Here is a 288,358-nt window from a genome sequence, read left to right on the forward strand (position 1 = left end):
AAATTTTGACAAAAATTTTCTATAGAAATAAAATATTGACAAAATTTTCTATAGAAATAAAATCTTGACAAAATTTTCTATAGAAGTAACATTTTGCAAAAATTTTCTATAGAAATAAAATTTTGACAAAATTTTCTATAGAAATAAAATTTTGACAAAATTATCTATAGAAATAAAATATTGATAAAATTTTCTATAGAAATAAAATATTGACAAAATTTTCTATAGAAGTAAAATTTTGTAAAATTTTATTTAGAAATAAAATTTTGAGAAAATTTTCTATAGAAATAAAATTTTGAAAAAATTTTCTATAGAAATAAAATTTTTACAAAAATTTTCTCTAGAGATAACATTTTGACAACAATTTTCTATAGAAATAAAATTTTGAGAAAATTTTCTATAGAAATAAAATTTTGCAAAAATTTTCTATAGAAATAAAATTTTACAAAAATTTTCTATAGAAATAAAATTTTGACAAAAATTTTCTATAAAAATAAAATTTTGACAAAATTATCTAAAGTTATAAAAAGTTGACAAAATTTTCTATAGAAATAAAATTTTTACAATTATCTATAGTTATAAAATTTTGACAAAATTACCTATAGAAATAAAATATTGACAAAATTTTCAATAGAAATAAAATTTAGACAAAATTTTCTATAGAAATAAAATTTTGACAAAATTTCCTATAGAAATAAAATTTTGACAAAATTTCCTATAGAAATAAAATTTTGCAAAAAATTTTCTATAAAAATAAAATTTTGCAAAAAATTTTCTATAAAAATAAAATTTTGACAAAATTTTGTATAGAAATAAAATTTTGACAAAATTTTCAATAGAAATGAAGTTTTGAGAAAATTTTGTATAGAAATAAAATTTTGACAAAATTTCCTAATTTTGTCAAAATTTTCTATAGAAATGAAATCTTGACAAAATTTTCTATAGAAATGAAATCTTGACAAAATTTTCTATAGAAATAAAATTTTCACAAAATTTTCTAAGAAATAAAATTTTGACAAAAATCTTCTATAGAAATAAAATTTTGGAAAATATTTTCTATAAAAATAAAATTTTGACAAAAATTTTCTATAGAAATAAAACTTTGACAAATTTTCACAAAATTTTCAAAAGAAATAAAATTTTGACAAAATTTTCTATAGAAATAAAATATTGCCAAAATTTTCTATAGAAATAAAATTTTGACAAAATTTCCTATAGAAAAAATTTTCACAAAATTGTCTATAGAAATAAAATTTTGACAAAATTTCCTATAGAAATAAAATTTTGACAAAATTTCCTATAGAAATAAAATTTTGACAAAATTTCCTATAGAAATAAAATGTGAAAAAAATTTCCTATAGAAATAAAATATTGACAAAATTTCCTATAGAAATAAATTTTCACAAAATTTTCTATAAAAATAAAATTTTGACAAAAATCTTCTATAGAAATAAAATTTTGCAAAATACTTTCTATAAAATAAAAATTTTGACAAAATTTCCTATAGAAATAAAATTTTGACAAAAATTTTCTATAGAAATGAAATCTTGACAAAATTTTCTATAGAAGTAAAATTTTGCAAAAATTTTCTAAGAAATAAAATTTTCAATAGAAATAAAATTTTGATAAAATTTTCTATAGAAATAATATATTGCCAACATTTTCTATAAAAATAAAATTTTGAGAAAAATTTTCTATAGAAATAAAATTTTGACAAAATTTTCTATAGAAATAAAATTTTGACAAAATTTTCTATACAAATAAAATTTTGACAAAATTTCCTATAGAAATAAAATTTTGACAAAATTTCCTATAGAAACAAATTTTCACAAAATTTTCTATAGAAATAAAATTTTGACAAAATTTTCTATAGAAATAAAATTTTGACAAAATTTTCTATAGAAATAAAATTTTGACAAAAATTTTCTATAGAAATAAAATTTTGACAAAATTTCCTATAGAAATAAAATTTTGACAAAATTTCCTATAGAAATAAATTTTTCAATAGAAATAAAATTGTGATAAAATTTTCTATAGAAATAATATATTGCCAAAATTTTCTATAGAAATAAAATTGTGATAAAATTTTCTATAGAAATAATATATTGCCAAAATTTTCTATAGAAATAAAATTTTGACAAAATTTTCTATAGAAATAAAATTTTGACAAAATTTTCTATAGAAATAAAATTTTGACAAAAATTTTCTATAGAAATAAAATTTGAACAAAATTTCCTATAGAAATAAAATTTTGACAAAATTTCCTATAGAAATAAATTTTCACAAAATTTTCTATAAAAATAAAATTTTGACAAAAATCTTCTATAGAAATAAAATTTTGGAAAATATTTTCTATAAAAATAAAATTTGGACAAAAATTTTCTATAGAAATAAAACTTTGACAAATTTTCACAAAATTTTCAAAAGAAATAAAATTTTGACAAAATTTTCTATAGAAATAAAATATTGCCAAAATTTTCTATAGAAATAAAATTTTGACAAAATTTCCTATAGAAAAAATTTTCACAAAATTTTCTATAGAAATAAAATTTTGACAAAAATTTTCATTAGAAATAAAATTTTGACAAAATTTTCTATAGAAATAAAATTTTACAAAAATTTTCTATAGAAATAAAATTTTTACAAAATTATCTATAGTTATACAATTTTGACAAAATTATCTTTAGGAATAAAATCTTGCAACATTTTCTATAGAAGTACAATTTTGCAAAAATTTTCTATAGAAATAAAATTTTGCAAAAATTTTCTATAGAAACAAAATTTTGACAAAATTTCCTATAGAAATAAAATTTTGACAAAATTTCCTATAGAAATAAAATTTTGACAACATTTCCTATAGAAATAAAATTTTGACAAAAATTTTCTATAGAAATAAAATTTTACAAAAATTTTCTATAGAAATAAAATTTTTACAAAATTATCTATAGTTATACAATTTTGACAAAATTATCTTTAGGAATAAAATCTTGCAACATTTTCTATAGAAGTACAATTTTGCAAAAATTTTCTATAGAAATAAAATTTTGCAAAAATTTTCTATAGAAACAAAATTTTGACAAAATTTCCTATAGAAATAAAATTTTGACAAAATTTCCTATAGAAATAAAATTTTGACAACATTTCCTATAGAAATAAAATTTTGACAAAAATTTTCTATAGAAATAAAATTTTACAAAAATTTTCTATAGAAATAAAATTTTTACAAAATTATCTATAGTTATACAATTTTGACAAAATTATCTTTAGGAATAAAATTTTGACAAAAGTTCGAAATCGTTGGTCCAAAATCAGTTTTTCTTGCAAGTACTTTTTTAAGCCTTTTTTCTCCCTCATATTGCCATTTTTTACCAAGAAATAAAACAAATTATATTTTTTATGTTTTTGTTTTGCGCGGTTCTTGTGTTTTTTTTTATATTTTATCTTTATTGGTGATATATTTTTTTGCTTTCACATTATTTTTTTTTTAATTACATGAGTTGCTTTTGTTTTATCAACTAAAATACAAAAATAGTAAGGTTTATTGGTTGTTTGTTTAGTTCTTGTTATTGGTTTTTTTTATTACAATTTCTTGTAATATTGTTTGTGTCAAATAGTACGACTAACAAATAATGTTGAAAATTAGTTACAATAAAATATTAATTATATGTAGATATAAGCCAATATTTCTATTTATATATGTAGTATTTTGCTTTAATTCAAATGGTCTCATTAGTTTTCAGTTATTTAGTTTATATTTAGTTTGGAAGAAAGAAAGACAATCTCCATTAAGGAATCTCCACAATAGATTATAGAATAAATTTTTTAGATGAAAAGCCGAAGGTTGGGCCGGCCGAATATCGAATGAAAATATTTCGGCTTTTTAGCACAGAAAAAAACTTTTAAATTTTGTAGTCTTTATTTCACAAAAAAATGGTGATAAAAAATATTCAATTAAAAACTTAATTGGTTTAATTAATTTTTAAAATAAAAAATATAATAAATTATTAATTGTAACAATGAATTTTTTAAGTGATATTGGTAATTTATATTAACATATCCGTGATTTTATTTTGCAATAAAAGTGATGATAAAAAATATTCTTTAAAAAACTTAATTGATTTAATTAATTTTGAAAATAAAAAAATATAATAAATTATTAATTGTATCAATTAATTTTTATTATTGACATTGGTAATTTGGCAATAAAACAACATTTTCTATAGAAATAATTTTTTGACAAAAATTTCTATAGAAATAAAATTTTTACAAAATTTTCTATAGAAATAAAATTTTTTACAAAATGTTCTATAGAAATAAAACTTTTACAAAATTTTCTATTCCATTGGCAATAGATGGCGTTGAAGTGGCCTGTCTCCAGTGCTACCAATCAGACAAAAATATTTCGGCTTTTTTAGCAAGAAAAAAATAAATTTAATATTTTTTTAGTCTAATTCGTTTATTTTACAATAAAAATTGTGATAAAAAGTATTCAATTGAAAACTTAATTGATTTAATTATTTTTTTAATTAAAACGAAAATATAATAATTTATTAATTGTATCAATTAATTTTTTTTATTGACATTGGTAATTTATATTAACATTTCTGTGATTAAAGCAATTAAAAAAAATATTTGCATCACTTGAAGGCAAAGAATATAGTGGATAGTCCAAAAAAGTATTTTAGTATTTTGGCAATAGATGGCGTTGAAATGGCCTGTCTACTGTGCTACCAATCACATTGAATTGTTCCGTATAATATTTGAATTGCCATCCTTCAAAAAGCTTCCAAATGAATTGATTTTGATTAATTCTTTAATTAAAACCAATCACATAATTGTTTGTAATAAATTTTTAATTGAATCAATTAAATTTAATTAAAGTTAATCGACTACCCAAAATTTTATAATTGAATCTATTGATGTTTATCCCTATGGAGATATATCGGACTTTTAGGGAATTTTGGGGTTTCGTACTTAGTAAACTACACATCAATAATAATCTTGGAGTTTTTTTGTTTATTTGTTGGTTTTAGTTTTTTTTTTTTTTTAATTTTTGCAATAATTTTTTTTTTTTTCATATATATATATATATTTTTTTTTTTTGTATTGATTTCTTGAGTTTTGTTTTCTTGGTAGATTTTTTCCCATACTGGTGTCTTGTGTTAATTATTTGTTTACACTTTTTTGGCTTATTTTTTAATAGGTTTTGTATTTTATTATTTTTAATAATAAACTTTAAGATCACATATTTTATATTTTTTAAATGTTTAAACTTTTGTTTTTAAGGTTTCGTTTTTTCTAATATTTTTTTCATTTGTCTTCTTTATATCACTGTGGTTTTGTTTCTTGTTTTAAATGTGTGTGTGTTTGTGTGTTTTGTTTTGTATATATAGCTTTTAATAGGAATATTTAACTAAAATATATGATTTTTTTTCAAATTAGAAAAAATATATGCTATAAAGAAAATGTTAAAAAACTTAAACCCTTAATGTAGATATATATATAATTGTTTTTGTTTTGATTTTTTATAAAATTTTTTATAAAACATGACATTACGTTTTTTTGTTAGGTTTATTGATTTAATTTAATTCGTAACATTAAAGCAAAACAATTATTGAACGATAGACAATCAATACAACGATGGGCTATTTAATGTGATATATATTAATATATATAGTAGAGACAATCGGAGACATAGAGCCCCGAAAACGTCACAATTGAGTACAATTTTTGGACTTAAAAAATTAAGAATAAGAAGAAATTCAATTCAGAAAATGGCGTAGAAAAATCGGAATATATTCAATATTAAATTTGGTAAAATGTAGGTAGCGAATGCCTTAAAATGAAATATTCATTGTATGATCATCGTTCAATTTCATATTTTCCTCTTCAATTGTTTTTGATTCTGAATAGATTAAATTGTAAAAATAGTTTATTTTGAACATATTGAAAATTGTTTTTTTTTTTTTTTTTTTTTTTTTTTTTTTTTATGCATAAATAATATCTATACGAAGGAATACAAATCTTAAATAAAAGGAAAAACAAAAAATTTACTATTTTTTGAGGCTATGGTATTTCTCAAGCTTCCCCTGGACAGTGTTGCCAGAAGTAGGGGAAATTCCCTACATGTAGGTTTCTTTCTTGAGGGACGTAGGGGCACAATGTAGGGACTTTTTCAACCCAAACATTTTTTTAATAATTTTTACATTTTGGTGGTTCTATAGCAGGAAATTAGAAGCCGGCAAAGTTGATCTTTAACAATATGCGATCTACCAAACTTTCAAGTAAATTTTAACTCAAATCAAATATTTGTATAGAAAATGTTGTCAAAATTTTATTTCTATAGAAAATTTTCTCAAAAATTTCCTATCGAAAGTATAGAAAGTTTGTTAAGATTTTATTTCTATAGAAAATTTTGTCAAAATGTTATTTCGATAAAAAAATTTTGTCAAAATTTTATTTCTATAGAAAAATTTGTCAAAATTTTATTTCTATAGAAAATTTTCACAAAATTTTTTTTCTATAGAAAATTTTGTCAAAATTTTTTTTCTATAGAAAATTTTGTCAAAATTTTATTTCTATAAAAAATTTTCTCAAAATTTTATTTCTATAGAAAATTTTCTCAAAAATTTTTTTCTATAGAAAATATTTTCAAAAATTTTTTTCTATAGAACATTTTGTAAAAATTTTATTTCTATAGGAAATTGTCTCAAAATTCTTTTCTATAGAACATTTTGTCAAAATTTTATTTCTATAGAAAATTTTGTCAAAATTTTATTTCTATAGAAAATTTTCTCAAATTTTATTTTTCTATAGAAAATATTTTCAAAAATTTTTTTCTATAGAACATTTTGTAAAAATTTTATTTCTATACAAAATTGTCTCAATATTCTCTTCTATAGAAAATTTTGTCAAAATTTTATTTCTATAGAAAATTTTGTCAAAATTTTATTTCTATAAAAATTTTTCTCAAAATTTTATTTCTATAGAAAATTTTGTCAAAATTTTATTTCTATAGAAAATTTTGTCAAAATTTTATTTCTTTAGAAAATTTTGTCAAAATTTTATTTCTATAGGAAATTGTCTCAAAATTCTTTTCTATAGCAAATTTTGTCAAAATTTTATTTCTATAGAAAATTTTGTCAAAATTTTATTTCTATAGAAAATTTTCTCAATATTTTATGTCTATAGAAAATTTTGTCAAAATTTTATTTCTATAGAAAATTTTGTCAAAATTTTATTCCTATAAACAATTTTGTCAAAATATTATTTCTATAGAAATTTTTCTCAATTTTTTTTTTCTATAGAAATTTTTTTCAAAATTTTATTTCTATAGAACAAAAAATATTATAGGGAAAATTGTAGGGTAATTTTGTGGGAATGTAGGGGAAAATAGAGAACTTTTTTGTCCTTGTTGGGTAAACTGAAAAATTTCTCTGGCAACACGCCCCTGGGCCTATTTTGCATATATACATATATATTTTTTTTTTAATTTTTCGTCATATTCGGAGTTTCTATAAACCATAGTTTAGTTGAATATAACATTACTTATAGTTTTGGAACCCAAACACCTTAAGATGTACCTTAGACCATTTCTACTCTACATGCTATAATTAATCTATATATAAAATTCAATCTATGTTTGTTTATTTGTTTGTTTGTTTGTTTGTTTGTTCCGAGTTGGTTCCGAAACGGCTGAACCGATTTACTTGAAACTTTCAGAGATCGTAGGGAGCGTTCATGTGGTGAAAATAGGGTACCTCATTTTTTTACACCTGGTCGCGGAGGGGGACCTCCCCTTTGTCGGACTTTTTGAAAATTGGACCAAAGTTGACCGATTTGCTTGAAATTTTCATTGAAGGTTGGGTTTGGCATCTAGACAAAGATCCGCAACTTTATATTTCGATATTTGTGGCGGAGGGGGACCTCCCCTTTGTTCGACTTTTTTTAAAGTACAGTGAAAAAACTAAAATTCTCTAAATTATCTGAGATTTACAGAGAACATGCGGTGAGGTTATGGAATTAATATGGGGTACCTGATGGTTTCATATGTGGACGGGGAGGGGGACCTCCCCCTTGACCTACTTTTTTAAACTTGGAACAAAATTATGCGATTTGCTTGAAATTTTCATTGAATGTTGGGGTTGGCATCTAGACAAAAATCAGCTACATTATTTTTCGATATTTGGTCGGGGAGGGGGACCACCCCTTTGCCCGACTTTTTTTTTAAAGTACAGTGAAAACAAAACTAAACTCCCCCGACTGAAATTTTACGGAAAAATTAGTGAGGTTATGATATTTCTATCAGGTTCCTAATTTTTTAATAAAAATAAAAGGACATAGGGAAACATCCGCTTCTCTTAAGTAACTACATACAGAGAAACAATTAAACTTTACCGAGTTACTTGAAATTTACAGAGGACTGGGGAGAGGTTACGATATTAATAGTTGATACCTGATTTTGTGATATTTGGACGGTAGAGAGGCCGCCCCTTTAGGCTTATAATTTGCTTGACATTTTCTGGGACGTTTACAAAAGATACGCTACATCACTTTTCGATATTTAGTCGGGGAGGAGGTCCTCCTCTAAAACTGCAAAAAAACAACAACAATTCATAAGTTTTCTTGAAATTTACATAGGCAGTGGGGGAAGGTTATGAACGAAGAGGCAACCTTCCTTGCCCCACACTTGAAGGAAAGTTTCAAGAATTTTCATTTTCAGTGCTATTCACTACGGTGTTTGTCGATATTGTATCGGGGAAAGTGTCGTCCCTTTAAAACAATAGAGCAAAATTTAAACATCGCCGATCTACTTGAAATTTACAGGGAACGTGGGAGGAGGTGATTAAATTTATACATGATTTTTAAATTAATATATGATTTTTCGATATCTGGTTGGGGAAGGGGAAAATTGAAATAAACTTTGTCGATTTACTTCGATAGAATTTATAGGGACCATTGAGTAGTTGCGAAATTAATATAAGGTAGGTGATAGTCCGATATCAGGTCGGAGTGGAGCGAAGGTGGGGAGAGGGTTCCCTTTTGTCCGTTTTTTTTTTTTTTCTTAAATTGAAAGTAGAGGGTTGTCCGTAAATGGGAACTCGGTACATAATTTTATGATTTTTGCACAGGCTGAAATTTACATGAAATTGGCAGCCAACGTAGAGGGCGCATAATTTTCCAATATTTTAGCAAATGTTAATGTGGTAAAAATTTTTACTACTTTTGCTTTTTCCGATTTATTGGATGGGAAACAGTAATTCTTTGTATGTTATTATAATATAGTGCTTAATTTTCAGATATGTTGAGGAGAAGGATACCTTTCCTTGACAAACCACACTTAAAATTCACAAGAAATATAGAAGATTGTCTACTTGAATACAGAACATTATTTATATTTTTGGAGGAAAGGGTACACGCTCTCCCCGACATTTTTGAAGACGAACCGTTTTACATATGCGTGTCCGCCGTATTTGTACCTATAAACGAAAAAGCAAGTAGTTCAATTTGTTTGAAAGAATTCAAATCTTTTCGAAGTTGTTCTCAGCATGAAGGATATGGTTGACGAAGTTGACGCAAAATTTTCCTACAAATACGCTTCGGAAGGCGCAGCGAAGCGGGCCGGGTTACGCTAGTAAATAATAATATTCTGAATGCTATAATTTAGAACGGCAAATTTTAATACCGTTTGTGAGAGAGTACGCAAAAAATTTCGAAAATCGAGTATATAATAGAGGTGTGCACGCTCACGCACACTCACGACGGAAAAATCTTACTCACGCACGATATCGTTTGGTAGGAATCACGTTCACGCACATTCACGAAAAAACATTTGTACTCACGCACACTCACGGACGAAAATGTCGTGACTCACGAAAAATACCGTGACTTACGAAAAATATCGTGACTGACGAATAATTTTATGAGTAATTTACCTTAGCGACGAATCTGAAAACATGAGCGTTATTAAAATCGAGAGCTTTATTAAACTCTTAACATCCCAGGTGTTCCTAAAATTGTAAATGAATTTAAATCTTAAGCGTTTTATGTTGGTGAGCTGGACTATTTTCGTGAGCGTAATTCGTTACTCACGCACACTTACGAAGATATTTTTTTCGTGAGTCAGGACAATTTCGTGTCACGTGCACACTTCTAGTATATAACATACCCGATTTTCGAAATTCCATGCATCTCTATGCACTCTCCCAAGGGGTACTAAAATTTGCCGTTCTAAATTACCACATTTTGTCCAGTTCTTAAAAAATTTATTTTTTCCGATAAAGCACCAAAATAGCATTCTTTAGCCATTCATTTGAACAGTAAAAATTAATAAATATTAAACAAACAAAAATAAAACCAAAATATAAAATTCAAATCAAATTCAAAATTTACAAAAATAGTAAATTTTGACCTTAATGTTTTTAATAAAAATTTTAATAGATTTTTTTTATCCACACAATTTTCAATAAAAAATTGTCCAAAGAATTTTCTATAGAACAATTTTCCATAGAATTCGAAAAAAAATTGTTTAGAAATTTTCTATAGAAAAAAATGTCATAGAATTTTCTACACAAAATTTTTTATTATAGAATTTTCTATAGAACAATTTTCCATAATAAAATCAATAGAAACACTTTCATAGAATTTTCTGTAGAAAATTATCCATAGAATTTTCTATTTTGTTTTATAGAAAACCCCAAAAATATTTTCTATTTTGTTTTATAGAAAACCATAAATATAAAGTTCAAAATCATTTTACATACATTATATAAAAATTTTACAAAGAAATAACTTTCCCATACTATTCTATGGAAAGTTTTCATAGACTTTTCTGTAGAAAATTTTCTTCGAATTAAACTTAAAATTTCAGCATTTCATAAATATGCTTTTCTAGATGCTTTAGAATCATAGTTAGTTCATTCATCACATAAATCTGCATATAAGTATAAAATATAAATAAAAGAATATTCGAATAAATAAATAAAAGAATAAATAAATAAAAGAATAAATAAAAGAATATTCCAAGCTGAAATTTTAATTTTTTATTGGATGGGGGCGTATCACGGTAGCCAATTTAAATCCTCAAAACTTTATTTCTATAGAAAATTTTGTCAAAATTTTATTTCTATAGAAAATTTTATTTCTATAGAAAATTTTGTCAACATTTTATTTCTATTGAAAATTCTCCAAAAATGTTTAATGTAAATATAAATTGTTTGTGTTACTCGTACATTGTGTACTAATATTTGTTATTTATGTAGATCCCCGTCGAAGACTAACGATGTTAGTCGAAATATTGGAGAATAAAGTTAACAAGTAATCAAAAATCGTAAAAAGGATTTTTTATTAAAAGGACCTCAAGCCGAAATAATAATAAAATAAATTAGAACAACAGGTCAACAAAACGAATGCCATTCTCCAAAAATTTTATTTCTATAGAGAATTTTATCAAAATTTTATTTCTATAGAAAATTTTGTCAAAATTTTATTTCTATAGAAAATTTTGTCAAAATGTTATTTCTATAGAAAATTTTGTCAAAATGTTATTTCTATAGAAAATTTTGTCAAAATTTTGTCAAAATTTTGTCAAAATTTTATTTCTATAGAAAATTTTGTCAAAATTTTATTTCTATAGAAAATTTTGTCAAAATTTTATTTCTCAATCCTCAGGGGAGGAAGATGAATTTCAACTTCCTTCTCCAGATTTGTTTTTGTTTGGAATCAAATTCGTGAAACCGTCATTTTTACTTTTGGCCTTAAGAATCGTAAAAATATCGATAAATCGTGCCCATCTCAAATATTACTCTTGGAAAATGAGAATTAGAATGATACGTAGAATTTTAAACGTTATTGCTTTCCAGCTCCTTTCGCCTCATAGCCACATGACCCTTATTGATTGTATTGTTAATTACTGTTTTTTGTTAATTAATTATTAAATATATTTGATTGTGATTGTGAGTGTTTTTATTTTTTGTTGTTGTTTTTATAAGTCTTATTAGGTGTTATTGTTTTTTTTTTTTTTTTTTTTAATAAAATTAAAATGATCATTTTGTAATAGTTAGTTTTGTTAGTCATATTTATATTGATTCAATACCATATTTTAATTTCCCTACTGAATTGTTTACTTTTATGGGTGGTAATTTTTTCATTTCATTAATAATACTTGTATATACTAGATTTGTTTTGTATTTATTTATTTATATATTTTTTTCAATATTTTTTAATTTTAAAACTATTTTTAGTTGCTTTTTTGCTTGCTAAATTTCAATTAGTTTGATGAAACATTCAAGGTTATTTTGATTATGTATTTTATTGTTTCCTTAGAAATAAAAAAACGACAGAGAGAAAGAGAGAGGGAGAGAGAGTAGACATTTAACTTATAGGAAGTTATTAGGAAGTAGACCAAGAAATGTATAAATCAGAAAATTTTCTCAAAGTTGTATTTCTATAGAAAATTTGTCAAAATTTTATTTCTATAGAAAATTTGTGAAAATTTTATTTCTATAGAAAAGTTTGTCAAAATTTTATTTCTATAGAAAATTTTGTCAAAATTTTATTTCTATAGAAAATTTTGTCAAAATTTTATTTCTATAGAAAATTTTGTCAAAATTTTATTTCTATAGAAAATTTTGTCAAAATTTTATTTCTATAGAAAATGTTGTCAAAATTTTATTTCTATAGAAAATTTTGTCAAAAGTTTATTTCAATAGAAAATTTTGTCAAAAGTTTATTTCTATAGAAAATTTTGTTAAAATTTTATTTCTATAGAAAATTTTGTCAAATTTTTATTTCAATAGAAAAATTTTGTCAAATTTTTATTTCAAAAGAAAAATTTCTCAAAATTTTATTTCTATAGAAAATTTTGTCAAAATTTTATATCTATAGAAAATTTTGTAAAAATTTTATTTCTATAGAAAATTTTGTCAAAATCTTATTTCTATAGAAAATTTTGTCAAAATTTTATTTCTATAGAAAATTTTGTCAAAATTTTATTTCTATAGAAAATTTTGTCAAAATTTTATTTCTATAGAAAATTTTGTCAAAATTTTATTTCTATAGAAAATTTTGTCAACATTTTATTTCTATAGAAAATTTTGTCACAATTTTATTTCTACAGAAAATTTTGTCAAAATTTTATTTCTATAGAAAATTTTGTCAAAATTTTATTTCTATAGAAAATTTTGTCAAAATTTTATTTCTCTAGAAAATTTTGTCAAATTTTTATTTCAAAAGAAAAATTTCTCAAAATTTTATTTCTATAGAAAATTTTGTCAAAATTTTATTTCTATAGAAAATTTTGTCAAAATTTTATTTCTATAGAAAATTTTGTCAAAATTTTATTTCTATAGAAAATTTTGTCAAAATTTTATTTCTATAGAAAATTTTGTCAAAATTTTATTTCTATAGAAAATTTTGTCAAAATTTTATTTCTATAGAAAATTTTGTCAAATTTTTATTTCAATAGAAAAATTTCTCAACATTTAATTTCTATAGAAAATTTAGTCAAAATTTTATTTCTATAGAAAATTTTGTCAAAATTTTATTTCTATAGAAAATTTTGTCAAAATTTTATTTCTATAGAAAATTTTATCAAATTTTTATTTCTATAGAAAATTTTGTCAAAATTTTATTTCTATAGAAAATTTTGTCAAAATTTTATTTCTATAGAAAATTTTGTCAACATTTTATTTCTATAGAAAATTTTGTCAAAATTTTATTTCTATAGAAAATTTTGTCAAATTTTTATTTCAATAGAAAAATTTCTCAACATTTAATTTCTATAGAAAATTTAGTCAAAATTTTATTTCTATAGAAAATTTTGTCAAAATTTTATTTCTATAGAAAATTTTGTCAAAATTTTATTTCTATAGAAAATTTTGTCAAAATTTTATTTCTATAGAAAATTTTGTCAAAATTTTATTTCTATCGAAAATTTTGTCAAAATTTTATTTCTATAGAAAATTTTGTCAAAATTTTATTTCTATAGAAAATTTTGTCAAAATTTTATTTCTATCGAAAATTTTGTCAAAATTTTATTTCTATAGAAAATTTTGTCAAAATTTTATTTCTATAGAAAATTTTGTCAAAATTTTATTTCTATAGAAAATTTTGTCAAAATTTTACTTCTATAGAAAATTTTGTCAAAATTTTATTTCTATAGAAAATTTTGTCAAAATTTTATTTCTATAGAAACTTTTGCCAAAATTTTATTTCTATAGAAAATTATGTCAAAATTTTATTTCTATAGAAAATTTTGTCAAAATTTTATTTCTATAGAAAATTTTGTCAAAATTTTATTTCTATAGAAAATTTTGTCAAAATTTCAATAGAAAAATTTTGTCAAATTTTTATTTCAAAAGAAAAATTTCTCAACATTTAATTTCTATAGAAAATTTTGTCAAAATTTTATTTCTATAGAAAATTTTGTCAAAATTTTATTTCTATAGAAAATTTTGTCAAAATTTTATTTCTATAGAAAATTTTGTCAAATTTTTATTTCAATAGAAAATTTTGTCAAAATTTTATTTCTATAGAAAATTTTGTCAAATTTTTATTTCAATAGAAAAATTTCTAAAAATTTAATTTCTACGTTTTTTGAAAATTTTATTTCTATAGAAAATGTTGTCAAAATTTTATTTCTATAGAAAATTTTGTCAAAATTTTATTTCTTAGAAAATTTTGTCAAATTTTTATTTCAATAGAAAAATTTCTCAAAATTTAATTTCTACATTTTCAATTTTTTTTGTCAAAATTTTATTTCTATAGAAGAAAATTTTGTCAAAATTTTAGTTCTTTAAAAATGTTGTCAAATTTGTATTTCAATAGAAAAATTTCTCAAAATTTAATTTCTACATTTTCTGAAAGTTTTATTCCTATAGAAAATTTTAAAATTTTTTTTTCTATAGAAAATTTTCTCAAAATAGGAAAATTTGTTATAGAAATTTTTTTTTAAACTTGTTTCCTATAGAACATTTTGTCAAAATTTTATTTCTATAACATAGAAAATTTTGACCAAATTTTATTTATAAAGAAAATTTTCTCAAAATAGAAAATGTTTTCAAAAGTTTTTTCTATGGAAAATTTTCTGAAAATTTTATTTCTAAAGAAATGTTTGTCAAAAGTTTATTTCTATAGAAATAAAATTTTGTCAAAATTGTATTTCTACAAAATTAACAAAAAAATTATTGTTTTTGCTTGTGTTGATATAAACCGAGCCAAATACATATCTGCTGGTATTAAGTAGCTTTAAATACATTTTATAGGGATTGGTAATAATGTTGTAGTAGTTGCTTACGTATTATCTTTTTCATATATATGCATAATAAAAAAAACATTTTAGTACTTAAAAATAATCATAAAGAGAATAAAACTAAAATATATAATTATTAATATTAATTTATTTGTATGTGAATTTGTTTGTTATTTTGTTTTTTTTCGTTTTTGTTTTTGTTTCTTTTTTTTTTTTAATTTATATAAAGTAATTTTAACAATTGTTTGTTGTAGTATAGTCATTTAGGTATTTCTTTTTTAACTTATTTGTGTTTTGTTTCTTTTAGAGGTATTTGTAAAATTTTAGCATTTTAGTTGTTTCTTGGTTGTTCTTATTAATGTTGAGGAATTGGAATAGTTTTGCTTCCTTAAATGTTTTAATGGCTAATTTGTATTATATATAGTTTTTTTTTTACAAAGTTATATTTTTTTATTTTCTATGTTATATATATATTTTTTTTGTTTTTCTAAAATGTTAGTTTTATTAGTATACAGCAATAACATAATTGTAAAAAGTTGGTAAATTTTGAAAATTCAACATTTTTTATAAAAATATTTCAAAATTAAAAAACTTTAGTACAAATGAGAACGCATAAAATCACATAGAAGTATAGGGGTTGCGTATATAGACACTACAATTATTCAATGTTCATGCAAAGCAATTGTATGGTAGTCGAGAATATATAGGATAATTTTAATTGTGAAAGCAAAAAGGCAAGACCTTCACCTATTGCCTTTGCTAGATTCTCTCTTTATGGGGTCTTCTCGAATCTACGTTCTATAGAAAATTTTGTCAAAATTTTATTTCTATAGAAAATTTTGTCAAAATTTTATTTCTATAGAAAATTTTGTCAAAATTTTATTTCTATAGAAAATCTTGTCATTTTTTTTTCTATAGAAAATTTTGTCAAAATTTTATTTCTATAGAAAATTTTGTCAAAATTTTATTTCTATAGAAAATTTTGTCAAAATTTTATTTCTATAGAAAATTTTGTCAAAATTTTATTTCCATAGAAAAATTATTTTCAAAATTTTTTTTCTTTTATTTTTTTTTCTATAGAAAATTGTGTCAAAATTTTATTTCTATAGAAAATTTCGGTCAATATTTTATTTCTATAGAAATTGTCGGTCAAAATTTTATTTCTATAGAAAATGTTGTCAAAATTTTATTTCTATAGAAAATTTTGTCAAAATTTTATTTCTATAGAAAATTTTGTCAAAATTTTATTTCTATAGAAAATTTTTTCAAAATTTTATTTCTATAGAAAATTTTGTCAAAATTTTATTTCTATAGAGAATTCAAAATTTTATTTCTATAGAAAATTTTGTCAAAATTTTATTTCTATAGAAAATTTTGTCAAAAGTTTATTTCTATAGAAAATTTTGTCAAAAGTTTATTTCTATAGAAAATTTTGTCAAAATGTTATTTCTATAGAAAATGTTGTCAAAATTTTATTTCTATAGAAAATTTTGTCAAAATTTTATTTTATAGAAAATTTTGTAAAAATTTTATTTCTATAGAAAATTTTGTAAAAATTTTATTTCTATAGAAAATTTTGTCAAAATTTTATTTCTATAGAAAATTTTTGTCAAAATTTTATTTCTATAGGAGATTTTGTCAAAATTTTATTTCTATAGAAAATTTTGTCAAAATTTTATTTTATAGAAAATTTTGTAAAAATTTTATTTCTATAGAAAATTTTGTCAAAATTTTATTTCTATAGAAAATTTTTGTCAAAATTTTATTTCTATAGGAGATTTTGTCAAAATTTTATTTCTATAGAAAATTTTGTCAAAATTTTATTTCTATAGAAAATTTTGTCAAAATTTTATTTCTATAGAAAATTTTGTCAAAATTTTATTTCTATCGAAAATTCAAAACTTTATTTCTATAGAAAATTTTGTCAAAATTTTATTTCTATAGAAAATTTTGTCAAAATTTTATTTCTACAGAAAATTTTGTCAAAATTTTATTTCTATAAAAAATTTTGTCAAAATTTTATTTCTATAGAAAATTTTGTGAAAAATTTATTTCTATAGAAAATTTTGTGAAAAATTTATTTCTATAGAAAATTTTGTCAAAATTTTATTTCTATAGAAAATTTTGTCAAAATTTTATTTCTATAGAAAAGTTTGTCAAAATTTTATTTCTATAGAAAATTTTGTCAAAACTTTATTTCTATAGAAAATGTTGTCAAAATTTTATTTCTATAGAAAATTTTGTCAAAATTTTATTTCTACAGAAAATTTTGTCAAAATTTTATTTCTGTAAAAAATTTTGTCAAAATTTTATTTCTATAGAAAATTTTGTCAAAACTTTATTTCTATAGAAAATGTTGTCAAAATTTTATTTCTATAGAAAATTTTGTCAAAATTTTATTTCTACAGAAAATTTTGTCAAAATTTTATTTCTATAAAAAATTTTGTCAAAATTTTATTTCTATAGAAAATTCTGTGAAAAATTTATTTCTATAGAAAATTTTGTGAAAATTTTATTTCTATAGAAAATTTTGTCAAAATTTTATTTCTATAGAAAATTTTGTCAAAATTTTATTTCTATAGAAAATTTTGTCAAAATTTTATTTCTATAGAAAATGTTGTCAAAATTTTATTTCTATAGAAAATTTTGTCAAAATTTTATTTCCATAGAAAAATTATTTTCAAAATTTTATTTCTTTTATTTTTTTTTTTTTCTATAGAAAATTTTGTAAAAATTTTATTTCTATAGAAAATTTTGTCAAAATTTTATTTCTGTAGAAAGGTTTGTTAAAATTTTATTTCTATAGAAAATTTTGTCAAAATTTTATTTCCATAGAAAAATTATTTTCAAAATTTTATTTCTTTTATTTTTATTTTCTATAGAAAATTTTGTCAAAATTTTATTTCTATAGAAAATTGTGTCAAAATTTTATTTATATAGAAAATTTTGTCAAAATTTTATTTCTATAGAAAGGTTTGTTAAAATTTTATGTCTATAGAAAATTTTGTCAAAATTTTATTTCTATAGAAAGGTTTGTCAAAATTTTATTTCTATAGAAAATTTTGTCAATATTTTATTTCCATAGAAAAATTATTTTCAAAATTTTATTTCTTTTATGTTTTTTTTTTCTATAGAAAATTTTGTCAACATTTTATTAAATTTTATTTATTTTATTTTCTATAGAAATAAAATTTTGGAAATAATTTCTATAGAAATAAAATTTATTTTTTAATTAATTTATGGGTTAAAACCTGAAGATAAAAAATCAGTGAATAAAAGTGTGGTGTAGCTAATGACTTTTTGGTATACTTCATTTACATATATATATTTTTTTTTGAGTAGGGTGGAGGGGACAGGTATTAAACAAAACTAAAATTGGAGTTTTTATGTATATAGTAATTTAAACTATTTGGGTGTTTGTTTGTTAGGCAAATATGTGATTTCACAGTTGGAAGGCTGTTGTTTTTGTTTTTCCACTGAAAACATATCGGGATAAAGTTGGGATGTTTTAGGTAATTGAAATGGATTTATGTATAGTATATCTTAAAACATTAAAATTTTAACAATAAAATAAATTATCTTTCAGACAAAATTAGTAGAACAATTTTAATTTGAAATTTATTTCGTATTTTTGTTTTTTTTTTAGAATTTAATTTCATAAAACAGTCTATGCTAGTATATAAGTATATAGTATGTATTTATATGTCTATATTATGATATGGAAGGAAACAAATTTATGAGAACAAAAATAATAACTCATTATTACAGTGGAATATATTTTTAAGTTCTAAACAAGATAACATAAAACAGTTATAAAAAAACCAAAGAAAACCAGTTAATTTGATTAAGCAAAAAATATATATACTATATAATAGAAAATTTACATATTTGCTTTTTGTTTGTTTTGTAATAATATAATATATAAGAATATGGAAATCTATCTTTGAATAATAAGAAGCCTTGAGTTCGTTATATTGTGTTGTTGTTGATGTTGTTTTTTTTTTAATTGAGGACAAAACAAAACAACAAAATTCAAATTTAATATTATATACGAATTTTCAAACTATATATTTCATAAAAATTTAAATTTATTTTATTTTATTAAATTTATTATTAAATTTATTTTATTTTATTAAGGATGGGGGAGGAAGAATGGTAGACAAGTAACACACAAAAATGATTTTTTATACTTAGCATTTTTTTATACTTAAATATTTTCCATTTCTAATTCTAAAAAAAAACTTTATAATATAAAGACCACAAACCTATAGAAAACAAGACAAATATTAAAAAAAACATTGCTTTAAAAACCACAAAACTATATGAAAAATACAAAAGAAATATTGAAAAAATAAAGCTACAAATTAAAAAAAAAATCTAACATAATTAAAAATGAAATTTTCTAAACAATTTTCTTAGCAAAAAAACAATAATAATATAATGATTCGTTTTTTTTTTTTTTTTAATTTTATATATTTTAAATATTAATTGATTTTTTAAACACAGAAGAAAAACGTGGGAAAATTTTTTTTTATAGAATTTATATTATTTAGCGTTTGGCTCTGCTATCGCGACATTTTCATCGGCAAAGATCAAAATAGGCTTTTTTATTTAAAATATTGGAAAATTCTTAGCCTTTTGAAGTTTTGGGTTTTTTGTTTTGTTTTTATTGGGAAAAAGTCGAATTTAATGTAAACGTCGATGTTTCGATATTTTGAGGCAATTTTCTTCCTCTATCAAAATTGGCTTTTTTATTTAAAATATTGGAAAATTCTTAGCCTTTTGAAGTTTTGGGTTTTTTGTTTTGTTTTTATTGGGAAAAAGTCGAATTTAATGTAAACGTCGATGTTTCGATATTTTGAGGCAATTTTCCTCTATGGTAATGAAAATAAATAAAAAAAAAATAGATTTTTTTTTATTATGTTAGAAAATTCAGTGCCTTTTTAAGTTTTCTGTTTTTTTTTTTGTTATTGGGAAAAAGTCTAATTTGGCAATTATTAACCGATTGTGTTTAATGTAAACGCCGATGTTTCTATATATTAAGGCAATTTTCCTCTATGTTATTGAAAATGAAAAATTAGAAATTTGTTTTTTTTTTAATATCAGAAATTTCAGTGCCTTTTCATGTTATCTGTTTTTTTTTTCTATTGGGAAAAAGCCGAATTTGGAAATTATTAAACGATTGTGTTTAATGTAAACGCCAATGTTTCTATATATTAAGGCAATTTTCCTCTATGTTATTGAAAATGAAAAATTAGAAATTTTTAGAAATTTTTAGAAAAAAATAATTTCCGAAATCGAAACAAGTGGGAATTCATTTTTTTTTCTTTAGGATTGAAAGCCTACATTTGAACCATAACAAATAAACTTTTTCAAAAAAATTAAGATTTCGGTTAAGACTCTAAGTGGAAATCCAATATTCGAGCATTTTTTTCTTTCGAAAACATGAAACTTGACTTTAATAAAAATTAACTTGGGAATTTTTAGAAAAATAGAAAAAAAAATATGTTCCGAAATCGAAGTGGAATCCATTTTGTTCTTTGGGAATGGAAGCCTACATTGAACAATAACAAATATAATTCGAAAATTTAGAAATTCTCAATTTTTGGAATTTTATGAAATCAACTTTTTCGATTTCGTTTAAGACTCTAAGTGGAAATCCAATATTCGAGCATTTTTTTTCTTTCGAAAACTTGAAACTTTGCTTTAGTATAAACTAACTTAAGAATTTTTAGAAAAATAGAAAAATTTTAAATTCCGAAATCGAAGCAATTTAAAATATATTTTTTTCTTTTGGATTGAAAGCCAACATTTGAACAATAGCAAATAAAATTCGAAAATTTGAAAATTCTATATTTTTGGGCTTTTTCGAAAACCTGAAACCGGACTTTAGTAAAAATTAATTTAAGAATTTTTAGACAAATTTTAAATTCCCATAACGAAGCAAGTGGAAATAATTTTTTTTTCTTTAAGATTGAAAGCCAACATTTGAATAATAGCAAATAAAATTCGAAAATTTGGAAATTCTCTATTTTTAAGCTTTTATGAAAATCAACTTTCTCGAAAAAATTAAATTTCGTTTAAGACTCTAAGTGGAAATCCAATATTCGAGCATTTTCTGTAATTCGAAAAAATTAAACTTGACTTTAGTAAAAATTAACTTGGTAATTTTTATAAAAATAGAAAAATTTTAAATTCCGAAATCGAAGTAAGAGGAAATCAATTTTTTTCTTTCGTAATGAAAGCAAACATTTGAATAATAGCAAATAAAGTTTGGAAATTTGGAAATTCTTTATTTTTAGGCTCTTGTGAAATTTTATGTAATTAACTTAGGAATTAAATAAAAATAAACTTTTTTAGAAAAATAGTAAAAATTAACTTGGTAATTTTTATAAAAATAGAAAAATTTTAAATTCCGAAATCGAAGCAAGTGGAAATCAATTTTTTAGGATTGAAAGTCAACACTTGAACAATAGCAAATAAAATTCGAAAATTTGGATATTCTCTATTTTTGGAGTTTCTTTCGAAAACATGAAACTTTACATAGTAAAAAATTAACTTAGGGATTTTTCGAAATTCTCTATTTTTGGGCTTTTGTGAAAATCATTTTTTTTTTTTGAAAAATTAAGATTTCAGTTAAGACTCCAAGTGGAAATCCAATATCCGAGCATTTTTTTCTTTTGAAAACTTGAAACTAGGCGTTAGTAAAAATTGACTTTTTTTAATTGTCATAATTTACAATTTTTAAAATTTGAAAAAAAAACCAAAAAAAAATGTTTTCTAATTAAATAGAAATCGATTTTTCAAATATTTTTATTTTACAACTTTTAGAAAATTGTTTGAGTGAAACAAAATTTGAAAAATTTTAAACAAAAAATTGTATTTAATTGTTTATTATTTTATTTTTCAATCCATTGTAATCACGGAATTCTTCAACTCAACTTTTTAAGATTATAAACTTTCCCAGAGAGAATATTTATTAAAAAATTTGCCAAAATGAATTTTTTCTATAATTTTTGATGTAAATGAAAATCGATTTCCCGACTATTTTTTTATAACTTTTAGAAAACTGGGTGAATTTAGAAAATTTGATTTTTTTTTTTTTTTGAAGTAAATAGAAATCGATTTTTCGAATATTTTTATTTTATAACTTTTAGAAAATTGTTTGCGTGAATTTTGACATTTTTTGAGAATGGCAATTTGTTTCTCTATGTAAAAAAAATCCTAATTTCGACTCTTTTCTTTGTTCTTTACATTAATTAACAAATTGGCCACGATCTAAATATAGATATTTAAAATTCTTAAATAGATGATAGTGAAATGTTAATTTTTTTCTAAAAAAAAAAAACGAACAAAAATTTTTCACATTCTACATTAAAAATTTTCTAAATTTTCCCAGAGAAAAAAAAACTTTTTCACATTCTACATTAAACATTTTCTAAATTTTCCCAGAGAGAATATTTATTAAAAATTTACCAAAATGATATTTTTGCCATAATTTTGATTTGATTTTTGATGTAAATGAAAATCGATTTTCCCGACTATTTTTATATTATATCTTTTGGAAAATTGTTTTTTGTGAATTTTTTTAAATTTGAAAAAAAACTAAAAATTGTTTTTGTGAAGTAAATAGAAAGCGATTTTCCGACTAGGTTTATTTTAAAAATTGTTTGCGTGAATTTTGAAAATTACAATTTGATTCTCTATGTAAAGAAAACTCCTAATTTGGACTTTTTTCTTTGCTCTTTACATTAATTACCAAATTGGCCATGATTTAAATATAGATATTTCAAATTCTTAAATAGATGATTGTGAAATTTTAACTTTCTTCTAAAAAACAAAAAAATCACATTCTACATTTTCAAAGAGAATATTTTTATTTGCCAAAATGAAATTTTGCCATAATTTTTGATTTGATTTTTGATTTAAGTTTTTTAAAATTTGAAAAAAAAAATTTAAGTAAATAGAAATCAATATTTTTATTTGAAAAAAAATAATTTTGTTTATTATTTTTTTTTTAATCCATTGTAATCATGGAATTCTTCAAATTAACTTTTTCAAATTTTAAAATTTCAAAGAGAGAATATTTATTAAAAAAAAATTTTTAAGTAAATAGAAATCAATATTTTTATTTGAAAAAAAAAAATAATTTTGTTTATTATTTTTTTTTAATCCATTGTAGTCATGGAATTCTTCAAATTAACTTTTTCAAATTTTAAATTTTCAAAGAGAGAATATTTATTAAAAATTTGCCAAAATGAAATTTTTCTATAATTTTTTATTTGATTTTTAATGTAAATGAAAATCGATTTTTGCGACTATTTTTATATTATAGTTTTTGGAAAATTGTTTGAGTGAATTTTTAAAATTTGAAAAGAAAAATTTTTTTTTTAAGTAAATATAAATCGATTTTCCTACTATTTTTTTTATAACTTTTATAAAATCGTTTGAGTGAATTTTGAAAATTTGAAAGCAAAAATTATATTTAATTGTTTATTATTCTTTCTTTATCCATTGTAGTCATGGAATTCTTCAAAGAGAATATTTATAAAAAATTTTCTAAAATTAAATTTTGCCATAATTTTTGATTTTTGATGTAAATGAAAATCGATTTTTCGAATATTTTTATTTTATAACTTTTAGAAAATTGTGAGTGAAGTTTTAAATTAATTCAAATATAAATTAAAGAAAAATCTTACTTTGGACTTTTTTCTATGTTCTTTACATTAATTAACAAAAAATAATTTTTTTTAAATAGACGATAGTGAAATGTTAACTTTTTTTTCACAAAAAGTCTACAATCGCCTTTTTTCCTTTTTCTCCACTTTTAGTTTCCATTTCTTTTTTTTTTTTTTTTTTGAGGTAATAAAAAAAATAAAAAAAAAAATAAATTTAACCAAAACCTAATAACATATTATATTTTGTTTTAAATAAAAACTAGGCCATTTTAATATCACTAAAAGGTATATGGATAATTCTGTATATTTAAGGGTATATAACTTATTTTTATAGAATAAATAACAAAAAAAAATGTGTATATTAAACAAACAAACATACTCAAAAAATGGGATAAACTGCTACATATAGGGTGTTAACAACAAGTTTTAAATATTTCTTAGAACAAAACTAAAAATCAAGGCCTCCAAGGATTTTACGATAAACATTAACTCACTTAGTTTGAAGACAAAATACATATTAAAAAAAAAAACTTACAAAAACAATGGCTTTATTTTTGGAGAAATTAAATAAAGATGTGGATTTTTTTACTATAACAATTAAAAAATATTTTTCATATAAAACAAAAGGAAACAAATCGAACGGCTTTAATAAATACACTAATTCAAAATATTTGAAAATGGTATACAAAAAAAACTAATTTGTCCAATGAATGTTTTAATTGAAATTTGAAATTAAAACAAAAAAACCTAATTTACTGATTTTTTTAAATCAAATTAGCCAAGTTCTATATATACGTATCAATTATTGTTTTAATTGGCATTTTAAGAAAATTTTATTATCATTTATTGGATTTGAAAATATTTTGTAATTTCTAAACCTTTTTTTGGGTGTGGGTGTGTAGAAAAAGTAAATAACAGTCAATTAATATTTCTCACTTTTCTAAGTAATGATTTCTTTTTATCAATATATTATTTACATTTATATATATATTTCTTTTTTATAACTTCGTTGCATGAGTGGTTTCTAGGTTCATAGCGCATTTTGTGTGTTACTTTTTTTTTTGCTTTGAAAAAAGGAGGTTTTATGATAGGGGTCCAAACGAAAGGAGTTGCTTGTGTTTTTTTGTTGTTTGTTTTCCTCATATTTACTTTTTTTCACATATACATACATATATACTTGATTTGTATTTCCATTATCAATATCCTAGCCAAGGGCATAAAATCTTTAGGAAAATCTTTTCCTTTATTTGAGTTTTAGATTATTTTCTCTTCATCACCTACTACACGGGGTTTTTGGTTTTTGTCGTTTAACATTCAAGTTTAAAAAAAAAAATTTTTTTGGATGTAATTTTTCTCGTGTGTCTATGTGGTGTGTGTTTTTTTCGATATTGCATTAAATATTATTACTTGGTACTGTTTGTTAGTTTTGTTAAAATATATATATATATATATAGAGATTTTTTTGCAACTTTTTTTTTTGGTACATATATGTTTTTTTTATAAGTTTTTCTTTTTTGTTTTCAATTATTTAAGTAAGGACAAAGAAAACTCCTTTTGATCACCATTAAATGTTTCTACACTTAGAATTTTTATTAATTATACTTGAATGTGTTGTGTGGCCTTTTTTGTTGTTGTGTAGTAGTAGTAGTGTTTTGTTTTGTTGTTATGCATTTTATAAGAAAACTTTTTATTTTCTTTTTGTTTTAATTATAATCATCATCAGAAGAAGAATCATCGCTTTCATCACCATTTCTTGTAAAAAAATCTAAGAAATTCAAATTACGTTGATCAAGAAATTCATACAGATAGATCTACAATGAGAAAAAGAAAAAATACAGATGAACAACCAGCGGAATTTGTAAATAATATTAAAATAAAAATAATGTATATAGGAAAAAAATTGTATTTGTTGTTGCTTCAAGCAATCACGAAATTATATTGAAGCCAAAAAATATTTTTTCGGTTAAAAAGTTAATTAATTCAATTAAAACAATTCATTCGATTCAATTAATTTTTGTACAAAAGAGAAATATTTTTGATTTCAATCATCAAACTCAAGTAAAAATGAATCGATTATTAACAATTTAATTGGTTCAATTAATTTATTGTTCTAAAAAATTTTGTCAAAATTTTATTTCTATAGAAAATTTTGTCAAAATTTTATCTCAATAGAAAATTTTGTCAACATTTTATTTCTATAGAAAATTTTTTCAAAATTTTATTTCTATAGAAAATTTTGTAAAAATTTTATTTCTATAGAAAATTTTGTCAAAATTTTATTTCTATAGAAAATTTTGTAAAAATTTTATTTCTATAGAAAATTTTCTGAAAATTTTATTTCTATAGAAAATTTTCTGAAAATTTTATTTCTATAGAAAATTTTCTGAAAAAGTCAAAATTTTATTTCTATAGCAAATTTTGTCAAAATTGTATTTCTATAGAAAATTTTGTCAAAATTTTATTTCTATAGAAAATTTTCTGAAAATTTTATTTCTATAGAAAATTTAGTCAAAATTTTATTTCTATGGAACATTTTCTGAAAATTTTATTTCTATGGAACATTTTCTGAAAATTTTATTTCTATAGAAAATTTTCTGAAAATTTTATTTCTATAGAAAATTTTCTGAAAATTTTATTTCTATAGAAAATTTTTTGAAAATTTTATTTCTTAGAAAATTTTCTGGAAATTTTATTTCTATAGAAAATTTTCTGAAAATTTTATTTCTATAGAAAATTTTCTGAAAATGTTATTTCTATAGAAAATTTTCTGAAAATTTTATTTCTATAGAAAATTTTCTGAAAATTTTATTTCTTTAGAACATTTTGTCCAAATTTTATTTCTATAGAAAATTTTGTCAAAATTTTATTTCTATAGAAAATTTTGTCAAAATTTTATTTCTATAGAAAATTTTCTGAAAATGTTATTTCTATAGAAAATTTTGTCCAAATTTTATTTTTATAGAAAATTTTGTCAAAATTTTATTTCTATAGAAAATTTTGTCAAAATTTTATTTCTATAGAAAATTTTGTCAAAATTTTATTTCTATAGAAAATTTTGTCAACATTTTATTTCTATAGAAAATTTTGTCAAAATTTTATTTCTATAGAAAATTTTGTCAAAAATTTATTTCTATAGAAAATTTTGTACAAATTTTATTTCTATAGAAAATGTTGTCAAAATTTTTTTTCTACAGAAAATTTTCTGAAAATTCTATTTCTATAGAAAATTTTGTCCAAATTTTATTTTTATAGAAAATTTTGTCAAAATTTTATTTCTATAGAAAATTTTCTGAAAATTTTATTTCTATAGAAAATTTAGTCAAAATTTTATTTCTATGGAACATTTTCTGAAAATTTTATTTCTATAGAAAATTTTCTGAAAATTTTATTTCTATAGAAAATTTTCTGAAAATTTTATTTCTATAGAAAATTTTCTGAAAATTTTATTTCTATAGAAAATTTTCTGAAAATTTTATTTCTATAGAAAATTTTCTGAAAATTTTATTTCTATAGAAAATTTTCTGAAAATTTTATTTCTATAGAAAATTTTCTGAAAATTTTATTTCTATAGAAAATTTTATTTCTATAGAAAATTTTCTGAAAAAGTTTTTTCTATAGCAAATTTTCTGAAAATTTTATTTCTATAGAAAATTTTGTCCAAATTTTATTTCTATAGAAAATTTTGTCAAAATTTTTTTTCTACAGAAAATTTTCTGAAAATTCTATTTCTATAGAAAATTTTGTCAAAATTTTATTTCTATAGCAAATTTTGTCAAAATTGTAATTCTATAGAAAATTTTGTCAAAATTTTATTTCTATAGAAAATTTTCTGAAAATTTTATTTCTATAGAAAATTTAGTCAAAATTTTATTTCTATGGAACATTTTCTGAAAATTTTATTTCTATGGAACATTTTCTGAAAATTTTATTTCTATAGAAAATTTTCTGAAAATTTTATTTCTATAGCAAATTTTCTGAAAATTTTATTTCTATAGAAAATTTTCTGAAAATTTTATTTCTATAGAAAATTTTCTGAAAATTTTATTTCTATAGAAAATTTTCTGAAAATTTTATTTCTATAGAAAATTTTTTGAAAATTTTATTTCTATAGAAAATTTTCTGAAAATTTTATTTCTATAGAAAATTTTCTGAAAATTTTATTTCTATAGAAAATTTTCTGAAAATTTAATTTCTATAGAAAATTTTGTCAAAATTTTATTTCTATAGAAAATGTTGTCAAAATTTTATTTCTATAGAAAATTTTCTGAAAATTTTATTTCTATAGAAAATTTTCTGAAAATTTTATTTCTATAGAAAATTTTCTGAAAATTTTATTTCTATAGAAAATTTTCTGAAAATTTTATTTCTTTAGAACATTTTGTCCAAATTTTATTTCTATAGAAAATTTTGTCAAAATTTTATTTCTATAGAAAATTTTGTCAAAATTTTATTTCTATAGAAAATTTTCTGAAAATGTTATTTCTATAGAAAATTTTGTCCAAATTTTATTTTTATAGAAAATTTTGTCAAAATTTTATTTCTATAGAAAATTTTGTCAAAATTTTATTTCTATAGAAAATTTTGTCAAAATTTTATTTCTATAGAAAATTTTGTCAACATTTTATTTCTATAGAAAATTTTGTCAAAATTTTATTTCTATAGAAAATTTTGTCAAAAATTTATTTCTATAGAAAATTTTGTACAAATTTTATTTCTATAGAAAATGTTGTCAAAATTTTTTTTCTACAGAAAATTTTCTGAAAATTCTATTTCTATAGAAAATTTTGTCCAAATTTTATTTTTATAGAAAATTTTGTCAAAATTTTATTTCTATAGAAAATTTTCTGAAAATTTTATTTCTATAGAAAATTTAGTCAAAATTTTATTTCTATGGAACATTTTCTGAAAATTTTATTTCTATAGAAAATTTTCTGAAAATTTTATTTCTATAGAAAATTTTCTGAAAATTTTATTTCTATAGAAAATTTTCTGAAAATTTTATTTCTATAGAAAATTTTCTGAAAATTTTATTTCTATAGAAAATTTTCTGAAAATTTTATTTCTATAGAAAATTTTCTGAAAATTTTATTTCTATAGAAAATTTTATTTCTATAGAAAATTTTCTGAAAATTTTATTTCTATAGAAAATTTTCTGAAAATTTTATTTCTATAGAAAATTTTCTGAAAATTTTATTTCTATAGAAAATTTTCTGAAAATTTTATTTCTATAGAAAATTTTCTGAAAATTTTATTTCTTTAGAAAATTTTGTCCAAATTTTATTTCTATAGAAAATTTTGTCAACATTTTATTTCCATAGAAAATTTTCTGAAAATTTTATTTCTATAGAAAATTTTGTCAAAATTTTATTTCTATAGAAAATTTTGTCAAAATTTTATTTCTATAGAAAATTTTCTGAAAATGTTATTTCTATAGAAAATTTTCTGAAAATGTTATTTCTATAGAAAATTTTCTGAAAATGTTATGTCTATAGAAAATTTTGTCAAAATTTTATTTCTATAGAAAATTTTGTCAAAATTTTATTTCTATAGAAAATTTTGTCAAAATTTTATTTCTATAGAAAATTTTGTCAAAATTTTATTTCTATAGAAAATTTTGTCAAAATTTTATTTCTATAGAAAATTTTGTCAAAATTTTATTTCTATAGAAAATTTTGTCAAAATTTTATTTCTATAGAAAATTTTGTCAAAATTTTATTTCTATAGAAAATTTTGTCAAAATTTTATTTCTATAGAAAATTTTGTCAAAATTTTATTTCTATAGAAAATTTTGTCAAAATTTTATTTCTATAGAAACTCTTGTCATAATTTAATTTCTATAGAAAATTTTCCGAAAATTTTATTTCAATAAAAAATTTTGTCAACATTTAATTTCTATAGAACATTTTGTCAAAATTTTATTTCTATAGAAAATGTTGTCAAAATTTTATTTCTATAGAAAATTTTGTCAAAGTTTTATTTCTATAGAAAATTTTGTCAAAATTTCATTTCTATAGAAAATTTTGTCAAAATTTTATATCTATAGAAAAGTTTGTCCAAATTTTATTTCTATAGAAAAGTTTGTCCAAATTTTATTTCTATAGAAAATTTTGTCAAATTTTTTTTATATAGAAAATTTTGTCAAATTTTTTGTTTTTATAGAAAATTGTTGCAAAATTTTATTTCTATAGAAAAATTTTGGAGTGGAATATGTTGCAAAATCTACCAAAACATCAGGTATGGCAACCTTGATAGCAAATCGCAAAAGTATATTTTTCATTTAACAAGAAAATCGATATACTCTCGTTCTTCGATTAAATTTCAATTTAAACTTCTCTTTAAAGCAGAGCTTCCCAAATGGGGGGCGCAGCGTCATTTTTGGTTGAGCAGGTTTTGTATCATTAAATTTGTTAAAACAACACTAATTGTTAAGTTCAACAAAACATCAATAATATACTGCAAAAGAACATACCATTCGAACATTTCGATATGTTCATTTATAACCACAGTGAGAAAACAATAGAAGTTACATGCAATTCTATAATTTGTTGTAGGTTTCCCATTATTAGTCGTTCACTTTATTTGCAACGGCTAAATTTCTTGCTAATATATCAGAACATTTTAAAAATTTTGAAATCATTTTCGTCACTTTTAGACATAAAGTCAAAATATCTGTCTTGCCTTCATGTTGAAACTGATTTAAGGCGTACTTTATCAGTAATAGTACCAAATATTAAAAATCTAGCTAATGAAAGGAACAATTGCCAAATTTCCCACTAATTGATAAACTCTTTTATATTAATATCCATTAACATTTTTATTTTTAATTATTTAATTAATTATTGTTAATCATATTTTCAGCTTTTGTTAATATTTATTTCTGTTTTTTTTTGGGTTGGAGGCGCAACGAAATTGATACATTTTTTGGGGGGCGCGAAGCAAATTGGGTTGTGAAGCTCTGCTTTAAAGAGATCAATTTTGTCAAATTTTAAATTTGTATGTTTCAGGATTAACCAAATGTCGCCAAACGAAATTTTCCGATTCCGACTATAGGTACATGAGGGACTAACTTTTTTTCGAGGTGTAGAACCTTGAATTTAATGAAAATGTAAATAAAAAATAATTCATCCAAATTTTTATAACCACCGCAATAGAATGGTAATGGAGGTATAATAAGTTTGTCATTCCGTTTGTAACACACACATCGAAATATCGGTTTCCGCCTATAGAAAGTATAGATACATATATGCTTGATCAGGGAGAAATTCTAAGACTATAAAACGATGTCTATCTGTTGTAATCACGCTACAGTCAATAATGAACCTATAACCCATTTCACGCAGAATCAATTTTTGTCTGCAGGCAAATCAAGTTCGAAGATGGGATATATCAGTCCAGGTTTTTATATAGCCTCCATATAAACCGATCTCTCTCGATTATGGGTTTTGAACATCTAGACACCGAAGTTAGTCTTAAATGAACCCTAACTTGTTAAAAGAAGAATCATAACTTTTAAACAACCATAATGCGATTCCGTGCATGGTAGCAGAATCACATACATAATTGAGTATGAAGATCAGTGAAATCGCTAATATGTTTTCAATAAAAATCTTAATTTACATGAAGAAAATATTAAACTAACCAACTAAAATGAATGAAATAAATTTCAGTTAAATTAAAATAAATTAGTTTAAAAACTAGTACATGTAATTATCTTTGAAAATATATCAACAAAATTTTTCAAATTAAAATTTTATTTGAATTTTCTTTTTTTTATTAAAATGTTAATTGATTTAAATAAATTTTTAATTATAATAAAAATGAGTCATTAAAATTAATTGTATGGATTATTATTTTTTTTTTTTTTAATTGGATCAATTATTGTAGACTTTGGTGATTGATACTATCATTTTAATTTAAAAATTAATTATATCAATTAATATCGAGATGGAAAAAAAATTTGCTAAAAAGTGCTAAAAACATAAAAAAACGAACGGCAACCAATCTAGCAAAATCCAGAAATAACTTTTCTCTTTTCATCAAGCATTTTCGGCTGGGTTTTTTTGTTTGGAATTTTTGTGTTGCACTGTGTTATGGACCGAACGATGTGGACCAATTTTTGCATGATCAGTAAAAAGCATGTAATGACATCACGTGCCAAATTTCATGTGGATCGGATGAAATGTGTACCCGGAAATCAAATCTGGCCTATATATAATTATGGACCGATATGGATCAATTTGTTAATGTTTGTTAGAGCTGATAGTATGAAATTTACACCACCGGAAACGGTTTATATGGTGGGCTATACGTAAAAGTGGTCCGATAAGCGATGGCCGAATGACAAAGTTAATGTACCCCTCGTCCTATGGGGGAGGCTATAAATATGACTTGTATCAATTAATTGTTTGACAAGTGGATTAAGTAATTTATTATTTGACATTGGTAATTGACACTATTTTCAACTATTTACAATTAAATTAAAAATTAATTGAAACAATAATTTCGTGATTGAAGACAAAGAATACTTTTTCTAAAAAAAATGTTGATACTATCACGAAAATATAGAAATAAAATTTTGACAAAATTTTCTATACACACAAAAAAATTTCACGAAAAATTTTCCAATTAAAATTTTAATTGAGTTTTAAAAAATATTCAATTAAAAATTTAATTGATTCAACAAATTTTTTAATTGAAACAAAAATCAATCACAAAAATAATAGTATCAATTAATTTTTTAATTGGATCAATTAATTTTTTAATTGACCTTCAATTAATTTTTTAATTGATACTATCATTTCTGTGATTGAAGACATTTCAATTAAAAATTAATTGGATCAATTAATTTCGTGATTAAATCAGAAAAAAATTTTTTGTGTGTAGGAATAAAATTGTACAAAATTTTGTATAGAAATAAAATTTTGACACAATTTTCTAAAGAAATAAAATTTTGACAAAATTTTCTATAGCAATAAAATCTTGACAAAATTTTCTATAGAAATAAAATCTTGATAAAATTTTCTGTAGTAATAAAATTTTGAAAAAATTTTCTATAGAAATAAAATTTTGGTAGATTAGTTTTGGGGATCGGCTATATATAACTATAGACCGATAGGGACCGATATGAACCAATTTTGGCATGGTTGTTAGCGGCCATATACTAGCACAATGTACCAAATTTTAACCGGATCCGATCAATTTTGGTCCTCCAAGAGCTCCGGAGGTCAAATCTGGGGATCGGTTTAAATGGGGGTTACATATAATTAAGACCAGTATGGAGCAAATTTTGCATGGTCGTTAGAGACCATATACCAACACCATGTACCAAATTTCAGCCGCATCAGATGAAATTTGCTTCTCTTTTAGGCTCCGCAAGCCAAATCTGGGGATCGGTTTATATGGGGGCTATATATAATTATGAACCGATGTGGACCAATTTTTGCACGGTTGTTAGAGACCATATACTAACATCATGTACAAAATTTCAGCCGCATCGAATGAAATTTGCTACTCTTAGAGGCTCCGCAGGCCAAATCTGGGGATCGGTTTATATGGGGGCTATATACAATTGTGGACCGACATGGACCAATTTTTGCATGATTGTTAGAGACCATATAGGTTCGGTTAGGTTAAAGTGGCAGCCCGATTCAGGCTCACTTAGACTATTCAGTCCATTGTGATACCACGTTAACTAAAAGTACCTATTACATATGGGCACTTCTAGTTTTAACCGCTGAACCTTCTTGATTATTTTTCTTTGTTGAACCAACCAGATTGTTCCAAAAACATTAACAAACTGCTTAAGTTAACGTTTTCCAGGTCAGCCAGTAATCTAAAGCTATATGCTCCTAAAAGTTGCTTGCGCTTTACACAAAATGCAGGACACTCACACAAGAGGTGTTTAATTGATTCTTTTTCCTCCGCATCATGACAGCTTATACAATAGTCATTATACTTCGCGCCAATAGTTTTTGCAAAATCGCCTATCAGGCAGTTACCCGTTATAGCAGATATTAGGAGTTCTATCTGACGCCTTGAGAACACTAGCATATCTAGTGTGCGGTTTAAGTTTAAATGGGGCCATATTTGCTTGGTGTCGTTACAACCCTTGAAATTTTCCCATCGAATATTGGCCATCATAACAGCCTTCTCACGCAGCATGAGCTTGCAGGTAACCAGGGGCATACCAACAGATTCTAGTTCCCCTGGAATATGTAAGGTAGTCCCTAGCCTTGCCAACTCATCCGCTTCGCAGTTCCCCGGTATGTTCCTATGGCCAGGCAGCCATATTAGGTGAATATTGTACTGCTCAGCCATCTCATTGAGAGATTTGCGGCAGTCGATGGCCGTTTTCGAGTTGAGGAGCACAGAGTCCAAGGATTTTATTGCAGGTTGACTGTCTGAGTATATATTAATGCCCACATTTTTTGGAACATTACTTCTCAGCCAATTCGCCACCTCTCTTGTTGCTAATATTTCAGCCTGAAAAACACTACAGTGATTAGGTAATCTTTTCGCTATTCGAAGTTCCAGATCATTAGAATATACTCCGAAACCCAATTGTCCATCCAATTTGGAGCCATCAGTGTAGAAATCTATATATTCTTATTCCCCGGGGTATGTGTGCACCACGCCTCACTGTTGGGGATTAGAGTCTCAAACTTTTTGTCGAAAAGTGGACTCGCCAAAGTGTAATCCACTACGTTACGCACATCTGGCATTATTTTGAGGACCGAACTGTGACCGTAACTTTTTTCCGACCACAGCGATAGCTCGCGCAACCGCACAGCCGTTATTGCAGCTGACTGTTTGGCCAAAATGTCTAAAGGCAATAGATGCAGCATGACATTAAGGGAATTTGTTCCTGTAGAGACCATATATTAACACCATGTACCAAATTTCAACTGGATCGGAGGAATTTTGCTCCTCCAAGAGCCAAATCTGAGCGTCAGTTTATATGGGGGCTATACGTAAAAGTGGTCCGATATGGCCCATTATCAATACCATCCGATCAACATCAATAACAACTACATGTGCCAAGTTTCAAGTCGATAGCTTGTGTCGTTCGGAAGTTAGCGTGATTTCAACAGACGGACGGACGGACGGAAATGCTTAGATCGACTCAGAATTTTACCACGACCCAGAATATATATACTTTATGGGGTCTTAGAGCAATATTTCGATGTGTTACAAACAGAATGACAAAGTTAATATACCCCCCATCCTATGGTGGAGGGTATAAAAATTTCCATCACTGTTTAATTAATTTAGTCTTCTGAGTTTGATTAAAAAGTTAATTGTAGCAATTAATGTTTTAATTAAAAATTTCATTGAATTAATTAACTTAATGTTTCTCTCTTGATTAAAAGGTTAATTGTATCAATTAATTAATTAATTGAACATTTTTTCAACTTCAGTCAACTTTTTAATTGGAAATATTTTGTTGATATTTTTCTCTGTGTAACTAAAATCAATTTAAATTAAACTAACAGTAATGAATAACATGAAATTATCTTACATTAAAATAAATAAAATTAATTTCAAAAAAAAATTAAACTAAATACATTAACGGCCATTTTCATGTAGCTCTGTTAGGTTTTAACTCCCAGTTAACAGAAAGTAAAATCGAAATATCTTCTCTCCGGTTAACTTTAACTGAGAATTTTTCAGCAGTTAAGATCCTAACTGACATATGGAATATATAACCAAGATGTCAGATATGTCCGTAGTACGGTTTAAAAGTTCGTTAGCTAACGGAGCACTAACGGGGATTCATGAAAATGGCCGTAAATACAATTACATTACACTACTTTAAATTAAAAGAAAAGAAATAAATTTAACTAAAATAATAGAATTATAGAATTCGTGTTTTTTAGTTCAATCACGAAATTAATTGAACCAAATAGTTGTTAATTGAAACAACGTCATTAAACTCAATTAAAATATTAATTGATCCAATTAAACAAAAATAATTAGTTTCAGTACTTGAGTTTTAATTTGATTATAAAATATTTTTTTTATTGAATAAAATATTCAACTTAAATTAATATTTTGATTTTGTTTTTTTTTTTCTTTGAACACAGAAAAAATGTTTAATAATATTTTTCCGTAAAAATTGCGAAAACTTATATTTTATTTCAAACTATATGTTTTCGTAAAAATTACCAGAAATATTTGAATTTTTAAATTTTAATGTGGATCAATTTTTTTTTAATTTGTGTCGTTGATTGATATTATAAATTCCAAGATCAAGGCAATTTTGGATCAATTAAATTCAAGATTAAAACCAACAAATAATGTTGTTGTAGTAAAAAAAATCGAATTACATTTTTTTTTCGTAGAAACCTCTTCCTTCAAAGATATATTGTGTTTAGTTGGGTTTCCCCGAATGTTTGGTTTTGTTTTTTTTTCTTCGTTTTAATTTTTTTTTTTTTAGTTTTCCAACACATTTTAAATTTTAATTTAAAATTTATTTGATTATAATTTTTCCATATTTTTGTTTATTTGTATTGTATGTTTCTTCTTTAAAGCCATTTTATAATCAAAGCTATGTCTTTTTCAAAGCTTAAAAATATTAATACTAAACGACATACATATGATGGCTATTTATTTAATTAGAATAATTTAGAATAATTTCATTGCTTCAAGCAATACGTATTTCCTTTTAAATGTTCACTTAAAACCTAGTCTATTAATTAAGGACGACTGTTGTATTTTTTTTTTTTGTTTTGTTTTTGTTTCATCTAATCTATAATAAATTCTCATATGTATATTATTGTTAAAATTGTGTTGAGGTGGTCTTGAGTTGGTGATGGCAACGGTGATTTGTTAAAAAATTATGCAATTCGTTCGTTTGAAAACCATTAAGAGCTGCTGGGAATGACTTGGATAGCACTAATATAGATGCATCAGGATATCACACCTGTGTATTGCAAATATTTAGAATAGAATTTGGCACATAGTTTAATTTTTTTTTTCGATTTTTATTTAAAGAAGAAGAGAGAATGTATTCAGAAAAAGAAAAGGGAAAACAAAAACAAAGAGCACAAATTTAAAAATGTATCATACACTATTAAAAAAAAATAAATTTTATATGTAAAAAGATTATGGTAATACCGAGAGCTCTTACATACTCCAGTACACAGAAAAAAAATGTTGTTCAATTATTTAAAACTTTTCTACCGGATCGCATAAAATTTGCTCTTCTAGGAGGCTACGGAAGTCAAATCCGGAAATCGGTTTTTATGGGGGATATATACAATTATGGGCCAATTTTTGCAAGGTTGTTAGAGGGCATACATTAAGATCACATATAACAGAATTAGAGGTCGGTTTAGATCGGAGACCATAGGCTAAGGTGGAGGGTATAAAATGTCTGTGGTCGATAGCTTGCTTCGTTCGTGATTTCAACACACGTAGTTATGGACGGACATCGCTAGATCGACTCAGAATTTCACTACGACCATGAATATATAATTTTGGGATCGAAAAACATTGTCTGTGCCACGGTACATTTTCTGTGCCACCAGTTATAGTTCAAGGTACAGAAGTTCTTTGTTCTGAGCGTGTATCCTGTTTGGGATTTGAGATTGACTCTGATTTAAGCTTTACTAGCCATATAGCTCATGTGTGTACTAAAGTGAACTTTACTCTCAGGCGTCTTTACAGTCTCAACGTTGTTATGCCTGAAACAGTCAGATTTAGACTGGCTCATGCGCTGCTTATGCCAATCTTACTTTATGGTCTTGAAGTATACACAGGCACTAACTGTATTAATTTACGTAAACTTGATATTTGCTTTCATAGAATCTTGAGATTTGTATATGGCAGGAATGCTCGTGATAATTATGAAATGTATGCTTCTCGTCTTTTAGGTTGTTCGTTTAACAACTTCTTGCGATTTAGGTGTATTTATTTTTTCTTCTGTGTGGTCAAGTATGGTCTTCCTTTGTATCTTTTTAATTCTATTACTTTCTTGAATTCTAGTAGAAACAGTCAGGTTCTTATTGAACATTTCTCCCATGTAGTGCTTGAACGTTCTTTCTCAGTGCGTGCGGCAAGGTTATGGAATTCTCTGCCTCACAATCTAAAAAAATTCTCAGCTAGCCCTTCTTCATTTAAGCGTAAACTCTTATTACATTTCTCGAACGTTTGATTTAGTACTTTGTTGGGCTCCGATACTGACAATTTATCTCCTACTGTTTTTTACTAATTTTAATTCAAATTTACATATTATTAAAAGATTGTACGCTAGGTTAGGTTAAGAGTTAGTGTTAAGCAAGTTGCTTTGAATTATATTAAATCTATCAACATTTAGTCCATAGAGGCGTTAGTTGATTAAATGAATAAATAAATAAATAAATAAATAAAAAAACATAGGATACATTAGATTTTTAAGCAAATACTGACTCATACTGACAATTTATCTTCTTCAGTTTTACTAACAAATTGTTGGTTAAATTTCACTTTTTATTAAACGTTTAAACGTTACGATAAGCTAAGAAATAGTTTTAAGTGACTTTTCTTTAATTGTAATAAATCTATCAAAATATTGTCCATTAAGGCGTTGGCTGATTAAATGCCAAAATGCAATTAAAAATATTGTCCATTAAGGCGTTGGCTGATTAAATGCCAAAATGCAATTAATTCTTACGAAATCTTTTAAATTTCAAATGAAACTTATACAAATTTAGGATTAAGAAAATATCGCCTAATGAAAATTTTGTATATAATTATAGTACGAGTATGTGCATAAGGATAAATAATTTAATAATCATACAAATAAAAACGTGAAATAAAATTAAAATTGAAACATAAACAAGTACGTAGAGTAGAAAGTCGGGCGCGGCCGACTATTATCATAACCTAAACCAAACCTACTGAATTAGTAAACATAAGCATTTGTAGGGTAACAATGGTATAGATTTGAGAGACCGCATTTCCATATTTAAGAACATTAAGGGGTACATTTTTATGGGAGTTTTATAACAATCTAAGCAGAAATGTCTGATATTATATATAGTTGTAGCTATAGCTGATTTTGCGGAAAGTGGTGTGATCGAGCCATCATCAAGTCCTTGGTGCTCACCAGTTGTACTAGTCAAAAAGAAAGATGGAAGCACCCGATTTTGCGTGGACTACAGAAAGTTAAATGATGTCACCAAGAAAGACAGTTATCCACTTCCACGCATTGATGACACGTTGGACACACTAGCCGGAACAACATGGTTTTCCACGCTTGATTTGCAGAGTGGATTTTGGCAAGTAGAGATTGCCGAGAAAGACAAAGAAAAGACAGCTTTTGGCGTTAATGGCGGTCTTTGGCAATTCAATGTAATGCCATTCGGGCTCTGCAATGCTCCGGCTACGTTCGAGCGATTGATGGAGCGGGTGCTAAAGGGGTTACATTGGAAGTCCTGCTTGATATACCTCGACGATATCATAGTGATGGGCAAAACATTTGACGAGCACCTTAAGAACTTGAAAGACGCTTTTTTTGATTTGATTTGAGCATCGCCGCAAGCCTCCATAAATTAACGCAAAAAGGTACGAAGTTCCAGTGGAGTGAAGAACAGGAACAGTCATTTCATCATCTAAAAGAACTTTTATGTTCAACTCCTGTTCTGGCGTATCCAATTCCTGGCGAAAAATTAGTTTTGGATACAGATGCTAGTGCGTACGGAATTGGTGGTGTACTAAAGGGTGATTTGTTAAGAGCTTGATAACTTTTTAAAAAAAAAAAACGCATAAAATTTGCAAAATCTCATCGGTTCTTTATTTGAAACGTTAGATTGGTCCATGACATTTACTTTTTGAAGATAATTTCATTTAAATGTTGACCGCGGCTGCGTCTTAGGTGGTCCATTCGGAAAGTCCAATTTTGGGCAACTTTTTCGAGCATTTCGGCCGGAATAGCCCGAATTTCTTCGGAAATGTTGTCTTCCAAAGCTGGAATAGTTGCTGGCTTATTTCTGTAGACTTTAGACTTGACGTAGCCCCACAAAAAATAGTCTAAAGGCGTCAAATCGCATGATCTTGGTGGCCAACTTACCGGTCCATTTCTTGAGATGAATTGTTCTCCGAAGTTTTCCCTCAAAATGGCCATAGAATCGCGAGCTGTGTGGCATGTAGCGCCATCTTGTTGAAACCACATGTCAACCAAGTTCAGTTCTTCCATTTTTGGCAACAAAAAGTTTGTTAGCATCGAACGATAGCGATCGCCATTCACCGTAACGTTGCGTCCAACAGCATCTTTGAAAAAATACGGTCCAATGATTCCACCAGCGTACAAACCACACCAAACAGTGCATTTTTCGGGATGCATGGGCAGTTCTTGAACGGCTTCTGGTTGCTCTTCACTCCAAATGCGGCAATTTTGCTTATTTACGTAGCCATTCAACCAGAAATGAGCCTCATCGCTGAACAAAATTTGTCGATAAAAAAGCGGATTTTCTGCCACTGATTTTGGTAATAAAATTCAATGATTTGCAAGCGTTGCTCGTTAGTAAGTCTATTCATGATGAAATGTCAAAGCATACTGAGCATCTTTCTCTTTGACACCATGTCTGAAATCCCACGTGATCTGTCAAATACTAATGCATGAAAATCCTAACCTCAAAAGAATCACCCTTTATCTCAACAGATTGAAGGTAAAGAAAAGGTCATCGGATATTTTAGCCGAACGTTATCCAAGCCCGAGAAGAACTATTGCGTGACAAGAAGAGAGCAGCTTGCTGTCATAGAAAGCGTGAAGCATTACCACAAATACTTGTATGGACAGAATTTCTTGCTAAGAACTGACCATTCAGCTCTACGATGGTTGCTTCAATTCAAGAATCCGGAAGCTCAGCTGGCACGTTGGATAGAAAGACTCCAAAGCTATGATTTCAGTATCGAGCATAGAAAAGGTGGCAAACACGGCAACGCGGACGCCTTGTCACGTCGACCTTGTAATGTCGAGTGCAAACACTGCTCGAAAGCTGAACATAAGGAAGAAATCGTGGATATCAGGCTATTGCACGTCGAATCTGGAGTGGACTGGCCAGCAGAACAGCGTAAAGATCTCATTTTGAGCAAAATTATTTCGGCGAAAGAAGAAGATAAGAAACCCAGTAAGAAAGACATCGCAGCCGAAAGCCCACTTATGAAATCATACTGGGCTCAATGGGACAGTCTATGTCTGGTCAACGGAACCCTACAACGTAAGTGGGAAAGTGAAGATGGCAAGAATAGCCGCAACTTGATAATCGTGCCAGATTCCAAGGTAAAGGATATTTTGACGGAATTCCACAATGGACCTAGTGGAGGTCACTTAGGAATAACCAAAACAGCCGAGAAAGTGAAGCAACGATTCTACTGGGTTGGATGCCAGAAATCAATTGCTGAATGGGTGGCAAATTGTGAGAAGTGCATAAAGGCGAAAGGGCCAAGACGAAAAAGTAAAGGTCTTATGCAAGAATATAGGCCTTATGCAAGAATATAGGCCGTATCAAGAAAACAAGGACTACGCCATTGCATCCGCAGTCTGATGGCATGGTAGAAAGGTTTAATCGCACTCTGGAAGAACATCTTCGAAAGGTGGTGGATAACGGCCAACGAGACTGGAACGATCATATACCAAAGTTTTTGCTGTCGTATAGATTAGCCATTCATGATTCTACATCACGAACACCGGCCAAGGTCCTATTCGGAACGGAATTGAAGTTGCCCGGAGATTTGATATTCGGTGCTACACCCAATGAGCTCGCCATGGAAGAAACCAGTAACGACATACCAAACACATTTGGTAAAGTTCACGAATCAGTGCGAAACAAAATAAAAATGGTCAGCAACAGGATGAAGGCGAGATATGATCGTGCAGCGAACACTGAGGGCTTTAAAGAAGGACAACTGGTTCTGTTATTCAACCCGCAACGAAAGAAAGGATTATGTCCTAAACTACAAACGCAGTGGGAAGGCCCATATAAAGTCATCAAGAAGATCAATGATATTGTATACCGCATTCAAAAGGACGACAGCCCAAGGTCAAAGATGAAAGTTGTTCACCTGGAACGTTTGGCTCCTTACGGAACGGGTTCTGTGCCTATTCGGGACGAACAGGCTTAAGCGGGAGGCAGTGTTACGAATTTGATATTTCTAGATTTAAGTTATTTAAATTAGTTTCCGTTAATTTAAATTTCAAATTGTAACGATAAAATTACGTCATAACTTGTTAGTCATTTCTTTATTTTCTAGTACTTTCATCTTTTGTGTTCTTAGTTTTCCAATCGTTCATTGTAAAAGTAACACCTTTTGTTTTACTGTTATAATTATCGGGTAATTAAATACGCCTCAATATAAAAACGTAACAGTATTATTAAGTATAAATTTGGAAAATCAAGCGATGTATATATATGGGAGCTATATCTAAATCTGAACCGATTTGGTTGATATATTCCGGGATAGGTTGAAACCACAGAAGGTTACCTTGTGCTAAATTTGAAGAAGATCGGTTAATAAATTGCTATATTTGACCAACAATAAGGTTATCAGGGACAAATTTTTAAAAATCGGGTGCTACATAGATTTGAGAGCTATATCAAAATCTGAACGGATTTGGATGATATTACAGGAGATAACCTTGTGCTAAATCTGGGTATAATCGGTTAATAAATGAGATCAATACGGTCAAAAATTAGGTTATTAGGGACAAATTTTTCAAAATAGGGCGCTGCATATATATGAGAGCTATATCTAAATCTGAACCGATTTGGATGATATATTGCAGGTTTGGTTGATACCACAAAAGGTTATTTTTTGCAAAAATTTGGGTAAGATCGGTTAATAAATAAGGCTATTATGACCACGACCATTTTCGAAAATCGGGCGATACATATATATGCTAGCTATATTTAAATCTGAACCGATTTCCATGATTTTTTGCATCTAGTACTAGAGAAGATTAGAGTACGCCAATTTTGAGTATGATCGGTTGATAAATAAGGGGTTTAAGGCCACAATTGGAAATATCGGGCGATACATATATATGGGAGCTATATCTAAATCTGTACCGATTTCGATGAAACTTTGCACGCTTAAAGGGTGGTAAATTAGATTACTTTGTGGCAAATTTGGTGCTAATCGGTTAGTAAATGAGCACAATCTGACCCCATTTATCGAAATCGGGCGATATATGTATATGGGAGCTATATCTAAATTTGATCCGATTTTTTCCAAATCCAATAGCGTTCGTCGTTGTACCAAAAAAACGCTATAAACCAAATTTCATCAAAATCGGTTAATAATTGCGAACGGAATCCTGCGAACAACAAATACATGGATAGACGGACAGACGGACGGACACCAAACGCTATATCGACACAGGTGGTGATTCTGAACCCATTTATCGAAATCGGGCGATATATGTATATGGGAGCTATATCTAAAATTGATCTGATTTTTTCCAAATCCAATAGCGTTAGTCCTCGCACCAAAAAAAACGCTATATACCAAATTTCATCAAAATCGGTTAATAATTGCGAACGGAATCCTGCGAACAACAAATACATGGACAGACGGACCGAGGGACAGAGGGACGGACACCAAGCGGTAGATTGACTCAGGAGGTGATTCTGAGTCTATCGGTATATATGGGGTCTAAAATCAATATTTCTGGTAGGAACATTTTTTGGCAGATCAAAGTTATACCCTGACCTCTATGTGGTTTAGGATATAGCAAGTATATATGGCCGTAAGTTCGGCCAGGCCGATCGATTGGCTAAACTGCAGTTTATGGGCCCCTCACCGATTTGCTTGAAATTAATATATGTTATGTAACTTAGTGTGCTGATTCTAACAAGGTACAATTTTTGTCCCGGAAATACCCGGGTCTTGAGATATAGCCCTCCAAAGGGTCAATAAAAACTGGATATATCTCCAAAAACCTGGGAGTAATCGAAGACTTTTTGAGATATAACGAAAATAACAAAAAATTAGGGTAAAAATTTTTTATTTTTATTTATATCTCCCAAACTAAATTAAATATTTAAAAAATATATTTTGCGTATAAAAGTGCATAAAATAAGCTTTCATATGACACCAAGTTTGTTTAGATTGGACCAAAAACCCTTTGGAAGGCTATATCTCAAGACACGGGTATTTCCGGGACAAAAATTTTACCTTGTTAGAATCAGCATACTAAGGTACATAACATATATTAATTTCAAGCAAATCGGTGAGGGGCCCATAAACTGCAGTTGCTCCGATCGATTTATCTGAGGGCTATATATAACTATAGACCGATATGGACCTAGTTAGGCATGGTTGTTAACGGCCATATACTAACACAATGTACCAAATTTCAACTGACTCGGATGAAATTTGCTCCTCCAAGAGGCTCCAAAACCAAATCTCGGGATCGGTTTATATGGGGGCTATATATGGTTATGGGCTGATATGGACCACTTTTGGCATGGTTGTTAAATATCATATATTACAACCACGTACCAAATTTCAACCAGATCGGATGAATTTTGCTTCTCCAAAAGGCACCGGAGGTCAAATCTGGGGTTCGGTTTATATGGGGGTTATATATAATTATATACCATATACTAACATCACGTACCGAATTTCAACCGAATCGGATAAATTTTGCTCTTCCAAGGGGCTCCGGATGTCAAATCTGGGGATCGGTTCATATGGGGGTTATATATAATTACGGAACGATTTCGACCAATTTTTGCATGCGTGTTTGAGGCCATATATTAACACCACGTACCAAATATCAACTGAATCAGATGAATTTTGGTCTTCCAAGAGGCTCCGGAGGTCAAATCTGGTGATCGGTTTATATGGGGGCTATATATGATTATTGACCGATGTGGACCAATTTTTGCATAGTTGTTAGAGACCATATACTAACACCATGTATCAAATTTCAGCCGGATCGGATAAAATTAGCTTCTCTTAGAGGTTCCGAAAGCCAACTCGGGGGATCGGTTTATATGGGGGCTATATATAATTATGGACCGAAGTGGACCAATTTTTGCATGGTTGTTAGAGACCATTTACTAACACCATGTACCAAATTTCAGCCGGATCGGATAAAATTAGCTTCTCTTAGAGGGTCTGCAAGCCAAATTTGGGGGTCCGTTTATATGGGAGCTATACGTAAAATTGGACCATCAATAACAACTGCTTGTGCCAAGTTTCAAGTCGATAGCTTGTTTCGTTCGGAAGTTAGCGTGATTTCAACAGACGGACGGACGGACGGACGTGCTCAGATCGACTCAGAATTTCACCACGACCCAGAATATATATACTTTATGGGGTCTTAGAGCAATATTTCGATGTGTTACAAACGGAATGATAAAGTTAATATACCCCCATCCTATGGTGGAAGGTATAAAAATCATAAAACTAGTATAGTTAAATACCCACCACCATGAATCAAAAATAATAGTTTCCTTTCCACAAATAAACACCACATACCGCAAACAAAATTTTGTCATAAATTTATTTCTATAGAAAATTTTTCTCAAAATTTTCTTTCTATAGAAAATTTTCTCAAAATTTTGAAAATTTTTGTACAAAATTTTATTTCTATAGAAAATTTTGCCACAATTTTATTTCTATAGAAAATTTTGCCAAAATTTTATTTCTATAGAAAATTTTGCCAAAACTTTATTTCTATAGAAAATTTTGCCAAAATTTTATTTCTATAGAAAATTTTGCCAAAATTTTATTTCTATAGAAAATTTTGCCAAAATTTTATTTATATAGAAAATTTTGCCAAAATTTTATTTCCATAGAAAATTTTGCCAAAATTTTATTTCCATTGAAAATTTTGCCAAAATTTTATTTCTATAGAAAATTTTGCCAACATATTTTTATACTAAATTTTCTCAAAATATTTATATATACAAATTTTTCTCAAAATTTTATTTCTAAAAAAATTTTTGCAAAAATTTATTTCTATAGAAAATTTTTGCAAACATTTATTTCTATAAAATGGGGGCTCTACCAAAACATGGACCTTTACACACATTATTCCGCACGACTTTCATGCAAATCGGATAAAAATTGCGATTTCCAGAAGTCATAGAAGACAAATCGGGAGATCGGTCTATATGGAGGCCCTACCAAAACATGGACCGATTCACACCATATCCGGCACACTTGTTTAGGTATGTTCGGCACACATAGTTGTGGACTAAAAATATCTCTCCTCTTTAAATTTCATGCATACAAACAAAGGAAGCCTTTAGTTGCTTCCTTTGTATTGATGGCGTAATAAAAGGAAAAAAATGAAAATTGCGTTATCTAGGTGCTTAAGACCCCAAGTCGGAAGATCGGTTTGTATAGGGGCTATATGGAAACATAGAATTTGATCCGCCTGCAGACACATTTTTGCAAATTTTCATCACATAGCTTCATTATTAAAGGCTATGGCGTGATTACAACAAGCAGCCAAACGGACATCGTTAGATCGTCTTAGAATTTCACTCTGACCAAGGATATATGATTGCAAATTGTTATTGCGATGTGTTACAAAATTTTCTATAGAAATAAAATTTTGCAAAAATTTTCTATAGAAATAAAATTTTGCAAAAAATTTCTATAGAAATGAAATTTAGCAAAAATTTTCTATAGAAATAATATTTTGCAAAAAATTTTTATAGAAATAAAATTTTGCATAAATTTTCTACAGAAATAAAATTTTGCAAAGATTATCTATAGAAATAAAATTTTGCAAAAATTTTCTATAGAAATAAAATTTTGCAAAAATTTTCTATAGAAATAAAATTTTGCAAAAATTTTCTATAGAAACAAAATTTTGCAAAAATTTTCTATAGAAATAAAATTTTGCAAAAATTTTCCATAGAAATAAAATTTTGCAAAAATTTTCTTTAGAAATAAAATTTTGCAAAAATTTTCTATAGAAATAAAATTTTGCAAAAAATTTCTATGGAATTAAAAATGAGATTTTTTGTTAAAACTTTCTCCAAATTTTGGTGGATTATTTTAAGCTCCGATAGCAACCGTGTCTCTATTTCCTATTTCTAATGTAACTTTGTAACTAAAATGTTTGGGGTTATAATTATATATATATATATATATATTTTTTTTTTTTTGTAATTTTATGAAGAAAAAAAAACAAAAATACTTACGTCAAGCAAATTTATGATTTCATTATTACTGCGATGAATTTTACGTGCTTTTTTGGGACAGCCAACATCCACAAGTTCACCGTTGGGCAGAGCATGCTTGTAAAAACATTTGTTACCAAAGGGACATTTGCCATCGCCCTGAAGAAAACGAACAAAAAAATTCAATTAACAAAACGATGCGATTGCACTCCAAATCTTTAATGGTTTCTTACATTTTTAAAGTACTTGCAGTCTTTAATACCAAGAGCTTTTCGATAATCTCCCAAGAGTTTATCTTTTTCCTCTTTAGTCTCAACCCAAAAGGCACTAGGACAAACAAAATCGGATGATACACGACATTCGGGGCAGGATCTACAATAAACATGTAGCAAGCGATTCAATAAAGGGCTTTTGGTTTTGTTTTGAAATCAATGTGTGGATTAGTTACCTGGTTATTTTATGTTCAAATTGTTTAGCTTGGCGCCATTTTCGTATACATTCCAAACAAAAGATGTGATTACAATTTGGCAAAATGCCAAAACGTTTTTCCCTTCCCGCCTTTTCCATAATGGTATCGAAACATATACCACATGTTTTATCCATCGAACGGGCTACCGCGAAGGAAAGCTCCATAGCTTGCTCATGCTGCTGTAGGCATTCTTTTTTATGCTTCTTCCGTTGGTCCTCATCATTGGGATGGAGACAGAATTGATCACACATTTCGCAAAGTTCCATGTGTATGCCATAGGCACAATATATGCCATAGGGACAGGGACTTTCAAAAGGGCATTCTTCATCAATGCTACCAACCTCCTGTAATCCAGTAGGATATTGTGGTGTCCCGCAAGCTCCTGGACCAAAGACCACATCAGCCCATGTAGAGGCTTCATTTGTTGCTGCTATTGCATGATCAACAGATGCTGGTACAAATGCAGGCGCATTTGCCCAGTTGTGTCGGCTAGTGCTGGGACGTTCACTATTTATTGGAGAGGATACAGGATTTGTGGAACTTGAACTTATGACTTCTCCCCCAGTTAGATCATGGGAAAAGCGACACATGGATCCAAAGCGACAAATTCCACGTTGAAAATATCTACATATGGAGGGAGATGTGGGCAGATGCTGCATTGAGGTCGTCGATCCCACTTCATCGCCGCCAAGTTCTGCAGCACGATCTTTTATCAAAGTTGTGGTTGATGATGATGTTGATGGCTGTTGTTGTTGTGTTAAAGCTGTTGATGATGTTGTTGCCGTACTCATGTTGTTCGAATCTGGTGGTGGTTGAAATGTTTGTTTGTTTGTTGTCTCTCAATGTGCAAAACAAAGATGTCCTTGATTGTTGTATTCTTTGTTTTCACCACCAACAAACGATAGCTTGAATAAATTTTCTTGAAACAATTTTCAATGCAGACACAAAGGAAACGGATATGACGTCTTCTTCTGCAATGTGATGATGTCCTTGTTGCTGAAGAAATAAATCAAACTCTGTGAAACCTCACACACACAATGCTAGTCTCGTTGCTGTTTCTTTTCATCGAAATTGTTATGAATACCACAAAAATTATATAAATAATTTATCGACATTAAGTTTTGAATGATACAACAACTCTCAAAAAGAATAGTCTACTCCTATAGTCTACTAAGTCTGCTACTTACTCGATGCTATGACACTTTGGAAAAATCCTTCTTGCTATTGCGTTATAAACCCCTACATGTATAGTTTATTTTTCTTTTCTTCTTCTTTCTTACTCGTCGGCCTATCCGAATTCAAAAGCGTTCCAAAGCGTTGGATATTATCAAATCGTAATAGTGTAACGTAAGCTACAAGACGTAAACTCTAAGGAGAAAAAATTCCAACAACTTTTTAACTTCTGGCTCCACGAAATTCCAACTTAAAAAAAAATTAAAAAAATCAAAACGCAATTGACGTTTGTACTGTTCAAAGTCAATTATGTGGCACATTTTGTCGTTTCAAAATTGAAGCATAATAAACCTAATTAATGCGTCTTACAGACTATAAGTTTTTTCGGACGGAATGTCTGTCTTACAGTGTGTCCAATCGGTAATTCGTTGATGACTAAATAATCGGTAAATGTGTTATCGATCCCATAAACATGCTGCAGTATAGATTATGCTCTCGACTTAGCTTATAATGTAGCCAATATATGGGATATGTTCGACACGACCACTGTCGTCCGGATAAACTTATAGTCTGCAAGGGCATAATGTAATAACTTGTATTGGAACCTGACGATGATATCTCACCATCGAATTCTGCCTTTCCACCGTTGCTCGCAACTTTTATTCGTACAAAATGTCTATGTCTGAAGTGAATCTTATAATGTGTTCAAAAGGATAAGATAATCATCGATAAATGCCTCATCGAACACATAAATTAATTGCACAATCCATCAATCAAGTTTGATATTGAAAGAATAATGGGGTGCATTGTATATAATCGCCAAAAAGTTGTACAGTATCTTGTTATAAGAAAGGCATGTGACGTGACGTTACTTTGCAACTAATTATAGCAAGCACAAATCTTTGTAACATAGTGTACAATGTTAACGGCGTTATTTAACATTGATTTGACTTCGTAGCTTGCGAAAAACCACACATCGATTTAGAAGGCTCTCCAAGAAAGTATTTGATTGTTCCAAAATGTTCCAAAAATCCGCTGCTGTTTTATTGGCTCCTGCCATCCGTAATGCCGTTCAACGTCGTTGCCAATCGGTTGTTTCATCCCCACCAACCCAAAAAGTTTCATCTGCTGTAAGTAGTTTTCATCATCTCGAATTTGTTCTTACAAAAGAGGTTACGTAAATCATTCTGGTATGAAAATTTATTTACTATGTCCTTTATTCCTTGCATTATAGGAGAAACTTTTCCTTGGCGGTGGTATGTTTGTGAGCACTTTGGTCATTCCAGCTTGGGTCTTGTATCACATCCGTGAATACCGTGGATTGAAGTAAATTTCAAACTCTTGCTTTGGAAAGCTTTATAATTTAGTCAAATTATGTGTTAATATGATTGTAAAATAGGAACTTTTTGGTTGGTAACCGAAATAAAGTGCTATCCAATTAAATGTCCTGCGAAATTATGTTCATAATTAATAGGGTTGATCTAGTATGGCTGTTTTTTAAATACAAAAGGTGGATGGGGAACCGAAAAGCTTCACAAATTCTATAAAAATCGTTCGAATACGATGCTCTCGAATACAGTGGAAGGAATATTGTTGAACAGTTATTTGATAAAGTATTAATAGAAAAATTAAATATTTCCATACTAAAAAAATATTGTTTAAAGTTTTGGGTATCACAAAAATGAATAGAGTATCGAATTGTTGAATACACAGTGGAACTTCCCTATAATGAATTTGATGGCACCAGAAAACTTCATTATATAGAAATTTCATTATACAGAAATTATATCAGAATACAAGAAAATGGGAAGCGGACAGTGGTGTCCAATATACAGAAGTTTGACTGAATTATTGGAAGAGGTCTTTTTGGGAAGTCAACCATGTGCATCACTCAGCGAAGAAGGCCTATGGAACATGGGTCAAGAAGTTACAGGGAATGAAGTCCGCTACATATAAAAAATTTTGTCAAAATTTTATTTCTATAGAAAATTTTGTCAAAATTTTATTTCTATAGAAATTATTATTTTCTTTGATTTTCTTCAACCTTTTTATGTATTGCAATACATACAGCCGACGAGTGTAGTGAATCTACAGTAGCTTAAGTATTTTGTTTTGTCTATATTATGCATACCCCCTGAAGAAGCGATTCAATATGACGATCGCGAAATATTGGAAAAAATAAATAAAATATTCAAAAAATACCCCGAGCTTGAAAAATCATTAATTTATTGTTTCTATAGAAAATGTTTGCAAAATTTTATTTCTATAGAAAATTTTTACAAAATTTATTTGTATAGAAAATTTGTGCAAAATTTTATTTCTTTAGAAAATTTTTGCAAAATGTTATTTCTATAGAAAATTTTGTCAAAATTTTATTTCTATAGAAAATTTTGTCAAAATTTTATTTCTATAGAAAATTTTGTCAAAATTTTATTGCTATAGAAAATTCTATCAAAATTTTATTTCTATAGAAAAATTTATCAAAATTTTAATTCTATAGAAAAGTTTGTCAAATTTTTATCAAAATTTTATTTCTATAGAAAATTTTGTCAAAATTTCAATTCTATAGAAAATTTTGTCAAAATTTTATTTCTATAGAAAATTTTGTCAAAATTTTATTTCTATAGAAAATTTTGTCAAAATTTTACTTCTATAGACAATTTTTCATTATTTTATTTCTATACAAAATTTTGTCAAAATTTCATTTCTATAGAAAATTTTGTCAAAATTTTATTTCTATACAAAATTTTTGCAAAATTTTATTTCTATAGAAAATTTTATCAAAATTTTATTGCTATAGAAAATTTTATCAAAATTTTATTTCTATAGAAAATTTTTGCAAAATTTTATTTCTATAGAAAATTTTTGCAAATTTGTTTAAGCAGTAGCCGACTATCAAACCCTTTTTCGGGAGGTTCAAGTGTAGTTCACGTTGGGTTGAGTGAATTACCCGAATTTATTCTGATAATTGGTTGATAGTTTTGCTGCAAGTAGAGGATGCTGATGAGGAATGTGGTAATTCCGAAACAGCTGTACATCCAACCATCTTGCAGTCTATAGGGCTTTGCCCAAATAAATTTGACAAGCATACTTTTCCTCTGTTGGTTAAGCTACACTTGTAGTTTAGTCAATGCATGGCTTTAAGCTGAGATCAAAAAAAAAAAAAAAAAAAAACAACAATAACGATTGAAGAGAAGCCAACAATAACAAATAAAACAAATTTTATTTCTATAGAAAATTTTTGCAAAATTATATTTATTTATTTTTATTTTCATCATGTAATTTGAAACGAGTAAATTTACAACTGAGTGTGTTGTAAATTTACTCGTTTGCGAATAAGTTCATTGTTCTTTACTTCTAAAAAAAATACCCTGAGGACGAACATCGGAGATGTTTCGAAATATTGGATAATTTTAAATAAAAATACAACTCAACGAAAACAACAACATCTGTTTTTATTCATATGACCTCAAGCCGAACTAAACAAATATAATTATATAATTTTATTTCTATAGAAAAGTTTGCCAATTTTTTTTCTATAGAAAAGTTTGCCAATTTTTTTTTCTATAGAAAATTTTGCCAAAATTTTATTTCTATAGAAAATTTTGTCAAAATTTTATTTATATAGAAAATGAATTTTGTCAAAATTTTATTTCTATAGAAAATTTTGTCAAAATTTTATTTCTATATAAAATTTTATCAAAATTTTATTTCTATATAAAATTTTATCAAAATTTTATTTCTATAGAAAATTTTGCCAAAATTTTATTTATATAGAAAATTTTGCCAAAATTATTATAGATTTCCAAATAGTACACTGTTTCAAATAATTTGACTCAAATAGAGCATACATTTTAGTATTATGCCGGTTTATTCAATAAAAAAATTACATAAATTTTGGAGCCACATTATTAGGGATGCCTTTCAGGGTCACGCAAGATATCTCACCTAAAAAAATGTTCTGCATCGAAGTGATTTTCTTACAGGAATGTGTCCTCTACTCTAAAGGAGGGAAATTTGAAGACACTATGAACAAACTTATGTCATTTATTGTAACATGTACTCCAAGCATAGAATTATTGTGGATGAGGTGAATGTGAGAAGTTCTTGCGTGAGATACAAAAACGCCCCGAATGATAGTTTCATTATAATAATAAATGATTCTCAAAACGTTTCAAGCTTTACTTCCACACTACACATTTTATTGCTTGTCCTGACTGCCATCAGTTTTCTTATCCTTATCTTTATCCTTGCTTAATGAGCCAACGGCATCTCGTACAGCTTCAGATTGTGGATCTACACCTGGTAGATTTTCTAAAACGCTTTGTAGAAAAGCTGGGTCACCAATGACTTCAGAATAGTCTTCATCGACTTCCATGGGGGCATTTTCTTCGGTTTTGGGACGTTTGGCCTGTTGTGTTACTGTCTCATCTGCTAGGAAGACACAGAAGGATTTATGGTTTTAGTTTATCTGAAGAAAATCCGTACATGCTGATATATTGTGAATACAATGAATTATCATCAAATCTGGCAAAAAAATTATGGTATTTTTTTTTTCAAATGTTCCAGTCAACATCTCCCTTTTTCAATTATTCATACTAACTAAACTTTACAGCGGGTTACTTATTTCGTATGCTTTAAGCATACGAACTGAGCGAACTGAACTAGTTCACATCTATCGTTCCGTTCACCATGTCAGTTTAACTAGCTAAGCACATTGCATGAGTTTGTTCGCTCAGTTATTTTCGCTTTCTTAATAATTGGACATTTTTCTGCCTTTGCGCTCATATCGATCTTGTTTGCACATAAGCTGTTCGGGTTTCCTATCGCATGTGTTTTTTGGGATGAATAAATCAACGCAAAGCTAATAAATTTCATTTATGATGAACTGGAAGAAAGCAATAACAGAAGTCGAAATGAACCGGTCTCTGGCCGAAAATGTACTAACTGACCGAACTAGTTCGTTGATCGGAAAAGAGCTGAAGTGAGCGACCACTACACTGAACTATAATGCCCTACACTAGTATGCTTATGAACTTACCAGCGTCTTGCATTGACATTTGCATGGCAAATGCAATCTGCTCCTCTTCAGTCATATTAGCGAAATCTGGTAAATTATCATCGCTCTATGAAATAATGAATATAATTGTATTACATCAAGTAGAAAATATCACAATTCCCTGGTTACCTGTTCTGTGGACATAGCCAATGCTCGTTGCAACATGGCTTCTTCCGAATTGGGTTCATCAGCAGCTGCTGTTGCTGCAGCACTACCTGTAGATGTACTCTTCTCGGCTCCTCCAGTTTCCTCAGTGCTTGCACCAGCTGCACGACGTTGTTCCTCTTCTTGACGCTGTCTTTGCTCCTCCATAGAGACACGCAAGGCTAAAGCCAATTCTGGATCTTCATTGGGATCAACGCCAAATTCAAATCCTGCTCCTCCTAAACCAGCACCACCCATACCATCTTCACCTTGGATAATGGGTGAGGAAAGCAAAGCATCAGATAATCCAGAGCCTCGGGGAACACATACCAAATGGGAGCTAGTGCCGTCTTTGCCATTCAGAGTATTTATAAAGGCTTGTAAAATTTCATTGTTACATTCATGATCACCAAAGCTGACGATATCGACATTTACTTTTTCTTTTTTTAAACGTTTTGCTAATTTTACTAAATCAGCCTCCTCACTCTTAATAGGTGAACCAACAAAAACAACAATGCGCATCTTATGATTTTTTCCTTGACGATGTTTTAAAACCAACTAGAAAAGGAAATCAAAACAAGGAAATAGTTATATGACAAATGTTTTTATATTTTACTTTTGCTAGGTTTAGTATGGCTTAATACTAGTACCATTTGTTGGATATATAATAAACTTACATGGGCAATTCGAACGCCGGTCAATAGATTTATTTCTCCCTTGGGTTGCACCAAATGCATTTTTGAGAAAATCCGTCCAACATCGCTAGTCAATGTTGCCAAAACTTCCACAGTACTAATATATGGCATTTGTTAATATTGGCTCACGAATTATAGAAATATATACCTACTTGGAAATGGTCATTAGTCCCACATTGTTCTCGGGATTTGAACGGACTTTAGTAAGGCAAACGAGATTAATGCCATCTTTTTGAACATTCAAACGTGTAGGAAAATAGTCCCCATTGCGCTGGTAGTCACTGTTATCAAAACTGTAAACATTATAAGAAAATATTAGTGATGTTTAATGTATTCCAAAGAAAAATGCTATCAAGATGTATGCGTCAAAAAAGTAGACTTTTAAAACTCGTAAATATATATACAATTGAGGTAAATACACGAAAACTATTATTAAATACACTTTCGGGTTACAACATACCAGATCATAGTACTTTCCAGGACCATTTTGAATAATTATTTATTATTTTCTAACTTCTTTTTCAATATTTTTGCCCGTCACTTGCACTGAATAGCAATTTGCATTATCATTTCAGATGACAGTTTTAGCAGTGTAAATAAAGACAGAGTCGTATTTTTTTAATCAACAATGACTATGCCTAAATAAGGCGTTATGCGCTATAGTACGTCGTTCAGATTGCCGTTTGTTTCAAACTTACAACTACAAGTGTAGCTTAAGGCCGGTGTGCACCTCTAGCGAAATTTTCGATAGCAAAAATTTATTTAAATCTACAACAAAAAAACAGGGCTGTGTACACAAATTTTAAACCAGCTAATCGCTTTTAAAAATTGTTAATATATGTTCCAAATATTCCTCAAATAAATTGTTTATTATTTACAGATCTTTTAAAACTTTTACGCACACAATGATTGTAATAAATTAAATGTTTGCTGCCAAAATATGCTTTTGACAACCCTGTTATTTTCATTAGAGGTGCGTACCAGCTTACGAAATTAAACGCTACCGAAAATTTCGTTAGCATAAATACCCTGCCAGCATTTCAATGTTCCATTTCATCCTCATCGCTACCACAGACTCGTAAGTGACACTGCAACAATCGCCAACTGTGATAGTATTTTGCCATCACTATTCGCATGAAAGTATTTTGCCATCACTATTGTTACAAGAGCCATTTTATATTTTGTGAAACACCAAGCACAACCCTGCCAGCATTTCAAAGTTCCATTTCATCCTCATCGCTACAACAGACTCGTAAATGTCACCACAACCATCGCGAACTGTGATGGGGGAAGTATATCAAAAAGTACAAAATGTACATGAAAGTATTTTGCCATCACTGCTGTTAGAAGAGCCATTTTATTTTTTGTGAAACGCCAACCGCAACCAGCTTGTTATATTTTATTTAAATAAAAACGAGAATATAATTCTGAAAACATAGATATTACGTTTAAAATTGTGAAAGGTATATGGTGAACAATTTTCGACTTTCCAAATAGAATAAAGTGATCGTTTTTTAAATATTTTTCCAGGCACGCTGCCTCCAACGAAAATAAACTGGCTGATAGACGCTGCAATATGTAACTTGCTATTTAAAACTCAACATCATTATTTTATTAATGCAAAAAATTATGTTAAATGTGATGAGATAAACCGAAAAATTTTATATTTATAAGAAATTATAAATGTTTAATCAAATCAATAAACATCTACACAATCGTGTTTTACTTGACCACAATGATTCTTCTACAATTACCTTAAAATGCACTTTTTCTGATAGTTTGCCGGGGCTCTTATTGGCGTCCTTCTAAATTGATCTAAATAGGCACCTAATAATTGCACTGATGAGAAACTTTTTCGTAGTAACTTGGCGTGGTACAACTTATCAATAGTGACGGCGCTTTTCCGACGAGTTTTTGATGTCGTATATGATTGTTTTCGACATAGTGGATATTCTCAGAAGCGCCCCCAAATTCAAAAAATGTTGGCAGGGGACTGTCATCCACAATCGAATTACTTGGGTTGCGGTAACACTTGCCAATGGCAAGTGTTGATTAAACATTTATAATTTCTTATAAATATAACATTTTTCGGTTTATCTCATCACATTTAACATAATTTTTTGCATTAATAAAATAATGATGTTGAGTTTTAAATAGCAAGTTACATATTGCAGCGTCTATCAGCCAGTTTGTTTATTTTCGATGGATACAGCGTGCCTGGAAAAATATTTGAAAAACGATCACTTTATTCTATTTGGAAAGTCGAAAATTGTTCACCATATACCTTTCACAATTTTAAGCGTAATATCTATGTTTTCAGAACTTTATTTTCGTTTAAATAAAATATATTTAAATAAAATATAACAAGCTGGTTGCGCTTGGCGTTTCACAAAAAATAAAATGGCTCTTCTAACAGTAGTGATGGCAAAATACTTTCATGTACATTTTGTACTTTTTGATATGCTTCCCCCATCACAGTTCGCGATGGTTGTGGTGACATTTACGAGTCTGTGGTAGCGATGAGGATGAAATGGAACTTTGAAATGCTGGCAGGGTCTTCAGTAGAAGTTTCTACGCAATCCAAGCTTCGGCCTGGTCGAACTTACGGCCGTATATACTTGTTTACTGATTTAGTTTTCACTTTAGCGATTTTAGCGGCTAAACTCGAACTTAATACCCACCTTTATTCTATTCCAAGTTTTACTGGATAATTCCAACTGTTATGAAACAGGCCTAATATTCATAACAGGGGTAGTACTTTGTTCAACTAATTTAATGTGTCATTTCAACGACCGATTACTCGTGTGTTTTGCATCGCTAATCATGTGACAACCCGTGACAGAAAAAATTTTGTGTTTTTATTTTGGCTGGGAGTTGGGTTCATTAAATTCTCTTAATTTTTCTAAAATTTTTTTTGGTTCCTTTTGTTGTTTGTGTGTAATAAGGTATAATCGAACAATATGGTTGAGGCCTATGTTGCTCCCCTCTGTATCACCTGCATTTGGGCATTTATTGGCATTATTTGTCCATTTTTCGCCAGAGGACCTAACAAAGGGTGAGTCAATTAATTGCTGTAATATAGCCTTATAACAGCCTAAAAAAATAATTTTAATATAATTTCTCTACCAAAATAGTATCACACAGTGTTGTTTGATGTTGACTGCTGCCACTTGTTGGCTTTTGTAAGTACCTACCTCACCCCCATGCAATGCAATATGTACTCTTTTGACAAATTTCATATCTTTCTATACCCTATTTTAGCTGGTTGTGTTGCTATATGACTCAAATGAATCCCTTGATTGGACCTAAACTATCTATGAATGAAATCATGATCGTTGCCAAAGAATGGGGCAATCCCATTGAAGACACCATCGACATTACTTACTACTAAAAGTATCGTGTTTGTTTCGAATCATAGTTAGCAAACCATTATGTCTTTATTACTATTTGTATATGTCGATAAATGCCTAAAAAGTTTCAAATTTACTTAAGTAATATCTGTACATATATATTTTTTTCTTCTAAATCCATGTATTTTTTCTTTTGTATGTATATGCATATTCTATTTGTTGAGTTCAACTATTTACACAAAGTGCCTTACAAATTTATACACTTGTGACCTTGAAAAGAAACAGCACAAATAATGTTACATAAATATAATTATAATCTTGTTAAAATTGTTTGTTTGATAAAATAAATTTATAATTTTATGTAATAATAATAATAAAAGTTTGGCATTCCATTTCTAACGTAGAAAAATATTGGTTTCTATTCTTGAGAGTCGATTTAACAATTTATGTATTTTGAAACATGACAAATATCAGGCCTAGAATATTAAAATCACTTGGTTTGGCAATCCATCGACCAAACATAATGACTCCTTGAAAGTAAGTAGTAATTATAATTAGGGTATGGTCACAATGGCAAATATTTGACCTAATATGAGTGTCAAACTTTTTCCAGGAGAATTTTCGAAATATCTATGCATGTATTTTATTTCTATAAAAAATTTTCTGAACATTTTCTGTAGAAAATTAAGTCAAAATTTCATTTCTATAGAAAATTTTCTGAAAATTGTATTTCTATAGAAAATTTAGTCAAAATTGTATTTCTATAGAAAATTTTGTCAAAATTTTATTTATATAGAAAATTTTCTCAAAATGTTATTTCTTTAGAAAATTTTCTCGAAATTTTATTTCTATAAAAATTTTTCTCAAAATTTTATTTCTATAAAAAATTTTGTCAAAATTTTATTTCTATAGAACATTTTGTCAAAATTTTATTTCTATAGAAAATTTTGTCAATTTTTTTTCATAGAATATTTTGTCAAAATTTTATTTCTATAGAATATTTTGTCTAAATCCGCAGTTGATAATTCCCCATATGGTAACCCAATTTTACGAACGTTCTTTTCTGGTGAGAGTGATTCGCGCTTGGAATCGTCTTCCACTTGAATTAAGAAATTTTTCATATTCTGTTCCTATGTTTAGACACAAACTCGCTTCATATTTTTTAACTCTATGATGGAAGTTCGTTTTATGATGATCTACCAACTTAACATTAGTGCAGCTAGGGCTATTAATATTAATATTTGTAAACATTTTTTGTGTTTTTAATATATGGCTGGGGAGCCGCGTTATTTGTACATTGCTTAAGAAGGTAATTGAATTGCAAACTACTTATATTTGTAATAATGTTATTGGCCTTGAAGGCTTTATATTACAATAAAGGAATAAATAAATAAATAAATAAATAAATTTTATTTATATAGAAAATTTTGTCAAAATTTTATTTCTGTAGAAAATTTTTGCAAAATTTTATTTCTATAGAAAATTTTGTCAAAATTTTATTTTTATAGAAAACAAGCGTAACCCGCTTCACTGCGCCTTCTGAAGCGTATTTGTAGGAACATTTTACGTTATCCTTCGAGTTGAAAACAAATTCGAAATGATTTGAATTCTTTCAAACAAATTGGGCAATTTGTTTTTTGTTTATATACAGAAATACGGCGGATATGCAGATGTAAAACGGTCCGTCTTAACAAACATCGGGGAGAGGGTGTTCCCTTGCCACCAATTTGTTTAAATTATGTTCTGTATTCAAATCATTGGACAATCTTCTACATTTCCTGTGAATTTTAAGTGCGGTTTGTCAAAAAAAGATATCCTTCTCCTCATCATACCGGAAAATTAGGTATTATATTTCAACAACATACAAAGAATCAATGCTTCCTATCCTATAAATCGGAAAGAGCAAAAGTACTTAAAAATTTACCACATTCACATTTGTTAAACTGTTTGACACGGAGAACATGCCTTCCCGAACATACACTGAAAAATGATGCACCCTCTACGTTATCTGCCAATTTCATGTAAATTAAAGTTTTTTATTTAAAAGAGTCTGGCAGAAGCCTATGCAAGCCTATTTCACTATTCCCCTTCCCCAACAAGATATCGAAAAATCATGTACTAATTTAAAAATGTATTAATTTAATCACCTCTTCCCACGTTCCCTGTATAATTCAAGTAGGTCGGAGAAGGTTAAATTGCACCCTTAACCTTCCCTGAAAATTCCAAGAAAATCTAGAAACTTTCCTTCAAGTATGGGACAAATACTCAAACAACAGGTACTTCACATTGATTTCATAACCTTCCACGGCCTTTATAAATTTCAAGAAAACTTGAGAATTTAATTTTTTCAGTTTTAGAGGAGGGAGGTTCCCCCTCCCCGACCAAATATAGAATAGTGATGTATCGTATCTAGTGTGTTTGTCCCAGAAAATGTCAAGCAAATTATAAGCCCAATTTACAAAACAAAGGGCAAGGAACGGCCCCTCTTCGCGGTCAATAACTACAAAATCAGGTATCCAATATTATTTTCATAAACTCTCCCCACGTCCTCTGTAAATTTCAAGTAAATTGGAAAAATAAAGTGGCGAAAAAAAGTGGCCGTTCTTTGTCTAGACGCCCTCTTCAACCTTCCCTAAAAATTCCATGCAAATTGTATAATTTTGTTCCAAGTTACAAAAAGTCGGACAAGGGGGAGGTCCTCCTCCCGAACACATATGAACACATGGGGTACCCCATATTAATTTCATAATCTCACCGCATTTTCTCTGTAAATCTCAGGTATTTAGAGAATTTTCACTGTACTTAAAAAAAAAGTTGGAGAAAGGAGCGTCCAAATATCGAAAAATAAAGTAGCGGATCTTTTTCTAGATGCCAACGCCAACTTTCAATTTCAGGCAAATCTGTCAACTTTGGTCCAATTTTCAAAAAGCCGGACAAAGGGGAGGTCCGTCTCCGCGACCAGGGGGGTTACTCTGTATTGCGATACGAAAGCAAATGCGATGCGATAGTTAAATGCGTTAAGAGTACAATTCGGTACTCTGTATCACTTGCGCAAACGCTTTCGCAAAGTAAACTGAAAATATGGTAACGCTTTAGCAAAATAAAGCGAAAATATGACAACGCTGGCTGCACAATGTAAACAATAACGAAAATGATAAAAAGAAATGTCAAAAAATTGTAAATAAAAACATTTTAAACAATCTTCCGTTCGGTGCGTGTTCTTTTAAAACTTGCTAATCGTTTATAACAAAAAAGTAATAATTATGGATTCGATAGCGTTATGGTTTGAAGAAAATTAACATGAACGAATTACAAGAAGAATTTTGCGAGATCGGTCAAATATACTCTCCCTAAGTGACCACGGGTAAGAAAATGGAAACTCAAATTATGTGACAAACGTTTTCGAATATTTCATTTTTATAGATTTCGTCTTAATAAAGATGCGTTTATGTATGTATTAAACGCTATTAAAGACGACCTTGTCGATCCAAATAAATCCACAGCCATTCCAACTCCAATAAAAGTGGCCGCTGCTTTGAAATTGCTTGGACAAGGTGGCTATCTACAAATCGGCCAAGACCATCTTTTAGGACTATCAGAGCAATCTATGTCGCGCTGCTTAAAAGAAGTTTGCGAGGTGATTGAACGAATACTTTGTCCCAAGCACATACAATTTGAGGTAACTGCGGAAGAGACCATAAAGTCTACCAAAGTTTGGAACTGACGTTGCTGTGTCTGTAACTTTTTTGGTTTTTCCCTAAAACAATAAACAATTTAGATACAAATATAAAAATTTAATTGTGCTTACTTACATATTTGTTACTTTGCGATTGCTATTTTGTTTGCGCACGATTTTTGCGATCAACGAACGAGTTTGACATACGCTTTCGCATTATAGAGTGCGGTGATGCCAGATTTGCGAAAACTAGATGCGCAAGGTAGATACGAAAACGAATTACTGAGTACCAATTACTAGATTCGCGACAATTTTTCTTACGCATCGCAATACAGAGTAACCCCCCAGGTGTCAAAAAATAAGATACCCTATTTTCACCACATGAGCACCCCCTACGATCTCTGAAAGTTTCAAATAAATCGGTTCAGCCGTTTCCGAGCTTACCCGAAACATACAAAGGTATCGGTTCAGATTTAGATACAAGTCCCATATATATCTTTCGTCCGATTTACATTCACCCATTTGTGGTCAACGTTTTGCTCCGATTTACGAAATTGAAATTTTGGACAGGAAGTAGAATTAACATTATTACAAGGCATGCCAAATTAGGTTGAAATCGTTTCAGATTTAGGGCAAAATACCCATATTTTCCTTACAAAACCGCCGAAGAAAAAAAATGGGGGTTAATATTCTCAGCGCCAAAGTTCAAAGACGGATACGATTTGGGCCAAATTTACTCATTTGATTTGTTTTTAATTTCCCCTGACTTCTTGTTGGACCCTTTAAATACTAAAAAAATACTTCAGATTGTTTTGCCTTTTCAAGATTACTTTATTTTCTTAAGATTTCTAAGCGAAAACACAAAGTATCAACAACTTGCCATTGGGTTTGTCATACCGCGACAATAATTCATTGAACTTGTGCGAGCAAAAAAATCACAGTAAAAAGATGGTTTTCAAGATCGTCGGAAAACATCCATTGGTTAATATATGATGCCACAAACGCAATCGATGGAAGTGTGGTGCATGGCATAATGCGTAATCTCTACAGCTAGGATACCAAAATAATATTGGTAACTTGGTTTTATTTGACTTGGTGCATTTACGACTTTAGTCGAAAAGACCGAAGCCCATATCATCGTCATCCTCTTCTTCGGATTCTTCCTTCTTGGCTTCTTCCTTCTTTTCGGAGGCAGCAGCAGCAGCTGGGGCAGCAGCGGCGGCGGCAACAGCGAATTTGCTGGGATCCTTGATGTACTCCTTGATGGTGGTGGCTTCCTTGAACTCGACTTCGGTTGTAGCAGCAATAGCCAACAAATTCTTGAAACCATTGGCAATGCTGTGAGGAGCAGACGCGATGGTGGGATATCCAATTTCCAATGAAACGGCGGCCAAGTTGGCAACACCAGCTTGGAATTTGGCGCGCAAATCTTCGGGTTTTATGTCCAAAATTTCAGGAGAGAAAATGGAACCAGAATCGTAAACTTGGTTGATGATCAAACCATACGAGAAGGGAGAAATGTTCAACATATTAAGCAAGGTAGCTTCGGAAGCACCGACCTTGTCACCAGGCTTCAAAATTGGAACATCATTGATGATTTCAATTGTACCCTTGGAAATCTTGGTGGGGATAGACAAGGCTTGGAAGAAAGAAGTCTTTTCGGGACCAAGACCAGTGTTTTGAGCTGGAATAATGACGGGCAATGGAGCAATAGCACCGGCACGAGCTGGAGCACGTACTTTGGATTCCAACAATTTGTCACGAATTTCGGCCAAATCGCCCTTGGTGAAGACAAAACCGACGTTTCCCTTGATATGGGGCAACAACTTTTCCAATTGGCCGTTTTGTTCCAAATGACCGCGAATGGCCTTACGCATCATGGTGTTTTTGCCCATAAGAACAACACCCATACCGCGAAGGCTGGTACGGATGTGTTGCATTTGACGGGAACCAACATTGTCAGCACCTACAATGAAGCACTTGGGATATTCGTTGAAGAGTTCCTAGAGAGAGATTAGAAAAATAAAAGGCATTAAACTGATGTGGAGACCAAAAAGGCAAGGCAGCAGTATACACTGCATACTAATATCAGACACGCTTAAGAGCATTTTCTCAACTTCTAGTCTACCAGAATACCTGGGTTCAGCTTTTTCAAGCGGGGCATTCAGACGGTAAACATTCAGACGTAAATTCTTTTCATCATATTAAAAACATATACATGAACATGATATGAGGAAAATTATACTTACGACGACTTTAATGAAATATTGAGCCTTCCAGGCAGCTTTGTTCTCCCTAACCATCTTGAATCAAGTATGTGAAATTAGGGACTCGGAAAATGAATTTAAGAACTGCAAAAACACAAAAATATTGCAATAAATTAAAATCATTGAATAGATACATCACGAATAATCACAGTAATTTAAAATAATTAAAAAGATGTTTGGAATATTTTGATTTATAATAAATGAAAAGAAATTAGCAAACACCTACCAAAGCCAAGCGATGTGTACACGTTGACGTCTCTGACGAAAAGAATGAGTGAACGTCAGATATCAAATTTGCTGAGAAAACAAAGAACTGCAACCAACTTCTGTTAGCATACTTCACATCAAAGACACATTATAATTCAAAGTGGGTTCAACTTGAATACTATGCTTTAGACTTGTAACGATTGTAATGCTATGTTCCCACTGACTCGTTTTCCTCATTCATTTTTCCAAAACATTTCACTGTTCACACCGAGTTAAGGTGGGTATTAAGTTCGAGTTTAGCCGCTAAAATCGTAATTTTCACGATTACTTTTCTTTAATAATCCATTTTATGGAATACAAACATTGTGAAAATTTGCTTTGGGCTATTACCCATCAAGTTATAATGAAATCTGCAACAAATATGAATAATTGTATGTCTTTTTTACTGATTTGGTTTTCACTTTAGTGAAAAAATGAAGATTTTAGCGGTTAAACTCGAACTTAATACCCACCTTTAAGATGTTTTAGTTTGACGGTTGCCATGGAGAGTCCCCAATAAACACAGGACCCAATAAACACAAACGTTTGAAAAATACTAAAATGCAATAATTTTTCAAACATTTTTTCAAAGGATTAGGGTAATATTCAAGTTGAGAAATTGTTGAGAAAATCGCGTTCTCAACAAAAAACAGACATTACCCTCAACAGTAAAATTCAACACAATAGCAATAATCTCTCAATTGTAATCCTCAAATTGAAATGCATTGCTACTCAATAATTTCTCAAGCAGTTTTCAATGTGAGACAAATTAAAAATTAATATTGCTGCGAATATTTTCTAACCACAATTTGCATGAAAGTCAATCCCAGTTCTTACTGAAAGTCAACACTAAATTTCTAGTGATTTTGTACATTTTATTAATTTTTTTTCGTTAAAAATATAATAATATTAAAAATAACATTAACAATATATAAAAATAATAATATGTTATAATACCAATCAAAACATAATTATCTTATTAATGGTATTAATAACTAAAACTGTCAATACAACTTTAAATAACTTAAACATTTTTCATGTATAATTTCCCCCATAATGTTGGTGTCACATAACTATTAATTAATTAATTATTAATTAATATGCTGAAAATTTCAAATAATTACTATCGAGGAACTTGCTGGCCTGCGTATTAGAATAGATTCCATCAAGAGGAATTCACAAAATATCAAACTGATGACGGAATGTAAATTGATGTAATGCACATTTTCATCCAGAAGTTCTTGATTTAGGAACTGTTGCACTTTGTTTTAATTGGTTGCCCTTTGCAAGTTTTCTGGAATCTTTTCTTTGTTGTTTCCTTCATCATTTTTTCACCGGTCAACATCTTCCAAGAATATAACATCCAATGATTTTAGTTTTCTGCAAAACAATCGAGTTTTGTGATTTCCATTACGTTTTCATTTCACTTTTTATTTTGACTTACCAATTATAATTACCGTTTTGGATTAATTTCAGTTTTATGTCAATAAAAATAACTGACCACGTACTTCGTGGTCAGTACCACAAAATTCCTCAAGAACGTTGGTGTCACAAAATTGTTGTAAAACTCATTAAAATTCGGGAAATTAGCAAGGAACTTGATGACTAGAGAGTTAGAATAAATTTCCAGCAATTTCAATTCACAAAATATCAAATTAAACCGATGATGCGATGTAAATTAAACTATAGGCGTGATGCGAATTATCACCCAGTAGTTGATATTGAAAAGCATAAATACCAAGTTTAATTCATTGTACTTTGATTTATGGAAACTTTCTCTTTTCGATAAGCCACCATCATTTTTCATTGGTCAACCTCTTAATGTTTCCAAGAATGCAGCATCCAAATATTTTAGTTTTCTGCAATGAGATTTAAATTTAGTGACTTCTCTAAAGTGTTGATTTAATTTTTCATATTGACTTACCAATTAAAGGGTGATTTGTTAAGAGCTTGATAACTTTTTAAAAAAAAAAAAACGCATAAAATTTGCAAAATCTCATCGGTTCTTTATTTGAAACGTTAGATTGGTCCATGACATTTACTTTTTGAAGATAATTTCATTTAAATGTTGACCGCGGCTGCGTCTTAGGTGGTCCATTCGGAAAGTCCAATTTTGGGCAACTTTTTCGAGCATTTCGGCCGGAATAGCCCGAATTTCTTCGGAAATGTTGTCTTCCAAAGCTGGAATAGTTGCTGGCTTATTTCTGTAGACTTTAGACTTGACGTAGCCCCACAAAAAATAGTCTAAAGGCGTCAAATCGCATGATCTTGGTGGCCAACTTACCGGTCCATTTCTTGAGATGAATTGTTCTCCGAAGTTTTCCCTCAAAATGGCCATAGAATCGCGAGCTGTGTGGCATGTAGCGCCATCTTGTTGAAACCACATGTCAACCAAGTTCAGTTCTTCCATTTTTGGCAACAAAAAGTTTGTTAGCATCGAACGATAGCGATCGCCATTCACCGTAACGTTGCGTCCAACAGCATCTTTGAAAAAATACGGTCCAATGATTCCACCAGCGTACAAACCACACCAAACAGTGCATTTTTCGGGATGCATGGGCAGTTCTTGAACGGCTTCTGGTTGCTCTTCACTCCAAATGCGGCAATTTTGCTTATTTACGTAGCCATTCAACCAGAAATGAGCCTCATCGCTGAACAAAATTTGTCGATAAAAAAGCGGATTTTCTGCCAACTTTTCTAGGGCCCATTCACTGAAAATTCGACGTTGTGGCTCGTTAGTAAGTCTATTCATGATGAAATGTCAAAGCATACTGAGCATCTTTCTCTTTGACACCATGTCTGAAATCCCACGTGATCTGTCAAATACTAATGCATGAAAATCCTAACCTCAAAAGAATCACCCTTTATTATAAACTATTTGAAGCAGTTCCAGTTACTTGTCCAACATTTTTTCATCGATCAGCTTTTTAATGTTTTAAAGAACGTAGAATCCATAATTTTAGTTTTCGGCAAAGAGATATAATTTAGTGTCTTCCTTAAAGTTTCATATCATTTTTTTATTTTCACTTACGTATTATTAGAAACTATTTGGAGTAAATTCAGTTTTTTGTCTAAAATGTTTTTTATTTCTTTCAATTGACTACGAACTTCGTTGCACAAACAAGTATTGAAAACCACATGGTTTTTTCGTTGCATTTTAGGGTAGTGTTTTGTCAAAGTTTTCTCATATTATCTTCAACCCCTTTTCAAAGATTTCGTCAACATTTTGGTAAATTGGAAGTAAATCGCAAACAATTTGAAGATGTATTGAATATGAGCTGTTTCAAGTCAAGTTGAATTTATGTTGATAATTATAGTTACCCTCAAACTGAAAAGTTGTTGCATTTGAAAAACGCTCATCCTGTGTTTATTGGGGATGAGCGTTTTTTCAAATGCAACAACTTTTCAGTTTGAGGGTAAATATAATTTTCAACATAAATTCAACATGACTTGAAATAGCTCATCTTCAATACCTCTTCAAATTGTTTGCCAATTACTTCCAATTTGCCAAAATGTTGACGAAATCTTTGAAAAGATGTTGAAGATAATATGAAAAACTTTGACAAAACAGTACCCTAAAATGCAACGAAAAAAACATACTTATTTGTGCAACGAATAAAAAATTAAAAAAATGGAAAATTTTAGACAAATAACCAAATAGTGTATAAAAATAGGTAAGTGAAAATAAGAAATGAAATAAAACTTTAAGGAAGTCACTAAATGCATATCTCTTTGCAGAAAACTAAAATTATGGATTCTACGTTCTTGAAAACACTAAAAAGCTGACCGATGAAAAAATGGTGGACAATTAACTGGAACTGCTTCAAATAGTTTATAATAATTGGTACGTGAATATGAAAAATTAAATCAACACTTTAGAGAAGTCACTAAATTTAAATCTCTTTGCAGAAAACTAAAATCTTTGGATGCTACATTCTTGCAAACATTAAGAAGCAGACCAATGAAAAATGAGTGGCTTATCGAAAAGAAAAAGTTTCCAGAAACATTACAAGTGCAACCAATTAAAATTGTTAAAAACAACAAATTGTTGAAATCAACAACTTCTGGATGAAAATGTGCATCACATCGTCAGTTTAATTCATATGCTATTATCAGTTTAAAATGGATATTTTGTGAATTCCTTCTGCTGGAAATCAATTCTAACAAGCGGTTCAATACGTTCCTAATTTCAAATTGCCCGCATGTTAATAAAAGGAAGGAAATCAAATTATCAATGCAAAAGTGTTTACTAATAATGTTTAAGATATTTAAAGTTTTGTTGTTTGTTTTTTTTTTTTTGTTCTTAGTTGTTGATATGTTTAATAAGATTATTATATATCAATTGGTATTGTAGTGTATTATGTAGTGTAGTGTATTATTATATATTTTATTTTGATGAAAATGAATAAATTATACAAAATGCATAGAATTTTGGCTTTGACTTTCAATTTGAAGTGGGGATATCATTCACACAAATTCAGGTTGAAAAGTATTTGCAACGATGTTAATTTTGAATATGACTCGCATCGAAAATTGTTTGACAAATTATTGAGTAGCGATGCATTTCAATTTGAGGATAACACTTGAGATATTATTGCTAATGTGTTGAATTTCACTGTTGAGGGTAATGTCTGTTTTTTGTTGAGAACGCGATTTTCTCAACAATTTCTCAACTTGAATATTACCCTAATCCTTTGAAAAAATGTTAGAAAAATTGTTGAAATTTAGCATTTTTCAAACATTTGTGTTTATTGGGATGGTACAATAATTTCAACGTTTTCACACTTTAGTTAAAAATTATGGTAACACTAGTGATTTGCACAAACGTCAACACTGTATATCGACTTTCCTACCTTCCACCGGCGTTTAGTCCTCAATTTTGCAAAAGAAACAATTGAAAATTAGTAAAAAATGACGGCGTTCGAAGGTAATTTTATATATATCCTAGAAGTGTGTAGTTTTATTAATATGAAAAAATCCTTTGCAATATCTTAATATTTCAGAGTTTGGAGTTTTGCCAGAAATTGCCAAGGCAATTGATGAAATGGAATGGACGTTAGTATTCATGCTGACAAAAAATCTATTGAATTATATTGTACTTCTATAGCACAATTTCTTACTATTTTTACAATTCAGATTGCCCACTGATGTCCAGGCTGAGGCCATTCCATTAATTTTAGGTGGTGGCGATGTACTAATGGCTGCGGAAACGGGCTCTGGAAAAACTGGAGCATTTTGCTTACCCATATTGCAGATTGTCTGGGAAACACTAAGAGATTTGGAAGAGGGAAAGTCTAAGGGAGGGAGTGGTGGTGCTAGTGTGGCTCCTTGGACAATGTCATTCTTTGATAGAGGTAATGCTTTGGCAGTCACACCTGATGGTTTGCGATGTCAGAGTCGTGAATTCAAGGAGTGGCATGGATGTCGTTGCACAACAGGTGTTAAAGGCAAAGGAAAGTTTTACTTTGAAGCCACGGTAACTGATGAAGGCTTGTGTCGAGTTGGGTGGTCCACACAGCAGGCCAACCTGGATTTGGGAACGTGTCGTTTTGGTAATTAAGCAAGGAAATTTGTACATTCTCATAAGTATGACATAATATCTTTCGCTATTACAGGTTTTGGTTTTGGTGGAACAGGTAAAAAGTCTAATAATCGTCAGTTTGATGATTACGGAGAGGCTTTTGGAAAAAATGATGTTATAGGCTGTTTTTTGGATCTTGAAAAAATGGAAGTGTCTTTCAGCAAGAATGGAACAAGTTTGGGCTTAGCATTTCGTATTCCGGATAATTTACGCAATGAAGTATTTTACCCGGCTGTGGTTTTAAAGAATGCAGAAATGGCTTTTAATTTTGGAAAAACTGATTTCAAACATGCACCTAAAAGTGGATTCATAGCAGCTAGTCAGGCAGGGCCATCCCACTGTAAGTCGAATCCATTGGCAAGCCCATCTGCAAACGCAGGCTCAAATAAACCATCGCCAAATGCTCCCCAGGCCATTATCATAGAGCCCAGTCGAGAATTGGCAGAACAGACTTATAATCAAATAGAGAAATTCAAGATACATTTATCCAATCCAGATGTTAGAAGTCTGCTTTTGATTGGAGGTGTTAAATTGGAACAACAGAAAAGTGTTTTGCAACAGGGTGTTCATATTGTGGTTGGAACTCCTGGACGTTTGGAGGAAATGATATCAGGGGGTTTTGTTCAGTTAACCCATTGCAAGTAAGATATTTACATTGTATTTATAACTATGTAATAAATCTTGTCTCCTCCAAGATTCTTTGTTTTAGATGAAGCAGATGCTTTGCTCAAACAAGGCTACACGGATCTAATCGATCGTTTACACAAACAAATACCAAAAATGACTTCCGATGGTCGCCGACTCCAAATGGTAGTATGTTCTGCGACACTTCATGCATTTGAGGTAAAGAAAATGGCAGATCGTCTAATGCATTTCCCCACATGGGTAGATCTTAAAGGAGAAGACGCAGTCCCAGAGACAGTACATCATGTCGTTTGTATGGTTGATCCACAACGCGATACTTCTTGGCATAATCTACGCCAACGCATACGTACCGATGGTGTCCATTCACGAGATAATCCTCATCCCCAGAATCAGTGCCCTGAAACCTTTTCGGAGGCAATAAAACTTTTGAAAGGGGAATATTGTGTTCGAGCCATAGAAGAGCATAAAATGGATCGAGCCATCATATTTTGTCGTACAAAATTGGACTGTGACAATTTGGAACAATATTTGAAAATACGAGGTGGTCAAAAGTATTCATGTGTCTGTCTTCATGGTGATCGTAAACCTAATGAGAGAAAACAAAACTTGGAATTATTCAAGAGAGGTGATGTTAAGTTTTTAATTTGTACTGATGTAGCAGCTAGAGGCTTGGATATCACCGGACTTCCCTACATGATTAATATTACATTGCCCGACGAAAAATCGAATTACGTTCATCGTATTGGTCGCGTAGGCCGTGCCGAACGTATGGGTCTTGCCATTAGCTTGGTGTCAACAGTTCCAGAAAAAGTATTATTTATTTTACCTGCTTATGACTCCAAGATAAATTTATATTTTTTTTAGGTTTGGTACCATGGAGATTGGTGCAAAACTCGTGGTAGAAATTGTTTTAATACCAATTTAACGGACAATCGCGGCTGCTGCATTTGGTATAATGAGAAGAATGTAAGTAATTGAAGTTTCAAGGCCGGTTATGTGTTCAATTTTCGACTTGAGCAGATAAATTATATCAAGTGCTTTTTAACTCCAACCGAACACGTTACCGGCCTTTACACTGATATGCATTTATTTCAATTTTTCCTACATCGTAGCTTTTGGCCGAAATAGAGGACCATTTGAATATAACCATACAACAAGTTGATAAGAACTTGGCGGTTCCTCTTAACGATTTCGACGGTAAGGTTGTATATGGCCAAAAAAATTTAAACACCGGTTCTGGTTACAAGGATCACGTTCAACAATTGGTACCCGTTGTGAGAAAACTCACCGATTTGGAATTGCAATCACAATCTTTATTTTTGAAACGCTTAAAAGTTTAAAATACCTTAAGAGACAATTACATACATTATGGAGCGATCGTCATACTATACAACTCCGTTTTGTTTAGTAGTGGCTAAATAATTACAATCACATTTATTAAAATTAATATAGCTATGTCGGGATTAGCAAGCGATACATTCATACATTTATAGTAAATGCAAGCTGCCTATTAAAAACAGAGACTACAAACAAAAAACAAAGTCGCCTCTCTTTCTTTTTTGTTTAGTAGAAAGGGGGAAACTATCTGTGAACATTGTTATTTTGAGACATGGGGGTGGGGTCGGTTAATCTTAACTTAAAATGTAATAAAAAGGTTAGTCTGTATTCTCAAGTTCGATGTTTTTGTTTTAGTAAGTTTCAATCTTCCTCCTCTTCTTCTTCAAGGCCCTCTTCATCTTCTTCCTTGAATTCCGTCCGCATTTGTTGTAGCTGCAAAAGTTGTTTACAAAGTTGATTTCCAAATGATTCCACATAACCCGGACTAATTTTATCTAGTAATGCGTAGGGGGTTTCGAAAATGTCCTCATCATCGGTTGCTTCCTCTTTGCCTTCATCTATTGTATTAAAAATTTCCGAAACTATACGGAATCCAATGTTGCTTACGTCAATACAATAAGTAGCTCCCTCGAAGGTGCGAATGTTCATGTAAATGTGACTTTCGTTGCTGGGCAGTTTCCGGGCTATATCTATCTCGGCTACATGTGTTTTAACATCATTTATAATAGCCATTGCCTCTTCCTCCCAATTGATTATACCCTCCTCTTCACTGTGACAGGCAACCAAACTGGGATCAATACTGCTGGTTGTGGCGGCGTTACCTGTCAAACTATCTACAACTTTTAAATCAGTGTCCATGTTTACACGCTATTCGGCACTTGCTAGCACTACAAATTATTGTTTGCAGTTTTTATTACTAAGAAATATTCGATTTTTCAATACGAGAGAAATATGTGGAAATCAATGCCACTGCCAGTGGCAAAATTTGGTTGTATAGCAGCATATGTTTCTTGAGAGATGCCACATGTGTATAATCTGCACAGTGACCACATATGATGTAGGTACTATATAGTAATAACAAGGTGGCATCTCGGAAATAGGTGACGAATATTATGAAATCCCAATAAACACAAACGTTTTAAAAATGCTAAATTTCAACAATTTTTCAAAGGATAAGTGTAATAGAAATTGTTGAGAAAATTGGGTTCTCAACAAAAAACAGTCATTACCCTCAACAGTAAAATTCAACACATTAGCAATAATTTCTCAAGTGTTACCCTCAAATTGAAATGCATCGCTACTCAATAACTTCACAAACAATTTTGGATGCGATTCAAATTAAAAATTAACATCGTTGCAAATACTTTTCAACCAAAATTTGTATGAATGATATACCCACTTCAAATTGAAAGTCAAAGCCAAAATTCTATGAATTTTGTATAATTTATTGATGTTCGTCAAAATAAAATATATAAAAACACACTACATAATACACAACAATACCAATTGAAAAATAATAATCTTATAAAACATATCAACAAATAAGAACAAAACATTAAATATCTTAAACATTATTTGTAAACACTTTTGCATTGATAATTCGATTTCCTTCCTGTTGGTGCCATAAAACAGCATTAAAATTTATTAATATCCGGGCAATTCGAAATTAGGAACGTGTTGGACAGCGTGTTAGAATAGATTTCCAGCAGAAGGAATTCACAAAATATCCATTTTGAACTGATAATAGGATGTAAATTAAAATGATAATGTGATGCACATTTTCATCCAGAAGTTGTTGTTTTTAACAATTTTAATTGGTTGCACTTTAAAACGTATCTGGAAACTTTTTCTTGTCGATAAGCCACTCATTTTTCATTGGTCAGCTTCTTATTGTTTGCAAGAATGTAGCATCCAAAGATTTTAGTTTTCTGCAAAGAGATTTAAATTTAGTGACTTCTCTAAAGTGTTGATTTAATTTTTCATATTGACTTACTAATTATTGTAAACTATTTGAAGCAGTTCCATTTAATTCCCAACATTTTTTCATCGGTCAGCTTTTTAATGTTTTCAAGAACGTAGAATCCATAATTTAAGTTTTCTGCAAAGAGATATACATTTAGTGACTTCCTTAAAGTTTTATTTCATTTTTTTATTTTCACTTACCTAGTATTATAAACTATTTGGAGTAAATTCAGTTATTTGTCTAAAATTTTCTACGTTTTTTATTTCTTCCAATTGACCACGAACTTCGTTGCACAAATAAGTATTGAAAACCACATGGTTTTTTCGTTGCATTTAGGGTAGTGTTTTGTCAAAGTTTTCTCATATTATCTTCAACACCTTTTCAAAGATTTCGTCAACATTTTGGCAAATTGAAAGTACCCAATAAACACAAACGTTTGAAAAATGCTAAATTTCAACAATTTTTCTAACATTTTTTCAAAGGATTAGGGTAATATTCAAGTTGAGAAATAGTTGAGAAAATCGCGTTCTCAACAAAAAACAGACATTACCCTCAACAGTGAAATTCAACACATTAGCAATAATATCTTAAGTGTTATCCTCAAATTGAAATGCATCGCTACTCAATAATTTGTCAAGCAATTTTTATGCGAGTCAAATTAAAAATTAACATCGTTGCAAATACTTTTCAACCTAAATTTGTATGAATGATATCCCCACTTCAAATTGAAAGTCAAAGCCAAAATTCTATGAATTTTGTATAATTTATTTATTTTCATCGAAATAAAATATATAATAATACACTACACTTCATAATACACTACAATACCAATTGATAAATAATAATCTTATTAAACATATCAACAAATAAGAACAAAAAACATTGATAATTCGATTTCCTTCCTGTTGGTGTCATAAAACAGCATTAAAATTTATTAACATGCGGGCAATTTGAAATTAGGAACGTACTGGACCGCGTGTTAGAATTGATTTCCAGCAGAAGGAATTCACAAAATATCCATTTTAAACTGATAATAGCATCCCAATAAACACAAACGTTTGAAAAATACTAAAATTCAATAATTTTTCAAACATTTTTTCAAAGGATTAGGGTAATATTCAAGTTGAGAAATTGTTGAGAAAATCGCGTTCTCAACAAAAAACAGACATTACCCTCAACAGTAAAATTCAACACAATAGCAATAATTTCTCAATTGTAATCCTCAAATTGAAATGCATCGCTACTCAATAATTTCTCAAACAGTTTTCAATGTGAGAAAAATAAAAAATTACCATTGTTGCGAATACTTTCCAACCACAATTTGTATGAAAGTCAATCCTAGTTCTAACTGAAAGTCAATACTAAATTTCTAGGGATTTTGTAAATTTTATTATTTTTTTCGTTAACAAATATAATAATCTTAAAAATAACATTAATAATATATAAAAATAATAATATAATACCAATCAAAATGTAATTATCTTATTAAAAGTATTAATAAATAAAACTATGAATACAACTTTAAATATCTTAAACATTTTTACATGTATAATTCCATTTCCTCCATAATGTTGGTGTCATTAATATGCTGGCAATTTGAAATAATTACTATCGAGGAACTTGCTGGCTTGTGTGTTAGAATAGATTCCAGCAAGAGGAAATCACAAAATATCAAACTGATGACGGGATGTAAATTGATGTAATGCACATTTTCATCCAGAAGTTCTTGATATAGGAATTGTTGCACTTTGGTTTAATTGATTGCACTTTGTAAGTTTTCTGAAAACTTTTCTTTGTTGTTCCCTTCATCGGTTTTTCATCGGCCAACATCTTCCAAGAATATACCATCCAATGATTTTAGTTTTCTGCAAAACAATCGAGTTTTGTGATTTCCATTATGTTTTCATTTCACTTTTTATTTTGACTTACCAATTTTTATTTCTTCCAACTGACCACGTACTTCGTGATTTCCTCAAGAACGTTGGTGTTACAAAATTGTTATTAAAATACTGGCAATTTTCAGGAACTTGATGACCAGATAATTTGAATAAATTTCCAGCAATTTCAATTCACAAAATAACAAATTAAACCGATGATGCACATTTTCATCCAGAAGTTCTTGATATAGGAATTGTTGCACTTTGGTTTAATTGATTGCACTTTGTAAGTTTTCTGAAAACTTTTCTTTATTGTTCCCTTCATCGGTTTTTCATCGGCCAACATCTTCCAAGAATATACCATCCAATGATTTTAGTTTTCTGCAAAACAATCGAGTTTTGTGATTTCCATTATGTTTTCATTTCACTTTTTATTTTGACTTACCAATTTTTATTTCTTCCAACTGACCACGTACTTCGTGATTTCCTCAAGAACGTTGGTGTTACAAAATTGTTGTTATTAAAATACTGGCAATTTTCAGGAACTTGATGTCCAGATAATTGGAATAAATTTCCAGCAATTTCAATTCACAAAATAACAAATTAAACCGATGATGCGATATAAATTAAACTATATCACATCGATAGTTTAATTTATATCGCATCATCGGTTTAATTTGTTATTTTGTGAATTGCGAATTATCATCCAGTAGTTGTTGATATGGAAAAGCATAAATACCAAGTTTTTTTTGGTTGCACTTTGATTTATGGAAACTTTCTCTTCTCGATAAGCCACTACCATTTTTCATCGGCCAGCCTCTTAATGTGTCCAAGAATCAGCATCCAAATATTTTAGTTGTCTGCAAAGAGATTTGAGTTTAGTGACTTCCTTAAAGTTTTCATTTCGTGTTTTAGTTTTACTTACCAATTATTATAAGCAATTTCAATTGATTATTAAAAATTTCCACATTTTTGTATTTCTTCCACGAACTTTGTTGTCCAAAGTAGTATTGAAAACCATGTGGTTTTTTCGTTGCATTTCAGGGTAGTGTTTTGTCAAAGTTTTCTCCAATTATCTTCAACACATTTTCAAAGTTTTCGTCAACATTTTGCCAAATTGGTTGTAATTCGCAAACAGTTTGAAGATTTATTGAAGATGAGCTATTTCAAGTCAAGTTGAATTTATGTTGAAAATTATATTTACCCTCAAACTGAAAAGTTTTTGCATTTGAAAAACGCTCATCCTGTGTTTATTGGGATATGAATTAAACTGACGATGTGATGTACCTTTTCATCCAGAAGTTGTTGATTTCAACAATTTGTTGTTTTTAACAATTTTAATTGGTTGCACTTGTAATGTTTCTGGAAACTTTTTCTTGTCGATAAGCCACTCACTTTTCATTGGTCAGCTTCTTAATGTTTGCAAGAATGTAGCATCCAAAGATTTTAGTTTTCTGCAAAGAGATTTAAATTTAGTGACTTCTCTAAAGTGTTGATTTAATTTTTCATATTGACGTACCAATTATTATAAACTATTTGAAGCAGTTCCAGTTAATTTTCCACCATTTTATAATGTTTTCAAGAACGTAGAATCCATAATTTTAGTTTTCTGCAAAGAGATACACATTTAGTGACTTCCTTAAAGTTCTATTTCATTTTTATTTTCACTTACCTATTTTTATAAACTATTTGGTTATTTGTCTAAAATTTTCCATTTTTTTAATTTCTTGCAATTGACCACGAACTTCGTTGCACAAATACGTATTGAAAACCACATGGTTTTTCGTTGCATTTTAGGGTCGTGTTTTGTCAAAGTTTTCTCATATTATCTTCAAAACCTTTTCAAAGATTTTGTCAACATTTTGGCAAATTGGAAGTAATTCGCAAACAATTTGAAGATGTATTGAAGATGAGCTATTTCAAGTCAAATTGAATTTATGTTGAAAATTATATTTACCCTCAAACTGAAAAGTTGTTGCATTTGAAAAACGCTCATCCTGTGTTTATTGGGTACTTCGCAAACGTTTTGATGATGTAATGAAGACCCTGCCAGTATTTCAAAGTTCCATTTCATCCTCATCGCTACCTCAGACTCGTAAATGTCACCACAACCATCGCGAACTGTGATGGGGGAAGCATATCAAAAAGTACAAAATGTACATGAAAGTATTTTGCCATCACTACTGTTAGAAGAGCCATTTTATTTTTTGTAAAACGCCAAGCGCAACCAGCTTGTTATATTTTATTTAAATAAAAACGAAAATAAAGTTCTGAAAACATAGATATTACGCTTAAAATTGTGAAAGGTATATGGTGAACAATTTTCGACTTTCCAAATAGAATAAAGTCATCGTTTTTCAAATATTTTTCCAGGCACGCTGTCTCCATCGAAAATAAACAAACTGGCTGATAGACGCTGCAATATGTAACTTGCTACTTAAAACTCAACATCATTCTTTTATTAATGCAAAAAATTATGTTAAATGTGATGAGATAAACCGAAAAATGTTATTATAAGAAATTATAAATGTTTAATCAAATCAATAAACATCTACACAATCGTGTTTTACTTGACCACAATGATTCTTGTACAATTACCTTAAAATTCACTTTTTGTGATAGTTTGCAGGGGTTCTTATTGGCGTCCTTCGAAATTAATCTAATGGTGTTTTCTTTTCTGAAAAAAAGGGCTTTGCCTTCATTTTGTCTGTACAGAATGCGCATTTTTAAAATGTTACCAGCAACCTAAAAAAATGCTGTCATTTCAGCGGGCAGAAAATAATTCAAAGAAGGAAACAGGGCAATCGCAGCACTCTCGTTTGTAGGCAGTGCTGAAAATGCCCGTAATTTGCCTCTATGCGTGGCGCTATTTTCACAACAGAATGCGAAGCCTTTTCGTACTTTTGCCTGCTTTTTTTAGAAAAGAACCTAAAAAGTAAATTTTTCGGGCAAAATGCAAAAAAAGTGCGCATTTTTTACAAGAAAAGAAAACGCCATAAATAGGCACCTAATAATTGCACTTATGATAAACTTTTTCGTAGTAACTTGGCGTGGTACAACTTCTCAATAGTGACGGCGCTTTTCCGACGAGTTTTTGATGTCTTATATGATTGTTGTCGACGTAGTGGGAATTCTCAGAAGCGCCCCAAATTCAAAAAATGTTGGCAGGGGATGAGCTGTTTCAAGTCAAGTTGAATTTATGTTGAAAATTACATTTACCCTCAAACTGAAAAGTTGTTGCATTTGAAAAACGCTCATCATGTGTTTTTGGGGTTATTCTCTAATGCGTCGTCCAGATTATAAGTTTTTCCGTAAGGAATGTCTGTGTTTGTAAGGAATCTTACAGTGTGGCGATGACTAAATAATCGGTAAATGTGTTATCGATCCCATAAACATGCAGCAGTATCGATTATATCTTCGGACTTATAGTGTGGCCAACATTTGGGATATGTTCGACGCGAGCACTGTCGTCCGAATAAACTTATAATCTGGACGGCGCATAAACCTCACCCTGCTAGCATTTCAAAGTTCCATTTCATCCTCATCGCTACCACCGACTCGTAAGTGACACTGCAACAATCACCAACTGTGATAGTATTTTGCCATCACTATTGTTACAAGAGCCATTTTATATTTTGTGAAACACCAAGCACAACTAGCTTCTTATAATTTATTTAAATAAAAACCATAATGAAGTGCTGAAAACATAGTTATTTCGCTTAAAATTGTGAAAGGTATATTGGTGAACCATTTTTAACTTTCCAAATGGCTTGTAACTCAACACCAATCTTTTATTAATGCACAAAAATATGTTAACTGTGATGTGATAGTAATATAAATGTTATATTTATGAGAATTTATACATTTTTAATAAAATTAATAAACACCTAAACAATCGTGTTTTACTTGACCACAATGATTGTTTTACAACTATCTTAAAATGCAATTTTTCTGATTGTTTGAAGGGGCTCTTATTGGCGTCCTTCTAAATGTATCCAGAAGGGCACCTAATAATTGCACTCATGCCATACTTTTTTGTAGTAACTTGTCATTCAACCGTCAAACGGAACGGACGTGTTTTTTAATAGCGGATAAACTCATCGTAATATGTACCTACTGCGAATTTCAAGTATGGTGGGATATTAAACCACCATGCAGCGAAATTCAAAGACATCTATTGGGTTGCTAACTTCAGGGCCCAGTGGACGGGTATCGATTGGAGTTATAAATTTGGGCAATGACCAAGAGTTAGGTCCAATTAGTCGACCTGTAGACGGGTCGACAGGTGGCATCAAAAGGAGGTTCCCGGGCCAGATCCTCGACACCAAGAGCCTGGTTGGTATCAAGGACGATTTAAGCTAGTCGCATTTGAGGACCAGAGGTCTATAGAATGTTCTGAAGCTGTTCTAATAATAATTGGTGAAGTTTGGGAAGGAGCTGCTCTAGAGTTAGTCGAGAAGAAAGACATGCCGGCTAGACCTAGAGCACATGCGTGGATACCTGCAAATAGATTCACTATTTTAAATAGTCTTTGCCACATCTAGCAAAGTCTCAGGACCGTGTATGTTATGGCTTTCATTATATACAAATGAAGGTATATAAAAACGATCAGCTAAAGGAAGGAATCAGAAATAAGCGGATCTCTTGCGAAGTCGAGGGAGATACCAAAGATGCAGACATGGATGGACACCGTATGCGAGAGGAGGTTTCTACTGCCTCAAAACTCACCAAAGTTGAACCTATGGTTATTGCGAGAGTCACCGAGATCTCTGAAGAGGACATTCTTGATGATTCGATTGAAACGGCTGATGTGACGGTTGTTGAAAATCTCGCTGGTCCTACGGATCCTCCAGATAAATCTTCACCATCGTAAGGCTGCATGTGCTGCCTTAAAAGTTCTCCTGATGAAAGGGGACATAGATATAGTTCTTATTATAGAAACTAAATATGTGAATTAAGTACTCCGGGGTTCAAACTATTGCAGTATACTGGTAATGATGTATTTATTTACTTACAAAATTAGACTTATAGTATAATATAAGAATAATTTTACAATAGTAGCATTGGCTACAGAGGCCATCAGCTAACTAACATAAAATTAATTGTAATTGTTTTATATGATCACTTTGGATTGCGAAATGAAATTGAATATTTTGTTAATGTTTTCCTCATTAGTAGTTTTTAGCAATGACATGCCTGCATTAATTAGTGTATTAATTTGTAAGTTTACTAGTTTCCGACAGGATTCTAATATATGTTCAATACTCGCTGTATCTCCGAAGTTAGGGCAGTTATTGTCTTTATCTTTATTAATTAGGTGTTGATGCGTAGTAATACAGTGTCCCATACGAAGTCTGGAAAAAATACGGATTTTTTTATTGTCTATGTTAGTGGGGTAGCATGGTATGATGTACTCTGGATTAGTGGCGCTGTAATGTCTATGATGGAAGTTATGTTGGTTCCTCAGTTTAAGTTCATTCAGCTCTATAATAATGTGATTTTTTAGATCGTACAAGCAAATTTTGCAGCTTTATCAGCATGTTCATTGCCAGAAATGCCAACATGGCCCGGTATCCAGCAAAGTTTTATTTTGTTTTTATTTGTTATTAGCAGATCTCTTATTTTACTTATTGAAGTCCAGCTGGTATTCGATAGATTGTTTATGGATTTATTGCAGAGAGACTGTCTGAAAAAATTACCGTATGCCGGCGGCTTCCGCTGTGAATATTGATGAGGCACATCTTAAGTATTTTAGGCACAGAATATTTTTGGAATTATCAACTACTGCGTATGCTGTAGTCTAGTTATTTTTTGATGCACCTGTGTATAACAAAAGTCAATCATTATGTTGAGATAAAAAAGAAAGATGCTGCTTCTTGTACATATCATTTGGTGTGTTGGTTTTTGTGAGTTTGCTCATAGACAGCTCTGTGCCAGAGAATGAAGCCGACCCATTTTTGTCGGCGGCGGATAACACTAAATTTTTGACTCCGGCGGCGGCGGCTTGACGGCTAAGCCGCCGAGTCGCGCCGCCGATTTTAGCCGTCGCCGAACCGTTTTTAGCAGTCGACGCCGCCGCCGAATATGTCGACTCATCTCGACTCAAATTTAGCCGCCAATTAATCTAAAATATTGATTTATATCAGAAAAAATTAATAATATTTGTTATAGTTTTTGCCAAAATTTTGAACTTTCCACTTTCAATCAATTAGTATCAAGTTGCTATAATAGTTTTACAAAAATTTAGCTCAAAAACATTGAATGAAATGTAAATTTGATTGTAAGATTGGTTGTACAACTAATCTCATTACAATTCGGAAAACTTCAAATTGATTTTGTAATAGATAATTTTGCGCCGCCGAACAGACAATTTTTTATCGGCTTAGCCGTCAAGCCGCCGCCGCCGAAGGCAAAAATTTAGTGTTAGCCGCCGCCGACAAAAATGGGTCGGCTTCATTCTCTGTTTCCGAATTGTAATGAGATTAGTTGTACAACCAGTCTTACAATCAAATGTACATTTAATTCAAATTTTTTGAGATAAATTTTTGTAAAACTATTATAGCAACTTGATACTAATTGATTGAAAGTGGAAAGTTCACAATTTTGCCAAAAACTATAACAAATACTATTCAATTTTTCTGATATAAATCAATATTTTAGATTAATTGGCGGCTAAATTTGAGCCGAGATGAGTCGACATATTCGGCGGCGGCGTCGACTGCTAAAAACGGGTCGGCGACGGCTAAAATCGGCGGCGCGACTCGGCGGCTTCATTCTCTGCTCTGTGCATTTATCTGGTAGTAGCCAAATAAGATTTTTTGGTCTATATGTAGATAGTTTGTCTTGAAAATTGACAATATTGTTGTGAACACAATCGTAAACAACTGATTGTACCTTTGGTACATTAGATGAATGGAGATAAGGCTTGCTCTGTGTCTGTGTTAATAATAAATAGTTAATTAATTTGTTGCTAATATGTTGAGAATTTGCTAACGTGTTGAACTCTACTGATTGGAGATAAGGCTTGCTCTGTGTCTGTGTTAATAATAAATAGTTAATTAATTTGTTGCTAATATGTTGAGAATTCGCTAACGTGTTGAACTCTACTGTTGAGGGTAATGTCTGTTTTTTGTTGAGAACGCGATTTTCTCAACCATTTCTCAAATTGAATTCTAATCTAATTCTTTGAAAAAAATGTTTAAAAGCGTATTGAATATAAGCATTTCTCCAATACTTGTGTTTATGGGGTATTATTGCTGCATTGACAAGAAAAACACTCGCTAATAGTGACATCTGGCAACTCAGTTTACAATGACAAATTGCACATTGCTGCTTATTGGCTTTGTATGTTATGTTGACCAAAAATATGTTCAGCAAAGACCATAGAATAAATTAATAATCTTTGGTGTTCAGTTTTTTTAATAATGAATAATAGTAAAATAAATTCCGCCTTTGATATTCTTTTAAATGAAGCCAATGATCTTTGTATTGGAACTGAAGTATGTGAACTTACCGAACTGCCAAATGCAGTTGAATTCGCCCGAGAGTACTACGCTAAACAAAGGCCAGTTGTTTTTAGAAATGTCCTATCTTCCTGGAAAGCTATTGGGAAATGGAATACCGAGTATTTTCGAACACATTTAGGAGATAAATTAGTGGATGTAGCAATAACGCCAAATGGTTATGCTGATGGTTTGGCATTACGCCATGAAGACCAGAAAGAATATTTTGTTTTACCACTGGAGGAGCAAATAACCATGAAGACCTTTTTAGATATGCTAGATGATCCTCGGGGTGTTGTGTATTATATACAAAAACAAAATTCAAACTTCTCTTTGGATTTCCCAGAGCTAAAAGATGACATTGATGCTTCGTTATTGGAATTTGCCGAAAAATGTTTTAATAAACCACCGGATGCGGTAAATTTCTGGATGGGTGATGAAAGGGCAATAACATCAATGCATAAAGATCCATATGATAATTTGTATTGTGTCATATCTGGTTACAAGGATTTCATATTATTGCCACCACATTGCTTACCTTTTATACCAAAGCAAGAATACCCAACAGGTGTATACAAACTAAACGAGGAAACTAATCAATATCACATTGAACCATTGCTGACACAGCATGAGGATACAAATGAAGTGAATGAACAGAAACCTTTATTAACAGAATGGATTAGTATAGATCCCCTATCGCCAGATTTAGAGAAATATCCAATGTTCTCTAAAGTACAACCATTGCATGTAAGGGTAAATGCTGGAGATTTATTATTTTTACCAAATTATTGGTATCACCACGTGCGTCAAAGTCATAAGTGTATAGCTGTGAATTTTTGGTATGATATGGAATATGATAGCCGTTATTGTTTTTTCAGAATGTTGGAAGAATTATCAAAAGTTAAATAAAATTGTAATGTAATTGTAGAACTTGAACATCATATGTGTTCACACCAATGTTTACGATGCATTTAGACATCGTAAACATTGGTGTGAACACAAGGTTACAAATTTATATAATTCTATTAATGGTTAGCTTTTATGCTTTGCAGTAGGTAACGGACAATGCATATAAGAAAGAAAACGCATAAGAAAATTTTTATCGGAACAAAATGTCTTTTTGGTACAACAAATGTTTCGTATAAGAAAATCGTTTATAAAAAAACCTGACTGACTGATAATCAATTATCGACCTAATGGCATGAAAAACAAATAAAGTTATTAAATTAATTTTTTAATTTTCTTCAAAAATGGCCCGGATCATGGTGTGTACGCTGTCCCTACGTTAAAAAAATTTTTATGAAAGATAAGAAAAAAAAAATTGTCTTTTCCTGACTTTCTTATATCCACTATCTACTGTAGTACTAAAAATTTTTATTGTTATTTTTTCTCCCAGATATTAGACATTGATTTTAACAAACCCAAATTATTCTTGAGGTAATATGGTAAAGGGTGATACGGTCAAAATTTGGTCAATATAAACTTGACGTATTTCTTTCAATTTTGCATTTAATAAACCTGAACACCCCTCATTTTGAAGGTGTGTGTGTGTAGAATGTTGCTCCTATTTTGATTTTGGAATTCACTCTTCAGTTGTCAAAATGCCGTCCAAGCAAGAAGAGCAGCGTATCAAAATTTTGCTTGCGCATCGCGAAAATCCGAGCTACTCGCACGCAAAGCTGGCAAAATCGCTAAAAGTTGCCAAATCAACCATTACAAATGTAATTAAAGTGTTTGGGGAACGTTTGTAGACAGCCAGGAAGTCTGGATCGGGGAGAAATCGAAAACCGGAAGCCGCTGAGACGACAAAGAGAGTTGCCGGTAGTTTCAAGCGAAACCCTATCCTCTCTCTTCGAGATGCCGCAAATAAGCTGGGTGTATCGTCTACAACCGTGCATCGAGCCAAAAAACGAGCCGGACTATCGACTTACAAGAAGGTAGTGACTCCAAATCGCGATGATAAACAAAATACGACGGCCAAAGCGCGATCCCGGAGGTTGTACACGACGATGCTGACGAAGTTTGACTGCGTGGTAATGGACGACGAAACCTACGTCAAAGCTGTCTACAAGCAGCTTCCGGGACAGGAGTTTTATACGGCAAAAGGAAGGGGAAAGGTAGCAGATATTTCCAAGTACATAAAACTGTCAAAGTTCGCAAAGAAATATCTGGTTTGGCAAGCCATCTGTACCTGTGGCTTGAAAAGCAGCATTTTCATAGCTTCCGGGACTGTCAACCAAGAAATTTACGTGAAAGAGTGTTTGAATAAACATCTGCTGCCTTTCGTGAAGAAACACGGTTGTTCCGTACTGTTTTGGCCGGATTTGGCATCTTGCCATTACGGTAAAAAGGCCATGGAGTGGTACGCCGCCAACAACGTGCTGGTGGTTCCCAAGGACAAGAACCCTCCCAACACGCCAGAGCTCCGCCCAATTGAGAAATACTGGGCTATTGTCAAGCGGAACCTAAAGAAGGCCAAAAAGCTGCTAAGGACGAGCAGCAGTTCAAGGCAAACTGGCTTTCTGCGGCGAAGAAGGTGGACAAGGTGGCTGTACAAAATCTGATGGCAGGTGTCAAGCGTGAGGCCCGGCAAGTCGGATTTGGAAAAGCGAAAGCCTAACTGAATATTTTTTCTGAATTTTATACTAATTGAACTTGAAAAAGAAATTTAATTTGATTTTTTAAATAAACGATTTCTCCGATTTACACGCGTTTTCCCTTGACCAAATTTTGACCGTATCACCCTTTATTGCCTCAAGATTTAATCAATAAATCACTATATATCAGATAGCGTTATCTATTAGAAAATTAATAATTTTTTACCACAATTAATATATGTGCAACTCAATTTAATTAAATTAGTTAATGTTTAGTTCATTATTATTTAATTAGTTTTACTTACATTTACGTTTTTTGTTTTTTATTGAACTTCATTAGAATGATTTATTTGAATTTAAGTTAAGTCAATTTGTCTTCATAGAAACATGATTTCATTAATTTATTTAAAATAAAAAATGATGTAAATCCTATCGTGTTATTTATATCCGTTGGCCAAAATAAATAGCCACGTAATACATAGGGTTTCCCATATATGTTGCACATACGCTAAGAATAAGCTATGATTTCTTCAGCCCTGTTGCAACTCCAGCCAAAAATAATCCTCCAAAATTTGCAGACAATTTTACGAAAAAAACTACCAAACAAAAATCTTATTTTGCAAAATTATATTTCTATAGAAATTTTTTGCAAAATTTTATTTCTATAGAAAATTTTTGCAAAATTTTATTTCTATAGAAAATTTATGCAAAATTTTATTGCTATAGAAAAGTTTTGCAAAATTTTATTGCTATAGAAAATTTTTGAAAAATTTTATTTCTATAGATAATTTTTTGCAAAATTTTATTTCTATAGAACATTTTTGCAAAATGTTATTTCTATAGAAGATTTTTGCAGAATTTCAAGCTAAGAACAAGCTACGATTTCTTCAGCCCTGTTGCCACTCCAGCCAAAAATAATCCACCAAAATATTCAGACAATTTTACCAAAAAAAAATCTTATTTTGCAAAATTTTACTCCTATAGAAAAATTTGGCAAAATTTTATTTCTGCAGAAAATGTTGTCAACATTTTATTTCTATGGAATATTTTGTCAAATTTTTTTTTCTATAGAAAATTTTGTCAAGATGTTATATCTATAGAAAATTTTTGCAAAATTTTATTTCTATAGAAAATTTTTGTAAAAAATATATTTCTTTAGAAAATTTTTGCAAAATTTTATTTCTATAGAAAATCTTTGCAAAATTTTATATCTACAGCAAAATTTGCAAAATTCTATTTCCATAGAAAATTTTTGCAAAATTTTATTTCTATAGAAAATTTTTGCAAAATTTTATTGCTATAGAAAATTTTTGAAAAATTTTATTTCTATAGAAAATTTTTGCAAAATTCTATTTCTATAGGCATTTTGTCAACATTTTATTTCTACAGGAAAATTTGTCAAAATTTTATTGCTGTAGAAAATTTTTGCAAAATTTTATTTCTATAGAAAATTTTTGCAAAATTTTATTGCTATAGAAAATTTTTATTTCTATAGAAAATTTTTGCAAAATTTTATTTTTTTATAAAATTTTATAAAAAAAAATTCTATAGAAATAAAATGTTGCTAAAATTTTCTTAGAAATAAAATTTTGCAAAAATTTTTCTATAGAAATAAAATTTTGCTCAAATTTTCTATAGAAATAAAATTTTGCTAAAATTTTCTATGGAAATAAAAATTTGCAAAAATTTTCAATAGAAATATAATTTTTCCAAAATTTTCTATAGAAATAGAATTTTGCAAAATTTTCTGTAGAAATAAAATTTTGCAAAGATTTTCTATAGAAATAAAATTTTGGCAAAATTTTCTATAAAAATAAAATTTTGCTAAAATTTTCTAAAGAAATAAAATTTTGCAAAAATTTTCAATAGAAATAGAATTTTGGCAAAATTTTCTATAAAAATAAAATTTTGCAAAGATTTTCTATAGAAATAAAATTTTGGCAATATTTTCTATAAAAATAAAATTTTGCTAAAATTTTCTATAGAAATAAAATTTTGCAAAAATTTTCTATAGAAATAAAATTTTGCTAAAATTTTCTATGGAAATAAAATTTTGCAAAAATTTTCAATAGAAATAAAATTTTAAAATATTCTTCTGAGGTTTTATCATTTGCTTTTTCCAATCAAAAAAGGAGCACTATTAATATAAGCATACAAATTGTTATAAATAATTTATTATAGCTCATGTTTTTTTTGTAAAATGGGAATGTTATATGTCGAGAGCGTAAAAGGAACAAAAAACTACATAGTCATAATAAATAAAAACTCACATTACTGTTGTTATAAGGAATCTAGCGATGCGTATACTAAAAGCTGTAGGGTTAGGAATACATGTAGGTATGTTGCTGATTCATTCATTATTTATCAATGAATTATTCTTTTTCATCATTGTGTTCGACGTTTTCATTTTTAATTTCATTTTTCCCGTCTACTAATGTGTGGGACAATTCGCCCATTTGTAGGTTTGATGTTGTGATGATCTCTGATACAATATTTTCTTGATTTTCACCTACTCGATCATGGGGATTTTCTAAATTTTCAACATCAGAGTTTGTAGAAATTATCAAAGTATTTGAATTATTTGCTTGTTCTTCGGTTTCTTCTACATGATGGTAGTTAGCACTTGTATTGGACGAACAATTTTGATCAGCTTCAGCCAAATCACCATCATCAGTTGGTGGTGGTGGGGCAGCCACAGGGGATACATGGGAATTTTGTTGCCCTATGGATTGTTGTGGTGTCTGATTATTTGTTGCTTTGCCATTAGATGATGATTTTGTTTTTGCCCCAACACAGGGATGACCAAATAAATTATTTTCCAAATAATTTTGATACCATGACAAAAATTCATCCCTTTCTTTGGGTATGGTTAGTTTTTTAATTTTCGTATAGATTTTCTTAGGTGAAATGTTATTGTTGTTAATATTGTAATTGCATGCAGCAGTACTTTGTATTATGTGTTGAGCGTTTTGAGCAACATTGGCCGTTAGCTTGGCTACTTCAACCAATAAAGCATCATTGATTATGGTATTAACATGGGTTTGATTTCGTATACGTGCTATAATGTATTTAATGAGGTCGGTCTTGTGAGATTGCGATGTTGTTGCAGGAGATTCTATGGCATCCTTGTTTTCATTTGGCTAGAAAAAAGAAATTGAGAAATTTAGCTACCAAACTAAAAATCTTATTTTGCAAAATTTTATTTCTATAGAAAATTTTTGCAAAATTTTATTTCTATAGAAAATCTCTGCAAAACATTTATTTCTATAGAAAATTTTTGCAAAATTTTAGTTTTATAGAAAATTTTGCCAACATTTTATTTCTATAGAAAATTTTTGCCAAATTTTATTTCTATAGAAATTTTTTGTAAAATTTTATTTCTATAGAAATTTTTTGCAAAATTCCATTTCTATAGAAAATTTGTCTAGAAAAAAAGAAATTGAGAAATTGAGCTACCAAACAAAAAAATCTTATTTTGCAATTTTTATTTCTATAGAAAATTTTTGCAAAATTTTATTTCTATAGAAAATTTTTGCAAAATTTTGATTTAAAAAAAAGTGCCAACATTTTATTTCCATTCAAAATTTTTGCAAAATTTTATTTCTATAGAAAAAAAAAGAAATTGAACTACCAAACAAAAAATCTTATTTTGCACAATTTTATTTCTATGGAACATTTTTGCAAAATTTTATTTCTATAGAAAATTTTTGCGGAGCAACTCAAAATTTTTTGTTTGTTTTTTGGGTCGATAGAGAATTAAATTTTATGTCGAAATAGCAAGTAACCGGTTTGCGGTCGTAACCGGTTATTCGAGCCTAAAAACTGGTTCTACTGATCCGATTACTTTCATATGTACATCACTAAAAGGGTAAAGGTATCACCTTTCAAATGAGGTATGACCCAAATTTTTCCGGCTATCGGTCTAGGTTCTACGTTAATAAATGTGAATCTTCGAACCTGCTTTTTTACAAAACTGGCTATAAATCACAAAGTGTTCGATGTAAAGGTACTAAGTAGCCGGTTGGAAATTTAGCCAACACTTCCACCTATCCGCTAATGTTACATTTAGGCAGATATCTCTGCCAGAACCGGAGTTATGCGCCAATGAATTTAATTGTATCCGTGAAATGTGGACATAGTAAAAGAATAAAACAGAAGGGGTTTCAAACCGGTCATGGCAGCATGGTTGTAGGGAATCGTTTGTTTGGAAAGTCACATTTTGCAAAAACAAAAACACGCGAATTTTGAAAAAAAAAAAATCTTTTTAAACCGGATGTGGATATAAATCCGTTAATATATCCGGTTCTAAAAAAAATTTCGATATAAAAAGCGCCGCGGGCGAACTTGTTTTTTTTTTTTACGGATATGGATAACGGATTATGGATATAAATGTGGACTTTTGCATAGTAAACTATTATACTAATTTTTATTTAAAAGTTGTTTTTCGGGTAGAATAAAACAGAAGGGGTTTCAAACCGGTTATGGCAACATGGTTGTAGTGAATCGTTTGTTTGGAAAGTCACAATTTGCAAAAACAAAAACACGCGAATTTTGAAAAAAAAAAAATCTTTTTAAACCGGATGTGGATATAAATCCGTTAATATATCCGGTTCTAAAAAAATTTCGATATAAAAAGCGCCGCGGGCGAAATTGTTTTTTTTTTTTTTTTTTTTTTAACGGATATGGATAACGGATTATGGATATAAATGTGGACTTTTGCATAGTAAACTATTATACTAATTTTTATTTAAATGTTGTTTTCGGTTGGAATAAAACAGAAGGGGTTTCAAACCGGTTATGGCAACATGGTTGTAGTGAATCGTTTGTTTGGAAAGTCACATTTTGCAAAAACAAAAACACGCGAATTTTGAAAAAAAATCTATTGAAACCGGATATGGATATAAATCCGTTAAAATATCCGGTTCTAAAAAAAAATCGATATAAAAAGCGCCGCGGGCGAACTTGTTTTTTTTAACGGATATGGATATAAATCGGTTTATATATTCGGTTGTAAGAAGAATGTATATGTAAAAAGCGCCTCAGACGGAAAGTATTTTTTAACCTGGCTGTTGATGCAAATGAATAAATATTTCCAGTTTTAACTGCAATTTGGATGTATAAAGCGCCGCAGGCGAAATTTTGTTGAAAAAATTTTTCAATTTTCTTTGTAAACCGGATATGAATATAAACCGGTTAATATCCACGGTTTTAGTGGCGATATCCGCCTAAATTTAACTATGACGGATAGGTAAAAATGTTAGCTACAAAATGGAATCAGTTAATTAGCACCTTTATTTCGAGTAGTTTTTGAGTTTTGAGATGTTTTGTAAAAAACCGGTTCAAAAAAAAAAAAAAAAAAAAAAACGTTTTCATCTGTATATCCGGAACGGATAATTTGCATAATTTGAAAGGGGTTATCATTAGCTTGCTAGAGATGTATATAGTAATCGGTTTATCGGAAATGGTTTTATTAATGATTATTTACTTAGACTTTAGAACCGAATAACCGGTTACCCGATTACAGCCGCCAGGAAAAATGTTGTTGTAATCTACTCTTAGAGTTCTACCATCTAAGAAGTTTTGGAAGAAATCTGAGAGATATAGCTAAACTAGAGTTTAGCCTTTTTTGCAAAATTTTATTTCTATAGAATTTTTTTTATATCTATAGAAAATTTGGCTAGAAAAAAGAAATTGAGCTACCAAACAAAAAATCTTATTTTGCAAATTTTATTTCTATAGAAATTTTTTGCAAAATTTTATTTTTATAAGAAATTTTGCCAAAATTTTATTTCTATAGAAAATTTTTGCAAAATTTTATTTCTATAGACATTTTTGGCAAAATTTTATTTCTATAGAAAAATTTGTCAAATTTTTTTTTTGTAATTCACTAAAAAATTTTACCTTCTCTTTAGTATTCTGCATTTGCTTTTGATGATGTTGTTGGGCGGCCAAACTACATGCCCCTCTTACATTTTCATTGGGATCTTCTTGTTTTGCTGCGGCAACAGCTTGAGCATTGTTGTTGCCATTAATACTTATCTGGTGTTTACGGACATTCTTACGTTTTTTAGTACAGCTCTTAGCGGCTCCTGTAGTTGTCCCAGATGTTGATGTTGTAGTCGATGAAGAACATATCTGTGGACTTAAGGCTGTTGCTCCATTATTCATATTATTTTGTCGCCAGTTGGTATCCTCTTCGGCTTTCTCATTTTCATTATATTCATTTTGCTCATCATGGGTATGGGCACCATTTTCTTCGTAAAACTCATTACGTGCATTATTCGAATCATCCGATATATTCTGTTGGCAATTTAGGGAGTTGAGAGCAGCACCTAAGGGCTGTTGCTGTTGTTGCTGGTAGTGAAGTTGTTGCATTTGATCTCTTTGCTCATTCAAATTTAATTTACGCAAAGAATTATGATGATTACTAATGTTATTGATTAATTGTTGTGACGGTGGCATTTCTTCTGACTGTGTGGTGGTGGGTTGTTGAACATTCTCTTTATCCAACAACATACTCTCCAAACGCCTAAAGACATCCTCTTTGATGGATTCGTAAAATTTGGTTGTAAATTTATCATTCTTTAGAGCATTTACTAGAAGATTACGTTTTATCTCTTCCGATGTGGTATCATCCTCTTCGTATTCATCATTACATTCTGTGGGAATATTACGATGATTTGTGGAAAAGTCCAAGGGCATATGCTGGGCATGAGAGTTCAAAAAATTATAATCCCCGCCAACATCTTCATTTAGTTGTAGTAAAAAGTCATGGCTGGGGGGTGGAGTTTGGCTCTGTGGCAAATTCAGAAAATGTTGTGTATTTGTAGCAGCCGCCGCCGCCGCCGCCAAAGAAGCTTGTTGTTGTCTCGTTAATCCCGAAGTATTTTGATAACGAGGCAGAGCTGGGGGCTGTTGTTGCGGCTGTGTAGGCGGCTGCACGTGAGCTCTATGATTATATTCCTCATTTAGATTCCTGAATCGCCAATTCGGTTTGGGACCTACTTTATTATTTTGTTGAATATTATAATTGTGATAGAGATCGGCTGTGTTATTGCTGCTGGTAGTTGTATTGCTGTTATTATTTTCCAGCCAATTTAATTGTTGTAGAAATTCCCTTTGTTGCTGATAGGTATTTGCATTTTGTCGATATTGTTGTTGCTGTTGCTGCTGATTGATGCGTGATCTCTGCAATATACGTAAATATTTTGACGAAGCCTCATTGTTTGGATTAACCGAATAATTTAGATTATTGGCACAATCTTCCAGATTAAGATTTTCCTGTTGATATTGTGGCCGTGGATGTTGTTCCATCGATTGGGGCCTCTCAAAACCATTTACATCAGGTTGACATTGTTGATTATGCTGTTGTTGCTCCTCATTGCTTTTTGTGGAATTAGTTGAAAGCAAATTTTGTCTCGAATAGCTTTGCATGGATATGTGCAAGTTTTTTTTTGAGAGGGGAAAACATTAACAACGTAACGCACACAACAAACGAATGTAAATAGAGAGAGAAAAAAGCACAAAAAACAAATTGGGTTAGTTTTTAAAGCGTGTCTCATGCATTATTAAAATAAAAAAAAGTAACATATAAAAAAAAGAAATTCAAACTCATTGTTTTACTTACAAAGGATAATAGATGAAATAAAAATAAAAAAACTTCAGGTATTGTTGGTTTTTTTTTTTTTCAAATGCCATTATTATTCATTTATGGTAAATATGTTTTTTATAACAATAAATGGCTTTATTTCAATAAAATTTTTCGTTGGACAATGTTTCTACAAATTAAAAATGTTGGGATATTTTCCTTGTCATATTTTCAATATTCTTGGAATCGAAAATTTGTAAACTTTAATTTTTTACAAATCGACTTTTGGCGAAAGTAGAATTTTTATGAAAATTTCCAAAAGTCGCTTTTGAAATGAAAAAAATGTGGTGTATAACACTTTATGATGACTGAGAAAAACAAAGTCGATTTAAAAAATTAGAACTTTGCTCCAATTTGTAAACTACGTATTTTTTTATTTTTTTTATTTCTTTTTTTTTTTAAATTCGACTAAAATCAAGTTTAATGAAAATTCCAAAAAAGTCAAAAAGCAGTAAAAATGCATGGTCTTTAAACAGCCGTTTCACTTCTTAAAGTGCGATGTTAGCAAATAATTTTTAATCAATTTTTTCCCACTTTTATTCTACAGAATATTAATATTTGTACCATTTTTTTTTTAATTTTTATTGTGTTTTTAACAAAATTAAAAAATAATAATCTCAATTTTATGAAAAAACCGAGTGCTTTTGGAAGTGCTTTTAAAGTTGTGTCCTTAGATCAAATTCCAATTTTTTGTTGCTGGGATAGTGATACATAATTCAAAGTCGTTTTATTGTAATTTTAAAATTTAACTAATCGACTTTAAATATTTTTGAAAATCTATCCAAATCAACTTATTGACTTTTGATGTTGGCCAAAACCAACTAATCGATTTTTATGAAAAAAAAGCGAAAAATCGACGATATGATTAATTTTAAAAATTATTTCAAAGGTATGTACACATGCAAAAAAAAAAAAATTTGTGAGCGTATGAACATGTATACGCACACAATTTTTTTCTTATGCAATCATGAAATTAATTGATCCCATCAATTAAAAAATTGAAATATCTTCAATCACGAAAATAATAGTCAGAATCACAGTTTTAATTGGAGATTAAAAAAATACTTGATTTAAAACTATAATTGATTTCATTTCCAAATGTCAATGATGATAAAAAAATTGATGTTGATTGCAAAACTCAATTAATTTTTTCATTAAAAACATAACTTGGTTCAACTACTTTCTTAACTGACTGTTTTGTGTTTTTAGTTTGATTAAAAAAATTGATTGTTTGAAATAAATTTTTAGTTAAAAATTAAAAAAAAAAAAATCCATCACCTAATGTTTCTATCTTAATTAAAAAGTTAATTGTATTAATTAATTTATTAATTGAATAAATTTTCAATTTCAATATACTTTTTATTTATTTTATTGGGAGCATACACAGACAGGGTCGGTCGGGTTCAAACCCAGTTACGACCAAACACCAAAAAGTTTTTCAGCTGTGGATTATCCCACCTCAGTAATGCTGGTGACATTTCTGAGGGTTTCAAAGCTTCTCTAAGTGATTTCACTGCAATGTGGAACGCAATTCGGGCTCGGCTATAAAAAGGAGGTCCCTTGCCATTGAGATTAACATACAATCGGGCAGCACTCAGTGATAAGAGAGAAGTTCACCACTGTGGCCTATTAATCGAAAAAGAAGCTTTTTTTTAAAGAGCGTTAAAAATTATCCAGTATGACCGCATTTCAAATCTTTTTTTAATGCGACAAGCTAAAAATTTGATATATCCAAATTTATGAAAAAATCGACACGCGAAAAATTAAAATGTTCCAATTTGTAAGTTGAAGATTTGAAGAAGGCGAAAATAAAAGTCGACTTTCGGCATTTTGTATCTGGAAAAGTCGACTTTTATTTCTTTCTTTTCCAAAAAGGCGAAAACACAATAAGTTCAATAGAAAATTATGTCAAACTTTTATTTCCATAGAAAATTTTGTCAAACTTCTATGCCTATCGAAAATTTTGTCAAAATTTTATTTTAATAAAAATTTTTGTCCAAATTTTATTTCTATAGAAAATTTTCTCAAAATTTTATTTCTATAGAAATTTTTATAAAATTTTATTTCTATAGAGAATTTTGTCAAAATTTTATTTTTTTAATTTTAATTTTATTGCTATAGAGAAAATTTTCCAAAAATTTTATTGCTATAGAGAAAATTTTCTCAAAATGTTATTGTTATAGAGAATATTTTCTCAAAATTTTATTGCGATTTGAAATTTTTGCCAAAATTTTATTTCTATAAAAATTTTTGCAAAATTTTATTTCTATGGAATATTTTTGCAAAATTTTATTTCTATAGAAAATTTTGTCACAGTTCTACTTCTTTGAAAATTTTTATCAAAATTTTATTTCTATAGCAAATTTTTGCAAGACTTTATTTCTGTAGAAAATTTTTGCAAAATTTTATTTCTATAGAAAATTTTTGCAAAATTTTATTTCTATAGAAAATTTTGTCAAAATGTTATTCCTATAGAAAATTTTGTCAAAATTTTATTTCTATAGAAAATTTTTGCAAAATGTTATTTCTATAGAAAATTTTGTCAAAATTTTATTTCTATAGAAAATTTTATCAAAATTATATATCTATAGAAAATTTTGCAAAATTTTATTTCCATAGAAAATTTTGTCAAAGTTTTATTTCTATAGAAAATTTTGTCAAAATTTTGTTTCTATAGAAAATTTTATCAAAAATTTTGTCAAAATTTTATTCCTATAGAAAATTGTCTCAAAATGTTATCTCTAAAATTTTGTCAAAATTTTATTTCTATAGAAGATTGTTGCAAAATTTTATTTCTATAGAAAATTTTATTTCCATAGAAAATTTTGTCAAAATGTTATTTCTATAGAAAATTTTGTCAGAATGTTATTTCTATAGAAAATTTTGTCAAAATTTTATTTCTATAGAAAATTTAGTCAAAATTTCATTTCTATAGAAAATTTTTGCAATTTTTTTCTATAGAAAATTTTGACGTAATATAATTCGATTTTAAAAAATACCTAAAGTCGATTTGTTGAATTTGACGATTACTTAAAGTTGAATTTTCAAAAAAAAAAAAAAGATTATTCGAAAAGACGATTTTGAAGTTTTGTATCCCTAAGGTATGTACATATCCCATGCATGGTATTGCTGCATTCACTTGACAATATACAATTTGGAGTTTTAAAACCTATTTCATCACCTAAAACTCTTCTTGTTTTTATGTGTAGGCATTTTTTCTGTTTTAGTTGTGTTTATGTTTGAAAAGTGCAGAACTCACTTCTTTGAAATAAATTTTTAGTTAAAAATTAAAAAAAAAAAAATCCATCACCTAATGTTTCTATCTTAATTAAAAAGTTAATTGTATTAATTAATTTATTAATTGAATAAATTTTCAATTTCAATATACTTTTTATTTATTTTATTGGGAGCATACACAGACAGGGTCGGTCGGGTTCAAACCCAGTTACGACCAAACACCAAAAAGTTTTTCAGCTGTGGATTATCCCACCTCAGTAATGCTGGTGACATTTCTGAGGGTTTCAAAGCTTCTCTAAGTGATTTCACTGCAATGTGGAACGCAATTCGGGCTCGGCTATAAAAAGGAGGTCCCTTGCCATTGAGATTAACATACAATCGGGCAGCACTCAGTGATAAGAGAGAAGTTCACCACTGTGGCCTATTAATCGAAAAAGAAGCTTTTTTTTAAAGAGCGTTAAAAATTATCCAGTATGACCGCATTTCAAATCTTTTTTTAATGCGACAAGCTAAAAATTTGATATATCCAAATTTATGAAAAAATCGACACGCGAAAAATTAAAATGTTCCAATTTGTAAGTTGAAGATTTGAAGAAGGCGAAAATAAAAGTCGACTTTCGGCATTTTGTATCTGGAAAAGTCGACTTTTATTTCTTTCTTTTCCAAAAAGGCGAAAACACAATAAGTTCAATAGAAAATTATGTCAAACTTTTATTTCCATAGAAAATTTTGTCAAACTTCTATGCCTATCGAAAATTTTGTCAAAATTTTATTTTAATAAAAATTTTTGTCCAAATTTTATTTCTATAGAAAATTTTCTCAAAATTTTATTTCTATAGAAATTTTTATAAAATTTTATTTCTATAGAGAATTTTGTCAAAATTTTATTTTTTTAATTTTAATTTTATTGCTATAGAGAAAATTTTCCAAAAATTTTATTGCTATAGAGAAAATTTTCTCAAAATGTTATTGTTATAGAGAATATTTTCTCAAAATTTTATTGCGATTTGAAATTTTTGCCAAAATTTTATTTCTATAAAAATTTTTGCAAAATTTTATTTCTATGGAATATTTTTGCAAAATTTTATTTCTATAGAAAATTTTGTCACAGTTCTACTTCTTTGAAAATTTTTATCAAAATTTTATTTCTATAGCAAATTTTTGCAAGACTTTATTTCTGTAGAAAATTTTTGCAAAATTTTATTTCTATAGAAAATTTTTGCAAAATTTTATTTCTATAGAAAATTTTGTCAAAATGTTATTCCTATAGAAAATTTTGTCAAAATTTTATTTCTATAGAAAATTTTTGCAAAATGTTATTTCTATAGAAAATTTTGTCAAAATTTTATTTCTATAGAAAATTTTATCAAAATTATATATCTATAGAAAATTTTGCAAAATTTTATTTCCATAGAAAATTTTGTCAAAGTTTTATTTCTATAGAAAATTTTGTCAAAATTTTGTTTCTATAGAAAATTTTATCAAAAATTTTGTCAAAATTTTATTCCTATAGAAAATTGTCTCAAAATGTTATCTCTAAAATTTTGTCAAAATTTTATTTCTATAGAAGATTGTTGCAAAATTTTATTTCTATAGAAAATTTTATTTCCATAGAAAATTTTGTCAAAATGTTATTTCTATAGAAAATTTTGTCAGAATGTTATTTCTATAGAAAATTTTGTCAAAATTTTATTTCTATAGAAAATTTAGTCAAAATTTCATTTCTATAGAAAATTTTTGCAATTTTTTTCTATAGAAAATTTTGACGTAATATAATTCGATTTTAAAAAATACCTAAAGTCGATTTGTTGAATTTGACGATTACTTAAAGTTGAATTTTCAAAAAAAAAAAAAAGATTATTCGAAAAGACGATTTTGAAGTTTTGTATCCCTAAGGTATGTACATATCCCATGCATGGTATTGCTGCATTCACTTGACAATATACAATTTGGAGTTTTAAAACCTATTTCATCACCTAAAACTCTTCTTGTTTTTATGTGTAGGCATTTTTTCTGTTTTAGTTGTGTTTATGTTTGAAAAGTGCAGAACTCACTTCTTCTGAACTTATAGGTAAACATTGTTGGTACAATAACAACTCTAAGGCCAATTTAGAAATCTATTGTAGTTAATTACAAAATAATGTTAATTTTAAAAAAGAACCTGATTTATTTTTTTTTGTTTAATCTCGATTGTTTCGTTTTAAATTTATATTTTTTCGAGAAAGAAAAACAATTACCTTCTAAAATTATCCCAATAGTTATTTGCACGATTTCCAGGAGGTACCTGATTATTTAGTGTATTCCCCGATATATTGCTATGGTGATGTTGCTGTTGTTGATTTTGTGTTCGCAAATTTGCATTGTTTTGATGAATTGAATTATTATGATGATGCATGAAAATTGGAGCTGGACCATTACCACCTACTACGGGAGATGGTGGTGTAGGTATTTCATTATTGAATAGGGTTGTTGCGGCCGTTTGGGGTACGGCTGCATTGTTTAATGTTGAATAGATATTAGCTGTAGCAGTTGCCGACGATGAGTTGTGTTGTTGTGTCTCTGCACTGAAATTATAGCCGCTGGGAGCATGAGCCTGCTGCTGGGAAATTCTACTTCGGTATACATTCTGGTGTTGTTGATAGTTTCCAAAACTACTTCTTTGATGGCCGGGCATATATAGAGTCGGTTGCTCTGATTGAGCACGATTCGCACTCATATATAGATTATTGGGTAAAGCATGGGCTTGGGGTATACCACCAAGGCTGGGTGGGGGTACCGATTCTGATCTAAGTGTATAGCCCACATCTGAATTGTTGATATTCGGTATACCGCCCAGTGAGATAATTCTTTCTTGTAATAGATGGATTGTTTGGTTAAGATTATCAATTTCCCTTTGTTGATGCCATAACATTTGATTGCATTGACAAACCGAGTTGATGAGCATTTGTTGTGTCTGAATGAATTGTTGAAGCATAGGATCAGCAGTTGTTGTTATGCCATTGTTGGTCACTGCACTTGTAGCCGTAGACGATGATGTGGCTCCCAAATTATTGTTTGTTGCACAAATACATTCACTATTACTTAAGGTGGCAGTATTCCCAGTTACCTGTGCTGATGTCATGCCATACGATGATTGAGGCGGAGGTGGAGGAGGTGGCACACCTGCAGCATAATAATAGGGATTCCATGCCGTTGGCAAAGGGGGTGGTATGGGGCCAGCTTAAATGAAAAATATTGTTTTTTTTGTACTAATCAATGGATTACAAATCGCGGTTGCCAAAAATAATCTACCAAAATTTGGACAAAATTTTACCAAAAACTACCAAACAAGAAAATATTACTTTGCAAAACTTTATTTCTGCAGAAAGGATTGCCAATATTTTATTTCTGTAGAAAAAAATTCTATAGAAAATTTTGTCATTTTTTTTATAGATTTTTGTTTCAAAATATTGTTATTTTTGTCAAAATTTTATTTCTATAGAAAATTTCGTCAAAATTTTATTTCTACAGAAAATTTTGTCAAAATTTTATTTCTACAGAAAATTTTGTCAAAATTTTATTTCTACAGAAAATTTTGTCAAAATTTTATTTCTATAGAAAATTTTGTCAAAATTTTATTTCTACAGAAAATTTTGTCAAAATTTTATTTCTATAGAAAATTTTGTCAAAATTTTATTTCTATAGAAAATTTTCTCAAAATGTTATCTCTATAGAAAATTTTCTCAAAATGTTATTTCTAGAGAAAATTTGACAAAATTTTATTTCCATAGAAAGTTTTGTCAAAATTTTATTTCTATAGAAAATTTTGTCAAAGTTTTATTTCTATAGAAAATTTTGTCAAAATTTTATTTCTATAGAAAATTTTGTCAAAATTTTATTTCTATAGAACATTTTGTCAAAATTATATTTCTATAGAAAATTTTGTCAAAATTTTATTTCTATAGAAAATTTTGTCAAAATTATATTTCTATAGAAAATTTTGTCAAAATTTTATTTCTATAGAAAATTTTCTCATAATGTTATCTCTAAAAGTCAAAATTTTATCTCTATAGGAAATGTCAAAATTTTATCTCTATAGAAAATGTCAAAATTTTATCTCTATAAAAATTTTATTTCTACAGAAAATTTTGTCAAAATTTGATTTCTATAGAAAATTTTGTCAAAATTTTATTTCTACAGAAAATTTTGTCAAAATTTTATTTCTACAGAAAATTTTGTCAAAATTTTAGTTCTATAGAAAATTTTGTCAAAATTTTATTTCTATAGAAAATTTACTCAAAATGTTATCTCTATAGAACATTTTCTCAAAATGTTATTTCTAGAGAAAATTTTGACAAAATGTTATTTCTAGAGAAAATTTTGTCAAAATTTTATTTCTATAGAAAATTTTGTCAAAATTTTATTTCTATAGAAAATTTTGTCAAAATTTTATTTCTATAGAAAATTTTGTCTAAATTTTATTTCTATATAAAATTTTGTCAAAATTTCATTTCTATAGAAAATTTTGTCAAAATTATATTTCTATAGAAAATTTTGTCAAAATTTTATTTCTATAGAAAATTTTGTCAAAATTATATTTCTATAGAAAATTTTGTCAAAATTTTATTTCTATAGAAAATGTTCTCAATATTTTATTTCTATAGAAAATTTTGTCAAAATTTCATTTCTATAGAAAATTTTGTCAAAATTTTATTTCTATAGAAAATATTGTCAAAATTTCATTTCTATAGAAAATTTTGTCAAAATTATATTTCTATAGAAAATTTTGTCAAAATTTTATTTCTATAGAAAATTTTGTCAACATTTTATTTCTATAGAAAATTTTGTCAAAATTTTATTTCCATAGAAAGTTTTGTAAAAGTTTTATTTCTATAGAAATTTTTCTCAAAATGTTATCTCTAAATGTCAAAATTTTACCTCTATAGAAAATGTAAAAATTTTATCTCTATAGAAAATGTCAAAATTTTATCTCTATAAAAATTTTGTCAAAATTTTATTTCCATTGAAAGTTTTGTCAAAATTTTATTTCTATAGAAAATTTTGTCAACATTTTATATTTCTATAGAACATTTTGTCAAAACGTTATTTCATAGAAAATTTTCTCAAAATGTTATCTCTATAGAAAATGTCAAAATTTTATCTTTATAGAAAATTTTGTCAAAATTTTATTTCTATAGAAAATTTTGTCAAAATTTTTTCTCTATAAAAAATTTTGTCAAAATTTTATTTCTATAGAAAATTTTGTCAAAATTTTATTTCTAGAGAAAATTTTGTCCACATTTTATTTTGGTAGAATTGTAACCACTGTGTCAACCGTGTTACCAATATCAAAGAATATACTTACGAAAATTAATGCCCATCGACGACATCGGTGGTGGTATAGAGAATGACCTGGAGCTGCCAGATTGCAAGCTTGCTGCCTCCAATGAGGCATCATGAGCAGACGAAGCTGCTTGTGCTATATGTGTTCCCGTATTCGAGGACATTCCCGTTGAATTTAATGAATCTTTGCCAGATTGTGTGGTGATATTGTTGTTGTTGTGATTTTCATTATTTCTTAATATTGCCGGGGTTGATGTGGGCACAAATTTTGTGCTCTCTGCATAGTCAGATTCCACATTGTCTTCTTCCGCTTCATCATCTGCTTCGGATACAATATCCTGGCGATTTCTTGTTTGTTGGGCATTTGAAGGATTTTCTTCTTGCTCCAAGCGTTTGCATATAACTTCGAACTCCTTTTTTTTGCGTTCATATTCTTCTTTAAGTTGATCGCGTTCATTTTGCGTTCTCATATGTTCCTCCCAACGTTCTTCGTGTGTTCTTGGTGGTACTGGTGTTGGTGTTAAACTATTACGTTTCAAAGCATCATCACCTAACTGCACGGCAGCAGCAGCCTGATTTTTACGTTTCTCTATTTCGTCGCGCAATTGTTGTATCCGATCTTTTTCAGCCTGAAGAGATTTTGTTTGGGCCTTCAAATCTGAGGCAACCTCATTGAGCATGCGAACTTTTCGTGTCAAAAACTCTTCATTGCCATTATCATCGTTATAAGTGGCAGCTATGGGGGTGCGTTCACGATCAAATGTAATGGGAACGTCTCTCGTTCTTGTAATATCCCGATTGGGCTCTTTTGCATTGTGGGCTTCAATTAAATGGACTGTTTCCATCATATCTTTTAGACGTTTTAATTGAGCCTTCATTGCTGCAACGTCGGCCATTTTTTGCTGTATCAAATCCGAGGTTTCTTTACGTTCATCTTCGTCCATATCGGTTTCTGTCTCCGAGTGATCATTGTGGCCGTTCACATGGTCTTGTCGTTGAGGGCGTTGGGTTAATTCAATGGGCACATTACGAGTCAACTCCACTGGAACTTCACGTTCTACATTGGTGGTTTTCTTCGGTTTTGTATTGGAGCCAGCCACTTCGTGATCATTTTCCTCTATATCCTTCTCTTGTTCGAATTGACGCTTTCTAGCCTCTTTAGCACTTTCTTCGGCCGATTCATTAACTTGTTGTAATTCTGACACTAGATTACGCATTTCATCTCTTTGAGCCCTCAAAGATTCTAGCTTTCGGTGCAAAACTTCTTGTTCAGCAAGAATTTCTGGGCCATCGTCTCCTAATAAATTTGAAAGTTCGTTCTGGTTCTGTATGAAAGTAGTAAGATTTTTCATGCGCCCCACCAATGTAGCCATATCATTATGGACCTGCCCTATGCTTTGGTATTCAGGTGCTCCACTACTTGCATCACCACCACCATTTTGAGAACCTGAAGGGAAACTTAAAACACCGGCCTGCTGTTTCAATCTTTCCATATCAGATAAATGCTGTTTAGCGGCATTTTGAAGTTTTAGTAATTGTTGTTGTTGTTCTTGTAAATTCTGTATATTGCGATTTGATGCCTCCAGACGTTGCTGTAGTTCCTCATAGGAAGGTGTATTTTCGGGCGTGGGAGTCTCAATGTTGCTATGCAACGATTGTATGGATTGGGCCCGATCACTCATACGATCGCTATGGGGAACATCTTCCAAACTTGTGGAATTCACCACAATTTCATTGTGATTTGAGCTACTGGGATTTATTTCATGGACCATTTTGGGCGCTTTCAATGGCTTAAAATATCAAAATATCAAAAAAAGTATCAAAATAGAAAGTTCAATTTTTCTCACCTTTTGCTGTTGTTGAGATGTTAAAGAATTTTCTGGATTGTGATTTGTTTGATTGGTATTTAGATTTTGGAAACGATGAGCCAATTGTGTAATTTCGTTTGTATTATGATTTAAAATTGTATTGGCCAATGAACTTGATGAAGAAGCCTGTATGCCAGGCAATAAACTGGTTGTTAAATTCAAAAATGGAGCAGTTTGGGAATTTTCAAAGAGCTGCTTTAGCCGTTGCAAAACAATCAATTGAATTTGTTGTTCGAATTGTGGACCCAATGCTGTTGGATTATCACTCAATTGTACCGACGAAGTTGGTGTAGTTGTTCCAGTAGTACTTGGATTTTGATTAATTGTTGGCTGTACGGATGCAGCGTTACTTGTATTTGTGCTTGGTAGACCAGGTGTAGTAGGTATAACAACACCAATCGTTGTATTTAGATTCGAATTAAGTGCTGAGGCATTAAGAAAATCGTTTTGTGCCGTTTGATTTTGATGGTGCTGTGGCTGATTTCGTCTTGGTATCGGACGTACTGGATAACAAAATCTTTGTTGATTTTCTTGTGAATTTTCTAAAAGAAAAATAAATAATAGCAAACATAGAATAAAGAAATATTAATATATTGAAAAAATTTTCTATAGAAGTAAAATGTTGACAAAATTTTCTATAGAAATAAAATTTTGACAAAATTTTGAATAGAAATAAAATTGTGACAACATTTTCTATAGAAATAAAATTTTTATTGTTGTTTTTGATTTCAGCTTAAAACCATGTATTGACTAAACTACGAGTGTAGCTTAACCAACAGAGGAAAATTATGCTTGTCAAATTTATTTGGGCAAAGCCCTATAGACTGCAAGATGGTTGGGTGTACAGCTGCTTCGGAATTACACATTCCTACTTCCTAAACAAATTTTATTCTGATAATTGGTTGATAGTTTTGCTGCAAGTAGAGGATGCTGATGAGGAATGTGGTAATTCCGAAACAGCTGTACATCCAACCATCTAGCAGTCAATAGGGCTTTGCCCAAATAAATTTGACAAGCATACTTTTCCTCTGTTGGTTAAGTTACACTTGTAGTTTAGTCAATGCATGGTTTTAAGCTGAAATCAAAAATAACAATAATGATTGAGGAAAACCCAACAATAACAAACAAAACGGAATAAAATTTTGCAAAAATTTTCTATAGAAACAAAATTTTGACAAAATTTTCTATAGAAATAAAATTTTCAGAACATTTTCTATAGAAATAAAATTTTGAGAAAATTTTCTATAGAAATAAAATTTTGAGAAAATTTTCTATAGAAATAAAATTTTGAAAAAACTTTCTATAGAACTAAAATGTTGACAACATTTTCTACAAAAATAAAATTTTGACGAAATTTTCTATAGAAACAAAATTTTGATAAAATTTTCTATAGAAATAAAATTTTGACAAAATTTTCTATAGAAATAGAACTTTGACAAAATTTGCTATAGGTTTTACTCCTATTGACAAAATTTTCTTGAGAAATAAAATTTTGACAAAATTTTCTGGAGAAACAAAATTTTTGACAAAATTTTCTATAGGTTTGTTTGGGCAATTTGCAGAGTTATAACCATAGCCAAAAAAGAATTTTATTTCTTTAAAATTATACCATATACCAAAAAAGTATAGACGTCCTAAATCAATTCACAATGATTTTGTCTATTTGCAGGGTAATGTATTTTTTCAATTTATCTTTGCAGAACTATAATTATCAATTTGCACTTAAAGGGGTTTCAATTTGCAGAGCTTTATATTATATATTTTTCAAAATAAGAAAATACAAAAAATAATTAAAAGAAAAAGTAAATAACAGCTCTAAGAGTTGACTTGAGACATTTATAGTTTTCTTGCTTTATGGTTATAATCAAACAACATCAAATTAAAATGAATTCAATTTAAAAAAAATTATTTTTTTTTTAATTTTTCATATAATTTTTTTTTCATGCATATTTTTCATATAAAAAAAATAATATTGAAAGCTACTTCGATATGAATTTGTACTAATTAAACAAGTGTTTCTCAAAACAAATTAAAGTGTATTCAAAAAGTGTCATGTACCGAATTAATTTAATATCTACTGTCTGTCTCTCTCGTGTTTTGTTGCATTTCCATAAGGTATATAGGACACAGACGCCTAGGTACGTTGCGGAATTGTTTACCTTCTGCAGGTCGGTTCGTAACCCACAAATATTTATACCTAGGTTAACGACTTCATTAGAAAAGTCTTATTTTGTCCGCGTTGCTCGCATTTTCAATGCATTATCTATTTCTCTCAAGATATTTAATTGTTCCTCAACTACATTTCGTAAAAGACTACATGTTCATTTTTCTAATTCATGAGTCAAATGTGTGATAAGTACTAAGTCTTATATAATTTATGTCAGATAATAATTTTATTTTTATTATTTTTTTCTTTTTTTTTTTTTTGTTAATTTAATTTTTTTTTGTTAATTTAATTTTTTTTTTGTTAATTAATTAATTTTTTTTTTTGTTAATGTTAATTTAATTTTTATCCTGCATGTATTGTCTCATCCCTAACGTTGTGTTAGCAGATGTTGACTAGTTACTGAGTAGCTGTAAATTCTTTAATTAATTTTTTTACTTTTTTTTACTAGCTTTTTATGTTAGTATTGCTGTCTTACTCACATATTCATGTTTTTTTATTTTTTTTTTATTGTTCTTATTGTTTAATTTTTTAAATTGATAATTTAATTTTTTTTTCTTAATTTTGTTAATTGTTTTAATTATTGTGTATTTGTTTCAAATTCAGTTTAGTCACTTATTGATACTATTTTTGTTATTAATTTCTAGTTTTTAAGCGCATAATTTTTATAATTTGTTATTATTGCTATGTTTGTGTAGTTTTGGAATCCGTATATGGCTTTGCGGCTTGGATTCGCCAAGAGAAAATAAATAAATAAATAAATAAATAAAAATATTGATTCGACCAACAGAACTTACTGTTGCTCTATTGGAAAAGTATTTTTCTGATAGCTTTGAAAAAACTGCGATCGAGCTATAAGAAAACTATATTGAACAATATACCACAATTTTCCAAAATATATATTTTTTTTCCTTGTGAAGTTTTTCATATTTTAATATAGTTTTCGGTAAGAAATAAATTGCGATACTTAGAGAACTCCTGGGTGAGGTTAAATAGAAATTAATATTTATTGAGATCTAAAACTTTGTATTACATTTTCATTGGATGGAAAAAAATTAATAAAAATAATAAAGATGTTTGTATACTTTGGATGTACACTGTATTCTCTATGACTAAGAATTTTCCCTAAATACATTCAATATGTAGTAAGTAAGACACATACAACGTGAAAACGGAAAAATCAACAACACACAATTTCTAATTATAGATCATTCAAATACTTTGAAGAAGAAAGCTATAAACGAAAAAAAAGTAATATTTTCCCCCAAAAAGTATTTTTAATTGAAAATGTTCAATGTTTTTTGTTTTTCAAAGGTGTGATGTACCATTATATAAAACTTTTAAAATTTTACAAATCGATTTTATAGCGTACTTACCTATATCACTATTTGCTGCACCGGTATTATGTTGCTGCAGTGAAATTGAATTGTTATTGCTGGTACTTGCTGCTGTTGTGACCACAGTTGTTAAGAGATAATCCTTGAAAAAGTACACGAGTGTCAATAAAAAAATAATGGCAATTATTAAAGAATCAATTTTGAAATTATTTTTGTTTTTTTTCTTAGACAAATAAGATGAAATGAATTGAAGATTTATTCAAGCAGAAAGTGTTCGACAGCGTTCGATGTTCGTCTTTATCGGAAGTTTCTATGGTACTAGTGAACTCATGCTGCCAGAGAAGAAAATTTTACTCATGGCTAGCGATCTAGTACATACATACTTAAAAGACATAAACAAGAGTAGAGGAGAGCAAAAAATTCTTAAGAGAATTAGGACTTTTTGTAACGATAATTTTGTTTTTTGAATTTATTAACTATGTTTACTAAAATCTTTATAGTAAAGAACTCTATTACTTTCTAATTGCTGTTTATAACAACTAATGATGGGATTGGTCTGAATTTCTTGTTTTTATACCCTGCGTCACACTTTGGAACACCCAGAAGGAGACGAGGTAGACATATGGTGTCTTTGGCAATATCGCTCAGGGCCGGCCCCTGAGTCGATCTAGCCATGTCCGTCTGTCTGTCTGTCCGTCTGTCTGTGAACACATTTTTATAATCAAAGTCTATGTCGCAAATTTAGTCCAATCGGCTTTTAGTCAAATTTACCACAAGTATGTATTTTGGGTCAGAATAGAACCCTATTGATTTTGGAAGAAATCGGCTCAGTTTTAGATATAGCTCCCATATATATCGTTCGCCCGATATCTACTAATATGGCCATAGAAGCCAGAATTTCAGCCTGATTTACTTCAAATTTTGCACAAGGAGTGCAATTGATAGTGTCGTAAAGTGTGCCGAATTTGGTTGATAACGGTATCTTTCGCCCGATATGGACTTATATGGCCCCAGATGTCAGAGTTTTGCCCTAATTTACTTTAAATTTTACAAAGGGAGTAGAATTAATATTGTAGCTATGCATGCCAAATTTGGTTGAAATCGGTTCAGATTTAGATATAGCTCCCATATACATATATGTTTTTCTTATTTCGGCAAAAATGGTGAATATACCAATATTTTCCTTCTACAATCGCCACTGCTAAGTCGAAAACTTGTAAGAATGACTTAAATTTTCCTATACTTCTAATATATAGCTATCGGCCGATAAATCATAAATACACTTTTGCCTAAAAATTGCTTCAGATTTAAATTATTTCCCATATTTATACCCTGCGCCACACTGTGGAACAGTGTTTCACCCCAGCGGATTATCCGACTGAGATTTTAGGTCTACAGTTTTTTTAGATGTCTAACAAATGTTGTCCAGATCAAGTCAGATTTAAATGTATGTATAGGGGAACAAAAAAACATTATATATAGCACCCAACACATTTGACGGATTTGATATGGTATCGAAAATGTGGATCTACAAAGTGGATCAGTGTATAATATTGTTGTAATAATATTGACTTTAGACTTTCCTTACTTGTTGATTATAGTGGAGTCATTGTCGTATACATTTACAATATAATCAATTCCCCTTAACATATCAGCCTTTCAAAACGTATTAATCCAAGGAGATTTAAGAGTAAATACCTACTCTCTAAATATTCTATCATATAACTTACATTCAAATCCTTCAATTCTCGCCTGATTGGTGCTACAACTTCCGTATTTTTATGCTGCGACCGTACATGGTGAAGGAGTTGCTGCGATGCTACAATATTTAATGGGCTACATCGATTTGATAATTGTTGTTGTTGTACCACGTTTAGTGGTTGTTGTGGAATAGTTGTTTGGCAATGTTGACCGCTAATCTCATTGCCTACATTTGGGGCAGTGGATATTTTTGTGGATTTCGGTATCGTTCCCGTACGCCCTCCAGACGATGACGAGTTGGTATTATTTGCGGCTGAAGACGCAGGAATAAGGTATGAGCTTGAACTGTGATTAGGAAGAGCATTACTGGGCCCCTTGCTTGAAACATTATTTGGAGTTTTTGTTGGTGCCGGTGTCATTTTGAGGCGAAAATTTTCCAAATGTCAGCAATGGATACACAAGTTTTGGATGATGTCTTTTAATTTTCTTCGTTGTAATTAGACATACAGTTGTTGCTACTTGTCACCACGGATGGATATTTGCATTTATGATGTGCTATAATAAATTAAACTTTCATTCTATGATGTATTTTTCATGCAAAAAGTTTTTCTCTAATTATCGTATTTTTTCGTGCTTCTTCTTTCACCATTCACACTACCCAATAAACACAAGAATGAGATTGATGTGTCAAATGCAACACTGTTTCTTATTGAAGGTAAACGCCAGGGTACACTTACTATAAGGTAGACTAAGAAAATCAGGTGATTTAACATTTTGTCATAGACCAAGGAAGGTATAGACATCTCAAGAGAATTCACAGCGCTGTAGTTTGTCTGCACACCTTAGATGGCTCTTTTTCGTCTGCAATTGAGTGATTTTTTAATTTGGCTTTAATTTGTTTTCTTTCCTTTGTTCTCTCGTTGAAACACCAAATATTGTGAAAGTTTATAAAATACTATTCATCCACACCTTTTTTGTAATGCAAATTGACTAATTTATACGGTTATTCTCGTTTTCCAAAAAGATATTGAGTCACTTGACTGCGCAATTGAGTGGATTGACTGCGCACTGCAAATAAACAAAACCATGGTGAATTATCAAGGTATGTCTCTATATTTTCTTAGTCTATGATTTTGTCATAGACCAATTAAAATAGAGACATACCTTGATAATTCACCATGGTTTTGTTTATTTGCAGTGCGCAGTCATTCCACTCAACTGCGCAGTCAAGTGACTCAATTCCTTTTTTTGAAAACGAGACTTACCGTACAAATCAGTCAATTTGCATTACAAAAAATGTGTAGATTTATTGAATTTTATATATTTTTTTTTCAATATTTGGTGCTTCATCAAAAGAACAAAGGAAAGAAAACAAATTAAAGCCAAATTAAAAAAGCACTCAATTGCAGACTAAAAAGAGCCCCCTACGGTGTGCAGACAAACTACAGCGCTGTGAATTCACTTGAGATGTCTATACCTTCCTTTGTCAATGATTTTGTCAAATTTCACGAAATGAATGGAATTGCGTTTTTGGTAAAAATAGTACATTTTAAAGAGGAAATATTAAGTAAAAATTTTGTCGGAAGAAATAAAATTTTGACAAAATTTTCCATAGAAATAACATTTTGACATATTTTCTATAGAAATAACATTTTGACAAAATTTTCTATAGAAATAAAATTTTGCAAAAATTTTCTATAGAAATAAAAAATTGACAAATTTTTTATAAAAATAAAATTTTGCCAAAATTTTATATAGAAATAAAATTTTGACAAAATGTTCTATAGAAATAAACTTTTGACAAAATGTTCTATAGAAATAAAATTTTCTATAGATATAAAATTTTGACAAAATTTTTTATAGAAATACAATTTTGACAAAATTTTCAATAGAAATAAAATGTTGACCAAATTTTCTATAGAAATAAATGGAAAATTAAGTCCCTGCGTTGTATGTAGAAGGTTTGTTTATGTAGTATCAACACTACCTTGCAACAGATGTACCTTGCCAGTTATGAGCTCTTTACAAATAAAAATCGAATTGAGAGAAGTTCTCCTTCTGTCTCTTTTAGGATGTTAAGGTGGGTATTAAGTTCGAGTTTAGCCGCTAAAATCGTCATTTTTTCACGATTACTTTTCTTAATTAATCCACTTTAAGGAATACAAACTTTGTGAAAATTTGCTTTGAGCTATTCTCCGTCAAGTTACAATAAAATTTGCAACAAATATGTATAATTTTATGCCTTTTTTTTACTGATTTAGTTTTCACTTTAGTGAAAAAATGAAGATTTTAGCGGCTAAACTCGAACTTAATACCCACCTTTATGGGGAGATATGTAAGTGTACAATAAAATAATCAAATTGCAGAATTTAGTTGGCGATTATTTTTTTAAATTTCAAAAATTTATTTAAAAAAATCTAAACAAACAACTCTATCTTAAATTACTTAGGTGGTTCTTTAGAACGTATTATGGTCTCTTTCAATGCTTTAATGCGCTCTCTTTCCGATCTAATGCTTTCAGCTTGAGATTTTAAGTCATTGTTGAAATCCTGGAACATGTCTATCATAGCAACTAACAGCTGTTGCTTTTCATCTACATCTGTTGCGGTCGATTCAGTACTATTCGATGAAACACTTTGTTCTAAGGCCGATTCCATAACGGCACTACTGGATGATGACTGTGATGAAGTCGTTTGTTGTTGTACAACTTCACGACTAGCTTGCTTCATGGTGCTGGAGGAGACATTTTGTAGCGATTCCGAAGATTGCTGTTGCACAACCTCATGACTAGCTTGCTTTACAGATTTCGAGGAAATACATTGTACAGATTGTGATGATTGTTGTTCCATAACTTCGTGGCTGGCTTGTTTCGTTATGCTAGAGGCGGAAACACTTTGTTGTGATTCAGAAGATTGTTGTTGGACAATTTCTCGGCTGGACTGTTTTGTAATCGTAGACGAGGAACTGCGAGAAGATTGGGAGCTTTCTTGTTGGACAACATCATGGCTAGATTGCTTAGCCAGACTGGATGCAGTTCGACGAATTGACTCGGCGGCTTCTTTAACGTCAGCTAATGAGGCGGCAGATTGCTTGGACAGATGTTTTTCTATCAAATCGGTGGTGGACATTAAATTTTGAACTCTACTATATTGGGCTTTCAACTTGGCGAGCTCAGCTAATTTGGCTTTAATATATTCCGCTTCCTCGGGATTTTCGTCGGCATCAACCTCCTCAACAGTAACTTCTTCAGTTGTGGTACAACGTATTTTCATAACTTCCTGGGCCACACCAGATTGAGAGCACTTACTACTACTGCTCATTGTTGAGCTTTGTTCAACGGATTGTTCATATTGCTGTAGCCCTTCCTTTTGAGCCGTCTTCACGCCTTGCAATTGTTCGGCACGGGCACGAAGTTGTTCCATTTCTTGCATTAACTGTTTGTGTTCTGTTTGCATATCAACTAAAGCCTGGTTGGAGGTGGCCAAACGTTGAGCCAATTGGGCTTTTCCTGTCGCATCTTCGATAGCAGCACCCTCATCGGCGTCTACTTCTTCGATGATTACTTCCTCTGTGGTAGTACAACGTATTTGCATTACTTCCTCGGCCACAACTGCTTTACTACAACTACTCATTGTAGTTTCTTGAACGGTCTGTTCGTATTCCTCATGTACTTGTTCCATTTCTTGATGCTCTTGTTGGGCAGCTGTTTGTATACTTTGTGTTTGTCCGGATCTTACACGTACTTGTTCCATTTCTTCCATGCGCTGTTGATGTTCAGCTTGCACGCCGATCACAGTCTGATTGGAAGAAGCCTGTCCATCAGAGGGTTTATTTATTTCGTTGACCATGATTGACGGGCAATTCTGTCGGATGAATAAGAGAGAATATAAATATATTGATGACTGACACAGAATTCGAGACAAAACAAAACAACAGCTACGCATTCTTTTATGCCCAGGTACATGAAATTCCGCAATCTAAGACCCTACAACACAAATATCACATTGTACCGTTAATCTCTGAGGTTTGTAACGAACAAATGCAAAAACACACACACACATTGAAAGTGTTGCCAAGTTTGGCAAAAAACAGTTGTTCTTATTTTCACCTCCTCTCCCTCTTGGTAGACTGATTCTTAAATTTTAACGGTATCCCACACACTAATACATGTTCATGTACGTACAGGTTGAAGAACACCTATTCAATTTCATTAGAATGACATACGAAGCGTATACACTTTGTTTACGTGAAATTAGTGGACTATTTATTTTTAAAAACTTCCACACGACAAACTCTATATAGTATATCAGGGATGGAAATACAAGAAAGTACAAAAATGACAAAATTTTCTTAAAAAATAAGATTTTGACAAAATTTTCTGTAAAAAATAAAATTTTGACAAAATTTTCTAAATATTTTGTTTAAATATTCAACAAAAATTTTCTATAGAAATAAAATTTTGACAAAATGTTCTATAGAAATAATATTTTGACAATTTATTTATAGAAATATAATTTTGTTTAAATTTTCTATAGAAATAACATTTGGACAAAATTTCTTATAGAAATAAAATTTTTAAACAAATTTCTGTATAAATAAAATTTTTAATAACATTTTCTATTATATAGTAATAAAATTTTGAAACAATTTTCTATAGAAATAAAAATTTGTTTAAATTTTCTATAAAAAAAATTGACAAAATTTTCTATAGAAATAAAATTTTGTTTAAATTTCCTATAGAAATAAAATTTTGTTTAAATTTTCGATAGAAATAAAATTTTAACAAAATTTTTATAGAAATAAAATTTTGACAAAATTTGCTATAAAAATAAAATTTTGTTTAAATTTTCGATAGAAATAAAATTTTGACAAAATTTTCTATAGAAATAAAATTTTGACAAAATTTTCTATAGAATTAAAATTTTGTTTAAATTTTCTATAGAAATAAAATTTTGTTTAAATTTTCTATAGAAACAAAATTTTGACAAAATTTTCTATAAAAATACAATTTTGACAAAATTTTCTATAGAAATACAATTTTGACAAAATTGTCTATAGAAATAAAGTTCTGACAAAATTTTCTAACGATATAAAATCTTAACAAAATTGTCTATAGAAATAAAATTTTGACAAAATTTTCTATAGAATTAAAATTTTTATTTAAATTTTCTATTGAAATAAAATTTTGTTTAAATTTTCTATTCAAATGAAATTTTGCTAAAATTTTCAGTAGAAATAAAACTTTGCAAAAATTTTTATAGAAATAAAATTTTAAAACTATTTGCTATAGCAATAAAATTTTGACAAAATTTTCTATAGAAATAAAATTTTGAAAACGTATTGAAAAAAGTACAATAGTACTGCATTTTCCATCCCTGTAGTATATACATACTTAGTACCGCCTATATATAAGTATGTACACTTGGTTTGTGTATATTCCTGACATCCATGCAATGGTTTGTCTGTTCGATAGAGGCCATTTAATTCGTAGTCAACCGCACAATATGGACAGATTTGTACTTGTTTTTTTTTCGGTTTTACAATGCATTAAATTAAATTTTATTGTTATAAAACATTGGCTAAAAATAGAATTCATTCCTTTCGTTTCGTTTTTTTTTTAGTTTATGCTCATTGGGCATTATAATAAACATTATTATTGTATGTATTGGTTTTTCATGTCAAAACAAATCCTATCTATTATCTGAAACTTATTCTATTTAAAAACTTACAATATTTCCTTAATTAATGTGTGTGCGCTTTTGCCTATGTCCGAGATGATTGTAGAATCCGTGTTAATCTTGTTGACTAGTTCTTGATGCTACGGCTATCAGTATAGTACTAAAGATACAAAAGATCTGTATCCCATCTGTATCACGCACACGGTATTTTCCCCAGATGTATGTAATCAAATATGTATGTATATAATTCTCTTAAAATGAAACATTTTGAATTTTTGAGAGAAGGCATAAGGAAGAGTTTTAGGGAATAGCCTATAAGTTTAGAGATCGAAAGAGATAATAGATGGATGTGTACGGTGAGTCATTATAAAATAAGGGAGGCTAGTGCGACGCCCGCCCATACATAGAGTCCAATATTTGTTCTCTAAAATGCCGGTATTAAGTTAAATTTTCCCCTGTGGAGGAAGTTCATATAATAAAACAGGTAAAAAATAATTAAGTGTGGGCGCCACAGATTATTATATGGTATCCTATGCTAATTCTTCTAAATTGGTGGTCGATTCGTCATATTTAAAAGAAAATAGATTTTGTTGTAATTTTATACTTAATAGTGAAAGATTCTGGTGCAATTTTTTATATAATTGTAACGAACCATGGGAGTTGCATTTACCTCAACCGTTATGGGTGACTATGAACTATGAAAATTTTGTCAAAATTTTATTTTTATAAAAAAAAATTCTATAGAAACTTTTGTCAAAATTTTATTCCTATAAAAATTTTTTGCAAATGTTTATTTCTATAGAAAATTTTGTCAAATTTTTATTTATACAGAAAATTTTATTTTTATAGGAAATTTTGTCAAAATGTTATTTTTATAGAAAATTTTGTCTAAATATTATTTTTATAAAAAAAATTGTCAACATTTTATTTTTATAAAAACTTTTGTCAAAATATTATTTTTATAAAAATTTTGTCAAAATTTTATTTGTTTAGAAACTTTTGTCAACATTTTATTTCTATAGAAAATTTTTGCAAAATTTTATTTCTATAGAAAATTTTTGCAAAATTTTATTTCTATAGAAAAAATTTACAAAAGTTTATTTCTATATTAAATTATATTTAAGTAGAAAATTTTGTTAAAATTTTATTTCTATAGAAAATTTTGTCAAAATTTTATTTCAATAGAACTTTTAAAAGTAAAATAAATATACGAGAGCTCTATAGATATTTGATCTATATTTGTCCAAATTACTGAACTATCAATTTTGTCAAAAAAAATTATGTGTATCAACTTTCATGAATATTCGACTGCTTTGAGTCAATGATAAAATGTATATTTCAGCGAAAATTAGTTTCGTTAAAAAAAAAATAAACAAAGAATTTCCTCAGAATATTGGGATGTTGTTTATTCTACACAGAAAAAAACCATCGATGTATTTCCAACTAAAAATTTTATAAAATTTAATAAAAAAAAACATTTTTGTCAAAATTTTATTTTTATAGAAAATTTTGTCAAAATTTCATTTCTATAGAAAATTTTTGCAAAATTTTATTTCTATGGAAATTTTTTGCAAAATTTTATTTCTATAGAAATAAAATTTGAACAAAATTTTCTATAGAAATAAAATTTTGCAAAAATTTTCTATAGAAATAAAATTTGAACAAAATTTTCTATAGAAATAAAATTTTGCAAAAATTTTCTATAGATATAAAATTTTGCAAAAATTTTCTATATATAGAAAAAAAATTTTGCAAAAATTTTCTATAGAAATAAAATTTGAACAACATTTTCTATAGAAATAAAATTTTGCAAAAATTTTCTATAGATATAAAATTTTGCAAAGATTTGAACAAAATTTTCTTAGAAATAAAATTTTGACAAAATTTTCTATAGAAATAAAATTTTGACAAAATTTTCTATAGAAATAAAATTTTGCAAAAATTTTCTATAGAAATAAAATTTTGCAAAAATTTTCTATAGAAATAAAATTTTGCAAAACTTTTCTATAGAAATAAAATTTGAACAAAATTTTCTATAGAAATAAAATTTTGCAAAAATTTTCTATAGATTTAAAATTTTTGCAAAATTTTATTTCTATAGAAAATTTTGTTCAAATTTTATTTCCTATAGATTTAAAATTTTTGCAAAATTTTATTTCTATAGAAAATTTTGTTCAAATTTTATTTCTATAGAAAATTTTTGCAAAATTGTATTTCTATAGAAAATTTTTGCAAAATTTTATTTCTATAGAAAATTTTTGCAAAATTTTATTTCTATAGAAAATTTTTGCAAAATTTTATTTCTATAGAAAATTTTTGCTAAATTTTATTTCTATAGAAAATTTTTGCTAAATTTTATTTCTATAGAAAATTTTTGCAAAATTTTATTTCTATAGAAAATTTTTGCAAAATTTTATTTCTATGGAAAATTTTTGCACAATTTTATTTCTATAGAAAATTTTTGCAAAATTTTATTTCTATAGAAATTTTTTGCAAAATTTTATTTCTATAGAAAATTTTTGCAAAATTTTATTTCTATAGAAAATTTTTGCAAAATTTTATTTCTATAGAAATTTTTTGCAAAATTTTATTTCTATAGAAAATTTTTGCAAAATTGTATTTCTATAGAAAATTTTGTCAAAATTTTATTTCTATAGAAAATTTTGTTCAAATTTTATTTCTATAGAAAATTTTTGCAAAATTTTATTTCTATAGAAAATTTTTGCAAAATTTTATTTCTATAGAAATTTTTTGCAAAATTTTATTTCTATGGAAAATTTTTGCAAAATTTTATTTCTATGGAAAATTTTTGCAAAATTTTATTTCTATAGAAAATTTTTGCAAAATTTTATTTCTATAGAAATTTTTTGCAAAATTTTATTTCTATAGAAAATTTTTGCAAAATTTTATTTCTATGGAATATTTTTGCAAAATTTTATTTCTATAGAAAAGCCATCAATTATCATATATTTTCCTGTGTAATCAACAAGAATATCACAAAGAAGGGAATGTCCGTTTCTATGGGAATCATAAAATGCGCAATTGTTTATGAAGTTACAAATTAAATTTAATTTCAATATCAATATCAATTTTTTTATCATACATACATACCTTAAATGTGCTAAACACATGTTTTCATTTTTGTTTAAAAGCTCTTTTGTTTTCTCTTAAATATATTTGTATACATATGACAAAAATGTATCCTAACCAAGTGAAGCGATGATAAGATCTCCAAACGATTGATCGATCTATCTATCTAGTCAAGTGTACGGTGATGTTATCAAATATTTTTGATAATTTTGAAAAGACCCCTTTCGTAAATGGTCATAAGTTTTTGCTATAAATGTCAGTGCAAATCTGAATTTTATGTAGTTACCATTGGTTTTCGTTCATTTCTATCATTACATCCAGCAAGCTATAAAAGTAAGGATATTAAAAAATATAAAATATATAAATATAAGTGTGTGAAGACAATTATTTTATAATTTGAACCACTATTGGACCCAATCCGAGAGAATAAACTAAATTAACATTAAAAAAATTAAAATAAACTAAACTAAATTAAACATAAATTATATTAATTCTAACTAGTTCCAATTAAATTGAATTTTTATACCCTCCACCATAGGATGGGGGAGTATATTAACTTTGTCATTTCGTTTGTAAGGCATCGAAATATTGCTCTAAGACCCCATAACGTATATTCTGGGTCGTGGTGAAATTCTGAGTCGATCTGAGCATGTCCGTCCGTCCGTCCGTCTGTTGAAATCACGCTAACTTCCCAACGAAACAAGCTAAGGACTTGAAACTTGGCACAAGTAGTTGTTATTGACGTAGGTCGGATGGTATTGCAAATGGGCCATATCGGTCCACTTTTACGTATAGCCCCCATATAAACGGACCCCAAAATTTGGCTTGCGAGGCCTCTAAGAGAAGCAAATTTCATCCGATCCGGCTGAGATTTGGTACATGGTGTTAGTACATGGTCTCTAACAACCATGCAAAAATTGGTGCACATCGGTCTATAATTATATATAGCCCCCATATAAACCGATCACCAGATTTGACCTCCGGAGCCTCTTGGAAGACCAAAATTCATCTGATTCAGTTGAAATTTGGTACGTGGTGTTAATATATGGCCTCAAACTCCCATGCAAAAATTGGTCGAAATCGGTCCATAATTATATATAGGCCCCATATAAACCGATCACCAGATTTGACCTCCAGAGCCCCTTGGAAGAGCAAAATTCTTTCCATTTGGTTGAAATTTGGTACGTGATGTTAGTATATGGTATCCAACAACCATGCAGGAATTGGTTCCTATCAGCCCATAATTATTTATAGCTCCCATATAAACCGATCCCCAGATTTGACCTCCGGTGCCTTTTGAAAAAGCAAAATTCATCCGATCTGCTTGAAATTTGGTACGTGGTTATCGTATATGATATCTAACAACCATGCCAAAAGTGGTCCATATCAGTCCATAATCATATATAGCCCCATATAAACCGATCCCGAGATTTGGTTTTGGAGCCTCTTGGAGGAGCAAATTTCATCCGAGTGAGTTGAAATTTGGTACATTGTGCTAGTATATGGTCGTTAACAACCATGCCTAACTAGGTCCATATCGGTCTATAGTTATATATCCCTCAGATAAATCGATTTCCAATCACACAAAAATGGGTCCATATCAAGTTCATAATTGTATATAGCCCTCATATAAGCGACCCCCATATTTCAATTCTGGCTCTCTACGTACCGTGCAAAAAGTTCATATCGATTCGTAATTATTTGTAGACTTAACTATACAGAAGTTTCTACGCAATCCATGGTGGAGGGTATATAAGATTCGGCCAGGCCGAACTTACAGCCGTATATACTTGTTTTATTTATTTTTATTTTTTTTTATTATTTTTTACGTATAGCTGAAATTTTTACAAAGAAAATAAGCCCTTACTTAACAAAATCTAACAACAAATAGCGGACTTATAAAGACTTAAAAGACCCAATCAAAAATGCTCAGGGTGGGCTCCTGAGTCGATATAACCATGTCCGTCTGTCCGTGAACACATTTTTGTAATCAAAGTCTAGGTCGCAGTTTTAGTCCAATCGACTTCAAATTTGGCACAAGTATGTGTTTTGGCTCAGAATAGAACCCTATTGATTTTGGAAGAAATCGGTTCAGATTTAGATATAGCTCCCATATATATCTTTCGCCCGATATGGACTAATACGGTCTCAGAAGCCAGAGTTTTACCCCAATTTGATTGAAATTTTGCACTAGGAGTGCAATTAGTAGTGTAGTCAAGTGTGCCAAATTTGCTTGAAATCGGTTCACATTTAGATATAGCTCCCATATATAGCTTTCGCCCGATTTACACTCATATGACCACAGTGGCCAATCTTTTACTCCGATTTAATTGAAATTTTGCACAGGGAGTAGAATTAGCATTGTAGCTATGCGTGCCAAATTTGGTTGAAATCGGTTCAGATTTAGATATAGCTCACATATATATCTTTCGCCCGATTTACACTCATATGACCTCAGAGGCCAATTTTTTGCTCCGATTTAGTTGAAATTTTGCACAGGGAGTAGAATTAGCATTGTAGCTATGCGTGCCAAATTTGGTTGAAATCGGTTCAGATTTAGATATAGCTCACATATATAGCTTTCGCCCGATTTAAACCCATATGACCACAGTGGCCAATTTTTAACTCCGATTTAGTTGAAATTTTGCACAGGGAGTAGAATTGTAAAATCGCCACTGCTTAGTCGAAAAGTTGTAAAAATGACTCTAATTTTCCATAACTTCTAATACATATATATCGAGCGATAAATCATAAATAAACTTTTGCGAAGTTTCCTTAAAATTGCTTCAGATTTAAATGTTTCCCATTTTTTCCTATCATTGTGTTCCACCCTAGCGCATTAGCTGACTTAAATTTTGAGTCTATAGATTTTGTAGAAGTCTATCAAATTCTGTCCAGATCGATGACAAACCTTTATATATAGCCCCCAAAACACATTTGACGGATATGATATCGTATTGAAAATTTAGATCTACAAAGTGGTGCAGGGTATAATATAGTCGGCCCCGCCCGACTTTAGACTTTCCTTACTTGTTTTTACTAACATTGTGTTCCACCCTAGTGCATTAGCTGACTTAAATTTTGAGTCTATAGATTTTGTAGAAGTCTATCAAATTCTGTCCAGATCGAGTGATATTTAAATGTATGTATTTGGGACAAACCTTTATATATAGCCCCCAACACATTTGACGGATGTGATATGGTATCGAAAATTTAGATCTACAAAGTGGTGCAGGGTATAATATAGTCGGCCCCGCCCGACTTTGGACTTTCCTTACTTGTTTTTTTTTTTAATTTTTAAATTATGAAAAATCTAATTATTGAATTTTAATTTGTTTGTTATTTTTTTATTTTTAAATGATGTAAAATTCAATTTTTACTTTTTATTTAATTTTTTAAAATTTGAATTTGTTAATTTATTTTTTTTTTTAATTTTTTAATTTATTTTTGTTAATTTTTAAATTATGTAAAATCAAATTTTTTAATTTTAATTCTTAAATTATGTAAAATTATTTTTTCTTTTAATTTTTAAATTATGAAAAATCTAATTTTGTAATTTGTTAATTTTAATTTTTTTATTTTTAAATTATGTAAAATTCAATTTTTATTTTTATTTCATTTTTTAATTTATTTTTTTTTTAATTTTTAAATTGTGTAAAATGAAATTTTTTAATTTAATTTTTTTTTAGTTTTTAAATTATGTAAAATTTAATTTTTTAATTTTTAATTTTATTTTTTTTTTAATTTTTAAATGATGTAAAATTTAATTTTTTAATTGTATTTTTTAATTTTTTAATTGTTAAATTATGTAAAATTTAATTGTTTTTTAATTTTTTAATTTTTTTCATACAAAGTATAGTGTTAATTAACTCGCATATTAAATTTATTTCCTGTCCCTTTTTCTTATAGTGTTTCGTTATTTTTTGATTTCCTCGGTACTTTTGGTTGCTGGTGCTGTTGCTGGCGGTATTAACATTTGTGAGAATGTGGCCGATAAAATCTTCTTGGAAGATGTGACAAACTGTACCAAATATTACCTATGTCTGAATGGCCAACCACAGTCTCGTTATTGTGCAAATGGTTTATATTTCAATGCCGAGGCCCAGGCTTGTACCGACAATCATACTAGCTGCATTACATGTACCAAGGATGCAATTGAAATGCTGCCATTGGCTAGAACTTGTAACAAATATGTTCTATGTTACGATGGAACACCAATTGTGCAACAATGTTATGACGATTTACAATTTAACGCCCAGATTGGCAAATGCGATTTAGCTAAAAATGTTGGTTGTGTCGACAACTATTGTTCCGTTTACGATAACGATCCCAATAATCTTAAATATGTGGCCAGTACTAACAATTGCAACAACTATTATATCTGTATGAGTGGTGAACCACAACCTATGTCATGCGCCACTGGATTATATTTCAATCCTGATTGCAATTGCTGTGACCTGGCAGCCAATGTCAATTGTACAATGCCAAAGAAATTGTCTGAAGCATATGCCACGGAGGAGGATGCACAACGTATATATGGAGGAGAAAGTCCCGTTCGTCATAACGCATTTGAGGGAAAACATACACAAAAGAAAGCCTTTAGAGAAACCCATGAAGATTTTTCATCTCACGGAAAATTCAAGAATATTAAACATTAATAGGAAGTTCTATATGTATATGAATGATTTTGTGGAAAATTTGAAATAAAATTAAAAAAATAAATAAGTACAAATAATTGTTAAGCTATCAATGTTTCAAAAAAAAACTATATGAAAATTGACATAAAAGAAATGATTTAGAGATACCCATTGAGATTTTCCATCGCCAGGAAAATTCAATAATTTGAAAAATTATCAGGAAATTTTATGTTTATGATTTTGTGGAAAATTTTAAATAAAAGTCGAAAACAAAATTGAATGCAAAATATTATTAAGATATAAAAAACGATGCCTTTTCTATAGAAATAAAATTTTAACAAAATTTTCTATAGAAATAAAATTTTAACAAACTTTTCTATAGAAATAAAATTTTAACAAAATTTTCAATAAAAATAAAATTTTGACAAAATAGAAATACAATTTGACAACATTTTCTATAGAAATACAATTTTGTCAAAATTTTCTATAGAAATAAAATTTTAACAAATTTTTCTATAGAACTAAAATTTTGACAAAATTTTCTATAGAAATAAAATTTTGACAAAATTTTCTATAGAAATAAAATATTGGCGAAATTTTCTATGGAAATAAAATTTTAACAAATTTTTCTATAGAAATAATTTTTTTACAAAATTTTCTATAGAAATAAAATTTTGTCAAAAGTTTCTATAGAAATAAAATTTTGGCAAAAGTTTCTATAGAAATAAAATCTTGATAACATTTTCTATAGAAATAAAATTTTGACAAAATTTTCTATAGAAATAAATAAAAATTTTATATAAAAATAAAATTGTGGCAAAATTTCCTAGATATATAAAATTTTGACAACATTTATATAAAAATAATATTTTGACAAAATTTTCAATAAAGATAAAATTTTGACAAAATTATCCATAAATATAAATTTTTTGCAAATTTTCTATTCTAAAAAAATAAAATTTTGATAATTTTTTTATTTTGCTAGATTTTTTGTAAAATTTTCTTCAAAATTTTGTACATTATTTTGGACACGAGTGGCAGCCGTGACTGTCACTGGAATAAAACTGTGAGCTGGCAGATGAGCGGTTTAGAAATGAGGGAAACTTATAGTTTTTTTTGACAACATTTTCTAAAAAAATAACATTTTCACAAAATTTTGTAGAGAAATAAAATTTTGCCAATTTTTTTTTTTAATTTTCTTCAAATTTTGGTAGATTATTTTGGACACGAGTGGCAACCGTTATTGTCACTGGAATAAAACTGTGAGCTGACAGATGAGCGGTTTAGAAATGAGACCAATCTGAAGTTGATTGTAGTCCATATCAGCCACCCTGCATACCTAACTAACCTAATATTGGGGACATTTCTGTTCCATCATAATGGCTGTTGAATTCAGATTTTTAGAAACATCCTTCCGTCCACTCGGTCCTTGGAAATTATAATAAGTTCAAACTCTCTAACTCTATTCTAATAGAAATAAATAGAAATAAAATTTTTACAAAATTTTCTACAAAAATAAAATTTTGGCAACATTTTCTATAGAAATAGATTTTTGACAAAATTTTCCATAGAAATAAAATTTTGGCAAAAATTTCTACATTAAAAAATTTTTGGCAAAATATTCTATAGGAATAAAATTTTGGCAAAATTTTCTAGAAAAATAAAATTTTGACAAGATATTTTATAAAAATAAAACTTTTGCCAAATTTTCTATAAAAATAAATTTTTTGCAAAATTTTCTATAAAAATAATTTTTTCCCAAAATATTCTATAAAAATAAAATAGAAATAAATAGAAATAAAATTTTTACAAAATTTTCTACAAAAATAATATTATATTTTCAAAAATTTTCTATAAAAATAAAATTTTTGCAAAATATTCTATAAAAATAAAATTTTGGCAAAATTTTCCATAGAAATAAAATTTTGGCAAAATTTTCAAGAGAAATAAAATTTTTACAAAAATTTCTAGGGAAATAAAATTTGTAGAAAATTTTCTATAGAAATAAAATTTTGGTAAGCTTTTCTATAGAAATAAATCTGTGGCAATTTCTTTTATAGAAATAAAATTTTGGCAAAATTTTCTAAATAAAAAAAAATTGGCAACATTTTCTATAGGAATACAATTTTGACAAAATTTTCGATAGAAATAAAATATTGACAAAATTTTATATAGAAATAAAATTTTGACTACATTTTCTATAGAAATGAAATTTGGAAATTTTGTTTTCTATTTCTACAATTTTTGCAAAATTTTCTATAAAAATAAAATTTTTGCAAATTTTTCTATAGAAATAAAATTTTGGCTAAATTTTCTATAAAAATATTTTTTTTTACAAAATTTTCTATAAAAATAATTTTTTTTGCAAAATATTCTACAAAAATAAAATTTTGACTAAATTTTCTACAAAAATAAAATTTTTGAAAAATATTCTACAAAAATAAAATTTTTGAAAAATATTCTATAAAAATAAAATTTTGGCAAAATTTTCGATAGGAATAAAATTTTGGCAAAATTGTCTACAGAAATAAAATTTTGGCAAAATATTTTATAGAAATAAAGTTTTGGCAAAATTTTCTAGAGAAATAAAATTTGGACAAAATTTTCTAGAGAAATAACATGTTTAAAAAATTGTCCACAATTTTATACCCTCCATAGAATTTATCAATCGAAATTTCTATGATAAAATTGATTTAAATTTCACGTGTAATTAAAAAAGCGGTTCTAGCAAAAGAGTAAAATCCATGATAAGATGTTTATCAATTTTTTAACAGCCGGCATTTGTTTGTGTTGCCAAAAACCAAAAGGGGGGTTCTGTTGTGATGCTAGCATGATGCCATTAAGAAAATTAAAAATTCACTTCCCACCTAAGGCTAATGTGTATAAAAGACATCGATGTATTTCAAAAATTTTAGAAGGTCATTATTTCAAGAAACGAAACGGGAAAAGTAGGGGAACTTAATTCCACCCTCCTAATGGGAGAAAAATAACCAAAGTCTCTGTTATTTACTTTCAGATGAGATATCTACTGCTTGTCTTGACCATTGCGGGTTCACTGTCTTTCCTGAAGGCCGATGTGAATGTTTGTTCGGGTGTGGCGGATAACATTTTCCTGCCGGTTTTGGGTAATTGTTCACAATATTACATCTGCATGGATGAGACTCCCATCCAGAGAAACTGCCAAGGGGGTTATTTGTTTGATGCCAGGCTGCAGTCGTGTACCTATCCCGAACAAGCTCAATGTATTCAAAATTGTACCTCCGCCTTATCGTCGTTCTGCTACGATCGCACTTGCACAAAATATGTTCTCTGTTATGCCAGCACCCCTGTCATCCGAGAATGCTGTGATGGCTTACAATATAATGCGGAAACGGATCGTTGTGATTTTCCCCAATATGTGGATTGTGTCGATAATATGTGCACTATTTTCAATGATCCTACCAATATAACATTTTTGGCCAGTAAAGCATATTGTGACAAGTACTACGTATGCATGGATGGAGTGGCGAATGCTCAGAACTGTTCCAATGGTTTGCAATTCAATCCGAATTGCAGTTGTTGTGATTTCCCTTCGAAAGTCAATTGCACGGTAAGTGATGGGAATATTCAATTGGGTAGAAGACCGTTATTGAGGTGGCTACATCCAGAGAAGGAAATTTTCTACAAAAATAAAATTTTGATAAAATATTTCTATAGAAATAAAATTTTGACAAAATTTTTTATAGAAATAAAATTTTGCAAAATTTTCTATAGAATTAATATTTTGACAAAATATTCTATAGAATTAATATTTTGACAAAATTTTCTATAGAAATAAAATTTTGCAAAAATTCTATAGAAAAAAAATTTTGCAAAAATTTTCTATAGAAATAAAATTTTGACAAAATTTTCTATAGAAATAAAATATAGAAAAAAATTTCTATAGAACTAAAATTTTGCAAAAATGTTCTTAGAAATAAAATTTTGACAAACTTTTCTATAGAAATAAAATTTTGGCAATATTTTCTATAGAAATAAAATGTTGACAAAATTTTCTATAAAAATAACATTTTGCAAAAATTTTCTATAGAAATAAAATTTTGACAAAATTTCGAAGGAGCAAATTTGGTGCGTGTTGTCAGTATATGCTTTCTAACAAACATTCAAAAATTGGTCCATAATTTTTTATGGACTTCTCTAAATAAACCGATCCCCAGATTTGTCTTCCGGATCAGCTTAGAGAAGTTAATTTCATACGATCCGCTTGAAATTTGGTACGTGATGTTAACAAGTATGCAAAAGATTATTCTCCGATGAGGATTCTATACATATAGTATTTAAGGCTTATCCATAAGAGTTCATTAGATTCACCTCGGTCGAATATTATCCACTCGTTCCTTTTTTTATTTAGTTTACAAATCTTCCCTTTTAGGTCTCAACATTGCAGCGTAATATAAAGCCCTTCTCAAAGAGTCCACCCAAATCTGCCGATATAAAATGTCCCAGTGAAGGTTCTCACTTTTACCCCCACGCTAAGGAGGAAAAATACTATTTCTGCATGGATGGTCGTGGCGTTATTTTAGAGTGTACTCCTGGTTTGGTCTATGATAAAGAATTGGAAACATGCCGTGAAAAAGTAAACATTGGAAGAGCTAATTTGTTTAGGAAAGCTTATAACTAAGCAGCTACCTTAATAATTTAAATAAAAATATAAAACTTTTTGAAACTAATTGTAATTTAATATTTTTTTTTAAGAATTAACTTAGAATTCGATTTCAGATATTGTTGTGAAAATTTTCTATAGAAATAAAATTTTGACAAAATTTTCTATAGAAATAAAATGTTGACAAAATTTTCTATAGAAATAAAATTTTGCAAAAATTTTCTATAGGAATAAAATTTTGCAATAATTTTCCTTAGAAATAAAATTTTGCAATAATTTTCTTTAGAAATAAAATTTTGCAAAAATTTTCTATAGAAATAAAATTTTGCAAAAATTTTCTATAGAAATAAAAATTTGCTATAGAAATAAAATTTTGCAAAAATTTGCTATAGAAATAAAATTTTGACAAAATTTTCTATGGATATAAAATTTTTGCAAAAATGTTCTTTAGGAATAAGATTTTGCAACAATTTTCAATAGAAATAAAATTTTGACAAAATTTTCAATAGAAATAAAATTTTGACAAAATTTTCTATAGAAATAAAATTTTGACAAAATTTTCTATAGAAATAAAATTTTGACAAAACTTTTTATAGATATAAAATTTTGGCAAAATTTTCTATAGATATAAAATTTTGCAAAAATTTTCTACAGAAATAAAATTTTGCAAACATGTTCTACAGGAATAAGATTTTGCAATAATTTTCTTTAGAAATAAAATTTTGCAATAATTTTCTTTAGAAATAAAATTTTGCAAAAATTTTCTATAGAAATAAAATTTTGCAAAAATTTGCTATAGAAATAAAATTTTGACAAAATTTTCTATAGAAATAAAATTTTACAAAAATTTTCTATAGAAAACAAATTTTGACAAAATTTTCTACAGATATAAAATTTTGCAAAAATTTTCTATAGATATAAAATTTTGACAAAATTTTCTACAGAAATAAAATTTTGACAAAATTTTCTATAGAAATAAAATTTTGACAAAATTTTCTATATAAATAACATTTTGACAAAATTTTCTATAGAAATAAAATTTTGCAAAAATTTTCTATAGGAATAAAATTTTGCAATAATTTTCCTTAAAAATAAAATTTTGCAATAATTTTCTAGAAATAAAATTTTGCAAAAATTTTCTATAGAAGCAACATTTTGACAAAATTTTTTATAGAACTACAATTTTGACAAAATTTTCTATAGAAATAAAATTTTGACAAAATTTTCTATAGAAATAAAATTTTGACAAAATTTTCTATAGAAATAAAATTTTGACAACATTTTCTATAAAAATAAAATTTTGCAATAAATTTCTTTAGAAATAAAATTTTACAAAAATTTTCTATAGAAATAAAATTTTGCAAAAATTTTCTATAGAAATAAAATTTTGCAAAAATTTTTTATAGAAATAAAATTTTGCCAAAAATTTTTTATAGAAATAAAATTTTGCAAAAATTTTCTATGGAAATAAAATTTTGACAATAGTTTCTATAGAAATAAAATGGTGACAATAGTTTCTATTGAAATAAAATTTTGACAAAATTTTCTATGTATCAATATCGATATTCCATATTCTAGTTATATAAAAGTATATAAGTCGTATTATTTGTCGATTTTACAGAAAATAGAATTGCCACATAACATAGAGATAATCTTGAAACATTTAGAAATTAATAACAACACTATGCCAGAATTGATTTTCATTTGGCGACACATCACTAGCTGTCACATATTTTAAGCTTTCCATAAAAAATACCCTTAAACTAAATTTAGCTTTCAGTCAACCGCTATGGTTGTGTTTATTTCATTTATTTTTAAAATTCTGGTTATGCTATATACTACAGTACTTTTTAGTAGATTGGCAACACAAAATTATAACGGTCATAACAATTCTTGTATGTAATGCGCTTGTCATATAAAACTTCTCTCTCTCTCTCACTCAATCTATCTAACCATTATCATCCTCATCACCGTTGTTCTTTTCTGTTAACATCAACACATACCGAAAACAAAAACAATACAGTCGCAGACTAGCAGAGTATTTCTATTACAATCATTAGTTAGTTAGTTGGTGTATACAAAACAATCAAAACAATAGTGCAAATGTGATTTAAACCCAATAAAAATAAAATAATGATTATATTTGCAGAATAGTGTAAGGGCCTGTGCTTTATAGTTCGTCGGTTAGCTGTGGTGTGTGTGGGTATGACTATAGTCAGAAATATTGCACTACTTTCACCTATAATATTTTTTTTGTTGTTGTTACATCTGTGTTGATTATAATAGAGTGCGGATGAAGTTTTCTGGTCAGCATATACTGCAAGTGTCCTTGATTCCCTAGTAAATGTCAGGACAACATGCGAAATTCTATTTCTGTACATATGTATGGTATATATCATATGTATTTTTTTGAACCACAAGCAAATGCAATTCAATGAAAAGTGAAATTGAAATTTTCGTCAATATTTCGAGTGAAAGTTTAAACTGGAGCAGGGGAAAATGTGAAATTGAATACATGAAAAACTGCATAAAGAACATTATTGCATTTCTAGAAATCAAATGATGTGCGGGTCAAAGTGAACAAAACGAAAAAAATACTAGAAAAGATAAAAAAAACGAAACAATGTCATTGCACTAGAAAATTTAACCAAGGACATTTAAGTTACTATTTTCGCTATGTGCACGAAGCAAATCACAAGTCCTAAATCGCACATTCTATAAAATACACACACATAGTAACATACAAACAGACAAGAGTTTAAGCTACAGTATCGGAAAAAACCAATATGGTACAATTAAAAAGAAAAACTATTTAATTTGCCAATATATGCATGAAAATCTAAGAGAAACGTAATAAGCAATTATAAGTAGCAGCATAAGGAAAAAAGCCAAAGACACAAAAACAAGGTAAGATTTTCATACTAAACGTATTTATATTGCACCACATCCACAGATGCAGTAGCAAATGGGAATAAGACAACATCATATACTAGTATTTACTTCAAGAAGTAACGCATTACCATATGAACACAAAGGTTTGCATGGTTTGCATTCGTAGGATACATGCACACATTGTACGGCCACATGTATTAAAGAAAGTCCTCTCATATTTTCATTCATCTACATTCACACCATAATCTCATACTGTTGTTGAGATTTTTGAGATATGAACAAAGCACATACACACACTCCCATTCACACTCACACAATATATTACATTGTATGGTAGGGCAGCTACAGTGTTACCCTTATGACACTTTAATTCTAGAATCAGAATTTTTTCTATAGAAAATTTTGTCAAAATTTTATTTTTAGAGATTTTTTTTTATTGAATTGCATTTCTATAAAAAATTTTTGCACAATTTTATTTCTATAGAAAATTTTTGCACAATTTTATTTCTATAGAAAATTTTTGTAAAATTTTATTTCTATAGAAAATTTTGTAAAATTTTATTTCTATAGAAAATTTTTGTAAAATTTTATTTCTATAGAAAATTTATGCAAAATTATTTCTATAGAAAATTTTTGAAAAATTTTATTTCTATAGAAATTTATGTAAAAATTTTATTTCTATAGAAATTTATGTCAAAATTTTATTTCTATAGAAAAATTTGTCAAAATTTTGTTTCCATAGAAAATTTTGTCAAAATTTTATTTCTATAGAAATATTTGTCAAAATTTGATTTCTATAAAAAAATTTTGTCCAATCTTTATTTCTTTAGAAAATTTTGTCAAAATTTATTTCTACACAAAATTTTTGCAAAATTTTATTTCTATAGAAATTTTTGTCAATTTTTCTTTTCCTCTGATAGTTAAGCTACTCTTGTAGTTTAGTAAAGGCAATGGTTTTTAAGCTGAGATCAAAATAACAAATAAAATTTTATTTCTATAGAAAATTTTTGCAAAATTTTATTTCTATAGAAAATTTTTGCAAAAGTTTATTTCTATAGAAAATTTTTGGAAAATTTTATTTCTATAGAAAATTTTGTCAAAATTTTATTTCTATAGAAAATTTTTGCAAAATTTTATTTCTATAGAAAATTTTTGCAAAATTTTGTTTCCTTAGAAAATGTTGTCCAATCTTTATTTCTATAGAAAATTTTATCAAAATTTTATTTCTATAGAAAATTTTGTCAAAATTTTATTTCTATAAAAAATTTTGTCAAAATTTTATTTCTAAAGAAAATTTTGTCAAAATTTTATTTCTATAGACAATTTTGCCAAAATTTTATTTCTATAGAAAATTTTGCCAAAAATTTATTTCTATAGAAAATTTTGCAAAATTTTATTTCTATAGAAAATTTTTGCAAAATTTTATTTTTATAGACTAAATTTGTTAAAATTTTGTTTCTATAGAACATTTTGACAAAATTTTATTTTTATAGAAAATTTTGACAAAATTTTATTTTTATAGAAAATTTTTGCAAAATTTTATTTTATATAGAAAATTTTGTCAAAATTTTATTGGTATAAAAAGTCTTGTCAAAATTTTATTTCTATAGAATATTTCGTCAAAATTCTATTTCTATAGAAAATTTTGTCAAAATTTTATTTCTATAGAAAAATTTTTGAAAATTTGATTTCTATAGAAAATTTGTTCACATTAGGCTCAAAATCTACTGAGAACTCCAAAAACTTGGTTTTTATTTCTCATTCCTCCCATTGAAAATTAATTTAATTAATTTTAATTCGTGTTTGTAAGCCTTTCTTGAGGATAAATAAACTGCAGCAAAGGGGCCATTGTGGCGTATACGTATGATAAGCTTGTTCACGGGTTTGTTGTTGACAATTACGTATACGTCACATATGGAATTGGCATAATTCAAACATCTAAAATGCGAAACTCAATAAAGATTATAAAGACGAATTCATTACCACTTCAAAAGAAAACAATTATAAGGCAAAATTTTGGATGACAAGATCATACACTGAAAAAAAAAAAACAATAAACTCACCAGGAAGAAAAATTTTGGTTATTTTTAGAAAATTTAAATTATTTTTAGAAAATTTTAACTAAATAGTTCAACAAAAAATTTCTTCTAAATGCACAACTTTAAAAGCACTTTCAAATATGTCCTCCCAGAGATGTTTTTTTTTAGTGTAACTTCACATGAATTATTTTTAATTCAAATACTTATAACTCGCTTTTTTCATATTTTTAATGGGTCATTTTAACTTTAATTATAAAATGGTGCAAATTATTTAAATTTCGTCGAAAAAATGCTGAGTCCGTCCATTCTATAAAATTTGCGATTTTTTTTATATTTGAAGTCAAACGTTTCAGGGAGGCTTTATAATGCTTAAAAAAATAAAAATTATTTATTTGGCAAAATATCACAATTTTTTTAATTCACATACAAAATACTGAATACGGAGCACAACTTAAAAAGTCATGCAAATTCAGTGCAACGACTGTTAAAATGGTGAACATCCGTCCTATGACAAGCTCATACTAAATTCATCGCTTCTGCTGCAATTTTGCATCACTTCCGGTTCCAAAACGAACATTTTCACTACTACTATTTTGGGGAAGCTTTTGACAAAATTTTCTTTAGAAATAAAATTTTGACAAAATTTTCTATAGAAATAAATTTTTAAAATAATAATAATAAAATAAAATAGAAAAAAAGTTTAACAAAATTTTCTTTAGGAATAAAATTTTGACAAATTTTTCTATTAAAATAAAATGTTTATAAAATATTCTATAAAAATAAAATCTTGACAAAATTTTCGATAGAAATAAAATTTTGACAAAATTTTCTATAGAAGTAAAATGTTGACAAAATTTTCGATAGAAATAAAATTTTCACAAAAATTTCTATAGAAATAAAATTTTCACAAATTTTTCTATAGAAATAAAATTTTGACAAATTTTTCTATAGAAATAAAATTTTGAGAAAATATTCTATAAAAATAAAATTTTGACAAAATTTTCTATAGGAATAAAATTTTGAGAAAATAAAATTTTGACAAAATTTTCTATAGGAATAAAATTTTGAGAAAATTTTCTATAGAAACAAAATTTCGACAAAATTTTCTTTAGAAATAAAATTTTGAGAAAATTTCCTATAGAAATAAAAGTTTGACAAAATATTCTATACAAATAAAATTTTGACAAATTTTCTATAGAAATATAATTTTGACAAAATTTCCTATAGAAATAAATATTCACACAATTTTCTATAGAAATAAAATTTTGACAAAATTTTCTATAGAAATAATTATTTAACAAATTTTTTATAAAAATAAAACTTTGACAACATTTTTTATAGAAATAAAATTTAATAAAAGAAAAATTGAAGTAATCTTTATTTTAATAAAAATTTCATTATTTCAAAGAAAGTTTTCCTTCATATTTTGTGAATTGCACGTCCTAAAAGTTATGCTGTGTAATCTTTAAATATTTTTTTTCAGTGTGTTGCTCTCGTTTCTAATTTGACTGATATATCATATTAAACTTGGTAACACTTTTTGTCAGTTATTCTTTTTAAACGTTGAATATTCCTGTAATTGAGTAGGTTATTGTGTATTGCTAAGTAAATTCCGTCACATACCAAGGTCAATGATGTTCATTTCTTGTTTTCTCGTCCTCTAACAAAGAGTCGTGAAATGAAGCGTAATGATTCAAAGCTTGTATGCAAATAACGCCTTTACTGCTGTGTAAACAACGAATGAAATTAACTCATCATTTATCACTTGCTCTAGCTTTTCGCGCTCTCTCTCCCATTGTTGCTGGCACCATGCCATCAGTGTTGCCAATATCTTTCTGGTTGTTGTGTGCCTAAATTGAGAAGCTTTTATAACCAAATAACCAAAAAATAGGAGTCATGGTAGTGCAATGATTTGCATGCCCGCCTTGCATGGTTCATGGGTTCAATCCCAGTTTCGACCAAACCAACAAAAGGTTTTGTTCATCTTTATGGGCAACACTGTCATCATAGAGATTACATACACACATATACACATGAATATTGCTCTTTTTGTTTTTGCTCATCTTTGACATATCTCAATTATTAACAAAAGAATGAAATTACTTACTTCCTCTCAGAAGTTTTCCTTTGGAAAAAAAAACTAAAATTCCCATGAGTTGGTATTTCCCGAGAATTAATGTTTATTGAACCAATCATAATATTTAAGAGGGATTATGGCTTAAGTACACTATAAAAAATGATTTCTGTAGCATATATTCTCAAACATATTTTTTCAAACTTATATATTTTTAGAATTTGTACAACAATCTTTGTATCGTCCAAACATGATATATTTCTCTCGAATTAATTAGTTTTGGGGATCAAAGCAAGTTTGGTACAATTCTACCAAAAATTGTAGAATTTTTACTGTTTGCTGGATTTTTCAAAATACTTCTCTCCAACTATGAGGTACTTCAATCTAAATTATGTGTAGAAATAAAATTTTCTATAGAAATAACATTCTAACAAAATTTTCTATAGAAATAAAATTTTAACAAAATTTTCTATAGAAAAAAATTAGGACAAAATTTTCTATAAGAACAAAATTGGACAAAATTTTCTATAGAAATAAAATTTCGACAAAATTTTCTATAGAAATAAAATGTTGACAAAATTTTCTATGGAAATAAAATTTTGAAAAAATTTTCTATGGAAATAAAATTTTGACAAAATTTTCTATGGAAATAAAATTTTGACAAAATTCTCTATAGAAATATTTTATTTTAATAGAAAATTTTTGTCAACATTTTATTTCTTTAGAAAATTTGGACAAAATTGTATATAGAAATAAAATTTTAACAAAATTTTCTATAGAAATAAAATTTTCTATGGAAATAAAATTTTGTCAAAATTTTCTATGGAAATAAAATGTTGACAAAATTTTCTATGGAAATAAAATTTTGACAAAATTTTCTATAGAAATAACATTTTGACAAGATTTTCTATAAAAATAGAATTTTGCAAAATAAGATTGTTTTGTTTGGTAGTTTTTTGGTAAAAATTTTTCCAAATTTCTAGAGAACATTTTATCAAAATTTTATTTCTATAGAAATTTTTTAACAAAATTTTATTTCTGTAGAAAATTTTGTTAAAATTTTATTTCTATAGAAAATTTTTGTCAAAGTTTTATTTCTGTAGAAAATTTTGTTAAAATTTTATTTTATTAAGCAGGGTATTTTGTTAAAATTTTATTTTATTAAGCAGGGTTTCATCTCAATTACTTACCTATATTTCTTTGGGATAATAAACAGATACCTCACATTTAGTCAACTTTTCGTTTTGAACATACTGGTGTCTACTTTTCAACTGAGGTTGTTTCACAAAAATAATCAGACTGTTGTTAAATATATACATGTGACTTTTGAAGAGTACGACCAACTAAAAATCATATGGATTTAATTCTAGTAGCTCTTTGTATGTTTAAGTTCGGTGACATCTCATCTTAAGTTCGGGGACATCTCATCTTAAGTTCGGACACATCTCATCTTGAGATCTGGGACATCTCATCTTAAGTTCGGACACATCTCATCTTGAGATCTGGGACATCTCATCTTAAGATCGGACACATCTCATCTTGAGATCGGGGACATCTCATCTTAAGTTCTGGGACATCTCATCGTAAGTTCGAGGACATCTCATCCTAAATTCGGGGATATCTCATCTTATATATAACAGGTTGGCTGATAAGTCCCCGGTCTAACAAAGAAAAACACATTTTATTGTCAAAATTCGTTTTTATTCCCTCCACCATAGGAAGGGGGGTATATTAACTTTGTCATTCCGTTTGTAACACATCGAAATATTGCTCTAAGACCCCATAAAGTATATATATTCTGAGTCGATCTGAGCATGTCCGTCCGTCCGTCTGTTGAAATCACGCTAACTTCCGAACGAAACAAGCTATCGACTTGAAACTTGGCACAAGTAGTTGTTATTGACGTAGGTCGGATGGTATTGCAAATGGGCCATATCGGTCCACTTTTACGTATAGCCCCCATGTAAACGGACCCCCAAATTTGGCTTGCGAGGCCTCTAAGAGAAGCAAATTTCATCCGATCCGGCTGAAATTTGGTACATGGTGTTAGTATATGGTCTCTAACAACCATGCAAAAATTGGTTCACATCGGTCCATAATTATATATAGCTCCCATATAAACCGATCCCCCGAATTGGCTTGCGAGGCCTCTAAGAGAAGCAAATTTCATCCGATCCGGCTGAAATTTGGTACATGGTGTTAGTATATGGTCTCTAACAACCATGTAAAAATTGGTCCACATCGGTCCATAATTATATATAGCCCCCATATAAACCGATCACCAGATTTGACCTCCGGAGCCTCTTGGAAGACCAAAATTCATCTGATTCAGTTGAAATTTGGTACGTGGTGTTAATATATGGCCTCAAACTCCCTTGCAAAAATTGGTCGAAATCGGTCCATAATTATATATAGGCCCCATATAAAGCGATCCCCAGATTTGACTTCAGAGCCCCTTGGAAGAGCAAAATTCTTTCCATTTGGTTGAAATTTGGTACGTGATGTTAGTATATGGTATCCAACAACCATGCAGGAATTGGTTCCTATCAGCCCATAATTATTTATAGCTCCCATATAAACCGATCCCCAGATTTGACCTCCGGTGCCTTTTGAAAAAGCAAAATTCATCCGATCTGCTTGAAATTTGGTACGTGGTTATCGTATATGATATTTAACAACCATGCCAAAAGTGGTCCATATCAGTCCATAATCATATATAGCCCCATATAAACCGATCCCGAGATTTGGTTTTGGAGCCTCTTGGAGGAGCAAATTTCATCCGAGTGAGTTGAAATTTGGTACATTGTGCTAGTATATGGTCGTTAACAACCATGCCTAACTAGGTCCATATCGGTCTATAGTTATATATCCCTCAGATAAATCGATTTCCAATCACACAAAAATTGGTCCATATCAAGTTCATAATTGTATATAGCCCTCATATAAGCGACCCCCATATTTCAATTCTGGCTCTCTACGTACCGTGCAAAAAGTTCATATCGATTCGTAATTATTTGTAGACTTAACTATGCATAACTTTTTTGTCTAATATATACCACGTATGGACTAACTCACAATTTAGAAAACGATGTTAAGAAGTTTTAAGATACCACAACCCAAGTATTTCGATTGTGGATGACAGTCTTTCGTAGAAGTTTCTACGCAATCCATGGTGGAGTGTATATAAGATTCGGCCTGGCCGAACTTACGGCCGTATATACTTGTTATTATTCAACATAGTTCCCTTCAAGAGTGATACAACGATTATAACGACCTTCCAATTTTTCGATACCATTTTGGTAGTACTCCTTCGGTTTTGCCTCAAAATAGGCCTCAGTTTCGGCGATCACCTCTTCATTGCAGCCAAATTTTTTCCCTGCGAGCATCCTTTTGAGGTCTGAGAAGAGGAAAAAGTCGCTGGGGGCCAGATCTGGAGAATACGGTGGGTGGGGAAGCACTTCGAAGTCCAATTCATGAATTTTTGCCATCGTTCTCAATGACTTGTGGCACGGTGCGTTGTATTGGTGGAACAGCACTTGTTTCTTCTTCATATGGGGCCGTTTTGCCGCGATTTCGACCTTCAAACGCTCCAATAACGCCATATAATAGTCACTGTTGATGGTTATTCCCTTCTCAAGATAATCGATAAAAATTATTCCATGCGCATCCCAAAAAACATAGGCCTTTACTTTGCCAGCGGACTTTTGAGTCTTTCCACGCTTCGGAGACGGTTCACCGGTCGCTGTCCACTCTGCCGACTGTCGATTGGACTCAGGAGTGTAGTGATGGAGCCATGTTTCATCCATTGTCACATATCGACGTAAAAACTCGTGTGTATCACGAGTTAACAGCTGCAAACACCGCTCAGAATCATCAACACGTTGTTGTTTTTGGTCAAATGTGAGATCGCGCGGAACCCATTTTGCACAGAGCTTCCTCATATCCAAATATTGATGAATGATATGACCAACACGTTCCTTTGATATCTTTAAGGCCTCTGCTATCTCGATTAACTTCATTTTATGGTCATTCAAAATCATTTTGTGGATTTATTTTATGTTTTCCTCGGTAACCACCTCTTTCGGGCGTCCACTGCGTTCACCGTCCTCCGTGCTCATTTCACCACGCTTGAATTTTGCATACCAATCAATTATTGTTGATTTCCCTGGGACAGAGTCCGGAAACTCATTATCAAGCCAAGTTTTTGCTTCCACCGTATTTTTCCCCTTCAGAAAACAGTATTTTATGAAAACACGAAATTCCTTTTTTTCCATTTTTTTCACAATAACAAAAGTTGCTTCACAAAAGATGCTCTATCTCACAAACTAATTGACTTACAGACGTCAAATTTTGACACGAATCATTTGAAGGTTGGTACTATATCAAAATAATATGCATTTAATACCAAGGCCGTATTCAAGGGGGGGGGGATGAGGGGGATCAAACCCCCCCGCGAGATGAATGAATATTTTTATATAAATAAATATATATTTTTAGCTGCATAGAAAAATCTTATCGAAGATGTTGAACAAAAGCTGGAGGTTTTATTTTGAAAAACGCTTACCTATAAAACTTGCACAAATCATAGAATACTAGTTGAAAAGCCCGTCAAAACGACGGTCGAAAAAACAAACTGTTTTTGTTCTCGCACCACAAATTTCATTTTTGGAAAATGTCTTTCTGCTTTTTATTTGTGTTTGTTGTTCTTTTTGTGAACATAACTCGCTTTGTTTGGCCATAGCAACAACAACGAAACAGCCAAACACACATGTGTAAATGAAATGGCGCAAAACCTGCGAAAAGAACCTGCCTAATTCAGCGATGGAAGCACTTGGAGAGTGCAATAAAGATATATTTCCAAACGTGCATATTCTTTTAAAAATTTTTGTCACTTTGCCAGTTACTCAGGGATGGAAAATACAATTTTTAAGAAAGTACAAAAAAGGTATTTTTTGAGCGGAAAGGTACTTTTTACTAAATTTCAACAAAAATTTCACTGGAAAATTATTGTCAAGAGACTAAATTTTAAAGAAAATAAAATAAAATTTTGCAAAAATTTCCTATAGAAATAAAATTTGTACAAAATTTTCAATTGAAATAAATTTTTGACAAAATTTTCTATAAAAATAAAATTTTGCAAAAATTCTATATAGAAATAAAATTTTGACAACATTTTCTACCGAAATAAAAAATCGATAATATAGAATCACATTCTTTTTTCGACTAAAACATTCTTGAAGTTCAATAAAATCCGGTTTTTGACTATGTCTTTTACAAAATCGAGATTTTCTTCCCACATGAACATGTTTGTTTTGCCATATTTTAAAAGACTATTAGCAAATAAGGTTGATAAAGACTTTCTCAAAATATTAAAATATTTTGTCAAAGCTATTGTACCATAAATCTGATATCGACTCAAAAATGTCTACACAAAAGGTACTAAATCATTCGCGGGGGTACTACGGTACTGACCGGGGTGAAAAAGTATTGAAAAAAGTACTATAGTACTGCATTTTCCATCCCTGCAGTTACTACGTACTCATCCGAACTTTCATTTTCAACAATGAAGAGATTAAAGACGTATCTTAGAAATTCGACTAGCGAGAGTAGACTCAATGGATTGCCATTAATGTCGGTTCATCGCCGAATAAATGTGCCGACTGAAGAAGTAATTGATTTATTTGCTGCCCAAAAAGCCCGTCGGCTCAATTTAATATTATAAAACAAGTAAGGAAAGTCTAAAGTCGGGCGGGGCCGACTATATTATACCCTGCACCACTTTGTAGATCTAAATTTTCGATACCATATCACATCCGTCAAATATGTTGGGGGCTATATATAAAGGTTTGTCCCAAATACATACATTTAAATATCACTCGATCTGGACAGAATTTGATAGACTTCTACAAAATCTATAGACTCAAAATTTAAGTCGGCTAATGCACTAGGGTGGAACACAATTTTAGTAAAAAAATTTGGGAAACGTTTAAATCTGAAGCAATTTTAAGGAAACTTCGAAAAAGTTTATTTATGATTTATCGCTCGATATACATGTATTAGCAGTTTAGGAAAATTAGAGTAATTTTTACAATTTTTTGACTAAGCAGTGGCGATTTTACAAGGAAAATGTTGGTATTTTGACCATTTTTGTCGAAATCAGAAAAACATTTATATGGGAGCTATATCTAAATCTGAACCGACTTCAACCAAATTTGGCACGCATAGCAACAATGTTTATTCTACTCCCTGTACAAAATTTCAACTAAATCGGAGTTAAAAATTGGCCTCTATGGTCAAATTAGTGTAAATCGGCCGAAAGCTATATATGGGAGCTATATCTAAATCTGAACCGATTTCAACCAAATTTGGCACGGATAGCTACAATGCTAATTCTACTCCCTGTGCAAAATTTAAACCAAATTGGGGTAAAGCTCTGGCTTCTGGGACCGTATTAGTCCATATCGGGCGAAAGATATATATGGGAGCTATATCTAAATCTGAACCGATTTCAATAACATTTGGTACACTTGACTATAGTATTAATTGTTCTTCTTGTGCAAAATTTTAATCAAATTAGGTTAAAACTCTGGCTTCTGGGGCCATATAAGTCCATATCGGGCGAAATATATATATGGGAGCTATATCTAGATCTGAGCCGATTTCTTTAAAACTCAATGGGGATCTATTCTGAGCCAAAACACATACTTGTGCCAAATTTGAAGTCGATTGGACTAAAACTGCGACTTAGACTTTGATTACAAAAATGTGTTCACGGACAGACGGACAGACGGACATCGCTATATCGACTCAAGAGCCCACCCTGAGCATTTTTGCCAAAGACACCATGTGTCTATCTCGTCTCCTTCTGGGTGTTGCAAACATATGCACTAACTTATAATACCCTGTTCCACAGTGTGGAGCAGGGTATAAATATTGTATACATACCTATGCATAAATAAAATTTTCTACACATGAGATTATATGAAATTTTTTTTTTAAGTTGAACCAACCCCCCCCCCCCTCCCGAATTAAAATCCTGGCTACGGCCTTGTTTAATACTAGCGACGCCATCTATGTGTCAGACCGGGGACTTATCAGCCAACCTGTTATATATATATACGGAGCCCTACTAGAATTATATCCATAAGATTTTTAGTTGGCCCTAATCTTTAAAAAGCGCAATCTTATGGATATAATTCTAGTAGAGCTCCGTATGTTCGGGGACATCTGAAATAGTGAAATGGCATCATCTTACATATCTCAAGTGTCTATTGTCTCTGTCATGACTGATGGATTTTTTTTGTTTTTAATGCCCCCTCTACATTATGAATAAGGAAGTATGGGAGTTTAAGTGGCTAACATGTTACTGCTGTCATCTTGTTTGAGTGTCAACAACTTCCTGTAGAACAACAAACAAAGAACAAAATTCCAAAAGTCTTTGTTTCTTTCCTAGTATAGAAATAGCGAATGTGTATGCGTAAAGCAAAAGTTTTCTTGTAGTTTCCTTTTATTCCAAGTATCTTCAACGTCTTCTTCTTTTGCGATTGTTCATCCTAAATACAATATTGTAGTTGTCTGTTTTTTTTTGTTTTCTTTAAAGGTCTCCCTAAAAGGCAATAGACAACCAAAGTGCCGAATTAAAGTAAAACGAAATGCATTTCTGGATAGACAAACGTTCGCCACAATGTGGTTTTGGAAGATCCAGAGTGGCTGCCTCCCTATCCGGGGCAGGTGGAGGAGCTGGGGTGAGTTTTGGCCATCCGCCACGTAGAACTGGTGGTCACAAATCCAGCAGTGCTGGTATTCATCGTCAGCAACACCAACAACAAGCACAACAATCTACATCCCAATACCACCACCATGTGGCGGCGAGTGGAGGAAATAATATCGTGGCCGGTGGAAGTAATGCATGTACAGCTGGTGCAACCACCATATCGGCAACAAATAGCAATTATCGCTCACCGAATTACCCAAGCACTAGTGGTTCATATTCCACCAACAACAATAACAATAGTCATGGTGCTGTAACTGGTGGTGTTGGCGTGGGACAATCAACCCATACGCCTTCCACTCGTAATCACAATCATCTACGTACCCAAAATGCCCATCACTATTACAACAACAATCGTCAATATCATTCTACAAATATTCCAAATTCCAGTAATAATAATCATTCGTCCACTAGCAGCACCCACTTAACAGCTGGACCAACGTCGCCTACTGGTAACAATCTTAATTCTTCTTCCTATGCCACAAACCCAGCACAAATGTCGTCTACTTTGTCGGCCGTCCAAACATCTAGTCACCACCTACAACAGCAAAATCCTTATCAGCAGCAACGTTATCGTCATCCCCAATTTGGGAATATGTCTGTGAGAACATATCCCACATCGGCAGTGGCTCATCAGCAATCGACGTGTCATACGACGAATTCCAATGTACAACAAATCACTCAATCCACGGACTCCACTCTTAATTCATTGGCGGAAAGCACTTCTCTTCAGAATCAAAGGTAAGTGGGTTGGAATTATTTGTTTCGAGTTTTTAGTACAAATTGTCCTCAATGGAAGTTCACAAAAAGTTTGTCAAAATTGTACTTCTATAGAAAATGTTCTCAAAATTTTACTTCTATAGCAAATTTTGTTAAAATTTTATTTCGTTACCAAACGTTGGTTTCTCTTCAATCATTATTGTTGTTTTTGATTTCAGCTTAAGCTGAAATAAAACGAAAACGAATGAAGATAGAGGAGCCACACTCAAAAACAAACCCAGCCAACTACATTCAAATCGATTTGAGTTTGGCAAAGGAAAAGAGATGTGCTTGCAAATTTGTTTAGGCAGTAGTCGACCATCAAACCTTTTTTCGGAAGGTTCAAGTGTAGTTCACGTTGGGTTGAGTGAATTAAAATTGGTTGATAGTTTTGCTGCAAGTAGAGGATGCATTTTATTTCTATAGAAAATTTTGTCAAAATTTTACTTTATAGAAATTTTTTTCAAAATTTTATTTCTATAGAAAATATTTGTCAAAATTTTATTTCTATCGAAAATTTTGTCAAAATTTTATTTCTATAGAAAATTTTGCCAAAATTTTACATTACAGAATTTTTTTTCAAAATTTTATTTCTATAGAAAATTTTGTGAAAATTTTATTTCTATGGAAAATTTTGTCAAAATTTTATTTCTATAGAAAATTTTTTTAAATCTTATTTCTATAGAAAATTTTGTCAAAATTTTATTTCTATAGAAAATTTTGTCAAAATTTTATTTCTATAGAAAATTTTGTCAAAATTTTATTTCTATAGAAAATTTTGTCAAAATCTTATTTTTATAGAAAATGTTGTCAACATTTTATTTGTATAGAAAATATTTGTCAAAATTTTATTTCTATCGAAAATTTTGTCAAAACTTTGTTTCTATAGAAAATATTTGTCAAAATTTTATTTCTATAGAAATATTTGTCAAAATTTTATTTCTATAGAAAATTTTGTCAAAATTTTATTTCTATAGAAAATTTTATCAAAATTTTATTTCTATAGAAAATTTTGTCAAAATCTTATTTCTATAGAAAATTTTGTAAAAATTTTATTTCTATAGAAATTTTTTTCAAAATTTTATTTCTATAGAAAATATTTGTCAAAATTTTATTTCTATAGAAAATTTTGTCAAAATTTTATTTCTATAGAAAATTTTGTCAAAATTTTACTTTATAGAATTTTTTTTCAAAATTTTATTTCTATAGAAAATATTTGTCAAAATTTTATTTCTATAGAAAATTTTTTCAAAATTTTATTTCTATAGAAAATTTTGTCAAAATTGTATTTCTACAGAAAATTTTGTCAAAACTTTGTTTCTATAGAAAATATTTGACAAAATTTTATTTCTATAGAAAATATTTGTCAAAATTTTATTTCTATAGAAAATTTTGTCAAAATTTTATTTCTATTTAAAATTTTGTCAAAATTTTATTTCTATAGAAAATTTTGTCAAAATTTTATTTCTATAGAAAATTTTGTCAAAATCTTATTTCTATAGAAAATTTTGTCAAAATTTTATTTCTATAGAATTTTTTGTCAAAATTTTATTTCTATAGAAAATATTTGTCAAAATTTTATTTCTATAGAAAATTTTGTCAAAATTTTATTTCTATAGAAAATTTTGTCAAAATTTTACTTTCTAGAATTTTTTTTTCAAAATGTTATTTCGATAGAAAATATTTGTCAAAATTTTATTTCTATAGAAAATTTTGTCAAAATTTTATTTCTATAGAAAATTTTGTCAAAATTTTACTTTATAGAAATGTTTGTCAAAATTTTATTTCTATAGAAAATATTGTCAAAATTTTATTTCTATAGAAAATTTTGTCAAAATCTTATTTCTATAGAAAATTTTGTCAAAATTTTATTTCTATAGAAAATTTTGTCAAAATTTTATTTCTATAGCAAATTTTGTCAAAATTTTACTTTATAGAATTTTTTTTTCAAAATTTTATTTCTATAGAAAATATTTGTCAAAATTTTATTTCTATAGAAAATTTTGTCAAAATTTTATTTCTATAGAAAATTTTGTCAAAATTTTACTTTATAGAAATTTTTGTCAAAATTTTATTTCTATAGAAAATATTGTCAAAATTTTATTTCTATAGAAAATTTTGTCAAAATTTTATTTCTATAGAAAATGTTGGGCATCATTTCCTCGACAACAGCATAGAATGCAACTCTAAAATGCCTTGTCACTCAACCGTGTTATTTGGAATAAAATGAACTAGCGACATCTATTGGGAAAGTACTTTCCCATTGCTTTGTATCCTTTCTGGCTTTGAAATATATTCGATCCTAAAAGTATGCTTTAGTTTTAAATATTGATTAAGCATTAAATGGAAGAGTAAATCGTTTTAATCCTAAAAGTATACTTTTTAGCTTTTTTTAATATTGTTTAATCTTTTCCGTTAAAAAGAAAACTTATTAAACGAATCAACGACTACCGATGTCCTCCACAGAAAATAGCTCGATACAAAGAAAAAAGTCTCTAGTTAAACTAACCCTAATTTTAGCTTAGTTTTATAGCAAACAAATTATTTGTTTGTTTATTGTATTATTTTTTGCCACATTTTCCAGAGTCCAAAGAAATTTTCTTCGTTTTAAGTGTGTCTCAAACTTTTTATGAACTAAACGTGGATATAAAGTTCAATGACCGTACATATATCAAAATTTTGTTTCTATAGTCAGTTTTATCAAAATTTTAGGTCTATAGGAAATTTTATCAAAATTTTATTTCTACAGAAACTTTTGTCAAAATTTTATTGCTATGGAAAATTTTGTCAGAAATTTATTTCTATGGAAAATTTTGTCAGAAATTTATTTCTATAGCAAATTTTGTCCAAATTTATTTCAGAAATTTATTTCTATAGCAAATTTTGTCCAAATTTATTTCTATACAAAAAATTTTGTCAAAATTTTGTTGCTATAGAAAATTTTGTCAAAATTTTACTTCTATAGAAAATTTGATCAAAATTTTATTTACATAGAAAATTTCATCAAAATGTTGTCCAGATTTTATTTATATAGAAAATTTTATCAAAATTTTATTTCTATAGAAAATTTTATCAAAATTTTATTTCTATAGAAAATGTCAAAAATATTTCGATAGAAAATAGTTTTTTTTTTACTTTTTAATATATTATACTCTCTCCCTGTCTCCGTATAATTTCAGCCCCAATCAAACTGCCAACATATCTGCTGAGCTCTATCAATCATCGCCCAGAGTTGTTACAGTCTTCCCAAGACCTTTATCTTCCGCAGCCACATGTGATCACAGCAACAGCACCAATTCATCTACGACTGCACCGAATACAATGCGCGCTATATATGGCAGTAGCAGCAGCAGCAGTGCTCTTCATCATGGTAATACCCGGCGACGTAATGTTACCCATTCCATTGAGAGTGCTGATCTGCAATTCATTCCGTATTACATGAAATTCGGAATTTTTGCATCGTTTGTTTTGGCTATAGCATTTATAGCCGGAATTAAAGTCTATTTCGATAATCACGGTACCAAATTTGAAGTGGGCCTATTTTGGCTTCTTACAGCCACATTTGTATTTGCCTTTTGTTTTGTATCCATATGCAAAGTACCACGTATCCTATTTGCCACATCTACGACATCATCACGTTCTGGATCCAGGGATCAAACGATACGGGAACGTTGTAGTCTGGAGGATAATCGAGAGCCTATAGCAGATGCCAGCGCAGATGATGCCGGAGGCTTGGGATTACATGATTTGCAACAGGAGATGCTAGAGCAACAGATAAATCAAGGGCCACAACAGATCCAATTGGCAGGTCCACCACCATATCATATAGCTATATTGCTGCCCGAATCAAAAGCTAATAAAGAAGAAATAGAGCAAGTAGAAGAATCTCCACCACCGTCCTATGATAAGATATTAATATAAGACCCCCCCAAAAAAAAAAAAATAGTGCATGTGTGGTGTCTCAAAATTTTATTAATTAATTTAGAATATTAATTGCTATACACACACCCATACAAATACATAGATATATTATTTACATATACTTATATATACAAAAAAAGTACATACATAGATGTACATAGCATTAAGATTTTTTTAAACAAACGAGCAACTCGGTAATATTTGCGATATTTTTATTCTTAAGTTTAGATTTGTATTACTCTCTACTCAAAAACCAAATGAAAAAAATATATAATAGATTATTTTAAGACTTCGTTTTGTGAAATTATTTTTTATAAAAATAAATTGTGAGGTAGAAATTGTGATGGAACTGTAGAAAATTTTGCCAAATTTTATATCTATAGAAAATTTTGTCAAAATTTTATTTCCATAGAAACTATTGTCAAAATTGTATTTCTATAGAAAATTTTGTTAAAATTGTATTTCCATAGAAAATTTTGTCAAAATTTATTTATATTGAAAATTTTGCCAAATTTTGTTTCTATTGAAAATTTTGTCAAAATTTTATTTCCATAGAAAATTTTTTATCAAAATTGTATTTCTATAGAAAATTTTGTCAAAATTTTATTTCTATAGAAAATTTTGTCAAAATTTTATTTCTGTAAAAAATTTTGTCAACATTTTATTTCCATAGAAACTATTGTCAAAATTGTATTTCTATAGAAAATTTTGTTAAAATTGTATTTCCATAGAAAATTTTGTCAAAATTTATTTATATTGAAAATTTTGCCAAATTTTGTTGCTATTGAAAATTTTTGCAAAATTTTATTTCTATTGAAAATTATTGCAAAATTTTAGTTCTTTAAATTTTGTAAAAATTTTATTTCTATAGAAAATTTTGTCAAAATTGTATTTCTATTGAAAATTTTTGCAAGATTTTATTTGTATAAAAAATTTTGTTGAAATTTTATTTCTATAGAAAATTTTATCAAAAATTTATTTCTATAGAAAATTTTGTTGAAATTTTATTTCTATAGAAAATTTTGTTGACATTTTATTTCTATAGAAACTATTGTCAAAATTGTATTTCTATAGAAAATTTTGTTAAAATTGTATTTCCATAGAAAATTTTGTCAAAATTTATTTATATTGAAAATTTTGCCAAATTTTGTTTCTATTGAAAATTTTTGCAAAATTTTATTTATATTGAAAATTTTTGCAAAATTTTATTTCTATAGAAATTTTTTGTCAAAATTGTATTTCTGTAGAAAATTTTGTCAAAATTTTATTTCTATAGAAAATGTTGTCAAAATTTTATTTCTATAGAAAATTTTGAATTTTATTTTTATAGAAAATTTTGTCAAAATTTTATTTCTGTAGAAAATTTTGTCAAATATTTATTTCTATTGAAAATTTTGTCAAAATTTTATTTCTGTAAAAAATTTTGTCAAAATTTTATTTCCATAGAAACTATTGTCAATATTGTATTTCTATAGAAAATTTTGTTAAAATTGTATTTCCATAGAAAATTTTGTCAAAATTTATTTATATTGAAAATTTTGCCAAATTTTGTTGCTATTGAAAATTTTTGCAAAATTTTATTTCTATTGAAAATTTTTGAAAAATTTTATTTCTTTAAATTTTGTAAAAACTTTATTTCTATAGAAAATGTTGTCAAAATTTTATTTCTATAGAAAATTTTTGTCAACATTGTATTTCTATTGAAAATTTTCGCAAAATTTTATTTGTATAAAAAATTTTGTTCAAATTTTATTTCTATAGAAAATTTTATCAAAATTTTATTTCTATAGAAAATTTTGTTGAAATTTTATTTCTATAGAAAATTTTGTTGACATTTTATTTTTATAGAAAATATATCAAAATTGTATTTCTATAGAAAATTTTGTCAAAATTTTATTTCTATAGAAAATTTTGAATTTTATTTTTATAGAAAATTTTGTCAAAATTTTATTTCTGTAGAAAATTTTGTCAAATATTTATTTCTATTGAAAATTTTGTCAAAATTTTATTTCTGTAAAAAATTTTGTCAACATTTTATTTCTATAGAAACTATTGTCAAAATTGTATTTCTATAGAAAATTTTGTTAAAATTGTATTTCCATAGAAAATTTTGTTGACATTTTATTTCTATATAAAATTTTGTCAAAATTTTATTTCTATAGAAAATTTTGTCAAAATTTTATTTCTATAGAAAATTATGTCAAAATTGTATTTCTATAAAAAAAATTTGTCAAAATTGTATTTCTATAGAAAATTTTGTCAATATTTATTTATATCGAAAATTTTGTCAAATTTTGTTTCTATTGAAAATTTTTGCAAAATTTTATTTCTATAAAAAATTTTGTTGAAATTTTATTTCTATAGAAAATTTTATCAAAATTGTATTTCTATAGAAAATTTTATCAAAATTTTATTTCTATAGAAAATTTTGTTGACATTTTATTTTTATAGAAAATATATCAAAATTGTATTTCTATAGAAAATTTTGACAAAATTTTATTCTATTTTGTCAAAATTTTATTTCTATAGAAGATTTTGTCAAAATTTTATTTCTATAGAAAATTTTGTCATAATTTTATTTATAAAGAAAATTTTGTTAAAATTTTATTTCTATAGAAAATATTGTCAATATTTTATTTCTATAGAAAATTGTGTCAACATTTTAATTCTATAGAAAATTTTGTCAAAATGTTATTTCTATAGAAAATTTTGTCAAAATTTTATTTTTATAGAAAATTTGGTTTAAATTTTATTTCTGCAAAAAATTTTGTAAAATTTTATTTATTTTAGTTAAAAATTTATTTCTGTAGAAAATTTTGTCAAAATTTTATTTCTATAGAAAATTTTTGTAAAATTTTATTTCTATAGAAAATTTTTGTCAAAATTTTATTTCTCTCTATAGAAAATTTTGTCACAATTTTATTTCCATAGAAAATTTTGTCAAAATTTAATTCCTACAGAAAATGTTGTCAAATTTTTATTTTTATAGAAAATGTTTTTAAAATTTTATTTCTATAGAAAATTTTGTCAAATTTTAATTTCTATAGAAAAAATTTTTTTCAAAAATTTATATCTATAGAAATTTTTTTCAAAAGTTTATTTCTATAGATTTTTTTGTCAAAATTTTATTTCAATAGAAAATTTTGCCAAAATTGTATTTCTATAGAAAATTTAGTTAAAATTTTATTTTGATAGATTTTTTTTTTATTTATATCTATGGAAAATTTTTTCGGAAGAAAATTTTGTCAAATTTTTATTTTTATAGAAAATTTTATCACAATTTTACTTATATCGAAAATTTTGTCAAAATTTTATCAAAATTTTATTTTAATAGAAAATATTGCAAAATTTTATCTCTATAGAAAATTTTGTCAAAATTGTATTTCTATTTTGTCAAAATGTTATTTCTATAGAAAGTTTTGTCAAAATTTTATATCTATAGAATTTTTTTTATATAGAAATAAAATTTTGACAAAATTTTCTATAGATATAAAATTTTGACAAAGTTTTTAATAGAAATAAAATTTTCAAAAAATTGTCTATAGAAATAAAATTTTGAAAAAAAAATTCTATAGAAATATTTCTATTGAAATAAAATTTTGACAAAATTTTCTATAGAAATAATATTTTGAGAAAATTTTCTATGGAAATAAAATTTTAGCAAAATTTTCTATACAAATAAAATTTTGAAATAGAAAATTTCTATAGAAAATTTTTGCAAAATTTTATTTCTATAGAAAAAATTGTCAAAAATTTATTTCAAAATGCAACGGCTGCATCTGCAAACACCGGCTTCGTTCTCTAAACTACATGGCCCATTAAGCATAGTCTTCTATTCTAAGGTTGTTAATTTTACTTATTTTCCATAGAATTAATATGAATTATTTTAATATCATTTTATTTTTATATTCTCCAAAGCCATCAGTTTTGTAAGTTCTGTGATAAATCATGTGAACAAATATCGTCTTTTTTCTAATCTATTTCTATATATGTATGTAGATACAAAAAAACTTCGTAAAAAATAACTAATATGAAAATATTAATAATAATTAAATACGTATATATAAGCATATACATATTTATGTATATATGATCGTATATAAGTATATATATGATATATAGAAGAGAAATCTATAAGATTAAATTATTGTGGAAAGAATGGATATATGGATATATACAAAAAATATACATTAAGAATAATGAAAATAAAGAAATATATGCAATAAAATTTATTTCTTGATTTCTTATTGGTACTAGCTGCGCTTTCCTATTTTTTTTTTTTTTTAATGGGAGACTATTTGTTCAAAAATGAACATTTTGGGTTAACTAAGTCAAATATAGCCTTCTCAGGATAAGATGGATGATGCCCACGGTTGCCCCTCGAACCCAAAAAACTACCAAACAAAGAAATCTTAATTTGCAAAATTTTATTTTTTTAGAAAATTTTGTCAAAATTTTATTTCTATAGAAGATTTTGTTAAACTTTTATTTCTATAGACAATTTTGTTAAAATTTTATTTCTATAGCAAATTTTGTCAAAAATTTATTTCTAAAGCAAATTTTGTCATTATTTTATTTATAAAGAAAATTTTGTTAAAATTTTATTTCTATAGAAAATGTTGTCATAATTTTATTTCGTTTTGTTTGTTATTGTTGGCTTCTCTTCAATCGTTATTGTTGTTTTTGATCTCAGCTTAAATCCATGCATTGACTAAACTACAAGTGTAGCTTAACCAACAGAGGAAAAGCATGCTTGTCAAATTTATTTGTGCAAAGCCCTATAGACTGCAAGATGGTTGGATGTACAGCTGTTTCGGAATTACCACATTCCTCATCAGCATCCTCTACTTGCAGCAAAACTATCAACCAATTATCAGAATAAATTCGGGTAATTCACTTTTTCGGGAGGTTCAAGTGTAGTTCACTTTGGGTTGAGTGAATTACCCGAATTTATTCTGATAATTGGTTGATAGTTTTGCTGCAAGTAGAGGATGCTGATGAGGAATGTGGTAATTCCGAAACAGCTGTACATCCAACCATCTTGCAGTCTATAGGGCTTTGCACAAATAAATTTGACAAGCATGCTTTTCCTCTGTTGGTTAAGCTACACTTGTAGTTTAGTCAATGCATGGCTTTAAGCTGAGATCAAAAACAACAATAATAATTTTATTTCTATAGAAAATATTGTCAAAATTTTATTTCTATAGCAAATTTTGCCAAAATTTTATTTCTATTTTGTCAAAATTTTATTTCTATAGAAAATTTTGTCAAAATTTTATTTCTATAGAAGATTTTGTTAAATTTTTTTTTCTATAGAAAATTTTGTCAAAATTTTATTTCTATAGAAAATTTTGTCATAATTTTATTTATAAAGAAAATTTTGTTAAAATTTTATTTCTATAGAAAATTTTGTCAACATTTTATTTCTATATAAAATTTTGTCAAAATTTTATTTCTAAAGAAAATTTTGTTAAATTTTATTTTTATAGAAAATTTGGTTTAAATTTTATTTCTGCCAAAAATTTTGTAAAATTTTATTTATTTTTGTCAAAATTTTATTTCTATAGAAAATTTTGTCAAAATTTTATTTCTATAGAAAATTTTTGTCAACATTTTATTTCTTTAGAAAACTTTGTCACAATTTTATTTCTATAGAAAATTTTGTCAAAATTTTATTCCTACAGAAAATGTTGTCAAATTTTTATTTTTATAGAAAATGTTGTTAAAATTTTATTTCTATAGAAAATTTTGTCAAAATTTTATTTTTATAGAAAATTTTGTTAACATTTTATTTCTATAGAAGATTTTGTTAAAATTTTATTTCTATAGTAAATTTTGTCATAATTTTATTTCTTATATTTCATGTTAGCCTGATAATGAAACAGGCAATTGACGTTCAAATGCATTATATCTAATTATACAATTATTCTTCGAGCTTTATGGACAGATATAGATTTTATTTCTATAGAACATATTGTCAAAATTTTATTTCTATAGACGATTTTGTTAAAATTTTATTTCTATAGCAAATTTTGCCAAAATTTTATTTCTATTTTGTCAAAATTTTATTTCTATAGAAAATTTTGTCAAAATTTTATTTCTATAGCAAATTTTGTCAAAATTTTATTTCTCTAGAAGATTTTGTTAAAATTTTTTTTCTATAGAAAATTTTGTCAAAATTTTATTTCTACAGAAAATTTTGTCATAATTTTAATTATAAAGAAAATGTTGTTAAAATTTTATTTCTATAGAAAATATTGTCAATATTTTATTTCTATAGAAAATTTTGTCAACATTTTATTTCTATATAAAATTTTGTCAACATTTTACTTCTAAAGAAAATTTTGTTAAATTTTATTTTTATAGAAAATTTGGTTTAAATTTTATTTCTGCCAAAAATTTTGTAAAATTTTATTTATTTTTGCCAAAATTTTATTTCTATAGAAAATTTTTGTAAAATTTTATTTTTATAGAAATTTTTTGTCAAAACATTATTTCTTTAGAAAACTTTGTCACAATTTTATTTCTATAGAAAATTTTGCCAAAATTTTATTCCTACAGAAAATGTTGTCAAATTTTTATTTTTATAGAAAATGTTGTTAAAATTTTATTTCTATAGAAAATTTTGTAAAAATTTTATTTTTATAGAAAAAAATTTTATTTCTATAGAAGATTTTGTTAAAATTTTATTTCTATAGAAAATATTGTCAATATTTTATTTCTATAGAAAATTTTGTCAAAATTTTATTTTTATAGAAAATTTTGTTAACATTTTATTTCTATAGAAGATTTTGTTAAAATTTTATTTCTATAGCAAATTTTGTCATTATTTTATTTATAAATAAAATTTTGTTAAAATTTTATTCCTATAGAAAATATTGTCATAATTTTATTTCTATAGAAAATTGTGTCAACACTATAATTCTATAGAAAATTTTGACAAAATTTTATTTCTATTTCGTCAAAAATTTATTTCTGTTTTGTCAAAATTTTATTTCTATTTTCTATTTTATTTCTATTTTAGTTAAAAATTTATTTCTGTAGAAAATTTTATTTCTACAGAAACTTTTTGTCAAAATTTTATTTCTATAGAAAATTTTGTCACAATTTTATTTCTATAGAAAATTTTGTCAAAATTTTATTCCTACAGAAAATGGTGTCAAATTTTATTTTTATAGAAAATTTTAACATTTTATTTCTATAGAAAATTTTGTCAAAATTATATTTTTATAGAAAATTTGGTTTAAATTTTATTTCTGCAAAAAATTTTGTAAAATTTTATTTATTTTAGTTAAAAATTTATTTCTGTAGAAAATTTTGACAACATTTTATTTCTATTTTGTCAAAATTTCATTTCTATAGAAAATTTTGTCATAATTTTATTTATAAAGAAAATTTTGTTAAAATTTTATTTCTATAGAAAATATTGTCAATATTTTATTTCTATAGGAAATTTTGTCAACATTTTATGTCTACAGAAAATTTTGTCAAAATTTTATTTCTATAGAAAATTTTTTCAAAAATTTATTTTTATAGAAAATTTGGTTTAAATTTTATTTCTGCAAAAAATTTTGTAAAATTTTATTTATTTTAGTTAAAAATGTATTTCTGTAGAAAATTTTGTAAAAATTTTATTTCTATAGAAAATTTTTGTAAAATTTTATTTCTATAGAAAATTTTGTCAAAATTTTATTCCTACAGAAAATGTTGTCAAATTTTATTTTTATAAAAAATGTTAACATTTTATTTCTATAGAAAATTTTGTCAAAATTTTATTTTTATAGAAAATGTTGTCAAAATTTTATTTCTATAGAAGATTTTGTTAAAATTTTGTTTCTATAGAAAATTTTGTTAACATTTTTTTTCTATAGCAAATTTTGCCATCACTTTATTTATAAAGAAAATTTTGTTAAAATGTTATTTATAAAGAAAGTTTTGTTAAAATTTTATTTCTATAGAAAATATTGTCAAAATATTATTTCTATAGAAAATTTTGTCAACATTTTATTTCTATTGAAAAATTTGTCAAAATTTTATTTCTATAGAAAATTTTGTCAAAATTTTATTTTTATAGAAAATTTGGTTTAAATTTTATTTCTGCAAAAAATTTTGTAAAATTTTATTTATTTTAGTTAAAAATTTATTTCTGTAGAAAATTTTGTCAAAATTTTATTTCTATAGAAAATTTTTGTAAAATTTTATTTCTATAGAAAATTTTTGTCAAAATTTTATTTCTATAGAAAATTTTGTCACAGTTTTATTTCTATAGAAAATTTTGTCAAAATTTAATGCCTACAGAAAATGTTGTCAAATTTTTATTTTTATAGAAAATGTTGTTAAAATTTTATTTCTACAGATAATTTTGTCAAAATTTTATTTTTACAGAAAATTTTGTCATTTGATTTTGATATTAAATTTAAAAGAAAATTTATAAAAATATTTTATTAATTCAAATATCTTTGTTATTAACTAAATACTTAATCATGTTATCGATAAATACTAACTTAAATTACTTTATCGATAAATGTATCGATAGCTTATGTTATCGGCTGTACATAAAACTCTAATACTATTTAATAGAAATTTACATTTAATAGAAATTTCTTAATCTAGCATTACCAAAACATTTGGCCATTGTTTTGGGTAGACAAATTTCCTTTTGAAAATCCCAGGCATAAAAGAAATTACATCGATGAATTGTAAGAAACCCTGCCAAGCACTTGTAATAGTATTCACAGCTTTCCGGATGTGGGAAATTAACATCATTTCGACGATCACATAGGGGCCTCGAATTGAAAAATTGTTGAGCGGATGTAGTACTGCCCATAGGACTTTCTGTTGAACTTTGTTCTTTGGATACAGAGTTACTAGTAGATGATTCCTCTTGTTCATACTCCTCACTATCCGCATCGATATTATCCACACATTCATCAAATTCATCGATTACACATTCCGAAATGAGTCCATCGAAATATGTACCCTCAGGACAATGTTCCTTAAAGGACTCGCCTTCAATATCGCTACAGTAAATGTAGGCACGACATTCATTGGGTACGGCTATATAAGAATTGGTTGGCGCTAATAGGCATTTTTCAAAATTTTCAGCCATGACTGAAGAACAGATTACAAAAAAGACTAAACAATTTGGAAAGTTTAGCATTTTGTTTTTTGAACAAGATACTTGGTTTGTTTTTCTGATGTTTCAAAACTGGGAAAGTTTCTAGGATGACTGATACTGATACTGTTCGCTTATCATCCTCTATTTATATTGAATAGTTTCAATAGATGTGGTGGCTTCAACCTTGAACATGTTTGCAAACACGTGAAATTATGAAGTAGGCAGTGTTATCTCCGCACAAAAAATATTGCCTCTAAAATGTCATTTACCCCAATTAAATTGGGGTCATGAAGAGTTTGTTTTTTTTTTTTATCAAAACTAAAGACGTTTTTTAATTTGCCTGATGTGCATTGTAACCATCTTCCGGTCTCAGGATCACGATTGCCACTCGAGCCGAGCATAATCTACCAAAATTTGTATAAATTTTTACTGGTTCTATGGAAAATTTTAGTTCTATAGATTTTTTTTTTAATTTTATTTCTATAGAAAATTTTACCAAAATTTTATTTCTATTGAATATTTTGTAAAAACTTTATTTCTATAGAAAATTTTGTCAATATTTTATTTCTATAGAAAATTTTTTCAAAATTTTATTTGTACAAAAATTTTGTCAAAATTTTAATTGTACAACAATTTTGTCACGGTTGCCACTCACGCCGAACATAATTTACCAAAATTTGTAGAAAATTTTACAGGCTCTATGAAAAATTTTAGTTCTATAGATTTTTTTTCAAAGTTTTATTTCTATAGAAAATGTTGTCACAATTTTATTTCTATTGAAAATTTTGTCAAAACTTTATATCTATAGAAAATTTTGTCAAATTTTTATTTCTATAGAAAATTTTGCCAAAATTTTATTTGTACAAAAATTTTGCCAAAATTTTATTTGTACAAAAATTTTGTCACGGTTGCCACTCAAGCCGAAAATAATTTACCAAAATTTGTAGAAAATTTTACAGGCTCTATGAAAAATTTTAGTTCTATAGATTTTTTTTTTCAAAGTTTTATTTCTATAGAAAATTTTGTCACAATTTTATTTCTATGGAAAATTTTGTAAAAACTTTATTTCTATAGAAAATTTTGTCAAAACTTTATTTCTATAGAAAATTTTTACAATTAATTATTATTCGAGCTTTATGGACAAATTAGATTAAGGAACTTGATCAATCGAACCATTAAAAAGAAAACGGCAGATACAAATAAAATAAAATTTTGACAAAATTTTCTATAGAAATAAAAAAAATCTATGGTAAAAATTTTCTATAGAAATAAAATTTTGAAAAAATTTCTATAGAAATAAAATTTTGACAAAATTTTATATAGAAATAAAATTTTGACAAAATTTTATATAGAAATAAAATTTTGACAAAATTTTATATAGAAATAAAATTTTGACAAAATTTTCTATAGACATAAAATTTTGACAAAATTTTTTATAGGAATAAAATTTTGACAAAATTTTCTTTTAAATAAAATTTTGAAAAGAATCTATAGAAATAATATTTTACCTAAATTTTCTATAGAAATAAAATTTTGCCCAATTTTCTATAGAAATAAAACTTTGAAAAAAAAAACCAATTCCAAGATTTATTTCCTGCTCTTCCTGGAAGAGCAACATTTGGACAAAATTTTCTATAGATAAAAGATTTTGACAAACTTTTCATAGAAATCAAAAATTTTGACAAAATTTTCTATAGAAATAAAATTATGGCAAAATTTTCTATAGAAATAAAATTTTGACAAAATTTGCTATAAAAAAATAAAATTAAATAATCTTTTTTTAATAAAATTTTGAAAAAAAAAAATTCTATACGAATAAAATTTTTTTGAAAATTTTCTATACAAATAAAATTTTGGCAAAATTTTCAATAGAAATAAAATTTTGACAAAATTTTCTATAGAAATAAAATTTTGACAAAATTTTCTATAGAAATAAAATTTTAGCAAAATTTTGCTATAGAAATCAAATTTTGGCAAAATTTTCAATAGAAATAAAATGTTGACAAAATTTTCTATAGAAATAAAATTTTGAAAAAATTTTGTATATAAATAATTTTTTTTTGTTTTTATTGTTGGTTTGTACTTTAATCATATTTGTACAAACATATCTCTTTTCCTTTGTAGTTTAGTCAACGCAATGGTTTTAAAGCTGAGATCAAAACAACAAATATGATTAAAGTACAAACTAACAATAAAAATAAAAACGAATGAAGTAAGGGAAGCACGCTCAAAATAAACCCAGCCAACTGCACTCAAATCGATGATTTGACAGTGGCAAAGGAAAAGAGATATGTTTGTACAAATTTATTTCGGCAATGGCCGGCTATCATAAACCTTGTTTCGGAAGGTTCAAGTGCGGTTCACTTTGGGTTTAGTGAACTGTCTGAATTTATTCTGATAATTGGTTGATAGTTTTGCTGCAAGTAGAGGATGCTTATGAGGATATGTGGTAATTCCGAAACGTGCGTCCATCCAACCATCTTGCAGTCTATAGGGCTTTGCCCAAATAAATTTGACAAACATTATTTTCCTCTGTTGGTTAAGCTACTCTTGTAGTTTAGTTAACGCAATGGTTTTAAAGCTGAGATCAAAACAACAAATATAAATAAAATTTTGACAAAATTTTTTATATAAAAAAATTTTTGACAAATTTTTCTATAGAAATAAAATTTTGACAAATTTTTCTATAGAAATAAAATTTTGACAAAATTTTGTATAGAAATAACATTTTGACAAAATTTTTTATAGAAATAAAATTTTGACAAAATTTTCTATGGAAATAAAATTTTGACAAAAATTTCTATAGAAAATTTTGTCAAAATTTTTTATAGAAATAAAATTTTTAAAAAATTTTCTATAGAAATAAAATTTTTAAAAAATTTTCTATAGAAATAACATTTTGACAAAAATTTTCTATAGAAATAAAATTTTGACAAAATTTTCTATAGAAATAAAATTTTAACAAAATTTTTTATAGAAATAAAATTTTGACAAAAATTTTTATATAAATAACATTTTGACAAAATTTTCTATAGAAATAAAATTTTGACAAAAATTTTTATATAAATAACATTTTGACAAAATTTTCTATAGAAATACAATTATGACTAAATTTGATTTCGAGTTTTAGATTTTTTTAAAATAGAAATGCTAACTTTTCTATGTTTCAAATTCTCAATATTCGATTTTTTAAAATTTTTTCAAATTCTTTCCATGCTTCTTAAGATTTCGGCCACGTTAGAATAAGGTCCATTCCATATATGTATAAATATATAAATATTTTTTCATTAAAATATTTATTTTAATTAAAAATTCTATTTTAATTAAAATGCCAAAATTATTAATCGACAATATCTATGGATCTTCATTACCTTGCCATAGGGTTTTCAGCAATCTGTTTGGATGTGTGTGCATAGTCATTCTAGTTGTTATATTTAATTATAAATTAGTAGACATTAATATCATAAATATTTTAATTTAAACAAACAGTTTTTATTCTTCACGGTAATGGATTGGTTCTATGTGCCATATGGAGGGAGGAGGATGAATCGATTAGAGATAAGCAAGTGAGTAAAGTTTGTATCACACACACATTGGTCAAATTCCATGTTCTCAATGCAAATCACTCTCTATAAAAACAATCTTAAAGAGTCTAAGAGTTTGGCCCTGTTCGGAAATCCATCGCTGCGCAGCATCATATCGGCATCGTGTTCATAAAAGAGAACAAATAATGGATTAGAGATAACCAAGTGAATAAAGTTTGAATCACACACCCAATGGTCATTGGTCAAATTCCATACGCTCAATGCAATTAACTCTCTATAAAAACAATCTAAAAGAGTATTTGGGGACAAGAGCCAGAAAAATACTGACAACACTATATACGACATTTTTCCTAGAAAAATTTGACGACTACATATGAAATATCAAACTTTTCTTCATAGATAGCGGGAGCACAAAATATGTGTGAGTAGAATTTCCTAGTCACTCTTCCATCTCATGACTATCTGGTTATCATCTGACTAACTTGATTGGTGGGCGAGAGGGTTGGTCGTCGAGTACCATATTATTAAAATATTCGGGGTCTTTTGTCAAGGGTTCTTTTTTTGGGTTTTCTTATATTAAATGCGTTTGAGAATTGGAAGAGATGGTATGACACTATATGCTATGATATCTGTAGGTATGTGTATGTGTATGTGCTTGGTGGCCCAGTCCTGGTATTTAAGTAGATTTCGAAATCATCTTGTATGTGCATTTAATTAAAATCCCTATATTGTTGTTATTGTTGTTCTTGCTCTGTCTTGTTGGAGGTGATGATGTTGTTGCGACTGTCGTCTACTGGTAATATGCATAATGATACTGTTGCTGCATGCATTGCATGAGTCTCCACCATTGCAATTTGTTGATGTTGCTGTTGTTTTATTTATTGTAATTCTGCTGGGTCTGTGGAAAGTCTAGAATTTATAGTTGTCATTTGTTTTTAGCCTTTAGCCATGCAATTATTAGGATTATGTTTTGTTCTCATTTCTTCTCAGCCACCTTCTCATTTTGGATGTGATGACGATCTATCATACGTGGATGGTCAATAAGATGGGCATTTGATTTGACTGTTTATCGATGTCATCGTCATAGAGATATATACGAATTCGATACCCCAGAAAAAGAGATCATATCAATATATCGAAACATAATCCACGTTGAATAGGATGAAAAGCTATAGGTCTGATTTACTAGAAAAACCAGTAAGGAAAGTCTAAAGTCGGGCGGGGCCGACTATATTATACCCTGCACCACTTTGTAGATCTACATTTTCGATACCATATCACATCCGTCAAATGTGTTGGGGCTATATATAAAGGTTTGTCCCAAATACATACATTTAAATATCACTCGATCTGGACAGAATTTGATAGACTTCTACAACATCTATAGACTCAAAATTTAAGTCGGCTAATGCACTAGGGTGGAACACAATGTTAGTAAAAAAATATGGGAAACATTTAAATCTGGAGCAATTTTAAGAAAACTTCGCAAAAGTTTATTTATGATTTATCGCTCGATATATATGCATTAGAAGTTAAGGAAAAATATAGTAATTTTTACAACTTTTCGACTAAACAGTGGCGATTTTACATGGAAAATGTTGGTATTTTGACCATTTTTGTCGAAATCAGAAAAACATATATATGGGAGCTATATCTAAATCTGAACCGATTTCAACCAAATTTGGCACGCATAGCAACAATGCTAATTCAACCCCTTGTGCAAAATTTCAACTAAATCGGAGTTAAAAATTGACCTCTATGGTCATATGAGTGTAAATCGGGCGAAAGCTATATAATGGAGCTATATCTAAATCTGAACCGATTTCAACCAAATATAGCACGCATAGCTACAATGCTAATTCTACTCCCTGTGCAAAATTTCAACTAAATCGGAGCAAAAAATTGGCCTCTGTGGTCATATGAGTGTAAATCGGGAGAAAGCTATATATGGGAGCTATATCTAAATCTGAACCGATTTCAACCAAATTTGGCACGCATAGCTACAATGCTAATTCTACTCCCTGTGCAAAATTTCAACTAAATCGGAGCAAAAAATTGGCCTCTGTGGTCATATGAGTGTAAATCGGGCGAAAGCTATATATGGGAGCTATATCTAAATCTGAACCGATTTCAACCAAATTTGACACGCATAGCTACAATGCTAATTCTACTCCCTGTGCAAAATTTCAACTAAATCGGAGCAAAAAATTGGCCTCTGTGGGCAAATGAGTGTAAATCGGGTGAAAGCTATATATGGGAGCTATATCTAAATCTGAACCGATTTGGCTGATATTTTGCAAGTTTTTCGAGACTCATAAAATATTCGGATGTACAGCATTTGAGGAAGATCGGTTGATATGCACGCCAATTATGACCAGATCGGTGAAAAATATATATGGCAGCTATATCTAAATCTGAACCGATTTTTTCCAAAATCAATAGGGATCGTCTTTGAGCCGAAACAGGACCCTATACCAAATTTTAGGACAATCGGACTAAAACTGCGAGCTGTACTTTGCACACAAAAATACATCAACAGACAGACAGACAGACGGACAGACAGACAGACAGACAGACAGACAGACAGACAGACAGACAGACAGACGGACATCGCTAAATCGACTCAGAATTTAATTCTAAGACGATCGGTATACTAAACGATGGGTCTCAGACTTTTCCTTCTTGGCGTTACATACAAATGCACAAACTTATTATACCCTGTACCACAGTAGTGGTGAAGGGTATAATGAAAGGAAAATATTGTGATTCTATAGAAAATTTTGTCAACATTTTATTTCTATACAATATTTTGTCAAAATTGTATTTCTATAGAAAATTTTATTTCTATATAAAAAATTTTGTTAACATATTATTATACCCTTCACCACTACTGTGGTACAGGGTATAATAAGTTTGTGCATTTGTATGTAACGCCAAGAAGGAAAAGTCTGAGACCCATCGTTTAGTATACCGATCGTCTTAGAATTAAATTCTGAGTCGATTTAGCGATGTCCGTCTGTCTGTCTGTCTGTCTGTCTGTCTGTCTGTCTGTCCGTCTGTCTGTCTGTTGATGTATTTTTGTGTGCAAAGTACAGCTCGCAGTTTTAGTCCGATTGTCCTAAAATTTGGTATGGGGTCCTATTTCGGCTCAAAGACGATCCCTATTGATTTGCGAAAAAATCGGTTCAGATTTAGATATAGCTGCCATATATATTTTTCACCGATCTGGTCATAATTGGCGTGCATATCAACCGATCTTCCTCAAATTCCGTACATCCCAATATTTTATGAGTCTCGAAAAACTTGCAAAATATCATCCAAATCGGTTCAGATTTAGATATAGCTCCCATATATAGCTTTCGCCCGATTTACACTTCTTTGTCCACAGAGGCCAATTTTTTGCTTCGATTTAGTTGAAATTTTGCACAGGGAGTAGAATTAGCATTATAGCCATGCGTGCCAAATTTGGTGGAAATCGGTTCAGATTTAGATATAGCTCCCATATATAGCTTTCGCCGGATTTACACTCATATGACCACAGAGGCTAATTTTTTGCTCCGATTTATTTGAAATTTTGCACAGGGAGTAGAATTAGCATTGTTGCTATGCGTGCCAAATTTGGTTGAAATCGGTTCAGATTTAGATATAGCTCCCATATATAGCTTTCGCCCGATTCACACTCAAATGACCACAGAGGCCAATTTTTTGCTCCGATTTAGTTGAAATTTTGCACAGGGAGTAGAACTAGCATTGTAGCTATGCGCGCCAAATTTGGTTGAAATCGGTTCAGATTTAGATATAGCTCCCATATATAGCTTTCGCCCGATTTACACTCATATGACCACAGAGGCCAATTTTTTGCTCCGATTTAGTTGAAATTTTGCACAGGGAGTAGAACTAGGATTGTAGCTATGCGTGCCAAATTTGGTTGAAATCGGTTCAGATTTAGATATAGCTCCCATATATAGCTTTCGCCCGATTTACACTCATATGACCACAAAGGCTAATTTTTTGCTCCGATTTAGTTGAAATTTTGCACAGGGAGTAGAATTAGCATTATAGATATGCGTGTCAAATTTGGTGGAAATCGGTTCAGATTTAGATATAGCTCCCATATATAGGTTTCGCCCGATTTACACTCATATGACCACAGAGGCCTATCTTTTACTCCGATTTCATTGAAATTTTGCACAGGGAGTAGAATTAGCATTGTTGCTATGCGTGCCAAATTTGGTTGAAATCGGTTCAGATTTAGATATAGCTCCCATATATATGTTTTTCTGATTTCGACAAAAATGGTCAAAATAGCAACATTTTCCTTGTAAAATCGCCACTGCTTAGTCGAATAGTTGAAAAAATGACTCTAATTTTCTTAAACTTCTAATACATATATATCGAGCGATAAATCATAAATAAACTTTTGCGAAGTTTCCTTAAGATTGCTTCATATTTAAATGTTTCCCATATTTTTTTTACTAACATTGTGTTCCACCCTAGTCCATTAGCCGACTTAAATTTTGAGTCTATAGATTTTGTAAAAGTCTATCAAATTCTGTCCAAATCGAGTGATATTTAAATGTATGTATTTGGGACAAACCTTTATATATAGCACCCAACACATTTGACAGATGTGATATGGTATCGAAAATGTAGATCTATAAAGTGGTGCAGGGTATAATATAGTCGGCCCCGCCCGACTTTAGACTTTCCTTACTTGTTTTTATAGAAAATTTTGTCCAAATTTCATTCCCGTAGAACATTTTTTCAAAATTTATATTTCTTTAGAATATTTTGTCAAAATTTTATTCTATTTCTAAAGAAGTTTTTTTTAAATTTTATTTCTATAGAACATTTTGTCAAAATTTTATTTCTATAGAAAATTTTTGCAAAATTTAATTCTACAGAAAATTTTGTCAAAATTTTATTTCTACAGAAAATTTTGTCAAAATTTTATTTCTATAAAAAATTTTGTCAAAATTTTATTTCTATAGAAAATTTCGTCAAAATTTTATTTCTATAGAAAATTTTGTTAAAAAATTTATTTCTATAGAAAATTTTGTCAAAATTTTATTTCTATAGAAAATTTTTGCAAAATTTTATATCTGTAGAAAATTTTGTCAAAATTTTATTTCTATAGAAAAATTTGTTAAAAATTTTATTTCTATAGAAAATTTTGTCAAAATTTTATTTCTATAGAAAATTTTGTCAACATTTTTTGTCTATAGAAAATTTTGTCAAAATTTTACTTTTATAGAAAATTTTGTCAAAATTTTACTTTTATAGAAAATTTTGTCAAAATTTTACTTTTATAGAAAATTTTGTCAAAATTTTATTTCTATAGAAAATTTTGTCAAAATTCTATTTCTATAGAAAATTTTGTCAAAATTTTATGTTTATAGAAAAATTTTTCAAGATTTTATGTTTATAGAAAATTTTTTCAAAATTTTATTTATATAGAAAATGTTGCCAAAATTTTATTTCTATTAAAAATGTTGTAAAAAAAAATTTCTATAGAAAATTTTGTTAAAATTTTATTTTTATCGAAAATTTTGTCAACATTTTATTTTTATAGTCAAATTTGTCAACATTTTTTTTTTCGATGGAAAATTTTTTCAAAATTTTATTTCTGTAGAATACATTGTCAAAATTCTATTTCTATAGAAAATTTTATCAACATTTTGTTTCTATAGAAAAATTTGTTAAAATTTTATTTCTATAGAAAATTTTGTCAAAATTTTATTTCTATAGAAAATTTTGTCAAAATTTTATTTCAATAGAAAATTTTGCCAAAATTTTATTTCTATAGAAAATTTTGTTAAAACATTTATTTCTATAGAAAATTTTGTCAAAAATTTTATTTCTATAGAAACTTTTGTCAACATTTTATTTCTATAGAAAATTTTGTCAAAATTTTTTGTCTATAGAAAATTTTGTCAAAATTTTATTTCTATAGAAAATTTTGTCAAAATTTTATTTCTATAGGAAATTTTGTCAAAATTTTATTTCTATACACAATGTTGTCAACTTTTTATTTCTATAGTCAAATGTGTCAACATTTTTTTTTTTCTATGGAAAATTTTTGCTAAAATTTATTTCCGTAGAAAATTGTTTTTCAAAATTTTATTTCTGTAGAATAAATTGTCAAATTCTATTTCTATAGAAAATTATAAAAATTTTGTTTTTATAGAAAATTTTGTCAAAATTTTATTTCTATAGAAAATTTTGTCAAAATTTTATTTCTATAGAAAATTTTATCAAAATTTTATTTCTATGGAAAATTTTTGCTAAAATTTATTTCCGTAGAATTTTTTTTTCAAAATTTTATTTCTGTAGAATAAATTGTCAAAATTCTATTTCTATAGAAAATTATAAAAATTTTGTTTTTATAGAAAATTTTGTCGAAATTTTATTTCTATAGAAAATTTTGTTAAAATTTTACTTTTATAGAAAATTTTATCAAAATTTTATTTCTATAGAAAATTTTGTCAAAATTTTATAGAAAATTTTTTCAAGATTTTATGTTTATAGAAAATTTTTTCAAAATTTTATTTATATAGAAAATGTTGCCAAAATTTTATTTATATAGAAAATGTTGGCAAAATTTTATTTCTATAGAAAATTTTGTAAAAAAAAATTTTTCTATAGTAAATTTTGTTAAAATTTTATTTTTGTAGACAATTTTGTCAACATTTTATTTCTATAGTCAAATTTGTCAACATTTTTTTTTCGATGGAAAATTTTTTCAAAATTTTATTTCTATAGAATAAATTGTCAAAATTCTATTTCTATAGAAAATTTTATCAACATTTTGTTTCTATCGAAAAATTTGTTAAAATTTTATTTCTATAGAAAATTTTTGCAAAATTTTATTTCTAAAAAAAAATTGTCAAAATTTTATTTCTATAGAAAATTTTTGCAAAATTTTATTTCTATAGAAAATTTTCTCAAAATTTTATTTCTATAGAAACTTTTGTTAAAATTTTATTTCTATAGAAACTTTTGTCAACATTTTATTTCTATAGAAAATTTTTTATAAAATGGAAATAATTGTTTGGTTAACTTCGCTCTAAAAACTATTGACCTAATCTTAAAAATTATGCATCCTTAATTTTAGGATACGCAATTTACACAATATTAAGGATACATTTCTTTAAAATAAAGACATTTTAATAAAAAGAAAATAAACAATCTTTGCTTTAACCTATTTTTAACTAAATTTCTAAGCTTAAGACCCTAGCAGTCAAAGCTTACAATTATATTTATACTTTTATGGTAAATGTAAGTAATAAATAAATAAAAAAACTAAACTAAATTTCTGACACGAATCATTGATATTTGAGTCCCTGTATTAAATTCTGCTTAAATTAAAGAAATACATATTTGTTTGATAGAAAAAAATTTAAATTAACAGAAATATTGAATCTTTGGATAAAATATAAAAATTCATCAAATTTCGACTAAGATATATTTTGAGGATTTTGGTTCATTGGTTTAAAGATTTTTTTGAAATTAAAAACAAAATTGTTTGCTTTGAAATATCTGTTATAAACTGAAATTTTGAGTGTATAAAGTATGTGATTATTAAACCCCCCCACCCATTATATGTAGCGCCTAAAAGTATGCTAATATCTTAGCGGTAATTGCATACCTTTGGTAACTCCACTAAAGTGTTAACTGCAAGGAGGAATTTTTAGTAAAATAGACTAATTTCTTATGTTGTCTAAGTTTCAAGTTGCTTTTTTTTTGGTAAGAAATCGTTTTTCACTTCTCAACGTTACTACCGGGTGTAGGGTATCATATAGTACTAGGTTAGGTTAGGTGGCAGCCCGATGTATCAGGCTTATATAATAAGCAATATTTTGTGGACATTTTTGAACGTTGTTTTTAATCGAACGTACTGGTTTTTTCCTACACCAAAATTGATTGGACACATGTACATAGATGTAAGTCTATTTTTTGTTTTTGTCTCCGAAGGTATTTCTGACCATTAGTCATGCATACACATGGGAGTCTGATATACTAGACTCTGGGCCCAAACTCAATGATTTGTGTAGATATCTATGTTTGAATGTTCATCCAAGCATTTGTCTCGTCCAAATGCACTATCATTTGGAAAACGACAAATATTTATAATTGTGTCTACATAAAAAAAAAAAAAACAAAAACAAATATGTACTTGGTTGCAAATAGCAACTGAAATGCCTAAAAAATTAAAAAAAATAGTAATAATCAGATGGCTAGAAAATTGGGATTTATTTTGTCTTATTTGAATTTGAATATCCCTGCAAAATAGATTGTTTTCCAAACATTTATTTTTAGGAATCGATTTAAATGGGGACAAAATCTTCTATAGAATTAAAATTTTCTCAACATTTTCTATAGAAATAAAATTTTGTTAAAATTTTCTTTACAAATAAAATTTTGACAAAATTTTCTATAGAATAAATTGTCAAAATTCTATTTCTACAGAAAATTTTATCAAAATTTTGTTTCTATAGAAAAATTTTTTAAAATTTTATTTCTAAAAAAAATTTTGGTAAAATTTTATTTCTAAAAAAATTTTTGTCAAAATTTTATTCCCTTAGAAACCTTTGTCAAGATTTTATTCCCTTAGAAACTTTTGTCAAAATTTTATTCCTATAGAAACTTATGTCAAAATTTTATTTCTATAGAAAATTTTGCCAACATTTTATTTCTATACACAATTTTGTCAAATTTAATTTTTTTGGGAAATTTTGTCAAAATATTGTCTGCAAAAAAAATTTCTATAGAAACAAAATTTTAAAAAAAATTTCTATAGAAACAAAATTTTGAGAAAATATTCTCTAGATATAAAGTTTTGAAAGAATTTTCAATAGAAATAAAATTTTGTTAAAAATATTCTATAGAAATAAAATGTTGACAAAAATATTCTATAGAAATAAAATTTTGAGAAAATTTTCTATAGAAATAAAATTTTGTCAAAAATATTCTATAGAAATAAAATTTTGACAAAATTTTCTATAGAAATAAAATTTTGACAACATTTTCTATAGAAATAAAATTTTGACAAAATATTCTATACAAACAAAAATTTTTCTAAAGAACTAAAATTTTGATAAAATGTTCTATAGAACTAAAATTTTGAGAATAATTTCTATAGAAATAAAATTTTGAGAACATTTTCTATAGAAATAAAATTTTGACAAAATTTTCTATAGATATAAAATTTTTACAAAATTTTCTATAGAAATAACATTTTGACAAAAGTTTTTGTAAAAATAAAATTTTGAGAAAATTTTCTATAGAAATAAAATTTTGTCAAAAATATTCTATAGAAATAAAATTTTGTCAAAAATATTTTATAGAAATAAAATTTTGTCAAAAATATTCTATAGAAATAAAATTTTGAGAAAATTTTCTATAGAAATAAAATTTTGACAAAATTTTCTATAGAAATAAAATTTTGACTAAATTTTCTATAGAAATAAAATTTTGACTAAATTTTCTATAGAAATAAAATTTTGGCAAAATTTTCTATAGAAATAAAATTTTGATAAAATTTTCGGTAGAAATAGCATTTTGACAAAATTTTCTGTAGAAATAGCATTTTGCAAATATTTCTACAGAAATAAAATAGTGACAAAATTTTCTTTAGAAATAAAATTTTGACAACATTTTCTTTAGAAATAAAATGTTGACACAATTTTCTATAGAGATAAAATGTTGACAAAATTTTCTATGGAAATAAAATTTTGTCAACATTTTATTTCTAAAGAAAATTTTGTCAACATTTTATTTCTATAGAAAATTTTGTCAAATTTTAATTTTTTGGAAAATTTTGTCAAAATTTTGTCTGTAAAAAAAATTTTCTATAGAAATAAAATTTAAAAAAAATTTTTAATCGAAATAAAATTTTGACAGAATTTTCAATAGAAATAACATTTTGTTAAAATTTTAGTTAGAAATAAAATTTTGTTAAAATTTTCTATAGAAGTAAAATTTTCTACAGAAATAAATAGTGACAAAATTTTCTTTAGAAATAAAATGTTGACAACATTTTCTTTAGAAATAAACTTTTGTCAACATTTTATTTCTATAGAAAATTTTGTCAAATTTTAATTTTTTGGAAAATTTTGTCAAAATTTTGTCTGTAAAAAAAAATTTCTATAGAAATAAAATTTTAAAAAATTTTTCAATAGAAATAAAATTTTGACAGAATTTTCAATAGAAATAAAATTTTGTTAAAATTTTATTTAGAAATAAAATTTTGACAGAATTTTCAATAGAAATAAAATTTTGTTTAAATTTTATTTAGAAATAAAATTTTGTTAAAATTTTCTATAGAAGTAAAATTTTGTTAAAATTTTCTGTAGAAATAAAATTTTGACAAAATTTTCTATAGAAACAAAAATTTTGACAACATTTTTCTATAGAAAAAAAATTGTGACAAAATTTTCTTTAGAAATAGAATTTTGACAATATTTTCTATAGAAATTAAATGTTGACAAAATTATCTATAACAATAAAATTTTGACAAAATTTTCTATAGAAACAAAAATGTTGACAAAATGTTTCTATAGAACTAAAATTTTGATAAAATGTTCTATACAACTAAAATTTTGAGAATAATTTCTATAGAAATAAAATTTTGAGAAAATTTTCTATAGAAATAAAATTTTGACAAAATTTTCAATAGAAATAATATGTTGAGAAAATTTTTTATAGAAATAAAATTTTGTTAAAATTTTATTTTGTTAAAATTTTACTTAGGAATAAAATTTTTTTAAAATTTTCGATAGAAGTAAAATTTTGTTAAAATTTTCGGTAGAAGTAAAATTTTTACAACATTTTTTATAAAAATAAAACATTGTCAAAATTTTCTGTAGAAATAAAATTTCGACAAAATTTTCTATAGAAACAAAAATTTTGACAAAATTTTTCTATAGAAAAAAAATTGTGACAAAATTTTCTTTAGAAATAGAATTTTGACAACATTTTCTATAGAAATTAAATGTTGACAAAATTATCTATAACAATACAATTTTGACAATTTTTCTATAGAAACAAAAATTTTGGCAAAATGTTTCTATAGAACTAAAATTTTGACAAACTGTTCTATAGAGCTAAAATTTTGAGAATAATTTGTATAGAAATAAAATTTTGAGAATAATTTCTATAGAAATAAAATTTTGAGAAAATTTTCTATAGAAATAAAATTTTGACAAAATTTTCAATAGAAATAATATGTTGAGAAAATTTTTTATAGAAATAAAATTTTGTTAAAATTTTATTTTGGAATAAAATTTTGTTAAAATTTTCTATAGAAGTAAAATTATTACAACATTTTTTATAAAAATAAAACTTTAACAAAATTTTCTGTAGAACTAAAATTTTGACAAAATTTTCTATAGAAATAAAATTTTGAGACAATTTTCTAGAGAAATAAAATTTTGACAACATTTTCTAGAGAAATAAAATTTTGACAAAATTTCCTATAGAAATAAAATTTTGACAAAATTTTCTCTAGAAATAAAATTTTGACAAAATTATCTATAGAAATAAATTTTTGACAAAATTTCCTATAGAAATAAAATTTTGACAAAATTTCTGTTGAAATAAAATCTATGGCTATATGTTTTCATATATCTTCATTTATTTGTTTATTTGTCTCTTACACTGACCTATAGCCTTTGGTAAACAGCGATGAACTCTCAAATCCCAAATGTATCCTTGATTGCAACGGTGTATTGTGAGAAATCCTTTTGTACACTCATAATAGAACTCACAATGATAGGGATGGGGAAATTGTATGTCATGCCATAGGGAACACAAAGGACGACCATCTATGTACAATGGCAAAAATGTAGTTGTAGAAATTGGCCTAGCCGTTGTGAATTCCAATTTGGTTGTCGTTGTTGTAGACGACTGAGATTTTTCGGGAATTTCCAACTCTTTGACACCATTGCATTGGGTTGCCTTCCATTTGTCACACGATAACATTTCGGCATTGTAGTACAAACCATTGGGACATTCACCCAGTGTAGATCGTAAACCATTGCAAATGATGTACTGTGAACAATTTGTGGGATGTGGTATGATTTTCCCTTTGGTAACATTATTACAATTCTTATGGGATACATAGCGATTGATGGCTCCATTAGCAGCTATCACAATTGCCAGTAACAGTGATATGGACACAAATAATGAAGGTGGACGATTTTTTGACATCTTCCCAGTTAATTTGAAATTTTATGCCAACCATTTCCAATGTCATGCCTCTTATATTTATATAACCCAGGCCAGCTCCAATCATTTTGACATGATATCACATTTCATTTTTCCCAATATCTTCTATCTATAATGGCAAAATTTAACTGTGTTAACAAATGAAAGCAAAATTCAGAATTATCGCTATTGTTTGCCTGAGATTTAATTTGGTGTTTTGCTTATCGGGGCACATATTTTCGGTTTCTGTGTCGGAGAAATTGTCTTTTGTTTAGCAAAGATATCGCAATTCAAATTTGTGGTGCTACATTTTATTGACAGTTACACTCTCTAATTATACCCTACATAAGGGTATAAGCTAATGTTAGTAAAGGAAATTTTCTATAAAAATAAAATTTTGACAAATTTTTCTAGAGAAATAACATTTTAACAAAATTTTCTATACAAATGAAATGTTCTCCAAAATTTTCTATAGAAATAAAATTTTGACAAATTTTTCTAGACAAAACGAATGAGAAAAAGAGGAAGCACGCTCAAAATAAACCCAGCCAACTGCACTCAAATCGATGATTTGACGGTGGCAAAGGAAAAGAGATATGTTTGTACGAATTTATTTCGGCATAAGCCGGCTATCAATGTAAAGCCTTTTTTCGGAAGGTTCATGTGTGGTTTATTGTTGTGTTCTTTTCCTCTCTCGATTAAGCTACACTTGTAGTTTAGTCAATGTATGGTTTTAAGCTGAAATCAAAAAAAAACAACAACAATGATTAAAGAACAAAAACCAACAATAACAAAACAAAACGAATGAAAGAAAGAAGAGGAAGCACGCTCAAAATAAAACCCAGCCAACTTCACTCAAATCGATGATTTGATGGTGGCAAAGGAAAAGAGAGATGGTTGTACGAATTTATTTCGGCATAAGCCGGCTATCAATGTAAAGCCTTTTTTCGGAAGGTTCAAGTGTGGTTTATTGTTGGGTTTAATGGACTGCCTGAATTTATTCTGATAATTGGTTGATAGTTTTGTTGCAAGTAGAGGATGCTGATGAGGAATGTGGTAATTCCGAAACGTGCGTCCATCCAACCATCTTGCAGTCTATAGGAATTTGCCCAAATAAATTTGACAAACATTCTTTTCCTCTGTTGGTTAAGCTACACTTGTAGTTTAGTCAATGTGTGGTTTTAAGCTGAAATAAAAAAAACAACAACAATGCTTAAAGAACAAAAACCAACAATAACAAAACAAAATAAAATTTTGAAGAAATAAAATAATCACAAAATTATCTACAAATTTTTTTTTTGACAAAATTTTCTATAGAAATAAAATTTTTAAAAAATTTTCTATAGAAATAAAATTTTTAAAAAATTTTCTATAAAACATAAAATCTTTACCAACATTTCTATAAAAATGAAATGTTTTCCAAAAATTTCTATAGAAATAAAATTTTGACAAATTTTTCTAGAGAAATAAAATTTGAACAAATTTTTCTAGAGAAATAAAATTTTGACAAATTTTCTATAAAAAATGTTTACCAAAATTTCTATAAAAATTAAATGTTAACCAAAAATTCTATAGAAATAAAATTTTGATAAAATTTGCTATAGAAATAAAATGTTGACAAAATTTATTAAAGAAATAAAATGTTCACAAAATTATCTATAATTTTTTTTGACAAAATTTTCCAATAGAAATAAAATCTTTAAAAAATTGTCTATAGAAATAAAATTAAAAAAAAAAATTCTATAGAAATAAAATTTTGATAAAATTTTCTATAGAAATAAAATTTTGATAAAATTTTGACAAAATTTGCTAAAGAAATAATATTTTCACAAAATTATCTAAAAAAAATTTTGTTGATAAAATTTTGTATAGAAATAAAATTTTTAAAAAAATTTCTATAGGAATAAAATTTTGAGAAAATTTTCTACAGAAATAATGTTTTGACAAATTTTTATATATAAATATAATTTTGACAAAATTTTCTATAGAAATAAAATTTTGACAATATTTTCTATTTTGACAAAATTTTCTATAAAAATAAAATTTTAACAAAATTTTCTATTGAAGTAAAATTTTCGGGAAATTTTCTACAGAAATAAAATTTTAACAAAATGTTCAATAAAAACTAAAACGTTTACCCGAATTTCTATAGAAATAAAATTTTGACAACAATTTTTATGGATATAAAATTGTGACAAAATGAAATTTTGACAACATTTTCTATAGAAATAAAATTTTGACAAAATTATCTATAATTTTTTTTGGCAAAATTTTCTATAGAAATAAAATTTTGAAACATTTTCTATTGAAATAAAATTTTGAAACATTTTGCATAGAAATATAATTTTGACATTTTCTATAGAAATAAAATTTTGACAAAATTTTCTATAGAAAGACAATTTTGACAATTTTTTTACAACAATTTTTATGGATATAAAATTTTGACAAAATGAAATTTTGACAACATTTTCTATAGAAATAAAATTTTGACAAAATTTTCTATAGAAATACAATTTTGACAAAATTTTCTATAGAAGTAAGACTTGATAAAATTTTCTATAGAAATAAAATTTTGATAACATTTTTTACAAAAATGAAATTTTGACAAAATTTCCTATAAAAATAAAATTTTACCAAATTCTCTATAGAAATAAATAAAATTTTCGGGAAATTTTCTAGAGAAAAAAAATTGACAAAATTTTCTGTAGAAATAAAATTTTGACAAAATTTTCTATAGAAATAAAATTTTGACAAAATGTTCAATAAAAACTAAAACGTTTACCCAAATTTCTATAGAAATAAAATTTTGACAACAATTTTTATGGATATAAAATTTTGACAAAATGAAATTTTGACAACATTTTCTATAGAAATAAAGTTTTGACAAATTATCTATAATTTTTTTTGGCAAAATTTTCTATAGAAATAAAAGTTTGACAACATTTTCTATTGAAATAAAATTTTGAAACATTTTCTATTGAAATAAAATTTTGTCAACATTTTGCATAGAAATATAATTTTGACAAAATTTTCTATAGAAATACAATTTTGATAAAATTTTCTATAGAAGTAAGACTTGACAAAATTTTCTATGGAAATAAAATTTTGATAACTTTTTTACAAAAATGAAATTTTGACAAAATTTTCTATAAAAATAAAATTTTACCAAATTTTCTGTAAAAAATAAAGTGTTTACCAAATTTTCGATAAGAATAAAATGTTTAACAAAATTTTCTATAGAAATAAAATTTTCTGTAAAAATATAATTTTCTATAGAAATAAAATTTTGACAAAATTTTTTATAGAAATAAAATTTTGACAAAATTTTCTGTAAAAAAGAAAATGTTTACCAAAATTTCGATAAGAATAAAATGTTTAACAAAATTTCTATAGAAATAAAATTTTGACAAAATTTTCTGTAGAAATAAAATGTTCTATAGAAATAAAATTTTGACAAAATTTTCTATAGAAATAAAAATTTGACAAAATTTTCTATAGAAAAAAAAAAACTAACGTTACTCGATATGGTTGTGTTTATACATTTAAAAGCGGCGCTTAAAAGATTCCAAAACAATGCTTTATTATAAGATTATTTTTGAGTGTAAATACAAAAATAAAAACTTTCCTATAGGAAATCGAATATCCTTCCTCCATTACCCTACTCTTTTTGATGAGAGGTCACTTTAATTATACTATTAAGAAAATCTATGATTTTCGATCTAAGAAGCAAAATAGTTTAGAGATATCTGTCACTTGTTGGAGAGGGGGAGTAGACACTCTCTCTCTCTCTCGACATTTCCAATCTTCCTTAAATGTGCTGTTTTATTGTTGCTTTATTTTATTTTGATTTGCCGAAAAACAAAAATTTTCCCCCATTTCCATTATTTATCAGTGTTAGAGCATTGTTGTTGTAGTTGTTGCCGCCACTCACCTCATTAAAGCAGATTAGCGAGAGATAATGCAAACGCAAAATTAAAAGAAAGCAAAAACAACAAACACCCATGTGAATACGTACGTGAGTGTGTGGTGACCAAAACCAAAATGTCTCTTGTGAAAGTACAACAACAAATTACAAATTTGCTCAAAAACTAAGGCAACAACAACAATAGCATAGGAGAATGATTAGATTTTTTTCAGCTTCTTCAATAGTTTTTCACCAAAGTAGCAAAACATACATAACAAAAAAAAAAACAACAAGTAAATATAGGCGGTTCAAAACGAATCTTAAGTGCCCTTCAATTTGCACAATGTTAAGAATGAATTTCTTTAAAGAAATTTTAATTAAACGATAGTTCATAACTCTTCTTGTTACCTATTTTGCTTGGAAAATCCTTAAAGGAAATGCAGAATCGTTATATCAAATATTTGTTTAGTGTATAGACTATCAAAATAATTGATTTCTTTAATTAACTTAGTTGTCATCCTATTCACTTGAAATTAGGAATTTGAAAAATTAATACATATTTAACCACAAAAGAAGTTATAGCTCCTCCCCTGATCCCATAAAAAACTGGCAATATTTCTTTTTTTGTCATTAAAGTGACATTAGCTTTCCCATTAAAACGGTTGATCATTCTACACTGATCAAGAATGTTGATGTGTTGCAAACTATATGGCAAACTTAAAATACGGCCAATGCTATGATCGAGGGTATAAAAATAAAATAGAAAAAAGGGGCACAAATGTATTGGACATTTAGGAAAATCTCCAACGTCCTCCTGAGACAAAATAAGATTGAAGATTTCTTTTTTGGCAAATTAGAAGTGAGCAAACACGATACAAAGGTGGACACGTAGTGATATAAAAAATTTTTGAAAACGTAACGGATTTACAATAGTGAAAAAAAATGAATAAAAAGATTATGAACATTCATTAAGGAAAATATAAAACGCTTATAATTTTTTTTATTAAAATACTACGGGGAAATTTTTGCCATAACAAATAATTAAGAAAAATCAAAATCAAAGAAAAGGTGAAGATTCATAAATAAAAAAGTGATAATTTTTTTATAAAAAGAAAAAAAAACACAACATTTATTTATTGATTATTAATTTCCACAATCCCTTAAGTGTCAGTAATAAATATGTTTGTGAGTGTTGGTGTTTGCTTGTGGTTTTTGTTTTAACATTTTCATATTGCAAAAAATTTTAATTTAATGATTTTTTTTCGTATAATAATAAACATAAAATATAAATTAAAAACCCAACAATGAATTAAAAAAAGAAAAAAAAACATCATTCATGAATAATTAATTACAGTACTTAAAATACACTCGAGTTAATTGTTTTTGTTTTTTTTTTTGTGTAAAATATAAAATCCACAAACCAGCAAAAAAAAATCTTTAAAAATTCCCAAAATAAAAAAAAATATGCAATACCAAACCAAAAGAAAGTTCTATTTTTAAGAAGAAATTTCGTTCGGGCACAGAAACCAGAAATATATAACTACAGCAATGAGTATGTCGTCTAATATCTGGAGAATATGATTCAGCCACAAGAGTTTCAACCAAATGTCAAACAATCACAATAATAAAATAAAGACAAAAACAACAACAACAACACTAATATATTGATGGTCACATGAGAAAAATCCCAGAAAGAAACAATAAAATCGCTAGCTAGTATTTTAGTCAAGGCGAATTTCGGATGCCCTACACCATGGATCGATTATAAGAAACAAAATTTGTATGGTGAGAGTCATGGATAACTAGCATTCCAGCTCAAGTTGATCAATGCCAACATTGATTTGAAGATGTGATAAATAAGGGTCATTGCCCAATTTCAAATAAAGCCAGTTTAGGTGATAAATACAAAATTTTCTATAGAAATAAAGTATTGATAAAATTTTCTATAGAAATAAAATGTTGACAAAATATTCTATAGAAATAAAGTTTTAACAAAATTTTCTATAGAAATAGAATTTTCAGAAAATTTTCTGTAGAAATAAAATTTTTACAAAATTTTCTATAGAAATAATATTTTGAGAAAATTTTCTTCAGCAATAAAACTTGTAAAAATTTTATTTCTATAGAACATTTTGTCAAAAATTTTTTTTCTATAGAAAATTTTGCCAATTTTTTTTCTATAGAAAATTTGGTCAACATTTTATTTCTATAGAAAATTTTGTCAAAATTTTATTTCTATAGAAAATTTTGTCAAAATTTTATTTCTATAGAAAATTTTGTCAAAATTTTATTTCTATAGAAAATTTTGTCAAAAATTTATTCCTATAGAAAATTTTGTACAATTTTTTTTTCTATAGAAAATTTTGTCAAAATTTTATTTCTATAGAAAATTTTGTCAAAATTTTATTTCTATAGAAAATTTTGCCAAAATTGTATTTATATAGAAAATTTTGTCCCATAGAAAATTTTGCCAAAATTGTATTTATATAGAAAATTTTGTGAGAATTTTTTTCTGTAGAAATTTTTTTCACAATTTTTTTGCTATAGAAAATTTTGTCAAAATTTTATTTCTATAGAAAATTTTGTCAAAATTTTATTGCTATTGAAAATTTTGTCAAAATTTTATTTCTATAGAAAATTTTGCCAAAATTTTATTTATATAGAAAATTTTGTGAGAAATTTTTTTCTATAGAAAATTTTGCCAAAATTGTAGTTATATAGAAAATTTTGCCAAAATTTTATTTCTATTGAAAATTTTGCAAAATTTTGTTTCTATAGAAAATGTTGTCAAAATTTTATTTCTATAGAAAATTTTGACAAAATTTTATTTCTATAGAAAATTTTGTCAAAATTTTATTTCTATAGAAAATTTTGTAAAAATTTTATTTCTATAGGAAATTTTGTCAAAATTTTATTTCGATAGAAAATTTTGTCAAAATTTTATTTCGATAGAAAATTTTGTCAAAATTTTATTTATATAGAAAATTTTGCCAAAATTGTATTTATATAGAAAATTTTGTGAGAATTTTTTCTATAGAAAATATTGGCAAAATTTTGTTTCTATAGAAAATTTTGTCAACATTTTATTTCTATAGGAAATTTTGTCAAAATTTTATTTCGGTAGAAAATTTTGTCAAAATTTTATTTCAATAGAAAAGATTTGTCAAAATTTTATTTCTATAGAAAATTTTGTCCAAATTTTATTGCTACAGAAAATTTTGTCAAAATTTTATTTCTATAGAAAATTTTGTGAGAAATTTTTTTCTATAGAAAATTTTGCTAAAATTGTAGTTATATAGAAAATTTTGCCAAAATTTTATTTCTATAGAAAATTTTGCAAAATTTTGTTTCTTTAGAAAATGTTGTCAAAATTTTGTTTCTATAGAAAATTTTGCCAAAATTTTATTTCTATAGAAAATGTTGGCAAAATTTTATTTCTGTATAAAATTTTGTCAAATTTTTATTGCTATAGAAAATTTTGTCAAAATTTTATTTCTATAGAAAATTTTGCCAAAATTGTATTTATATAGAAAATTTTGACAAAATTGTATTTATATACAAATTTTTGTCAAAATTTTATTTCTATAGAAAATTTTGTCAAAATTTTATTTCTATAGGAAATTTTGTAAAAATTTTATTTCGATAGAAAATTTTGTCAAAATTTTATTTCGATAGAAAAGTTTTGTCAAAATTTTATTTCTATAGAAAATTTTGCCAAAATTGTATTTCTATAGAAAATTTTGCCAAAATTTTATTTCTATAGAAAATTTTGTACAAATTTTTTTTCTATAGAAAATTTTGTCAAAATTTTATTTCTATAGAAAATTTTGTCAAAATTTTATTTCTATAGAAAATTTTGTCAACATTTTATTTCTATAGAAAATGTTGTCAAAAATTTATTTCTATAGAAAAATTTGTACAAAATTTTTTTCTATAGAAAATTTTGTCAAAATTTTATTTCAATAGAAATTTTTGTCAAAATGTTATTTCTATAGAAAATTTTGTCAAAATTTTATTTCTATAAAAATTTTGCCAAAATTGTATTTATATAGAAAATTTTGCCAAAATTGTATTTATATAGAAAATTTTGTCAAAATTTTATTTCTATAGAAAATTTGGTCAAAATTTTATTTCAATAGAAATTTTTGTCAAAATTTTATTTCTATAGAAAATTTTGTCAAAATTTTATATCGGTAGAAATTTTTGTCAAAATTTTATTTCTATAGAAAATTTTGTCAAAATTTTATTTCTATAGGAAATTTTGTCAAAATTTTATTTCGATAGAAAATTTTGTCAACATTTTATTTCTATAGGAAATTTTGTCAAAATTGTATTTCGGTAGAAAATTTTGTCAAAATTTTATTTCGATAGAAAAGTTTTGTCAAAATTTTATTTCTATAGAAAATTTTGCCAAAATTGTATTTCTATAGAAAATGTTGCCAAAATTTTATTTCTATAGAAAATTTAGTCAAAAATTTATTTCTATAGAAAATTTTGTACAATTTTTTTTTTCTATAGAAAATTTTGTACAATTTTTTTTCTATAGAAAATTTTGTCAAAATTTTATTTCTATAGAAAATTTTGTCAACATTTTATTTCTATAGAAAATTTTGTCAAAAATTTACTTCTATAGAAAAATTTGTACAAAGTTTTTTTCTATAGAAAATTTTGTCAAAATTTTATTTCTATAGAAAATTTTGTCAAAATTTTATTTCTATAGAAAATTTTGGCAAAACTTTATTTCTATAGAAAATTTTGTCAAAATTTTAGTGCTATAGAAAATTTTGTCAAAATTTTATTTCTATAGAAAATTTTGCCAAAATTGTATTTATATAGAAAATTTTGTCACAATTTTATTTCTATAGAAATTTTTGTCAACATTTTATTTCTATAGAAAATTTTGTCAAAATTTTATTTCTATAGAAAATTTTGTCACAATTTTATTTCTATAGAAAATTTTGTCAACATTTTATTTCTATAGAAAATTTTGTCAAAATTTTATTTCTATAGAAAATTTTGTCAAAATTTTATTTCTATAGAAAATTTCGAATTAATTAAATTTAAGTCCATACATCATACGCATAGATGGCCTCTCTGATTTAGAGTAGGAAAATTTTTATTTCCATAACTCATACGCCTAGATGTTACATACGCTACATAAACCACCAATGTAGTATATTCAAATTGAAGTCGGAACTCATACCTTGAGGTGTAGTTATAGTGAATTTAGTTCTGTAAAAACAAGGTATTGATGGGTGGATGGGCAACAATAAGTGTATCCAAATCCATATAATTTTGTTGGATCACTTATCGTTGTCCGCCACCACTTCGGTTGTATTGTTAAAAAAAAAAAACAAAGATATAAAAAGATATGAGCTCTTGGAAGGACCTACATGGAAATACATTTTTCTTGCAGAAACGAAATCCCTTTTAGCGTTTACTTTACACTTAGATAACGTATATTATTTTTCCTAGCACTTCCATATATACGATACTTGTTTTAATTTGCGAAATAGAACAAATTTTTATAAATAAATAAAAATGTACAACTACAAAACAATGAAAAATACAACAACAACAACAACCATCGAACCAGTCAGCGTAAAATCAACAACAACAAATATCAGCATCCATCTAATGTCACCCATTCAACCAGTCAGCATTATAGCCAGCTAAACCAGCTAGCCAGCCAACCGGCCATTTAAACCAACACCAATTACAATGGCCACAGTAGCAAACATTTCACCATTGCTAAGTCATTAATTGATAGCTGTGATGGTGGTGGTAGTACTTGTACCCAGTACCCATATGAACCGTACCTTTTTTGCTCGAATGTAATCAGCATCATGGTTTTTGTGCTAGTGGTAGATGTAGATGTAAGAAAAAAATATACCGAAAAAAAAAAAACAAAAAACATATATTGGAATGAAGAAAATTCCTTTATTCTGAATTAGATTTCATTTCATTGCATCCATACAAACACACATACATAAACATACATTTGTTTGTAGCTAGGTTTGTACATAAGTAGCAAACGTATGAACCTATACAAATAGTATGCAGAGATGTAATGCCTATAATCTTGTACGTACTTATATGATTATCAGAGTCAGCGACATTCAAGGGAATAGATGGGAGAGCTTTGATGTGTGAAAACCTTTTTTCGATTGCATACAATTATTAGTCAATAACTTAAATACTAGAGAAAGAAAAAGAGGTACAAGTAGTAGTGAGAGTGGAGCTAAAGTTAAATGTGATATATGGCTTAGTGAGTTTGGATCCACATAACTAAAATATCCTACGTTGAAGAGAGAATGTGTGTCGATGAGGGAGAGCGTGTGTGAGCATAAAATATAAGAAACTTAAATACAAATATACAATGAGTCTTAGAGAGTTATTATCAGGTAGAATATTTTTTGGAGATTTTTCCCCACTAAAACTTAGTATAAGTTGCCCAACTTTATTTTGGAAAATGAAAGACAATTTCATAGTTTAGAGCAGGGCTGTGGAGTCGAGTCAATTTTGCTCGACTCCGGCTCCGACTCCGACTCCAGCATTTCTTATTAGCCTCGACTCCGACTCCGGAGTCGACTCCAGGTGGTGAACCTAAATCTCATTTTATTCCAATGGTAATTTTTAGGTGTTAAAGAACTCTACATTTTAATTTCAGGCCAATAAATTAAAATAAGACACAAGACTATATAGAGACCACATAAAAATATGGGTAGATAACAACAATCTCCAGCATATGAATTTATAGAAACAAAAAATTTCAATTTCAACGAATATTGTTTCTATAGAAGTAAAATGGTGAAACATCGATTTATAAATGGTCTATCAGTTATGGACATTAGAGGCCATTAATTTAATGTAAACAATTTCTTGGCAGAGGGTTAATTTAAAATTATAGCTTCCAAGGACATCGGGTGTATATGGAGATTTCTCAAGTAATTATCTCCACACACAAAATCTGGGCCGACGGGAAATTTCCGCATTTATTTATGGATCTCAAATAACTCAAAATTTCTGACAAATCTTATGAAAATTTTAGACTGGGAACAATTTCTTAAAACAAATCGGAGATGGGTTTATATGTAGGTGCTATATCACAAAATTGTCCGGTATGACCCATCTTCGAACTCGACATGCCTGCTAAAAATTCAGAATGTTAGGTTCTACTGCTATATTGCCTTAAAATGTTACCTTTATCAAGAGCATATATAGGGTTAAATATCGATATTAAATATCAAGAGCATATATAGGGTTAATATGTTAAAAATGGACTATAGGTTAGGTTATGTGGCAGCCCGATGTGTCAGGCTCACTTAGACTATTCAGTCCATTGTGATACCAAAGTGGTTAACTTCTTTCTTATGGACTATACAAATGATCAATTCAGCCTATATTCTAGTATAACCTACTCTTTATATCACCGTGAAATTTCACCAATATATGTTAAATACACTTTGAATGGCCTGAAATCCAATACTTCGTTTATCGTTGTTCGATTAAAAACCCTAGTTGAATCTAATTTGTCGAAATATTTCTTTAGTTACAAAGATAAGAAGTGTTTTTCAAATTTTGTTTCGCCGGAGTCGGAGTCGAGCAAAATTTATACGACTCCGGCTCCGACTCCAGCAAAATCTTCAGACTCCGACTCCAAGACTCCGACTCCGGCTCCGACTCCACAGCCCTGGTTTAGAGAGTCAATTTTATGGATAATTAATTTCAAAAGTTTTTGAAAAGAAAATGTCTGAAATAAAAAGTGGAACTCCACTTTGGCTATCCCGGTTATTTATAATTCGTACAAAAAATCATGGTTTTTTCAAATGTGGATGGAATTTTTAGTCAGATAAACCTTAACAAAAGTAAAATTAGAAGCTCGTTTGAGAATGATTCCACTTAAGGGAGACTTTTTTTAAAACTTACGTAAAATTAAATAACTCAAGTTGTTTTTGTATCTGAATTGCCAATTTTGCCATAAAAAATTATTCATTTTGGAAAACAAGGGTAATTTTCTTCAGTGTATTACGCAAAATTTAAAGATCTAACTAAGGATAGTTTTTTTTTATTTTTAAATAAAAATATTACTCAATTAATAACTATAAAAAAGTTTCTTTTAAAGGAAACGAAAATTTGTATGTCATTTATTGGAATGCATAGCTTTTTTTATTTATTTTTTTTTAACCAAATATTTTTGTTTTTGTACCAAAAGAAAGTTTTTTATTTTAATTGGTTGTTTTTTTTTTATTAAAGTGCATAGTTATGAATATGTTTTTTTAATTAAATAGATTTGTTTTTAACCATAAAATATTTTATTTTAATGCTATTTAAATTACGACTTTTTTGCCGTTTTTTTAAATGCAATTGTCGATAATGACAATTTTTGATGAAATTTTATTGGCAGCCCTGGATATTAACCAAAGATCATTAATTGATTGAAGACATGAATTTAGCTTATTTTTCCTCTTTTTCATTGGTACCATACAACGTTCCATGCAACATTTGATCAGTTTCTCTTTTCATTTTGCATTCATAACTTAATTTACTAATTTTTGACAATTTTTTAACTTAAAAAAATAAAATAAAATCACTTCGGATAACATTTTTTTATAATTTGGTGCAATCGACACAGAAATTTGCGAGAACTTTAAAGGAAATAGTTAAATAAAAATTGTAGCCAATAAACCAATAAGTTTAGTGTGGTATTCCTACAAGTATGGAACTCTCTCTCTCTCTCTGGTTTCTGATACTAACACAAGGCACACCACACATCTTCCGTTTCTATGGTCGTTGATATTAACATAATATACTCTCTCTCTCTCTCTCTCTCTCTCTCTCTGGTTTCTGATACTAATACAAGCCACCCCACACATCTTCCTTTTCTATGGTTGTTGATAATAACATAGTAACAATAACATAGTAACAATGACATTAACAATGTCTTATTATATCCCAGCAAAAAAGTAGTGAAAATGATAATTTTGGATCCGGTGTGATCCGATTTCAGTTTTTTGGATGTGAGTTAAAAAATTATGTGATATTGTATCAAATTAAAATTTTTTTATGATTTTGTCGAAATTTTTTCGACAAAATTTAGATAATTTTACCTTTTTATTAATTTTTATTTTTTTATTTTAAACAAAAAACCTAAAATTACCCATTAAAAATATGAAAAAAGCGATATAAAAAAATGGAATGCAAAAAAAACTTCCTGTGTAGTTAAAATTATGATAATTCAAAAAAAAAAAAAAAAAAAAAATATATATATATATATATATATATATATATATATATATATATATATATATATATATATATATATATATATATATATATATATATATATATATATATATATATATATATATATATATATATATATATATATATATATATATATATATATATATATATATATATATATATATATATATATATATATATATATATATATATATATATATATATATATATATATATATATATATATATATATATATATATATATATATATATTTTGAATTATCATAATTTTAACTACACAGGAAGTTTTTTTTGCATTCCATTTTTTTATATCGCTTTTTTTCATATTTTTAATGGGTAATTTTAGGTTTTTTGTTTAAAATAAAAAAATAAAAATTAATAATATACGACATTGAGACCACCTATGCGTATGATGTACGGAGTTTGCATTTATTGAAATGATATAAAGTAAAAAAATAATTTTTTTTGGAAATTTAATTGCATTTTATTTTAAATTTCTCCACAATAGCACGACGCCCCTGCTCTATGATCTGTGACTAAAAAAATATTGAGGTGTCTCCAAGTATTTTACGACGTATTGTGTACCCATTCGAAATCCGAAAAAATCAGAATTTGAAGGAAAAACAAATTGCATACGTTTGATTCAATTTGGCTAAAATACATACTTATAGCTGTCGTTTTTTCTGTTTTTTTTTTTGTTTTTGTTACATGAACCGGTAAAAATAGCAGCCCTCGGACAAAAAACCAACAAAAACATAAGTATCGGAAAACGAACAAGAAGAAAAAGCTGAGACTGCTGAGAAAGCAATATCTCTAAACACTCATGCATTACAAAAATTTATTTGAATATACGACCAGTGACACAAAAACAACAACAACAATAACTAGATATAATCCAATGTAATGAGAAGATGAAAATTCAGACAACAAAAGCAACAACACCATAATTTTGTTTTTGGCGGACAAAGAACTAAGTTACACTGTAGTAGCCAGCATAGCCAGCCAGCCAGCCAGCCAGCCAGCCAGCCAGCCAACCATCCAAACAGATAGACAATTAAAGGTACATTGACAAATATACAGCAACAAATGAAATAACAACAACAATATACAAACGCAGACAAAATAGTGAATAACAAATTAAAAAAAAAAACATAAACTGAAAGAAAGCAATAACTAACAAAATGGAATTGCAACGAATGCAAGGCAATGAAATTTGAGAAAGTGAATATCGCAAAAATGTCTTTAGAAATACAAAATTATTTTATATAATTTTTTTGTAATTTTTTAGAATATTAATCACTCATTTTCATAAAAGAAAAAATTAACTAAAAGTAGAAAATATGATTGACAGTAAATCATTACAATAATGACCACTCCGTAGTTCCTTCCTACTATACTGGAGAATTGCACAACTGGAGCAGACTATACAGATTAATACTTCACTCAATGGTGTTAGTAAACAAATTTCATAGTTTGTGATCATAAGTTATTGGGAATGGGAATAAACATGGAAATAAATATGTCCTTTTTTGGCCGACCATAGACATTGCTTACTTCATTGTAGGGTTGCGTTTGTATATATTTCTCTCTCTCTCTCTCTCTCTCTCTCTCAATTCCTTTACATTACTCGCAGTAAAAGTAGTAAATGAGAGAAATGTCTAGAATTCTCTCAGAGTACAATAGGTCATTAAAACAACGGTAAATGTGGGTACTAAGCAGTGTTGCCAGGTTGGGGGTTTCCCCCCAAATTTAGGGAGTTTTTAACCGTTTGGGGGATTTTTAGGGGTAACTTTTATTTGGGGGGTTTTTTAGGGGCAAAAAATATTTAACATCCAATAAAGTGAAACAATTCTCAACCAAATTCGGAAAACATACGAGGGAGATCAGCACAAATCCCTCGATATAAGCAAGTATGCATTAGGATAGCTTTCGCTACTCTTTTCAAGTGCTTCCTTTGAAAGGGCATTTCTAATATTCGACACGGTTAAAAACAAATTAAGAACCCGTATCTTAACTTTAACAACTGAAAGCATTTTAAGAGTTAAATATTCATTACATTATTCCATAAATTCCTTACACTTACAAGTGAAACGATTAAATTATTTACTTCCAACAAATCATACAATGCAAAGGGAGCACATTTAAACATTTTTAATGCATATACTGAATTTAACTTTTGTTGATTTGATTTGATTTTGAATTAATTTCCCAGAAAAAAAAAGCGTCGCCAAAAAATGTTCTTTTTGGATCCGGAAGTGGAGCAAAATTGGCGCAGAAGCGATGAATTTAACATGGGCTTATCATAGGACAGATGTCCACCATTTCATCAGCCCTTGCACTGAATTTGAATCATTTTTAGGGTGTGATCTGAATTCAGTGTTTTGGATGTGCATTAAAAAATTTTGTGGTATTTTGCCAAATAAATAATTTTTATTATTTTTTATGATTTCTAATACATTCTAAAGCTTGTCTGAAACGTTTGGATTCATCATTTTTACCGACAAAATTTGAATAATTTGTTCCATTTTATTAATTTTTACCCTGTTTTTAATCTATTTGAAACAAAACAAGTTAAAATAACCCATTAAAAATATGAAAAAACCGCACCAAACAGTCATTTTTGGAAGTGCTTTTAATGTTATGCCTTTAGAAGAACTTCCAAATTTGTTTGCTGGGTGTGAATTGAAACATTTATTCATTGAATTATTTTCTCCTATCTGATTTTTTAATTGATATACATATTATATTTTTAGATATTTTTTTCTTTTTTTGTAAAATTGAATTTTTGATGTGCATTACTATAGTATTAATTTTTACAAATTTGGGAAGCCCATTTTTACCTATTTGCATTACTAAAAAATTTTTAAGGGTTTTTGAAAAAAAATTTGTACAATTTGGGGGTTTTTTACTTAAGATTTGGGGGGAAGATTCCAAAATCACCTGGCAACACTGGTACTAAGTTCGAGTTTAGCAAAAAACAAAAATAAATCTGAAAAAGAAAATGAAATTGTATCTTTTTTGTCAAAGTTTTATTTCTATTAAAAATTTTATTTCTTTAGATAATTTTGTCACAATTTTATTTTTCTAGAAAATTTTACTTCTATTAAAAATTTTGTCAAAAAATTATTTCTATAGAAAATTTTATCAAAATTTTATTTCTTTAGAAAATGTTGTCAACATTTTATTTTCATAAAAAATTTCTCCAAAATTTTATTTCTATAGCAAATTTTGCCAATTTTTTTTTTTTAGAAAATTCTATTTCTACAAAGAATTTTGTCAAATAACTTTTTATTTCTATAGAAAATTTTGTCAAAATTCTATTTCTATAGAATATTTTGCCAAAGTTTTGTTTCTATGGAAAATTTATCAACATTTTATTTCTATTGAAAATTTTGCCAAAATTTTATTTCTGTAAAAAATTTTGTTAAAATTTAATTTCTATAGAAAATTTTGCCAAAATTTTATTTTTATAGAAAATTTTGTTAAAATTTTATTTCTATACTAAATTTTGTCAAAATTTTATTTCTATAGAAAATTTTGTCAAAATTTTATTTTTATAGAAAATTATGCCAAAATTTAATTTCTATAGAAAATTTTATCAAAAAATTAATTTTTATAGAAATTTTTTTCAAAATTTTTTTCCTATAGAAAATTTTGTCAAAATTTGATTCCTATAGAAAATTCGGTCAAAATTTTGTCAAGATTGTATTTCCATAAAAATTTTGTCAATTTTTTTTTTAGAAAAATTTGTCAACATTTTATTTTGTCAAAATATTATTTCTATAGAAAATTTTGTGAAAATTTTATTTCTATGGAAAATTTTGTCAAAATTTTATTTCTATAGAAAATTTTGTGAAAATTTTATTTCTATGGAAAATTTTGTCAAAATTTTATTTCTATAGAAAATTTTGTGAAAATTTTATTTTTATAGAAAATTTGTCAAAATTTTATTTCTATAGACGAATAACACAAAACGAAATTTTCAAAAACTCATCTGGGTGTCTGGGTGTCAGAAACATTTTCGACGCTGAGAGGGACGGGTCATCTGTTTGTTGAGTATCTATGATTTATATCATTGCATGCTCAAGTTTTTTATATTCCCGCTTTCTCAATTTTATTTTCGGTGTTTTGTTATACTTGTGGAACAAATTATACCTATTAACTAGTAGGAACATAACTATTATTTACGCTCAAAATTGTTTCTCTAGAAATACCCGACGACGAGTTCTGCGACTATGACTACGGTTGGCCATCTTTTCCTCTTGACGGCCCGATCGGCTTATACGACGTCTCCTCAACAAAAACAAGTCGATTGATTAAGTGTCATTTTGATGTGAATTCTATTTGATTCTGCATATATTTCATCATCATGTTCAAAGCTATTTGACATCTCATGTTTGGGGTGCTCTCTCACTCTCTTTCTCTCTTGCTTTGAGCTCTTTGCCATACCAAAGGAATTGTGTGGCATTAACACATCGTAAATATAACTAATGACCATCTAAAACATTTAATTATATCGTTGTGATGATTAATTGTCATAATTTGTATAATTTAAAATAAAAATTTTATATGATAAAATAAAAAAAAAATAAAAAATATGATGTATTGATTGAAAAGTATTTATAGGATTTTCTTTATTTCTTTTTTCAGACTTCTCACTTTTAATTTAGAAATTTGCTTTATGTTTAATTAATCGCAAGCCGACGATAACCAATACAGACAACTCGTATGTAAAAAACCAAGAAGACAAAAAATTATGGAACATAACAATGCCGGTTCTGGAACAAATATGCGATCACCACGTGGTGCTGAACAAATAGCGCAAAAATTTCAGGAGCAATCACAACAAAAGCCATCAACACCAATACAAGCACAATCGACGACACATCATCAGTTCTCTCAATCCCCTCACCAACAACAGTCCCAGCAGCAATCTCAACAACAACAACAATCACATCACCATCGCACACAATCACCGCAGACATCACAACAACAACAACAAACAAATAATGAACATCAACAGCAGTTTTGTTTGAGATGGCACAATCATCAGGTAAAATCAAAATTTTATTTATTTAAAAATTTATTAGACAATATGTTTGTGTGGATTTTTTATTTTTATTTGCTTTGAGTGCGGGGGCAAATGTTTATTCGTTGATTTGGTCATTATTGGAGATTTATGTTGATACAATTTTATTGGATTTATACCACAACCATAGGGGAACACTAGAGAAAGATTTTTGCTAAATTGCACTGAAAGTAATTAAGTACTCTACTGTACTAAAATTGTACTCTAATGCCTTAAAATTGTAGACATGTACAACAAGGATTACACCTTAGTGCATTAAGGACATCTGGAACTATTTTTCATAACATTTTTCTATTATTTTATGGTAGGGATTTGGTAAATATACGAATGGTAGCGTTCTGGCAGGTCTGTAGGTTAGATAGATTTTGCAAAACATTCCTCTAAGAGGTATTTCACAAATTTGCTATAGAAACAAAATTTTGACAAAATTTTCTATAGAAATAAAATTTTGAAAAAATTTTCTATAGAAATAAAATTTTGACAAAATTTTCTATAGAAATAAAATTTTGACAAAATTTTCTATAGAAATAACATTTGACAAAATTTTGTTTAGAAATAAAATTTTGACAAAAATATCTATGGAAATAAAATTGTGACAAAATTTTATATAGAAATAAAATTTATTTCGGCATAAGCCGGCTATCAATGTAAAACCTTTTTTCGGATGGTTCAAGTGTGGTTTATAGTTGGGTTTAATGAACTGCCTGAATTTATTCTGATAATTGGTTGATAGTTTTGCTGCAAGTAGGGGATGCTGATGAGGAATGTGGTAATTCCGAAACATTCGTCCACCCAACCATCTTGCAGTCTATAGGTCTTTGCCCAAATAAATTTGACAAACATTCTTTTCATCTGTTGGTTATGCTACACTTGTAGTTTAGTCAATATATGGTTTTAAGCTGCAATAAAAAACAACAACAATGCGAAATAAAATTTTGGAAAAATTTTCTATAGAAATATAATTTTGACAAAATTTTCTATACACGCAAAGAAATAAAAAAGAAATAAAACGTTTGGAAAACGTGTACCGAAAACGTTTTTCTTTTGTTAGAGTTTTTTGAATTGCTTCGAAAATTTTAAACTTTTATCACCAAAAAAATTCGTTTGTTACAAAATTTTTATTTTTTCAATAAAAAAAGTTATTTTTGAAACAACAACACAGTCCATTTCGTTTATATAAAACACTGTTCTTTTCTGACTTTAGGTCTTTAATAAGACACATTTTACAGTTCAAAATTTAATATACCACCGTGGTGCAATGGTTAGCATGCCCGCCTTGCATACACAAGGTCGTGAGTTCGATTCCTGCTTCGACCGAACACCAAAACGTTTTTTAGCGTTGGATTATCCCACCTCAGTAATGCTGGTGACATTTCTGAGGGTTTCAAAGCTTCTCTAAGTGGTTTCACTGCAATGTGGAACGCCGTTCGGACTCGGCTATAAAAAGGAGGTCCCTTGTTATTGAGCTTAACATGGAATCGGGCAGCACTCAGTGATAAGAGAGAAGTTCACCAATGTGGTATCACAATGGACTGAATAGTCTAAGTGAGCCTGATACATCGGTCTGCCACCTAACCTAACCTAACCTTCTACAATGTTATGTTGAACTTTTTTTCGGAATCTTCCGAACATCTGGAATACATGTAAAAAAAAAAAAACAAAACAAAAAAAACTTTGGTCGAAGCAGGGATCGAACCCACGACCCTTGGCATGCAAGTCGGACGTAGCAACCGCTGCTCCACGGTGCCAAACTAAATGTTTGTTTCTGTTAAATAAACTTTGTTTATTCGGTTCGTGGGCGCCGCAAGCTATGCTATATAAATATAACTTATATGGATATATATCTATTGATGACCATAACAGGTACATAGCTAAGTGGTTAGTGTGTTGGTTTACAAAGTGCATGGTCCGCGGTTCGATTCTCCGTCCAGGCGAAAGGTAAAAGAAATTTATAAATCTTATAATTTCTTCTACATTGTTGGTATTGCAGGAAAAGGTGTTAAGAACTAAAAAACCTCGTGGATGTGAGAAAGACGTGAGGGAAAATGCAATTAGCAAGAAAACAATGTTTTTTTTTTTTTGGTTTGTCTTCATGAAATTGTTTTTACATCCTGGAAAAGAATAAACGTTTATCACAAAAAGTATATACTTTTCTTCCAAATACACTTCCTTACAGCGAAAAATAAATGAGAAACGAACTTTGTTTGACTAAAATTTCGTTTGGGAGGAAAGAATTACACTTAGACCTCGCTTTGCGTCGTAAATACGTTCCAAAAAAATACGACGCAAACTGAAACGACGCAAAGTGAGTGAAAATTGTAGACAGATAACAACGCAACTTCGAAAATCTAACGACAAGTGAAAAGTGAAATGTAGTAATAATTCAGAAGCGACGCAACTTCTAAACAACGCAAAACGAAACTACGCAAAGCGAGGTCTAGGTGTATTTTTTTGCGTGTAGAAATAACATTTTGACAAAATTTTCTATAGGAATAAAATTTTAACAAAATTTCCTATAGAAAAACATTTTGACATAATTCTCTATAGAAATAAAATTTTGATAAAATTTTCTATAGAAATATAATTTTGACAAAATTTTCTATGGAAATAACATTTTGACAAAATTTTCTATAGGAATAAAATTTTGACAAAATTTTCTATAGAAATACATTTTGACAAAATTTTCTATAGGAATAAAATTTTGACAAAATTTTCTATGGAAATAAAATTTTGATAAAATTTTCTATAGAAATAAAATTTTGACAAAATTTTCTATAGAAAAACATTTTGACAAATTTTTCTATAGAAATAAAATTTTGATAAAATTTTCTATAGAAATAACATTTGACAAAATTTTCTATAGGAATAAAATTTTGACTAAATTTTCTATAGAAATAACATTTTGACAAAATTTTCTATAGAAAAACATTTTTACAAAATTTTCTTAGAAATAAAATTTTGATAAAATTTTCTATAGAAATAAAATTTTTGGAAAAATTTTTTATAGAAATATAATTTTGACAAAATTTTCTATAGAATTAACATTTTGACAAAATTTTCTATAGAAATAACAAAATTCTGTATAGAAATAAAATTTTGACAAAATTTTCTATACACGCAAAGAAAAAAAACGTTTGGAAAACGTGTACCGAAAACGTTTTTCTTTTGTTAGAGTTTTTTGAATTGCTTCGAAAATTTTAAACTTTTATCACCAAAAAAATTCGTTTGTTACAAAATTTTTATTTTTTCAATAAAAAAAGTTATTTTTGAAATAACAACACAGTCCATTTCGTTTATATCAAACACTGTTCTTTTCTGACTTTAGGTCTTTAATAAGACACATTTTACAGTTCAAAATTTAATATAGTACAATGTAATGTTGAATATTTTTTCGGAATCTTACGAATATATCAGGAATATATGTAAAAAAAAAAACAAAAGCAAAAAAAAACTTTGGCCGAAGCAGGGATCGAACCCACGACCCTTGGCATGAGAGTCGGACGTAGCTACCACTGCTCCACGGTGCCAAACTAAATGTTTGTTTCTGTTAAATAAACTTTGTTTATTCGGTTCGTGGGCGCCGCAAGCTATGCTATATAAATATAACTTATATTGATATTTATCTATTGATGACCATAGCAGGTACATAGCTCAGTGATTAGTGTGTTGGCTTACAATGTGCATGGTCCGCGGTTCGATTCTCCGTCCAGGCGAAAGGTAAAAGAAATTTATAAAATCTTATAATTTCTTCTACATTGTTGGTATTGCAGGAAAAGGTGTTAAGAACTAAAAAACCTCGTGGATGTGAGGAAGACGTGAGGGAAAATGCAATTAGCAAGAAAACAATGTTTTTTTTGGTTTGTCTTCATGAAATTGTTTTTACATCCTGGAAAAGAATAAACGTTTATCACAAAAAGTATATACTTTTCTTCCAAATACACTTCCTTACAGCGAAAAGCAAATGAGAAACGAACTTTGTTTGACTAAAATTTCGTTTGGGAGGAAAGAATTACACTTAGACCTCGCTTTGCGTCCCAGATACGTTCCAAAAAAATACGACGCAAACTGAAACGACGCAAAGTGAGTTATGAGTTTCTATGGCAAACCATGCAAAATTGTAGACAGATAACAACGCAACTTCGAAAATCTAACGACAAGTGAAAAGTGAAATGTAGTAATAATTCAGAAGCGACGCAACTTCGAAACAACGCAAAACGAAACTACGCAAAGCGAGGTCTAGGTGTATTTTTTTGCGTGTAGAAATAACATTTTTGACAAAATTTTCTATAGGAATAAAATTTTAACAAAATTTCCTATAGAAAAACATTTTGACATAATTTTCTATAGAAATAAAATTTTGATAAAATTTTCTATAGAAATATAATTTTGACCAAATTTTCTATAGGAATAAAATTTTGACAAATTTTTCTATAGAAAAACATTTTGACAAAATTTTCTATAGGAATAAAATTTTGATACAATTTTCTATAGAAATAAAATTTTGATACAATTTTCTATAGAAATAACATTTTGACCAAATTTTCTATAGAAATAACATTTTGACCAAATTTTCTATAGAAATAACATTTTGACAAAATTTTCTATAGAAAAACATTTTGACAAATTTTTCAATAGAAATAAAATTTTGATAAAATTTTCTATAGAAATAAAATTTGTGGAAAAATTTTCTATAGAAATATAATTTTGACAAAATTTTCTATAGAAATAACATTTTGACAAAATTTTCTATAGGAATAAAACTTTGACAAAATTTTCTATAGAAAACCATTTTGACAAAATTTTCTATAGAAATAAAATTTTGATAAAATTTTCTATAGAAATAAAATTTTTGGAAAAATTTTCTATAGAAATATAATTTTGACAAAATTTTCTACATAAATAAAAATTTAACAACATTTTCTATAGAAATAAAATTTTGACAAAATTTTCAACAGAAATAAAATTTTTGGAAAAATTTCCTAAAGAATTATAATTTTGACAAAATTTTCTATAGAAACACATTTTGACAAAATTTTCTATAGAAATAAAATTTTGATAAAACTTTCTATAGAAATAAAATTTTTGGAAAATTTTTCTATAAAAATATAATTTTGACAAAATTTTCTATAGAAATAACATTTTGACAAAATTTTCTATAGAAAAACAAAACAAACAAAATTTTCTATAGAAATAAAATTTTTGGAAAAATTTTCTATAAAAATATAATTTTGACAAAATTTTCTATAGAAATAACATTTTGACACAATTTTCTATAGAAATAAAATTTTGACAAAATTTTCTATAGAAAAACATTTTTACAAAATTTTCTTAGAAATAAAATTTTGATAAAATTTTCTATAGAAATAAAATTTTTGGAAAAATTTTTTATAGAAATATAATTTTGACAAAATTTTCTATAGAATTAACATTTTGACAAAATTTTCTATAGAAATAAAATTTTGACAAAATTCTGTATAGAAATAAAATTTTGACAAAATTTTCTATAGAAATGAAATGAAAAGGGTATAGGTAAACGTTTTTGGAATTTCTGGGACCGAAGATCACTACTTTTACGTCGCATTTCCTCTTAACATTGTCCCTTAGAAAATTGTATTTTAAGCATTCTAGATATAGCCACAGGTAGAAAAGATCTAGGCAATGGCCACATACATACAAGAGTGTCGTCTATTCATGTGTTTCGTATACTAAATGTTCTTCATTATATCCAAAATATGTCCACAATTTTTCCCACAGCAATTATTTTTGGCACTTCTTGAAAATTGCAACAACGAAATCACATCTAACCAAGCAGACAACAACTTATCCAAATATTATTAAATCTCATTTGGACAGACATACATTCGAAATTCGAAAAACTGTCCAAATATTTTCGTACACATTCATTTTCAAATGCATTCAATTTTTGACAAGATAGTTGTTGTTGTCACTTTCCATCCTTCGCAAGGTTTTTTCGTTTTTGGATTTTGGATTTTGTTTGGCAATTACGAATAAGGGATGCCATTTGAGTTTTTCAGAATGCTGGGATTTTTCTTTTTAATTCGCAAAAATGCCTGGAAGTCACCGGAATTAATCTGTCAGCTGCACGATTTAGAAATTAGTTTAAGCAGAAATTGGTTATAATACAATCATCCACACGGCAGATCGACTCAATAGGTTTAGTGACTCTAAAAATAGAAGTCTCAGATGACTAAGGTCGAAGCAGTCCAAATTCAGACCGAAGTCTTAGTGATTGAACTGCAGAGCAATCTTGACTCCGGAATTTTACTGCTTTTGTTTTTATACCCTCCACCATAGGATGGGAGTATATTAACTTTGTCATTCCGTTTGTACCACATCGAAATATTGCTCTAAGACCCCATAAAGTATATATATTCTGGGTCGTGGTGAAATTCTGAGTCGATCTGGGCATGCCCGTCCGTCCATCTGTTGAATTTACGCTAACTTCCGAACGAAACAAGCTATCGACTTGAAACTTGACACAAGTAGTTGTTATTGATGTAGGTCGGATGGTATTGCAAAAGAAGCAAATTTCATCCGATCAGGCTGAAATTTGGTACATGGTGTTAGTATATGGTCTCAAACAACCATGCAAAAATTGGTCCACATCCACCCATAATTATATATAGCCCCCATATAAGCCGATCCCCAGATTTGACCTCCGGAGCCTCTTAGAGTAGCAAAATTCATCCGATCCGGTTGAAATTTGGTACGTGGTGTTAGAATGTGGTCTTTAACATACACGCAAGAATTGGTCCATATCGGTCCATAATTATATGTAGCCCCCATATAAACCGTTCCCCAGATTTGATCTCCGGAGCCTCTTGGAGGAGCAAAATTCATCCGATCCGGTTGAAATTTGCAACGTGGTGTTAGTATAAGACCGCTAATAACCATGCCAAAATTGGTCCATACGTTGTCAGAATTTTATTTTGTCAAAATTTTATTTCTATAGAAACTTTAAACTTAAGTATATACGTATTTAATCGGCCTTTTTTAGTTTAATATATACCACGTATGGACTATGTGGTATATATTATGGTGTTAGGAAGTTTTAAGATACCTTGCCATCGGCTTCAGTAGAAGTTTCTACGCAATCCATGGTGGAGGGTACATAAGCTTCGGCCTGGCCGAACTTACGGCCGTATATACTTGTTTATTCTTTAATGTTTAATTCCAGAAATTACAATACGCTGTCTCCATTGACATCCCTAAAGCAATAAGACCTCTATGGGCACATAGACAAAGGGACGGACAGATATAGGCGAATAGTAGATGGATTGCTTGGTTGACCGGCCGGCGGCCAAAAGATATATAAATACTTTCATTTGCGGATGTATTTCTAATTTCCAAAAGATTTTGTTTTTGGATTTAATGTACTATATATTTTTACAAGACAATTTTTGGAAACTGTCCCATAGCAAATTAGCAGGAAAAAACAAGTTCTGGTCAACGACAATAATGAGAAAGGAGAACAGAAGTGGAAGACATTGTGATATATGGATGCTGATGTTCGGCATTTCTGCCAGAGATCGCTTGGCTTGCGAATTTTAAAAATAAAAAATCCATGTGCCAACAAATTTTTCCCAAATGTGGCCATTAAACTAACACTACTCTCGTTATTTGCACTCCACAACATACACAGAAAGAAAATAGGGTATACTATAGAAAATTTTCTCAAAATTTTATTTCTGTAGAAAATTTTCAAAAAGTTTTATTTCTATAGAAAATTTTGTCAAAATTGTATTTCTATAGAAAATTTTCTGACAATTTTTTTTCTACACAGAAAAAATTTACGTAGTTAAACTAACGCTAAATTAAACTTATTTTTGTTGCAAAAAAAAAAATATTTGTTTGTAGTTAAATTTTATTATTTTTTTTTGCGAAATTTTCCACAGACCAATGAAAATTTCGTTTTTATACCCTTCACCACTACTGTGGTACAGGGTATAATAAGTTTGTGCATTTGTATGTAACGCCAAGAAGGAGTAATCATCAACATCAACCAACCTTTTAGTATACGGAGCGGCTTAGAATTAAATTCCGAGTCGATTTAGCGATGTCCGTCTGTCTGTTGATGTATTTTTGTGTGCAAAGTATAGCTCGCAGTTTTAGTCTGATTGTCCTAAAATTTGGTATAGGGTCCTGTTTTGGCTCAAAGACGATCCCTATTGATTTTGGAAAAAATCGGTTCAGATTTAGATATAGCTGCCATATATATTTTTCACCGATCTGGTCATAATTGGCATGTATATCAACCGATCTTCCTCAAAATCCGTACATCCGAATATTTTATGAGTCTCGAAAAACTTGCAAAATATCAGCAAAATCGGTTCAGATTTAGATATAGCTCCCATATATAGCTTTCGCCCGATTTACACTCATTTGCCCACAGAGGCCAATTTTTTGCTCCGATTTAGTTGAAATTTCGCACAGGGAGTAGAATTAGCATTGTAACTATGCGTGCCAAATTTGGTTGAAATCGGTTCAGATTTGGATATATCTCCCATATATAGCTTTCGCCCGATTTACACTCATATGACCACAGAGGCAAATTTTTAACTCCGATTTAGTTGAAATTTTGCACAGGGAGTAGAATTAGCATTGTAACTATGCGTGCCAAATTTGGCTGAAATCGGTTCAGATTTAGATATATCTCCCATATATAGCTTTCGCCCGATTTACACTCATATGACCACAGAGGCCAATTTTTAACCCCGATTTAGTTGAAATTTTGCACAGGGAGTAGAATTAGCATTGTAGCTATGCGTGTCAAATTTGGTTGACATCGGTTCAGATTTAGATATAGCTCCCATATATATGTTTTTCTGATTTCGACAAAAATGGTCAAAATACCAACATTTTCCTTGTAAAATCGCCACTGCTTAGTCGAAAAGTTGTAAAAATGACTCTAATTTTCCTAAACTTCTAATACATATATATCGAGCGATAAATCATAAATAGACGTTTGCGAAGTTTCCTTAAAATTGCTTCAGATTTAAACGTTTCCCATATTTATACCCTTCACCACTACTGTGGTACAGGGTATGATAAGTTTGTGCATTTGTATGTAACGCCAAGAAGGAGTAATCATAGACCAACCTTTTAGTATACGGATCGGCTTAGAATTAAATTCTGAGTCGATTTAGCGATGTCCGTCTGTCTGTCTGTCCGTCTGTCTGTCTGTTGATGTATTTTTGTGTGCAAAGTACAGCTCGCAGTTTTAGTCCGATTGTCCTAAAATTTGGTATAGGGTTCTGCTTCGGCACAAAGACGATCCCTATTGATTTTGGAAAAAATCGGTTCAGATTTAGATATAGCTGCCATATATATTTTTCACCGATCTGGTCATAATTGGAGTGTATATCAACCGATCTTCCTCAAATTCCGTACATCCGAATATTTTATGGGTCTCGAAAAACTTGCAAAATATCAGCCAAATCGGTTCAGATTTAGATAGAGCTCCCATATATAGCTTTCGCCCGATTTACACTCATTTGCCCACAGAGGCCAATTTTTAACTCCGCTTAAGTTGATATTTTGCACAGGGAGTAGAATTAGCATTGTAACTATGCGTGCCAAATTTGGTTGAAATCGGTTCAGATTTGGATATATCTCCCATATATAGCTTTCGCCCGATTTACACTCATATGACCACAGAGGCAAATTTTTAACTCCGATTTTGTTGAAATTTTGCACAGGGAGTAGAATTAGCATTGTAACTATGCGTGCCAAATTTGGGTGAAATCGGTTCAGATTTGGATATAAAATGACTCTAATTTTCCTAAACTTCTAATACATATATATCGAGCGATAAATCATTAATAAACGTTTGCGAAGTTTCCTTAAAATTGCTTCAGATTTAAACGTTTCCCATATTTATACAATTCACCACTACTGTGGTACAGGGTATAATAAGTTTGTGCATTTGTATGTAACGCCAAGAAGGAGTAATCATAGACCAACCTTTTAGTATACGGATCGGCTTAGAATTAAATTCTGAGTCGATTTAGCGATGTCCGTCTGTCTGTCTGTCCGTCTGTCTGTCCGTCTGTCTGTCCGTCTGTCTGTCTGTCTGTCTGTTGATGTATTTTTGTGTGCAAAGTACAGCTCGCAGTTTTAGTCCGATTGTCCTAAAATTTGGTATGGGGTCCTGTTTCGGCTCAAAGACGATCCCTATTGATTTTGGAAAAAATCGGTTCAGATTTAGATATAGCTGCCATATATATTTTTCACCGATCTGGTCATAATTGGCGTGTATATCAACCGATCTTCCTCAAATTCCGTACGTCCGAATATTTTATGAGTCTCGAAAAACTTGCAAAATATCAGCCAAATCGGTTCAGATTTAGATATAGCTCCCATATATAGCTTTCGCCCGATTTACACTCATTTGCCCACAGAGGCCAATTTTGTGCTCCGATTTAGTTGAAATTTTGCCTAGGGAGTAGAATTAGCGTTGTAACTATACGTGCCAAATTTGTTTGAAATCGGTTCAGATTTGGATATATCTCCCATATAAAGCTTTCGCCCGATTTACACTCATATGACCACAGAGGCCAATTTTTAACTCCGATTTAGTTGAAATTTTGCACAGGGAGTAGAATTAACATTGTAGCTATGCGTGCCAAATTTGGTTGAAATCGCTTCAGATTTAGATATAGCTCCCATATACATGTTTTTCTGATTTCGACAAAAATGGTCAAAATACCAACATTTTCCTTGTAAAATCGCCACTGCTTAGTCGAAAAGTTGTAAAAATGACTAATTTTCCTAAACTTCTAATACATATATATCGAGCGATAAATCATAAATAAACTTTTTCGAAGTTTCCTTAAAATTGCTTCAGATTTAAACGTTTCCCATATTTTTTTACTAACATTGTGTTCCACCCTAGTGCATTAGCCGACTTAAATTTTGAGTCTATAGATTTTGTAGAAGCCTATCAAATTCTTCCAGATCGAGTGATATTTAAATGTATGTATTTGGGACAAACCTTTATATATAGCCCCCAACACATTTGACGGATGTGATATGGCATCGAAAATTTAGATCTACAAAGTGGTGCAGGGTATAATATAGTCGGCCCCGCCCGACTTTAGACTTTCCTTACTTGTTTTTTTTTTTTATATAGGAACTTTACTCAAACTTTTGTCAAAGATCAATTTGTATAGAAAATTTTGTCAAATTTTTATTTCTATAGAATAAATTGTCAAAATTTTTACCACTATAGAAAATTTTTTCAAAATTGTATTTCTAAAGAAAATTAAGTCAACATTTTATTTATATAGAAAATTTTCTCAAAAAGTTTTTTTTTTATAGAAAATTTTGTCAAACCCTTATTTCTCTAGAAAATTTTGCCAAAAATTTTATTCATATAGAAAGTTTTGTCAAATTTTTTTTCTATACAAAGTTTTGTCAATATTTGATTTCCATAGAAGATTTCGTCAAAATCTTATTTCTATAGAAAATTTTAATTTTTTCAAAATTTTATTTCTATGGAAAATTTCGTCAAAATTTTATTTCTGTAGATTTTTTTTTAAATTTTTATTTCTATAGAAAATTTTGTGAAATTTTTATTTCCATAGAAAATTTTGTCAAAAATTTATTTCTATAGAAAATATTGTCAAAAATTTATTTCTATAGAAAATTTTGTCAAAATCTTATTTCTATGGAATAAATTGTCAAAATTTTATCTCTATAGAAAATTTTGTCAAAATTTTATTTCCATCGAAAATTTTGCTTGATTATTTATGACCATTTATTAGATCACATTTTTAAATCTTGTTTTTTACAGACCAGTTTACTAAGTACACTGCCCATTCTATTGGATCAAAGCCATCTTACCGATGTTACCATATCGGCTGAGGGACGAACTCTACGTGCCCATCGCGTTGTGCTTAGTGCTTGCAGTTCTTTCTTTTTGGAAATCTTTCGTACACTGGATAATACCCACCATCCGGTAATCATAATACCTGGTGCATCATTTCAAGCCATTGTTGCCTTACTTACATTCATGTATTCCGGTGAGGTAAATGTTTATGAAGAGCAAATACCATCGCTATTAAGTTTGGCCGAAACCTTGGGTATCAAAGGATTGGCTGATGTTCACAATAATGTAGGTATTATTAGAGATAATAATAATAATATATAATAATAATAATAAAATTAAATTTTGTTCACCCACAAAGCCTTAGGTTAATTCCCATCCAACTAATAAGTTTGAGAAAATATTCTATTGATATAAAATTTATTCCATAGAAATAAAATTTTGACAAAATTTTCTATAAAAATAAAATTTTGACAAATTATTCTATAGAAATAAAATTTTGACAAATTTTCTATAGAAATAAAATTTTGACAAATTTTCTATAAAAATAAAACTTTGACAAAATTTTCTATAGAAATAAAATTTTGACAAAATTTTCTATATAGAAATAAAATTTTGACAAAATTTTCTATAGAAATAAAATTTTGACAAATTATTCTATAGAAATAAAATTTTGACAAAATTTTCTATAAAAATAAAATTTTGACAAAATTTTCTATAGAAATAAAATTTTGACAAAATTTTCTATAGAAATAAAATTTTGACAAAATTTACTATAGAAATAAAATTTTGACAAAATTTTCTATAGAAATAAATTTTTGACAAAATTTTCTATTAAAATAAAATTTTGAGAAAATTTTCTATAGAAATAAAATTTTTACAAAATTCTATCCAAATTTTGAGAAAATTTTCTATAGAAAAAAAATTTTAAAAAATTTTATTTCTTTAGAAGATTTTGTCGATTTTTTTTCTATAGAAAATTTTGCTTAAATTTTATTTCTATAGAAAATTTTATTTCTATGGAATACATTTTATATCAATAGAATATTTTCTCAAACTTTTATTTCTATAGAATATTTTTTAATAAAATTATTTCTAAAGAATATTTTCTCAATATTTTATTTCTATACAAAATTTTTGCAAAATTTATTTATATAGAAAATTTTGTCAAAATTTTATTTCTATAGAGTATTTTCTTAATATTTTATTTCTATACAAAATTTTTGCAAAATTTTATTTCAATAGAATATTTTCTCAACGTTTTATTTATATAGAAAATTTTGGCAAAATTTTATTTCTATAGAAAATGTTGTCAACATTTTTGTTTCTATGGAAAATTGTGTCTAAATTTTATTACTATAGAATAAATTTTATTTCAACAGAATATTTTTTCACAAATTTATTTATATAGAAAATTTTTTTCAAAATTTTATTTCTATAGAAAATTTTTATTTTTTCCAGTGTATGGTTAGGTTAGGTTATGTGGCAGCCCGATGTATCAGGCTCACTTAGACTATTCAGTCCATTGTGATACCACAGTGGTGAACTGTATTCCAGTGTATAGATTTATTTGTTTTAATAACATTTTGGGTTCTCTGTTTTTATTTTGTTTTAGTTACAAAAACCATCACATAAACCCATAGCGGTTATCAAAGAATTGGAAGAACGAGAAAAATCTCTAACACCCCCAACACCACCACCGGCGACCCCATCATCAACGTCATTAGCTACCTCCGGCGATTTTACCATACCCCAAGCACCTGCAGTACAACAACAGGCTTCAAACCCGTCATTAGCCACATCCTCTATGCTACCCACTTCACCATTTAGTCCACTCTTAAATCCAGTTTTAAATTCCAAATTTCCCTCACCCTTGGAGAGTTTCTTTTTGAAATCTCTACAATTCTATCCAAATTTTATGCATCAGCCCTTGAATTTCTCCCAAACTGCCTTAAATAAGACTTCCGAAATATTGGCCAAATATCAGCAACAATGTAATCTCTACCAGGCTATGAACTCCAAGGATTTATCACCTCTGGGACAGAACGAAGAGATCAGTCGATCGTTGGCAAATGACAATGAGGCGGCACAAGGATCAAAACGTTTCTGTAGTGGCTTAGAGAAAAAATCAACACATTCATCGGCCCAAATGTGTGGATCCATTCCCATGACTGGAGCCCAACAAAAGGACATTAAGCGCATTGATAAAATTGTGGAAAATCTTAGAGGTTGCAATACAAGTGCATCGGCACCAGCAACAACGGGAAAATTATTTGGTGGCAATCATGACAATAACAATGGATCTCCTCCAACCCCATCATTGTCCAGTCATTTACAAAACCAATTGAGTCCGCTCTCCATTAAGACATCAATGGAAAACTATACAATCAATACGTCGCCCTTAATGGCTCCCAAATCGTCGTTATTCTCTTCGCCCACATCGGCAGAAGCAAATTCTCCATTGCACCATCATCAATTGGGTTTTAATATTTCTCCAGAGGATCAATTAAAGCTTCAACAACATTTGGATAAATATGCTGCATCATGTGCTGCAGCAGCTGCTGCTTCTGGAAACCTCAGCAGTAGCGATGGTGCCAAGCCCGAAGCCAGAAATGCCTGTGGTGAAAAATTGGCTACACCACAAAGTCCTCAAAATAAAGCTCCGTCCAGTTCAAAACTCTATGCAACGTGCTTTATATGTCACAAACAGTTATCGAATCAGTATAACTTAAGGGTCCACTTGGAAACACATCAAAATGTGAGGTAAGATATTGGAAAGCCTCTAGGGTAAAATTTTGTCAACATTTTATTTTTATAGAAATATTTTGTCAAAATTTTATTTCTATAGAAAATTTTGTCAAAACATTATTTCTAAAGAAAATTTTGTCAAAATTTTATTCCATAAAAAATTTATCAAAATTTTATTTCTATAGAAAATTTTGACAAAATTTTATTTCTATAAAAAAATTTTGACAAAATTATTTCTATAAAAAATTTTTGACAAAATTTTATTTCTATAGAAAATTTTGACAAAATTTTATTTCTATAGAAAATTATGACAAAATTTTATTTCTATAGAAAATGTTGTAAAAATTGTATTCTATACAAAATTTTGTCAAAATTTTATTTCTATGGAAAATTTTGACAAAATTTTATCTCTACAGAAAATTTTGTCAAAATTTTATTTCTATGGAAAATTTTGTCAAAATTTTATTTCTATGGAAAATTTTTTCAAAATTTTATTTCTATAGAAAATTTTGTAAAAATTTTATTTCTATAGAAATTTGTCAAAATTTTTAATTCTATAGAAAATTTTGTTTAAATTTTATTACTATAGAAAATTTTGTAAAAATTTTATTTCTATAGAAAATTTTTGTAAAATTTTGTTTTTATAGAAATATTTTGTCAAAAATTTATTTCTATAGAAAGTTTTGTCACAATTTTATTTCTATAGAAAATTTTGTCAACATTTGTATTTCTATAGAAAATTTTTGACAAAATTTTATTTCTATAGAAAATGTTGTAAAAATTTTATTCTATAGAAAATTTTGTCAAAATTTTATCTCTATAGATAATTTTAACAAAATTTTATTTCTATAAAAAATGTTGTCAAAATTTTATTTCTATGGAAAATTTTGACAAAATTGTATTTCTATAGAAAATTTTGTAAAAATTTTATTTCTATCGAAATTTGTCAAAATTTTTAATTCTATAGAAAATTTTGTTTAAATTTTATTACTATAGAAAATTTTGTAAAAATTTTATTTCTATAGAAAATTTTTGACAAAATTTTATTTCTATAGAACATTTTTGTAAAATTTTGTTTTTATAGAAATATTTTGTCAAAAATTTATTTCTATAGAAAGTTTTGTCACAATTTTATTTCTATAGAAAATTTTGTCAACATTTGTATTTCTATAGAAAATTTTTGACAAAATTTTATTTCTATAAAAAATTTTGACAAAATTTTACAACATTCTATAAATGTTGTAAAAATTTTATTTCTATAGAAATTTTTGTCAATTTTGTTTTTCATATAGAAAAGTTTGTCAAAATTTTTAATTCTATAGAAAATTTTGTTTAAATTTTATTACTATAGAACATTTTGTAAAAATTTTATTTCTATAGAAAATTTTGTTGAAATTTTATTACTGTAGAAAATTTTGTAAAACTTTTATTTCTATAGAAAATTTTGTCAAAACTTTATTTCTATAGAAAATTTTGTCAAAATTTTTTATTCTATAGAAAATTTTGTTGAAATTTTATTACTATAGAAAATTTTGTCGAAATTTTATTTCTATAGAAAATTTTGTCAAAATTTTATTTGTAATAAAAATTTTGACAAAATTTTATTTCTAATCTTTAATGAAAAATTTCCGGAATATTATGACATTTTCTCAACATTTCCTGCATTTTGTCATCTATCTCCCAGATATGCCTGTAATGTCTGCTCCCATGTATCACGCAGTAAGGATGCTTTACGTAAACATGTCTCATATCGTCATCCGGGAGCTCCATCACCATGCGAAACAGAGGCTAGAAGGAAACGGGCTAATAAACTTTTAGCATCGACTCTCTCGAATGCCACGACATCTGCATCGGCTTCCAATGCAGCCGATGATATAAAATCGACAGTACCCACTACTCCAACGTCTGTGCTACAGCAAACGTTCCAAAATGCTTCAGGAGTTCTGGCAACAGCAGAGAGAATATGCTTGGATCAAATGCCCAAATCGCCACAGCAACAATTAACAGCGGCCCAATTGAATTCAGCCTATCATCAAATGTTTATGCCAAATCAATTTCATTTGGCGGCGGCGGCCAATGCAATGCAACAGCAGCACTTAAGGGAAAATCAACCGAGTCCAACAACACCTAACACAACACCAACCAATGAGTTGACATTAATTACACCAAGCTCCAATCTTACAACACCCATTGCGGGGGAAAATAATTTGCCTATACCAAAATCTCCAAATCCTTTGGAAGAAACGAAAACCCCAAATGCTGCCAAACAACCAACAACGACAGCCTTGGCCAGTGATCATGGTCAGGAGGTAACAATACCCGCAAATACTTTAAATGCATTGGGCGATTTGAAAGTAGAGAATAGAGACAGTCCCATATTGAGCACAAGTCCCTAAATCAAAGAGAAGTTCGCATACACACAAAACAAACAAAAAAAAAATACTTTTCTCCGAAACGAAATTTATGATATTCGTTTAGAGCAAATTTACCAGACTTGATGACAAGTAATTTAAAGCTGGTCTGTAATCCGTTTTTTTTTTTTAAAGAATATTTTTTACTGATAAACGAAATCTAAAATTTCGTTCCTCAGAAAAGAAATCTCTTCTTTCAGTGTGACAGCGACCAAAGATTTAAATTGAATTCAATTTAAATTGAATTCAATTTTTTTTTTCTATTAGACATCCATTATTATTTTATTTTAGAAATCCCATTGTTAGTCCCGACTGTGATATATATTTTTTTGTTATTTTTTTCTATTACCCCCCACCATAGATGTAAGTTTGGGTGTCCCAAAATAATAAATTTCTGTTCTCCTAAACGAAATTCTAGTCAAACAAAATATTGTTGTAAATAAAGTAATTGGCAAAAATTTAGTTTCAAAAGTACACCTCCTTTATTTCTATAGAAAATGTTATCAAAATTTTATTTCAACGAAAATTTTGTCAAAATTTTATTTCTATAGAAAATTTTGTTAAAATTTTGTTTCTATAGAAAATTATTACAAAATTATATTTCTATTAAAAATTTTGTCAAAATTTTATTTCTATAGAAAATTTTGTCAAAATTTTATTTTTATGGAAAATTTTGACAAAATTTTATTTCTATAAAAAATTTTGTCAAAATTTTGCTTCTATAGAAAATTATTACAAAATTATATTGCTATGAAAAATTTTGTCAAAATTTTATTTCTATAGAAAATTTTGTCAAAATCTCATTTCTATATAAAATTTTGTCAAAATATCACGTCTATAGAAAATTTTGTCAAAATTTTGTTTCTATAGAAAATTATTATAAAATTTTATTTCTATAGAAAATTTTGTTTCTATAGAAAATTATTACAAAATTTTATTTCTATAGAAAATGTTATCAAAATTTTATTTCTAAGAAAATTTTGTAAAAATTTTATTTTAATAGAAAATTTTGTCAAAGTTTTATTTCTTAATTTTTTTAACAAAATTTTCTATAGAAATAACTTTTAGACAAATTTATTTCTATAGAAATAAATTTGTCAAAATGTTATTTCTACAGAAATAAATTTGTCAAAATGTTATTTCTACAGAAAATTTTGTTAAAATGTTATTTCTATAGAAAATTTTGTTAAAATTTTATTTCTATAGAAAATTTTGTTAAATTTTCATTTCTATAGAAAATTTTGTTAAAATTTTATTTCTATAGAAAATTTTGTCAAAATTTTATTTCTATAGACAATTTTGTCAAAATTTTATTTCTATAGACAATTTTGTCAAAATTTTATTTCTATAGAAAATTTTGTCAAAATTTTATTTCTATAGAAAATTTTGTCAAAATTTTATTTCTATAGAAAATTTTGTCAAAATTTTATTTCTATAGAAAATTTTGTCAAAATTTTATTTCTATAGAAAATTTTGTCAAAATTTTATTTCTATAGAAAATTTTGTCAAAGTTTTATTTCTATAGAAAATTGTGTCACAATTTTATTTCTATAGAAAATTTTGTCAAAATTTTATTTCTATAGAAAATTTTGTTAAAATTTTATTTCTATAGAAAATTTTGTCAACATTTTTTTTCTATAGAAAATTATTACAAAATTATATTTCTATAAAAAAGTTTGTCAAAATTTTATTTCTATAGAAAATTTTGTTAAAATTTTATTTCTATAGAAAATTTTGTCAAAATTTTATTTCTATAGAAAATTTTGTCAACATTTTTTTTCTATAGAAAATTGTTACAAAACTATATTTCTATAAAAAAGTTTGTCAAAATTTTATTTCTATAGAAAATTTTGTCAAAATTTTATTTTTATGGAAAATTTTGACAAAATTTTATTTCTATAAAAAATTTTGTCAAAATCTAATTTCTATATAAAATTTTGTCAAAATATCATTTCTATAGAAAATTTTGTCAAAATTTTATTTCTATAGAAAATTTTGTCAACATTTTATTTCTATAGAAATTTTTGTCAAATTTTATTCTATAGAAAATTTTGTGATTTTTTTTCTGCAGAAAGTTTTGTCAAATTTTATTTCTATAGGAAATTTTGGCAAAATTTTATTTCTATAGAAAATTTTGTCAAAATTTTATTTCTATAGAAAATTTTGTCAACATTTTATTTCTATAGAAAATTTTGTCAAAATTTTATTTCTATAGAAAATTTGGTCAAAATTTTATTTCTATAGAAAATTTTGTCAAAATTTTATTTCTATAGAAAATTTTGTCAAAATTTTATTTTTATGGAAAATGTCGACAAAATTTTATTTCTATAAAAAATTTTGTCAAAATCTAATTTCTATATAAAATTTTCTCAAAATATCATTTCTATAGAAAATTTTGTCAAAATTTTATTTCTATAAAAAATTGTGTCAACATTTTATTTCTATAGAAATTTTTGTCAAATTTTATTCTATAGAAAATTTTGTGATTTTTTTTCTGCAGAAAGTTTTGTCAAATTTTATTTCTATAGGAAATTAAAAATTAATTAAAAATTTTATTTCTATAGGAAATTTTGTCAAAATTTTATTTCTATAAAAATTTTTGTCAAAATTTTATTTCTATAAAAAATTGTGCCAACATTTTATTTCTATAAAAAATTTTGTCAAAATCTCATTTCTATATAAAATTTTGTCAAAATATCCTTTCTATAGACAATTTTGTTTCTATAGAAAATTTTGTCAAAATTTTATTTCTATAGAAAATTTTGTCAAAATTTTATTTCTATAGAAAATTTTGTCAAAATTTTATTTCTATAAAAAATTGTGTCAACATTTTATTTCTATAGAAATTTTTGTCAAATTTTATTCTATAGAAAATTTTGTGAATTTTTTTTTCTGCAGAAAGTTTTGTCAAATTTTATTTCTATAGGAAATTAAAAATTATTTAAAAATTTTATTTCTATAGGAAATTTTGGCAAAATTTTATTTTTATAGAAAATTTTATTAAAATGTCATTTCTATAGAAAATTTTATCAAAATTTTATTTCTGATTATTGTTGTTTTTGATTTCAGCTTTTATTTCTAAAGAAAATTTTGTCAACATTTAATTTCTATATTGGCTTAATCTGTAGAGAAATTTCTCAAAATATTTTAAATAAATTCATGGTGGAGGGTATATAAACATCGGCCCGCCCGAACTTAGTGCCATTCTTATGGTTTTTTGTATTGTTTAGATTCGATTTTTTGTTTGTTTTTTTTTTTTTTTGAAAATAGAATTTCCCATCTTATTAACCAGCGTTCAATCTAGATTATAAAGTCTACACTCAAGAAAATTTTTCTCTCATCCAAAACGTATTATTAACGAAATTTGTACTTAAAATTGAACCAATGAAATGATTTCATAAATACAATGAAACTTTTCATTGTATTTATGATTTTTCGAGTAAATAACGTAATGTGTCTTTGTATTAATGAATACTTGCATTATTTTAAAGACAAATTTTCATAGTGCCAAAATAAAAACATTTCATTGGTTCAATTTTAATGAAAGTTTTCCTTGTGTATTGGAAACAAATGACACATTTTTAGTTTACAATCGCAAAATATTTGAATATTATAATTTTTTAATAGAAAATGCTACAATCAAGGAAATGATGAAACAAGTGCAATTAAAAAACTAATTGATATAGTTAATAATTTAATTGATTCAATTAATTTACGGAATTTTTATGTTTTGTTAATTCCGTTTGTAACACATCGAAATGTTGGTCTCAGACTCCATAAAGTCGAATCTTCTGTTAAAGATTATTTAAATTAAATGAATTTTGATGACTTTAAATTCAATTAAAATTTCATTTGAAAATTTGGTGTAAATTTTTCAATTAGAATCTTTAAAAAAAAATTAAAAAATATTAAATCAAAAACCAAAGATCAATCACATAAAATTAATTGAAACTTTTAATATTTATTTACATCAATCAATAATTTAAATAATTTTTACTAATCATTAATTGATTCAATTAAAACAAAAAATTTTTCTAATATCCCGTTCACGGTTGCCACTCGAGCCACAAATAATCTACCAAAATTTGGAGAAAATTCTGCCAAAAAAACTAGCAAACAATACAATCTTCTGTAGAAAATTTTGTCAAAATTTTATTTCTACAGAAAATTTTTGCAAAATTTTATTTCTATAGAAAATTTTGTAAAAATTTTATTTCTATAGAAAATTTTGTAAAAAATTTATTTCTATACAAAATTATTGCAAAATTTTATTTCTATAGAAAATTTTTGCAAAATTTTATTTCTGTAGAAAATTTTTGCAAAATTTTATTTCTATAGAAAATTTTTGTCAAAATTTTATTTCTATAGAAAATTTTTGCAAAATTTTATTTCTATAGAAAATTTTTCAAAATTTTATTTCTATAGAAAATTTTGTCCAAATTTTATCAAAATTTTATTTCTATAGACGTTTTTGACAAAATTTTATTTCTAAAGAAAATTTTGTGAAAATTTTATTCCTATAGAAAATTTTTGCAAAATTTTATTTCTATAGAAAATTTTTGCAAAGTTTTATTTCTGTAGATATTTTTGTCAAAATTTTATTTCTACAGAAAATTTTTGCAAAATTTTATTTCTACAGAAAATTTTTGCAAAATTTTATTTCTATAGAAAATTTTTGCAAAATTTTATTTCTATAGATATTTTTGTCAAAATTTTATTTCTATAGAATATTTTTGCAAAATTTTATTTCTATAGAAAATTTTTGCAAAATTTTATTTCTATAGAAAATTTTTCAAAATTTTATTTCTATAGAAAATTTTGTCCAAATTTTATCAAAATTTTATTTCTATAGACATTTTTGACAAAATTTTATTTCTAAAGAAAATTTTGTGAAAATTTTATTCCTATAGAAAATTTTTGCAAAATTTTATTTCTATAGAAAATTTTTGCAAAGTTTTATTTCTGTAGAAAATTTTTGCAAAATTTTATTTCTATAGAAAATTTTTGCAAAATTTTATTTCTATAGAAAATTTTTGCACAATTTTATATCTATAGAAAATTTTTGCAAAATTTTATTTGTATAGAAAATATTTGCAAAATTTTATTTCTATAGAAAAATTTTGCAAAATTTTATTTCTATAGAAAATTTTGTCCAAATTTTATTTCTATAGAAGATTTTATCAAAATTTTATTTCTATAGAAAATTTTTGCAAAATTTTATTTCTATAGAAAATTTTTGCAAAATTTTATTTGTATAGAAAATATTTGCAAAATTTTTAACAAACAAAACGAATGAAAATTTTATTTCTATAGAAAAATTTTGCAAAATTTTATTTCTATAGAAAATTTTGTCCAAATTTTATTTCTATAGAAGATTTTATCAAAATTTTATTTCTATAGAAAATTTTTGCAAAATTTTATTTCTATAGAAAATTTTTGCAAAATTTTATTTCTATAGAAAATTTTTGCAAAATTTTATTTCCATAGAACATTTTTGCAAAATTTTATTTCTATAAAACATTTTATCAAAATTTTATTTCTATAGAAAATTTTATCAAAATTTTATTTCTATAGAAAATTTTGTCAAAACTTTATTCTATAGAAGATTTTGTCAAAATTTTATTTCTGCAGAAAATGTTGTCAAACTTTTATTTCTATAGAAAATTTTTGCAAAATTGTATTTCTAAAGAAAATTTTATCAAAATTTTAATTCTATAGAAATTTTTGTCAAAATTTTATTTCTATAGAAAATTTTTGCAAAATTTTATTTCTAAAGAAAATTTTGTCCAAATTTTATTTCTATAGATAATTTTATCAAAATTTTATTTCTATAGATAATTTTATCAAAATTTTATTTCTATAGATAATTTTATCAAAATTTTATTTCTATAGATATTTTTGTCAAAATTTTATTTCTACAGAAAATTTTTGCAAAATTTTATTTCTACAGAAAATTTTTGCAAAATTTTATTTCTATAGAAAATTTTTGCAAAATTTTATTTCTATAGAAAATGTTATTTCTATTTGAAAATTTTATTTCTAATTTATTTCTGTAGCAACAGTGAACCCGTTTCGAATCATAAAATTTATTTTCTTGAGTGTAATTTTTTTGAATATCCTTTCCATTTGGGAAATAAAACTGATCATGGTCATAAATGTTTCTCATTCGTTTATATACCTATTGGAGGCTTCTTATACACTTTACCAAATACAACAAATTAGGTCAATACACTTCTAACTATACGTATACTATATTTTTTTACTATACATATAATCCTTTTTGTTGGTTATATCTCTATTGTATCTTTTGTTTTGTTTTTATTCGTCTATCACTTTCATCTCTACACAATTTTCTACACCCACCTTAGATTAGTTCTAATAGGTTTAAGTAAATATAATACAAAAAAATATATATTATATATTTTTTATACACAAACCACAATTACACATTATATGCACACAAAAGACAGATTTATACATACAAACATATAAAACAAAAAATTAAAAGTTGAATAAAATTAAAAAAAATAAAAATGTTATGAAAGTTAAAAATATCAATGTTTGTTTTTTTGTGGAATATTTTTAATTTTTACAATAAAAAACAAATTTTAATTTTGTTGGTAAAATAATTTTATTTTTCTCATTTCTCACTTATTTGATATAAAATTTACGCTTCTAGAAAACGTACATACATAAGTAGTTTCTATTAAGACTGAAAAAAACATAGTACAAAATTACGGCCAAAAACAGTTCATATTTTTTTGGGTGAGAGAAATTAATAAAAAGGAACATAATATTTATATGAAAATTGCAAAAATAAAACTAATTTTTTTTATATATAAAAATAAATAATTTAATTGGGAACAAAAAAAACACACAAAAATTATTGAATATTAATTTCAATACTTTCCAACTTAGGGTGAAAAAAATAATACAAATAAAGAATTTAAACCGCAGCATTAAAAGATTTTCGACGCAATGAGTTTTGATTGTTAACCATATAGTATGTAGTAGCAGCGTAGAGTAATACAAAATGCATATTAAAAAAATAATTTAAATAACATCAATATCTGTCCTCTCTACTATTCATTCATTTACTTTGAAACTGCTTCTGAATCCCAGATTTTAAGTAAATTTAGAATAGATATGAAATTAGTAACTAAATGTTAATAAAGGAACAGAGCTAATATAAGTTTGATGAAGCCATGAACATAGAATTAACAATAAAAAAATTACAATTTTATCGTCGCTAAACATCTTTTTGTCGATGTGGATGTGGATGATGATGTTGATGATAGTTAAATAAATTTTCACAAAAATTTCTGGGTTGTATTGCGGTTCTTTTTTGTATTTAGATTGTCTCAACATGCCATATCTTGGTATTACAATCTTGACCGGTGGAGATCACAGTGTTATTGTCTAACCACACCAAACGGGTAATCTGAGATTGTGGATGAGCATCTGGAAGAAAATATTTTGTTTTTCAATTTTAGATTATATTAAAAAAATAACAAATAAACTTCATGAGTTTCTAGATAAAAAGTCAATTTTTGTGAAAAGTCGACCTTTCGATTTTTTTAAAAGCAATTATTCGATTATTTCCAAATCGGCGAATTTACGATTTTTTTTTTTTAAATTATGATTTTTTTTTTAATTATAAAAATCGACTTTACTAATTTTTGTTTTTCAAAATTGTAACAAGCCAACTATTCGATTATTTCCCAATAGTGAAAAGTCGAGTTTTCGAATGTTTTTAGAAATTTTGAAAAGTCAACTTTTAGATTTTTTCAAAATTGGAAAAGTTCAAATATTAAATTATTTTCCAATCGTGAAAATGATTTTTTTTAAATTGTGAAAAGCCAACTTTTCGAATTTTTCAAAATAATAAAAAATTAACTATTTGATTATTTTCAAATAGAGAAAATCGCTTTATTTTAAATTGTGAAAAGTCGACTTTTCGACTACGTTAAAAATTTTTTCTAAATTTTAAAAATTTGACTTTTCATTTTTTAAGAATTGTGAAATCCCAATATTGTTTTTTTTTCAAAATTTTAGAAAGTTAACAATTCAGTAATATCCAAATCGAGAAAAGACGACCTTTCAATTTTTTAAAAATTAGTAAAAAGTCGATTTTTTTGATCTTTCAAAAATTCTAAATAGTTAACTATTTCGTTTTTTTTTTCTTCAAAAATATAAAAGTTAAATAATTATTTCCCAATCGTTAAAATTTCACTTTTCTTTTGGTTTTGAATTTTATAGAAATTTTTTGATTTTTTTAATTATAAAAATCGACTTTACTAATTTTTGTTTTTCAAAATTGTAACAAGCTAACTATTCGATTATTTCCCAATAGTGAAAAGTCGAGTTTTCGAATGTTTTTAGAAATTTTGAAAAGTCAACTTTTCGATTTTTTCAAAATTGGAAAAGTTCAAATATTAAATTATTTTCCAATCGTGAAAATGATTTTTTTTTAAATTGTGAAAAGCCAACTTTTCGAATTTTTCAAAATAATAAAAAATTAACTATTTGATTATTTTCAAATAGAGAAAAATCGCTTTATTTTAAATTGTGAAAAGTCGACTTTTCGACTACGTTAAAAATTTTTTCTAAATTTTAAAAATTTGACTTTTCATTTTTTAAGAATTGTGAAATCCCAATATTGTTTTTTTTTTTCAAAATTTTAGAAAGTTAACAATTCAGTAATATCCAAATCGAGAAAAGACGACCTTTCAATTTTTTAAAAATTAGTAAAAAGTCAATTTTTTTGATCTTTCAAAAATTCTAAATAGTTAACTATTTCGTTTTTTTTTTTTCTTCAAAAATATAAAAGTTAAATAATTATTTCCCAATCGTTAAAATTTCACTTTTCTTTTGGTTTTGAATTTTATAGAAAGGACGTTTTTTTCGAAAATTTTAAAAATTCGCCTTTTTTAATTGTGAAAAATCGACTTTTCTATTTTTTTAATTTTTTAATTTAATGACTTTTCGTTTTTTTTTTAATTTTTGAAAAGTGTACTTTTTTATTTTTTTAAATGTGATTTCGATTTATTTATTTAAAGTTTGGGAAAAGTAAACTTTTCTGTTTTTTTTTATTTTCATCAAAATTGTAAAAAGACTATTCAATTATATCCAATTCAAGAAAAGTCGACTGTTAGATTTGTTTTTTAAATTGTCAAAAATCATATTTTCGATTTTTTAAAAACTTCGTATAAATTCGACTTTTTGTAAAGCCGAATTTCAATTTTTTTTTAATTGTAAATATTCGTTTTTGCTTCGATTTTGTTTATTGTAAAACGTTAACTTTTTGACTTTTTGTAAAGTAGACCTTTCAATTTTTTAAATTGTAAATATTCGATTTTTTTTAATTGTTAAATGTCGACTCTTCGATTTTGTTTATTGTAAAACGTTAGGTTAGGTGGCAGCCCGATGTATCAGGCTCACTTAGACTATTCAGTCCATTGTGATACCACATTGGTGAACTTATCTCTTATCACTGAGTGCTGCCCGATTCTATGTTAAGCTCAATGACAAGGGACCTCCTTTTTATAGCCGAGACCGAACGGCGTTCCACATTGAAGTGAAACCACTTAGAGAAGCTTTGAAACCCTCAGAAATGTCACCAGCATTACTGAGGTGATGGATAAACCACCGCTGAAAAACTTTTTGGTGTTCGGTCGAAGCAAGAATCGAACCTACGACAATGTGTATGCAAGGCGGGCATGCTAACCATTGCACCACGTTAACATTTAACATTTCCAAATCGAGAAAGGTCGATTTTCGAAAAGTTGACGTTTTGAATTTTGAAAGATTGCGAAATCTCGACTTATCGATTTTTTCAACATTTTTAAAAGACAAATATTCGACAAAAGTCGCCGCTGCGACTTTCCAAGTTTATTAAAATTGTGAAATGTGGTCTTTTCGATGTTTTTAAAGAGTAAACAGTCGTTTGTTCAGGTTTTTAAAAAATAGTGAAAAATCGTCTTTTTTAACAAGTCGACTTTTCGGCTTGTTTTCAAAATTATAAAGTTAAATAACTATATCCCAAAATTAATTTTGTAAAGTAGCCTTTTCATTTTTTTTATTTCGATTGTAAAACGTTAACTTTTCGATTATTTCCAAATCGAGAAAAATCGATATTTGATGAAAACTTGGATTTTTTCAAAATTGTGAAAAGTTGAAGTTTCGATTTTTTGGAAAATTGTGACATCGATTTCTTCAAAATTTGAAAAAGCCAAATATTCTATCAAAGTCGCCACTTCGATTTTATCAAAATTGTGAAAAGTGAGATATTCGATGTTTTTTGTTTTCGGGTTTTTTCAAAGATATAAAAGTTAAATATTCGATTATTTTTCGAATATTCGAGGCTTTGTTTTTTAGTTTTGAAAAGTCGACGTTTCTTTTTTTTTTAATTGTGAAAAATAAGCATTTCTATTTTTTTTAATTGTAAAAATCGACTTTTTTCGATTTTTTTACAAATTGTGAAAAATCGCCTTTTAGTTGTGATGTGAAACCCCGTTTTTTTCAAAGTTGTAAATGTTAAATATTCGATTATTCGACGTTTTCCTTTTTTTTAATTTTGAAAATTCGATGTTTGTATTTTTATACCCTTCACCACTACTGTGGTACAGGGTATAATAATTTTTATTGTGAAAATTCGATTTCTTTACAATACAATAAACTTTTCTAATCGTAAAAGTCGACTTTTTGATTTTTTTTTAAATCCTGAAAATTCGACTTTTTTAAAAAAATTATAAAAAATTTGACTTTTTGATATTTTCAGTCGTGAATAATCGAATTTTCGATTCCTTCAAAATTGTGAAAACCCTATTTTTTTTCAAATTGTGAAACCGACTTTTTCAATTTTTTAGTATTACTATATTAATCATATATGGCCCTACTGGGCTCGATTAAATAAATAAAACAAATGAAAAAAAAAATTGTAGAAAGTCGATTTTTTTTTGTTTTTAATTGGTAAATTTCGACTTTTTCGATTTTTTCAAAATTGTGAAAAGTGGAATTTTTGATGTTGCGTAAATTGTAAAAATTCAACATTTTCGATGTTATTCAAAATTGTAAAAACTCGGCTTTTCGTTTATTTTTTTAAATAGTAAAAAGTGGATTTTAAGTTTCTGTTTTTTTTAATTGTGAAATGTCGACATTTCAATTTTATTACAAATTGTGAAAAGTATACTTTTCGTCCAAATTGTCGTCTTACGATTTGTGTGATTATTTAAAGTTGACTTTTTAATATATTTTTTGTTTGTTTATATTTTATACCCTCCACCATAGGATGGGGGTATATTAACTTTGTCATTCCATTTGTAACACATCGAAATATTGCTCTAAGACCCCATAAAGTATATATATTCTGGGTCGTGGTGAAATTCTGGAGTCGATCTGAGCATGTCCGTCCGTCTGTTGAAATCACGCTAACTTCCGAAAGAAACAAGCTATCGACTTGAAACTTGGCACAAGTAGTTGTTATTGATGTAGGTCGGATGGTATTGCAAATGGGCCATATCGGTCCACTTTTACGTATAGCCCCCATATAAACGGACCCCCCAAATTTGGCTTGCGATTGCTCTAAGAGAAGCAAATTTCATCCGAACCGGTTGAAATTTGGTACATGGTGTTAGTTTATGGTCTCTAATAACCTTGCAAAAATTGATCCACATCGGTCCAGAATTACATATAGCCCCCATACAAACCGATCCCCCGATTTGGCATGCGGAGACTCTATGAGAAGCAAATTTCATCCGATCCTGCTGAAATTTGGTACATGGTGTTAGTATATGGTCTCTAACAACCATGCAAAAATTGGTCCACATCGGTCAATAATTATACATAGCCCCCATATAAACCGATCCCCCGATTTGGCTTGCGGAGCCTCTAAGAGAAGCAAATTCCATCCGACCCGGCTGAAATTTGGTACATGGTGTTAGTATATGGTCTCTAATGACCATGCAAAAATTGGTCCACATCGGTCCATAATTATATATAGCCCCCATATAAACCGATCACCAGATTTGACCTCCGGAGCCTCTTGGAAGATCAAAATTCATCTGATTCAGTTGAAATTTGGTACGTGGTGTTTATATATGACCTCAAACCCAAATGCAAAAATTGGTCGAAATTGGTCCATAATTATATATAGCCCCCATATAAACCGATCCCCAGATTTGACCTGCCGGAGCCCCTTGGAAGAGCAAAATTCATCGGATTCGGTTGAAATTTGGTACGTGATGTTAGTATATTGTATCCAACAACCATGCAGGAATTGGTTCATATCAGTTCATAATTATATATAGCCCCCCCCCCATATAAACCGATCCCCAGATTTGACCCCGGGTGCCTTTCGGAGAAGCAAAATTCATCCGATTGGTTGAAATTTGGTACGTGGTGGTAGAATATGATATTTAACAACCATGCCAAAAGTGGTCCATATCAGTCCATAATCATATATAGCCCCCATATAAACCGATCCCGAGATTTGGTTTGGAGCCTCTTGGAGGAGCAAATTTCATCCAAGTCAGTTGAAATTTGGTACATTGTGCTAGTATATGGCCGTTAATAACCATGCCTAATTAGGTCCATATCGGTCTATAGTTATATATAGCCCTCAGATAAATCGATCCCCAATCACACAAAAATTGGTCCATATCAAGTTCATAATTCTATATAGCTCCGATATAAGCGACCCCCATATTTCAATTCTGGCTTTCTACGTACCGTGCAAAAGTCCATGTCGATTCGTAATTATTTGTAGACTTACCTATACATAACTTTTTTGTCTAATATATACCACGTATGGAATAACTCACAATTTAGAAAACGATGTTAAGAAGTTTTAAGATACCACAACCCAAGAAATTCGATTGTGGATGACAGTCTTCCGTAGAAGTTTCTACGCAATCCATGGTGGAGGGTACATAAGATTCGGTCTGGCCGAACGTACGGCCGTATATACTTGGTTTTAATTGTGAAATGCCGACATTTCAATTTTGTTACAAATTGTGAAAAGTATACTTTTTGTCCAAATTGTCGACTTTCGATTTGTGTGATTATTTAAAGTTGACTTTTTAATATTTTTTTTTGTTTATCAAATAGATAAACAAAAACAAGTAAGGAAAGTCTAAAGTCGGGCGGGGCCGACTATATTATACCCTGCACCACTCTGTAGATCTAAATTTTCGATACATCACATATCACATCCGTCAAATGTGTTGGGGGGCTATATATAAAGGTTTGCCCCAAATACATAAATTTAAATATCACGCGATCTGGACAGAATTTGATAGACTTCTACAAAATCTATAGACTCAAAATTTAAGTCGGCTAATGCACTAGGGTGGAACACAATGTTAGTAAAAAATATGGGAAACATTTAAATCTGAAGCAATTTTAAGGAAACTTCGCAAAAATTTATTTATGATTTATCGCTCAATATATATGTAATAGAAGTTTAGGAAAATTAGAGTCATTTTTACAGCTTTTCGACTAAGCAGTGGCGATTTTACAAGGGAAATGTTTGTATTTTGACCATTTTTGTCGAAATCAGAAAAACATATATATGGGAGCTATATCTAAATCTGAACCGATTTCAACCAAATTTGGCACGCATTGCTACAATGCTAATTCTACTCTCTGTGCAAAATTTCGACTAAATCGGAGTTAAAAATTGGCCTCTGTGGTCATATGAGTGTAAATCGGGCGAAAGCTATATATGGGAGATATATCAAAATCTGAACCGATTTCAACCAAATTTGGCACGCATAGCTACAATGCTAATTCTACTCCCTGTGCAAAATTTCAACTAAATCGGAGTTAAAAAATGGTCTCTGTGGTCATATGAGTGTAAATCTGGCGAAAGCTATATATGGGAGCTATATCTGAATCTGAACCGATTTCAACAAAATTTGGCACGCATAGCAACAATGCTAATTCTACTCCCTGTGCAAAATTTCAACTAAATCGGAGCAAAAAATTGGCCTCTGTGGTCATATGAGTGTAAATCGGGCGAAAGCTATATATGGGAGCTATATATAAATCTGAACCGATTTCAACCAAATGTGGCACGCATAGCTACAATGCTAATTCTACTCCATGTGCAAAATTTCAATTAAATCGGAGAAAAAAAATTGGCCTCTGTGGTCATATGAGTGTAAATCGGGCGAACGATATATATGGGAGCTATATCTAAATCTGAACCGATTTCAATAAAATTTGGCACACTAGACTACACTACTAATTGAACTCCTAGTGCAAAATTTCAACCAAATTGGGGTAATACTCAGGCTTCTAGGGCCGTATAAGTGCATATCGGGCGAAAGATATATATGGGAACTATATCTAAATCTGAACCGATTTCTTCCAAAATCAATAGGGTTCTATTTTGACCCAAAACACATACTTGTGCCAAATTCGAAGTCGATTGGGCTTAAATTACTACCTAATCCCTTGGTTACAAAAATGTGTTCACGGACAGACGGACATGGCTATATCGACTCAGGAGCCCACCCTAAGCATTTTTGTCAAAGACACCATGTGTCTATCTCGTCTCCTTCTGAGTGTTGCAAACATATGCACTAACTTATAATACCCTGTTCCACAGTGTGGCGCAGGGTATAAAAATTGATCACTATTCAAAAGTTGATTATGAAGATTTCCAAAAATCGAATTCGTCATTTGAATAGTTTTTTTTTTTGTTTTTTTTTTAGATTTAAAATTTTTTGAGCAACTTACTTTTAATGATGGTATGTTTGCCTGGATTTGTAACCGACCAAATGATAATAGTTGTATCCAATGAACCACTAGCTACCAATAGAGAATTGGGAGACCAGGCTACCGTATTTACACGAGCATTATGGAAGCCCCATTCTTTATTGTGGGCAGGCTAAAAATAAGAAAAATAATTTCATAAAACATTTTATTGTTTTAGTTTTTTTTTTACCTTATATTCTTCCACACTGTATAACACAACCTTACGATGACCATCGCAAGCAACCAAATACTTATTGTCTGGTGAGTATGAACAATCGGTGACAGGACCCAAATGATCCAGCTCAGTTTTAGGTTCCAATGTTGTTCCCTTCAACGAATAGATGTGCAATTTCTGATCATCACCACCTACGGCAACATCCAAAGTTTCAGGATTAATACTAATACTGCTCGATTCATATTTAATGGGCAATGAAAAGACTTTCTTTTGGTCTTGTACCAATGTGATTTCTTTGACACAGGCCACTGCAATAATATTTTCATTACGACAAATTGCCAATCCACGAGGTTGGCAGTTCAATTTGACTACATAGTCGGTGAAAGCATTCGATTCGATGTTAAATTGACGCAAACTGTCATCGATGCCACAGGTATAGACAAAATCACCCCAGGCAGCAATGCCATTCATCTGGAAAGATTAAGTAATTAAGTCATTAGCGAATCTAGACAATTTTTCAATGGGGGTGGGGGCTATAGTCCCACTATCTACAATACAGTATACAATGGAAAATCATAAGTAGGGTTTCAAATCCTGGGGGAAGGGACTAAAAATAATAAAACCATTGGTGGATATATAACTGCTAAGCCTTATTTCAGAGGCCTTTCTATGCTTATGGTAATTTAAATGGAAAGGTCAATTTAAATGCGATTAAAATCCCCAGTGGAGAGGACTTAAAATCGGCCTTTTTTCAATATTCCCGCAAGAATTTTCCCCAGTCCCAGTATATGAATTATCCCTAAACGACTAGCTTACCTGATTACCATGACCAGTACCAGCTACACGATCATTAACACCACTACCAGAATTCCAATTGGTAACCACACCATCATGACTGCCCGTATAGATTGTGCTACGATCGTCGCTCAAACCCAATACTGTAATAGGTTTATTGTGTCCCTTAATGACACGCAATGGTTTGGACGGATCGTTGACATTCAAATATGTGATATGACCCGACAAGGAGACAGTTAACAAATGTTCTCCTTGCCACAGGCATGAGACCTGTTGATCATCCACAGTATTGCCCATAACAAATTCGGTAACCATTTCGCGGGTTTCAACATTCCATAGGCGACATGTCTTATCACCAGAACATGTCAATAATTGGGTACCATCGGGCTTCCATGCTACAGCATATACACCACCCTTGTGAGCGGGATTTCCAAATTCGCCAACCAACTCCGAAGTGGCACCATCGTACAAGAAGACTTTGCCATCAAAACCAGCAGAGGCAAAGAATTTACCATCGGGTGAATAGCGAACGGCTTGGACAAAACGTGAATGTTCCTGTTTGGTCATTTTAAATTTAAAAGGTGGTCCCTCAAAGATACCAATGGTATTATCTTCACTTCCTGCAAACAAACAAAAAAAATATATATATACATTAAATAATATATTTAGAATTTTTATATAGAGTTTCAGAACTACAATGCTTACCTGTGGCAATACGGAAGGGACGGGCAGGACGAAAATCACATGAATTGATGGGCTTTGATTGGCCACTAATTTCACCCACCGATGTTCCAGTTTCGGTCATGAATACATGGCCAAAACGTTCGCGGCCCTCACCTACCACCACAATACGTTGATTGTCTTGGGACCAGGCAATGTCCTTAATGGGTCCACCAATAGGTTGGAACTCATTTTTCAAAATGTGTTCCTTATTGACTGTATCCCAGATACGAATTTTTCCCGATTGATCTGAAAAAAAAAAGAAATACAAAATAGAAGACTCTGTTACACAAACATATCTCCACATAAACCAGTTTTCATTTTGCACATTCAAATCTACCAAAATGTATCTACAAAAATTTTAAGGAAATTCTACCAAACAAACAAATCGTCTGTAGAAAATTTTGTAAAAATTTTATTTCTATCGAAAATTTTGTAAAAAAAATATTCTATAGAAAATTTTGTCAAAATTTTATTTATATAGAAAATTTTTTCAAAATGTTATTTCTATAGAAAATTTTTCCAAAATGTTATTTCTATAGAACATTTTGTCAAAATTTTATTTCTATAGAAAAGTTTTAGAAAAATTTTATTTCTATAGAAAATTTTGACAAAATTTTATTTCTATAGAAAAGTTTTAGCAAAATTTTGTTTCTATAGAAATTTTTGTCAATATTTTATTTCTATAGAAAATTTTGTCAAAATTTTATTTCTATATAAAATTTTGTCAAAACTTTATTTCTATTGAAAATTTTGTCAAAATTTTATTTTTATAGAAAATTTTGCCAAAATTTTATTTCTATAGAAAATTTTGTCAAAATTTTATTTCTATAGAAAATTTTGTCAAAATTTTATTTCATAAAAAATTTTGTCAAAATTTTATTTCCACAGATAATTTTGTCAAAATTTTATTTCTATAGAAAATTTTGTTAAAATTTTATTTCTATAGAAAATGTTGTTAAAATTTTATTTCTAAAGAAATTTTTGTCAATATTTTATTTCTATAGAAAATTTTGTCAAAATTTTATTTCTATAGAAAATTTTTTTTCAAAATTTTATTTCTATAGAAAATTTTGCCAAAATTTTATTTCCATAGAAAATTTTGCCAAAATTTTATTTCCATAGAAAATTTTGCTAAAATTTTGTTTCTAAAGAAATTTTTGTCAATATTTTTCAAAATTTTATTTCTATAGATAATTTTGCTAAAATTTTATTTCTATAGAAAATGTTGCCAAAATTTTATTTCTATAGGAAATTTTGAAAAAGTTTATTTCTATAGAAAATTTTGAAAAATTTTATTTATTTATTTTATTTTATTTTATTTTATTTTATTTTTATTTAACTCATTTTACAACCAAGCCGAAATGGCCATATACGGTTACAGGGATACTCAAAATAAAGAATTACATTAAATTTACTTAAAAAAAATTATAAAAATAATTAGGACTACAATCAAGGACTGCAAAAACTTGACATTATTACACCTTATTACTAAGTATATATCTTACTACTATATGTAGACTACGTTACAAAAACCATTTGATATATAAATATAAAAATTTAGGAATTGATTACTACTCTCAAATGCCTACTAACGCAGGTTATTAACCAATAAGTTTAATTATTTGCAACTAAAAATTTAATATTTAAATAATATATATTTTTATTTTAACAATTTTTAATCCTCGAACTTATATATTTGAGTTATTTTATATTTGATTTCAAATTTTTGTTTTTTATTTAATAAAAACTAACTAGGACTGCATAAACATGACATATAGTTGCACCTTAATACTAAGTGTATATCTTAGGTTAAACAGCGTTGGGAACTACAATATGTAGACTACGTTACAAAACAATTTGACATACAGTGCCGGTCAATAAAATAGCACCAACGGTGAACATACTTCAATAAAATAGCACCAACGGCGAACATACTTCTCACTTCATAAAAAAAAATCTGTGCTTATTATTTGAACAAAAAGTTTGGCAACACTATGTTGTGGTAGATTGTAAAGAAACAGCCTCCTGATTGAGATTGAATAAATAAGTTAATCGCTGAGTGGAAAAAGTATTTAACTATCTAAAACTAAAGTTGCAACATCTAGTTACATTGGCCATATGAAGTTCTGTGTCAATTTGCCGTATTTCATCAATTCTATAAGTCTGCATTGAATTGGCATTTATTTGTTGTTGTTCTGGATAGAACTTAAAACACGAGGTTGTTGCTGTTGGGTGGCAGTTTGTTTTTTTCTACTGTCGCTGTCAGCACTTGACGCCGTTGTTTTTTACCTGATTGGCGCCTAATTTGTTGTAAACAACGACTGCAGGCAGAATTGTAAGGAACTTCATCCTGACAAAAATTGAACAAATAAGTGAATTGCTGTGCGGAAAAGTATTAAACTACTTAAAACTAAAGTTGCAACGTCTGGAAATATTGGCCATATAAGGTTTTGCTGCAGTTCCTCAATTCTATAAACTGATATTGAGTTCACATTCATTTGCTGTTGCTGCTGCCTGTAACTTTAAACACGATTTTGTTGCTGTTGTTGCTTTCTGGTGACTTGTTGGTTTTTCTTTATAAACATGTCTTTTCCTTGTGGAATCTGCAAATTAGAAACTGAGGGAACTAAAGCTCTGCTCTGCCGTATGTGTAACCTGTGGTTTCATGCGGACTGTGAAAATGTTTCTAAGGCGCTTTTTGCAACTCTGGATAGGAACCGCAATATTTCATATTCTTGTGTCCGCTGCATAGAAAGTCCACCTAATAACTCTTTTGACGCGTTCAAAATGGAAATCAGACAAGAATTTGCTACAATGAAAGAATCTCTCCGTAGTCTTTCAGATAGAATGCAAAATGAGAAATCTGAAATTAAAGTGGCGTTTGAAGCTGTTGTGAGGGAGATTCGATCCGAATTATCTAATGGTTTGAAAGAATTAAAGGCTGACCTATCTAATTTTAAAGACACTGTAGCTTCTGAATCCCTGTGCAACAAAAGCGAATTGCTGGAACTTAAGCTAGAGAACCATGCACTTAGACACAGCCAAAATAGATGTGATGTGATAGTTACTGGACTTCCTGATAAATTGGAAAATCTTAAGGATGTTGCTGTTTTCCTCTGTGCGTTCTTGAAGGTTGACATTGTGTCCATGAACATAAAGCACGTAATGTATGTAAGGAAAGGTGGTGCAATTCTCATAAAGTTTGTCGATGTGGATTTGCGAGATAAATTAATGGCAACGTATTTCAAAACCAAGATTCTCAAGGTGTCGTATATTTTGGGTGGTAGTGATGCTAATCGAGTATATTTGAATGATAACTACTCCAAACTTGCAAATAAGTTGTTAAGAGCTTGTGCTAAGTTAAAGAAAGACAAGAAGATTAATGGATACAGCATCATAAATCTTGAATTTTTAAAAGCGAAACTAATCATGCTAAATAATGAGATCAAAATAGTTAGCATTCAGGATCTTATCACAATTTACAAGATTTCATTTTAGTCTCTTGTTGTGTAATTATAATCTTTTTATTGTCAGTATTATTTTTCACAATCTTTTTTTTGCTTTGGCCGTATTACTTAAAATTTTGTGAGATTTCAACACCCCATTATATCATGAATTTAATTGTTCCAATTAATTTTTTAAATTGAATTTGAGACAATCATGAAAATTTTAGTATCAATCACGGAAATTATTACAAATTACAATACTCTTGATCAAAACAAACTGTTCTTTTCCGGCACTTCAATTTTCACATTCTAACTTAGTAGTTTTTTTCTTTTTTTTTGTAATTATAGTTAGATTATATTCAATGAGAACATTGTTTATAAAAAAATACAACTAAAGTTAAAAGTAGTTATTTTCTAAAATTTTCAATTACATTTTAAACATGATATATAGTTTATATTTAATAAAAAAATTAATTGGGACAATTAAATTAAAATTATTAATGATTTTTCTTTGAATAATTCATTCTTTATGTGATTAAATTTCATTTTATATGTTAATTAATTATTTGATTAACCTTTTATCTTAAATATTTTTGCTGATTCTGGGTGTTGTATAATTGTTAGAATACTTACAATGGCATTTGTAAATTTTCAATTCTCGTTCTAGGAGGGTAGTTTTGAAGATATGAATTTGAAAAACTTATTAGTTATCTCTCTTAAGTGCCTTATTTTTAGTATTATTTTTATAATTAGTTGGCTCCCCTTTACATTACATGAAATTTTCATGCATGACTTATAGTAACAACCTTGGTCCTATAGCCAGTGATAACAGCATGCTAAAGAACTGTACGTCTAGCTACTCTAACAATTTAAATATTGCGCATGTAAACGCTCAAAGCCTTTGTCCTTCAACCTCAAGCACGAAACTAGAGGAATTTAGAAATACCTTCTTTGATTCAGGCCTTGATATCATTGGCGTCACTGAGACATGGTTTAAGGCTAATATTTTTTCCAGTTCTTTATCGGTTCCGAACTACAATCTGATAAGGAATGATCGCTCTCTTCCTAACCGCAATAGTAGAGGTGGGGGGGTATGTCTGTACGTTTCTAGAAATCTTCGTTACAGAGTTTTGTTTCGGGGTACTAGATATGGTGTTTGTGAATCTCTTTTTATAGAGATTTTTGGAAACACTTCATCGATTGTTATTGGTGTGGTTTACTTGCCCACGGGCTGTGTTGATAGTTTTGAGGATCTTCATTCTGATCTCTTTGACAGATTTTCGAATATTATTGTAATGGGTGACTTTAATTATAATCTTTTTGATATTGGTAAATCATTTTATTTTCGATCTGCTGCTAGTAGGTGTGGCCTTCAGGTTGTACATAATAGCATGCCCACTCACTTTAATGTCTCATCCGGCTCGACGTCATTGATTGACTATTTTCTTTTAAGTCAGCCTTCTTCAATTTCTAATAAATGTCAGATACAGTTTCCATTTTTTTCATCATACCATAGTCTCATTTTTATTTCTTTTCAGTTTTCACCATCTTTACGTAGTAGGCCCATTGAGTATAAGGATTATAGTCGTCTGGACGTCAACGCGATTGTTGAGCAGTTTAATAGTTTCCACATCTCGTCCATGTTTTATGCCGGCAATGTTGATTCTCAATTATCTATCCTTGATAACATAATTACTTCACTACATTCTTCTGTTCCTGTATCAAGAACGAATGACTCAAATGATTGTTCATTCATGGATTCGAGAAGCATTTTTGTGGCCATAAGAGATCGGGATCGAGCTTATAGTCGGTATCTACGTAATCGCTCGGGTATCAACTGGGGATTGTTTTGTAGACTTAGGAATAAGGCTAAGTCTATTATTAGGAAGGAGCGTTTTGCTTATGGGAGGAGAATGTTTGCGGGTTGTGACAACCGTCAGCTATGGAGTAGGCTGCGTAGACTAGGATGTATTGGTTGCCCTGAGCTAGAGGTTGACGGGGGTGATGTTCAGCTTGTAGCGGATAGGTTTTTAGGGAATATGCGTCCAAGTGATGGTATTTTAATTAATTTTCAAGATTTTGAGGATGTTGAGGATTGTTTTTCTTTCCGATGTGTTGCTGCTGAGGACTTAGTTATGGCGGTAAATTCTGTGAAATCTAATGCGATAGGCTATGACGGTGTTCCCATTAGATTCATTAAGGTAATTTTCCCACTAATTTTGCCCTTATTACTTCATCTGGTAAACACTATATTTGCATCTTCTTCATTCCCAAATAGTTGGAAATTAGCACGTATTGTCCCAATTCCTAAGGATGGTCGTAGTGACGTTGGAAATCTAAGACCCATAAGTATTTTACCGGCTATGTCTAAGATTGTTGAGAACATAATGAAGTCGCAAATCTTAGAACATGTCAATAATCATTCGCTCTTCCATTCCAATCAATTTGCTTTTCATAGGAACTTTAGTACAACCTCTGCTGTTCTTTCAATTACTGATGAGATAAGGCGTAGTTTTAACTCCCGTGTAAATTGTATCCTAGTTTCTTTAGATCTGACTAAGGCTTTTGATTCCATAAACTATACTATTCTTATTGAGAAACTTTATTGGAATTTCAAATTTTCTCGTACTGCATGTAAGCTTGTTTATTCATATTTGATGGGAAGATCCCAATATGTTTCGATTAAGGAAAGCAGATCTAGGATAGGAGCGGTTACGTCAGGTGTCCCCCAAGGGTCTGTTTTGGGTCCTATATTATTTTTGGCGTTTATTAATGACATTATCTCACATATGAATAATGACTTCTGCACACCTTTTGTCTTTGCTGACGACATTTTCCTACTTTTCTCTTGTAATACTTCAGAAGAATTTAAGCTACGTTTTTAGTCGCCTTGAAGCTGATGGCCTTGTTATTAATCCAACCAAGACGAAAGCGATTTACTTTCACCCTCGTAATTGTGGTAATGCACCCCCTTCTATATTGATAGATGGTCAAAGGATTAACTTAGTTAATTCTCTTAAATGTCTTGGAATTACTCTAGATTCTAATCTATGCTTTGATCATCATATTAATAATGTTGCGAATAGGGTATGTCTTATTTTGAGGAGGCTGTATTCCTTGAGTTCTTATACGCCCCAGCATGTGAGGCTTCGGTTGGCGCATTCGTTATTAATCACACAGTTCAGTTACGGATTAGAAGTTTATTCTGGAACGTGGAACTACAATTTAGATAGGATGGAAAGAGTGGTAAAGAGAATTGTTCGCTATGTGTTTGGTTTACGGATTTGTGATCATGTTGAGGCTGCAAGGAGGATTCCTGAGTTGCTAGGATGTTCTTTTAGGAATTACATCAACTTGCGCTCTGTATGTCACTTTTATAAAGTTATTAGGTATGGGCAACCAGAAGTTTTGGCGCATGAATTCTCCTTCATTAATTCTACTAGGAATATTCAGATTGATATTCCCATTATTCGCTCTTCCATATATGAGCATTCGTTTCTAGTTAGAGTTTTTCGTGTTTGGAATCATCTTCCTAATGACCTTAGGTCATTCTCGTTTTCATGCGAATCTTATAGAAAGAGGATTATGCAATATTTTAATAGTATTGAGTAGCTTATTATTATTATGATTTGCTGGCATCATGGGATCATTTATCTATTACTTTTTTTGTACATATCTTGTATGAATTTCATGTGGCTGGGGAGCCATCCAAATTATAAATAATCTGAAATACTTTAGTTTTTAAGCTTTTATTTCATATATTCTACACATAGATTTCTTACTACAATACATGTATAATAGGCCTTTATTGGCTTCCTTTGTATTGATGACTGAATAAATAAATAAATAAATAAATAAAATAACTCAGCAATGACTTAACCCTGGAAAGTCATCCTTATTTTTTGTACACTAACGTCATCCTTCGTCATTTTGACTACGGCATATTTAAAGACGCTATAATTTGAATTGTGAGCAAAAATGAGAACCAAATTTGAGAATATTTTCTTATTCAATATGTTTTTAATTAGTATACAACAAAAATTCATAAAATAGTTTAATTAGTATAGCTTAAATTTATCATTTCCCAATCGACTAAAATACATTTTAGATGGAAATTGAAATTGTGCGTCGTCATTTTGACGAAGGATGACTGTCCAGGGTTAATACTCTGTTTACCCTTTCTAAGAGGAATATTTTCCTCTCAACATAGTTAACGGTTCCTTAGAAATTAACAGTCATTTACAAAAAGGTCTACTTCAGTGCAGTCATTAAAATAGCACCAGTAACGTGTTTTAAATTTATTTTGCAAAATTTAACAAATATTTTTTATTGTACTTTCTGTAAAATTACGTAAAAAATTCATAAAAATTATATAGGCATGGGTCGCGTAAAGCATTGTACACCGGAAAAACGTGAGTTGATAAAAAAGTTTGTGTCCGAGGGTAACTCGTATTCCCAAATAAGGGAATTGCTAGACTGTTCCAATAAGATGATAGTAAATGCCGTAAGATATGAGCAAAGAGTTGAAACTCGTGGTAGAAAGCCAGTTTTGTCACCCTTAGTGGTAAAACGTTTAGTTCGGACTACTAAAGCAAATCTATTTACAACAGCTATGGAGCTGAAAAAAGTATTGGATGTGCCGGCAAGCGTGGAAACTATTCGTCGCAGACTTCGAGCCAACAACCTCAATGCCTGTAGTCCTCGAAAAGTTCCGCTCCTTTCCTCTAAGCATGTTGCTAAAAGGATATCTTTTGCCAAAGCACATCAAAATTGGCCTAAGGAAAAGTGGAGAAATGTACAGTGGACTGATGAATCTAAAATTGTCCTTTTTGGTGGAAAGGGTTCCCGATCCTACGTTCGTAGGTCACCTAAGAGCGAATACAACCCAAAATTTACAACAAAAACAATAAAACATGGAGGTCTAAGTTTTATGGTATGGGGTTGTTTTTCGTATCAAGGAGTCGGTCCCATATATTTGATCAAAAGCGTTATGGATGCATAGGTTTATATAAAAATCCTTGATGAAGTTATGCTGTCATATGCTTCCTACGAAATGGCACTGGTATTGGTATTCCAGCAAGACAATGATCCAAAACACACCAGTAAAATGGCAAAAAAGTGGTTCAACGACAATTCTGTCAATGTAATGGAGTGTTATGCACAGTCTCCCGATTTGAACCCGATCGAAAATCTGTGGACAGACCTAAAGAAGGGTGGATCTATAACAAAACCAACAAGCGTTGAAGGTCTCTGGGAGGCAGTTCAGAAAATTTGGAGTTCCATAAAAGTGGAAAGATGTCAACATTTAATCGATTCCATGGGTAAGCGTTGTGCCGCGGTAATAGCCAACAAAGGGCACGCGACAAAATATTGCATGAAGTTTTAAAATATTGAATTAACTAATAATAAGATATTTTGATTGAATTTTTTTATTTACTTTAAAAAAAATCCACTATTTTTCGTTAAAAATGAACTGAAGTACTATTATTTTGACTGGCTAGTTTGTAAGCTTTTTTTGTTTTTGTCAATTAGTGAATTAAAAATTAATAAAAAATCAAATAATTTTTCATGATATTAAACCAGAAACAGTAACTAATTTATTATGTTCTTTTGAACCAAATTGGCCCAATAGTTATCCCGATGCAAACGGAATAAGTATAAATTAATGCGTGGTGCTATTATATTGACCGCAGCTGTATGTATATAAAAAGCAACAAAAAAATGAACTGATAATTAGGAATTGATTACTACTCGCAAATGGCTACTTACAAAGGTTGTACTATAAATATTGTTATATTATTTTCTAGACTTGCTTTTTATTTATTTATTTTTTTTATTTATTTATTTTTTTTTTTCTTTTTAATTTTATTTAATTTTTTTTTTTTTTGTTTTAATATATTGTTTGTTTTTTATTTTTAATTTTATTATTATTTTTGTTTTGTTTTTTATTTTTATTCTTGTTTTTTTGTTTTGTTTTTTTTTTTTTTTTTTTTGGGCAATACCATGTAAACATGTGCAATTAATGCTGCTGACTTGAACAATAATAATCAAAAATTCTTTTGCGAAATGTATTCAAGGATAAATGAAACGATTTTAAGGAAACTGGCAAAACATTGAATGCACGGGCTACCCTAACCTGAAACGATCCTAACCTGAAACGGAGTAAGCCATGGTAAACGAAGTTGTGGGTTTCTGACCGATCTACATAATTGGAATAATTCAATCAAAAAAGCAGGTTCCTGACTTCTAAAAACTTTGTAGAAGAGCAGATTCCTAATATTTAAAAATTCTAAAAATTTACATCCAAGAAATTCAATAACATATTGAGTAACATGCTGCCTTATGGCCTGTTCCTGTATATCGAACGAAAGCCTTCTTTCGTATTCCAAACGAAAGAAAAATGATTTTTGTTCTTTTATTTCGAAAGGCAAGTCACTTCATATTTTGTTGTCGAGTAGTAAACGAACATATACAATAAGTGTCAAGAAAAAAGTAAAAGCATTGTTAACATTTGAATGAATTCTCAGGCCAAAAATTTAAAAATACTCATGTTTAATAATCAATGTATTCTCATACAAACGAATCGAACTTTCAAAAATAGAAAAACCCAAATTCATTCGAATTCGAGTGACTGCCTTTCTTTCGAACTGGTTTTCGTTCGATATACAGGAACAGGGCATTAAATTCACGTTATATATAAATCGAATAACTCTGTTAAAAAGAAGTCTAAGTTTCTTTAAAATATAAGTAAAAGTACCCGAGTAAACCTCAACACAATAAAGAAAATGAGGCATTATCAAAGCATGTACTATTTTCTTCTTCATATATTGAGGGAGACATAGCTCTGTATTGTACAGTTTCCTAAGTGTAAAGTTAACCTTAGAAATAATAGTATTAATATGACTTTCAAACTTTAATTTCCTATCAACAACCACACCAAGACATTTAAGCTCATCCACAAATTCTATGAAAGCTCCATTATAACATATGGAGCTTTCATAGAATTTTGAAAAATTTTATTTCTATAGAAAATTTTAAAAAATTTTATTTCTATAGAAAATGTTGGAGAAGAATAAGTTACAAAATCTACCAAAAATCAAGAATTCTACCAATCTACCAAACAGCAAAAAATCTACCACTTTCGGTAGAATTCTACCAACTGTGGCAACCGTGAATGATTTATCTCCAATTTTCATCGCTTATGAATGTTTTCTAACTGAAATGCATGAGCAGAGGTTAGTCATGCAATCTAAAGATGGGTTTATATTACACAAAAACATTGCTAGACCATGACATAGATGATGAATCACTATTAAAGTTTTAAATTTCTATATGAAATAAAAATGCTAAACTTTAATGTTTGACCAACAATGGGGAATATTAAAAAAAAATCTTCGATAAGATACCAATGTTTTATTAGTTTTGACTTCCGTTTCTCTATGTACCCATTGTAAAAGCAATAATGCCGAGTGAATTTAATCATTTCAGATAAAAGTGATAATCCATGAGATAAGAAAAAAGTATTTTACAAAATTCTTGGCGGATACCCTAATTTATTTCAGAAATAGCAAATCAAATTTATACAATTTTGTAAGCTACACACACACAATTGCCACCCCATAAATAAAAGCAAAGAATGAATCATATTCGAATCCATAATCATTGCTGATATTTTGAAAACAAGCAACAAATCTGGTGATTCGTGTACATCTGCAAACATTTATCATCACCTGAAATACAACAAGTTTGGGTAGATTGGTCAAACGAGGGAAGGCCGAGTAGTTTACCCAGAGATCCCGCAAACTTTATTAAGTCATTTTCTATAGAAATAAAATTTTGACAAAATTTTCTATAGAAATAAAATTTTGACAAAATTTTCTATAGAAATAAAATTTTGCAAAAATTTTCTACAGAAATAAAAATTTACAACAATTTTCTAGTAAAATAAAAATTTGCAAAAATTTTCTAGTAAAATAAAAATTTGCAAAAATTTTCTATAGAATTAAAATTTTGACAACATTTTCTATTGAAATAAAATTTTGCAAAAATTTTCTATAGAAACTTTTCTAAAGAAATAACAGCATACTTTTCCTCTGTTGGTTAAGCTACACTTGTAGTTTAGTCAATTCATGGTTTTAAGCTGAGATCAAAAACAACAATAATGATTGAAGAGAAACCAACAATAACAAACAAAACGAATGAAGATAGAGGAAGCACGCTCAAAAACAAACCCTACATTCAAATCGATGATTTCAGTTTGGCAAAGGAAAAGAGATATGCTTGCAAATTTGTTTAGGCAGTAGCCGACTATCAAACCTTTTCTCGGAAGGTTCAAGTGTAGTTCACTTTGGGTTGAGTGAATTACCCGAATTTATTCTGATAGTTTTGCTGCAAGTAGAGGATGCTGATGAGGAATGTGGTAATTCGGAACGTGCGTCCATCCAACCATCTTGCAGTCTATAGGGCTTTGCCCAAATAAATTTGACAAGCATACTTTTCCTCTGTTGGTTAAGCTACACTTGTAGTTTAGTCAATGCATGGCTTTAAGCTGAGATCAAAAAAACAACAAAAACGAAAAAAAATTTTGACAAAATCTTTCTATAGAAATAAAATTTTGACCAAAACTTTCTATAGAAAATTTAGACAAAATTTTTTATAGAATTAAAATTTTGACAAAATTTTCTATAAAAATAAACTTTTGACAAAATTTTCTACAGAAATAAAATTTTGACAAACACTGATCAAAAATATATTTCTACTTTAAATGGTTGGACACCAATCAGTCCAACTATTACAAACGGAAAGACAAACTAATTACACCCCACATTCAATGTTGAGAGGCATATACATACTCTGATCATTACTCACCTCCAGATGCAATATAGAAACCACTTGGAGAATATTTGGCCACATTGACGGCACATGAATGTTCCGTATAAACATCAGCAATAGCGGGATTCTATAGGAAAGAGAAAAGTAATGGAGAAAAATTTACACAAAATGGAAATATAACAATATATGTAAGTGTGTATTTAGATATGTAGTTATGTATATGAAATGTACAACAATGATAAAAGATAAGTGTAGCGTAACGACGATTGCCCTCCCTATTGATAAAAGTGAGTGAATGGGCTAGATATTAACCCAGCATAAAAAATATCATACAAAACCCAGAAACAGTTGAAAGGAAATCAATTGATATAGGCTTTCATTCTGTGACATGCACTATTTAATGTCCATTTGTTCTTTTGTTTGCTACTACAAAACATGACTACACAATTGCTCTTGAAAAAAATCTTTTATCTTTGTCTTGATAACATACAGTTAATTTTTTTTTAATCAAATTAAAATTTTCTCAAAATTTTATTTCTATAGAAAATTTTGTTAAAATTTTATTTCTATAAAAAATTTTTGTTAAAATTTTATTTCTATAGAAAGATTTTTTCAAAATTCTATTTCTATAAAATTTTTTTACAAAAATTTGTTTCTATAGAAAATGTTGTCAAAATTTTATTTCTATAGAAAATTTTTGCACAATTTTATTTCTATAGAAAAGTTTGTCAACATTTTGTTTCTATAAAATATTTTGTCAAAATTTTATTTCTATACAAAATTTTCCCAAAATTTTATTTCTATAAAAATTTTCTCAAAATTTTATTTCTATAGAAAATTTTGTCAAAATCTTATTTCTGTAAAAAAAATTTGCAAAATTTTATTTCTATAAAAAAAATTTTGCAAAATTTTATTTCTATAAAAAATTTGTGCAAAATTTTATATCTATAAAAAAATTTGTCAAAATTTTATTTTTATAGAAAATTTCCCAAAATTTCATTTCTATGGAATATTTTCCCAAAATTTTATTTCTATACAGAAATTTTCTCAAAATTTTATTTCTATATAAAAATTTTCTCAACATTTTATTTCTACAGAAAATTTTTGCAAAATTTTATTTCTATGAAAATTTTCCCAAAATTTTATTTCTATATAAAAATTTTCACAAAATCTTATTTCTATAGAAAATTTTGTCAACATTTTATTTCTATAGAAAATTTTGTCAAAATTTTATTTCTATAGAAAATTTTGTCAACATTTTATTTCTATGGAAAATTTTGTCAACATTTTATTTCTATAGAAAATTTTGTCAAAATTTTATTTCTATAAAAAATTTTGTCAAAATTTTATTTCTATAAAAAATTTTGTCAAAATTTTATTTCTATAGAAAATTTTGTCAAAATTTTATTTCTATAGAAAATTTTGTCAAAATTTTATTTCTATAGAAAATTTTGTCAAAATTGTATTATACCCTTCACCACTACTGTGGTACAGGGTATAATAAGTTTGTGCATTTGTATGTAACGCCAAGAAGGAGTAATCATAGACCAACCTTTTAGTATACGGATCGGCTTAGAATTAAATTCTTGGTCGATTTAGCGATGTCCGTCTGTCTGTCTGTCCGTCTGTCTGTCTGCCTGTTGATGTATTTTTGTGTGCAAAGTACAGCTCGCAGTTTTAGTCCGATTGTCCTAAAATTTGGTATAGGGTCCTGTTTCGGCTCAAAGACGATCCCTATTGATTTTGGAAAAAATCGGTTCAGATTTAGATATAGCTGCCATATATATTTTTCACCGATCTGGTCATAATTGGCGTGTATATCAACCGATCTTCCTCAAATTCCGTACATCCGAATATTTTATGAGTCTCGAAAACCTTGCAAAATATCAGCCAAATCGGTTCAGATTTAGATATAGCTCCCATCTATAGCTTTCGCCCGATTTAAAGTCATATGACCACAGAGGCCAATTTTTAACTCCGATTTAGTTGAAATTTTGCACAGGGAGTAGAATTAGCATTGTAACTATGCGTGCCAAATTTGGTTGAAATCGGTTCAGATTTGGATATATCTCCCATATATAGCTTTCGCCCGATTTACACTCATATGACCACAGAGGCCAAGTTTTTGCTCCGATTTAGTTGAAATTTTGCACAGGGAGTAGAATTAGCATTGTAGCTATGCGTGCCAAATTTGGTTGAAATCGGTTCAGATTTAGATATATCTCCCATATATAGCTTTCGCCCGATTTACACTCATATGACTACAGAGGCCAAGTTTTTTGCTCCGATTTAGTTGAAATTTTGCACAGGGAGTAGAATTAGCATTGTAGCTATGCGTGCCAAATTTGGTTGAAATCGGTTCAGATTTAGATATAGCTCCCATATATAGCTTTCGCCCGATTTACACTCATATGACCACAGAGGCCAATTTTTAACTCTGATTTAGTTGAAATTTTGCACAAGGTGTAGAATAAGCATTGTAACTATGCGTGCCAAATTTGGTTGAAATCGGTTCAGATTTGGATATATCTCCCATATATAGCTTTCGCCCGATTTACACTCATATGACCACAGAGGCCAATTTTTAACTCCGATTTAGTTGAAAATTTTCACAGGGAGTAGAATTAGCATTGTTACTATGCGTGCCAAATTTGGTTGAAATCGGTTCAGATTTAGATATAGCTCCCATATATATGTTTTTCTGATTTCGACAAAAATGGTCAAAATACCAACATTTTCCTTGTAAAATCGCCACTGCTTAGTCCAAAAGTTGTAAAAATGACTCTAATTTTCCTAAACTTCTAATACATACATATTAAGCGATAAATCATAAATAAACTTTTGCGAAGTTTCCTGAAGATTGCTTCATATTTAAATGTTCCCATATTTTTTTACTAACATTGTGTTCAACCCTAGTCCATTAGCCGACTTAAATTTTGAGTCTATAGATTTTGTAAAAGTCTATCAAATTCTGTCCAAATCGAGTGATATTTAAATGTATGTATTTGGGACAAACCTTTATATATAGCACCCAACACATTTGACAGATGTGATATGGTATCGAAAATTTAGATCTACAAAGTGGTGCAGGGTATAATATAGTCGGCCCCGCCCGACTGTAGACTTTCCTTACTTGTTTCTATAGAAAATTTTGTCAAAATTTTATTTCTATAGAAAATTTTGTCAAAATTTTATTTCTATAGAAATTTTTTTCAATATTTTTCTATAGAACAAATTTTCAGAGATGCGAGTACACGGAAAACTTCCAAAATTCTGCTTTTCTTTTTATGGTAGTATAATTAGGAGTATATGCCTATACACCACTGCCTTACACAGACACACTTGTGTTCTTCCAAAGAACTCATTTACTTGGAAAGGAAGAGTAAACCAAAAATTTCGACATTTATTTTGGAGTCATTCCAAATAGAAAAATTTTTTTTTTAATTTTTTCTTCTTGCGATTTTGTGGGATATATGTATACACGCTATGCATGTACTAAATTTAAACATGGTTGTTGTGCATTTAAAAAACATTCACATAAATGTGGGGCAGCTGTTGCGGGTATAGGCAAGGCAATCACAACGTCATCTATTTCTCAGTCATATAGACTATAACACTACCGGCAAAAGTCTGGTGAAACAGCGCGTTAAGGCGGACAAATGAATTTGGGTGTGCGTGGGTGGATGGGAGGATGGATGTTTGGCTATGGCTGCAAAGTATGATGACAACAACAATAATAATAACATCAATACAAACAACCAAAAAAGAACTGTCTAAATTTCCTTAGGCTTTTCTTTTTTTTGGGGGGTTTTGAAAAATGGAACGCAAATGCTCAAATCCAAATCAAAAATCTTTACTCTGTAAAGTATACCATAAAGTATATTACGGATACATACCTACAGTGAGCGGCAAAATAAAGTGTTCAAAGGTTTTGTTTCAGTAGTGTTCCAATTTTTAATTTTTGATTTTTGAGTAAATAGAGACCTAATTACAAAATTAAAAAAATTCGTATAAAATTCGTAGATATAACGGCTAAAATCAAAATTATTTTGAAACAAATTCGTATGTAAACTTTATTTAGACGCTCACTTTATATGATGGACATTTTCAAACAAAATGCAGTGTTTATAAATTATATTGCATATCAATAGATTGAATTTGGAACAGATATAAAAATATACATAAAATCACATACTTACATCAATATTACGAATAATCACCGAATTACCATTGGTATAAAGGAAATTTTTACCTTTGGGATCAGATCCCAAAACAATGGGTTGGCCACGTTGTGTACGAGGTAAAGTTGCATAGATGAATTCTGTAAAATGTAAAATGAGAAAAGAAAATTAAGAATATAAATTACTAGGCAATGCTAAAACAAACACGCAAAGCATTTTACAATGTAACAAACAAATTGAAAGGCCTAACCCCACCGGAAATGAATGTGGATGGAAAGTAGTACATGTGAGAAGAAAACGAGTAAGAGATTCAATAAAAGTAAACCAAAGAAAAACAACTGTCAAAATTTTCTATAGAAATAAAATTTTGATAAAATTTTCTATAGAAATAAAATTTTGACAAAATTTTCTATAGAAATAAAATTTTGACAAAATATTCTATAGAAATAAAATTTTGACAAAATTTTCTATAGATATAAAATTTTGACAAAATTTTCTATAGAAATAAAATTTTGACAAAATTTTCTAGAGAAATAAAATTTTGACAAAATTTTCTACAGAAATAAAATTTTGACAAAATTTTCTAGAGAAATAAAATTTTGACAACATTTTCTATAGAAATAAAAAATTTTGACAACATTTTCTATAGAAATAAAAAATTTTGACAACATTTTCTATAGATATAAAATTTTAACAAAATTTTTTCTCTAGAAATAAAATTTAGATATAAAATTTTGACAAAATTTTCTATAGAAATAAAAAATTTTGACAATATTTTCTATAGATATAAAATTTTAACAAAATTTTCTATAGACATAAAATTTTGACAAAATTTTCTATTAATATAAAATTTTGAAAAATTTTTCTCTAGAAATAAAATTTTGACAAAATTTTCTATAGAAATAAAAAATTTTGGCAAAATTTTCAACCAATTATCAGAATAAATTCAGGCAGTTCACTAAACCCAAAAGTGAACCAAACTTGAACCTTCCGAAAAAAGGTTTTATATGATAGCCGGCTTATGCCGAAATAAATTCGTACAAACATATCTCTTTTCCTTTGCCACCGTCAAATCATCGATTTGAGTGCAGTTGGCTGGATTAAAATTTTGACAAAAAAAAATTTTGATATAAAATTTTGACTAAATTTTCTATAGATATAAAATTTTGACAAAAATTTCTATAGATATAAAATTTTGACAAAATTTTCTATAGATATAAAATTTTGACAAAATTTTGTATAACAATTCTTGTTACAGAGTTTAAGCAACTCTTGTTACAGTGTTTTCGAAATGAATGATTTATAGAAGAATAAATTAATTAATAAAGATGTCTGTCATTGCCAATGGTAGTTATCCTTATTTTCTGGAATAAGTATTGGTGGATATTATTTGAACCTTTAGTCATATTTTTATTTTTTATTTATTAGTTTTAATTTTATTATTTGCTTTATTTTCGCTTATTTCGTTTGCACTTATATATTCTACACTTTTTTAAATATATTATTATATTATTCTTTAATTAAATAGTAAATTTATTTTAGATTTTATATAATTAATTAGTTATAGAGGCAATGCGCTATTATTGGCCTTTCTGGCTTATTGTATTAAAATAAAATTTTGACAAAATTTTCTAGAGAAATAAAATTTGTGAAAATTTTCTAGAGAAATAAAATTTTGACAAAATTTTCTAGAGAAATAAAATTTTGACAAAATTTTCTATAGATATAAAATTTTGACAAAATTTTCTATAGAAATAAAATTTTGACAACATTTTCTATAGAAATAAAATTTTGACAACATTTTATAGAGAAATAAAATTTTGACAACATTTTCTATAGATATAAAATTTTAATAAAATTTTCTATAGATATAAAATTTTGACAAAATTTTCTATAGATATAAAATTTTGACAAAATTTTCTATTAATATAAAATCCTCTACTTGCAGCAAAACTATCAACCAATATCAGAATAAATTCAGGCAGTTCACTAAACCCAAAAGTAAACCAAACTTGAACCTTCCGAAAAAAGGTTTTATATGATTTTGAAAAAATTTTCTCTAGAAATAAAATTTTGGCAAAATGTTCTATTAATATAAAATCCTCTACTTGCAGCAGAACTATCAACCAATTATCAGAATAAATTCAGGCAGTTCACTAAACCCAAAAGTGAACCAAACTTGAACCTTCCGAAAAAAGGTTTTATATGATAGCCGTCTTATGCCGAAATAAATTCGTACAAACATATCTCTTTTCCTTTGCCACCGTCAAATCATCGATTTGAGTGCAGTTGGCTGGATTAAAATTTTGACAACATTTTCTATAGATATAAAATTTTGACAAAATTTTCTATAGATATAAAATTTTGACAAAATTTTCTATAGAAATAAAATTTTGAAAAAAATTTCTATAGAAATAAAAAAAATTGACAACATTTTCTATAGATATAAAATTTTAACAAAATTTCCTATAGATATAAAATTTTGACAAAATGTTCTATAGATATAAAATTTTGACAAAATTTTCTATTAATATAAAATTTTGAAAAAATTTTCTCTAGAAATAAAATTTTGACAAAATTTTCTATAGAAATAAAAAATTTTCTATAATTATAAAATCCTCTACTTGCAGCAAAACTATCAACCAATTATCAGAATAAATTCAGGCAGTTCACTAAACCCAAAAGTAAACCAAACTTGAACCTTCCGAAAAAAGGTTTTATATGATTTTGAAAAAATTTTCTCTAGAAATAAAATTTTTGCAAAATTTTCTATTAATATAAAATCCTCTACTTGCAGCAGAACTATCAACCAATTATCAGAATAAATTCAGGCAGTTCACTAAACCCAAAAGTGAACCAAACTTGAACCTTCCGAAAAAAGGTTTTACATGATAGCCGGCTTATGCCGAAATAAAGTCGTACAAACATATCTCTCTTTCTTTCAAATCATCGATTTGAGTGCAGTTGGCTGGATTAAAATTTTGACAAAATTTTCTATAGATATAACATTTTGACAAAATTTTCTATAGATATAAATTTTTGACAAAATTTTCTATAGATATAAAATTTTGACAAAATTTTCTATAGATATAAAATTTTGACAAAATTTTCACATTATATTCGGCACATCTATTTACGGACTTAAATACATCTAGATTTGGAATTTCTGTCAAATCGGAGTGTCTTGATGCCCAAATCCGGTGAAAAAGCGAAGTACCACCTCAGCACGTTTGTGGGTGCGGTTACAGATAACAAGGTGTAGGAAAAGTACACGAAAATCGCATAATTCAAACGCCGGTTTAGCTAAAGCGCTACAGCTGTAAAAAAATGTTACGGGTCTGGAGAAGGCAGACGGAGTTGTAGTGTACCGGTCGCCGGTCAAAGAAATAATCTAGCGCAGTCATTTTAACTTCTTCCTCACTCCAACTCTGTATCTCTTTGCAAAACAAAATCATTTCCATTTATGGTCATAGCATATGAACAAAAAGCCACCTATGTTATGCTTTTATTTATTCGTTGTTGTTGTTATTCCATGTATAACAACTATATATCTCTTTGGCCTATTTCACCAATATGACTAATTTATTGAACAAAAAACAGCCGGTGTGGATAAAAATAGATTTAGATTTCGTTCGTATCACTTTTTTACTCTAAATAGAAAATTATTAAATGGTATTTTCTATTACAAAACACTCACTGTTTTCATAGGCTGGTTGTTGTTGTTGCTGTTGAGCCATAATGTTATTGTAAAACTAAATCAGTCAAATACTTTAGGATTTATATAAAAAAAATATGCAAAAATATATATTTTTGTTTCAAAAAATTAACACTAGCACTTTTATCGCGACCGACGAGCGCACTTCCTCCTCCCTGTTTCACTGTAAGTGTGTGCGTTTTCGATTCCCAAAGTGAACTCCGTAGCCAAATCAAAAGAGATGTGTGACGGTGTTAATAATAATAAAATAGTGGCAACACTATATGTATTCACCGCCAGAGAGAATAAAAATGCAAGAGGACGAAACTGTGAAGCGAAATGGCGTCAGTAGGTGGCAGTCATGGGGAAAATTTCCTTAATATCATACAGTTTTTGTCGACGCTTCTCTCAAATATCATACAGTTTGCGTCGGCGTCACCCAGTTCAGTTCTCTGCCGGCTTTACGAAACGCAAAGAAAATAGGATGTAGAACCTACTTTGTAATAACAAATGTTATTTTATATAAATCTCTTCATTCTATTAAATTTTTTGGCAAACAATTTAAAATTATAACTGCCTTCATAAAGAATTTATCAAAACAGCGCTTCGACCGCAACGTTGGTAATAACCAAGCTGCAGGCATTGTGCGACATCTATACGGTTGAAATTTTTTGTTTTTGTGGAAGTGTGATTTTCGTTCTCTTGTGCTTTTATTCTCTCTGTTCACCGCAATGACCATTCGTAATATAATACGCCGCTCAGTTCATAAGTTTTTCTATACGATAATACTCGTGTCCACAGTATAAGTTTTGTTCGAAGACGTAATCGATACTGCAGCTTGTTAATGTGATCGATAACACATTTATCGCCGGCAATATTTAGTGTTTGCCCACTCTTTAAGTTACTTTACAAACATAGGCATTTCAATCGGGTATACTTAATGATTGAACGAATCCGACGTCCAGATTATATGTTCAGATATATCCAAGATATCGTTATAATACTACGTTCGCACTAGAAGGAAATCTCGCTATTTATAACCAAAATCTCTTTACACTATTGGGATTATACTATCATGTAATCTACATATCCTATTATATCCCTATTTGTATATATTTATGTATTATGACATTTATTGTATTCCTTATGTTATTGACATTTAGTAATAAAGAGTTCTACTTCCGCTGTAACCGTGCGCTCTACTATAGGTTATGTTCCCAGCTTAGAAATAAAATTATAATTCATCCTAAATTATCAATCTAATCTCGACATGTCGAAGCCGGAAAGTAATACAGGAGGATTGTCTATCGAAAGACTTTTTGGGTGAGAAAATTATCCCACCTGGAAAATTGCTGCGCAGGCTTATTTGGATTTAGATAATCTTTGGACTACCACGATCGATTATGAAGTCGATGAACAGGGAAATCCAAAAAAAGATGTGAATCCAGATCAAGACAGGAGAGCGAAAAGTAAGCTGACGTTGATAATCGACCCGGTATGTTATGTTCACATACAAAATGTAAAAACAGCAAAAGACCTTTGGAACCAGCTAGCAAAAGCATACGAAGATTCTGGACTGACTCGACGCGTAGCATTATTGCGAAAGCTGATCACAACGTCTCTTGCAAGCTGTGGATCGATGGAAGTATATGTAAAAGAAATTGTTACGACTGCACAATCTTTGAACGGTATTGGTTTCACGATAAGTGAAGAATGGGTTGGCTCATTGTTACTTGCTGGACTACCCGATGAATACCGACCAATGATTATGGCTTTGGAAAACTCAGGAATTAGCATCACTGGAGATAGCATAAAGGTAAAACTTCTGCAAGAAATACCAAGTGCATGCGAAACATCTGCATTTAAAGCTTCACAAAGAAAGTTCCAACAAGTAAACAACAAAAAAGGCCCGAAATGTCGGAAATGCCAGAAATATGGTCATATAGCAAAATATTGTCACACGAAAGTCCCAACATCTGACAGCAGTGATAGAAAATATGATGCGTACTCAGCTGTTGCTCTTTCGACGCTAAACACAACCAACAACAACGATTGGTACTTTGACTCTGGTGCTACATCACATATGACGTTCAATTCGGATTTGTTGACAAACATTAATTCAAAAACTGGAACAGTTTCAACAGCAAATAAAGGGATAATGCAAATAAAAGCGTCTGGTACATCAACAATACGTCCTGATTGTCATGACACAGACATAGAAATAAATAATGTATTGCACATTCCTGATTTGTCAACTAATTTACTCTCGGTAAGTCAAATTGTGAAGAGAGGTCATTGTGTTATATTTAGCAAAAACGGTGTTGAGGTGTTGAACCCGGAAAACAAAGTAATTTCTACAGGAAAACATATAAACGGTCTGTTTAAATTGGAGTGTAAAACCACTAATAAAGCATTTGCATGTGGGGCAACTGCAAGTTACAATTTATGGCACAGACGTATGGGTCATCTTAACCTCAAAAGTTTACAAAAACTAAAAAATGGTTTAGCAACTGGCATAGAATTTTCGAATGACAACGCGAATGATTGTAAAATTTGTCCAATGGGTAAGCAAATTAGATTGCCATTCAACAAAAATGCACATAGAGCTTCGGAGATACTCGAGGTGGTACATTGTGACGTTTGCGGCCCAATGGAAGAACATTCTCTTGGAGGAAGTCGATATTTTTTAACATTTATCGACGACAAAACACGAAAAATTTTTATTTATTTTCTTCCAACGAAAAGTGAAAGTGAAGTTGCTGCCAAATTTAAAGAATTTTTGTGTTTTGCGGAGAGACAAAGTGGTAAACAACTAAAAACCATACGCACCGATAATGGAACGGAGTTTGTAAACAAAACCTTTCGGCGCATAGTAAAAGAGAATGGGATAGATCACCAAACAACAAATGTACATACACCTGAGCAAAATGGAGTTGCCGAACGCAACAACAGATCAATTGTTGAAAAAGCGAGATGTATGTTAGCAGATGCAAATTTGCCAAAAATATTTTGGGCAGAAGCTGCAGCATATTCGGTTTATTTACTTAACCGGTCACCATCGAAAGGCACTGGCATCACTCCTGAAGAGGCGTGGAATGGCAGGAAACCTGATCTGTCACATATAAAAGTTTTTGGAACAAATGCTATGGTCCATATACCCAATGCAAATCGTAAAAAGTGGGATGTAAAAGCAAAAGAATGTGTTTTAGTAGGCTTCGATGAGCACACAAAAGGTTACCGTTTTTATGATCCGGATAAAAACATGGTGTTCAAAAGCCGTAATGTATCATTCATTGATGAAAACATATCTACAGATACTCCTGCGAAGTTTGCGATCAAGACAAAACATAGCAAAGTCGGTCTAGATTTAAGAGAAAATGCACTAGAAGAACAAAGTCAAACTGAAATTATAAACAGAAATGAAGTGGCAGAACAACAACAAACTGAAATTACCCCAACTGATTCAACGGACGACGTAAACAAAACAAATCAACAAGTTTCTCAGCAGCAGCATACTGCAACACAGTCATTAAGACGGAGTGGAAGAAACCGAAAGAAACCCGTTAGATTATATGAATACGTCACTGGCAATGAAAGTACATCATCAGATGAGTATGAAACAGCTGTTTTGCGAAATGATGAACAACAAAATATTTTACGAAATGATGAACAAGGAGATGGTAACTCAACATGTAGTTCTGAAGTCAACTTTATTGGATTTTCTGGATTGGCGGCGCCTCCATTGCAACCAAATAGCCGAAAATTGTTTCCCCAACAAAAGGTTAAGCACGGCGATGAGGGGCGCATATTTAAAGGCAAGTATTTTGAAATTAATTTTAAAAATAAACAAAATACTGCATCACAATTGTTTCAGACATACATGGATGATCCGGCGACGCTAGAAGAAGCATTGGCACGGCCAGATGCGAATCACTGGAAGCTGGCAATGGAAGAGGAATATCAATCTCTGATGCAAAACAATACTTGGTCAATGTCAGAATTGCCACCAAACCGCAAGGCAATCAAATGTAAATGGATTTTTCGAACCAAACGTGACGTCACTGGTAGCATTGATCGTTATAAAGCGCGATTGGTCATAAAAGGATACTCGCAGCGAAAGGGGGTGGATTATGATGAAACGTACTCGCCAGTTATACGTCATAGTTCCCTACGATACCTTTTTGCAATCGCGGCAAAACTAAATCTACAAGTTGAACAAATGGATGCCATCACAGCATTTCTACAAGGCAATATTGAAGAGGAGATCTACATGGAACAGCCACCGCTATACACGGATCATTATAATGCGTCAAAAGTATGTCGTCTAAATAAAGCATTGTATGGGCTAAAACAGTCAAGCAGAGTTTGGAACAAAGAATTAAACAAGGTACTAGAAGCTAGTGGACTACAAAAGTCAAAATATGATCCATGTGTATTTTACAAACTCGAAGACAACAAACTACTTATAGTAGCTGTATATGTGGATGACATCTTACTGTTCTGTAACAATGATAAATGGCTCAAGAATATAAAAGGTCACCTTAACCGTAAATTTCACATGAAAGACCTTGGAGCCGCGAAACAAATTCTTGGAATGAGAATCACTCGTGAAGAAGGTAAAATTTCTCTTGATCAAGAACACTATATTGAGAGCATTCTTGAAAAATTTGGAATGAAGAATGCAAAACCAGTCAGCACACCTATGAATGCAAGTGAAAAATATTCAAAAGATGACTGTCCCACCACATCCGAGGAAATGAAGAAAATGGAAAATATTCCGTACCAGGAAGCTATCGGATGTCTTATGTATTTGTCTCAATGTACTAGACCAGACATTACATTCGCTGTAAATAAATTGAGTTGCTTCAACGCAAATCCTGGAACCCATCATTGGTTAGCAGTAAAACATATTTTAAGGTATTTGCGTGGCACCTCAAAATTAAAATTGAATTTCTTGAAAGATGAGAGAAGTGATATCATCGGATACACTGACGCAGACTGGGCTGGTAGTGTTGATGATAGGAAATCTACGACAGGCTATGTCTTTATCGCTCAAGGGGGAGCCATATCCTGGTGCTCAAAACGGCAACAAACCGTAGCCCTCTCATCGTGTGAAGCTGAATACATTGCTCTTTCAGCAACTGTTCAAGAAGCAATATGGTGGAGTGGTATAGAATCACATTTTTACCCGAGTCCAAAATCGATGCAAATAGCTTGCGATAATCAAAGTGCCATATCGATTGCATCAGCAAGTGGAGACCATTCCAGAACTAAACACATTGATGTTCGTCATCACTTTGTGCAAGATCAATTACAAAATGGAAAGTTTAAAGTGAACTACATAAGCACAAACGAACAGGTTGCTGATATCCTAACAAAACCGCTTGAAAAGAATAAATTGGAATTATTCAGAAAGGCAATGGGGCTTCAATAGAATATCCAGATTAAGGAGGAGTATTGGGATTATACTATCATGTAATCTACATATCCTATTATATCCCTATTTGTATATATTTATGTATTATGACATTTATTGTATTCCTTATGTTATTGACATTTAGTAATAAAGAGTTCTACTTCCGCTGTAACCGTGCGCTCTACTATATACACATCTCAAGTGTTCGGACTGGCAAAATAACGAGATTTCGTAGATTTGAGGATTTAACAGCTGTTTATAAATATATCAATACAAACACAAACCCGTATGTGTACACCCACACATACATTCATCTACAAGGAAAATTGGGGCAAGGTTGCAAAAAGCACATTTTTAGTACTAAAACCACAGATAATGTGCTTTACAGACTATCAGCTATTCCGGAGGAAATGTCGGTGTTTGTAAAGAATCTTACAGTGTGTCGAATCGATACGACTTGTCGGCGATGACTAAATAATCGGTAAATGTGTTGTCGATCCCATAAACATGCAGCAGTATCGATTATGCCTTCGGACTTAACTTATAATGTGCACAATATATGGGATATGTTCGACACGAGCACTGTCGTCCGGAATAACTAAGTTAAGTCCGAAGGCATAATCCCCTGCCAACATTTTTTCAATTTGGGGACTCTTTTGAGAATCCCCACTACGTCGAAAACAATCATATACGATATCAAAAACTCGTCGGAAAAGCGCCGTCACTATTGAGAAGTTGTACCACGCCAAGTTACTACAAAAAGGTTTCGCATGAGTGCAATTATTAGGTGCCTTTATAGATCAATTTAGAACGACGCCAATAAGAGACCCTCCAAACAATCAGAAAAAGCACATTTTAAGATAGTGGTACAAGAATCATTGTGGTCGAGTAAAACACGTTGGTTTAGATATTTATTAATTTGATTAATCATTTACAATTTCTTAAAAATATAACATTTATACCACTATCACATCACATTTACAAGTAGCGAGTTACATGTTGCTGCGTCTATCAACCAGTGTTTTTATTCCATGGAGGCAGCGTGTCTGTAAAATATCTGAAAAACAATCACTTTATTCCATTTGGAAAATCACCAAATTGTTCACCAATATACCTTTCACAATTTTAAGCGTATAATCTATGTTTTCAGAACTTTATTTTCATTTTTATTTAATTAAAATATAACAAGCTGGTTGCGCTTGGCGTTTCACAAAAAAATGGCTTTTTTAACAGTAGGGATGGCAAATTACTTGCATGTACTTTTTGATGTACCTTTTCATGATGGTTGAAGTGACATTTACGAGTCTGTGGTAACGATGAGGTTGAAATGGAACTTTGAAATGCTGGCAGGGATCGATACTGCTTCATGTTTATGGGATCGATAACATATTTACCGATTATTTAGTCATCGCCGACAAGTCGTATCGATCCGACACATTGTAAGATTCTTTACAAACACCGACATTCCGTCCGGAATAACTGATAGTTTGTAAAGCGCATAAAGCCCATTACAAATTTCGTCCTGAATCAGAGAATGAAGCCGCCGAGTCGCGCCGCCGATTTTAGCCGCCGCCGACCAGTTTCTTCCAGCCGAAGCCGCCGCCGAATATATCGACTCATAATTAGCCGCCAAGTAATCAAAAATATTGATTTAAATCAGAAAAATTTATTAATAATTGTTGTATTTTTTGTTAAAATGTTTAACTTTCAACCCAAAATCCATCAGTATCATTTTTCTATAATAGCTTTGCAACCATTTAGCTCAGAAAATGTAAATGAAATGAAAATTTGATTGTAAGTTTGGTTGTACAACTAATCTCATTACCATTCGGATTACCTCAAATCGATTTTATAATGGATAATTGTCCGCCGCCGAATAGACGTATTTATATCGGCTTAGCCATCAAGCCTCCGCCGCCGGAGGCAAAAAATTAGTGTCATCCGCCGCCGGAAAAAATGGGTCGGCTTCATTCTCTGGTCCTGATAACCTTATATATCGAACGGCGTATAACTGATTTCGTGAAGATACATTTTTAACGGCGTTACCAAAGTTGGTTCAACCCAGAGTTCATAACAGCTGTTTAATTTGTTTATGTGTAAATAATTTTCTCCGAATGTTGCAAGAATCGTCAAAAGTTAAATTTACCAATCCTCTCTACGGACAATTAATTGTGGGTCCACCAGGCAGTGGCAAGACTACCTATTGTCAAAATGCATTTAAATTCTACCAAGAGTTAGGACGCCAAGTTGGTATAGTCAATCTGGATCCCGCCAATGAGAACATGGAATACAATGCTTGTGTAGATGTAATGGACTTAATTACCGTACAGGATGTTATGGATAGCATGCATTTGGGACCAAATGGAGCTCTTATGTATTGTGCAGAATTTCTAGAGGAACATATTGATGATTGGCTTTTACCGAACTTACGAAAGCAGTCCGGCAATTGCAAATACTATCTTTTTGATTGTCCCGGGCAAGTGGAACTGTATACCCATCATGCATCGTTGTCTCGTATATTTGAAAGACTTGAAAAAGAGGGCTACCACTTGGTTACAGTAAATCTCATAGACTCTCATTACTGCTCTGAACCGGCAAAATTTGTCTCCACTCTGCTATTGGCATTAAATATGATGCTGCGTATGGGTCTACCTCATGTGAATGTTCTTTCCAAAGCCGATTTGCTTAAAAAACATGAAGATAAATTACATTTCAGTTTGGATTTTTATACAGATGTTTTAGATTTGAAATATTTGATGGAAGTTTTAGATGACACACCCTCATTGAAACGTTACAAAAAACTAAATGCTGCCATATGCTCAATGGTGGAGGATTACGCTTTGGTCTCATTTCATCTTCTGGATTCAAGAAGTACGGAGAGTATGTTGCGATTACGTAATCATATCGATAAAGCAAATGGATACATTTATAAGGCTGGTGAAGAGCAAAGTGTTAATGCTTTGATGGCATGTGCCGTTGGGGCTGAAACCGAATCAGTGCGACAGAGTAAAGATATAGATCCGTATGTGTAAACTTATTTTAAGATTAATAAACATTCAAAAAGTGAAATGATCCGAAGTTCTATTTCTATTGTGTAATTTGGAATTTACAAAATTTTTGAATATGTAACCAACTACCTACCGACAACAGATATTTTCTTTACTTAGAGCCGGTTTCTCAATGTCTTGTTATTATTTATCGTGTCCATAAAACAGTCAACACGTACAAAAACTTTTCTAACCGGAGGTATAACTTCCGTACAAAGCAGTAACTAGTGGTCATGGATATCTTATTGGAGAAGATATTTCTAATGGTATCAAACATTTCGCTAAAGTGAGGTTTGCACATTTATATTTTTTCTACCGAAAATTCCGTGAAACAATCTTTATTTTCATTTACATGTCGGTAAGAGAGTGCATTCCAGGATATAAAACAACATAAAGCCACTCCAACGTAGATTTCATTAGGGTGCCAATAACACAGTTTTGTCATGCATATCTTATGCTTGCAAAATGTTAATAATCGATAATTAGAAAGAGATATTAATTGATTAAAATTAATGTTCGAATTGAATTTATTATTTATTTATTTATTCATTATTAAGTTACAATTGAAATTGATAACTTAAATGGCTTAATGGCTATGACAACTAAGGTCTTAAGCTCACAAGATGTATTTATTACATTTATACTTTGTAATTATGGATAATTCTTTGTTTTATAGATAATGATACAATGATGTGTCTTTCAAAAATTTTAAGATTTTAGTTATGTTGTTAAATTTAGGAATTGAAATTAATTCGAGTGGATCGCAATTGTGAAAAATTGTGTTTCTAATGGTATCAAATTTAGGGCAATAACATAAAAGATGTTCCAATAGCAATGAATACGGTATATCACACTCGCATATCTGGATCTCTTCGAGCTTTATCAAGTGGCCATGAGTCAATCTGGTGTGTCCTAGTCTAATCCTGATCAATTTCATACAATCTGTTCTTGCTATTATCTGTGATGGTTCCTTAAACAAGTTAAGTATAGAATTTCTATTAACATTTATACGTTTGTACCATTGAGAAGTTTGGTAATATGTGGTGTCTCTCTTAGTAAAAATATCTGTAATACCCCTGCCAACATTTGGGTGATAGTTTTATCGCCTTTCGCTAAGATGTCACTACTTCGGATCGCCAGGAAGTTTTCTGGTAGTAAAATCTCAAGCACAGCAACAATAAAAACAACTATCGCGTGGGGTGTTTCCGTTTCGAAACAAATTCGACTCTAACAGCGATCAAAAATCTAAATATAGACTCCATACATCGACATAGCTAATTTTTCAATAGCACCTCACTGAGAGTACATGTGTGTAAAAAGCCACTATCAACCAACGAGCGTGGGTGGCACAGAGGGAGAGCCTCTGACTTGAAAACGAAAGGTTCCGAGTTCAATGCTCGGTGCATCCGATCATCATTTTTATTTTTTAAAAAATAACTATCGCTTTTCTAACTACTTTTAGTCACTGGTTCGATTCCCCGAGAACACTATCGCGTAGTGGGACATTTGTTCCCGAACGGGGACCCTAATTCGATAAGAAGATGATATCGCCTGGGAAAGTTTTATCTTCCGCGGCGAAACTACTTCGATACACTTTCGATAGAAAATGTTTGCAGGGACCTTTTGATGTATCTTTAATATTGAGATTATATCTATAAAATAGAGGTGATCTTAAAGTGTCTTTAGCGGTATAATCTGCAAACTCGTTGCCGATAATACCGCAATGTCCAGGTATCCAGATTAGCGAAATTCTAGGATAATAATGTGTTAAGTAGTTCCGGATAGTTCTAGAATAAATATTGTTGTTGTTTATATTCAGTATAGTGTGGATTGCCGATAGAGAATCAGAATCGAATTGAATTTGAAATAGGATCGTCATTAAATAATAACGTAGTTGTCGCTATAGGCCAGTATTCACCTCTTGCGAAATTTTCGGTAGCAAAAATCAAAAAGTCTACAACAAAAAAGGTTTGTGTATAGAGTGTAGGGAAACATAATGCACACAAATTGTAAACCAGCTAATCGCTTTTAAAAATCATTAATATTTGTTCCAAATATTCCTCGAATAAATTGTTGATTATTTACAGACCTCTTAAAACTTTTACACACACAATTATTTAATAAATTAAATGTTTTAGTTGTCGCTATAGGCCAGTATGCACCTCTTGCGAAATTTTCGGTAGCAAAAATCAAAAAGTCTACAACAAAAAAGGTTGTTATGGCCCTGAATCACCACAGCGAGGGAGCTGTGAAAAAGAGAAGGCATGGATGGAACGTTGCCATTAATTTCACCCGGCTATGGGTTCGTCTCCTTTCAGGACTATAAACAAAACAAATAAACTTATACCTCTCATTTCACTTATCTGAATTCCATTTCATATTTCTACACCAGTCCAGTGGCTTCAGGATATTTGATGACATTATCCTTGGGTCTACCCACCCCGTATAGGTTAAAAACCCATCCTTGGCTATTACTCGACCGGCTCTTGCAATAGCCCCTAAATTGCCACATTCGTTGAGTGTTAAACTACATATGAGTACTCATGCATTTTTCCCAAATTAAAACATTAAATTTAGCAGTTCATATCATCAATTCTTATTTTTTTATAAAGTAATATTACTTGAGAACGAATTAACATCAAATCGATATCTTTCAATGTTCAATGTCAAAGACAGGAAATAGGAGGTAATAAAAATCAGATAGAGGGCACTTACATTTTTCGATCCTTTAAATAGGATTGTTCATTAATACTTCAAAAGACTCATTCAAGAACATGTCTTGGCCGATGTTGAGCGCTCAAAATCGTCGTAGTCGGGCTGCTAGTTGCTTTTGGCTTATAGAATCCTCTAGGTTGAAAAAAAAAAATAAAGAAATGATGTTAATAAAGTTCTTCGTAGTTTTCTAATTACATACATAAATTCATTTCTTTTTCTTTCACAATTATATTACTTATAATAAAAAAATTATACTAATGATATTAAATGAAGATTGAAATTAATGAAATTGGAACAAAAAAAAAATTAAAGAAACGAAAAATAATTATATATCTATATATATATGTAATTGACATTTGTGTGCGGTTTCTTCATCGTTGTCCAAGAAAATTGTCTTGCTGGAATAGTAGTTTGTGTGAAGAACTCCCTTTATGTTTATTTTAGTTATATGGTCAATCGTAGATTTAAGGCTTAATCCTCGTCATTCAGGAGGTAGGCAGCTTGTTGTTTAAATAAAAGCAATATCAATAATTCCATCGCCTCCCTGCTTTTTGTGACCTTGCTGGATTGGTTTCTTCAAAAATAGTAGATTTTCTGGTGTTCAGTTCACCACTGATGCCTTGCTTCAACAATTGCTTCTCAATTATTTCTCGGGTCGTTCTGGGGGTTATTTTACTTATAATTCAAAACTAACACCTCCGAGAATTTATCTTTGTTCTTTCACAATTGGTTGAATTAGCTGGCTTTTACTTTGTTAGCTGGCTCTTACTTCGTTTGAAAATATAATTTTTGTTTTCACAGTTGTGTCAGACTTTGTCACACGTGGACTACCAAAAAGCTAATGATGTTCTTTTGCAAACTTAACAATTATGTCTACTTCTTCATCTACATAGAAACCGTTAGATCACTTTTCTCTATATCGCTCTCAAAACCAGTTCTTGAATTCGCCCTAAGCATAAGAGAATTGCAAAAATTCACATAAACATTTACATTAGGTCAGCTGAGGCAAAACTGTCATTGTTTATGATATACCAACAAACCATACCACTACAAGGTTTGTGTATAGAGTGTAGGGAAACATAATGCACACAAATTGTAAACCAGCTAATCGCTTTTAAAAATCATTAATATTTGTTCCAAATATTCCTCAAATAAATTGTTGATTATTTACAGACCTCTTAAAACTTTTACATACACAATTATTTTAATAAATTAAATGTTTGCTGCCATTAGTTGTCAACATCTCTCCAAAATATTCTTTTGAGAACCCTGTTATGATCAAAAGTTTTCAATGGAGGTGAGTACCAGCTTCCGAAATTGAACGCAACCGAAAATTTCGTTAGCATAAATGGCAATGCATTTCTTATGGGAAGGAAATTTTTGAGGTACATATCGGCCTTATGCATTTGTATTTATTCCCTTGAAAATTGCGTCAGACTTTGTTTTCATGTTGCGGCTTACAGACTATAAGTTTATCCGGACGACTGTGGTCGTGTCGAACATATCCCAAACAAGTATATAAAGCAGTAAATTCGGCGGGGCCGAATTTTAAATACCCGCCACCATAGACCAATTAAATATAAGACATCTCAAATGAATTCACAGAGCTGTAGTTTGTCTGCACACCGTAGAGGGCTCTTTTTCGTCTGCAATTGAGTGATTTTTTAATTTTGCTTTATTTTTGTTTTCTTTCCTTTGTTCTCTTGATGAAACACAAAATATTGTAAAAGCTTATAAAATTTTATCCATTCACACCTTTTTTGTAATGCAAATTGGCTGATTTGTACGGTAATTCTCGTTTTCCAAAGAGAAATTGAGTCACTTGACTGCGCAATTGAGTGGAATGACTGCGCTCTGCAAATAAACAAAACCATGGTGAATTCACTTGAGATGTCTATACATTCCTTGGTCTATGCCGCCACCATGAATCAAGTATAATAGTTTACTATGAAAACTCTTCGTCGTAGTGGGTTACTTGATAATATATAGAATTGTAGGGGGTTTCATGACAAATCTTCTCCCAAACTAGCCAGCTCCCGAAGACAAACTTTAAAGATTCTACCTATGAAGGCCAGATAAGATTCTGGATTTATGAGAACCAATTTTGTTTGAGTTTTAGAGAAAATATAAACATATCGTGTATATGTTGAAATTACGCCTTGACTTAAAATCTTAAATCTGTAGATTTTTCCGCATTTATTTAAATACGATGAGTAAAATCTGGAACTTTTACTTTCAGTTTGAAGCAATTTTCATGATCAGTGCGCCTGCTATACCCTGAAAGAAGTGTTTTCTTTTTTGAGAAACGTAATTTTAGACAAGCAAAGTTTTCTTTTGACACAAATTTTAGAGACAATCGTTGAATAAACGAAAACAATTTATAAGAAAAAGAAATTTCGTTTGTCTAAAATTTTATTATAGATTACTAATTTCCAGCAAATCGGATAAAAACTACGGATTCTAGAAGCCCAAGAAATAAAGCCGGGAGATCGGTGTATATGGGGCTATACCAAAACATGAACCGATAGGCACCATTTGCTACTCACATATTTGTGATCTTAAAATACCTCCAGATTTTCAATTTCAAACAAATCGGCCAGAAAATATAGTCTCTAGACGCCCAAGAAGTAAAAATCGAAAGATCAGTCTATATGGGGGTTATACCAAAAAATGGACCGATATACCTCAATTTCGGCACTCTTATTTGTGGTCTAAAAATCCCTCTAGATTTCGAATTTCAGGCAAATCATGTAATAAATACAGTTTATTGTAGCTCAAAAATTTCAGGAAAATCGGATAGAAAATATAGTTTCTAGAAGCCCAAGAAGCAAAATGGGAGATCGGTCTATATGGGGGCTATACCAAAAAATGGACCGATGGGCACCATTTTCGACACACCTTTTTATGGTCCCAAAAGAACTCTACATTTTCAATTTCAAGAAAATCGGATAGAAAATATAGTTTCTAGAAGCCCAAGAAGCTAAATTGGGAAATCAGTCTCTATGGGGGCTATACCAAAAAATGGACCGATGAGCACCATTTTCGGCACACCTTTTTATGGTCCTCAAATACCTCTAGATTTCCAATTTAAGGCAAATCGGATGGTAAATATAGTTTCTAGAAGCCCTAAAAGCAAAATCGGGATATCGGTCTATATGGGGGCTATACAAAAACATGGACCGATGAGAACCATTTTCGGCACACCTTTTTATGGTCCTCAAATTCCTCTATATTTTCAATTTCAGGCAAATTGGATAAAAACTACGGTTTTTATAGGCCCAAGACTCCAAATCGGGAGGTTGGTTTATATGGGGGCTATATCAAAACGTGGACCTATGCGGACCACTTTCGACACACCTCTTTATGGTCCCTTTAGATTTTCAATTTTATACAAATCAGATAGAAAATACTGTTTCTAGAGGCGTAAGAAGCAAAATCGGGAGATCGGTCTATATGGGGGCTATACCAAAACATGGACCGATATGGACCATTTTCGACACACCTCTTTATAGTCCCACAATACCTCTAGATTTCCAATTTCAGGCAAATCGGATAGTAAATACAGTTTCTAGACGCCCAAGAAGCAAAATCGGGAGATCGGTCTATATGGGGGCTATATCAAAACATGGACCGATACGAACGATTTTCGACACACCTCCTTATGGTCCTAAAATACCTCTGGATTTTCAATTTCAGACAAATCGTATAGAAAATACTTTTTCTAGACGCCTAAGAAACAAAATCGGGAGATCGGTCTATATGGGGGCTATACTAAAACATGGACCGATACGGACCATTTTCGACACACCTCTTTATGGTCCCAAAATACCTTTAGATTTCCAATTTCATGCAAATCTGGTAAAAACTACGGTTTTTATAGGCCCAAGACCCCAAATCGGGAGGTCGGTTTATATGGGGACTATATCAAAACTTGGACCGATATAGCCCATCTTCGAACTTGACCTGCCTGCAAACAAAAAACTAATCTGTGCCAAATTTTGGGACGATAGTGCCATTATTGAAGGCTGTGGCGTGATTACAACAGACAGACAGACAGACGGAAAGACGGACAGACGGACATGCTTATATCGTCTTAGAATTTCTCCCTGATCAAGAATATATATACTTTATATAATCGGAAATCGACATTTCGATGTGTTACAAACGGAATGACAAACTTATTATACCCCCGTCACCATTTTATGGTGGTGGGTATAAAAACACAATGCTTATATTCAATACGCTTTCAAACATTTTGTCAAAGAATTACAATAGAATTCAATATGAGAAATTGTTGAGAAAATCGCTTTCTCAACAAAAAACAGACATTACCCTCAACAGTAGAGCTCAACACGTTAGCAACAATTTCTCAACATATTAGCAACAACTTTTCAAACTAAATCTCATTTTAATGCTTCAAACCTATTGGAAAATTTGTTGAAACCAAGCAATTTGTAAGGCCATTTGATTTAATGTTGAAGATGGGATTCACTATCAAATTGATATGGCGTTACCTATGAAAAATTCTCATCTTTGTGTTTGTTGGGATCCCATATATTGGCCACATTATAAGTTAAGTCCGAAGGCATAATCAATACTGCTGCATGTTTATGGGATCCATAACACATTTACCGATTATTTTGTCATCAACGAATTGTCGTATCAATTGGACACACTGTAAGATTCTTTACAAACACAGACATTCCGTCCTGAAAAACGTATAGTCTATAATGCGCTTTACAGACTATCAGTTATTCCGGACGACAGTGCTCGTGTCGAACATATCCCATATATTGCGCACAATATAAGTTAAGTCCGAAGGCATAATCGATACTGTTGTAGGTTTATGGGATCGATAACATATTTACCGATTATTTAGTCATCGCCGACAAGTCGTATCGATCCGACACACTGTAAGATTCTTTACAAACACCGAAATTCCGTCCGGAATAACTGATAATCTGTAAAGCGCATAAGACGCATAAGAAATACATGGAAAAACTGTATTATCGGTACACAAGTGAATTAACCGCTAGAGTGCATACCGACGTAGATACATCGGCTCATCATTTAGTTCATACTACGAAGTTAATACAGCCGTGATGAGACGCCGTTAAGAATTCTCAAACCAACACTAGTGTTGGGAATTTTGATTACTTTTGACTACTCGTTACTACTCTATACTTTTGAATTGAGTACTCGTTACTTTAATAAAAAAATTCAAAACACGACATTTTATGTTTTTTTAAATAATATTTTCTTCTTTCCAAAGAGTTTAGAAGAAGGATCCATCTTATAATATATATTTAGTACTTTTTGCATTTCGGGAGTTGACATCACTGATAAACGGCGTAACAACTTTGAAAGGCGTCAATTTTTTTGACCGGCTTTTCTAAATTGCAAATATTTATTTGATAGTATTTGTTTGTTTACTTTCATGTATATTATGTATGTGTATCATTTCATATGTATGAGTATTTCATTTCAATATTTCAAATTCAAAGTAAGTTTAATTTTTTAGTTTAATTTTAAAGAGAATAAATTACCTATTAATTGTAAAATAACACATCGAAATAATAATAATATGATGAAAATGTCAATTATTGTCAAGTAATTGTTACAAGTATTGCAAATATGACATCGTATAGCCTTTTGGAGAGGCAAATTTCAAATACGTATCCATATCCAACCGATCCCAGGTTAGTCATATGTTTGCAACACCCAGAAGAAGACGAGATAGACGCATAGCGGTTATTCCTTCTGTCCATCCATCTGTCTGTGAACACATTTTTGAAATCAAAGTGCAATTTTAGTTCAATCGACATCAAATTTGGCATAGGTATGTGTTTTTGTCAGAATAAACCCCTATTGATTTTGGAAGAAATCGGTTCTTTCACCCGATATCTACTGTTACGGTCAGGGCTGCCAATAAAATTTCAAGAATAATCGTCACTTTTTTCCGAAAAAATCGTCATAATCGTCACTTCCATTTTAAAAATCGGCAAAAAAATCTGCAATGTTAACCCTTTCACTACCGAAATAAACCTAATGATAAAAACTTTTATTTTTCTTCTTTTTTTACTTGTACTAACAGCATGTAGAACAAACATTGTCATTTTGAAAACCTACCTCAATTACTTCAAGAGCTATATGAGCTTCTTCTGAAAACTTGATTCTTGAATTGTGACCAAATGACCTTTCGAAAATAAGCGCTATTTGGCCTATAATATCTTTCAAAGTGTGAGAAAAAATACAAAAAAGAACCCGTTAAAATATCAGCTATAGTTTTTGTATAAATGTCCATTTAGTAGAAACATACAGTACGAAAATTGTCTCAAATTTTCGTATTTTTCGTTTATTGTTAAAGAAGTTTATAAAAATGTATTTTAGACCTCACCAATATGGACAATATATATAGGTTATTTAGATGAAAACCTCTACTTTAAAATAACATCGAGATATAAATCGAAACTAAGTGAGAAAATAGAATTTGGTGTCTTTTTCAAATGTCCTTCTAAGTGGACATCAGTAGTGAAAGGGTTAATAATATTAAAACCAAACTAATTTTTTGGTTAAAAACAAAAATATTTATTTCATATAAAGAACAGAAAATTAACACAACTATGCATTTTAACAAAATAATCATAATGAATTCAGTCTTGTATAAAAATTAAAATAAAAAAATAACATTTTTATGCAATGCTAAGTAATTCAAAAAATAATTAAAAAATATTTTTTAAATATATAGTTTTACTTCAATAAGTTTTTTATTTAAAAATAAAAATAAAGATCTTCAATACTTACATATGCGTTGCCCGATTTTCCAAAATTTGACAGTTTGCACACATTTTATTAAAAATGAAATTTTTAAAAATTTTCTTACAAATACAATTTTGCAAAAATGTTCATAGAAATACATTTTTGCAAGAATTTACTATAGAAAAAATTGCCAAAAATATTCTATAGAAATAAATTTTTGCAAGAATATTTTATAGAAATAAAACTGTGCAAAAATTTTCTACAGATATAAAGGCTTGAGAAAGTTTTCTATAGAACTAAAACTTTTACAAAATTCTCTATAGAAATAAAATGTTGACAAAATTTTTTTATAGAAATACAATTTTGACAAAATGTTCTATAGAAATACACTTTTGACAAAAATTTCTATAGAAATAAAATTTTTACAAAATTTTCCATAGAAATAAAATTTTTACAAAATTTTCTATAAAAATAAAATTGTGACAAAATTTTATATAGAAATAAAATTTTGAAAAAAATTTCTATAGAAATAAAATTTTGCCGAAATTTTCTATAGAAATAAAGATTTGACAACTTGTTCTGTAGAAATAAAATTTTAACAAAATTTTCTATAGAAATAAAATTTTGACAAAATTTTCTATAAAAATAAAATTTTGACAAAATTTGCTATAGAAATAAAATTTTGAAAAAAAACTCTATAGAAAAAAAATTTTGCCGAAATTTTCTATAGAAATAAAATTTTGACAACTTTTTCTGTAGAAATAAAATTTTGACAACTTTTTCTGTAGAAATAAAATTTTAACAAAATTTTCTATGGAAGTAAAATTTTGACAAAATTTTCTATAGTAATAAAATTTTGACAAAATTTTCTATAGAAATAAAAATTTGCCGAAATTTTCTATAAATTCCATAAAAAATATTTCGTTCTAATAAAACAAAATTTTTATATATACTAACCACAAAAATTTGATCAACAACTTCAAGATATTTTTGTAATTTGGTAGATTTTTGATAAAATTTTCTTCAAATTTTGGTGGATTATTAATGGATTATTTATGGCACGAGTGGCAACCGTGATACTAATACTGTAGATGTAAAATGAGGTATAGCTCCTAGATGTATGAAATCTCTAGCAAAGACTAGCAATTTCTATATCTGACTATTGTCAAATGTATTCTCTCTTTTGCTGGCTCTAAATGTGTAAACGAACTGCTTCTAGTCCAAGTTTTTGAACCGAGCTAATATCGTCATTTTTGGGGCAAAAATCGGAAAATCGGCATTTGCTATTTTTTGAGTAAAAAATCGTCAAAATGCCAATAAATCGGCAAAATTGGCCGCTCTGATTACGGCCCCAGAAGCCAGATTTGCTTTGAATTTTGCACAAGGAGTGCAATTTATAGTTTCGTAAAGGGTGCCGAATTTGGTTGAAATCATTTCAGATAAATATGTTTTTTTTTTCGATTTCAAATATGGATCTACAAAGTGGTGCAGGGTATAATATAGTCGGCCCCGCCAGACTTTCCTTACTTGTTTTTTGTCTAATATATACCACGTATAGGTGAGTACTATGTTCGAGTTTTTCACCAAAACACTAAATTAAAAGTGCAAAAATATATATGAAGACGATAACATTTTTATCAAGTCTGCAAATTATGGATGGAAAAGAGCCAAGGAATTGGTTGCAAATAATTTTATATTTCTAAATTAGTTAATTAAAAAAAGTAACCGTGAAAACAAGCTGGTTTTCAGCTTGAAAACGGAACATAGTACTCAGCTTATGGAATAACATACAATTTAGAAGATGATGTTAGGAAGTTTTGCTACGCAATCCATGGTGGAGAGTATATAAGATTCGGCCTGGCCGAACTTACGGCCGTATATACTTGTTTACTGATTATATTTTCAGTTTCAATAAATTTTTCAATTGGATTGTATTGAAGATATTGAGTATTCATTTAATTGTAACGAGTACTCAAAAAATTAGTCAGTAACGAGTACTTGTAATCAAATACTCGTTACATTCCCAACACTAGAGAGAACCACATGCCGGACATAAACAAACAAATATTTAGGTAATAAGAAATTTACTCACAAATGTTCGCTTTGGCTGAATTGAAAGATATTATTCGTATAGCACCCGAACAATTCAATTTAAAATTGGTAGAAGCTATAAGAGATGAAATCAATCGGAAGCTAGCAAACAAGGTAAGATCTATGGAAACTAAGGCAACATCGCTTCAGGGATGATAGACAAACCAATTTCACATGGTAAAAATAACCATTTCATTCTTTTTATTTATGGTAATTTTGTTTCCACAAAATTATCTATTAGGTCTTGCTGAATGTGGGATTGTGCATAGCCCTAAAGGATATAGTATCCCTAAAAGATTCCATTATTCTTCCGGGCGATGGAGCCTCGCACACAGAAGTCATATTTCGCTATATTGTATTTCGGCCCGCTATCAGTAATATTTTGACTGGAAAAATTCGAAGTTGTAGCCACGAGGGCGTTCATGTGACTTTGGGATTTTTCGATGACATTCTAATACCACCCACAGCATTGCAGCATCCCTCCCGCTTCGATGAAACCGAACAGGCATGGGTTTGGGAATATCCTTTGGAAGACGGTGGCAAACATGATTTGTTTATGGATATTGGTGAGCCTATTAAGTTCAGAGTGTCCAGAGAAATATTCGAAGAAAGTTCACCAATTGGACCGCCCAAGAATGAGAGTATGAAACCAGGGACATCGGCATCGACGTCAACAACATCAACAGCACAGAGTGGGGAGTCCAAAACTCCATATAGAATAATTGTGAGTAGAAATTTTAGGTTCATGCAGTTGATGGGACTTTGCTCATTATTTTATTCCTGTATTATTTAGGCTGCCATCAATGAATCCGGTTTGGGTGTGTTATCCTGGTGGGATCAACAACAACAAGAAGAAGACGAGGCAGGTGATGAAGAGGGCGATGAGGACAACAATGATTATGAAAATGACGAAAACGGAGAGGGTGCTTATGAAGAGTGAAAATATTTTATAAAGTAAGACGTGGGATAAAAAAATATATTTGGCACGAAGTATCCCCTCCGGGTATTTATTTTCAAATGGTCACTAATTTGCCAAGGCATTTAGAATGTAAATATATGTATAGTGCTACATAAAAATGAAATATATGTTAGTTTAACATAGTCACATACGAAAATTAAATTTGTTTTGCTTATATAGAAATAAAATATTGACAAAATATTCTTGAAATAAAATTTTTACAAAATTTTCTACAGAAATAAAATTTTGACAAAATTTTCTACAGAAATAAAATTTTGAAAAAATTTTTTATAGAAATAAAATTTTGACAAAATTTTCTATAGGAATAAAATTTTCAGAAAATTTTCTATAGAAATAAAATTTTTCAGAAAATTTTCTATAAAAAATAAAATTTTCAGAAAATTTTCTATAAAAAATAAAATTTTCAGAAAATTTTCTATAGAAATTAAAATTTAGACAAAATTTTCTATAGATATAAAATTTTGACCAAATTTTTTAGAGAAAATTTTGTCAAAATTTTCTATAAAAATTAAAATTTTGACAAAATTTTCTATAGAAATTAAAATTTTGGCAAAATTTTCTATAGAAATAAAATTTTGACAATACTTTCCATAGAAATACAATTTTCACAAAATTTCCTATAGAAAAAAAAAATGTTGAGAAAATTTTCATAGAAATAAAATTTTGACAATATTTTCAATAGAAATAAGATATTGACAAAATTTTCTATACAAATAAAATTGTAACAAAATTTTCTATACAAATAAAATTTTCACAATATTTTCCATAGAAATAAGATTTTGACAAAATTTTCTATAGAAATGAAATCTTGAAAAATTTTTCTACAGAAATAAAATTTTCTATAGAAATAAATTACGTTTTTCTTTTTGTTTGGAAATTTTAATTAAATAATGTTTGGTGATTAGAGAGAAGTTCATAGCCCATATATATCAATATTTATTTTATTTTTGTATTTTTAATATCTAATGGAATTGTTTTTCTATATTATCTATTTAAATTCTTTAGGATCTTCAAAAGGATGATGTGGGTGTCCCGTGGCACTAAAACAAAATAAGCACTCTTAGTTAATATGATTTCATTTAGAAAAAATCACTTATCTTACTCAGACATTAGCATAAATCTTCCTCCAAAATCCATATCATCCAACATCTGCATATCTTCCGAACTCAGACAAAAATCCAAAACATTTAAATTCTCCTCCATATGTTCTCTACCGGATGATCTTGGTATTACAACATTGCCCCTTTGCAATTGGTATCGTATTAGGATTTGTGGAGAGGTTTTTCCATATTTAGAAGCTAATTGTAAAATAATTGGATTTTGCAGTAGAGGATATTTTCCCGGTTTCTTGTAAGGTGAACTCGGTGATCCTAATGGACTGTATGCCGTTACAACGATATTGTGTAGCTCACAAAAATCCATAAGTTCACGTTGATTCAAATAAGGATGACATTCGATTTGTAAATTTGTTGGTTTTATTCGAGCCACATCCAATATCCGTTTAATTTGGGAAATGTTGAAATTCGATAAACCTATACTGTGACATAAACCTTCATCGACCAGAGATTCCATACTTTTCCATGTTTGTACATAATCAATTTGGGAGAATGCCAGAAATCCATAGGCATCTTTGGGATAAAGGTCTGCACCTTCTTGATAGGCCATTGGCCAATGAATTAAATAATTATCCAGATAGGAAAGATTTAGATTATTTAAAGATGTTTCACAGGCTTGACGAACCATTGTGGGATGATGAAAGGTATTCCAAAGTTTACTGGTCACAAATATGTCTTCTCTAAAAAAGATGAAAAAATTACAATTTAGTTTAGTTAAATTTTTTTAGAGAAATAAAATTTTGACAAAATTTTCTATATATAGAAAATAACAATATTTCTATAGAAATAAAATGTTGACAAAATTTTCTATAGAAATAAAATTTTCTATAGAAATTAAAATTTTGACAAAATTTTCTATAGAATTAAATTTTTCATTCGTTTTGTTTTGTTATTGTTGGTTTCTTTCTTTAATCATTGTTGATGTTTTTGATTTCAGCTTAAAACCATGCATTGACTAAACTACAAGTGTAGCTTAACCAACAGAGGACAAGAATGTTTGTCAAATTTATTTGGGCAAAGCCCTATAGGTTCCAAGATGGTTGTATGTACCATCAAGTTATAATGAAATATGCAACAAATATGTATAATTGTATGCCTTTTTTACTGATTTAGTTTTCACTTTAGTGAAAAAATTACGATTTTAGCGGCTAAACTCGAACTTAATACCCACCTTTATGCCGAAATAAATTCGTAAAAACATATCTCTTTTCCTTTGCCACCGTCAAATCATCGAATTTTGACAAAAATTTTCAGAGAAATAAGAATTTGACAAAATTTTCTATAGAAATAAAATTTTGACAAAATTTTCTATAGAAATAAAATTTTGACAAAATTTTCTATAGAAATAAAATTTTGGCAACATTTTCTATAGAAATAAAATTTTGGCAAAATTTTCTATAGAAATAAAATTTTGACAAAATTTTCTATAGAAATAAAATTTTGACAAAATTTTCTATAGAAATAAAATGTTGGCAAAATTTTCTATAGAAATAAAATTTTGACAAATTTTTTTTTTGTAGAAATAAAGTTTTGAGAAAAATAAATAAGATTTGGAGAAAATTTTATATATAGTGTATATATCGTGAATTTTAATTGGTTTGCTTATACATTCCTTTACCTTTTAATTACACCATTGTCCATAAGATCTTTAAAAGTCCTTCCCACATCTTTTTCATTGCGGTATATGTGTGCACAATCAAAGTGTCGATAACCAATTTCTAAGGCATCTGCTACAACGTCGGAAGCATTACGGGTCAACTGCAAATGTGACGAAAGTTTTCATTTATTTAAAATGACCATGAAATTGACCACCTTTCATTCTGTTGTGGCCCATTGTTTTCTATGTCAAGTTTAAGTGCATTTGCATGGATATTCGCACTATATACCCACCCTCCATGTTCCCAAACCAATCTTGGGCATGCTATAGCCATTTTTTAACACTACACAAGGCACATTATCCGATAATGTCTTTGACATAACGTTTATATACAAAAATTTTCTGAAAATAATTCACCAAATATATGTATGTATGACACTCAAGTTTGTTTTCTGCGATATGAATTTGCACCGACTGTTTTTATTATTGGCGACATTAAAGAATTGCACCGCTACAGTCTTGAGAGCTTCTGTCGTTGGACATTATCCAAACCTAAAGCTTTGTACTAGGAGAAATTTTAAAATTCCGTTAATTTCAACATAGAGTTTGAAAATTTTTTGATTACAGAAAATCGAACATGTGGAAGCGTGTTGAATTCAATAATTTCTCAAATGTTTATGTTTCTCGCAGATTAACTTATTTCACCGTTACTTTTTTGAATCAATGAGATTGTCAAAATTTTATTTCTATAGAAATTTTTTGCAAAATTTTATTTCTATAGAAAATGTTATCAAAATTTTATTTCTCTAAAAAATTTTTGCAAAATTTTATTTCAATAGAAAATGTTATCAAACTTGTATTTCTCTAAAAAATGTTTGCAAAATTTTATTTCTATAGAAAATGTTATCAAACTTTTATTTCTCTAAAAAAAATTTTGCAAAATTTTATTTCTATTGAAAATTTTGTTTCTATAGAAAATTTTTGCAAAATTTTATTTCTATAGGAAATTTTTGCAAAAATTTATTTCAATAGAAAATTTTGTGAAAATTTTATTTCTATAGAAAATTTTGTCAAAATTTTATTTCTATAGACAATTTTTTCAAAATTTTATTTCTATAGAAAATTTTTTCAAAATTTTATTTCAATAGAACATTTTGTTAAAATTTTATTTCCATAGAAAATTTTGTCAAAATTTTATTTCTATAGAATATTTTGTAAAAATTTTATTTCTATAGAAAATTTTGTCAAAATTTTATTTCTATAGAAAATTTTGTCAAAATTTTATTTCTATAGAAAATTTTGTCAAAATTTTATTGCTATAGAAAATTTTGACAAAATTTTCTATAGCAATAAAATTGTATTTCTATAGAAAATTTTCTGAAAATTTTATTTCAATAGAAAATTTTGTGAAAATTTTATTTCTATAGAAAAATTTGTGAACATTTTATTTCTATAGACAATTTTGTGAAAATTTTATTTCTATAGAAAATTTTGTGAAAATTTTATTTCTATAGAAAATTTTGTCAAAATTTTATTTCAATAGACCATTTTGTTAAAATTTTATTTCCATAGAAAATTTTGTCAAAATTTTATTTCAATAGAACATTTTGTTAAAATTTTATTTCCATAGAAAATTTTGTCAAAATTTTATTTCTATAGAATATTTTGTAAAAATTGTATTTCTATAGAAAATTTTCTGAAAATTTTATTTCAATAGAAAATGTTGTGAACATTTTATTTCTATAGAATATTTTGTGAACATTTTATTTCTATAGACAATTTTGTGAAAATTTTATTTCTATAGAAAATTTTGTCAAAATTTTATTTCAATAGAACATTTTGTTAAAATTTTATTTCCATAGAAAATTTTGTCAAAATTTTATTTCTATAGAACATTTTGTAAAAATTTTGTCAAAATTTTATTTCTGTAGCAATTTTGTCAAAATTTTATTTCTATAGAAAATTTTGTCAAAATTTTATTTCTATAGAAAATTTTGTCAAAATTTTGCAAAATTTTATTTCTATAGAAAATTTTTGCAAAATTTTATTTCTATTCCGTGAAGCGTTAACGTGATTATTCAGTTCAAGTTTAGCTGCTCAAATTGCAATTTTTTTGTGGTTACTTTTCGTTAACAATTCACTTTAAAGAAAATAAACTTTACAGACTATCAGTTATTCCGGACGGAATGTCGGTGTTTGTAAAGAATCTTACAGTGCGTCGGAACGATACGACTTGTCGGCGATGACTAAATAATCGGTAAATGTGTTATCGATCCCATAAACATTCAGCAGTATCGATTATGCCTTCGGACTTAACTTATAATGTGCACAATATATGGGATATGTTCGACACGAGCATTGTCGTCCGGAATAACTGATAGTCTGTAAAGCGCATTAGAAGTGCAAACCAGGGTTAAACGAAAAATCTGCGAAGTGTTCCTATGAGAAGGTCGTGGAAAAACTGTATTATTGGCATACACCCAAAATTTCCTCTACAGGTGTATACCAGAGTTAAAGCTCCGTATGTAGTGGCAACGGTATTTACCTGTCGATAATACAGATTCCATGTTTCGGATAAATCCACGGCATACTACGTTATACAACACTGCTCTAATTCTACGATGCAGCAACACGTTACGTTTTCTCTAGTAATTATTTTAAAAGCTCTCTTTTTCTTCTCTCTCTCTTTTTCGCGGGCTTTTGTTTTTTTTTGGTATAAAAGTTGACAGCTGACCACATAAGTAGTCATTTACTCACGATATTTGCCGGCTCTATAAGTTCCATAAAGATTTTTTGTTAAAACTTTTTAAACGCATATAAATAATAGAAAAAAATGGTGAATGTACCAAATGTCATGTTGAATAGCGGTTATCCCATGCCAATTTTGGGATTGGGAACTTGGGGTGTAAGTACCAGTTAAAATATAAGCAGAATTTACAATTACAAAAAAATGTGTCAATAATATTTTGTCGTCAAAGTTGTTTATCTTGTATATTGTATTACTTAAAGTATGTGCTTAAAGATTGCACAATTATTGTTCATATATGCATTGGTATAAGTGACAATTCCAGCAGCGATTAAACTTAAATATTGCAAAAACAATTTAAGGTCATTATGTAGCTCTAGTCATTCTTACTTTGTGTATATTAATATAGACTCTGTCAACCAGCAATAAAATCCTTGGACTTTGTGTGCTCCCTAACTTGAAAATGACCATAGACTGTCGCAAATCTCTCAACGAGATGCCTGGAACAGTACATAATTCTCATAATATGGATGTCTGGCCACCGGAACATACAAGGAAACTGCGAAGCGGATGAGTAAGCAAGACTAGAAACTGCCTTACATATTCCAGGGAAACTTGGTCAGGTTAGGTGGCAGCCCGATTTATTAGGCTCGCTTAGACTATTCAGTCCATTGTGATACCACATTGGCGAACTTGTCTCTTATCACTGAGTGTTAAGTGTTAAGCTCAATGACAAGGGACCTCCTTTTTATAGCCGAGTCCGAACGGCGTTCCACATTGCAGTGAAACCACTTAGAGAAGCATTGAAACGCTCAGAAATGTCACCAGTATTACTGAGGTGGGGTAATCCACCGCTGAAAAACTTTTTGTGTTAGGTCGAAGCAGGAATCGAACCCACGACCTTGTGTATGCAAGGCGGGCATGCTAACCATTGCACCACCGTGGCTCCCGTGGCTGATAAGTCCCTGGTCTAACAAAGAAAAACACATTTTTTTGTCAAAATTCGTTTTTATTATTCAACATAGTTCCCTTCAAGAGCGATACAACGATTATAACGACCTTCCAATTTTTCGATACCATTTTGGTAGTACTCCTTCGGTTTTGCCTCAAAATAGGCCTCAGTTTCGGCGATCACCTCTTCATTGCAGCCAAATTTTTCCCCTGCGAGCATCCTTTTGAGGTCTGAGAACAAGAAAAAGTCGCTGGGGGCCAGATCTGGAGAATACGGTGGGTGGGGAAGCAATTCGGAGCCCAATTCATGAATTCTTACCATCGTTTTCAATGACTTGTGGCACGGTGCGTTGTCTTGGTGGAACAACACTTTTTTCTTCTTTATATGGGGCCGTTTTGCCGCGATTTCGACCTTCAAACGCTCCAATAACGCCATATAATAGTCACTGTTGATGGTTTTTCCCTTCTCAAGATAATCGATAAAAATTACCAGCGGACTTTTGAGTCTTTCCACGCTTCGGAGACGGTTCACCGGTCGCTGTCCCCTCAGCCGACTGTCGATTGGACTCAGGAGTGTAGTGTTGGAGCCATGTTTCATCCATTTGTCCCTAATAACCTTATTTTTGGCCATAGTGGCCTCATTTATTAACCGATCTTACTCAAATATCAACCAAATCTGCAAAGTATCATCCAAATCGGTTCAGATTTAGATATAACTCATATATTCCCGATTTTCAAATTTTTTTCCTAATAACCTTATTTTTGATTATAGTGGCCTCACTTATTACACGATATTACTCAAATTTATCACAAGATAACCTTCTTTCTACTTTACTTACTCATTTTTTAACTCAAATTTACATTGCACCTATTTGGAAGAGCATTTTATTAAAATACCCAGATGGCAATATAAAAACCGAAAACCGGTTGTTGAGGCCTTTTATAAACCGGCTCAAAATATGGCCTCATTTTTGGTCCACCAAAAATTGGGACAAATTTTGATGAAATCGGTTCAGATATATAGTTTTTAGCAAATTTTATCTGTTTTGGGCTGGAACATCTGTGTTTGTCTACAAAGTGGTGGCTTTAGACTTTCCTTACTTGTTGAATTTGTATTAACTCCAAATGAAACCAACCAAAATTTATACTAATGTAATTAATCATCATGTCAATTAATTATGAAAAAAAAAATTAAAAAGATTAATATAGTATACCACGTCATTAGGCGGCTAGAAAAATAATTTAAGATAAGGAAATAAATGTGTCAATTACATTGCTAAGTTTTCTCGCTTTCACACAAAAATGAACCAATTATTTATTAACAAAAAATTTATAAAGCATTAATATCAAGTGTTGGCATATAAAACAATAAAAAATTGATTAGAACATCCGGAAGAACAAGAAAAAAAAACAACAAAATGATTAAAAAAAAAAAAAATAATTGACTGCTTAGTCTGAAGATGGTAGATGTCTAAAGGGATAATTAATTATAAGCCTTTGACAAAAGCATGCTGAAGTTTTACTCTTTTATATTTTCAATTTAATGGGTAATTGGGGATTTTTGGGGACGAAAGCATCCTAATACTGGGACAGTATTAGGAGGCTTTCGAAAAATAGGGGTAACACTGATAACAAATACTCTTGTCAAGTTCCAAGCAGATAAATTTTGCCAAAATTTTCAATAGAAATACAATTTTGCTAAAGTTTTCTATAAAAATAAAAAATTTTCTATAGAAATAAAACAAATTGACAAAATTTTCTATAGAAATAAAATTTTGCAGAAAATTTCTAAAGAATTAAAAATTTTGCAAAAATTTTCTATAGAAATAAAAAAATTGTCAAAATTTTTCTATAGAAATAAAATTTTGACAAAATTTTGTATTTAAATAAAATTTTGACAAAATTTTGTATAGAAATAAAATTTTGACAAAGTTTTCTATAGAAATAAAAGTTTTACAAACATTTTCTATAGAAGTAAAATTTTGACAAAATTTTCTATAGAAATAAAATTTTGACAAAATTTTCTATAGAAATAAAATTTTGCAAAAATTTTACAAAAATTTTCTATAAAAATAAAGTTTTGCAAAAACGCAAAAAAAAATTTACAAAAATTTTCTAATATTTTTTTTATCAAAATAAATAAAAAATTTGCAAAAAATTTCTAAAGAAATAAAAATTTTGCAAAAATTTTCTATAGAAATAAAATTTTGACAAAATTTTCTACAGAAATAAAATTTTGACAAGATTTTCAATAGAAATAAAATTTTGACAAAATTTTCAATAGAAATAAAATTTTGACAAAATTTTCTATAGAAATAGAATTTTGACAAAATTTTCTATAGAAATAAAATTTTTGACAAAATTTTCTATAGAAATAAAATTTTAAAAAAATTTTCAATAGAAATAAAATTTTGACAAAATTTTCAATAGAAATAAAATTTTGACAAAATTTTCAATAGAAATAAAATTTTCTATAGAAATAAAATTTTGACAAAATTTTCTATAGAAATAAAATTTTGACAAAAATTTCTATAGAAATAGAATTTTGACAAAATTTTCTATAGAAATAAAATTGTTGACAAAATTTTCTATAGAAATAAAATTTTGCAAAAATTTACTACGGAAATGAAATTTTGAGGAAATTTTCTATAGAAATAAAATTTTGAGAAAATTTTCTATAGAAATAAAATTTTGAGAAAATTTTCTAAAGAAATAAAATTTTGACAAAATTTTCTATAGAAATAAAATTTCGGAAAAATTTTCTATATCAATGTTAGGTTAGGTGGCAGCCCGATGTATCGGCTCACTTAGACTATTCAGTCCATTGTGATACCACATTGGTGAACTTCTCTCTTATCACTGAGTGCTGCCCGTTTCCATGTTAAGCTCAGTGACAAGGGACCTCCTTTTTATAGCCGAGTCCGAACGGCGTTCCACATTGCAGTGAAACCACTTAGAGAAGCTTTGAAACCCTCAGAAATGTCACCAGCATTACTGAGGTGGGGAAATCCACCGCTGAAAAACCTTTTGGTGTTCGGTCGAAACAGGAATCGAACCCACGACCGTGTGTATGCAAGGCGGGCATGCTAACCATTGCACCACGGTGGCTCCCTTCTATAGCAATAAAATTTTGGCAAAATTTTTTATAGAAATAAAATTTGTGACAATTTGTTTTTTTTTTTTAATTTTAAGTTTTTTTTTTGTTTCCTTTTAATTATAAGGTTAAGTTTTTATTTGGAATACTAGAGCTCTATTGATTGAATTCTATCAACATTTTGTCCAGAAGGGCGTTGGTTGATTAAATAAATAAATAAATAAATTTTCTATAGAAATAAAATTTTGATAAAATTTTCTATAGAAATAAAATTTGTCAAAAATTTACTACGGAAATACAATTTTGGAAAAGTTTTCTATAAAATAAAAATTTTGCAAAAATTTTATACAGAAATAACATTTTGAGAAAATTTTCAATAGAAATCAAATTTTGACAAAATTTATTTTAGAAATCAAATTTTGACAAAATTTTCTATAGAAATCAGATTTTGACAAATTTTCTATAGAAATCAGATTTTGACAAAATTTTCTATAGAAATAAAATTTTTACAAACATTTTCTATAGAAATAAAATTTTGACAAAATTTTCTATAGAAATAAAATTTCGACAAAATTTTCTATAGAAATAAATTTTTGACAAAATTTACTATAGAAATAAAATTTTGCAAAAATTTTCTATAAAGATAAAATTTTGCAAAAGTTTTCTATAGAAATAAAATGTTGCAAAAATTTTCTGTAGAAATAAAATTCTGACATTTTCTATAGAAATAAAATTTTGCAAAAATTTTTTATAGAAATAAAATTTTGCAAAAATTTTTTATAGAAATAAAAATTTTACAAAAATTTTCTATACAAATAAATTTTTGACAAAATTTTCTATAGAAATAAAATTTTGACAAAAATTTTACTAAAAATTCAATTTTTTTGTTTTTAATTTTGGTAGATTAATTTTGTCACAAGTGGCAACGGTGGTGAGACCAATATTTTGATGTATTAATATCGGAATAAAAAAATTGGTAATGCCCCCCATCCTATGGTGGAGGGTATAAAAATAAATTCTATCTAATATACGATTTTTATACAATGTTTGATAACGATAAGGGAATACAAATTTATTATTATTTAATAAACGATTTATTGTGATAACACATACACAACGCATATATACACATGCCTACCACAAAAAAAATATATACAGCAGTATGTTCGGCCGAGCCGAATCTTAAATACCCACCAACATGAATCAAATATAATAGTTTACTTTGAAAACTCTTCGTCGTAGCGGGTTTCTTGATAATATATAGAATTTTAGAGGGTTTGATGACAAATTTTCTCCCAAGCAAATCAGTTCAACCAGTACGCTTCCCGAAGAAAAAATTTAAAGATTCTACCTATGAAGACCAGATCAGATTCTGGATTTATGAGAACCAATTTTTTTGAATTTTAGAGAAATCATAAACATATCGTGTATATGATGAAATAACGCCTTGATTTGAAATCTTAAATCTGTAGATTTTTTCCGCCATTATTTAAATGAATACGATGAGTAAAATCTGGACATTTTACTTTCAGTTTCAAGCAATTTTCATGATCAGTGCGCCTGTTATACCCTGAAAGAAGTGTTTTCTGAGTAACGAAATTTTAGACAAGCAAAATTTTCTTCTGACACAAATTTTAGAGACAATCGTTGAATCGTTTATCAAAAGTATTCTAAACGAAAATACTTTATACGAAAGGGGAATTTCGTTTGTCTAAAATTTTATTGCGGAGAAAAATATTTTTTCTTTGGGTGTACGCTCAAGAAGAGAAATCGGTCTGTACCGATGTCTTACCAAACGGACCGGTAAAAATAAATGCGATACAGATTTTTGAGGGTCTAAAATTCCAGTATATTTACATTTTTGTGCAAATCGGATAAAAACTACGGTTTCTAGAAGCCCAAGGAGTTAAATCTGGAGATCGGTCTATGTGGAGGCTATACTAAAACATGGGTCGACACACACCATATTCGGCTGATCTATTTGTGGTCAGCCGGATTCCAGAAGTCCTAGAAATAAATTCGGGAGTTAGGTCTATATGGGGGCTATACCAAAACATGGACCAATACTCACCACCTCTTAATGTTCCTCAAATACCTCTAGAATTCCACTTTCAGACGAATTGGATGAAAACTACGAATTCTAGAAGCCCAAGAAGTAAAATCGGGAGATCAGTCTATATACGGGCTATACCAAAACATGGACCGATATGTACCATTTTTGACACACCTCTTTATGGTCCTAAAATACCTCTAGATTTCTAATTTCCGCCAAATTGGATAAAAACTACGGATTCTAGATGCCCCAGAAATAAAGTCGGGAGATAGATCTATATGAGGGCTATACCAAAACATCGAAATAAGGATGACAAATTGAATGTCAGCCTTATTTGACCCAAAAGAAATTGATGGAATATTGTAAATCGAAAAATATTGCTGTAAATGCATATAGTTCATTGGGTTCACCCAATCGTCCTTGGGCTAAACCCGGCGATCCTGTGTTAATGGAAGATCCTAAGGTAAGGAGAGAAATGAAAATAAATTTTCACAAGACTGAAAATTTTCTATAGAAATACATTTTTCAGAACATTTTCTAAAGAAATAAAATTTTCAAAAAATTTTCTAAAGAAATACAATTTTCAGAAAATTTTCTATAGAAATAAAATTTTCAGAAAATTTTCTACAGAAATAGAAATTTTGCAAAATTTTCTATAGAAATAAAATAAAATTTTTTTTCAAGTACCTCTAGATTTTCAATTTCAGGCAAATTGGATAAAAACTACGGTTTTTATAAGCCCAAGACCCCAAAACTGGAAGTCGGTTTATATGAGGACTATATCAAAACTTGGACCGATATAGCCCATCTTCGGACTTGACCTGCCTGCAAACAAAAAACGCATCTGTGCCAAAAGGTCGATAGCGCCATTATTGAAGGCTGTAGCGTGATTACAACAGACAGACGGACTTGCTTATATCGTCTTAGAATTTCTCCCTGATCAAGAATATATACTTTATATAGTCGGAAATCGATATTTCGATGTGTTACACACGGTATGACAAACTTATTATACCCCATCACCATTCTATGGTGGTGGGTATAAAAAAAAACGTTTTCGTTATTGGAATTTCATTTACGATATAGGCAATATGACTTGCATTGGCCTAGCACATTTAATGAATTTTGTATGATGATGTATGTTGTGCTAGTATTTCCATACTTAACAGAACATTTTTCCCCATTTGTTTTCATAGAGAATTTAATAATAGTAGATATTAGTTTTCATTGTATGAGTATTAAATGAATTTGCATAATTGATGAATGGGAACTTTTCTAGAGCAAATACTTTTGTGGGCTTTCAAGCAAACTTAATAAAAAAAAAAACTAATGTCGTTCGTTAAGATAGAGCCAATATAACTTTCATTGCCTAAGTACATTTACGGCCATTTTCAGATAGTTTCGTTAGACTTTAACTGTCACTTAATTTTAACTGAAAATTCTGTGGTTGTTAAGTTCTCAACTGCCATATGAGTATATAAGTAGGATGACAGACACATTCCTAGAAAGGTTTACATACTGTTAGCTAATCAGTTATGACAGTTAAGTTCTTAACTGCTATATGAGTATATAAGCAGTATGACAGATATATTCCTAGAAAGGTTTATTAGTTGGTTTGCTAGTCTTGAACTAACGGAGCTTTATGAAAGTAGGGGTTAATGATTTTTTTTGTGATTATTATGATGTTGCTATTATTCTTATATACTTGCAGGAAAGATTTATATATACACCCTTTTCGTTTATTATATAGTACACGTTAATTTCTTATTGGCAAATGCATTTTTTCTTTAAGAATAATTAGCAAAATATTATAAAATTTCTTAACAACACACTAATTGATTTGATGATACATTTATTTTTTGTTTTTAAATACAGAGTCCCAAGGGTGAAGTGGCCCAGGCTGTAAAAGATGCCATTGATATTGGTTATCGTCATATCGATTGTGCCCATGTCTATCAAAATGAGCATGAAGTAGGAGAGGGTATTGAGGCTAAAATTAATGAAGGTGTAGTAAAACGGTGAGTTATGAAAACTTCTCAAAACAAAAAGTATGGAACTAATAAAAAGTTTTCTTTATACCCTTCCCATCATTTAGCGAAGAGTTGTTTATAACCAGTAAATTGTGGAATACTTTCCATAGTCCTTCATTGGTGCGTGGTGCTTGTGAGACAACCCTAAAGAATTTGAGATTATCTTATATTGATATGTACCTAATCCATTGGCCCATGGGCTATAAAGAAGGCAGTGAATTGTTCCCCGTCAATGAGGATGGCACTACTGCTTTCTCAGATGCTGATTATGTGGATACCTGGAAGGAAATGGAGAAACTAGTTAAAGATGGTTTAGTTAAATCGATTGGTGTTTCGAATTTCAATAAGAATCAAATTGAACGTGTTTTGGCTGTTGCCACCATACCACCGGCTACAAATCAAATTGAATGTCATCCTTATTTGACCCAAAAGAAATTGATGGAATATTGTAAATCGAAAAATATTGCTGTAACTGCATATAGTCCATTGGGTTCACCCAATCGTCCTTGGGCTAAACCTGGTGATCCTGTGTTAATGGAAGATCCTAAGGTAAGGAGAGAAATGAAAATAAATTTGCACAAGACTAAAAATTTTCTATAGAAATAAAATTTTCAGAAAATTTTCTATACAAATAAAAAAGAAATAAAATTTTCTATATAAATAAAATTTTCAAAAAATTTTCAGAAAAATTTCTATAGAAATAAAATTTTCAGAAAATTTTCTATAGAAATAAAATTTTCAGAAAATTTTCTAAAGAAATAAAATTTTCAGAAAAATTTATAAAGAAATAAAATTTTCATAAAATTTTCTAAGAAATAATATTTTCATAAAATTTTCTAAGAAATAATATTTTCAGAAAATTTTCTAAAGAAATAAAATTTTCAGAAAATTTTCTATAGAAATAAAAATTTCAGAAAATTTTCTATAGAAATAAAATTTTCAGAAAATTTTCTATAGAAATAAAATTTTCAGAAAATTTTCTAAAGAAATAAAATTTTCAGAAAATTTTCTATAGAAATAAAATTTTCAGAAAAATTTATAAAGAAATATAATTTTCATAAAATTTTCTAAGAAATAATATTTTCATAAAATTTTCTAAGAAATAATATTTTCAGAAAATTTTCTAAAGAAATAAAATTTTCAGAAAATTTTCTAAAGAAATAAAATTTTCAGAAAATTTTCTATAGAAATAAAAATTTCAGAAAATTTTCTATAGAAATAAAATTTTCAGAAAATTTTCCATAGAAATAAAATTTTCAGAAAATTTTCTAAAGAAATAAAATTTTCAGAAAATTTTCTATAGAAATAAAATTTTCAGAAAAATTTATAAAGAAATAAAATTTTCATAAAATTTTCTAAGAAATAATATTTTCATAAAATTTTCTAAGAAATAATATTTTCAGAAAATTTTCTAAAGAAATAAAATTTTCAGAAAATTTTCTATAGAAATAAAAATTTCAGAAAATTTTTTAAAGAAATAAAATTTTCAGAAAATTGTCTAGAAATAAAATTTTCAGAAAATTTTCTATAAAATAAAATTTTCAGAAAATTTTCTATAGAAATAAAATTTTCAGAAAATTTTCTATAGAAATAAAATTTTCAGAAAATTTTCTATAGAAATAAAATTTTCAGAAAATTTTCTATAGAAATAAAATTTTCAGAAAATTGTCTATAGAAATAAAATTTTCAGAAAATTTTCTATAGAAATAAAATTTTCAGAAAATTTTCTATAGAAATAAAATTTTCAGAAAATTTTCTATAGAAATAAAATTTTCAGAAAATTTTCTATAGAAATAAAATTTTAAGAAAATTTTCTATAGAAATAAAATTTTCAAAAAATTTTCTATAGAAAAAAAAATTCAGAAAATTTTCTATAGAAATAAAATTTTCAGAAAATTTTCTATAGAAATAAAATTTTCAGAAAATTTTCTATAAAAATAAAATTTTCAGAAAATTTTCTAAAGAAATAAAATTTTCAGAGGATTTTCTAAAGAAATAAAATTTTCATAAAATTTTCTAAGAAATAATATTTTCAGAAAATTTTCTAAAGAAATAAAATTTTCAGAAAATTTTCTACAGAAATAAATTTTTCATAAAATTTTCTACAGAAATATAAATTTTATTAAATTTTCTATAGAAATAAAATTTTCTATAGAAATAAAATGTTAAGAAAATTTTCAGAGAATTTTCTATAGAAATAAAATTTTCAAAAAATTTTCTATAGAAATAAAATTTTCTATAGAAATAAAATTTTCAGAAAATTTTCAATAGAAATAAAATTTTCTGAAGATTTTCATAGAAATACAATTTTCAGAAAATTTTCTATAGAAATAAAATTTTGCAAAAATTTTCTATACAAATAAAATTTTCAGAAAATTTTCTATAGAAATAAAATTTTCTGAAGATTTTCATAGAAATACAATTTTCAGAAAATTTTCTATAGAAATAAAATTTTGACAAAATTTTCTATAGAAATAAAATTTTGCAAAAATTTTCTATAGAAATAAAATTTTCAGAAAATTTTCTATAGAAATAAAATTTTCAGAAAATTTTCAATAGAAATAAAATTTTGCAAAAATTTTCTATAGAAATAAAATTTTCAGAAAATTTTCTATAGAAATAAAATTTTCTGAAGATTTTCATAGGAATACAATTTTCAGAAAATTTTCTATAGAAATAAAATTTTGAGAAAATTTTATAAGAAATAAAATTTTGAGAAAATTTTCTATAGAAATAAAATTTTGAGAAAATTTTCTATAGAAATAAAATTTTGAGAAAATTTTCTATAGAAATAAAATTTTGAGAAAATTTTCTATAGAAATAAAATTTTCAGAAACTTTTCTATAGAAATACAATTTTCTGAAGATTTTAATAGAAATAAAATTTTCAGAAAATTTTCTATAGAAATAAAATTTTGCAAAAATTGTCTATAGAAACACAATTTTGACAAAATTTTCTATAAAGACACAATTCTGACAATATTTTCTATAGAAATAAAATTTTGACAAAATTTTCTAAAGAAATAAAATTTTGACAAAATTTTCTATAGAAATAAAATTTTGACAAAATTTTCTATAGAAATAAAATTTTGAGAACATTTTCTATAGAAATAAAATTTTGAGAAATAAAATTTTCAGAAAATTTTCTATAGAAATAAAATTTTCAGAAAATTTTCTTCGGAAATAAAATTTTCAGAAAATTTTCTTCGGAAATAAAATTTTCAGAAAATATCCTTCGGAAATAAAATATAGATTTATTTTTTTCATTTGCTTTTCTTTTTCAGATTGTTGCCATTGCCACCAAGTATTCGAAAACTCCTGCTCAAATTTTGATACGCTATCAAATTCAACGTGGTAACATTGTCATTCCAAAATCGGTGAATAAAGGACGCATCGCCTCTAATTTCGATGTATTTGGTTTTGAATTGACTGCTGAAGATATGGCCAATATTGATGGTTTTGATTGTAATGGACGTTTGGTGGCTTTATTGAAGTAAGTTTGACAAATATTGAATGGATAAATAGCCGTTATAAAGGGTGATCCCAATATAATTCACAATGTCATATGTTAGTGAAAAAGTTTAATGAGAAGTTTATTTTAAAAGTTCGGATTACTCAAAAACCATATGTAATTATATTAGCGCTATCTATGTCTCAGTTAATGGTCCCTACATTGTGAATTATACTTGGATCATCGTTTATCACAATAGAATAGAATCTTTATTTAATACCAAAAAAATTATTTTAATTTTTTTCTTAAACTAGCGATGCTGGAACGCATCCTCACTATCCTTTCCATGATGAGTTCTAAAAACTAGATTTCATACAATTAAAAAAAAAAAGAAAACAAACAAATTGGGTAAAGAACACTGAATGGTTAATTGTTTTATGTTTAACGTTTAGTTTTTTATTTCTTTATTTTAATTCACTAAAAGCTTGCATGGCTCTTTCACTAATGTAGAATAAATTATAGAAATTTAAGGAATTGTGGAAATTGGACGAGGATATATAGATTATTTTTATTTCTATAGAAAATTATGTCAAAATTTTATTTCTATAGCAAATTTCAATAAAATTTTATTTTTATAGAAAACTTTGTCCAAATTTTATTTCTATAGAAAATTTTGTGAAAATTTTATTTCTATAGCAAATTTCAATAAAATTTTATTTCTATAGAAAATTTTATCAAAATTTTATTTCTATAGAAAATTTTGTTCAAAATTGTGTTTCTATAGAAAATTTTGTCAAAATTGTGTTTCTGTAGAAAATTTTGTCAAAATTTTATTTATAAGAAGATTTTGTCAAAATTTTATTTCTATAGAAAATTTTGTCAGAAATTTATTTCTATAGAAAATGTTGTCAAAATTTTATTTTTATAGATAATTTTCATAAAATTTTATTCCTACAGATAATTTTGATAAAATTTTATTTTATATAGAAAATTTTTTCAAAATGTTATTTCTATAGAAAATTTTGTCAAAATTATATTTCCATAGAAAATTGTGTTTCTATAGAAAATTTTGTCAAAACTTTATTTCTATAGAAAAGTTTGTCAAAATTTTATTTATAAGAAAATTTTGTCAAAATTTTATTTCTATAGAAAATTTTGTCAGAAATTTATTTCTATAGAAAATGTTGTTTTATTTTTATAGATAATTTTGATAAAATTTTATTTCTACAGATAATTTTGATAAAATTTTATTTTATATAGAAAATTTTTTCAAAATGTTATTTCTATAGAAAATTTTGTCAAAATTGTATTTCCATAGAAAATTTTGGTAAATTTTTAATTCTACAATAATTTTTGGTAGAACGAAAAAAAAAAAACAATTTGCTTTTTCTATGAATGTTATATAGATATATAGAAACTTGATAACTTATTTCCATAACCTAGAATCTTATAGTAAAACCTCTTCCTTTTATTTTACATAGAGTTCCTCTGCTTTTGCTATTTTTTTGCAATGTTTGTTGTTATATTTGATGTAGTAACGAACTAATAGTAATTTAGATAATCCTAACATGCCGTTGATTTAAAAATTTCAAGTTGCAAATTATTTTCTTTGAACAAAAATTTAATTTTTTTCTCTCTTCCTCTATTTTAGCATATATGGCCATCCCCACCATCCTTTTGAAAAAGATGAGTTCTAAGAACAAAGCTGAAATGATTTTTATTGCCTGGCAATGAATATAAGAAGATTATTTTTGAAATTGATACCAATTTTTTTTTTATTGAATTGTATACAATAGCACTTGGTACTCTTATATGAGCAATTTTTATGGAAAATAAATAAAAGAAATTGCTTGGATACATTTTACAAATGAAAATGAAGATGAAAAACGTTCTTCATTTTCCCTATTTATAAAAAAACGTTTATAAACTTGGTGTGCTGTTAACTTATTAATTGGCATCGCTTCAGATTACATTTACATACGCATGTCCTAGAAGGAAAGTACTTCTCCCCAGGCATACTTTAGGCCATAAAATGAGTAGTGCATTTAAAGCATATAATCACCTAATATGTAATGACTTATTCGTAGATACACCAAAGCTAGCAAAATAGCCACTTATTGTCTCAGGCAACCAAATCTCGAAAATATTGATTTCTATCGCCGATTACAATGGATCAAAATATGGCGAGTGATGCTGTAATAGAAGAACTACTTGACTAGAAACGAATATTGTATAAACAAAAAATCTAATAAATAATCTAAATAAGATGTAAATTAATTTCACACTTAAAATAGAAATAAATGTAGGTTGTTTAAGGGAGTTGGATTCGTGAATTACGTTATAATATATGCAATAGCCAATCCACATAAGGTTCGAAATCTACTAAAAGTGGTTTTTAAGTCTCTTTTTCATTTGAAATTTAGTTTAAGCGCATTTTGGAAGTGTAATGTGAATGAGGTATAAAAAAGCATTTAATTAAAACATAATATGATAATGTCATTAAACACAATTATTATGAAATATTTGTGACAAAAATTCCTTAATAGCTCATTCACATTAGGCTCGAAATCTACTAAAAGTAGATTTGAAATCCCTTTTTTATAAGGCAAATGACAGTTGAAATCTAGTTAACGTAGATTTTGGAAGTGTAATGTGAATGAGGTATAAGGGAAAAATTCAGATTCAGAATTACCGTTACATTACATATTCTTTTTGATTTTTTATGTAAGTGCTCGATTATGTGAATAATTATACCTAATGGTACCATCATTTATTCTATTTTATTAATTCGTTAACTACAACTGCCTAAAAATTTGAGAATAACAATTCGAAAATTACCGAGAAGTATTTATTTTTGTCATTACAAGTTAGTCATTATAACTCGCCACAATGTAATGCAACGTGTAATGACAGCTTTACTCCTGGTAATGTCAATTGTAATGAGATGTGGTTACCTAGTTTTTGCTGGGATGAGTATATTACCAGGATGACAGATATATCGCTAGAACGGTTTAAAAGTCGAAAATGAGGCTAAGTATTTTAAATGAAAAGGAAATCAGAGCCGATTTCAAAGATTTTGTCTTTACCGTGATTAATTTGCTATTGATTCCGAGCTGGCAAGAAATTAGTTAAAGGATACATTCGTATTTAGATTCTGCGTTTTTGTTACGGGTAAACAAATCTTATTAAATTAAAGTAATGAAAATGTTCTTTTTGAATCCGGAAGTGGTGCAAAATTGACGCAGAAGCGATGAATTTAACATGGGCTTGTCATAGGATGGAAGTCCTCCATTTCAACAGCCGTTGCACTGAATTTGTATCACTTCTTTAGGTGTGATCCGAATTCAATGTTTTGGATGTAAATTAAAAAATTTTGTGATATTTTGTCAAATAAATAATATAAAACCAGTAAGGAAAGTCTAAAGTCGGGCGGGGCCGACTATATTATACCCTGCACCACTTTGTAGATCTAAATTTTCGATACCATATCACATCCGTCAAATGTGTTGGGGGCTATATATAAAGGTTTGTCCCAAATACATACATTTAAATATCACTCGATCTGGACAGAATTTGATAGACTTCTACAAAATCTATAGACTCAAAATTTAAGTCGGTTAATGCACTAGGGTTGAACACAATGTTAGTAAAAAAAAAATATGGGAAACGTTTAAATCTGAAGCAATTTTAAGGAAACTTCAAAAAAGTTTATTTATGATTTATCGCTCGATATATATGTATTAGAAGTTTAGGAAAATTAGAGTCATTTTTACAACTTTTCGACTAAGCAGTGGCGATTTTACAAGGAAAATTTTGGTATTTTGACCATTTTTGTCGAAATCAGAAAAACATATATATGGGAGCTATATGTAAATCTGAACCGATTTCAACCAAATTTGGCACGCATAGCTACAATGCTAATTCTACTCCCTGTGCAAAATTTCAACTAAATCGGAGTTAAAAATTGGCCTCTGTGGTCATATGAGTGTAAATCGGGCGAAAGCTATATATGGGAGATATATCTAAATCTGAACCGATTTCAACCAAATTTGGCACGCATAGCTACAATGCTAATTCTACACCCTGTGAAAAATTTCAACTAAATCGGAGCAAAAAATTGGCCTCTGTGGTCATATGAGTGTAAATCGGGCGAAAGCTATATATGGGAGATATATCCAAATCTGAACCGATTTCAACCAAATTTGGCACGCATAGTTTCAATGCTAATTCTACTCCCTGTGCAAAATTTCAACTAAATCGGAGTTAAAAATTGGCCTCTGTGGTCATATGAGTGTAAATCGGGCGAAAGCTATATATGGGAGATATATCCAAATCTGAACCGATTTCAACCAAATTTGGTACGCATAGTTACAATGCTAATTCTACTCCCTGTGCGAAATTTCAACCAAATCGGAGTTAAAAATTGGCCTCTTTGGGCCAATGAGTGTAAATCGGGCGAAAGCTATATATGAGAGCTATATCTAAATCTGAACCGATTTGGCTGGTATTTTGCAAGTTTTTCGAGACCCATAAAATATTCGGATGTACGGAATTTGAGGAAGATCGGTTGATATACACGCCAATTATGACCAGATCGGCGAAAAATATATATGGCAGCTATATCTAAATCTGAACCGATTTTTTCCAAAATCAATAGGGATCGTCTTTGAGCCGAAACAGGACCCTATACCAAATTTTAGGACAATCGGACTAAAACTGCGAGCTGTACTTTGCACACAAAAATACATCAACAGACAGACAGACAGACAGACAGACAGACGGACAGACAGACGGACAGACAGACAGACGGACATCGCTAAATCGACTCAGAATTTAATTCTAAGCCGATCCGTATACTTAAAGGTTGGTCTATGATTACTCCTTCTTGGCGTTACATACAAATGCACAAACTTATTATACCCTGTACCACAGTAGTGGTGAAGGGTATAAATACAACTCAAAAAACAACAACATCTGTTTTTATTCATATGACCTCAAGCCGAACTAAGCAAATATAATTAATTTTTATAATTTTTTATAAGTTTTAATGGATTCTAACGCTTGTCGGAAACGTTTGACCTCAAATGTTTTCAAAAATTCACACTTTTTCAGATTGGATTTAGAATTTTTTTTCGACAAAATTTAAATGATTTGTACAATTTTATGAATTCTTACTCTGCTATTAACATATTTGAAACAAAAAAAAAAAAAGTTAAAATTACCCATTAAAAGTATGAATAACCCAAGTTATAAAAAATTGAATTAAAAGAACTTCCTGGGTAGTTAAAATAAAGAACAAAAATTTTTTTCTATAGAAAATTTTGTCAAAATTTTATTTATATAGGAAATGTTGTCAAAATTTTATTATTATAGATAATTTTGATAAAATTTTATTTCTATAGATAATTTTGATAAAATTTTTTTTAAATGTTATTTCTATAGAAAATTTTGTCAAAATTTTATTTATATAGAAAATTGTGTCAAAATTTTATTTCTATAGTTAAAATAAAGAACATAATTGGTAGTGCATCTTCTGGAAGTGCTTTTAAAGTTGTGCCCTTGGAAGAACTTCCAAATTTTTTTCCTGGGTTCTTAACCTTTTGTCATCATGTGTAAAATCAAGGACCTTCATAAACATATTAACCGCAATTTTCAATTCCAAATTAAAACTCGACTTCAGGTATAAATCAGTCATAATTCGTAAGGACATAATTAATATTCCAAAAATAATCGAATTTAAGGACGATGTCTATGATATTTAAGAAATGGGACGGATTTACTAAAGCCAAATTGACTTAAGTTCAATGGAATATTAAAGAAAATCAGTTGAATAAAAGTCCAATCACTAAAAACTCTAAGGACATAATCATTTGCTCAAGTAACACACCTTTTATCAGAGAGAAAAAACAAGTATATACGGCCGTAAGTACGGCCAGGCCGAATCTTATGTACCCTCCGCCATGGATTGCGTAGAAACTTTTACGAAAGACTGTCATCCACAATCGAATTACTTGGGTAGTGGTATCTTAAAACTTCTTAACATCGTTTTCTAAATTGCGAGTTAGTCCATACGTGGTATATATTAGACAAAAAGGTATGTGTAGGGAAGAAACAAATAATTACGAATCGATGTGGACTTTTGCACGGTACGTAGAAAGCACGAATTGAAATATGGGGGTTGCTTATATGGGGGCTATATACAATTATGAACTTGATATGGACCAATTTTTGAGTGATTGGGGATCGATTTATCTGAGCGCTATATATAACTATACACCGATATGGACCTAGTTAGACATGGTTGTTAACGGCCATATACTAGCACAATGTACCACATTTCAACTGACTCGGATGAAATTTCCTCCTCCAAGAGGCTCCAAAACCAAATCTCAGGATCGGTTTATATGGGGGCTATATATGATATTGGACTGATATGGACCACTTTTGGCATGGTTGTTAAATATCATATACTACCACCACATACCAAATTTCAACCAGATCGGATGAGTTTTGCTCCTCTAAGAGGCTCCGGAGGTCAAATCTGTGGATCGGTTTATATGGGGGCTATATATAATTATGGACTGATATGAACCAATTCCTGCATGGTTGTTGGATACCATATACTAACATCACGTACCAAATTTCAACGGAATCGGATGAATTTTGCTCTTCCAAGGGGCCCCGGGGGACAAATCTGGGGATCGGTTTATATGGGGGATATATATAATTATGGACCGATTTCGATCAATTTTTGCATGGGTGTTTGAGGCCATATATTATCACCACGTACCAAATTTCAACTGACAGATGAATTTTGCTTTTCCAAGAGGCTCCGGAGGTCAAATCTGGTGATCGGTTTATATGGGGGCTGTATATAATTATGCACCGATATGGACCAATTTTTGCATGGTAATTAGAGACCATATACTAACACCATGTACCAAATTTCAGCCGGATCGGATGAAATTTTCTTCTCTTAGAGGCTCCGCAAGTCAAATCGGGGGATCGGTTTATATGGGGGCTGTATATAATTATGCACCGATGTGGACCAATTTTTGCATGGTCATTAGAGACCATATACTAACACCATGTACCAAATTTCAGCCGGATCGGATGAAATTTGCTTCTCTTAGAGGCTCCGCAAGTCAAATCGGGG

The 288,358-nt window shown here is 28.4% G+C and overlaps 21 protein-coding genes and 3 long non-coding RNA genes across 29 annotated transcripts; 13 read left to right on the forward strand and 11 right to left on the reverse strand.

The window, feature by feature from the left end:
* Nucleotides 1–25,480: 25,480 nt before the first annotated feature.
* Mkrn1 (Makorin 1) lies at nucleotides 25,481–48,840 on the reverse strand. 2 transcript variants are annotated; one of them, XM_075307708.1, is made up of 5 exons: nucleotides 48,711–48,840; nucleotides 47,503–48,519; nucleotides 47,288–47,426; nucleotides 47,076–47,213; nucleotides 25,481–25,739 (listed from the first exon to the last, which is right to left on the reverse strand). In XM_075307708.1, the coding sequence occupies exons 2-5, from the start codon at nucleotides 48,312–48,314 to the stop codon at nucleotides 25,632–25,634; spliced, it is 1,197 nt and encodes a 398-aa protein (XP_075163823.1). In that variant the 5' UTR covers nucleotides 48,315–48,519; nucleotides 48,711–48,840; the 3' UTR covers nucleotides 25,481–25,631. The 2 variants fall into 2 exon arrangements, with proteins under 2 accessions (XP_075163823.1, XP_075163822.1); XM_075307707.1 differs by having other exon boundaries at nucleotides 47,503–48,581; nucleotides 48,711–48,818.
* Nucleotides 48,841–49,632: 792 nt separating this feature from the next.
* Nucleotides 49,633–50,139, forward strand: LOC142235053 (uncharacterized). The gene is made up of 2 exons (XM_075306284.1): nucleotides 49,633–49,826; nucleotides 49,931–50,139. Exons 1-2 carry the CDS (start codon nucleotides 49,716–49,718, stop codon nucleotides 50,024–50,026), a joined length of 207 nt encoding a protein of 68 aa, XP_075162399.1. The 5' UTR covers nucleotides 49,633–49,715; the 3' UTR covers nucleotides 50,027–50,139.
* Nucleotides 50,140–52,544: 2,405 nt separating this feature from the next.
* Nucleotides 52,545–55,190, reverse strand: Rpn10 (regulatory particle non-ATPase 10). 2 transcript variants are annotated; one of them, XM_075304100.1, is made up of 6 exons: nucleotides 55,055–55,190; nucleotides 54,747–54,887; nucleotides 54,577–54,691; nucleotides 53,885–54,457; nucleotides 53,738–53,822; nucleotides 52,545–53,127 (listed from the first exon to the last, which is right to left on the reverse strand). In XM_075304100.1, exons 1-6 carry the CDS (start codon nucleotides 55,078–55,080, stop codon nucleotides 52,898–52,900), a joined length of 1,170 nt encoding a protein of 389 aa, XP_075160215.1. In that variant the 5' UTR covers nucleotides 55,081–55,190; the 3' UTR covers nucleotides 52,545–52,897. The 2 variants fall into 2 exon arrangements, with proteins under 2 accessions (XP_075160215.1, XP_075160213.1); XM_075304098.1 differs by having other exon boundaries at nucleotides 52,728–53,130.
* A 2,234-nt stretch (nucleotides 55,191–57,424) lies between these two features.
* Nucleotides 57,425–58,353, forward strand: VhaM9.7-b (Vacuolar H[+] ATPase M9.7 subunit b). Its single transcript, XM_075304101.1, has 3 exons — nucleotides 57,425–57,649; nucleotides 57,729–57,776; nucleotides 57,856–58,353. Exons 1-3 carry the CDS (start codon nucleotides 57,555–57,557, stop codon nucleotides 57,983–57,985), a joined length of 273 nt encoding a protein of 90 aa, XP_075160216.1. The 5' UTR covers nucleotides 57,425–57,554; the 3' UTR covers nucleotides 57,986–58,353.
* A 2,553-nt stretch (nucleotides 58,354–60,906) lies between these two features.
* LOC142233251 (uncharacterized) lies at nucleotides 60,907–61,737 on the forward strand. Its single transcript, XR_012721369.1, has 2 exons — nucleotides 60,907–61,308; nucleotides 61,368–61,737. It is a non-coding gene; the product is annotated as an uncharacterized LOC142233251 (long non-coding RNA).
* On the reverse strand, nucleotides 61,330–61,962 carry LOC142233250 (uncharacterized). The gene is made up of 2 exons (XR_012721368.1): nucleotides 61,757–61,962; nucleotides 61,330–61,701 (listed from the first exon to the last, which is right to left on the reverse strand). It is a non-coding gene; the product is annotated as an uncharacterized LOC142233250 (long non-coding RNA).
* Nucleotides 61,963–62,427: 465 nt separating this feature from the next.
* Nucleotides 62,428–64,251, reverse strand: RpLP0 (ribosomal protein LP0). The gene is made up of 3 exons (XM_075304102.1): nucleotides 64,114–64,251; nucleotides 63,870–63,971; nucleotides 62,428–63,623 (listed from the first exon to the last, which is right to left on the reverse strand). The coding sequence occupies exons 2-3, from the start codon at nucleotides 63,921–63,923 to the stop codon at nucleotides 62,730–62,732; spliced, it is 948 nt and encodes a 315-aa protein (XP_075160217.1). The 5' UTR covers nucleotides 63,924–63,971; nucleotides 64,114–64,251; the 3' UTR covers nucleotides 62,428–62,729.
* A 4,676-nt stretch (nucleotides 64,252–68,927) lies between these two features.
* On the forward strand, nucleotides 68,928–71,900 carry Ddx1 (ATP-dependent RNA helicase Ddx1). The gene is made up of 7 exons (XM_075304103.1): nucleotides 68,928–69,060; nucleotides 69,137–69,188; nucleotides 69,270–69,685; nucleotides 69,749–70,355; nucleotides 70,410–71,169; nucleotides 71,224–71,325; nucleotides 71,472–71,900. Exons 1-7 carry the CDS (start codon nucleotides 69,045–69,047, stop codon nucleotides 71,697–71,699), a joined length of 2,181 nt encoding a protein of 726 aa, XP_075160218.1. The 5' UTR covers nucleotides 68,928–69,044; the 3' UTR covers nucleotides 71,700–71,900.
* LOC142233254 (GSK3-beta interaction protein) lies at nucleotides 71,651–72,716 on the reverse strand. Its single transcript, XM_075304104.1, has one exon. It carries the CDS (start codon nucleotides 72,553–72,555, stop codon nucleotides 72,058–72,060), a length of 498 nt encoding a protein of 165 aa, XP_075160219.1. The 5' UTR covers nucleotides 72,556–72,716; the 3' UTR covers nucleotides 71,651–72,057.
* Nucleotides 72,717–75,026: 2,310 nt separating this feature from the next.
* On the reverse strand, nucleotides 75,027–77,167 carry LOC142233255 (uncharacterized). 2 transcript variants are annotated; one of them, XR_012721370.1, is made up of 5 exons: nucleotides 77,057–77,167; nucleotides 76,463–76,991; nucleotides 75,983–76,397; nucleotides 75,590–75,918; nucleotides 75,027–75,525 (listed from the first exon to the last, which is right to left on the reverse strand). It is a non-coding gene; the product is annotated as an uncharacterized LOC142233255 (long non-coding RNA). The 2 variants fall into 2 exon arrangements; XR_012721371.1 differs by lacking the exon at nucleotides 77,057–77,167 and having other exon boundaries at nucleotides 76,463–76,613; nucleotides 76,742–76,790.
* A 5,675-nt stretch (nucleotides 77,168–82,842) lies between these two features.
* JMJD7 (Jumonji domain containing 7) lies at nucleotides 82,843–83,975 on the forward strand. Its single transcript, XM_075304002.1, has one exon. The coding sequence runs from the start codon at nucleotides 82,962–82,964 to the stop codon at nucleotides 83,946–83,948; it is 987 nt and encodes a 328-aa protein (XP_075160117.1). The 5' UTR covers nucleotides 82,843–82,961; the 3' UTR covers nucleotides 83,949–83,975.
* A 3,819-nt stretch (nucleotides 83,976–87,794) lies between these two features.
* Nucleotides 87,795–109,570, reverse strand: cmb (combover). The gene is made up of 7 exons (XM_075307327.1): nucleotides 108,943–109,570; nucleotides 107,252–107,354; nucleotides 103,691–104,253; nucleotides 101,866–103,633; nucleotides 98,759–99,740; nucleotides 91,538–93,062; nucleotides 87,795–88,776 (listed from the first exon to the last, which is right to left on the reverse strand). The coding sequence occupies exons 1-7, from the start codon at nucleotides 109,330–109,332 to the stop codon at nucleotides 88,009–88,011; spliced, it is 6,099 nt and encodes a 2,032-aa protein (XP_075163442.1). The 5' UTR covers nucleotides 109,333–109,570; the 3' UTR covers nucleotides 87,795–88,008.
* Nucleotides 109,571–111,281: 1,711 nt separating this feature from the next.
* Nucleotides 111,282–114,771, reverse strand: LOC142233178 (uncharacterized). The gene is made up of 2 exons (XM_075304003.1): nucleotides 114,643–114,771; nucleotides 111,282–112,776 (listed from the first exon to the last, which is right to left on the reverse strand). The coding sequence occupies exon 2, from the start codon at nucleotides 112,759–112,761 to the stop codon at nucleotides 111,355–111,357; it is 1,407 nt and encodes a 468-aa protein (XP_075160118.1). The 5' UTR covers nucleotides 112,762–112,776; nucleotides 114,643–114,771; the 3' UTR covers nucleotides 111,282–111,354.
* On the forward strand, nucleotides 112,812–122,364 carry LOC142235366 (protein obstructor-E-like). Its single transcript, XM_075306621.1, has 3 exons — nucleotides 112,812–112,937; nucleotides 114,535–114,571; nucleotides 121,591–122,364. Exons 1-3 carry the CDS (start codon nucleotides 112,812–112,814, stop codon nucleotides 122,337–122,339), a joined length of 912 nt encoding a protein of 303 aa, XP_075162736.1. The 3' UTR covers nucleotides 122,340–122,364.
* A 2,970-nt stretch (nucleotides 122,365–125,334) lies between these two features.
* LOC142235367 (protein obstructor-E-like) lies at nucleotides 125,335–127,026 on the forward strand. Its single transcript, XM_075306622.1, has 2 exons — nucleotides 125,335–125,907; nucleotides 126,730–127,026. Exons 1-2 carry the CDS (start codon nucleotides 125,335–125,337, stop codon nucleotides 126,976–126,978), a joined length of 822 nt encoding a protein of 273 aa, XP_075162737.1. The 3' UTR covers nucleotides 126,979–127,026.
* Nucleotides 127,027–129,055: 2,029 nt separating this feature from the next.
* LOC142233803 (uncharacterized) lies at nucleotides 129,056–146,703 on the forward strand. Its single transcript, XM_075304832.1, has 3 exons — nucleotides 129,056–129,867; nucleotides 141,566–142,477; nucleotides 145,675–146,703. Exons 2-3 carry the CDS (start codon nucleotides 141,618–141,620, stop codon nucleotides 146,414–146,416), a joined length of 1,602 nt encoding a protein of 533 aa, XP_075160947.1. The 5' UTR covers nucleotides 129,056–129,867; nucleotides 141,566–141,617; the 3' UTR covers nucleotides 146,417–146,703.
* Nucleotides 146,704–167,117: 20,414 nt separating this feature from the next.
* LOC142235368 (uncharacterized) lies at nucleotides 167,118–171,397 on the reverse strand. Its single transcript, XM_075306623.1, has 2 exons — nucleotides 170,737–171,397; nucleotides 167,118–167,218 (listed from the first exon to the last, which is right to left on the reverse strand). Exons 1-2 carry the CDS (start codon nucleotides 171,287–171,289, stop codon nucleotides 167,118–167,120), a joined length of 654 nt encoding a protein of 217 aa, XP_075162738.1. The 5' UTR covers nucleotides 171,290–171,397.
* A 4,669-nt stretch (nucleotides 171,398–176,066) lies between these two features.
* LOC142232885 (uncharacterized) lies at nucleotides 176,067–207,038 on the forward strand. Of its 2 annotated transcripts, XM_075303595.1 has the most exons (6): nucleotides 176,067–176,258; nucleotides 185,187–185,517; nucleotides 189,108–189,510; nucleotides 201,362–201,682; nucleotides 203,010–204,157; nucleotides 205,827–207,038. In XM_075303595.1, exons 3-6 carry the CDS (start codon nucleotides 189,214–189,216, stop codon nucleotides 206,536–206,538), a joined length of 2,478 nt encoding a protein of 825 aa, XP_075159710.1. In that variant the 5' UTR covers nucleotides 176,067–176,258; nucleotides 185,187–185,517; nucleotides 189,108–189,213; the 3' UTR covers nucleotides 206,539–207,038. The 2 variants fall into 2 exon arrangements, with proteins under 2 accessions (XP_075159710.1, XP_075159709.1); XM_075303594.1 differs by lacking the exon at nucleotides 185,187–185,517.
* A 5,664-nt stretch (nucleotides 207,039–212,702) lies between these two features.
* On the reverse strand, nucleotides 212,703–243,357 carry flr (actin-interacting protein 1 flr). The gene is made up of 8 exons (XM_075303596.1): nucleotides 243,163–243,357; nucleotides 239,484–239,605; nucleotides 235,321–235,411; nucleotides 222,989–223,252; nucleotides 222,305–222,903; nucleotides 221,504–221,959; nucleotides 221,296–221,446; nucleotides 212,703–214,014 (listed from the first exon to the last, which is right to left on the reverse strand). The coding sequence occupies exons 1-8, from the start codon at nucleotides 243,200–243,202 to the stop codon at nucleotides 213,905–213,907; spliced, it is 1,833 nt and encodes a 610-aa protein (XP_075159711.1). The 5' UTR covers nucleotides 243,203–243,357; the 3' UTR covers nucleotides 212,703–213,904.
* A 1,072-nt stretch (nucleotides 243,358–244,429) lies between these two features.
* Nucleotides 244,430–245,531, forward strand: LOC142235369 (uncharacterized). The gene is made up of 3 exons (XM_075306624.1): nucleotides 244,430–244,445; nucleotides 244,488–245,428; nucleotides 245,520–245,531. The coding sequence occupies exons 1-3, from the start codon at nucleotides 244,430–244,432 to the stop codon at nucleotides 245,529–245,531; spliced, it is 969 nt and encodes a 322-aa protein (XP_075162739.1).
* Nucleotides 245,532–250,635: 5,104 nt separating this feature from the next.
* LOC142234306 (GPN-loop GTPase 2) lies at nucleotides 250,636–251,644 on the forward strand. The gene has a single exon (XM_075305406.1). The coding sequence runs from the start codon at nucleotides 250,690–250,692 to the stop codon at nucleotides 251,605–251,607; it is 918 nt and encodes a 305-aa protein (XP_075161521.1). The 5' UTR covers nucleotides 250,636–250,689; the 3' UTR covers nucleotides 251,608–251,644.
* Nucleotides 251,645–263,118: 11,474 nt separating this feature from the next.
* Nucleotides 263,119–264,360, forward strand: Polr3H (RNA polymerase III subunit H). The gene is made up of 3 exons (XM_075306347.1): nucleotides 263,119–263,301; nucleotides 263,429–263,911; nucleotides 263,981–264,360. Exons 1-3 carry the CDS (start codon nucleotides 263,191–263,193, stop codon nucleotides 264,125–264,127), a joined length of 741 nt encoding a protein of 246 aa, XP_075162462.1. The 5' UTR covers nucleotides 263,119–263,190; the 3' UTR covers nucleotides 264,128–264,360.
* A 707-nt stretch (nucleotides 264,361–265,067) lies between these two features.
* Nucleotides 265,068–267,441, reverse strand: LOC142236211 (aldo-keto reductase 1B-like). Its single transcript, XM_075307477.1, has 4 exons — nucleotides 267,172–267,441; nucleotides 266,900–267,039; nucleotides 265,269–265,961; nucleotides 265,068–265,206 (listed from the first exon to the last, which is right to left on the reverse strand). The coding sequence occupies exons 1-4, from the start codon at nucleotides 267,256–267,258 to the stop codon at nucleotides 265,155–265,157; spliced, it is 972 nt and encodes a 323-aa protein (XP_075163592.1). The 5' UTR covers nucleotides 267,259–267,441; the 3' UTR covers nucleotides 265,068–265,154.
* Nucleotides 267,442–269,608: 2,167 nt separating this feature from the next.
* On the forward strand, nucleotides 269,609–283,076 carry LOC142233488 (aldo-keto reductase 1B-like). 2 transcript variants are annotated; one of them, XM_075304429.1, is made up of 6 exons: nucleotides 269,609–269,783; nucleotides 277,598–277,740; nucleotides 277,818–278,301; nucleotides 281,036–281,244; nucleotides 281,517–281,610; nucleotides 282,854–283,076. In XM_075304429.1, the coding sequence occupies exons 1-5, from the start codon at nucleotides 269,712–269,714 to the stop codon at nucleotides 281,560–281,562; spliced, it is 954 nt and encodes a 317-aa protein (XP_075160544.1). In that variant the 5' UTR covers nucleotides 269,609–269,711; the 3' UTR covers nucleotides 281,563–281,610; nucleotides 282,854–283,076. The 2 variants fall into 2 exon arrangements, with proteins under 2 accessions (XP_075160544.1, XP_075160543.1); XM_075304428.1 differs by lacking the exon at nucleotides 281,517–281,610 and having other exon boundaries at nucleotides 269,610–269,783.
* The last annotated feature ends 5,282 nt before the right edge of the window (nucleotides 283,077–288,358 follow it).

Source organism: Haematobia irritans, chromosome 4 (genome assembly GCF_050003625.1).
Source record: "Haematobia irritans isolate KBUSLIRL chromosome 4, ASM5000362v1, whole genome shotgun sequence".
Classification (NCBI taxonomy): domain Eukaryota; kingdom Metazoa; phylum Arthropoda; class Insecta; order Diptera; family Muscidae; genus Haematobia; species Haematobia irritans.

What these genes read in the sequence shown, in the direction of transcription:
- JMJD7 (XM_075304002.1), top strand. Translation starts at nt 82,962, where the DNA reads ATGAATAATAGTAAAATAAATTCCGCCTTTGATATTCTTTTAAATGAA.
- LOC142233803 (XM_075304832.1), top strand. Translation starts at nt 141,618, where the DNA reads ATGCATTTCTGGATAGACAAACGTTCGCCACAATGTGGTTTTGGAAGA. An exon ending in ACTTCTCTTCAGAATCAAAG is followed by an intron (nt 142,478 to 145,674) that starts GTAAGTGGGTTG and finishes GTATAATTTCAG; the next exon opens with CCCCAATCAAACTGCCAACA.
- Ddx1 (XM_075304103.1), top strand. An exon ending in GTTCAGTTAACCCATTGCAA is followed by an intron (nt 70,356 to 70,409) that starts GTAAGATATTTA and finishes GTCTCCTCCAAG; the next exon opens with ATTCTTTGTTTTAGATGAAG. An exon ending in TGTCAACAGTTCCAGAAAAA is followed by an intron (nt 71,170 to 71,223) that starts GTATTATTTATT and finishes TATTTTTTTTAG; the next exon opens with GTTTGGTACCATGGAGATTG.
- flr (XM_075303596.1), bottom strand. Translation starts at nt 243,202, where the DNA reads ATGGCTCAACAGCAACAACAACAACCAGCCTATGAAAACA. An exon ending in TTTCTATATTGCATCTGGAG is followed by an intron (nt 223,253 to 235,320) that starts GTGAGTAATGAT and finishes TTTTTTTTTCAG; the next exon opens with ATCAATCGGGAAAAATTCGT. An exon ending in TCCCTTCCGTATTGCCACAG is followed by an intron (nt 222,904 to 222,988) that starts GTAAGCATTGTA and finishes GTTTGTTTGCAG; the next exon opens with GAAGTGAAGATAATACCATT.
- VhaM9.7-b (XM_075304101.1), top strand. Translation starts at nt 57,555, where the DNA reads ATGGTTGAGGCCTATGTTGCTCCCCTCTGTATCACCTGCATTTGGGCA. An exon ending in GCCAGAGGACCTAACAAAGG is followed by an intron (nt 57,650 to 57,728) that starts GTGAGTCAATTA and finishes CTACCAAAATAG; the next exon opens with TATCACACAGTGTTGTTTGA. An exon ending in GCTGCCACTTGTTGGCTTTT is followed by an intron (nt 57,777 to 57,855) that starts GTAAGTACCTAC and finishes ACCCTATTTTAG; the next exon opens with CTGGTTGTGTTGCTATATGA.
- LOC142235366 (XM_075306621.1), top strand. Translation starts at nt 112,812, where the DNA reads ATGACTGACACAGAATTCGAGACAAAACAAAACAACAGCTACGCATTC. An exon ending in TTGTACCGTTAATCTCTGAG is followed by an intron (nt 112,938 to 114,534) that starts GTTTGTAACGAA and finishes TTTTTTTTTTAG; the next exon opens with TTTATGCTCATTGGGCATTA. An exon ending in TTATAATAAACATTATTATT is followed by an intron (nt 114,572 to 121,590) that starts GTATGTATTGGT and finishes TTTTTCTTATAG; the next exon opens with TGTTTCGTTATTTTTTGATT.
- LOC142236211 (XM_075307477.1), bottom strand. Translation starts at nt 267,258, where the DNA reads ATGTCAAAGACATTATCGGATAATGTGCCTTGTGTAGTGTTAAAAAAT. An exon ending in TTGGTTTGGGAACATGGAGG is followed by an intron (nt 267,040 to 267,171) that starts GTGGGTATATAG and finishes TCACATTTGCAG; the next exon opens with TTGACCCGTAATGCTTCCGA. An exon ending in GACAATGGTGTAATTAAAAG is followed by an intron (nt 265,962 to 266,899) that starts GTAAAGGAATGT and finishes CATCTTTTTTAG; the next exon opens with AGAAGACATATTTGTGACCA.
- LOC142232885 (XM_075303595.1), top strand. Translation starts at nt 189,214, where the DNA reads ATGGAACATAACAATGCCGGTTCTGGAACAAATATGCGATCACCACGT. An exon ending in TGAGATGGCACAATCATCAG is followed by an intron (nt 189,511 to 201,361) that starts GTAAAATCAAAA and finishes TGTTTTTTACAG; the next exon opens with ACCAGTTTACTAAGTACACT. An exon ending in TGGCTGATGTTCACAATAAT is followed by an intron (nt 201,683 to 203,009) that starts GTAGGTATTATT and finishes ATTTTGTTTTAG; the next exon opens with TTACAAAAACCATCACATAA.
- LOC142235367 (XM_075306622.1), top strand. Translation starts at nt 125,335, where the DNA reads ATGAGATATCTACTGCTTGTCTTGACCATTGCGGGTTCACTGTCTTTC. An exon ending in CTTCGAAAGTCAATTGCACG is followed by an intron (nt 125,908 to 126,729) that starts GTAAGTGATGGG and finishes CTTCCCTTTTAG; the next exon opens with GTCTCAACATTGCAGCGTAA.
- Mkrn1 (XM_075307708.1), bottom strand. Translation starts at nt 48,314, where the DNA reads ATGAGTACGGCAACAACATCATCAACAGCTTTAACACAACAACAACAG. An exon ending in TTTGAACATAAAATAACCAG is followed by an intron (nt 47,427 to 47,502) that starts GTAACTAATCCA and finishes TGTTTATTGTAG; the next exon opens with ATCCTGCCCCGAATGTCGTG. An exon ending in ACTGCAAGTACTTTAAAAAT is followed by an intron (nt 47,214 to 47,287) that starts GTAAGAAACCAT and finishes CGTTTTCTTCAG; the next exon opens with GGCGATGGCAAATGTCCCTT.
- LOC142233488 (XM_075304429.1), top strand. Translation starts at nt 269,712, where the DNA reads ATGGTGAATGTACCAAATGTCATGTTGAATAGCGGTTATCCCATGCCA. An exon ending in TGTTAATGGAAGATCCTAAG is followed by an intron (nt 278,302 to 281,035) that starts GTAAGGAGAGAA and finishes TTTCTTTTTCAG; the next exon opens with ATTGTTGCCATTGCCACCAA. An exon ending in CGTTTGGTGGCTTTATTGAA is followed by an intron (nt 281,245 to 281,516) that starts GTAAGTTTGACA and finishes TTCTTAAACTAG; the next exon opens with CGATGCTGGAACGCATCCTC.
- LOC142233178 (XM_075304003.1), bottom strand. Translation starts at nt 112,761, where the DNA reads ATGGTCAACGAAATAAATAAACCCTCTGATGGACAGGCTTCTTCCAAT.
- Rpn10 (XM_075304098.1), bottom strand. Translation starts at nt 55,080, where the DNA reads ATGGTCCTGGAAAGTACTATGATCTG. An exon ending in CTGGAAAGTACTATGATCTG is followed by an intron (nt 54,888 to 55,054) that starts GTATGTTGTAAC and finishes TAATGTTTACAG; the next exon opens with TTTTGATAACAGTGACTACC. An exon ending in CCGGCGTTCGAATTGCCCAT is followed by an intron (nt 54,458 to 54,576) that starts GTAAGTTTATTA and finishes TTCCTTTTCTAG; the next exon opens with TTGGTTTTAAAACATCGTCA.
- LOC142235368 (XM_075306623.1), bottom strand. Translation starts at nt 171,289, where the DNA reads ATGTCAAAAAATCGTCCACCTTCATTATTTGTGTCCATATCACTGTTA. An exon ending in ACCAAAGGCTATAGGTCAGT is followed by an intron (nt 167,219 to 170,736) that starts GTAAGAGACAAA and finishes TTTTTTATGTAG; the next exon opens with ACACAATTATAAATATTTGT.
- LOC142235053 (XM_075306284.1), top strand. Translation starts at nt 49,716, where the DNA reads ATGTTCCAAAAATCCGCTGCTGTTTTATTGGCTCCTGCCATCCGTAAT. An exon ending in CCCAAAAAGTTTCATCTGCT is followed by an intron (nt 49,827 to 49,930) that starts GTAAGTAGTTTT and finishes CTTGCATTATAG; the next exon opens with GAGAAACTTTTCCTTGGCGG.
- LOC142233254 (XM_075304104.1), bottom strand. Translation starts at nt 72,555, where the DNA reads ATGGACACTGATTTAAAAGTTGTAGATAGTTTGACAGGTAACGCCGCC.
- cmb (XM_075307327.1), bottom strand. Translation starts at nt 109,332, where the DNA reads ATGACACCGGCACCAACAAAAACTCCAAATAATGTTTCAAGCAAGGGG. An exon ending in GTCGATGGGCATTAATTTTC is followed by an intron (nt 99,741 to 101,865) that starts GTAAGTATATTC and finishes TTTTCATTTAAG; the next exon opens with CTGGCCCCATACCACCCCCT. An exon ending in TATTGGGATAATTTTAGAAG is followed by an intron (nt 93,063 to 98,758) that starts GTAATTGTTTTT and finishes ATCCATGCAAAG; the next exon opens with CTATTCGAGACAAAATTTGC.
- RpLP0 (XM_075304102.1), bottom strand. Translation starts at nt 63,923, where the DNA reads ATGGTTAGGGAGAACAAAGCTGCCTGGAAGGCTCAATATTTCATTAAA. An exon ending in AATATTTCATTAAAGTCGTC is followed by an intron (nt 63,624 to 63,869) that starts GTAAGTATAATT and finishes ATCTCTCTCTAG; the next exon opens with GAACTCTTCAACGAATATCC.
- LOC142234306 (XM_075305406.1), top strand. Translation starts at nt 250,690, where the DNA reads ATGTTGCAAGAATCGTCAAAAGTTAAATTTACCAATCCTCTCTACGGA.
- Polr3H (XM_075306347.1), top strand. Translation starts at nt 263,191, where the DNA reads ATGTTCGCTTTGGCTGAATTGAAAGATATTATTCGTATAGCACCCGAA. An exon ending in ATCGGAAGCTAGCAAACAAG is followed by an intron (nt 263,302 to 263,428) that starts GTAAGATCTATG and finishes ATTATCTATTAG; the next exon opens with GTCTTGCTGAATGTGGGATT. An exon ending in AAACTCCATATAGAATAATT is followed by an intron (nt 263,912 to 263,980) that starts GTGAGTAGAAAT and finishes TGTATTATTTAG; the next exon opens with GCTGCCATCAATGAATCCGG.